We start from the raw sequence: 243,553 nt of genomic DNA on the forward strand, positions 1-243,553 counted from the left end.
CACCTATCATCTCCAGCATCCCAGGACTATGAGGGTCTGTCCAGAGACCATCCTAGAGACATTCATGACACTCAGATGTGTCCTGTTACTCATAATGATTTCCCTGTTAAAAGAGGTGTGTTTTCTGTTGCCTTTTGCAGAAGCTTGAATTGTTTTCCGTGTGTTTTTTGTCTCCTGAGTGAGTTTTCGAGACTTACTATCCCGTGTTACTGTGATCCTTCGGTTACCATTTCTCAGTAAAGTATTGTGTTTATCCTTAACCACTGATTCCTCGTCTGGTCTCTTCTCTGCTCCTGGGTCCAACCTCACCATGTCACAAGCAGGCAACAAAGCAGTGGTGCCTGACAAATATCCACTATCCACAACGGAGGAGCTGACAACACACTTCCATGGCTCCCGCGTCTTCTGCAAGCATGACCTTCGACAGAGCTACATGCAGGTTCCTCTTTATCCGGAGAGCAGGAACTTAACAGCCTTCCTCACCCACACTGGACTGTATTGCTACAAGGGCATGGCTTTTGGTCTGAGCTCAGCACCAAGTTGCTTTCAGAAGATCATGACCACCGTCCTCGCCGGCTGCCCTGGTGTTGCGGTCTACCTGGGTGACATTGTGGTGCATGGGCCAGACGCTGCCACTCACAATGAGCGCCTTGAGGTGTTCACCAGCCTCAACTGCCATCACCTCACACTGAACACTGACAAGTGTGAGTTCTCAGCATCAGCCATAGACTTTGTGGGGTTCCGCGTGTCATCCACTGGCATCTCTCCGCTGCAGTCGAATGTGGATGCCATCCTTGAAGTGCCCATCACCTAATCAGCTGCACAGTTGGCATCGCTCCTGGGCATGACCGCCTACTACATGCGGTTTCTACCAGAATACTCCATCATCATGTCACTGCTGGGACAGTTTCTTAAGCTGGATGCTCCTAGGGACTGGACTCCGGCCTGTCAGTCAGCGATTGAGGAGCTAAAACATCACCTCACCACGCTGCTGACCTGCGACGCCTCAGCAGTGGCTATGGGGGCTGTCCTGTCTCAGCTGCATGATGATGTGGAAAAGCCCATAGTTTCGCCTCTCGCACCCTCAGTCCGACAGAGCAAAAGTACTCTCGCTTGCATCTGGGCTTGTGAGCGGTGGCGTCTACCTTTAAGGTCACTGAGAACAGACTATCAAGCCTGACAGCCCTGATGTCCACCGTTGGGAGGGGACACAGGCCCCTACGTCTGCATAGGTGGTCAGATCGCCTACATCTGTGTAGTGGGCAGTAATATTTGATATGTGTATATACAGTATATTATATATACACATCACATGTGACTCGTAATAAGACGAAGCAATTAGCCTATTCAAATGTTTATCTGATTCGATAAAGATAATTAAAATATACAAGCAAGCATTTGGCAATGAGTTGACATTGACTAGCAAGAATTGGTCTGAGAATTGTCTATATTCACATACAAAGGCATAATGCTTAAGTTACAAAGCATTAACAAGCATTACAAAGCATACTTCTAGGCATATAGATCTTAAGGTTAACTTAGAGATGGCTATCAGGCCAGAGGCCTAGAGGCCTAGAAGCCTATGAAATTAGAATTGATCATACAACCTTCCTCCATGGACTGGATACAGGATAAGAGCGAGAACAAAGGCATTTAATTCCATTTATAACATCTGAAGGTGTAACCTTTCAACCCAAAACCAACCACCATTGACCAATAAAATGATACCAAGTTTACAGAGTAACCTGACCAACAAGGCCCAATCTCCACAAGGTGTCACAGCATTTAGAGGCTTCTGTGGGGGATGAGACCAATGTAAATAAGACAGAATTCCTGAGGACAATAAAAACTCTTTGAATAGAGTAATTTAGAGTTACCCCTGTACAGATACAAGTAACCACATAGATAATACATCCATATAGATAGCATCAGAGTTATCCTCAGTGAACAAGTTTCAGATAGAATAATCCTATATTATCCATGTTTGGTATCTACCACTAATTCAATAGTCAGTCCTCTGGATACTGTAACAGAGAGATACATTTGGCTGACTAGTCCATGGGCATTGTCCTTTGTGCTTATATAAATTAGAGCAGAGCCTACAACAGTACGATTTCCAAGTACAGTTCACTCCCATCACCACACACAGCTCACCTACTCAGATGGTGACAGATGGTGAAGAGGAGTTGGTGCATCTCGTCTACTCTCCTCTACAGAACTCAAGGACGCTTCGGCTGCAGAACCATCATTTGGCACACTCACTGAGTACATCAGGAACGGATGGCCTTCCCGTGTCCCACCAGAACTGGAGTCGTTTTCACGTGTGAAAAACTTTCTTGTTGGGGTGATGCCTGCATCGCACGCGGCCACTGTGCAGTGATCCCTTCGTCAGGTCCTGCATGCAATGCCTCATCAGCGGGAAGACCCACCTGCCCCTCCCCCTCTACAGCCCCTGGACTGGCCATCTGGGCCTTGGGAGCACCTACAGCTCGATGTCTGTGGGGAGCTACACAACGTCCCACACCATCAAAGGTGCTGTATGACCTTCACTCTAAATGGCCCGAAGTCATCCCAATGGGCACATGTCACAGTGGAGGCCATAGTCAACTTCCTGGACCAGCTCTTCACTCGCTGGGGTCTGCCCCAGGCTATTACCACGGACAATGGACCTCAGTTCCTGTAGAACCACTTCACCTCTTACCTTGCAGTCAAAGGTGTCATCCACATCCGTACTACTTTCTACCGCCTGCAGGCGAACAGGGTGTCGAAAGATTTAATCAATCCCTCAAAAATTGACTCTGCGCGGACATGGCAGAAGATTGCTCTCTGGGGACTGCACTCTCTCAGACCCCCTCACCAGACTCCGCCCACCAAGGGCACTGCCACCTCACCCACCAGGCGGACCTTCAGTGCGGAAGGATCAGCGTGACATGAAGCAGACGTTCGACAAGAAGCACAGGGCTCAGCCACCAATCATCATGGTGTCTGACTGGGTCACAGCCTATCAACACACATCGGGCCAACAAACTAAGCACCGCTGGTCCTCTTTAAAGTCAGATCAGTTGTCAACTGGGCCCAGTGACATTTCAACTGGCAGATGGATCTCGTTGGCACGCCAGCTGTCTACGCAAGGTTCCTGCACACCCAACATGGCCACTGCTCCAGTGTTTTGAAATCAGTAGAATACCCGGTGGAAGCAGAGTATGATAGCTAAGGAGATGGAGAAAATTCTGGCGTTTGATTGCAAATATGTGGAGGGAGTCAAAAAGAGAACACACGGATGGCTATTGCATAAAACACCTGTCTCCGGATTACATCTTCAAACTAAGGTCAACCATGGCATCGGTGACAGAGAGAGAGAAGCGGTCATCCATGTATACGGGTAAGAGAGTATAGCTAGCTACATTTTCAGATATTATAAGTTTCTAATTTTGTCAAAAAGTTGTTTTCATTGCAAGTTAAAGAGTACTGTTGGCTAGCTAGCTAATGTTAGCTGGCTGGCTCGCTAGCTAACGTTACGTGTATGATCTGTGTAGTAATATTATTTGTATCTCAGAGCCATTTGCATTGCTAGTTATAGCCTAAAAAACTGAGGATGGATCAACAACATTGTAGTTACTCCACAATATTAATATAAATGACAGAGTGAAAAGAAGGAAGCATGTACAGAATACAAATAGTCCAAAACACGCATCCTGTTTGCAATAAGGCACTAAAGTAAAACTGCAAAACGTGGCAAAGAAATTAACTTTATGTCCTGAATACAACGTTTTATGTATGGGGCAAATCCAACACAACACATCACTGAGTACCACTCTTCATAATTTCAAGCATGGTGGTGGCTGCATCATGTTATGGGAGCACCACATGCTCTCACCACTGGTGTCCCCCAGGGCTCAGTTCTAGGCCCTCTCCTATTCTCCCTATACACCAAGTCACTTGGCTCTGTCATATCCTCACATGGCCTCTCCTATCATTGCTACGCAGACGACACACAACTAATCTTCTCCTTTCCCCCTTCTGATAACCAGGTGGCGAATCGCATCTCTGCATGTCTGGCAGACATATCAGTATGGATGACGGATCACCACCTCAAGCTGAACCTTGGCAAGACGGAGCTGCTCTTCCTCCCGGGGAAGGACTGCCCGTTCCATGATCTCGCCATCACGGTTGACAACTCCATTGTGTCCTCCTCCCAGAGTGCGAAGAGCCTTGGCGTGACCCTGGAATAACACCCTGTCGTTCTCCGCTAACATCAAGGCGGTGACCCGATCCTGCAGGTTCATGCTCTACAACATTCGGAGAGTACGACCCTGCCTTACACAGGAAGCGGCACAGGTCCTAATCCAGGCACTTGTCATCTCCCGTCTGGATTACTGCAACTCGCTGTTGGCTGGGCTCCCTGCCTGTGCCATTAAACCCCTACAACTCATCCAGAATGCCGCAGCCCGTCTGGTGTTCAACCTTCCCAAGTTCTCTCACGTCACCCCGCTCCTCCGCACACTCCACTGGCTTCCAGTTGAAGCTCGCATCTGTTACAAGACCATGGTGCTTGCCTATGGAGCTGTGAGGGGATCGGCACCTCTGTACCTTCTGGATCTGATCAGTCCCTACATCCAAACGAGGGCATTGCGTTCATCCACCTCTGGCCTGCTGGCTCCCTTCCTCTGCGGAAGCATAGTTCCCGCTCAGCCCAGTCAAAACTGTTCGCTGCTCTGGCACCCCAATGGTGGAACAAGCTCCCTCACGACGCCAGGACAGCGGAGTCACTCACCACCTTCCGGAGACATTTGAAACCCCACCTCTTTAAGGAATACCTGGGATAGGATAAAGTAATCCTTCTACCCCCCCTAAAAAAATAAAAAATAAAAAATAAAAATAAATAAATTAAAAAAATAATAAAAAAATGTGATTGTAAAGTGGTTATCCCACTGGCTATAGGGTGATTGCACCTATTTGTAAGTCGCTCTGGATAAGAGCGTCTGCTAAATGACGTAAATGTAAATGTAATGTAAATGTAAATGGGTATGCTTGTCATCGGCAAGGACTAGGGAGTTTTTTAGGATACAAATAATCAAAATAGAGCTAAGCACAGGCAAAATCCTCTGCTTTCCACCAGACCATGGGACACAAATTCACCTTTCAGCAGGACAATAACCTAAAGCACAAGGCCAAATGTACACTAAAGTTGCTTACCAAGACGACATTGAATGTTCCTGAGTGGCCTAGTTAGAGCTTGAAAATCTTTGGTGAGTCTTGAAAATAGCTTGTTAGCAATGATCAACAACCAACTTGACAGAGCTTGAAGAATTTAAAAAAGAATAATGTGCAAATATTGTACAATTCAGGTGTGCAAAGCTCTTAGAGACGTACCCAGAAAGACTCACAGCTGTAATCACTGCCAAAGGTGATTCTAACATGTATTGACTTAGGGGTATGAAGACTTATTCGATATTTCTGTAATTTAATACGTTTGCTAACATTTCTAAAAACATGTTTTCACTTTGTCACATGGGGTATATAATACATTTTGAATTCAGGCTGTAACACAACAAAATGTGGAATAAGTCATGGGGTATGAATACTTTCTGAAAGCACTGTAAATCAGTCAAGGATATTCGTTTTGTAACACAATTTGGTACACATGTTGCAAACACTGTCAAGACTTAACATATACAATAATATTCATATCGACCACACGGTGGTGCTATAACGGGCATATATGTACCTGACGAAGGGGTGAGGTTGTGTTTCTCTAAGCGGGAGGTAAGCTTAAACCATGCATTGTCGAGTAAAGCTTAAACCATGCATTTAGATTGTAGGTAGGTATTGTAGTTAGGTATTGTAGGTAGTTTATCTAGGTAGTTATTGTAGGTAAGTATTGTATTCAGCTGAGCCCAGTGAAGCACGAGGCTAGCTAACCCACTACCTGGACCAATAAAGCTATCTAGCTAGCAGGTAGCTACTGGTAACTTTTATCCAACTGTGGATAGTTGTTTCCAATGTTATTTCACGCTTAAGAGTACCTGTAATTATGCTAGCTAGCTACCTACCATTCAGCTGTTTTTCTAACCTCATTATCTGAAGCGTTAACGTTAGGTAGTTAGTAGCTACTGTACTCGAAATGTAGCTAGCTTGTTGCTACCTGGATAGCTAACTAAACAACAGCTGGAACAACCTAGCTGTAATGTTTGGATACGCTTTCTCTCCGTTGGGACAGACGCGAACTGGCTAAATCGATTCAGCTTTACATTTACATTTACATTTTAGTCATTTAGCAGACGCTCTTATCCAGAGCGACTTACAGTTAGTGAGTGCATACATTATTTTATTTTTCATACTGGCCCCCCATGGGAAATGAACCCACAACCCTGGCGTTGCAAACGCCATGCTCTGCATCTCTGCCGGCCATTCCCTCCCCTACCCTGGACGACGCTGGGCCAATTATGCGCCGCCTCATGGGTCTCCCGGTCGCGGCCGGCTACGACAGAGCCTGGATTCGAACCAGGATCTCTAGTGGCACAGCTAGCACTGCGATGCAGTGCCTTAGACCACTGCGTCACTCGGGAGGCTTTACACTTAACTAGCTAACAGTAGCTACTAAGGGTAAGTTATAACCTACATTTATTTTTATTTTATTTTTACATACTGGTAACCAGAGTCATTCAAAAGGAATTCAAGACATGGGTGACGTTAGCTTGGCTCTCTCTGTGTTTCCTACAGTGGGACAGAGAGTAATGGCTAGCTAATATGCGAACTATTCTAGGTAGCTAACTAACTGGCTGAATAAGTTGACAACGTACTCACTCAAACTGTCAAAACTAACCCAAAACTTTACACAACGTTAAACACGGACACGAATGATCTGTTTGGCGTGTTAACACACTATTGGTAGTTTGTTGTAACCGAGTATTGGTGCTAAACCGTGTTATTGGAAGCTAGCATGCTAGTTAGCTATGGCGTCATAGGATACGGTGCCCTGGGCAGTTTTCACGGAAGAATATCAAGTTAGCTAGCTGAATAAACTAAGTTAGAGTCTATTCCTAGAAAACATTAAACCGCTGTAGTTTACAACAATTATATTTTCTAAAGTGGAAGTTGGGAGAGTTATATTTGAGTGTTTCAGTGAAACGTAAGTGAGGGAGGCCCCGCTCTCTCTCTTTCCCAGATGTTTAGTTAATTTCATTCCGATCTCCTTTGCATTATTGTAGCCTTTTCTGTAGCCTGTCAACTATGTGTCTGTCTATCCCTGTTCTCTCCTCTCTGCACAGGCCATACAAACGCTTCACACCGCGTGGCTGCTGCCACTCTAATCTGGTGGTCCCTGCGCGCCTGACCCACGTGGAGTTCCAGGTCTCCGGTAGCCTCTGGAACTGCCGTTCTGCGGCCAACAAGGCACAGTTCATCTCAGCCTATGCTACCCTCCAGTCCCTCGACTTCTTGGCGCTGACGGAAACATGGATTACCACAGAAAACAATGCTACTCCTACTGCTCTTTCCTCGTCTGATCATGTGTTCTCGCATACCCCAAGAGCATCTGGTCAGTGCGGCGGTGGCACAGGAATCCTCATCTCTCCCAAGTGGACATTCTCTCTTTTCCCCCTGACCCATCTGTTTATCTCCTCATTTGAATTCCATGCTGTCTCAGTCACTACCCCATTCAAGCTTAACATCCTTATCATTTATCACCCTCCAAGTTCCCTTGGAGAGTTCATCAATGAGCTTGACGCCTTGATAAATTCCTTTCCTGAGGATGGCTCACCCCTCACAGTTCTGGGTGACTTTAACCTCCCTAAATCAGCCTTTGACTCATTTATCTTTGCCTCCTTCTTTCCACTCCTTTCCTCTTTTGACCTCACCCACTCACCGTCCCGCCCTACTCACAAGGCAGGCAATACGCTTTACCTCATCTTTACTAGATGCTGTACTTCTACTAATCTCACTGCAACTCCCCTCCAAGTCTCCGACCACTACTTTGTATCATTTTCTCTCTCGCTCTCCTCCAACACTACTCACTCTGCCCCTACTCAGATGGTAATGTGCCGTCGCAACCTTCGCTCTCTCTCTCCCGCTACTCTCTCCTCTTCCATCCTATCATCTCTTCCCTCTGCTAAATCCTTCTCCCTCCGATCTCCTGATTCTGCCTCCTCAACCCTCCTCTCCTCCCTTTCTGCATCTTTTGACTCTCTATGTCCCCTATCCTCCCGGCTGGCTCGGTCCTCCCCTCCTGCTCCGTGGCTTGACGACTCATTGCGAGCTCACAGAACAGGGCTCCGGGCAGCCGAGCGGAAATGGAGGAAAACTAGACTCCCTGCGGACCTGTAATCTTTTCACTCCCTCCTCTCTACATTCTCTTCCTCCATTTCTGCTGCTAAAGCCACCTTCTACCACTCTAAATTTCAAGCCTCTGCCTCTAACCCTAGGAAGCTCTTTGCCACCTTCTCCTCCCTGCTGAATCCTCCTCCCCCTCCCTCCTCCCTCTCTGTGGATGACTTCATCAACCATTTTGAAAAGAAGGTTGACGACATCCAATCCTCATTTATTGGCCTCCCGAGTGGTGCAGTGGTCTAAGGCAGTGCTTCGCAGTGCTAGCTGTGCCACTAGAGATCCTGGTTCGAATCCAGACTCTGTCGTAGCCGGCCGTGACCGGGTGACCCATGGGGAGGCGCACAATTGGCCCAGTGTCGTCCAGGGTAGGGGAGGGAATGGCCGGCAGGGATGTAGCTCAGTTGGTAGAGCAGGATTGTGGGTTCGATTCCCACGGGGGGTATAAAAAATATATATATAATGTATACACTCACTAACTGTAAGTCGCTCTGGATAAGAGCGTCTGCTAAATGACGTTAAATGTAAATTAAGTCAAATGACACCGCTGGTCCTGCTCACACTGCTCTACCCTATGCTTTGACTTCTTTCTCCCCTCTCTCTCCAGATGAAATCTTGCGACCTGTGACGGCCGGCCGCCCAACAACCTGCCCGCTTGACCCTATCCCCTCCTCTCTTCTCCAGACCATTTCCGGAGACCTTCTCCCTTACCTCACCTCGCTCATCAACTCATCCTTGACCGCTGGCCATGTCCCTTCCGTCTTCAAGAGAGCGAGAGTTGCACCCCTCCTCAAAAAACCTACACTCGATCCCTCCGATGTCAACAACTACAGACCAGTATCCCTTCTTTCTTTTCTCTCCAAAACTCTTGAGCGTGCCGTCTCTAGCCAACTCTGTCTCCTTACCACGTGCTCTCACCACTGGTGTCCCCCAGGGCTCAGTTCTAGGCCCTCTCCTATTCTCTCTATACACCAAGTCACTTGGCTCTGTCATATTCTCACATGGTCTCTCCTATCATTGCTACGCAGACGACACACAATTAATTTTCTCCTTTCCCCCTTCTGATAACCAAATGGCGAATCGCATCTCTGCATGTCTGGCTGACATATCAGTGTGGATGTCGGATCACCACCTCAAGCTGAACCTTGGCAAGACGGAGCTGCTCTTCCTCCCGGGGAAGGACTGCCCGCTCCATGATCTCGCCATCACGGTTGACAACTCCATTGGGTCCTCCTACAAGAGTGCAAAGAACCTTGGCATGACCCTGGACAACACCCTGTCGTTCTCCGCTAACATCAAAGCGGTGACCCGTTCCTGCAGGTTCATGCTCTACAACATTCGCAGAGTACGATCCTACCTTACACAGAAAGCGGCACAGGTCCTAATCCAGGCACTTGTCATCTCCCGTCTGGATTACTGCAACTCGCTGTTGGCTGGGCACCCTGCCTGTGCCATTAAACCCCTACAACTTATCCAGAACGCTGCAGCCCGTCTGGTGTTCAACCTTCCCAAGTTCTCTCATGTCACCCCGCTCCTCCGCAGTACCCAATTGTCATACTTGAGTAAAGTGAAAGTCACCCAGTAAAAAACCCTTTGAGTAAAAGTCTAAAAGTATGTAGTTTTAAATATACTTAAGTATCAAATGTAAATGTAATTGCTAAAATATATTTAAGTATCAAAAACTAAAAGTAAAACTATAAATCATAAAAATTCCTTATATTAAGCAAACCAGGCGCCACAATTTTCTAGTTTATTTTATTTTATTTACGGATAGCCAGGGGCACACTCCAACACTCAGACATAATTTACAAACAAAGCATTTGTGTTTGGTGAGTCCGCCAGATCAGAGGCAGTAGGAATGACCAGGGATGTATTTGGTATTTTATTAGGATCCCCATTAGCTTTTGCGAAAGCCGCAGCTACTCTACCTGGGGTCAACACAGAACATGAAAGATTACATAATACAGAACATTAATAGACAAGAACAGCTCAAGGACAGAACTACATACATTTCAAAACGGAACACATAGCCTATATATCAATAAATATATACTAAGTATCTAGGTCAAACAGGGGAGAGGTGTTGTGCCATGAGGTGTTGCTTTATCTGTTTTTTAAAACCAGGTTTGTGGTTCATTTGAGCAATATGAGATGGAAGGGAGTTCCATGCAATAATGGCTCTATATAATACTGTATGTTTTCTTGAATTTACAATCTAAGGTAACACCAAGTAATTTTGTCTCCTCAACTTGTTTAACAGCCACATCATTCATTACCAGATTCAGCTGAGGTCTAGAGCTTAGGGAATGATTTGTACCAAATACAATGCTCTTAGTTTTAGAGATGTTCAGGACCAGTTTATTACTGGCCACCCATTCCAAAACTGACTGCAACTCCTTGTTACGGGTTTCAGTGACTTTATTAGCTGTGGTTGCTGACATGTATATGGTTGAATCATCAGCATACATGGACACACAGGCTTTGTTTAATGCCAGTGGCATGTCATTGGTAAACATAGAAAAAAGTGGAGGGCCTAGAGAACTGCCCTGTGGCACACCACACCCTACATGTTTGACATTAGAGAAGCTTCCATTAAAGAAAACATTCAGTTCTATTAGAAATAGGTTGAAAAAACATAAAATATAAGTTCTCAACAACAGGTTATGATCAATAATATCAAAGGCTGCACTAAAATCTAACAGTACAGCTCCCACAATCTTCTTATTATCAATTTCTTTCAACTAATCATCAGTCATTGTTGTCAGTGCAGTACATGTTAAGTGCCCTTCTCTATAAGCATGCTGAAAGTCTGTTGTCAATTTGTTTACAGAGAAATGGCATTGTATTTGGTCAAACACCATTTTTTCCAACAGTTTGCTAAGAGCTGGCAGCAAGCTGATTGGTCTGCTGTTAGAACCAGTAAAGGCCACTTTACCACTCTTGGGTAGAGGAGTGACTTTGGCTTCCCACCAGGCCTGAGGACAAACACCTTCCTCTAGACTCAGATTAAAGATATTACAGATAGGAGTGGCCATAGAGTCAGCTACCATCCTCAGTAGCCTTCCAAGTTGTCAATGGCAAGAGGTTTGTCCCACACTACCTTTAAAAATTCAAACTTACATTACAATGCTTTTCTTTCATTATTTGTTTTATGAATGAATACAATTGCTCACTGTTTACCCACTTTGCCAATTAAGTAATCATTAAAATAATTGGCAACATAAAATGGTTTTGTAATGAATAAGCCATCTGATTCAATGAAAGATGGAGTTGAATTTGTCTTTCTGCCCATAATTTCATTTAAAAGTACGCCAAAGTTTTTTTCCCATCATTCTTTATATAATTGAACTTGGCTTCGTATTACAGTTTCATCTTCTTTTTGTTAAGTCTAGCCACATAATTTCTCAATTTGCAGTAAGTCGGCCAGTCAGATGTGCAGTCAGTCTTATTAACCACTCCCTTTGCCCCATCTCTTTCAACCAGACAGTTTTTCAATTCCTCATCAATCCATGGAGCCTTAACAGTTCTAACAGTCAGTTTATTGAGATAGCCTATATGAAATACACCACTAAAAGCTTGATTTTGATTAATTTGAAGGACCTAGGACATATATTTTTGTTTTTTACTCCTTTCTTGCTATTCTACATAGTTTAACAATACTCGTGACATCTTTTAGGTAGGCTATTTAATAATAATAATAATAATAATAATAATAATAATAAATAAATAAATAACTAAATAATAATGGATAAGGAAAATAAAGTCTAGACCCGATTTCCACAAATGTTTTTCCGCTATCAAATATGTTTTATTATTAGAAGTTATATGAACCCTCAATTGAATTATACATTATTCTCTTTTACAGAAAGTGAATAGATCAATTGATAGTGACAGAGTCACACATTGTAGAAGATGACTTCCCAATTAAAGTACATTTTTTGGACTTGACTTTAGAAGGTCGTAGCTCAGCTTCTGAATGTCATAGAGACAAACCAAAGATATTCCCATGTGCATTGGCGTTGCATCTTCCTCTGGCATTTTACCAATTGTTTTTTTAATGTATATATTTTTTTACCAAAATAGTTTCTAGCCTAAAGCATTGCAGAGTTATGCGTAGTTATAAATCGGTTCATACAATCGTGAATTATTAGGCATGACCCTTGCCTTGCCACAGTCAGAGTGGGCTCCCAACCAGAGAGTGTCTGGGTGTCCGTGGGGGGATGGGTGGGATCTTGCCTGAGCGAGCGTGCAGCTCTGCAGAGAGGTTAGATGGGCTGTCAGCTGTGTTGGCTTGGCCCTGGCTGTCTGGAGGAGGAGAGGAGTGGAGGATGGGGGAGTGAGGTGAGCGGGAAGACGGTTCAGCCGCAGTTTCCTGTGTGTGTTTCCTGTGTGTTTTAATGTGCAGCTAAGCTCTAGGGTCCAGGGCCTGTTTCCTGTGTGTGATGGGTGCCAGACACACAGACAGCCCCCAGCACTGGGGCCCACCACCATACACACTGTCTCAGCCAGCGCCAGCACACACACACACACACTTATGTAGACACACACACATGCTTGCACACAGCATGCACACACACTCGTACAAGCACACACACACTTAACGGGTTTAAAAGTTTACAGCACTGGAGAGCCGGGAGTGCAGAGTCAGGTGAGAGGGAAGTTATGATATTTCTCTCTCAATTTCTCCCTCACCAGCACTCACTCCCCTGACCCCACTGCTAACACTGGGCAGAGATCCAAGACTTGCACAACCTTCAAACATCTGGCTGCAGGGCTCACCACCAGGTGTGCAGCCAGACATTACATAAAGATGCTGAGCAAAATGTATATGCTGCTATTATACACTGAGTGTACAAACATTAAGAACACCTTCCTAATATTAAGTTGCAATCCCCCCTTTTGCCCTCAGAACAGCCTCAATTTGTCGGGGCATGGACTCTACAAGGTGTCGAAAGCGTTCCACAGGGATGATGGCCCATGCTGACTCCAATAGTTCCCACAGTTGTGTCAAGTTGGCTGGATGTCCTTTGGGAGGTGGACCATTCTTGATACACACGGGAAACTGTTGAGCATGAAAAATCCAGCAGTGTCGCAGTTCTTGACACAAACCGGTGCGCCTGGAACCTCCTACCATAAACCGTTCAAAGGCACTTAAATATTTTGTCTTGCCCATTTACCCTCCACACATACACAATCCATGTCTCAATTGTGTAAAGGCTTAAAAATCCTTCTTTAGCCTGTCTCCTCCCCTTCATCTACACTGATTAAAGTGGATTTAACAAGTGACATCCATAAGGGATCATAGCTTTCACCTGGATTCACCTGGTCAGTCTTTAATGAAAAGAGCAGGTGTCCGTCCTTAATGTTTCGTACACTTAGTGTACAAAACATTATTTTAGTGATGGGGCAATTTCTTTGCATCCAGATGCAAATCATTTGTTTTGGTGGGATGTGAGGTGAAAAGCTGAGCATTGCTTACAATAGGGACTGGTTCAGTCATTAAAATATTGTGTTTGAGACTCCTGTGCAGCTACTGTCAACATGCCGTCTGACAAACAGTATATTTGACTGTGTGTTTTGGATGTGTGGGTGGGAGTGTTTGACTGTGTGTTTTGGGTGTGTGGGTGGGAGTGTTTGACTGTGTGTTTTGGGTGTGTGGGTGGGAGTGTTTGACTGTGTTTTGGGTGTGTGGGTGGGAGTGTTTCACTGTGTACATCAGGGTCAGGCCTGGGGTTCTGGTGAAAAGACCTTACTCAAGCAAACAGAAGGAGTAGGAGAGAGAATAGGGGATAAAAGTGGGTGGGAGGAAGAGAGAGAGAGAGATAGAGAGAGAGAGAGAGAGAGAGAGAGAGAGAGAGAGAGAGAGAGAGAGAGAGAGAGAGAGAGAGAGAGAGAGAGAGAGAGAGAGAGAGACTATGCAGGTGACACACACACACTCACAGTTTCACATTTTTTTCACACTCTTCACATACGATGCTGCTACTGTTTATTATCTATCCTGATTGCCTAGTCACTTTTACCCCTACCTACATGTACATATTACCTCAATTACCTCAACTACCTTGTACCCCTGCACATTGACTCAGTACCTTTACTCATTGTATATACTCTAGTCTCGTTATTGTTATTTTATTATGTTACTATTTCCTTTTTATTTTTTTGCTAATTTTCCCACACAAATATATGCAAATACTGTATTGTATACAAATACACCATCAGGGACAAGTAAAGTGTTGTTATAAGCCTAAATAAGAACAATACGAGGCTAAAGGAAAGGTGTGCACACACAGAGATAAGAGGAGGGCAGCCAGAGATAAGAGCCAAGGCTGTCAGTAAGTCAGACACAGACAGGCAGACAGACATACAGGCAGGCAGACAGATAGGGCAGACAGAGGAGGAGGAGAGAAGGGAGATTTCCACAGCGAGAGCACCAGTACTATGTCATCACCTGCCAGTGGATTAGTACGTGAATAAAACACACAGTGAGGCAGGATTAGCCTGTTATACACTGGAAACCCAGAGGTGAGGGCTATGAAATTTGATATCCTAGATTCCCTCCTTCCCAAATATATGTTGGATAGGACTCATGTGGAAAGGTCTCCAAATATCTGTGTTTACAAATTCATACTTAGAAGGATTCATCCTCTAAGCAAAAGTAATGTATGACATTTGCAAAACTATGGACCATATTACTTTCAGTGGGGTCGTGACAAACAGACTCATATATATTGTTGTTGTAAGGAGCTGGAAGTATGAGGTCACACTCCAGCCATGAGCAGTAACAAAGGACTGAAGCGGTAACGACTACTACCACACAATCAGAGAGTTGCTTCACTGTCACTGACACACAGGTAATACGACCCCTCTCCCTCTATCCACATCCCTATCAATCACTTAGATGCCTGAGCAGGTAAGCAGCAGTGGTGAAAAGTACTTAAGTAAAAATATTTTCAAGTACTACTTAAGTCGTTTTTGGGGGTATCTGTTTTTGACAACTTTTACTTCACTACTTTCCTAAAGAAAATAATGTACATTTTACGCCATACATTTTCCCTGACACCCAAAATTACTCGTTAAATTTTGAGTGCTTAGCAGGATAGGAAAAGGGTCCAATTCACGCACTTACAGTGTCAGGAGAACATCACTAGTCATCCCTACTGCCTCTGATCTGGCGGCCTCACTAAACACAAATGCTTTGTTTGTAAATGATGTCTGCATGTTGTAGTGTGCCCCTGGCTATCTATAAATAAATAAAAAACACGAAAAATTGTGCAGTATATGACATTATTTTTACTTTTACTTTTACTTTTGATACTTAAGTACTTTTAAAACCAAATACTTTTAGACTTTTACTCAAGTAGTATTTTACTGGGTGACTTTCACTTTTACTTGAGTCATTTTTAAGGTATCTTTACTTTTACTCAAGTATGGCAATTGGGTACTTTTTCCACCACTGGTAAGCAGGTAGCCAGGGCTCCGCTGTACTCATTGTAGACGTGATGGGAAGAACCCCTGAACCCTTCTAAGATTACTCACCCTGCCTCTCACTCTGTCATCTAACCATACAGTGGGGGAAAAAATTATTTAGTCAGCCACCAATTGTGCAAGTTCTCCCACTTAAAAAGATGAGAGAGGCCTGTAATTTTCATCATAGGTACACGTCAACTATGACAGACAAATTGAGAAAAAAATAATAATAATCCAGAAAAAAAATAATTTTTAATGAATTTATTTGCAAATTATGGTGGAAAATAAGTATTTGGTCACCTACAAACAAGCAAGATTTCTGGCTCTCACAGACCTGTAACAGAGGCTCCTCTGTCCTCCACTCGTTACCTGTATTAATGGCACCTGTTTGAACTTGTTATCAGTATAAAAGACACCTGTCCACAACCTCAAACAGTCACACTCCAAACTGCACTATGGCCAAGACCAAAGAGCTGTCAAAGGACACCAGAAACAAAATTGTAGACCTGCACCAGGCTGGGAAGACTGAATCTGCAATAGGTAAGCAGCTTGGTTTGAAGAAATCAACTGTGGGAGCAATTATTAGGAAATGGAAGACATACAAGACCACTGATAATCTCCCTCGATCTGGGGCTCCACGCAAGATCTCACCCCGTGGGGTCAAAATGATCACAAGAACGGTGAGCAAAAATCCCAGAACCACACGGGGGGGACCTAGTGAATGGCCTGCAGAGAGCTGGGACCAAAGTAACAAAGCCTACCATCAGTAACACACTACGCCGCCAGGGACTCAAATCCTGCAGTGCCAGACGTGTCCCCCTGCTTAAGCCAGTACATGTCCAGGCCCGTTTGAAGTTTGCTAGAGTGCATTTGGATGATCCAGAAGAGGATTGGGAGAATGTCATATGGTCAGATGAAACCAAAATATAACTTTTTGGTAAAAACTCAACTTGGAGGACAAAGAATGCTGAGTTGCATCCAAAGAACACCATACCTACTGTGAAGCATGGGGGTGGAAACATCATGCTTTGGGGCTGTTTTTCTGCAAAGGGACCAGGACGACTGATCCGTGTAAAGGAAAGAATGAATGGGGCCATGTATCGTGAGATTTTGAGTGAAAACCTCCTTCCATCAGCAAGGGCATTGAAGATGAAACGTGGCTGGGTCTTTCAGCATGACAATGATCCCAAACACACCGCCCGGGCAACGAAGGAGTGGCTTCGTAAGAAGCATTTCAAGGTCCTGGAGTGGCCTAGCTAGTCTCCAGATCTCAACCCCATAGAAAATCTTTGGAGGGAGTTGAAAGTCCGTGTTGCCCAGCGACAGCCCCAAAACATCACTGCTCTAGAGGAGATCTGCATGGAGGAATGGGCCAAAATACCAGCAACAGTGTGTGAAAACGTTGTGAAGACTTACAGAAAACGTTTGACCTGTGTCATTGCCAACAAAGGGTATATAACAAAGTATTGAGAAACTTTTGTTATTGACCAAATACTTATTTTCAACCATAATTTGCAAATAAATTCATTAAAAATCCTACAATGTGATTTTCTGGAGATTATTTTTTCTCATTTTGTCTGTCATAGTTGACATGTACCTATGATGAAAATTACAGGCCTCTCTCATCTTTTTAAGTGGGAGAACTTGCACAATTGGTGGCTGACTAAATACTTTTTTCCCCCACTGTATCCTCTCCTCTCTTCCATCCATTTGAAACAGCACAGCAATAGCACTGTCACTGCCTGCCCCCGAGGGAGGGTGTCTGTGTGTGTGTGTGTGTGTGTGTGTGTGTGTGTGTGTGTGTGTGTGTGTGTGTGTGTGTGTGTGTGTGTGTGTGTGTGAACTGTCCACAAGTCTTATTATGAAAACTGGACACATCTACCTGTGAGGGGCGTCTACATGGTATTTGCCACAGGAGCCCAAAACAATTCTGTGATTTAATTTGATTACAGGAAAAAGGGTATATTTGTCTGCACTGTAACGCAGGTTTGATAGAATATAACACTGAGGTCATTTTGATAAGCCCAGGATCATCCTGGATGACAAACAAGGCCAATGTCAAACAGGGCTGAGGTTAGACAATGAGAGAAAAACACACTGACCTTTCAGTAAGAAGACAGATCAGAGGGGTTAGTAGATAAAGGGTAGAGGACTTTGGCCTGGCCAGAGCTGTGCTGGAGGACAAAAGCTTCTCACCTGATGACTCAGTAAGTAATTTGAAGGACTTTAGTGTGAACTTTTACAACACATCATGACCCCAAGCCTCACAAGCAACAACTTTGACCTTTCAAACAACAGATAGACATTGAGTCTGCTCTGAACTGAGTATCAGTAAAATACTGTAATGTGAGGCTCACGGTTTTATAGACTCTTCCCGTTTACATTAGATTTCTCTCAGATTTATTAGGCATTTAGCCCAAGAATACCTATACAACCTGCTGAACAACCTCCAAAAACAAACCCTTGTTAAAACTAAAGTTAGATACAGGATGTGGACAACTGACCACCTCCTTGATATTGACCTCTCAGAGAGGGTTTGACTACAGAGGAGGAGAGATTATATATATATTTTAAAAAATCTACACTCCTAGAAAAAAGGGTTCTACCTAGAATCTTTAACATCCTAATAACCGTTTTTTGAAGAAAGGGTTATTTGATGATTCTTTGGAAGCCAAGAAGGGTTCTATATAGAACCATATATCATATTTCCCAGCATGCTCTATTGCAGGGAGATTTTCAGAATTGTTTGTTTTATTGTAATATCTGTGTTTTTGCATGTACATTGATTGGTTGATTAATTGTATGCTACACAAAGATAAATAACATCTAAACTTATCCAATCTTTTAGTAATTGGATTTATTGCACTGAGATGGTTGTTCCAGTTTAGATGATTGAGGTAGTCTCAGTATTCAATCTTCTCTACCCTGCAGTCATTCTGAATGCAGGTTGCGGGTGATTAACAATTCCACTTGTTGGATATCCTGATGTGGCCTGTAAACCAGGAGGTTCCTAACACCAATGTGTTATGGTATAACTAGGCCCTCAAAGAAAGGCCTTATGATACATGCAATGTATTGTCATAAATAATTACATTTTAAAGGCTAATAAGACTGCTGGAACCGTTCATAGAGGGTTCTAAGAAGAACCCTCCAAAGATAAAAGGGTTCTCAGTAGAACCCATCATAGACAGTTCTAGGAAGAACCTTTAGATGATAAAATGGTTCTTGGTAGAACCCTTTACAGAGGGTTCTAGGTAGGGGGTTCTTTGAAGAACCATATATAGTGGGTTCTATATAGAACGCTCTGCAAAGGGTTCTACCCAGCAACAAAAAGGGTCCCCCTATGGGAACAAACCAAAGAACCCTGTATGGTTCTATTTAGCACCTTTTTTTCTAAGAGTGTACATACATCAAGGATGGGCAACTGCCGGCCCGCGGGCCGCCCTCCTTTTGTAGGCCCGCGGACCAAATTCAACTCAGTCGGGGTCTCAACTTACTGTTGAGAGTAAGAATAATAGAATACCCAAGGTGCAATTTCAAATTTGGTTGTGCATCAGGTAGTCACTTAATTAGCTCATTTTTTTTTTATTGGTAAATTAGTCTAGTGGTCAGCTATCTAAACTTGTATTAAGCATGGTTGAATTACCGACCGCGGTGAGGCCCATTGATCATCAGCTTTCATTAGATCTTACCTGTCGGAAAGATATCAGTTTGTCTCTGTGAATGGTCTGTCCTCCGACAAATCAACTGTACATTTCGGTGTTCCTCAAGGTTCCGTTTTAGGACCACTATTGTTTTCACTATATATTTTACCTCTTTGGGATGTTATTCGAAAACATAATGTTAACTTTCACTGCTATGCGGATGACACACAGCTGTACATTTCAATGAAACATGGTGAAGCCCCAAAATTGCCCTCGCTAGAAGCCTGTGTTTCAGACATAAGGAAGTGGATGGCTGAAAACTTTTTACTTTTAAACTCGGACAAAACAGAGATGCTTGTTCTAGGTCCCAAGAAACAAAGAGATCTTCTGTTAAATCTGACAATTCATCTTGATGGTTGTAAAGTCGTCTCAAATAAAACTGTGAAGGACCTCGGCGTTACTCTTGACCCTGATCTCTCTTTTGACGAACATATCAAGACTGTTTCAAGGACAGCTTTTTTCCATCTACGTAACATTGCAAAAATCAGAAATTTTCTGTCCAAAAATGATGCAGAAAAATTAATCCATGCATTTGTTACTTCTAGGTTAGACTACTGCAATGCTCTATTTTCCGGCTACCCGGATAAAGCACTAAATAAACTTCAGTTAGTGCTAAATACGGCTGCTAGAATCCTGACTAGAACCAAGAAATTTGATCATATTACTCCAGTGCTAGCTTCCCTACACTGGCTTCCTGTTAAGGCAAGGGCTGATTTCAAGGTTTTACTGTTAACCTATAAAGCGTTACATGGGCTTGCTCCTACCTATCTTTCCGAGTTGGTCCTGCCGTACATACCAATACGTACGCTACGGTCACAAGACGCAGGCCTCCTAATTGTCCCTAGAATTTCTAAGCAAACAGCGGGAGGCAGGGCTTTCTCCTATAGATCTCCATTTTTATGGAACAGTCTGCCTACCCATGTGAGAGACGCAGACTCGGTCTCAACCTTTAAGTCTTTACTGAAGACTTATCTCTTCAGTAGGTCATATGATTGAGTGTAGTCTGGCCCAGGAGTGTGAAGGTGAACGGAAAGGCTCTGGAGCAACGAACAGCCCTTGCTGTCTCTGCCAGGCCGGTTCCCCTCTCCACTGGGGTTCTCTGCCTCTAACCCTGTTGCAGGGGCTGAGTCACTGGCTTGCTGGTGCTCTTTCATGCCGTCCCTGGGAGGGGTGCATCACTTGAGTGGGTTGAGTTACTGACGTGATCTTCCTGTCTGGGTTGGCGCCCCCCTTGGTTTGTGCTGTGGTGGAGACCTCTGTGGGCTATACTCGGCCTTGTCTCAGGATTGTAAGTTGGTGGTTGAGGATATCCCTCTAGTGGTGCGGGGGGCTGTGCTTTGGCAGAGTGGGTGGGGTTATATCCTTCCTGTTTGGCCCTGTCCGGGGTTTCTTCGGATGGGGCCACAGTGTCTCCGGACCGCTCCTGTCTCAGCCTCCAGTATTTATGCTGCAGTAGTTTATGTGTCGGGGGGCTGGGGTTAGTTGGTTATACCTGGAGTACTTCTCCTGTCTTATCCAGTGTCCTGTGTGAATTTAAGTATGCTCTCTCTAATTCTCTCGTTCTCTCTTTCTCTCTGAGAATCTGAGCCCTAGGACCATACGTCAGGACTACCGGGCATGATGACACCTTGCTGTCCCCAGTCCGCCTGGCCTTGCTGCTATTCCAGTTTCAACTGTTCTGCCTGCGGTTACGAAACCCCTACCTGTCCCAGACCTGCTGTTTTCAACTCTTAATGATCGGCTATGAAAAGCCAACTGAGAGACCTGAGCCCTAGGACCATACGTCGGGACTACCGGCCGTGGTGACTCCTTGCTGTCCCCAGTCCGCCTGGCCTTGCTGCTATTCCAGTTTCAACTGTTCTGCCTGCGGTTATGGAACCCCTACCTGTCCCAGACCTGCTGTTTTCAACTCTTAATGATCGGCTATGAAAAGCCAACTGAGATTTATTCCTGATTATTATTTGACCATGCTTGTCACTTATGAACATTTTTGAACATCTTGGCATGGTTCTGTTATAATCTTCACCCGGCACAGCCAGAAGAGGACTGGCCACCCCTCATAGCCTGGTTCCTCTCTAGGTTTCTTCCTAGGTTTTCGCCTTTCTAGGGAGTTTTTCCTAGCCACCGTGCTTCTACACCTGCATTACTAGCTGTTTGGGGTTTTAGGCTGGGTTTCTGTACAGCACTTCGAGATATTAGCTGATGTAAGAAGGGCTATATAAAATAAAATTGATTGATTGATTTTAAAAGCTGCAAACATTTGCCTCCACCATATGGCAAAATGTGTAGAATTGCAGAAAATGAACTTTAAAACTAACATTTTGTATCTTTGCTGTCAAGAGGGGGGCCGCTAAAATGGGGGGGTATGGATGTGGGTACGCAGACCCACAAGCCACTGCGGCACCTCATGACGAGTTCAGTTGCCCATCCCTGATCTACACCATCACCTACACTTGGACATTTTACCACAATCTTTCTTTGCCAATGGTAAAGTTAGAAAGAAGATAAACAAACTTACGTGATTGTAGTGGTATAGTTTTCAAGTTTTCAATCAGGTATAGTATCTGTTATTTTATCTACACTTTCAGGGTAGTTTGTTGAGCTACTTGTCTGAAAGTAATACAGTACGTCTATACTGCCACCTGGAGGCTATACCGCACATTTAAGGCAGAAAGTCACTTCAGTAGGGCTCAGTGAGTGTTTGTTAAATAAAAGGGAAGGTTGGTAATGGAACATTTGTTGGAATACAATCCCTACAAGGAATACAGTGCATTCAGAAAGTATTCACACCCCTTGACTTTTTCCACATGTTGTTGTGTTACAGCCTGAATTTAAAATTGACTAAACTGAGACTCCATGATGTCAAAGACAAATTATGTTTTTTTCGAAATGTTTACAAATTCATAAAAAATTAAAAGCTGAAATTTCTTGAGTCAATAAGTATTCAACCCCTTTGTTATGGAAAGCCTAAATAAATTCAGGAGTAAAAATGTGCTTAACAAGTCACATAATGAGTTGAATGGACTCACTCTGTGTGCAACAATAGTGTTTAACATGATTTTTAAATGACTAACCCATCTCTGTACCACACACATACGAGGAGTGAATTTAAAGCACAGATTTAACCACAAAGACCAGGGAAGTTTGCCAATGGTTCACAAAGAAAGGCACCTATTGGTAGATCGGTAAAAAAAAAAATGTCCCTTTGAGCATGGTGCAGTTATTAATTACACTTTGGATGGTGTATAAATACACCCAGTCACTACAAAGATACAGGCACCCTTCCTAACTCAGTTGCCGGAGAGGAAGGAAACCGTTCAGGGATTTCGCCAGGAGACCAATGGTGATTTTAAACAGTTACAGAGTTTAATGGCTGTGATAGGAGATAACTGAGGATGGATCAACAACATTGTAGTTACTCCACAATACTAACATAAATGACAGAATGAAAAGAAGGAAGCCTGTACAGAGTAAAAATATTACAAAACATACATCCTATTTGCAATAAGGCACAAAAGTAATACTGCAAAAAATGTGGCAAAGAAATAATTTTTTGGTCCTGAATACAAAACGTTTTATTTGGGGCAAATCCAACACAACACATCACTGAGTACCACTCTTCAAATTTTCAAGCATGGTGGTGGCTGCATCATGTTATGGGTATACTTGTCATCGGTAAGGACTAGGGAGCTTTTTTTTTATAAAAAGAAACAGAATAGAGCTAAGCACAGGCAAAATCCTAGAGGAAAACCTGGTTCAGTCTGCTTTCCAACAGACACTGGGAGACAAATTCACCTTTCAGCAGGACAATTACCTAAAACACAAGGCCAAATAGACACTTGAGTGAGAAGGAATACAGATGGAACTCTATAACGATGATATAAGGTGTTTTTAGGCTGTAAGGGTCACATATATTGTTGTGATGTGGGGCCATGTTTCTGTAGTTAATTTCTTGTTGTCTCTGTCCCTGATCAAATTCTGTATTTGGCCCTGCCCCCTGGCGAAATAGAGAAGAAAAACCAATATGAGATATAGGATCTCCCAACCTCTTGATGTTTTCTATCACACCCCAAGTGGCAGCTCAAATATGGTACACTAATCTGTGGCAGACAAAGGTGAGGACAAGGTTGTAAAAAATAGGGCACAAAGGCTGCTCATCCACAATGAGGTTTTTATTGTGCATACCTCCTTGATAAAGATGACTAGAAAAGGCTGAAGTGGAGGACTAGGGGATACAAAAAAGACCAGGGGATAGAATAATGGCCACATGCAGCCTGAGCTCTAACAATGCTGTTAAGCCTCCTGAATGTAATAACCAGGGCTTCTATAGGAAATCTTAGCGATGCCTCACCACCTCATCAGAAACACATTTTCCTTTTAGTCTGTTTGTGATCTCGCATGTAGAGGGGCCTCACGGACCACTACATGAGGCTTACCAGCTGTGTTCATAGCACAGCCTATAGTGGACTTGACATCAGACAGAGAAACACAATGATAATCCCAACTAACCCTCTTAACTGTTTCTTTTTTTCCTTATTTTCTTTAGGGGGGAGATCAGCTTTAATATTGCAGATAGATTGTGGGTTCTATCAATGTAATTGTCTACATAATTTCCTTATTTATTATTTTCCCCTAACTCTACCACCCCTCCCCTAATTGGAGGGGGGGAGGGGGTTTAGTCCCACCCTTCAGCTACCCTCAACCCCTTCCATCTATCTCTGAAAACCATCCAGTTTTGATATCTAATTGCCATATATTTTTCAACTGTGCTGTAATGCTTCAAAAAAGTTCTGAACCTTTCTTTTCTCATAATTTCTACAGATTGCAAATTAAAGATTAACATTTTTACTAAGAGTATTATTATATTGATCGATAGACTATGGCTTTTCAAGTCATCCAACAGTGCTATTTAGCTCCAATTAAATGTTGTAATTTTTCAGCCATTCCTGAACCTGCAACCAAAAACAAGCTACATATAGGCAGTACCAAAACAAGTGATCTAATGATTCTGTCTCTTCGCAGCAAAATCTGCAGAGTTGGGATGGTTGTATCCCCCATACACATAACATTATATTGGTTGCAATGATTTTTTATAATAATTTAAATTGAAAAACTATACTTTTTGAATCTGTCGTTGTTTTGTGTATCACATAAACCATGTGCCATTGAAACGGCACATCGAAAATCTCTTCCCAACTATTTTGCAATCTGTATGGCGCCGCTGTCCATTTTTTTGTCTTTAAATGAAACTGGTATACTTTTTTTGTCGCCATTTTCTTTAACCAATTTTGGTCTTTAATGTAGGGCCAACAGACAAGCAACTGTTTCTTGCTACTCCATCTAGAAGCAATGCACGAGAAACCACATAATTCATGAGGAAATGTGGCGACAACTGCATATTGTAAGGATATTTTAGCAAAATGACAGTTTTGTATTGTTTGAATGTTCATATGGTTACATGTTTCAGGTCACAGTTGCCTTCAATCTTTGACTCAGTTGTCTCACTTCTGAGTTGATAGTCAATCAGAGATTGATTGCAAGTAGTTGAACTATATACACCACTGCATTAGTGGTTGTTCTATTATACCTGATGATAGATATACAGTACCAGTTAAAAGTTTGGATACACTTACTCAATCAAGGGTTTTTCTTAATTTTTACTATTTTCTATATTGTAGAATAATAGTGAAGGCATCGAAACTATGAAATAACACATATGGAATCATGTAGTAACCAAAAAAGTGTTAAACAAATATATTTGATATTTGAGATTCTTCAAAGAAGCCACCCTTTGCCTTGATGACAGTTTTGCACACTCTTGGCATTCTCTCCACCAGCTTCACCTGGAATGCTTTTCCAAAAGTCTTGAAGGAGTTCCCACATATGCTGAACACTTGTTGGCTGCTTTTCCTTCACTCTGCGGTCCGACTCATCCCAAACCATCTCAATTTGGTTGAGGTCGGGGGATTGTGGAGGCCAGGTCATCTGATGCAGCACTCCATCACTCTCCTTCTTGGTAAAATAGTCCTTACACAGCCTGGAGGTGTGTTGGGTCATTGTCCTGTTGAAAAACAAATGATAGTCCCACTAAGCGCAAACCAGATGGGATGGCGTATCGCTGCAGAAAGCTGTGGTAGCCATGCTGGTTAAGTGTACCTTGAATTCTAAATAAATTACTGACAGTGTCACCAGCAAAGCACCCCCACAACATCACACCTCCTCCTCCATGCTTCACGGTGGGAACCACACATGCCAAGATCATCCGTTCACCTACTCTGTGTCTCACAAAGACACAGCGGTTGGAACCAAAAATCTCAAATTTGGACTCATCAGACCAAAGGACAGATTTTCATCGGTCTAATGTCCATTGCTCGTGTTTCTTGGCCCAAGCAAGTCTCTTCATCTTATTGGTGTACTTTAGTTGTGGTTTCTTTGCAGCAATTCCACCATGAAGGCCTGATTCATGCAGTCTGCTCTGATTCACGCAGTCTCTTACTTGAACTCTGTGAAGCATTTATTTGGGCTGCAATCTGAGGTGCATTTAATTGCCCATTTCTGAGGCTGGTAACTCTAATGAACTTATCCTCTGCAGCAGAGGTAACTCTGGGTCTTATATTCCTGTGGCAGTCCTCATGAGAGCCAGTTTCATCATAGCCCTTGATGGTCTTGCTACTGCACTTGAAGAAACTTTCAAAGTTCTTGAAATGTTCCGTCTTAAATTAATGATGGACTGTCATTTCTCTTTACTTATTTGAGCTGTTCTTGCCATAATATGGACTTGGTCTTTTACCAAATATGGCTATATTCTGTATACCAACCCTACCTTGTCACAACACAACTGATTGGCTCAAATGCATTAAGAAGGAAAGAAATTCCACAAATTAATTTAAATGCATTCTAGGTGACTACCTCATGAAGCTGGTTGAGAGAATGCCAAGAGGGTGCAAAGCTGTCATCAAGGCAAACGGTGGCTACTTTGAGGAATCTCAAATTAAAATATATTTTGATTTGTTTAACACTTCTTTGGTTACTACATGATTCCATATGTGTTATTTCATAGTTTTGATGTCTTTACTATTATTCTACAATATAGAAAATAGTAAAAATAAAGAAAAACCTTGGAATGAGTAGGTGTGTCCAAACGTTTGACTGGTACTGTATATTTGTGTTTGTGAATATGAAAGTGACCCTTCTCCAAAATGTACTATGGGTTCAATGAAAGACAAAATACATAGAAATGCAATTACTAAAGGTTTACTGAAGATAAAATGGGTGGGGCCGGAATGAAGGAAGGGGATTGTATCTGAAAGACTGTGGTGTGTCCACAGGCCCCAGAGCATAGACTGCTCCAGAATCATCCCGTCATTGGTAAACTATTCTATGAGTGAGATTTTTTTTAAACATGAGAGATTTTTTAAATCCACATTATGCACAATATTTACCACTTGCAAGTCATGATTATGTGCAACATCAATGGATATAGGCTGTGTAAGCATCATCACACAATTGCCTGCTCAGTGTTAGAATGCGCATTCACATGGATACTACGCTCTCTCTGCTGGCTCAAATCAGAACATTTAATTCTCAACACAACAATGCCATATCAACGGACAATACTTTTAGAAGAATAGGAACAGTGTCCAAATATTTTCTTCTATAGTCTCTGTTTTGCCTCATCATAGCCAAGCATATATTGACATGAGTTGAGAGTCCAGTCAAGTTGTATTGCCACCTCATAACCACAAGAGGGACTCAGAGTTATCTTCTTACAATCCCTTTTTAGCAAGTGAGGTTAGCAAAGTGAGCACTGTTTACTCCAGCAGCCAGGTAGTTTGAGTGGCCTGGGAAGAGTGGGGTGATTCAGCAGAGATGCCCAGTTGTGATCAAATCACCAATACTCCTCTCCCACAGAGAAGGATGCCACTGCCTGGGTGTTGCTGGGTCTTGGCTATGCTGGGTCACCATGGAAGTAGACAGGGAGGAGATGGACGACAAATGAAGAACATGTCAAGCTCCTCAATATGCTCCTAAAGTGATACTCATACATTACCAGAGAGAACAACCCTCACACGGACACACACAGACTTTTCTCTTTCCTCCTGAAACGTGAACTGGTCCTACACTCAGATGTTCTCAATGTACCCTCAAAGAGTGATTTCACACCCTATCAGTGGCTTCTGATGTTTAGCTCAGCATACAAGATACCACGGAGTCCAACATGTCCACAGGAACAGCAGTACAGGAGCTCGCCAACAGACTCACCCTTATTCAGTGTTGATGGACAGTTGAATTATCTGTAAATAAACAGTGTCTATGTCTAAGACTGATGAGTGTGGATCTGTCTGGGGTTTTTTGCCTCTGAGAAATCATATTCAGGTCAGTTCACAGAGACAAACAACTAATGCAAGGAGCCTATAGAAGGCTGTTTGGATTAAACATCTTACACGTCTGCACACACACTTACACCTACATGCATTTACACTGAACAAAAATATAAACACAACATGCAACAATTTCAAAGATTTTACTGAGTTACAGTTCATATAAAGGAAGTCAGTCAATTGAAAGAAATGTATTAGGGCCTAATCTATGGATTTCACATGACTGGGAATTCAGATATGCATCTGTTGGTCACAGATACCTTTAAAAAAAAGGTAGGGGCATGGATCAGAAAACCATTTGCCTCATGCAGCGCAACACATTTCCTTCGCATAGAGTTGATCAGGCTGTTGATTGTGGCCTATGGAATGTTGTCCCACTCCTCTTCAATGGCTGTGCGAAGTTGCTGGATATTAGCGGGAACTGGAACATGCTGGAACACGCTGTCGTACGTGTTGTAAAGTGTACATGCATTCACTGCATGCACATAAGGTACAGTACACAGAGGCTTTGTAAGCAGTGTTTACAATAAAGCATAAAATCAAAATCAAATGTTATTGTTTGCATACACATATTTAGCAGATGTTATTGCGGGTGTAGCGAAATGCTTGTGCTCCAACAGTGCAGTAATATGTAACAATACACACACATCTAAAAAATTAATGAATGGAATGAAGAAATAAAGAATGTATGAATAATTAGAAGGAAAACAGATAGAGACGTGGCTACCCACAGATTACACACACACACACACAGACACCAACAATTACGAAAACTAATTTGGGGTGTCTCCGTGCTTTGCCCAGGAGTTGGTGTATGTCTACAAACCCCTTTGCCTCCACCCTCTTCCCCCAACTCAGCATATTGAGAGGGTCTGCTGATTACTAGTGAAAGTTGATTGTCAGGTAGGCTAGCTCAGTGATCGACAGCAAGATCAGAACCATTGTTTAGTAATAAAAGCAACTCCCTACAGGTGTATGTCTGTGTCTCTTTCTCCTTTCCCAATGCTCCATTCTTCTCTGTCATTGTATTGCTATTTAAAGCAAAAATTCAGTCGCATTTTTTATTTATTTAACCTTTATTTAACTAGGCAAGTCAGTTAAGAACAAATTCTTATTTACAATGACGGCCTACACCGGCCATTTTAGGGATGTAGATATCTTACAACCTATGATATCTGGATCACAAAATGCAACAATGCCTTGAACATGCACATTTAAGAAATCAGAATGAACTTTTGTTTCTTGTTTAATCCGTTCTCCTTATCCAGTGCCTGTCTGCCAGTCTAGCGGTTTAAACACCGTCATTATAGCTGGTATCATTCTCTCATCAGAACATTTAAAAAGGATTTCAAATCCTGAAATGGATCAAACACACACACACACACACAACTTGCCTAAACATTTATGCAGATACTCATGTTAAGTACTGGAACATGATATACTGTACGGTACAGTATATACCAGGGGTGTCAAACTCATTTTAGCTCAGGGGCCACATGGAGGAAAATCTATTCCCAAGTGGGCCGGACCGGTAAAATCATGGTATATATAACTTAAAAACAACAACTTCAGATTGTTTTCTTTGTTTTAATACTATCAACATAAAACATAAAGCTGGAGCCTGAGGACAGTGTGTCCAAAATAGTACAAGCACAACATCACTATTAATGATAAAACACCTCAAGTTATTTGACATTTGAAAATTCTAAAGAAAAAACACACAAACACACAATGCCTCAGTGATTCACATAACTGTTTCACAGATCACAGAACTATATCAGGGTGTCATTTCTCAGGCAGAAATGTAGATACAAATAATGAAATCCTGTTCCCCAAACAAGTGCAAGAACCACAGAGTCAAGAATAGGTTAAATATACAAATAAAATAAAATCAATTAAAAACAATAGCACATCAACATAAAAACATATAAACATAAAGCTGGAGCCTGAGGACAGTGTGTCCAAAAGCACAACATCACTATTAATCATAAAACACCTCAAGTTATTTGAAATTCTGAGGACAAACAACACACAAACACACAATGCCTCAGTGATTCACAGAAGTATATCACAGATCACAGAACTATATCAGGGTGTCTCATGCAGCACTTTAAGTGGGGTTGCATAGTTTATTTGACTCCTGATACCTGGCATCTTTTAGCTTTCACCAGCGCATCAATATCAGGCGTCACATCCTGAGTGGCAACCAACTTCAGGATGTGATTCAAGTGCTTGTGCGTGAGCCTTGAGCGCAGCTTTGTTTTATTTATGCTCATTACAGAGAACTTGCTCACAAAGATATGTGGTTCCAAACATGCACAACCGTTTTGCAGCGAGGGCTGTCAAGTTGGGGTAACCTGGCAAGAGATTCTGATAAAATGTGTCCAAGCCAGCTGCGGCAAATTTGCCCTTCAAATCCGAGTCACACTGCAAGTCTATTATTTCAAGTTGGATGCTGACGGGCAGATCAGAGGGATTCACGGTGAATGGCGAACAAAAAACTTTGAAGTCTTTCTCCAGTTCACCAAAAATCTGAAAGCGTTGCTCAAACTCCCTTAACAGTCCCGTTATTTTATCTTTGAACCGCTTCATGTCTGCCACATGTTGGGTCGCGCACACATTTTTCAGACAGGGGAAGTGAGCTGCATCACCACCGGCGAGTTGCGTCTCCCACAATGACAGCTTCAACTTGAAAGAACGTATTTTACATTTTAGTCATTTAGCAGACGCTCTTATCCAGAGCGACCTACAGTTAGTGAATACATATATATAATTTTTTTATACTGGCCCCCCGTGGGAATCAAACCCACAACCCTGGCGTTGCAAACGCCATGCTCTACCAACTGAGCTACATCCCTGCCGGCCATTCCCTCCCCTACCCTGGACGACGCTGGACCAATTGTGCGCCGCCCATGAGTCTCCCGGTCGCGGCCGGCTGCGACAGAGCCTGGATTCGAACCAGGATCTCTAGTGGCACAGTTAGCACTGCGATGCAGTGCCTTAGACCACTGCGCCACTCAGGAGTATGCTGTCATAATGCTGTCATAATACTGTCATAATACTGCGTGGCAACTTTGTTGCGCCCTTGCAGCTGTTTGTTCAAGTTATTCAGGTGCTCTGTAACATCCACCATAAATGCAAGGTCCTGCATCCATTCTGCGGAATGAAATTCTAACACTGGTTTGCCCTTTTCTTCCATGAACTGTTCAATTTCTTCTCGTAAATCAAAGAAACGCCTCAGCACAGCACCTCGGCTTAACCATCTTACCTCAGTGTGGTATGGCAGGCCATAGATGTGGTCTTTCTCTCTGAGAAGGCTGTCAAACTGAAGGTGATTCAGGCTTCTGGATCGGATGAAATTAACAGTTTGGATGACCACCTTCATGACGTTATCCATCTTTAATGACTTGCAACACAAAGCCTCCTGGTGCAAAATACAGTGAAAAGTCCAAAAATCACGTCCTCCATTTGCAGATTGCACTTTCTCTCTGAACTTTGTCACAACGCCTGCTTTTTTCCCGATAATTGAGGGCGCACCATCTGTAGCCAGGCTGACAGCGCGGGACCAGTCCACTCCGACCCTGACCCATGTATCTGTCATCGGCACCAACTCCACGAACTCCTCGGTGACGGTCAATGTGTCATCAACTCCGCGGATGAAAATGGCCAGTTGTGCAACATCTGTAATGTCCGTGCTTTCATCAATTGCAACCGAAAACGCAATAAATGACTTTACTTTTTGCTTCAACTTGCTGTCCAAATCCACTGAAAGATCGGAAATCCTGTCTGCAACTGTGTTTCTTGTCAGGCTGATATTTGCAAAAGCCTGGTGCTTTTCAGGGCACACAATCTCTGCTGCCTTCATCATGCATGTTTTTACAAATTCACCCTCACTAAATGGTTTTGAAGCCACTGCGATTTCATTAGCAATGAGGTAGCTAGCTTTCACTGCAGCGTCACTGATGTCTCGGCTGTGAGTAAACACAGACTGCTGTTTCTTCAGACCCGCCAACAGTTCATTCACCTTCTCTCTTCTCCGCTGTCCTTGAAAGTTGTCATATTTGTCGGCATGAAGACTCACATAGTGGCGACGAAGGTTATATTCTTTCAGCACTGCAACATCCTGTGAACACACCAAACATACAGCTTTCCCATTCAATTCTGTGAATAAATAGAAGGATGACAATTTTTCTTGGAACACTCTGCACTCTGCGTCCACTTTTCTCTTTTTTGACAGAGACATATTGGGGCAATGAGGGTGCCAAAGCACATAATGTTAAAAGTAGAAGCCGTAATAAATATCGCGAGCAAAACAAAGTAGCTCATCCGGACTGGTTGCACTTGCTTGACCTATTTGCTCTGCCCCGGTATAAAGAGTTTGCTTGCTTAACACAATTGCTATTGCGCCATCCAGTGGACACAATTGGAACAGCAGTTTATTTTATTGAAAAATTGCAGCTCATTTTTATACTTTACAAAATCATCTCGTGGGCCGGATAAAACCCGTTTGCGGGCCTGATCCGGCCCGCGGGCCGGACGTTTGACACCCCTGGTATATACATTCAGGCATTATTTGCAAAGTACTTGAAGGTCAAGAATTTGAATGCTCTGTGAAATATATCTCAATTCAGCTATCTCAATTTCAGCTAATGCCAGTTTGTTAGACTTACTCAACATGCCAAGATACTGTACTGTTATAGTGACGACATTTACAAGAAGTAATGGAATCTGATCCATTTGGTTCGGACAAAGTTATGTATCAGAGTCAATATGCAAATCAGGGATAGGCAACAGGGCAACTGACTGGATTGGAAAGACAGTGATACCAACCTACTCTCTATCTAACACATGACGCGCACGTAGACAAGATGGCGTATTGAATAGAAAGCGGTACAAACCACCTCAAGATAAAAACATAATATTCTTAATCAGTACGTTAGACTAAATATTAGCATTTCATATATTCGCAGTTAATAAAATTCAATCTGGATAATAACACAAAACAAATCATAAGGCTAGAGAAATATATTGACAACTATTACAACAACACGCAACACCCAAACATGGCGGAAGATAAGCGAGGAGAACCGATCCCCAAGAGGAAACGCGACTCATCGACTGATACAGATGATATATGCTTTTCACCACTGGGTCTGGTAAGTGTGGAAAGCGACCTGTTGAAGTCGATAAATGTCAAATTGGGCATACTAGAATTGGTCAGTAAGGACGTAAAAGAGTTGAAAGTGAGTCTTCAAATGAGTGAAGAAAAAGCATTGATAATGGAGAAAGAAACCAAAAAATTAAAAGTGACAGTCTCTTAGATGGAAACGGACGTTAGGGAACTTAAAAAGGAGAACAACCTTCTGAGAGAAGCCTTACTAGACATCCAAACTAGATCGATGAGAGAAAATCTAGTACTTACGGGTATTCAGGAAAAGGAGGGAGAAATAACAGAGAATATTATGAAGGACTTCCTGCATACAGCGCTTCAAATCCCACTGAAGGCTGTCGATAAAATCCAACTCGAACGTGTACACCATTTCGGAAAAAGAGGACAGAAATATGAGCGCCCAATCATTGCCAAATTTGCATTTTTTAAGGATAAAGCAATGGTTCAAAGCCTAGGGAAGAGACTTGCTGGCACGAAAATAGGCATGAATGATCAGTTCCCGAGGGAGATTGCAGAAAGGCCAAAGTTCTGTATCCAATCTTCAAGGAAAACAGATTAAAAGGGAAACGTGTTGCACTCGTGGTGGATAAACTGTATATCGACAACCAAATGTTCAGAGACACAAAGACTACTCCATGGCTATTCTAAAAGTTGTAATAGAGGAGTCGAATAATGGAACACCCAATACTAGCAATGATAGGGATTGTAATATTAAAGAACATTCATAGTAAGTATAGTATTTTATAAAAAGATAAAACGATATAACAAGAAAAGATAACAAGCAGAATAATACATCTTCAAATACAACTAATTAGAACATGGCTTTTTTGGCGGGCGGTTGTTGTTTTGGCGGATGGTTGTTGTGGTTGGTCCTGTGTTCTCTCTGGCATCCTTTCACCCTTGCGGCAGGTGTGGATGCAGGTGCGTTTGCACACTCGGCCCATTTCTTCCGCAGTCAACCATATGGTGTGCACTTTTGTGTTTGGAAAGGTGCGGCGTTAAGTGAGTGAGAGGGGAAATGGTTGCATATCCCAGAGCCGACGGGGTCTATGAGCAGGGGTAGTGAGAGAGAGCTTTCAATTTTGTGTAGATGAGGGATACACATTTTTAAATATAGTATACATCTAATCAACATTTTTATTGTCCTATCATGATGGAAAGATCCCTAACCCTATATCCTAGACACCCACCTGAGTGACCCATACACCAAAGAGAAGTTCCCATCTCTTTTATGGACCTGCTGTGAGTATGCAGCCTAAACAGATAAATAAATGCGGTCAGAGACCTACTTGAGCAGCACCGCCCCCTCAAGATTCTGAGCCTGCCTGGCAGGGTTGGTCCTACAAAGCCAGAGCCCCCTGATGGGAGAGCATTATATACAAGGAAATTCTCAAAGCTGCTAATGAGAACCTTGACGACCTTTTACCTAGCCGGTGGGGATTCCGGTGGGGTACCCCCACCCAGGTAGTGGCAGTGCTGGCAACGCTGGCTGCAGTGACCCATGGGGAGGGGGTCACACTCTGACAATCAGAGAGGGGGTTTATCATTGTGGCCCAGGTGGCACAAAATAATCAAAGGTCTGACTGCACGGAGATGCTTGGGAAAAATGGTTACAATGGAGGACCATAGTGTTTGTGTCTCAGGTGAAGAGGGTGGATCTGATCTCCATCACCTAGGACTTGACATAGATTAAGTAGATTAATCAAATCTCACATTGTTGTCAATTTCTGCTCAATCTACATGCTTTCTCAATCAGCTGTAACTGTATGTGCACTCGTAAATCAGGTCCTTTCTTGAGTTGGGCTCTGGGATATAACAGCCGTTGAGTATCTGATTTTATGGTGGATTGTGGAGGAGGGGGGTTGAGTGTGTTGGAGTATGTGAGTATGTGCGTGTGTGTTTGTCCGGCATCTGTTGTGGGGATGTTGGGGGGGTATGGGATGGACCACGGTAATTATTTGCTAGGATAATAATTGCTTGTCAATAAATGAAATGCATGAACTGCCGACATTATTACGCATATTCATTGATAATGATGGAAAATAGGATATGCATTATTTTTTAAAAATATTTTTAAATTTTTATTGGTAAATTTACAAACATATACAGTGGGGAAAAAAAGTATTTAGTCAGCCACCAATTGTGCAAGTTCTCCCACTTAAAAAGATGAGAGAGGCCTGTAATTTTCATCATAGGTACACGTCAACTATGACAGACAAAATGAGAATTATTTTTCTCCAGAAAATCACATTGTAGGATTTTTTATGAATTTATTTGCAAATTATGGTGGAAAATAAGTATTTGGTCAATAACAAAAGTTTCTCAATACTTTGTTATATACCCTTTGTTGGCAATGACACAGGTCAAACGTTTTCTGTAAGTCTTCACAACGTTTTCACACACTGTTGCTGGTATTTTGGCCCATTCCTCCATGCAGATCTCCTCTAGAGCAGTGATGTTTTGGGGCTGTCGCTGGGCAACACGGACTTTCAACTCCCTCCAATGATTTTCTATGGGGTTGAGATCTGGAGACTGGCTAGGCCACTCCAGGACCTTGAAATGCTTCTTACGAAGCCACTCCTTCGTTGCCCTGGCGGTGTGTTTGGGATCATTGTCATGCTGAAAGACCCAGCCACGTTTCATCTTCAATGCCCTTGCTGATGGAAGGAGGTTTTCACTCAAAATCTCACGATACATGGCCCCATTCATTCTTTCCTTTACACGGATCAGTCGTCCTGGTCCCTTTGCAGAAAAACAGCCCCAAAGCATGATGTTTCCACCCCCATGCTTCACAGTAGGTATGGTGTTCTTTGGATGCAACTCAGCATTCTTTGTCCTCCAAACATGACGAGTTGAGTTTTTACCAAAAAGTTATATTTTGGTTTCATCTGACCATATGACATTCTCCCAATCCTCTTCTGGATCATCCAAATGCACTCTAGGAAACTTCAGACGGGCCTGGACATGTACTGGCTTAAGCAGGGGGACACGTCTGGCACTGCAGGATTTGAGTCCCTGGCGGCGTAGTGTGTTACTGATGGTAGGCTTTGTTACTTTGGTCCCAGCTCTCTGCAGGCCATTCACTAGGTCCCCCCCGTGTGGTTCTGGGATTTTTGCTCACCGTTCTTGTGATCATTTTGACCCCACAGGGTGAGATCTTGCGTGGAGCCCCAGATCGAGGGAGATTATCAGTGGTCTTGTATGTCTTCCATTTCCTAATAATTGCTCCCACAGTTGATTTCTTCAAACCAAGCTGCTTACCTATTGCAGATTCAGTCTTCCCAGCCTGGTGCAGGTCTACAATTTTGTTTCTGGTGTCCTTTGACAGCTCTTTGGTCTTGGCCATAGTGGAGTTTGAAGTGTGACTGTTTGAGGTTGTGGACATGTGTCTTTTATACTGATAACAAGTTCAAACAGGTGCCATTAATACAGGTAACGAGTGGAGGACAGAGGAGCCTCTTAAAGAAGAAGTTACAGGTCTGTGAGAGCCAGAAATCTTGCTTGTTTGTAGGTGACCAAATACTTACTTTCCACCATAATTTGCAAATCAATTCATAAAAAATCCTACAATGTGATTTTCTGGATTTTTATTTCTCAATTTGTCTGTCATAGTTGATGTGTACCTATGATGAAAATTACAGGCCTCTCTCATCTTTTTAAGTGGGAGAACTTGCACAATTGGTGGCTGACTAAATACTTTTTCCCCCCACTGTATAATGATAAATAGACTTGAAACTTGTATTTCATTATGGTGTATGGTGAAATAAGTATAGCCAGTTATAATTGTAATGGCTTAGCTGATAATAACAAAAGAAGAACAATATTTACATGGCTCAAAGAGAAGGAATATAATATCTATTATATACAGGAAACTCATTCAACAATTTGAGATTAAGTTGCGTGGAAAAAGGAATGGGGGGGGGGGGGGAAATACTTCTCACATGGGCAAAGAAATTCAATAGGGGTGATGATATTAATTAATAGTAATTTCGATCCGAATGTGCAATTTGTCCAAATAGATACGCAAGGTAGATGGATTATTTTAAATATGTTATTGGACCATAAACAGATATGGCTCATTAACCTTTACGGACCAAATAATGATGATCCACACTTCTTTGACAATATATATAATGGTCCTCTGTAGCTCAATTTGTAGAGCATGGCGCATGTAACGCCAGGGTAGTGGGTTCGATCCCCGGGACCACCCATATGTAAACATTTATGCACACATGACTGTAAGTCGCTTTGCATAAAAGCGTCTGCTAAATGGCATATTATTATATTATTATAATAAATTATCAACCCTGCAAGCAATTCAAGACAATATTATTATGGTGGGGGATTATAATTGTCACGATCGTCAGGGAGAGACCAATGCGCAGCGTGTTGAACGAACATGTTAGACTTTATTATCTATAGTGATAACAGAACAACAATGAACAAAACAATAAATGACTCGTAACGTCCAACGGTAACAATGACCGACACGGAACAAAAACCCACAAACACAAAGGGAAAAACATACAGTTTAAATATGGCTCCCAATCAGAGACAACCAGCCAACAGCTGACACTCGTTGCCTCTGATTGGGAGTCACTCAGGCAAACATAGAAATCAACAAACTAGAACCCCCAACATAGACATATAACACATAGAATTACACACCCTGGCTCAACATAACAGTGTCCCCAGAGCCAGGGCGTGACAGTACCCCCCCCTAAAGGACTCCGACCGCGCCAACTAAATACCACAGGGGAGGTTACCGGGTGGGCACTCCGCCTTGGCGGCGGATCCGGCTCCGGGCCTGATCCCCACTCCCTCTCCAACCCCCCAAAGTACCCCTGGTCCGGTCTGGCCCCGCTGGCCGGAGCTGGACTGCACACTGATGGAGCGGATTGCTCTAGCTCCGGCGTAACGCATCTGACCGGTGCCGGACCAGGCACCAGTGGAACAGGCACGGGCCGTGCCGGACCGACGACGCACACCACTGGCTTGGTGTGGGGAGCAGGAGCGGGCCGGACAGGGCTGACGAAACGCACCACTGACTTGGTGCGGGGAGCAGGAACGGGCCGGACAGGGCTGACGAAACGCACCACTGACTTGGTGCGGGGAGCAGGAACAGGCCGGGCCGAGCTGGCGACGCGCACCGTAGACTTGGTGCGGGGAGCAGGAACGGGCCGAGCTGGGCTGACGAAACGCACCACTGACTTGGTGCGGGGAGCAGGAGGGGGCCGGACCGGGCTGGCGACGCGCACCACTGACTTGGTGCGGGGAGCAGGAACGGGCCGCGCCGGGCTGACGAAACGCACCACTGACTTGGTGCGGGGAGCAGGAGCGGGCCGGACCGGGCTGACGAAGCGCACCACTGACTTGGTGCGGGGAGCAGGAACGGGCCGTGCCGGGCTGACGAAGCGCACCACTGCCTTGGTGCGGGGAGCAGGAACGGGCCGTGCCGGGCTGACGAAGCGCACCACTGACTTGGTGCGAGTGGCAGGAACAGGCCGGACCGTACTGGGAACACACACCACTGGCCCTACGTGGGGATCAGGAACAGGCCGGACCGGACTGGCAACACACGCCAGTACCTCTCGCCGTGCCTCTACATCCTCCATCCCCTCTTCGACCAGTGGCCCCCGTAACCTGGCGGCCTCCTCTGGCAACCCGCTGGGCCGCTCTATCGCGGCCTCCTGCTGCCCCGACGTCGTGAGCCCCCCCCCTAAAATTTTTCTGGGAGTCTCTCTTCCCCGTGGGCCAGGCCTCTATAATTCTCGCCCAACTCTCGCTCTTCTGCTTCCAATCTCCGCCATTCAGCTCCTCATTCGGCTTGACCCAGTCGAAGCTCTTCCTCCACTGTTCCCAAGTCCACCCTCTCTGCTCCTCACTAGGCTGCTTGGTCCAGTTCTGGTGGGTTTTTCTGTCACGATCGTCAGGGAGAGACCAATGCGCAGCGTGTTGAACGAACATGTTAGACTTTATTATCTATAGTGATAACAGAACAACAATGAACAAAACAATAAACGACTCGTAACATCCAACGGTAACAATGACCGACACGGAACAAAAACCCACAAACACAAAGGGAAAAACATACAGTTTAAATATGGCTCCCAATCAGAGACAACCAGCCAACAGCTGACACTCGTTGCCTCTGATTGGGAGTCACTCAGGCAAACATAGAAATCAACAAACTAGAACCCCCAACATAGACATATAACACATAGAATTACACACCCTGGCTCAACATAACAGTGTCCCCAGAGCCAGGGCGTGACAATAATACTGTTTTAAATAGTCAATGGAAATCACACCACAAACAATCACCCACATGCTCTTAAGGAAATTGTGAATGTCATGGATACATTAGAACTAGTAGATATATGGAGGCTTAAATATCCTGATCTAGTGAGATATACATGGCGGAGACTCAATCAAGCTAGTCGTCTTGACTTCTTTCTTATCTCATTCTCGTTGGCACCAAAAGTTTAAAAAGTGTTGATAGGGGACAGAATGCGGTCGGACCATCATATAATTGGTATATACATTAGTCTTACTGAATTTCCACGTGGGCGAGGATATTGGAAATTTAATCAAAGCCTATTGGATGATAATTTATTTATAATTAGAACAAAGGAATTTATAACTGACTTTTTCCGACATAACATAGGTACAGCAAATCCCCTTATTGTATGGGACACCTTTAAATGTGCCTTTAGAGGCCATGCAATTCAGTACTCATCTCGAAAACAAAAGCAATTTAGGTCAAAAGAGTTTATACTAACAAAGGAAATAGAAAGTCTAACAGAACAGATAGATGGCAATAAAAACTGTAACATAGAGGCTCAGAATAAATTAGAGGAAAAACTAAAAGAAATGGAGAAACTTATTCAAGAAAGATCAAGTGTAATATATTATAAAAATAAAGCAAACTGGATGGAATATGGGGAAAAATGCACAAAATTATTTTAAAAATTTAATGAAACTGGTTACAATTGACAGAGTCACCCATGATTCACCTAATTATATTTTGAAAGAGGAAACAAAGTACTTTAAGCATATGTTTTCTTTTCAGTCGCCTCCATCTCCTCTAACTGAAGCTAATTGTAGAGATTTTTTTTCTATTGATAATGTAAAATTAACAGCCATACAGAAAGACTCATGTGAAGGTGAAATTACAGAGGAGGAACTTCTGGATGCAATTAAAGACTTTAAGTCCAGGAAAACTCCAGGGTTGGATGGCATACCAGTCGAGGTATACCAAACCATTTTTGATATACTAAGAGGACCGTTATTAGCATGTTTTAATCACTCCTATGTAAATGGTAGATTATCTGACACTCAAGAAGAAGGTCTGATCTCATTATTACTGAAACAGGATACAAGTGGAAAATATAAAGATCCAGTCCATTAAAAAAATTGGAGGCCCCTTACACTTCAGTGTTGTGATGCAAAAATTCTAGCAAAATGTATAGCGAATAGATTTAAAAAGGTATTGTCGGATATTATTCATTCTAATCAGACAGGTTTTTTACATGGAAGATACATTGGAGATAATATAAGGCAAGTATTGGAAACAATAGAACACTATGGAAAATATGGTAAACCAGGCCCACTATTCATAGCAGACTTCGAAAAGGCATTTGATAAAGTACGACTGGGGTTTATATATAAATGTCTGGAGCATTTCAATTTTGAGAATCTCTTATAAAATGGGTCAAAATCATGTATAGTAACCCTAGGTGTAAAATAGTAAATAATGGCTATTTCTCAGAAAGTTTTAAACTGTCAAGAGGAGTGAAACAAGGTTGTCCACTATCGGCATATCTATTTATTGTGTCCATCGAGATGTTAGCTATTAAAATCAGATCAAATAATAATATCAGAGGATTAGAAATCCAGGGCTTAAAAACAAAGGTGTCATTGTACGCTGATGATTCATCTTTTCTTTTAAATCCACAACTAGAATCCCTCCACAGCCTCATAGAGGATCTAGATACATTTTCTAATCTCTCTGGATTACAACCAAATTATGACAAATGTACTATATTACGTATTGGATCACTAAAAAATAAAATGTTTACATTACCATGTAGTTTACCAATAAAATGGTCTGATGGTGATGTGGATATACTCGGAATACATATCCCAAAGGAAATAAATGATCTCACTTCAATACATTTTAATAGAAAGTTAGCAAAAATAGATAAGATCTTGCTACCATGGAAAGGTAAATACATGTCAATTTGTGGAAAAATCATCCTGATTAACTCTTTAGTATTATCCCAGTTTACCTATTTGCTTATGGTCTTGCCTACGCCTAGCGAACAGTTTTTTAAATTATATGAGAAAAAAGATATTCAATTTAATTTGGAACGGAGGACCGAAATGATTAAATATTAAAGCATTAGACCTATCACTAAAAGCTTCAGTCATACAAAAGTTATTGTCACGGACGTTGAAGGACTTGGTCAGACCAAGGCGCAGCGTGAAATGCATCCATGTTTATTAAACCGAATAAACATACAAAACAACAACAGGCAACGAAACGTGACGTCGGAAGGCTATACACACACAAGCCAAACTCACCGAGCACAAAACAAGATCCCACAACACAGGCAGGAAAACTGGCTGCCAAAGTATGATCCCCAATCAGAGACAACGAGCGACAGCTGCCTCTGATTGGGAACCACACCCGGCCAAACATAGAAATACAAACATAGAATCAACACACACATGATATTCACACCCTGACCAAACTAACTAGAGTTCTATAGGTCAGGGCGTGACAGTTATACTTAAATCCAAACTGGTTCTCAAGCAAATTAGTAAGATTGTCTCACCCAATGTTCAAGAATGGCCTTTTTCACTTTATTCAGATTACAACCACTCATTTTCAGTTATTTGAAAAGGAAATCATCTCCCAAATATCACTATTTCTAAAACAAGCCATAGAAAGTTGGTTGCAATTTCAATTTAATCCTCCAGAAACGACAGAACAAATAATGCAACAAATATTGTTAAATTCAAATATACTAATTGACAAAAAACCTTTATTTTTTGACAAAATGTTTAAAAAAGGTATAATCTTCGTAAATTATATCATCGGTAGGACTGGTGGAGTTATGTCGCACATGCAGCTAACAAAAACATATGGAAATGTCTGCCCAATATTACAACCAAATAATTGCAGCCTTACCACAAAAATGGAAGAGGAAAGTGGAAGGGGGAGAAAGTAAGGAACTTGTCTGTCGGCCTTGCATTAGTATATCAGTTTCACTTAAGGACCAAAGGATTGACAGCCGTCCCATATAGATTGCAAAATAGTTGGGAAGAGATTTTTTACGTACCGATCCCATGGCATAGTGTTTATGAACTGACACGCAAAACGACACCGGATTCAAAAATTAGAATCTTTCAATTTAAATTATTATATAAAATTCTTGCTACCAATAGAATGTTATTTATATGGGGGATACAATCTTCCCAGCTCTGCAGATTTTGCTGTGAAGAGACAGAATCATTAGATCATTTGTTTTGGTTCTGTCCATTTGTAGCTTGTTTTTGGACACAGGTCCAGAAATGGCTAAAGGATTGCAATATTTACTTGGTAACCTTGCAGATAGCATTACTGGGTGATCTGAAAAGTCATAGTCAATCGATCAATAATATAATAATACTTTTAGCAAAAATGTTTATTTTTAATTCACAATCTGTAGAAGCAATGAGAATAGAAAGGTTCAGAACTTTTGTAAAACATCACAGTACAGTTGAAATATATATGGCAAATAGAAATTCTATATGGATGGTGTTAAGAGATAGATGGGAGGTGTTGAATGGAGTTGAAGGATGGGACTAATAACAAATAACAACAAATAATAACAAGATAACTAATAATGTAAGCATACTGTGTCCATAATAAGTATATAGGTTGTATGTTGGGAGCTTTTGGGAAAGAGCACAGTTAGAAAGATATGGCATATAGAAGCAAACCGGATGGACATCATGAAAATGATCGGAGAGGTTGATCGTAGAAGAAGTCCAGGAGCAAAAACAAATAAAATGTCCATAAAATGTAGATAGTAAGTATAAGCTGGAAGTAGAGGCCTAAGCATTGTTGTTCACTAATTTACCCCAAGTAGGGAAAGGATGGCGGGGTTGAAAAGTAATAAAGCTAACTCTCTCTCCTCTGCTCTTGTCCTTCTAGACCTGTCTGCTGCCTTTGATACTGTGAACCATCAGATCCTCCTCTCCACCCTCTCCGAACTGGGCATCTCCGGCGCGGCTCACTCCTGGATTGCGTCCTACCTGACCGGTCGCTCCTACCAAGTGGCGTGGCGAGAAGCTGTCTCCGCACCACGTGCTCTCACCACTGGTGTCCCCCAGGGCTCAGTTATAGGCCCTCTCCTATTCTCCCTATACACCAAGTCACTTGGCTCTGTCATATCCTCACATGGCCTCTCCTATCATTGCTACGCTGACGATACACAACTAATCTTCTCCTTTCCCCCTTCTGATAACCAGGTGGCGAATCGCATCTCTGCATGTCTGGCAGACATATCAGTATGGATGACGGATCACCACCTCAAGCTGAACCTCGGCAAGACGGAGCTGCTCTTCCTCCCGGGGAAGGACTGCCCGTTCCATGATCTCGCCATCACGGTTGACAACTCCGTTGTGTCTTCCTCCCAGAGTGCGAAGAGCCTTGGCGTGACCCTGGACAACACCCTGTCGTTCTCCGCTAACATCAAGGCGGTGACCCGATCCTGCAGGTTCATGCTCTACAACATTCGGAGAGTACGACCCTGCCTTACACAGGAAGCGGCACAGGTCCTAATCCAGGCACTTGTCATCTCCCGTCTGGATTACTGCAACTCGCTGTTGGCTGGGCTCCCTGCCTGTGCCATTAAACCCCTACAACTCATCCAGAATGCCGCAGCCCGTCTGGTGTTCAACCTTCCCAAGTTCTCTCACGTCACCCCGCTCCTCCGCACACTCCACTGGCTTCCAGTTGAAGCTCGCATCTGTTACAAGACCATGGTGCTTGCCTATGGAGCTGTGAGGGGAACGGCACCTCTGTACCTTCAGGCTCTGATCAGTCCCTACACCCAAACGAGGGCATTGCGTTCATCCACCTCTGGCCTGCTGGCTCCCTTCCTCTGCGGAAGCATAGTTCCCACTCAGCCCAGTCAAAACTGTTCGCTGCTCTGGCACCCCAATGGTGGAACAAGCTCCCTCACGACGCCAGGACAGCGGAGTCACTCACCACCTTCCGGAGACATTTGAAACCCCACCTCTTTAAGGAATACCTGGGATAGGATAAAGTAATCCTTCTACCCCCCCTTACCCCACCCCACCCCCCACAAAAAAAAATAACATAGTAAAGTGGTTATCCCACTGGCTATAAGGTGAATGCACCTTAAACAATTCTTGTTTCTGTGAGAAATATTATTGTGTTCAAATTTCCAAATTAACTTACCTTCAAAAAGTGCCTTCAAAAAGTATTCATACCCCTTGACTTATTTCACATTTTGTTGTGTTACACCCTGAATTCAAATAAATAATATTTGAATAAAAAAAAAAAAAAAATAAAAAAAAAAATAATAAAAAAAATATATATATATAAAAAAAAAAAAATTTTTTTTTTTTTAAAGTGGTTATCCCACTGGCTATAGGGTGAATGCACCAATTTGTAAGTCGCTCTGGATAAGAGTGTCTGCTAATTGACGTAAATGTAAATGTAAATGAGTGTATATATAAAAAACATGGGGGATTGGAAGTGATGCAGACAATTACATTGATGGAAGTTACAATCTATCTGCAGTATTAAGCTGATCTACCCGCCCCCACCCCCCCCACCCCAAAAAAATAAAATTAGGAAAAAAAAGACTTATGATACTTATCCACAGCCTGTATCAGTGTGTGTGTGTGCGTGCGTGCATGCCTGCTAGACATCTAAGCACCTCAGATCTCAGTTGGATCTGGACAGGTCTATAATAGGGATTCTGATCTAAATGGGACCACCTGTTCAAATAAAGGATAAATAAATAAATACATATTTGAGCTAAGATTGTGTAGGAGATTGTGTAGTTAGGTGTGGGTTGGAAACAGCAGAGCATGAGTCGCTTTGAAGAAAGTTTAGCTGGGCCAATGCTGTCTCCCACAGCTACAGTATTACTGGGGAAATTAAAAAAGCACGAAAGTCAAGCTGGTGAATAATCAAAAGAAAAACTCTACCCGTTGTCTGGATCAGTATCTGCAGACATATGACCAAATCCAACTAATTCAAGATCAGCTGGTACTGGATATTTTATTTCTAAATCAGTTAGTACCAGAATCAGATAGTCATTGTTTCCAGATCAGCTGGAAATGGATACTCACTGGGTGTTTCTCAATATGCATACAATGCAGAAAATAGTAAAAATAAAGAAAACCCCTTGAATGAGTAGACGTGTCCAAACTTTTGATTGGTACTGTACACTGAGTATACCAAACATCAGGAAAACCTTCCTAATATTGAGTTGCACCCCCATTTGATAATATTTGTATTTGTCAAATGGCAGTCAAGCATAGATCATCATGTCACCAGAATAAGACCCTTGATATGTATTGGAAAGGAGCATCAAGCTCACCACTGTGCACTTTCACCACCCTGTGAAGTTCATAGTAACTTATTTCATCTGTAGCCTAATAAACGTAATGGTTTCCCGAGTCAATAGTTGCTCATAAAGGTGTTCCCTCCGCCATTTCTTGCATGATTATTTTTTCCAACACAAAAAGATCCCTGTTTGCATTTATAACATTTTACTGAAACTTCCGGTTCCATCACAGCATGACTTTACTCGCATAAAAACTGTGGATGGAAACGTGATTAGTGTGGCACAAGTTTTTTTTTCTGCCAATCGATATTGGATTTCTTCCTTTTCTGTTTTTGTTTCAAAATTGTTGTATTTGTTTTCAATTCTGGGTGGACTGGCCATTTGGCATTTCGGGCAAATGCCAGATGGGCTGGTCCATTTTTAGCCTAGTGGGCCTGTCTAACTAGTATTTTTTGCACAACATGATATTTATCTGGATAATAATGGTGGCCTCAATTAAAAAATGGGTCGTTGTTGTGACCTTGAAGAAAAAAATGTGCCGGTGTGGGGGCCTCAAGGAAAAAAATTGTCCTGTTTGTTAGAAATGCCAGGGCCGATTTTTGGTCCCAATTAGCCCCTGAAATTGCCTGATCTCTTTCCCTTTCTCATTCATTTCTTTCCATCTCTCACTGAGACCATCTCACTCTCCCCCCTGCCTCTGCCTCTCTCTCTCTCTTCTCTCTCTCTGTCCTCTCTCTCTCTCTCTCTCTCTCTCTCTCTCTCTCTCTCTCTCTCTCTCTCTCTCTCTCTCTCTCTCTCTCTCTCTCTCTCTCTCTCTCTCTCTCTCTCTCTCTCCCCTATGTCTATGTCTCTCTTTCTCATATCCTTACCAGGCACTCAGAGCTGGAGGAAAGACTGGAGGGGTCACTGTGTCGTTATTCACCTGGACAGGTGCATGCTATGGTTTCAGGATTAAGATGGGGTGTGGGGGACGCTTTTCTCGAGGTCTGCCTGGAGAACCATGCTTCTTCCCCCTCTACCTACTCCCCTATCAGGGTTTTGTCTGGATCAAAAAGGGGCTTAGATGGTCGGCGTAGCAGGGGCATGGCAGGGGGCATGGCAAGGGCCGTGGTCGACCCGTCAGCACAGCTGGTTTTTAGAGAACATTTTAGAGGCCCCCATCTTGGCAGTGTAGAGACATGTTTTTATACTTAAGTCAAATTTCCTGCAACTTTACACATTTCTCCATGGAGCTGAGAGAAATTGTTGCAGTTTTAAAGCAAATTTCCTGCGATTCTACATATTCTGCCATGGAGCTGAGAGAACATTTTGCAGTTTGAAATCTAATTTCCTGCAATTCTATGCATTTTGCCATGGCTAATGCTGTGTTCTTTTGCTCAAACATAATAACTAAATCAATACAGCTAAATTCGTTGTTTTTGGAATTTTCAATTCTCCCTGACGTCTAGCTTTTATTTTGATGATTGTCAGTTCTCAAAGATTATATTATTTAAAAAAATATATATATCCATTATATTTTCTACATAATTTATATCTGTTTTAGTCATTTAAGTTCACTGAAAGCGTTTTTCTATCCTGAAAATTAATCCCCCCCTGAAAAACAAATTATATTTTTTACACTTTTGATTTAGGCGGCCCGAAAAAACTGCGGCCCGCCCAAGGATTTTAATGGCAGAAAAATCCCTGCCTATAATCTCATCCACCAGCTGGCTCTCTCTCTGTCGAACCGTCTGGTTTCACAGCGCCCCAGAAAGAGACTTGAATGGAGGCTATGGCAGGAGCGGATGAAAAATCTGCTGATTTTAATTGGCTGATCTCTCCATCACCATCTAGCGCAACCCTTAGAACCTCCCCCCTACATTGGGAACTTCAAAGCGCGAGCAGCGCAAGTGATTTAAACAAGGAAAGGAGTTAGGAAAATCTGAAAATACGCATCTTAGAAATAGTTTTCACATATTAACTTTATATGCCCTAACTCAGAATAAATTTGTCTTCCCAAAAATAATATGGTCAATGTGATAGAACGTTAATTTTTATTGGTAATTTTTACCATTGTACAAAGTCCCATCTAATACAGCTGTAGCAGTCTCACTCCCTACCTTCTCCTGCTTAGATTGTAAGCCGCGCCCCTTTCAAGTCCCACTTTCTTGCAGTGTTGCCAGGCTCCATGGGCCCGATTCAGACTTAGGAAATGTACGCCTTTCCTACGCACTTCTCAGTAGTTGGTATTCAGACTTACCTTATGCAGGCTTTGCAAGCGTGGTTCCCTTGCTTGCACTGAATACATTTAATTCAACCGCAGATTTTCTCATGGAGATTTCATTCAACAGGGTTTGCAGTACATTTATCTTAAGCCATCTCTTTAAATACAGTGTACCTTTAATTTGTATTTTGTCAACAGACTCACTCGAAGACATCGAGAGAACGGGTTCAGAATTTTGGGATCAATGAAAGAAAGCCATCTAAATATATGCATATTAGTCTCAGTTTCAGCACCAACTGGTAGATTTTAAAATACTCAGATTTTGTAGATTATTTAGGCACATTTTAGGGTTAGGAAAGTATGTAAAATTTGGAGAGCCTTTACGCACACAATGTATTGATGAATCAAAAATACAGTGGTTTGATTCATCCTGAAAGTTGTCATGTTCAAGTTCACGCCATGAAATATTGGAAGGTGGAAGAAAGTGTACAATTAGGGTTGAACAATAGTCCTATAAATCTACCTTAATCCTCACTAATCATGGAACTGTATGACAACGGTCCAGTCATCGTGAACCATGCGCCAGGCCCCGGGTTTAACCAGCTATGTCTGGTCTGAGTTTCATAATGATTCAAATACGCTACATGCCCCAAATTGCACAATGTTAGCCTAATATGATCCATTAATGCTAGTGACCCTCAGGAACAACTACACAGACCTGACAGAGGAAAGAAAGGTAAATGGAATGATGCAAACATGTTTCAGTTTAATACAATATGCAAAAAAACAAGATATACTGTAGATTTAGCAATAATGGCTGTTGATGCTGAAAAGGCTTTCGACCGTCTTGAAGGGCCTTTTCTATTCAAAACTTTGGAAGCTTTCAACATTCCAGCTGAAATAATACATTTATTACAAATATTATATAAATGTCCTAAAGCAAAAATATACACAAATAATACATTATCTGATGAAACTGCTTTAGAAAGGGGCACAAGACAGGGATGTCCCCTCTCCCCCCTCCTGTTTGCCCTGGCAACTGAACCGCTTGCAGAAAGAATTAGACAGGACCCAAATGTAAGAGGTATCAGTATTGGTAAACATGAATATAAACTAAACATATTTGCAGACGATCTCCTGATATACCTGAACAAAATGTAAAACTCAATGCCCACTTTGCTAAAAATATTTTCAGAATACTCTAAAATCTCAGGATATAAAATGTACGTGGATAAAAACAAAATAATGGCAATAGAAAAAATAAAAAGAATAACTCACGATCTACAGAAATCCTTTAAGTGGACCACAAAAACGATTAATTACTTAGGATGCTTAATAAGTGACAACAAACAACAAATATATAAAGATAACTTTATTCCATTACTCAACAATATGAAGGCAGATCTAGTTAAATGGAACAATCTTCCCATTAATCTTACAGGTAGGATAAACCTCTTCCGAATGGCATGGCTCCCAATGTTTTTGTATTTATTTTCGGTAATACCAATTACCCCACCGAATACATTCTTTTAAAAAGTATACTCACTCATAACAGACTTTATATGGGCAAATAAAATGTATATAATAAAAAGGAACATAATGAACTTATCCTCTGCAGCAGAGGTAACTCTGGGTCTTCCATTCCTGTGGCGGTCCTCATGAGAGCCAGTTTCATCATAGCGCTTGATGGTTTTTGTGACTGCACTTGAAGAAACTTTCAAAGTTCTTGAAATGTTCCGTATTGACTGACATTCATGTCTTAAAGTAATGATGGACTGTCGTATCTTTTTGCTTACTTGAGCTGTTCTTGCCATAATATGGACTTGGTCTTTTACCAAATAGGGCTATCTTCTGTATTCCCCCACACCTTGTCACAACACAACTGATTGGCTCAAACATATTAAGAACGAAAGAAATTCCACAAATTAACTTTTAAGAAGGCACACCTGTTAATTGAAATGCATTCCAGGTGACTATCTCATGAAGCTGGTTGAGAGAATGCCAAGAGTGTGCAAAGCTGTCATCAAGGCAAAGGGTGGCTATTTGAAGAATCTCAAATATAAAATATATATATTTTACTACGTGATTCCATATGTGTTATTTCACAGTTTTGATGTCTTCACTATTATTCTACAATGTAAAAAATAGTACAAATAAAGACAACCCCTTGAATGAGTAGGTGTGTCCAAAATTTTTACTGGTAGTGTATGTGTGTGTGTATGTAAGCCTATATTGGTCATTGCAATTTAAAAGTTACATATCACCCCCCCCAAAAAATTGAAATCTTTTAGACATCAAAGCAACCTTGCCGGAATCTTATTTGAGTCAGAAAATGATTTTTATACAGTGGGGAAAAAAAGTATTTAGTCAGCCACCAATTGTGCAAGTTCTCCCACTTAAAAAGATGAGAGAGGCCTGTAATTTTCATCATAGGTACACGTCAACTATGACAGACAAATTGAGAAAAATCTTTCCAGAAAATCACATTGTAGGATTTTTTATGAATTTATTTGCAAATTAGGGTGGCAAATAAGTATTTGGTCACCTACAAACAAGCAAGATTTCTGGCTCTCACAGACCTGTAACTTCTTCTTTAAGAGGCTCCTCTGTCCTCCACTCGTTACCTGTATTAATGGCACCTGTTTGAACTTGTTATCAGTATAAAAGACACCTGTCCACAACCTCAAACAGTCACACTCCAAACTCCACTATGGCCAAGACCAAAGAGCTGTCAAAGGACACCAGAAACAAAATTGTAGACCTGCACCAGGCTGGGAAGACTGAATATGCAATAGGTAAGCAGCTTGGTTTGAAGAAATCAACTGTGGGAGCAATTATTAGGAAATGGAAGACATACAAGACCACTGATAATCTCCCTCGATCTGGGGCTCCACGCAAGATCTCACCCCGTGGGGTCAAAATTATCACAAGAACGGTGAGCAAAAATCCCAGAACCACACGGGGGGTCTTAGTGAATGACCTGCAGAGAGCTGGGACCAAAGTAACAAAGCCTACCATCAGTAACACACTACGCCGCCAGGGACTCAAATCCTGCAGTGCCAGACGTGTCCCCCTGCTTAAGCCAGTACATGTCCAGGCCCGTCTGAAGTTTGCTAGAGTGCATTTAGATGATCCAGAAGAGGATTGGGAGAATGTCATATGGTCAGATGAAACCAAAATATAACTTTTTGGTAAAAACTAAACTTGTCGTGTTTGGAGGACAAATAATGCTGAGTTGCATCCAAAGAACATGCTTTGGGGCTGTTTTTCTGCAAAGGGACCAGGACGACTGATCCGTGTAAAGGAAAGAATGAATGGGGCCATGTATCGTGAGATTTTGAGTAAAAACCTCCTTCCATCAGCAAGGGCATTGAAGATGAAATGTGGCTGGGTCTTTCAGCATGACAATGATCCCAAACACACCGCCCGGGCAACGAAGGAGTGGCTTCGTAAGAAACATTTCAAGGTCCTGGAGTGGCCTAGCCAGTCTCCAGATCTCAACCCCATAGAAAATCTTTGGAGGGAGTTGAAAGTCTGTGTTGCCCAGCGACAGCCCCAAAACATCACTGCTCTAGAGGAGATCTGCATGGAGGAATGGGCCAAAATACCAGCAACAGTGTGTGAAAACGTTGTGAAGACTTACAGAAAACGTTTGACCTGTGTCATTGCCAACAAAGGGTATACAACAAAGTATTGAGAAACCTTTGTTATTGACCAAATACTTATTTTCCACCATAATTTGCAAATAAATTCATAAAAAATCCTACAATGTGATTTTCTGATTTTTTTTCTCATTTTGTCTGTCATAGTTGACGTGTACCTATGATGAAAATTACAGGCCTCTCTCATCTTTTTATGTGGGAGAACTTGCACAATTGGTGGCTGACTAAATACTTTTCCCCCCCACTGTATGATAGGTAAGATATACAAAACCTTGCAGAGAGCATATTCAACTGACAATCTCTTATTTTTTATTTTTTAGGGGGTAGATCAGCTTTAATATTTCAGATAGATTGTAACTGCCATCAATGTAATTGTCTGCATCACTTCCAATCCCCCTTATGTTGTTTTCTCACAAATATATATATACATACATACATACATACATACATACATACATACATACATACATACATACATACATACATACATATCCTTTTTTAAATTATATTTCCCTTCATGACTTTCCAACCCCACCACCCCTTCCCCAATTGGAGTAAACTAGTGAACAACAACGCTTAGGCCTCTACTTCCAGCCCATACATACTATATACATTTTATGGACACAGTCAAATTCTACAATAATTATATTTTGTTTGTTTTTACTCCTGAACTTCCTCAGATCATTTTCATGATGTCCATCTGGTTTGCTTCTATATGCCATATTTTTCTAACTGTGCTCTTTCACAAAAGCTCTCAACTTATAACCTACAGTATATACTTATTATGGACACAGTATGCTTTACAGTAGTTATCTTGTTGTTATTAGTTGTTGTTATTAGTCCCATCCTTCAGCTCCATTCAGCACCTCCCATCTATCTCTTAACACCATCCATATTGGATTTCTATTTGCCATATATTTTTCAACAGTACTGTGATGTTTTACAAAAGTTCTGAACCTTTCTATTGTCATTGTTTCTACAAAATTAAATTGTATATTGAATATAATTTTTTTTGCTAAAAGTATTATTATATTATTGATCGATTGACTATGACTTTTCAGATCACCCAGTAGTGGTATCTGCAGGGTTAGCTCCAGGTAAATATTGCAATCCTTTAGCCATTCCTGGACCTGTGTCCAAAAACAAGCTACAAATGGACAGTACTAAAACAAATGACCTAATGATTCTGTCTCTTCGCAGCAAAATCTGCAGAGCTGGGAAGCTTGTATCCCCCATATAAATAACATTCTATTGGTAGCAAGAATTTTATATAATAATTTAAATTGAACAATTCTAAGTTTTGAATCCGGCGTCGTTTTGCGTATCAATTCATAAACACTATGCCATGGAATCGGTACGTCAAAAATCTCTTCCCAACTATTTAGCAATATATATGGGACGGCTGTCAATCCTTTGGTCCTTAAATGAAACTGGTATACTTTTTTATTTATCACAATTTTCTTTAACCAATTATATTCTTTAATGCAAGGCCGACAGACAAGTTCCTTACTTTTTCCCCCTTCCACTTTCCTTTTCCATTTTTGCGGTAATGCTGCAATTATTTGGTTGTAATTTTGGGTAGAGCAGACATTTCCATATGTTTTTCTTAGCTGGATGTGCGACATAACTCCACCAGTCCTACCGATAATATCATTTACGAAGATTATACCTTTTTAAAACATTTTGTCCAAAAAAAAAAGTTTTTTTTATCAATTAGTATATTTGAGTTTAACCACAATATTTGTTGCATTATTTGTTCTGTAGTTTCTGGAGGATTAAATTGAAATTGCAACCAACTTTCTATGGCTTGTTTTAGAAATAGTGATATTTGGGAGATTATTTCCTTTTCAAATAACTTAAAGTGAGAGGTTGTAATCTGAATAAAGGGAAAAATGCCATTCTTGAACATTGGGTGAGAGAATCTTACTAATTTGCTAGAGAGCCAGTTCGGATTTAAGTATAACTTTTGTATGACTGAAGCTTTTAGCTTTTTTTGGTCTAATGCTTTAATATTTAATAATTTCTGTCCTCCGAATTCATATTCATTATATAAATAGGCCCATTTAATTTTGTCTGGCTTGCCGTTCCAAATCAAATGGAATATTTTTTTCTCATATAATTTAAAAAACTGTTCGCTAGGCGTAGGCAAGACCAAAAGCAAATAGGTAAACTGGGATAATACTAAAGAGTTAATCAGGGTGATTTTTCCACAAATTGACAGGTATTTACCTTTCCATGGTAGCAAGATCTTATCTATTTTTGCTAACTTTCTATTAAAATGTATTGTTCTGACTAGAGGGAGTAAAGCTATGACCGGAAGTTACTTTTTCGTAGCAGGTTAGGAGAATTTATGCAGCAGGTTAGGATTATTAACGTGGCAGGTTAGGAGACTTAGGTTAAGGTTAGGAAAAGGGTTAGGGTTAGCTAAAATGCTCTCCTAACCTGCTACGAAAGTAACTTCCTTTCATAGCTGTACTTCCTCTAGTCACAACCGAGAAGAGAGACATCCATCAAGGAGAGGGAGGACAGGAAGAAGTGAAAGTACAAAGACACCACAAATGAAAGAGACATCATCTCTGCATTCCTCTCTCTGAAGGAGCACAGAGGGATCAGCCGGAATGTCATTGTTCTACTTGTTTGTGACATGGAGAGAGAGAAAAGTGGCTATTTTATGAAGCAGTAAAATGTAACAATATTACCTTTTTATGGTTTTTGTAGGTACTTGATTCCAATGCTGCCTCAACAGTACAGAGAATGAACAGAATTCATTGCAGGTAGGCATGTAGACTACAGGTGACAAACCACTAGAATACTTTTTCTGGGAACATCAAACTCTTCTTCAAACTCCACATCACATCCTTTCTTCCTTTACATTTACATTTCCATCATTTAGCAGACGCTCTTATCCAGAGCGACTTACAAATTGGTGCATTCAACTTATGATAGCCAGTGGGACAACCACTTATTTTCATTTTTATGGGGGGTGGGGGATGAAGGATTACTTTATGGGCGGCAGGTAGCTTAGTGGTTAAGAGCGTTGTGCCAGTAACCGAAAGGTCGCTGGTTCTAATCCCCGAGCCGACTAGGTGAAAAATCTGTCGATGTGCCCTTGAGCAAGGCACTTAACCCTAATTGCTCCTGTAAGTCGCTCTGGATAAGAGCGTCTGCTAAATGACCAATTATTATTTATACTATTCCAGGTATTCCTAAAAGAGGTAAGGTTTCGAGTGTCTACGGAAGGTGGTCGTGACACCGTTGTCATGGCGTCATGGGGGAGCTTGTTCCACCATTGGGGTGCCAGAGCAGCGAATAGCTTTGACTGGGCTGAGCGGGAACTGTGCTTCCGTAGAGGTAGGAGAGCTAGCAGGCCGGAGGTGGATGAACGTAGTGCCCTCGTTTGGGTGTAGGGTCTGATCAGAGCCTGAAGGTAAGGAGGTGCCGTTCCCCTCACAGCTCCGTAGGCAAGCACCATGGTCTTGTAGTAGATGCAAGCCAGTGGAGTGTGCGGAGGAGCGGGGTGACATGAGAGAACTTGGGAAGGTTGAACACCAGACAGGCTGCAGCATTCTGGAAAAGTTGTAGGGGTTTAATGGCACAGACAGGGAGCCCAGCCAACAGCGAGTTGCAGTAATCCAGACGGGAGATGACAAGTGCCTGGATTAGGACCTGTGCCGCTTTCTGTGTAAGGTAGGGTCGTACTCTACAAATGTTGTAGAGCATGAACCTGCAGGATCGGGTCACCGCTTTGATGTTAGCGGAGAACGACAGGGTGTTGTCCAGGGTCACGCCAAGGTTCTTTGCACTCTGGGAGGTGGACTCAATGGAGTTGTCAACCGTGATGGCGAGATCATGGAGCGGGCAGTCCTTCCCCGGGATAAAGAGCAGCTCCGTCTTGCCGAGGTTCAGCTTGAGGTGGTGATCCAACATCCACACTAATATGTCTGCCAGACATGCAGAGATGCAATTCGCCACCTGGTTATCAGAAGGGGGAAAGGAGAAAATGAATTGTGTGTCGTCTGCGTAGCAATGATAGGAGAGACCATGTGAGGATATGACAGAGCCAAGTGACTTGGTGTATAGAGAGAATAGGAGAGGGCCTAGAACTGAGCCCTGGGGGACACCAGTGGTGAGAGCACGTGGTGCGGAGACAGATTCTCGCCACGCCACCTGGTAGGAGCGACCTGTCAGGTAGGACGCAATCCAAGAGTGAGCAGCGCCGGAGATGCCCAACTCGGAGAGGGTGGAGAGGAGGATCTGATGGTTCACAGTATCAAAGGCAGCGGATAGGTCTAGAAGGATAAGAGCAGAGGAGAGAGAGTTAGCTTTAGCAGTGCAGAGAGCCTCCGTGACACAGAGAAGAGCAGTCACAGTTGAATGACCAGTCTTGAAACCTGACTGGTTTGGATCAAGAAGGTAATTCTGAGAGAGATAGCAGGAGAGTTGGCTAGAGACGGCACGCTCAAGAGTTTTGGAGAGAAAAGAAAGAAGGGATACTGGTCTGTAGTTGTTGACATCGGAGGGATCGAGTGTAAGTTTTTTGAGGAGGGGTGCAACTCTCGCTCTCTTGAAGACGGAAGGGACATGGCCAGCGGTCAAGGATGAGTTGATGAGCGAGGTGAGGTAAGGGAGAAGGTCTCCGGAAATGGTCTGGAGAAGAGAGGAGGGGATAGGGTCAAGCGGGCAGGTTGTTGGGCGGCTGGCCATCACAAGTCGCAAGATTTCATCTGGAGAGAGAGGGGAGAAAGAAGTCAAAGCATAGGGTAGGGCAGTGTGAGCAGGACCAGCGGTGTCATTTGACTTAATAAATGAGGATCGGATGTCGTCAACCTTCTTTTCAAAATGGTTGACGAAGTCATCCACAGAGAGGGAGGAGGGAGGGGGAGGAGGAGGAGGATTCCGTAGGGAGGAGAAGGTGGCAAAGAGCTTCCTAGGGTTAGAGGCAGAGGCTTGAAATTTAGAGTGGTAGAAAGTGGCTTTAGCAGCGGAAACAGAGGAAGAGAATGTAGAGAGGAGGGAGTGAAAAGATGACAGGTCCGCAGGGAGTCTAGTTTTCCTCCATTTCCGCTCGGCTGCCCGGAGCCCTCTTCTGTGAGCTCGCAATGAGTCGTCAAGCCACGGAGCAGGAGGGGAGGACCGAGCCGGCCGGGAGGATAGGGGACAGAGAGAGTCAAAAGAAAGGGAGGAGAGGAGGGTTGAGGAGGCAGAATCAGGAGATCGGAGGGAGAAGGATTTAGCAGAGGGAAGAGATGTTAGGATGGAAGAGGAGAGAGTAGCGGGAGAGAGAGAGCGAAGATTGCGACGGCACATTACCATCTGAGTAGGGGCAGAGTGAGTAGTGTTGGAGGAGAGCGAGAGAGAAAAGGATACAAAGTAGTGGTCGGAGACTTGGAGTGGAGTTGCAGTGAGATTAGTAGAAGAACAGCATCTAGTAAAGATGAGGTCAAGCATATTACCTGCCTTGTGAGTAGTGGGGGACGGTGAGAGGGTGAGGTCAAAAGAGGAAAGGAGTGGTGTGACACTCTGGCTCCGGGACTTTGATTATTGAGCCAGGGTTGTTCATTTTCTGTTGGGTGTATTTCTATGTTTGCTTTTCTGTTGGGTTTATTTCTAGGTTTGGTCAATGACTCCCAATCGGAGGTAACGAGTGTCAGCTGTCGGCTCGTTATCTCTGATTGGGAGCCATATTTATACTGTGGGGTTTCACTTTGTGGTTGTGGGTTTTTGTTCCGTTTCGGTGAGTGTACCGTGGACTTCATTGAGTCGTCTTTTGTTTTGTATAATAGTTACGTTTATTATTGAATAAAATCATGTTTCTTGGACGACATAGACGACCGTGACAAGTGGAAAGAAGGAGGCAGAGAGAAATGAGTCAAAGGCAGACGTAGGGAGGTTAAAGTCACCCAGAACTGTGAGGGGTGAGCCATCCTCAGGAAATGAACTTATCAAGGCGTCAAGCTCATTGATGAACTCTCCAAGGGAACCTGGAGGGCGATAAATGACAAGGATGTTAAGCTTGAATGGGCTAGTGACTGTGACAGCAGTCTTAGGCCTTTGATCAAGGAGTATAGGCCATTGATGACTGTTTTCCATTCTACTCTATTCTATTACCTGGGAGTCGACATCCTCCTCTCTGTGATCCTTTTTTTTACATTAATGCCAAAGGCAAATTTCCATTCTGGATTGACAATAAAGTTATATTCTATATATTCTATTCTCTCTAAGCACCATCTCCCAGCCCTGCCCTACTCCCTCCCCTCCCCAATGCCCTCTGGATAGGGAACAGGTATCATGCCCCTAAACCTCCTGAATCCATAAGTAATAACAGAGGAGGATGACATCATGCCTCCAGTTTATGGCTTTGGTGAAGGATGATTTACAGCGTGACACACCTCGCTCAGAACATCTGCAATGCAACTGGGAGCACCACACTCCCTCTCTTCCCCCTATCCACCATGGAGCAGGGAGTTGGCTGCAGGTTGTAAAATGAATCAAAATGGCCACCTTAGTCAAACGTAACCAACCCTACTTTTCTGCCTGTCCCTGTTATTTGGTCAACAGCTCCAGTACCACATACACACTCACACACAAACACACACACACACACACACAAATAACTAGCTTTTGGCGTGGCACTGACTGGTAAGACGCTTCAGGAGGGCAGTCAGGTCCCAACTTTGCGTCAGGTATTGGCCAAATCAGGAGGAAGTGGTACTCGCTAAACAAGCAGCATGACATCCTTTATACACACAGTTTCTGTATTCTGTTGCCTCTCTTTCATTCCTTCTAACATTCTCTTTCTTGTCCATCCTGATCTGCCTGATATAGCCTCCTGTCCAGTGGCGGCTCCTGAAAAAATTCTCAGGGGGGGCAATTTTTCTGATGATTTAGGTGACCTACACACATTTTAAAAAAGATATGTCCAGCAACAACATGAAGACAGGGGCAGCATATAAGTCAATACTGATATACACATTACTTGCTTCAAAAAGGCCTCATGGTTGAATTGGAAATATGTGCACCTGAGCATAATTCACAACAAGCAAGCAGGAGCTTTTGATAGAGGCTACTGAAAACATTGATGCAAGTTATTGGTAATAAGAAATTTGTATAGACTTCCATATTCTGCCCTCTTGTATAGATTTGTGAAAATGAACAGTGATAGACATTTTGCCTGAAAACAGAATTTGAAAATAATTTCTAGAAAAGGTAAACACAGCTATCTGTATGGCTTTGTAAAAATGAACAACCATATTCTGGCCAATTGTATAGATTTGTAAATATGATGATGTCTCCTTTCATGCATACATTTTCAAATAAAGCTCTGCTTTGAGAAAGATCGAATGATATTGTTTAATCTTACCTTATGGCCTGCACACTGCTTGTGAAGCTGTCGAGGGCACGTTTGATGAAGACAGCATCGATGTCCTTCTTCTGTAGCTTCTGGTACAGAATGTCGACGTGGGGCATGATTTTGTGAAAAAGCCCCAGGAAAAAAATAAAATCTTATTGCTATCTATGTACCTCAGCACAAGCACCAGCAGAAACGTCCGTGGTCTCGTCAGCTTGGATAGCTACGAAGTTCGCCGACTTCACCTCCTCCACAATATGTTCCCTCATGACCGCTAGCATACACTCCAGTAGCTAGTTTTGAATGGTCTTTGATGTGCCCTTGAAAACTTTAGCATTTTTAAGATGGTCATCAAACACCTCATCTAATTGTGCCACAAAGTTGACAAGTCCAAGAAAAATACCAGGGTTGGTGGAGCCCTCCGTTTCATCTTTGCCTCGCAAAGCTAACTCAAACACTCCGCAAAACTTCACACACTGGATTAGCCGGCTGAGGATGTGGCGGTTCTTGCTAACCTCATCGTTGTGGCGGCGGACAGCTAGCCTGTATCCCTCATCCAGTTGAGTGGCAATGTTCACTCTCCCCAAAGCAGACAATCTCAAACAGCTATCCATGTGGGTCTTTGACAGCCCAATTTTTGGAAAATCCTCGGGTGTAGGACTTTCCCCCTTTAGTAGAAACCTGTCGAATTATTACATTTGGTCTGGGAGGTCCTAATTGTTTCGTTGCTAATTTATCTTGATTTGTTCGCTGACAAAAACGAACTTCTTTCAAAGAGACAATCGAGTTGCACTGAACGCTAGCCATCTTGATTGACGCTGCTACCCGCTCTTTTCTTAGTTATGTTACGTATGACGAAAGCGCGTAAGTGCAAGCCCTCCCGGAACCCATAGAGATTGTATTGAAAGCTCTGATATTTGAAAAAAAAAAGATTTTACATGAGAGGCTATGAGACACTTCTGGGCGATTTTCAACCTGACTGAAATCGCCCCAAAACGGGCGGGGCCATTTGAAGCACGACTTTAGCCTGATTGGACATTTAGTGGCAGATCAGACGTCTAGATTAGAACACTAATAACTACTGTTGCTGTGATATAATTGATTAGAAAAAAAATCCCTTCCTTTTCCCGTTTGGCAGTGCGTCGCCCATATCGCCCTAATGAACACACCGCCCCTGCTCCTGTCATCATACATCCTAGGTGAGAGGATGTTGGTAAAAATATAAAAAACCCTGAAAAATATGTCCCCTTGCATTGCTCTATTCTTGTCCTAGTAAAAAGCAATGTACTGGCACATCAAGTTGACCATCGGATAAGAACATTTAATTGACTAAATGGTCAGGAATGCTAAACCACTAAGCCGGGCCATGTATTGTACACAGGTTCTATGACACATTTTCCCCATCTTCCCTAACATCTTTCTTACACTCGGTTCTCTCTTCAATCCCCCTCAGTCTGGCCCTTTTCCTGTGGCATTTAGGAAGAAAGAGGAAGAGGAACACGCAGACAATAACAACAACAGTTATCCTAATCAGGCTGTGGGAGACAGCCTGGCTCTAGGGTAATTACTTAATAATTGTTGGGTCAAAGTAAAAGAAGACAATGTAAACAAGTGTAAATGCAGCATGGTTGAAATGGCTCCTCTTTGTTTATCACACTTGTAATATTAATACCGGGTAGTGTGTGTGTGTGTTGGTCATTCTTTGTAATCATAGCTTTCAACTATGGATTCATCTATTATATTGATTGTAAGTCATTGGAGGGAGTAACTATGCATTTAAAAGCCTGACTTGGGTCATGAGAAAGTGTCAGTGACTGTATGACTGGTATAGGGAGTAGTAGCGTTTAGGGAGACAGGGGGGCATAATAACCACAGCATAACCAGTCAGTCCCCTTGTTTCTGTCTCCTCCTCCAACCAGGCTAACTTCCTGCAATTTTACACATTTTGCCAAGGGGCAAAGAGAACAATGTGCAGTTTTATTGATAATCTCATGCTATTCTACAGATTTTGCCATGAGGCTGAGAGAAAATGTTGCTGTTTTATAGCTAATTTCCTGCAATTCTACAAGTGGAGGCTCCTCAGAGGAGGAAGGGGAGGACCATCCTCCTCAGTGAATTTCTTAAAAATGTAAATAGTGAAACATAAAAAAAGTTATCCTTGTTAGATAAAACTATACTAAATATATTAACGTTACCAAATAATTGATTAAAACACACCGTTTTGCCATGAAGGTCTACAGTAGCCTCAGCAGCACTCTGTAGGGTAGCACCATGGTGTAGCTGGAGGACATCTAGCATCTGTCCTCTTCTGGGTACATAGACTCCAACACAAAACCTAGGAGGCTCATGGCTCTCACCCCCTTCTATAGACTTACACAGTAATTATGACAACTTCCGGAGGACGTCCTCCAAACAATTGGAGCTCTTGTGGCATGAATTGACATGTTGTCCACCCAATCAAAGGATCAGAGAATGAATCTAGTACTGAAAGCATAAGCTACAGCTAGCTAGCACTGCAGTGTATAAAATGTGGTGAGTAGTTGACACAGACAGAAAAACAATAGTTGAACCATTTTGAACAAATTCATTTATTCCAAAATTAAGGATAAGCAAGAGAGAGAGAGAGAGAGAGAGAGATTTTAATTTTTTACCTTCACTTAGGTAGCGAATGCAGCTAGCAAGTTTAGCCTACTCAAACACCCGACTCAAACAGAGAGGGATGTTATGTTAACTAAATGGCTATGGCTATCCAATACTGGAACTCTAAACTGCTTTCTGACTGTACACTGTACTGCATGATTGTAGCGGGTTTACCAACGTGTTAGTTCCAGTAGCTATGTTGACTATGACGTGACAACGATGTAGCGGTTAGCGGTCATGATTTGAAGGTTTGGCTTGGAAAGGTTTTTTCGCCTGGTCACAGACAGCTGACGTGTTGTCCACAAGAGTGAGAGGAGAAAAGCGCGTAGATAGTTTGCGAGAAGGAATTATATATACAATGAGTAAAGTGATCATGCTGTTTTTATGTGGCTGCTATGAAAGTGAACTGTGTTTGCGTGTGATCAGGGGTGTATTCATTCCGCTGATTCTGTTGAAAAACTTTTCTAAAACGGAAGCAAACTTAACAAAACGGGGATAATCATACCTGAATTTGTCCAATAGAAACTCTCATTTGCAACTGTTGAACTAATTATTAGACCCTAGATCAGCTAGATGCAGTCAAGAGTGTGCAAGGCGGTATTGAATGTGTCACTGTCTGTCACCTTGAATACTCAAAATTCTCTCGACCTGTGTGCCTACGTTGTAAACTTTCATTCACAGGCTAGGTTGTAGCAACCTCATGATGGGTACAGAGAACATTTGAGTGTCATGTAGTAGCCTAAACCTATCGATGTTACATTGAGTTGGATGAACGGAATATGAATAACAGTCATCCAATATGTTGTAATAGAAATAAGGCCATGCTCATGAAAAAAGAAATCGGCACCGACCGCCACTGAATTCTACACATTTTGCCATAGGGCAAAGAGGAAAATGTGCAGTTTTATAGCTCATCTCATACTATTCTACACATTTTGTCATGAGGCTGAGAGAAAATTTAGCATTTTTAAAGCTTATTAAAGCTCAAATACACACTGAGTATACTATTAATATTAAATTAATTATTTTTTAAATTATTATTATTATTAATTAATTAATATGCCATTTAGCAGACGCTTTTATCCAAAGCGACTTACAAAACATTAAGAACACCTGCTCTTTCATGACTGACAGAACAAGTGAATCCAGGTGAAAGCTATGATCCCTTATTGATGTCACTTATTAAATTCACTTCAATCAGTGTAGAGACAGGTTAAATAATTATTTTTAAGCCTTGAGACTATTGAGACATGGATTGTGTACCATTCAGAGGGTGAATCGGCAAGACAAAAGATTTAAGTGCCTTTGAACGGTATTGGTAGTAGGTGCCAGGCGCACCGGTTTGAGTGTGTCAAGAACTGCAACGCTCCTGTGTTTTTCACGATCAACAGTTTCCCGTGTGTATCAAGAATGGTCCACCATCCAAAGGACATCCAGCCAACTTGACACAACTGTGGGAAGCATTGGAGTACCACTACTAAAGGACACCAATAAGAAGAAGAGACCTGCTTGGGCCAAGAAACACGAGAAATTGACATTTGACCGGTGGAAATTTGTCCTTTGGCCTGGAGTCCAAACTGGAGATGTTTGGTTCCAACCGCCGTGGCTTTGTGAGACACGGTGTGGGTGAACGGATGATCTCTGCATGTGTATTTCCCACCGTAAAGCATGCAGGAGGAGGTGTTACTGGAGGCTGACACTGTGTGATTTATTTAGAATTCAAGGCACACTTAACCAGCATGGCTACCACAGCATTCTGCAGTGATACACCTTCCTATCTGGTTTGGGCTTAGTGGAACTATCATTTGTTTTTCAACAGGACAATGACCCAACACACCTCCAGGCTGTGTAAGGGCTATTTTACCAAGAAGGAGAGTTATGGAGTGCTGCATCAGATGACCTGGCCTCCACAATCCCCCGACCTCAACCCAATTGAGATGGTTTGGGATGAGTTGGACCGCAGAGTGAAGGAAAAGCAGCCAACAAGTGCTAAACATATGTGGGAACTCCTTCAAGACTGTGGGAAAAGCATTCCAGGTGAAGCTGGTTGAGAGAATGCCAAGAGTGTGCAAAGCTGTCTTCAAGGCAAAGGGTGGCTATTTAAATAATGTGTTTAACACTTTTTTGGTTACTACATGATTCCATATGTGTTATTTCATAGTTTTGATGTCTTCACTATTATTGTACAATGTAGAAAATAGTCAAAATAAAGAAATACCCTGGAATGAGTAGGTGTGTCCAAACTTTTGACTGGTACTGTATATCATGAATTGCCCATTAAAAAAAAAATCTAGATATGATTTTTAGGCCATATCGCCCAGCCCTAGTTGACATATTTAGGTAAAAAGATAAATAATGTCCCATTTGGAACACTGACAAGTAAAGCAGCAGCCTTAGTAGAACATGCAGAGAGTCCAGTCCTGGACTGGAATGTGTTTTTATGTATGCAGTATGGTTATGGTTTTAGTTCTGTTGACTGCTTCAAGAAAGTCAGAGCTGCACATCTGCCCAGCACAGTTTCCTCCTTCTTAATGACACGCATGCACACACACACGCGCATGCACACAAACACCCCTCCTGACCAATGTGCTTAAATATGCACGTCTGTCAACTGAGAGCTCGCTCTACTCTGACCCATGTCAACCCCATCTCAAACATACTTAGCACTAGTAAGAGTACACCTACCACATCCTTACTACATGGTCATAAAAACAAACCAAATCAAAACAATGAGCTGTGTGTCTGACAGATAGACAGGCAGTGATCTCATGTTTTATCATCTTCTTCCTCCCATCCTCCCATCTATATTAACTTTTTTCTTCCCCTCCAAACAAGCTATGGTGGGCCATTTTTTTTCGGCCTGCTTATAAATTGATAGGGCTGCAGTTTCAAAAGGAAAGTGGTGCCTCGTCTTGATGTCTGAAGGATTCAAGCTTGCCATATAAATCCAGTATGCATAAAGATTAAACAAAATAGGCTACATGTAGGGCCTAACTAAGTAACCACATCATGTTGTTAGCAAAAATACAAATAAATTAAATTGTTTTTCTATGAGAAAAATGCTTAATTGGATTTACATTTTGTCTGCATCATCTAAAAAAGACATGTGGAGACAACTTTTATGAGTGAATGCATTCATGGTTTATGGGACAGACAGCCCTTGTTTCATGTTGGAGAGGAAACAGCCAATGGTCTATCATGAAACCATTATGTAAAACTCACATATGATACAGAAATAGGCTATTTCTGTAACCAATTGTGTACTGTAGGGGACCAGCATTGAACAAGGATACTTTTTTGTAGTAAAGCTCATTAACAGTAGGACTGATTAGTGTATTTCACCTGTCTTTTATTTATTCTGGTTTAAATCATTCTTAATTTCCTTCAGCATAGTGTCATCCCATATGCCTAGTGCAAAACTCTGGCTCTGAGACAGAAATATCAATATGAAAACAATCTCTGAGTCTGGGTTAACCTTTGAACTATAATAAGAGGCTTGTACCTCGGGCTCTTACCTGATAAAGGTATAGCTACAAATATTTCATGAACGCACGAGGTCTTCGCGCCATTGGCTGCTGCTGACATGGGCGGGTAGAGCGTGCAATCCCAGGTCCGGACTGTGAGGGAGAGAGAGAAAATTAGACTGAAAAAAAGAAAAGGAAAACGAGGGAATTGCTTAGGACTCTCCTTCAGGCATCCGAACAAGTCTGGACGTACAGTACTGCAGCTTCTGCCCAACCTGAGCCAACGAGTCTGCCTGTGTTACAGCTAAATTAAACACAACTTTGACTATCGCTTCGCGAGACCTGGGAAGTGCAACGAGACTCTTCATAAACGTTATGCAGCAGAGGTGGCTATCTGACAAGGGATTGGAGTGACAGAGTAAATATACAGTTTGCCTATTAATTAAATAACTCTCAGTAGCCGGGGAGGCAGAACAGGGAGCCACGGGTGGACTATTATGCTACAAGTGGAAAGGTTAGTGAGGACTTGGACGGTTGTCAGGTGAGGTCGTTGCCGTCCGTTGTGAGCTGGGATGCTCTGCAGAGTGCAGGCGGGTAGGTCTACGCGTCCAGCTTCACGGGGGACTTGCTCCATGTCACTGATAAAGGAAACGTTGATTTATTGGTCCAATTAAGGAGGAATTGCCGGAATGTTGGCGCAGTTGCCAAAATGTGCCTCTCAGGCACAAAGTTGTGCACAGTCGTGACCATCAATTTTTTGTTTAAAAGTTGCTCAAATATATTTTATTAATCAATTTGATTATAAAGTGTGATTGCTGACGATTTCATTTAGTCGTAACTGAGCTTAATGGGTTTTCAGTGTGGCTCTTCTCTCCTAATCTGGAGTCCAGACAGCTAGCGGCCTAGGGCCACATTAAAGCTGGTCACACATGACCATCAGTGCATCCTTAATAGCCTCTAAAACGTTGTCATCACTAGTTACCCATATTAAAACTAGTAGATAGTGATAGCGCTAATGTTATCTACATATTCCTATGGAAAACTCCCAATCAATGACAGTACAGTATGAAGATAGGCAGAAACTGTTTCTCCAATAGAAATCCCAGATCATGCTTGTAGGCAGTGTTGGCTAACTAAGCTCATGCACAGAAACACATCTAATGGTCGTCTCGCACCAAACTGCGCATGTGCAAGTTGTTTTTGACTAAAATTATGTCAGTGTCACTTTCACAAGGTTGGAGTAATAACATGTTCAACTACTTAAAATATTGGCTCAAATCTAGGTTGTGCCTTTTGATTTCGAGAAAATTAACAACTAAGGAAGAATGTTTCACTTCTCTCATTGACTTCTCTGACCCCATACCCCGGCCTGGTCTGCTTGGCAATCGATCCCGGAAGTCCCGCGATGTTGCGCCTCTGGGTTTAGAAACTCTGTGTCTCGATGGCGCATGAAGCCGGATGTATTTGAATTTGAAGTGAGCCATATTGCTGAATGTGGCTGAATCAAGGGGCCAAGGTTCCGGTCTAGAAGCACGGTTTGGACTGCTCCTATAGTTTTGCTTTGGTAATGCAGTGTAACTGAGGCCCGACCCAGAAAGACAATTTCCATACACGGCCACATAGAGAAGTCAGATTTGAAAATAAGACACTTTAGTCATCATCTTTGTTCACAAAACATCCATTGAAATATTCAAATAATTGTCGCTGAGGCCGTTTTTTTTTCTCCAGCACTCACAGCCGAAGTTATTAACATTTTTTATTCATCCAATGTCTGCCATGTTTTTGGATGACGTGATGACGTCGTCACCGCTCGCGCTGCTCCCTGAGTGCTAGGGCGCATGTAATGTTGGTCCGTATAAACCGGATGCAACCCGGATATAGACTGTCTATGAATCGGCATATGTGAACGTGAGTAGATTACCTTGAAAACAACAGGCAGACCTCTTGGACGCAGTCTCCAGTTCTTATTATACCTTAGTGGACTGAATGGCACAACAAAATTGCTAAGGATCATGGTGAAAGTGGCCGTAACTAGCAAAGGATCATGGTCGATGTAGTCATTTTCGTCCTGCCTGAGAGAGTCAACTGGAGCCTCCTCGTAGCCTGCCGGCCCGTGATTGGTCTGTGTCAGCATATGGTCCTTAGTGACGACAAATGTAGCAGTCAGAATGGGTCACTATTTAATTAAATATCTCGATTTGTAGCGAACTTGAAAATAATTCACAGTGGGGATCAAATTGGATCATAATGAACACATTTTTGAGCCCAAAACTGCCGTCCCCCCCAAAATAGTTTGGCCGTTCTGGAGAGTGTAATTTACATAGGCTTTCTAGGGCAGACCAGGGCTTTTGGCACCGCTAGGTTGCTACTCAGTAACCGCCCAGCAGAGCTTGTGACTTCATGCTCCAGACCGGACACTGGGGGTCTGTAGTGACCACAGCCACAAAGTCCTAAAACCCGCCTATTTAAAAAATATATCTTCATAAAATCTGATTTAAAACCTAACCTTAACCCTAACCTTAACCACACTGCTAACCTTATGCCTAACTCTAACCTTAAATTAAGACCACATGGCAGGGGGCCATTAAGCACGGTTCTTAGGCTCAGGGGCGGACTGGAACCTTACTGGCCCAATTGTTTTCCTCGAGGATTCCACACCGGCACATTTGTTCCTTAAGGCAACCATTATTTGCCAAATAATGATAATTTTGGCAAAAACAAACAAGATAGACAGGCCAACTGAGCTGAAAATGGACCAGCCAGTCCGCCCCTGTTTAGGCTACTCACTTAGTGAAAGTGCATGGTATGCTATCTACATTGTTTTATATGGTGTATGCTTCTTTGTTTTATTCATGTTTGCTCTAGCCTTTATAGTGGGGCTTAAACACATACAACTATGCCTATGTCAACCAATCAACCAAAAATCACCATTCTCCCCAAGACAAAGCACTTGAATGAGACCAGACAACTGATCAGCATCTTACTTGTCAAATGATGCCATAATTGTTTTTAAATCAGGCTTTTGATATTGCGACCTAAGGTCAAAGGCCTGTTCTGATTCAGACTAGGCTACTTCTATAGACTGGCTTCACATTCTCAGACGCTACAACTCAAATTGTAGCGTTTGGGGTAAGCATATCTCATTACCTCAGTATCCATCACCAGATGGCAGAATTCACCTGGTTCAATAGACTTTATAATCCAAATAAGTAATATGCAGAGTTTGAAACACCAGGATGAAGTGAATCTTCTAAACAGGCATTCATTCCTGTTAATTTAAAAGAACAGGATGTCTGTGGTCAATTTTCATACTTTGTTCTCTCCACATTGGTATGGTATTCTGTGACAATTATTATATAGTATAGTTGCAGTGTTTTGCAGTGTTTGATTACGTAAGCAATGACCTTGTCTGCTTGGCGCCATTAGATATTTCACTCTATGTAAAAGTCTTAAAAAGAAGAGTTTTCACACTGAACGGCTGGGCCCTCACGTGCGTACCTATGTTGGGAACTGGTGTCACTGGTGTATATTTCAAGACGTTTATTTACAAAGGTCCATCAAAATGTTCTATGATTTCAAATCAATTGTAGCCAATATACACCACCGTTCAAAAGTTTGGGGTCACTTAGAAATGTCCTTGTTTTCTAAAGAAAAGCAATTTCTTTGTCCATTAAAATAACATAAAATTGATCAGAAATACAGTGTAGACATTGTTAATGTTGTAATTGGCCTCACAGGTCCTCAACTGGCAGCTTCATTAAATAGTACCCGTAAAACACCAGTCTCAACGTCAACAGTGAAGAGGCGACATCGGGATGCTGACCTTCTAGGCAGAGTTGCAAAGAAAAAGCCATATCTCAGACTGGCCAATAAAAAGAAAAGATTAAGATGGGCAGTCTGAGATATGGCTTTTTCTTTGCAACTCTGCCTAGAAGGTCAGCATCCCGGAGTCGCCTCTTCACTATTGACGTTGAGACTGGTGTTTTGCGGGTACTATTTAATGAAGCTGCCAGTTGAGGACCTGTGAGGTGCCTGTTTCTCAAACTAGACACTCTAATGTATTTGTCCTCTTGCTCAGTTTTGCACCGGGGCCTCCCACTCCTCTTTCTATTCTGGTTAGAGCCAGTTTGCGCTGTTCTGTGAAGGGAGTAGTACACAGCGTTGTACGAGATCTTCAGTTTCTTGGCAATTTCTCGCATGGAATAGCCTGACAAGTTTCAGTAGAAAGTTATTTGTTTCTGGCCATTTTGAGCCTGTAATCGAACCCACAATTGCTGATGCTCCAGATACTCAACTAGTCTCAAGAAGGCCAGTTTTAGTGCTTCTTTAATCAGCACAATAGTTTTCAGCTGTGCTAACATAATTGCAAAAGGGTTGTCTAATGATCAATTAGCCTTTTAAAATGATAAACTTGGATTAGCAAACACAACGTGCCATTGGAACACAGGACTGATGGTTGCTGATAATGGGCCTCTGTACGCCTATGTAGATATTCCATTAGAAATCAGCCGTTTCCAGCTACAAAAGCCATTTACAACATTAACAATGTCTACACTGTATTTCTGATCAATTTTATGTTATTTTAATGGACAAAAAATTTGCTTTTCTTTCAAAAACAAATACATTTCTAAGTGACCCCAAACTTTTTAATGGTAGTGTATATCAGGCTGGGGGTAATGGAGCTAGGCAGCGGGCTCCCTCCACCCTGTCTAAGTAATAGTAGGGGGAACTACAGCCAGGCCTAGGGCTGTATGTTAGCAGAGTTTTGTTCTCAGGTGGGCCAGTGTGTCTCAGCCCAGCCAGCTAGGCAGGTGACGGATGGATGGGATGTGGTGGCTGAAGCTTCCTCTGACATAATAAAACTACTGCCAGGGGCAGGGTGGTGCTTCCTGACTCATACCATTTATACCATTCTAGTCTCTTTGTTGTGCTGGACTATCATTTGTTTAGCTGCTGAATAAACTGAGCATAAGCAACAACAGCTATGATTCCTGCACATTTCCATTCCAGCACATCAAAGAGACTAGCACTACATCCTGTAGTTATATGGCTGCCAGATCCAATGAGACAACTTTAATTGGCAGTGCAAAGCCCTTCCTCTCCCTCTGTTTGTTCCCTCATCTCTCTATGTTTTTTATCCCACTCTCTCTCTCCCTCTCCCTTTCTATATGTTCCTCTCTCCCATGGGCTTTCTTTCTTTCTTTCACTCGCTCGCTCTTTCCCCCATTCCATCCCTCTCTGTGAGCTGTTGTGAATTAGCGGTCCTCTCTATCAATGGTTTCAACAGAATGTTCTCTTCCCAGGCCAGTCCTGTCTTTGCTGTGGGTTTTGCTTTTTGCTGCTTTTCTCCCCATTGCCACAGTGACTGACACCCCAGTTCTCCTCTTTCTCTGAAGTGTCTGGCTTTCCTCCTCACCTTCTCTCAATAATCACGTTCCTCTCTCTCTCGTCCTCTCAGCCTTCCCCTTCACCCCTCTTTCCTCTATCCTTCTTTTTTCATTCTCCTCCTCCTTCACCACCTCATTCATGGTTTGTTTGCTGCTTCTGGCATGCTGCTCCTCTGGGCTGCGTTGTGTAGAGACCTGGACTGTTACCAAGTGTGTCATCTGTGGAAGGGAAGGCTGCTGTTGGTTACTGTCTTTGATGTGTGAGTCCATCTTGGTTTTGTCAGGGAGCTGAATCTCTATTGTCTTCAGGGAGCTTCAGAAGAGAAATGAAGTAAAGCAGAGGTTATTAAAAGATCTGTATGGAGGTTTGGGAGGTCTAGACAGTGGTATGGAACTGATCTGACTCATGTTTTTATGTGGGTTTTAATATCGAAAGGCTGGGTCTTAAGTGGTTGTTAATGGAATATGAACAAGACAAAGGCCATAATCTGGAGAGGAAAGAGTCTCTTTGTATGTTTGTCTCTGTCCTTTCTCTGTGTCTATGTGAGGAAAGTGACTCATTACAGCAGATGTTCTTGCAGTGAGACAGGTAAAGATGCACCAGTGACAGGGAAACTTGAAGAGTTTAAAGAAATGAAGAAACTTAAACATTTCTTACAGGTACAAAAGTCTTCAAGCTTGAGGTTCATGAAGTCACTGACACTCTTCATCTGCTACATCTTCCTCCCCAGGGGCATGTTGGGAGCTTGTGCAAGCAGGGTTATGAACTTCTCTAAGACAATTGATCAAAATGGAGTCTCTTTGTTTGGCTTGGCTAATAAGAGAGTGTGTACATGACCAAGCTTGAGGCTAGTGCATTCCAGACCAATGTGAAAGGTGCAACACTTGCCCTGGGGGTTAGAGGTTAGAGGTAATTGACTGGGTCGTCCTGTCCAGTTCTTGATCTCAGACAGATAGGCTGAGAGTAGAGCTGCTCTTTATAACATTGCTCCTGTCACAGATAGGGGCAAATGCTGTGTCACCCACTGTACAGTTCACTGTACAGAATACTTACGCCTACACAAAACTCACCCGTGAGTGAAATAGTTGGATAATTGACTATGACACCCCCCCCCCCCCCCTTTCCCCTCTGTCCTCTCTGTCCCTGTGCTGATATCACGCCAAGGGAACCTTGCAGTTACACAACAGTTCTCTCTGTCACTATGAGACGGCTTGCAGCCCCCCCAGGAGAATGGCATCTCTCACTGTCTGTACTACTGCCATGTCTCAGCTGCTCTCTTAGGAGAAAGTACAGTGTGTGTTCACTGCCTCCTTACTTTCTTTCACTCTCTTCTTTTCTCCATGATCTCTTTCCCTTTCTCGTTCATTTCTTTCCATCTCTCACTCAGACCCTCTCACTCTCTTCTAGGACCGGGACGAAAACTATTGCAATATTTTTTAGATGGCATGAATGAAAATACGAAACAGACCAAACTTTTGGTCCTTTAAAAACCTACTGTATGTAAAATATTGTGTGCTATAGCTTGGAAAATAAAGAAATGTGACTCTCGACGACAACATAATGATGTTTGCTTCCAACATTAGGGCTGTTTTCCTAAGAAGTTAAATCTGCTTCGTGTTTTGTTTCCTTGCTACGCTACTAACGAGTATTGTGATACTGGTATCGTCCCGGCCCTACTCTCTTACCCCCCTGCCTCTGCCTCTCTGTCTCTCTCGTTCTCTCTCACCCCCAGCCTCGGTCTCTCTCACCCCCTGCCTCGGTCTCTCTCACCCATGCCACGGTCTCTCTCACCCCCTGCCTCAGCCACTCTCATCCCCTGCCTCTCCAAGCAACACAGTTCAGTCAGTCAGTGGTCTATTAGGTCAGCCCATAGCAGAGTATGTGAGCGGAGTTGAGCAGTCGGAAATCCTGCTCCATGAGCGGTGCTCCGAAGCTCCACGTCCTTTCCAACTGCTCCGCTAAAAACCGCTCCGCCGCGCTCACAGGAAAAAAACAAATTAATTAAAATCACAATTTAACCAACACCCATCTATTTTTATGACTGTGAAGTATTGAAATCAAACCATATGATTTGATTGAAAAGTATTTTAATGAACTTGAAAAGGTGAATGTAAGAAGCGCTCATCATTTCAAATAGGCTACATGTCATATTAAACAGCATACAGTGCATTCGGAAAGTATTCAAACCCCTTGACTTTTTCCACATTTACAGCCTTATTCTAAAATATATATATTTTTTAAGAATCCTCAATCTACACACAATACCCCATAATGACAAAGTGAAAACAGGTTGTTAGTAATTTTTGCAAATATCTTAAAAATAAAAAACAGAAATACCTTATTTATATAAGTATTCAGACCCTTTGCTATGAGACTCGAAATTGAGCTCAGGTGCATCCTGTTTCCATTGATCATCCTTGAGATGTTTCTACAACTTGATTGGAGTCCACCTGTGATAAATTAAATTGATTGAACATGATTTGGAAAGGCACACACCTGTCTATATACGATCCCACTGTCACGGTTTACTAAGCCAGAACCCAGAAGCAGACCAGGACAAGGTGAGTTGAAACGAAGGTGAGTATTTATTTAACAGATTCCAAAAACGATGTAGAATAATCCAGGGGACAGAGCGGACGGCGGAGATGAGTTGGTGGAGGTGCAGTGGTGGATCCAAGAATGGCTCGGCAGCCGCCGACAACCAGGCAGGGGTTGGGTGAAGGTTCCGGGAGATTGACTGCAGATAGAAACAAAACGGAGGTAAGTACACGGCAAGCCAACAAGGTGCAAAACAACAAAACTAACGCTAGAAACTCCAAGGCTGATACACTGACAAACATACTGTTCATGGCTAACGATCCGGCAGGGAATGGATGTTAGGCCAGAGCCTAAGAAGGGTGATGATCAGGACCAGGTGTGCAGATTGCTGATGGGATGCAGGTGCGGAAATCAAGAGAGCTCCCCGGAGCGTTCCAGAACCCTCGGGAAACTGGAGATCACGAACAGAAAAACTAGTCCACAGACAGGACCCGACTCAGACTGCCGGAATCGTTACAGTACCCCCTCCGACGAACGCCACCGGGCGGACTCCCCGGAGCGCCAGGATGGAGGCGGTAGAAGTCACGGATGAGGTCAGCATCTAGGATCTGTCGCCGCGGAATCCAACTCCTCTCTTCCGGACCATACCCTCCCAGTCCACGAGATACTGGAAACCCCGGCCCCGCCGTCTGGAATCCATAATGCGTCGCACCGTGTAGGCAGGACCACCTCCGATCATCCGAGGAGGAGGAGGAGGAGGCGGAGGAGGCAACAGAGGACTGAGGAAAACAGGCTTGAGGCAGGAGACATGAAAGGTGGGATGGACTCTGAGCGTCCTCGGGAGTTTGAGTCGAACTGCCACCGGATTGATCACCTTCTCCACCACAAACGGACCAATGAACTTCGGCAACAACTTCCTAGACTCAGTCCGTAAAGGAAGATCCCGTGTGGCCAACCAGACCCTATCTCCGATGCTATAGGTGGGAGCGGGGATCCGCGACGATTCGCCTGGAGCTGATACCGGTCCGAAACTCTAAGGAGTGCCTTTCTGGCCCGATGCCAGGTCCGGTGGCAACGACGAATATGGGCCTGAACAGAAGGCACTGAGAGCTCCTTCTCCTGAGAAGGGAACAAGGGAGGTTGGTAGCCATACAGGCACTGGAAGGGGAGACATCCCAGTGGCAGATGTAGGGAGAGTATTGTGGGCATACTCAACCCAAGGCAACTGAGAGACCCAGGAGGTGGGGTTGGAAGAGGCCAGGCAGCGTAGCGTGGATTCCATCTTCTGGTTGGCTCTCTCCGCCTGACCATTAGATTGGGGGTGAAAACCAGATGTGAGACTGACTGTAGCTCCAATGGCCAAACAGAAGGACTTCCAGACAGCAGAGGGTAAACTGAGGGCCACGGTCGGAAACGATATCACTGGGCAACCCGTGGACCCTGAAAACCTCCCCTAACCAGGATCTCGGACGTCTCCGAGGGCAGAGGGAAGCTTGGCAATTGGCACAAAGTGGGCGAACTTGCTGAATCTGTCCACGATAGTCAGAACGACCGTGTTCCCCTCAGAAGCGGGCAACCCAGTGACAAAGTCCAGGGCCAGATGCGACCATGGTCGCCGGGGAATAGGAAGGGGGTGAAGTAGTCCAGAGCTGGGCCGATTGGTACCCTTATTCTGCGCACACACTGGACAGGCAGCAACATAACCCCGAGTATCCTCGGCCATGGCAGGCCACCAAAAACGTCTGCGAAGAAACGCCATCGTCCGAGCCACGCCAGGGTGACAAGCCATCTTGCTGGCGTGGGACCATTTGAGGACCGCAGGACGAACCGACTCAGGCACAAACAACCGACCGGGTGGACCGTTACCGGGACCGGGCTGCGTCCGAAGAGCCGCCATCACCTCCTCCTCAATCTTCCACCTAACAGCTCCCACGACGCAGTTCCGGGGAGAATTGTCTCGGTCTTGGACCCACTCTCCTCCGTCTTGGAGAACATCCGAGACAAGGCGTCCGCCTTGCCATTCTTAGAACCAGGTCGGAACGTCAGGGGAAAAAATTGAATCGTCCGAAAAAACAACGACCACCTGGCCTGACGGGAGTTGAGAGCGTCTAGCCGATTGCACGTAAGCAAGATTCTTGTGGTCAGTCCAGACAATAAACGGTTGCTCCGCCCCCTCCAACCAGTGGCGCCACTCCTCCAAGGCAAGTTTCACCGCGAGAAGCTCCCGGTTACCCACATCGTAATTCCTCTCCGCAGGCGAAAGGCGACGAGAGTAGTAGGCGCAGGGATGGAGCTTACTGTCCGTGGAGCATCGCTGCGACAGGATGGCGCCAACTCCCACATCAGACGCGTCCACTTCAACGACGAACTGACGGGCCGTGTCCGGTTGAGAGAGAATCGGTGCGTTGGTGAATCGCCTCTTCAAATCCAGAAACGCTCGATCCGCCTCCGGATTCCACTTGAAGCTCCTGATACTGGAAGTCAAGGCAGTTAACGGAGCGGCCACACGGCTGTAATCCCGGATGAATCTGCGGTAGAAATTCGCAAACCCCAAAAATCTCTGGAGCTGCAATCTCGTACCGGGCTGGGCCCATTCCAGAACCGCTCTAACCTTCTCCTGGTCCATCCTAATCTCTCCCCTGGAGATGATGTACCCGAGAAAGGATGTCGTGTGGGCGTGAAACTCGCACTTCTCGGCCTTCACGAACAGGCGATTCTCCAACAATCGCTGCAGAACCTGCCGGACATGCTGGACGTGGTCGGAAGGTTCCTTCGAGAAGATCAGAATGTCATCCAGGTAAACAAACACAAAGAGACCGATCATATCTCTCAGGACGTCGTTCACCATACTCTGGAATACCGCTGGAGCATTGGTCAGTCCAAACGGCATCACCTGATACTCGGTGACCCATCGGTGTATTGAAACCCGTCAACCACTCGTCTCCCTCTCTGATCCGGACCATGTGATACGCATTGCGTAGGTCTAGCTTGGTGAACACCGTAGCACCCTGTAAGGAGTCGAAGGCAGAACTCATCAAGGGCAGGGGGATACTTGTTCTTGACCGTGATGTCATTCAACCCCCGATAATCAATACACGGTCGAAGAGAGCCATCCTTCTTACCCACAAAGAAGAATCCTGCCCCCAGGGGTGATGACGAGGGACGAACGAGACCAGCAGCTAGGGACTCCTTGATGTAGGTCTCCAAAGCCTCACGTTCAGGGCGGGAGATACTGTATAACCTTCCCTTGGGGTAAACAGCTCCAGGGAACAGGTTGATGGCACAATCATATGGTCGGTGGGGGAGGGAGTGACAGAGCCTTCTGCTTACTGAACACTTCCCCCAAATCGGATATGTCTCGGGAACCAGGGACAAATCTGGGGGTTTAGCCTCAATCACCTGACTGGGAACCGAATGGGGACAGGCAGTCTTGAGACAGTTAGCATGACAATCAAGGCTCCAACTCGTTACCTTGCCCGTCACCCAATCGAACGTGGGATTGTGTTCCTTCAGCCAGGGGTATCCAAGGACCAGAGGAACATGGGAAGACGGCAGAATGAAGAATGAAATCATCTCCGAATGATTCCCCGACAACAGCATCTTAACCCGGTTCAGTCCTCATCGTGATACGTGCCAGACTACTGCCGTTCAGAGTGGTCGCTTCAATGGCTTCCGGCAATTGCTCCTTGGAAAGCCCCAGCTGTTCCACCAACTCGGCATCAAGAAAGCTTCCATCGGCACCTGAATCGATAAAAGCGTTAATCGCTAAGCTCTGATTCCTGTTCACAAGGGTAGCCGGGAAACGGGGTCTGACAGAGGTACTGAGAGGTTGAAACTGGCTCGCTAAAAGTCCTCCCAACTTTAGCGAGCCGGGCAGTTTGACGACCGCCGGGAACAAGTGGAGATGTAATGTCCCGAGCTACCACAGTAGAGGCAGCAGTTGGTCTTACGTCTATGTTGACGCTCCTCCTTGGTTAACCCGTGCCGCCCCACTTGCATGGGTTCAGAATCGGGAGAGAAGACCTCTCCACTAATCCTTTGTGGTGGAGAATGATCGACGGGTTCTGGTCCACCACCCGACCCGACTGGGAACTGAGAAGCTGATCGACTGGACGGACCCCATTGCTTCTCCCTCCTTCGCTCTCGGACTCGATTATCCACCCGAATAGACAAGGCTACCAAGCTGTCCAGGTCACTAGGCTCCGGATAGGAGATCAGCTCATCCTTGAGCTGCTCCGACAGACCCTGGTAAAAGGCCGCTTGCAGAGACTCCTCATTCCACCCACTCTCCACAGCCAACGTCTTGAACTCGATCACGAAGTCGGCCACGCTGCGAGTTCCTTGGTGGAGCGAAAACAGGCGCCTAGCTGCGTCCCTCCCTCGGACGGAATGGTCGAAGAGCTTCCTCATCTCGGCCGTGAACCCCTGGTATGAAGCCATGCAGGGGTCTTGTCGTTCCCAAACGGCTGAAGCCCACTCCAGCGCTCGACCACGCAGCAACTCAATCACAAAGGCTATCCTAGCCTTGTCTGTGGCATAAGAGTAGGGCTGTAGATCGAACACTAACCCACACTGCATAAGGAAAGAACGGCATCTTCCCAGCTCCCCCCTCATATTTATCCGGCGCCGGAACCTTGGGCTCACGGAAGGACACCGCTTCAGACGCGGCAGGCGAGATGGGTGAAACCGGTAGTGGATCCTCCACCGGAAACTTGCGCTGGTTCTGGACCTCCGTCAGACCGGTAGAAAGGTTCCGAACTGCCAACGCGATCTCCTGTAGCTCCGTGCTATGATGGCCCAACATCTTCTCCTGATGGGTAATGGCATGGCGAACAGAGTCCAGGTCCGCTGGGTTCATTACTGGCCGGATCGTTCTGTCACGGTTTACTAAGCCAGAACCCAGAAGCAGACCAGGACAAGGTGAGTTGAAACGAAGGTGAGTATTTATTTAACAGATTCCAAAAGCGATGTAGAATAATCCAGGGGACAGAGCGGACGGCGGAGATGAGTTGGTGGAGGTGCAGTGGTGGATCCAAGAATGGCTCGGCAGCCGCCGACAACCAGGCAGGGGTTGGGTGAAGGTTCCGGGAGATTGACTGCAGATAGAAACAAAACGGGAGGTAAGTACACGGCAAGCCAACAAGGTGCAAAACAACAAAACTAACGCTAGAAACTCCAAGGCTGATACACTGACAAACATACTGTTCATGGCTAACGATCCGGCAGGGAATGGATGTTAGGCCAGAGCCTAAGAAGGGTGATGATCAGGACCAGGTGTGCAGATTGCTGATGGGATGCAGGTGCGGAAATCAAGAGAGCTCCCCGGAGCGTTCCAGAACCCTCGGGAAACTGGAGATCACGAACAGAAAAACTAGTCCACAGACAGGACCCGACTCAGACTGCCGGAATCGTTACACCCACAGTTGACAGTGCATGTCAGAGCAAAAACCAAGCCATGAGGTCGAAGGAATTGTCCGTAGAGCTCCGAGGCAGGATTTTGTCGAGGCACAGATCTGGGGAAGGGTACCAAAAAATGTCTGCAGCATTGAAGGTCCTCAAAACACAGTGGCCTCCATCATTCTTAAATGGAAGAAGTTTGGAACCACCAAGATTCTTCCTAGAGCTGGCCGCTCAGCCAAACAGAGCAATCGGGGGAGAAGGGCCTTGGTCAGGGAGGTGACCAAGAACCTGATGGTCACTCTGACAGAGCTCCAGAGTTCCTCTGTGGAGATGGGAGAACCTTCCAGAAGGACAACCATCTCTGCAGCACTCCACCAATCAGGACTTTATGGTAGAGTGGCCAGACAGAAGCCACTCTTCAGTATAAGGCACATGTCAGCACGCTTGGAGATTGCCAAAAGGCACCTAAAGGACTCAGACCACAAGAAACAAGATTCTCTGGTCTGATGAAAGCAAAATTGAACTCTTTGGCCTGAATGCCAAGCGAGGAAACATTGCACCATCTCTACGGTGAAGAATGGTGGCGGCAGCATCATGCTGTGAGGATGTTTTTCAGTGGCAGGGACTGGGAGACTAGTCAGGATCGAGGGAAAGATGAACGGAGCAAAGTACAGAGAGATCCTTGATGAAAACCTGCCCAGAGTGCTCAGGACCTCAGACTGAGGCGACAGTTCACCTTCCAACAGGACAACGACCCTAAGCACACAGCCAAGACAACGCAGGAGTGGCTTCGGGACAAGTCTCTGAATTTCCTTGAGTGGCCTAGCCAGAGCCCGGACTTGAACCCAATCGAACATCTCTGGAGAGACCTGAAAATATCTGTTCAGCGACGCTCCCCATCCAACCTGACAGAGCTTGAGAGGATCTGCAGAAAAGAATGGGAGAAACTCCCCAAATACAGGTGTTCCAAGCTTATAGCATCATACCCAAGAAGACTTGAGGCTGTAATCACTGCCAAAGGTGATTCAACAAAATACTGAGTAAAGGGTCTGAATAGTTATGTAAATGTGATCTTTTTTTATTTTTAATACATTTACAAACATTTCTAAAAACCAGTTTTTGCTTTGTCATTATGGGGTATTTTGTGTAGATTGATGAGGGGAAAAAAACTATTTAATCAATTTTAGAATAAGGCTGTAACGTAACAAAATGTGGAAAATACTGAATACTTTCCGAATGCACTGTACGTGCCAAATTAGAGGTTTGACTCCTTTTTATATGGTTGTAGGTAATGATTTGATGTATATTAGAAGGACAGATGCCGTCACAGAAGGACAGGTGCTGTCACAGAAGGTGAAACCGTGAGAGAGTGAGAGGCAGACAGAGAGAGAAAGGGGGAAGAGCCAGAGAAGGAGAGAAGCTGGCATATCAACTGAGAGGGGAGAGAAATCATGAGAGAGACCACTTAAATGCACTTTATAGGATATTTACCACACTACAACTGATCATATATTCAACGTGGATATGTGGGTAATATATGGTTGAGACGTTGATCAGTGAGATTTCAACCTTTATTCACCCACTCAAAAAGACTGCCAGAAGTTTGTTGAATTCCCAATGTGTTATCACTATGCTTTCAACCATCTAAAAGCACAACCAAATTCCAATGGAAGTCAGATTTTTTATTTTGTTGTCATCTAATTGTGTTTCTTAAAAGCACAACAAAGTTCAAATGGGAATACGATGTCAGATATTTCGTATTTATACAACAATTTAATGTGTTATCACTTTGCTTCATCTAATAGCACAAGCAAATTAACATTGCAGTTGCGACTACATTAAAAGTACATAGTCCAAGTGATCAATGCTGTTGAAGATTCTGCACAGATTATTATAGCAATTGTGAAGATCTCCACAGACCTTTGCATGACATCTCGAACATGCAACCTTTCTATGATTACATAAGAAGACATTTATAGTTACAGTAGACTAACTTCAAAATGTGCCAATGGATGTGTTACGCATTCAAGGTTGAATAAATACTGTTACATTAGTTTGTAAGATAGCCTTAACTTTAGGCTATTTACTGTATTACAAAAGTAATATTGAATTGTGTTTGGTTGACAACACATTTGAAGGAGATGTATCTTTTGTGCCACTGACTTAGTCTGGCTTTAATTCCAGTTTGTCTATAAATGTATTGATATGTTGGATTCATGTCTCCATCTCAACCAAAAATCTAAGTTGAAGAATAGGACTAAATCAAATCAAACTTTATTTAAAGTGCATTTAATGCACTTTTTTTATTTATTCTTCAAGCTCTGTCAAATTGGGTTTTGATCATTGCTAGACAGCCATTTTCAAGTCTTACTGTAGATTTTCACGCCAATTTAAGTTAAAACTGTAACTAGGCCACTCAGGAACATTCAATGTCGTCTTTGTAAGCAACTTCAGTGTATATTTGGCCTTGTGTTTTAGGTTATTGTCCTGCTGAAAGGGGAATTTGTCTCCCAGTGTCTGTTGGAAAGAAGACTGAACCAGGTTTCCCTCTAGGATTTTGCCTGTGCTTAGCTTTATTCACTTTATTCAGTTTATTTTTATCCTAAAAAAAACTCGCTAGCCCTTGCCGATGACAAGCATACCCATAACATGATGCAGCCACCACCATGCTTGAAAATATGAAGAGTGGTACTCAGTGATGTGTTGTGTTGGATTTGCCCCAAACATAACGCTTTGTATTCAGGATATAAAGTTAATTTCTTTGCCACATTTTTTTGCAGTTTTACTCTAGTGCCTTATTCCAAACAGGATGCATGTTTTGGAATATTTGTTTTGTGTACAGGCTTCCTTCTTTTCACGCTGTCATGCAACTTATTATGTGACTTGTTAAGCACATTTTTACTTCTGAACTTATTTAGGCTTTCCATAACAAAGGGGTTGAATACTTACAGTGGTGTGAAAAAGTGTTTGCCCCCTTCCTGATTTCATATTTGTTTGCATGTTTGTCACACACAAATGTTTCAGATCATCAAACAAATTTAAATATTAGTCAAAGATAACACAAGTAAACACAAAATGCAGTTTTGAAATAAGGTTGTTATTATTAAGGGAAAACAAAATCCAAACCCACATGGCCCTGTGTGAAAAAGTGATTGCCCCCTACAACCTAGTAACTGGTTGGGCCACCCTTCGCAGCAACAACTGCAAACAAGCGTTTGCGATAACTTGCAATGAGTCTTTTACAGCGCTGTGGAGGAATTTTGGCCCACTCATCTTTGCAGAATTGTTGTAATTCAGCCACTTTGGAGGGTTTTCGAGCATGAACTGCCTTTTTAAGGTCATGCCACAGCATCTCAATAGGATTCAGGTCAGGACTTTGACTAGGCCACTCCAAAGTCTTCATTTAGTTTTTCTTCAGCCATTCAGAGGTGGATTTGCTGGTGTGTTTTGGATCATTGTCCTGCTGCAGAACCCAAGTTCGCTTCAGCTTGAGGTCACGAACAGATGGCCGGACATTCTCCTTCAGGATTTTTTGGTAGACAGCAGAATTCATGGTTCCATTTATCACAGCAACTCTTCCAGGTCCTGAAGCAGCAAAACAGGCCCAGACCATCACACTACTACCACCACCATATTTTACTGTTGGTATGATGTTCTTTTTCTGAAATGCGGTGTTACTTTTACGCCAGATGTAATGGGACACACACCTTCCAAAAAGTTCAACTTTTGTCTTGTCAGTCCACAGAGTATTTTCCCAAAGGTCTTGGGGATCATCAATATGTTTTCTGGTAAAAATAAGACGAGCCTTAATGTTGTTTTTGCTCAGCAGTGGTTTTCGTCTTGGAACTCTGCCATGCAGGCCATTTTTGCCCAGTCTCTTTCTTATGGCGGAGTCATGAACACTGAGCTTAACTGAGGCCTGCAGCTCTTTGGATGTTGTTGTGGGGTCTTTTGTGACCTCTTGGATGAGTCGTCGCTGCGCTCTTGGGGTAATTTTGGTCGGCCGGCCACTCCTGGGAAGGTTCACCACTGTTCCATGTTTTCACCATTTGTGGATAATGGCTCTCACTGTGGTTTGCTGGAGTCCCAAAGCTTTAGAAATGGCTTTATAACCTTTTCCAGACTGATGGATCTCAATTACTTTCTTTCTCATTTGTTCCTGAATTTCTTTGGATCTCGGCATGATATCTAGCTTTTGACGATCTTTTGGTCTACTTCACTTTGTCAGGCAGGTCCTATTTAAGTGATTCCTTGATTGAGAACAGGTGTGGCAGTAATCAGGCCTGGGTGTGGCTAGAGGAATTGAACTCAGGTGTGATAAACCACAGTTGAGTTGTGTTATAACAGGGGGGCAAACACTTTTTCACACAGGGCCATGTAGTTTTGGATTTTGTTTTCCCTTAATAATAACAACCTTAATTTCAAAACTGCATTTTGTGTTTACTTGTGTTATCTTTGACTAATATTTAAATGTGTTTGATGATCTGAAACATTTAAGTGTGACAAACATGCAAACAAATAACAAATCAGGAAGGGGGCAAACACTTTTTCACACTACTGTATTAACTCAAGACATTTCAGCTTTTCATTTTTTATTAATTTCTAAACATTTTGAAAAACGTAATTCCTCTTTGACATTATGGGGTATTGTGTGTATGCCAGTGACACAATATCTAAATTCAATCAATTTTAAATTCAGGCTATAACACAACAAAATGTGGAAAAAGTCAAGGTGTGTGAATACTTTCTGAAGGCACTGTATGTTTTGTATATTTTTAGTTGAACCCTAGGTTGAATTGAAACAATAGCTGTTGATGACTTTGCAAATGTTATATAGGCCTAAATAGTATCATTGATGATATATGACTTATAAAGTATGGTTGCATTTAATTTGCTCTGTTAAACCTACCCTTTGGAATGACTTCAATGGCAACAGTGAATATATTTAGTTATTAACAGATCTCTCAATAATCATTCTCATGGTAACACATTGGTAGTAGTCAGTGACAAATATCAAAGCTAAGCAGGGCTTGGTTAAAACCCTCAATGGGAGACCAAATTAGTAGCTGTAGATGAATCAACTCTCCAGTAGGAGGTCTTTCCCATCCTATAGATTTTTTCTGATAGTGGATATAATGTTGAAGATCTGACATTCTTTCAAAGCTACAAATTCAACATATTTTATACAAGGTTTGTCTATGTTGAAAATGTGTTACAATGATGACATAATCCTGTAGTTGAAATTTCACCCTCAAAAAACAGTTGATGACTTTTTAAATCCAATATCTTTTCCACGTAGATTCCACGTCACAATACATTGACAAATTACGTAAAAACAATGTTGATTCAACCAGTTTGTGCCCAATTGGGTACTTTCCAGCTGGTGTTTTGTTTTACTTAACTGCCATTGACGTATAGTGTTTCAGTTGTAAATTAAGATCTAAAAGACATTTATCGTTAATGGTAATGGTCTTATCATAACGACTTCTGTAAATAGGCTGTGGTCAAACAGTTTCATTAATTTGACCATAAAAGGGCTGTAACTTTACAGATTCCGCAGGAAATATAAAAAATAGCATGAAAAGTATTAGGCTGGATTTGATTTGTATTTGAGCAATTACATTTTATAGGTGAGGAATCTATATAGATTAACTCAATCTGTCTAGGGTTTCAGAAGGAAAAGGGGCACTACATTTGGAATTCATTATGCATGTGGGATGCTGTTTGTTTAGGGGAAAAGTTCAAGAAATGTTGTTTCTGTGTTTTTTAAATCATACAAGGGGAACAAACATTTAAGATGCATTATGCGTTTCTGCCCTCAGACAATTCTCTAAAGCGGTTGTTTTTTCCCTGCTCCCCTATCCTCTGAAAAATATAAACATGACCAGACTAACTGATGTATTCACATGTTAGTATTATTCCATCTACTATGGACTTTTTAATGAACTGAACAGTGATAAGTAGCAATTTGGGTGAGATCTAAAGCTACAGTGCATTCGGAAAGTATTCAGACCCCTTGACATTTTCCACATTTTGTTACGTTACAGCCTTATTCTACAATTAATTAAATTGTTTTTTCCACAATACCCTATAACGACAAAGCAAAAACAGGTTTTCAAAAATATATAATAAAATAAAATAAATACACAGAAATATCACATTTACATAAGTATTCAGACCCTTTACTCAGTACTTTGTTGAAGCACCTTCGGCAGCGATTACAGCCTCGAGTCTTCTTGGGTATGATGCTACAAGCTTGGCACACCTGTATTTGGGGAGTTTCTCCCATTCTTCTCTGCATTTCCTCTCAAGCGCTGTCAGGTTGGATGAGGAGCGTCGCTGCACAGCTATTTTCAGGTCTCTCCAGAGATTGGGTTCAAGTCCGGGCTCTGGCTGGGCCACTCAAGGACATTCAGAGACTTGTCCCGAAGCCACTCCTGCGTTGTCTTGGCTGTGTGCTTAGGGTCGTTGTCCTGTTGGAAGATGAACCTTCGCCCCAGTCTGAGGAGCAGGTTTTCATCAAGGATCTCTGTACTTTGCTCCGTTTATCTTTCCCTCGATCCTGACTAGTCTCCCAGTCCCCGCCACTGAAAAACATCACCACAGCATGATGCTGCTACCACCATGCTTCACCGTAGGGTTGGTGCCAGGTTTCCTCCAGACGTGACGCTTGGCATTCAGGACAAAGAGTTCAATCTTGGTTTCATCAGACCAGAGAATCTTGTTTCTCATGGTCTGAGAGTCCTTTAGGTGCCTTTTGGCAAACTCCAAGCGGGCTTGCGTCTGGCCACTCTACCATAAAGGCCTGATTGGTGGAGTGCTGCAGAGATGGTTGTCCTTCTGGAAGGTTCTCCCATCTCCACAGAGGAACTCTGGAGCTCTGTCTGACCAAGGCCCTTCTCCCCCGATTACTCAGTTTGGCCGGGCGGCCAGACATTTTTTGGTACCCTTCCCCAGATCTGTGCCTCGACACAATCCTGTCTCGGAGCTCTACGGACAATTCCCTCGACCTCATGGCTTGGCTTTTGCTCTGACATGCACTGTCAACTGTGGGACCTTATATAGACAGGTGTGTGCCTTTCCAAATGATGTCCAATCAATTGAATCTACCACAGGTGGATTCCAATAAAGTTGTAGAAACATCTCAAGGATGATCAATGGAAACAGGATGCACCTGAGCTCAATTTCGAGTCTCACAGCAAAGGGTCTGAATACTTATGTAAATAAGGTATTTCTGTTTTGTATTTTTTATAAATTTGCAAACATTTCTAAAAACCTGTTTTTGCTTTGTCATTATGGGGTATTGTTTGTAGATTGATGATGAAAACAATTAATTTAATCAATTTTAGAATAAGTCTGTAACAAAATGTAGAAAAAGTCAAGGGGTCTGAATATTTACCGAATGCACTGTAATATCTTGAGTGTTTTGAAATTTGTCCAGCTGTCGATTGTTGAGATACAACAAGAGCAGCCCGTTCTGCAGTGTATATACATACCAGTACCAGAACAAACATTTACGCTTTCACAAACAAAAACAGTGAGCTTTGTGTTAGATACTGAGAGATTCCTTCTCCTTTTTCCTAGTTTTCTATGTAGAAAACTGAACTTAATCTAAACTCATTAAAATATTTATATTCCACCCATCCCGGAGGCAGGTGTGCTTGTCTATTTTTAGTGAACGATTGGATGAGTAGGACATTGACTCATTCATCCCGACCACAGGCCACAGGCTGCATATCTTGATACTGTGTGTGTGTGTGCGCATGTGTGTGTTTGCGCACAGGGTTGGGTAGGTTACTTTCTAAATGTATTCCGTTACAGTTACTAGTTACGGTACCTGTCCAAAATTGTAATCATTAACGTAACTTTTGCATTACCCATTATCAGTAACGTAATCTGATTATTTTCCGTTACTTTTGGATTACTTTCCCCTTAAGTGGCATTAGAAGAAGACAAAAAGGATCCATCAAATGCATTTGGTGTGTCATCATAGTAGTCTCCGACTTGTGGTCAGACTCGCTCAGGTGGAACAAATGTAAAATGTTGCCTTTTCAACTCTGAATTAAACCTCTTAACATGCTGACTAGACCGGGCACGCGCGTGCGTCCACGTGCGCCATCACACGCATGTTGATTTGGAAGAGGTATTCGGAAGAGGTATTCGGAGTGGACTTCTAGTCCGACTCAGGAGGCGTGCACACCATCCACCGCTTCCGAGTATATTATTCGCTAATGTTCAGTCTCTGGACAACAAAGTAGACAAGCTCAGGGCGAGGATCTCCTTCCAGAGAGACGTCAGAGACTGTAACATACTCTGTTTCACAGAATCATAGCTCTCTCCAGATATACTGTCCCCGTCCATACAGCCAGCTGGGTTCTCAGTACATCGCGCAGACAAGAATAAAGAACTCTCCGGGAAGAAGAAAGGCAGTGGTGTATGTTTCATGATTAACTACTCATGGTGTGATTGTGATAACGTACAGAAACTCAAGTCCTTTTGTTCACCCGACCTAGAATACCTCACAATCAAATGCCGACCGTATTACCTCCCTAGAGAATTCTCTTCGGTTATAGTCACAGCCTTGTATATTCCTCCTCAAGCCGATACCACGACGGCCCTCAAGGAACTACACTGGACATTGTGCAAGCTGGAAACCACATCCTGAGGCTGCATTTATTGTAGCTGTGGATTTTAACAAAGCAAATTTGAGGAAAACGCTACAGAAGTTATATCAACACATTGCCTGTAGTACTCTCACTGCAAAAATGCTCAACCATTGTTACTCCCCCTTCCGGGATGGCTACAAGGCCCTCCCCCATCCTCCCTTAGGCAAATCAGATCACGACTCCATTTTGCTCCTCCCTTCCTATAGGCAGATACTCAAACAGGAAGTACCCGTGCTAAGGTCTATTCAACGATGCTTCAAGATTGTTTTGATCACACGGACTGGGATATGTTCCGGGTAGCCTCTGAGAATAACATTGATGTATACACGGGGAAGGTGAATGAGTTCATCAGGAAGTGTATAGGGGATGTTGTTCCCACTGTGACTATTAAAGCCTACCCAAACGAAAAACGTGGATAGATGGCAGCATTCGCGCAAAACTGAAACCATGAACCACCGCATGTAACGATCCCTGCAGTCTGAGTCGGTTTCTGTCTGGGTATTAGTTTTTCTGCTCGGGATCTCCAGTTTCCCGAGGGTTCTGGAACGCTCCCTGCCTGGTTGCCGGGCAACGTTGCTAGGCGGGAGCTCTCTTGATTTCCGCACCTGCATCCCATCAGCAATCTGCACACCTGGTCCTGATCATCACCCTTCTTAGGCTCTGTCCTAACATCCATTCCCTGCCGGATCGTTAGCCATGAACAGTATGTTTGTCCGTGTATCAGCCTTGGAACTTCTAGCGTTAGTTTTGTTGTTTTGCACCTTTTTGACTTGCTGTATACTTACCTCCGTTTTGTTCTATCTGCAGTCACTCACCCGGAACCTTCACCCAACCTCTGCCTGATGGTCGGCGGCTGCCGAGCCATTACTGGACCTACCACTGCACCCTCAACAACCCATCCACGCCACCCGCTCTGTTCCCTGGATTATTCAGCCTCACTCGTGGATCTATTAAATAAACACTCACCTTTGTTTCAATTTACCTTGTCCTGGTCTGCTTCTGGGTTCTGGCTTAGTAAACCGTGACAGAACGATCCGGCCAGTAATGAACCCAGCGGACCTGGACTCTGTTCGCCATGCCATTACCCATCAGGAGAAGATGTTGGGCCATCATAGCACGGAGCTACAGGAGATCGCGTTGGCAGTTCGGAACCTTTCTACCGGTCTGACGGAGGTCCAGAACCAGCGCAAGTTTCCGGTGGAGGATCCACTACCGGTTTCACCCATCTCGCCTGCCGCTTCTGGAGCTGTGTCCTTCCGTGAGCCCAAGGTTCCGACGCCGGATAAATATGAGGGGGAGCTGGGAAGATGCCGTTCTTTCCTTATGCAGTGTGGGTTAGTGTTCGATCTACAGCCCTACTCTTATGCCACAGACAAGGCTAGGATAGCCTTTGTGATTGAGTTGCTGCGTGGTCGAGCGCTGGAGTGGGCTTCAGCCGTTTGGGAACGACAAGACCCCTGCATGGCTTCATACCAGGGGTTCACGGCCGAGATGAGGAAGCTCTTCGACCATTCCGTCCGAGGGAGGGACGCAGCTAGGCGCCTGTTTTCGCTTCACCAAGGAACTCGCAGCGTGGCCGACTTCGTGATCGAGTTCAAGACGTTGGCTGTGGAGAGTGGGTGGAATGAGGAGTCTCTGCAAGCGGCCTTTTACCAGGGTCTGTCGGAGCAGCTCAAGGATGAGTTGATCTCCTATCCGGAGCCTAGTGACCTGGACAGCTTGGTAGCCTTGTCTATTCGGGTGGATAATCGAGTCCGAGAGCGAAGGAGGGGAGAAGCAATGGGTTCCGTCCAATCGATCAGCTTCTCAGGTTCCAGTCGGGTCGGGATTGGACCAGAATACGTCGATCATCGTCCACCACACAGGATTAGTGGAGAGGTCCTGTCTCCCGATTCTGAACCAATGCAAGTAGGGCGGCACGGGTTAACCAAGGAGGAACGCCAACTCAGACGTAGGACTAACTGTTGCCTCTACTGTGGTGGTTCGGGACATTACCTCGCCACCTGTTCCCGGCGGTCGTCAAACTGCGCGGCTCGCTAAAGTTGGGAGGACTTTTAGCGAGCCAGTTTCGACCTCTCAATACCTCTGTCAGACCCGTTTCCCGGCTACCCTTATGAACAGGAATCAGAGCTTAGCGATTAACGCTTTTATCGATTCAGGTGCCGATGGAAGCTTTCTTGATGCCGAGTTGGTGGAACAGCTGGGGCTTTCCAAGGAGCAATTGCCGGAAGCCATTGAAGCGACCACTCTGAACGGCAGTAGTCTGGCACGTATCACGATGAGGACTGAACCGGTTAAGATGCTGTTGTCGGGGAATCATTCGGAGATGATTTCATTCTTCATTCTGCCGTCTTCCCATGTTCCTCTGGTCCTTGGATACCCCTGGCTGAAGGAACACAATCCCACGTTCGATTGGGTGACGGGCAAGGTAACGAGTTGGAGCCTTGATTGTCATGCTAACTGTCTCAAGACTGCCTGTCCCCATTCGGTTCCCAGTCAGGTGATTGAGGCTAAACCCCCAGATTTGTCCCTGGTTCCCGAGACATATCACGATTTGGGGGAAGTGTTCAGTAAGCAGAAGGCTCTGTCACTCCCTCCCCACCGACCATATGATTGTGCCATCAACCTGTTCCCTGGAGCTGTCTACCCCAAGGGAAGGTTATACAGTATCTCCCGACCTGAACGTGAGGCTTTGGAGACCTACATCAAGGAGTCCCTAGCTGCTGGTCTCGTTCGTCCCTCGTCATCACCCCCTGGGGCAGGATTCTTCTTTGTGGGTAAGAAGGATGGCTCTCTTCGACCGTGTATTGATTATCGGGGGTTGAATGACATCACGGTCAAGAACAAGTATCCCCCTGCCCTTGATGAGTTCTGCCTTCGACTCCTTACAGGGTGCTACGGTGTTCACCAAGCTAGACCTACGCAATGCGTATCACATGGTCCGGATCAGAGAGGGGGACGAGTGGTTGACGGGTTTCAATACACCGATGGGTCACTTCGAGTATCAGGTGATGCCGTTTGGACTGACCAATGCTCCAGCGGTATTCCAGAGTATGGTGAACGACGTCCCTGAGAGATATGATCGGTCTCTTTGTGTTTGTTTACCTGGATGACATTCTGATCTTCTCGAAGGAACCTTCCGACCACGTCCAGCATGTCCGGCAGGTTCTGCAGCGATTGTTGGAGAATCGCCTGTTCGTGAAGGCCGAGAAGTGCGAGTTTCACGCCCACACGACATCCTTTCTCGGGTACATCATCTCCAGGGGAGAGATTAGGATGGACCAGGAGAAGGTTAGAGCGGTTCTGGAATGGGCCCAGCCCGGTACGAGATTGCAGCTCCAGAGATTTTTGGGGTTTGCGAATTTCTACCGCAGATTCATCCGGGATTACAGCCGTGTGGCCGCTCCGTTAACTGCCTTGACTTCCAGTATCAGGACCTTCAAGTGGAATCCGGAGGCGGATCGAGCGTTTCTGGATTTGAAGAGGCGATTCACCAACGCACCGATTCTCTCTCAGCCGGACACGGCCCGTCAGTTAAGTCGTTGAAGTGGACGCGTCTGATGTGGGAGTTGGCGCCATCCTGTCGCAGCGATGCTCCACGGACAGTAAACTCCATCCCTGCGCCTACTACTCGTCGCCGCTTTCGCCTGCGGAGAGGAATTACGATGTGGGTAACCGGGAGCTTCTCGCGGTGAAACTTGCCTTGGAGGAGTGGCGCCACTGGTTGGAGGGGGCGGAGCAACCGTTTATTGTCTGGACTGACCACAAGAATCTTGCTTACGTGCAATCGGCTAGACGTCTCAACTCCCGTCAGGCCAGGTGGGCGTTGTTTTTCGGACGATTCAATTTTTCCCTGACGTTCCGACCTGGATCTAAGAACGGCAAGGCGGACGCCTTGTCCCGGATGTTCTCCAAGACGGAGGAGAGTGGGTCCAAGACCGAGACAATTCTCCCCCGGAACTGCGTCGTGGGAGCTGTTAGGTGGAAGATTGAGGAGGAGGTGATGGCGGCCCTTCGGACGCAGCCCGGTCCCGTAACGGTCCACCCGGTCGGTTGTTTGTGCCTGAGTCGGTTCGTCCTGCTGTCCTCAAATGGTCCCACGCCAGCAAGATGGCTTGTCACCCTGGCGTGGCTCGGGACGATGGCGTTTCTTCGCAGACGTTTTTGGTGGCCTGCCATGGCCGAGGATACTCGGGGTTATGTTGCTGCCTGTCCAGTGTGTGCGCAGAATAAGAGTACCAATCGGTCCAGCTCTGGACTACTTCACCCCCTTCCTATTCCCCGGCGACCATGGTCGCATCTGGCCCTGGACTTTGTCACTGGGTTGCCCGTTTCTGAGGGAAACACGGTCGTTCTGACTATCGTGGACAGATTCAGCAAGCTCGCCCACTTTGTGCCTATTGCCAAGCTTCCCTCTGCCTCGGAGACGTCCGAGATCCTGGTTAGGAGGTTTTCAGGGTCCACGGTTTGCCCAGTGATATCGTTTCCGACCGTGGCCCTCAGTTTACCTCTGCTGTCTGGAAGTCCTTCTGTTTGGCCATTGGAGCTACAGTCAGCCTCACATCTGGTTTTCACCCCCAATCTAATGGTCAGGCGGAGAGAGCCAACCAGAAGATGGAATCCACGCTACGCTGCCTTGTCTCCTCCAACCCCACCTCCTGGGTCTCTCAGTTGCCTTGGGTTGAGTATGCCCACAATACTCTCCCTACATCTGCCACTGGGATGTCTCCCTTCCAGTGCCTGTATGGCTACCAACCTCCCTTGTTCCCTTCTCAGGAGAAGGAGCTCTCAGTGCCCTCTGTTCAGGCCCATATTCGTCGTTGCCACCGGACCTGGCATCGGGCCAGAAAGGCACTCCTTAGAGTTTCGGACCGGTATCAGCTCCAGGCGACTCGTCGCCGGATCCCCGCTCCCACCTATACCATCGGAGATAGGGTCTGGTTGGCCACACGGGATCTTCCTTTACGGACTGAGTCTAGGAAGTTGTTACCGAAGTTCATTGGTCCGTTTGTGGTGGAGAAGGTGATCAATCCGGTGGCAGTTCGACTCAAACTACCGAGGACGCTCAGAGTCCATCCCACCTTTCATGTCTCCTGCCTCAAGCCTGTTCTCCTCAGTCCTCTGTTGCCTCCTCCGCCTCCTCCTCCTCCTCCTCGGATGATCGGAGGTGGTCCTGCCTACACGGTGCGACGCATCATGGATTCCAGACGGCGTGGGCCGGGGTTTCCAGTATCTCGTGGACTGGGAGGGGTATGGTCCTGAGGAGAGGAGTTGGATTCCGCGGCGACAGATCCTAGATGCTGACCTCATTCGTGACTTCTACCGCCTCCATCCTGGCGCTCCGGGAGTCCGCCCGGTGGCGTTCGTCGGAGGGGGGTACTGTAACGATCCCTGCAGTCTGAGTCGGTTTCTGTCTGGGTATTAGTTTTTCTGCTCGGGATCTCCAGTTTCCCGAGGGGTTCTGGAACGCTCCCTGCCTGGTTGCCGGGCAACGTTGCTAGGCGGGAGCTCTCTTGATTTCCGCACCTGCATCCCATCAGCAATCTGCACACCTGGTCCTGATCATCACCCTTCTTAGGCTCTGTCCTAACATCCATTCCCTGCCGGATCGTTAGCCATGAACAGTATGTTTGTCCGTGTATCAGCCTTGGAACTTCTAGCGTTAGTTTTGTTGTTTTGCACCTTTTTGACTTGCTGTATACTTACCTCCGTTTTGTTCTATCTGCAGTCACTCACCCGGAACCTTCACCCAACCTCTGCCTGATGGTCGGCGGCTGCCGAGCCATTACTGGACCTACCACTGCACCCTCAACAACCCATCCACGCCACCCGCTCTGTTCCCTGGATTATTCAGCCTCACTCGTGGATCTATTAAATAAACACTCACCTTTGTTTCAATTTACCTTGTCCTGGTCTGCTTCTGGGTTCTGGCTTAGTAAACCGTGACACCGCATTTAACCATGGCAAGGTGACTGGGAATATGGTTGAATACAAACAGTGTAGTTGGGCGGCAGGTAGCTTAGTGGGTAAGAGCGTTGTGCCAGTAACCGAAAGGTCGCTGGTTCTAATCCCCGAGCCGACTAGGTGAAAAATCTGTCGATGTGCCCTTAAGCAAGGCACTTAACCCTAATTGCTGATGTAAGTCGCTCTGGATAAGAGCGTCTGCTAAATGACTAAAATGTAAAATGTAAATGTAGTTATTCCCTCCATAAGGCAATCAAGGAGGCAAAACGTCAGCACAGAGACAAAGTGGAGTCGCAATTCAATGGCTCAGACACAAGACGTATGTCGCAGGGCCTACAGACACCGACGTCTTGCATCCGGACAAGCTAAACACCTTCTTCGCCCTCTTTGAGGATAACACTGTGCCACCGACGCGGCCCGCTCCCAAGGACTGTGGGCTCTCGTTCTCCATGGCCAACGTGAGTAAGACATTTAAGCGTGTTAACCCTCACAAGGCTGCCGGCCCAGACGGCATCCCTAGCCGCGTCCTCAGAGCATGCGCAGACCAGCTGGCTGGAGTATTTACGGACATATTCATTTTCTCCCTATCCCAGTCTGCTGTCCCTACTTGCTTCAAGATGTCCACCATCGTTCCTGTACCCAAGAAAGCAAAGGTAACTGAACTAAATGACTATCGCCCAGTAGCACACTTCTGTCATCATTTTATTTTTATTTTTTATTTAACCTTTATTTAACCAGGTAAGCCAGTTGAGAACAAGTTCTCATCATCATGAAGTGCTTTGAGAAGCTAGTTAAGAATCATATCACCTCTACCTTACCTGACACCCTAGACCCACTTCAATGTGCATACCGCCCCAATAGATCTACAGACTATTTAATTGCCATCACACTGCACACTGCCGTATCCCATCTGGACAAGAGGAATACCTATGTAAGAAGGCTGTTCATTGACTATAGCTCAGCCTTCAACACCATAGTACCCTCCAAGCTCATCATTAAGCTCGGGGCCCTGAGTCTGAACACCGCCCAGTGCAACTGGGTCTTGACTTCCTGACAGGCCGCTCCCAGGTGGTGAAGGTAGGAAACAACACCTCCACTTTGCTGATCCTCAACACAGGGGCCCTACAAGGGTGTGTGCTCAGCCTCCTCCAATATTCCCTGTTCACCCATGACTGCGTGGCCACACACACCTCCAATTCAGTCATCAAGTTTGCAGACAACACAACAGTAGTAGGTCTGATTACCAACAATGACGAGACAGCCTACAGGGAAGAGGTCAGAGACCTGGGCGTGTGGTGCCAGGAAAATAACTTCTCCCTCAACGTGATCAAGACAAAGTAGATGATTGTGGACTATAGGAAAAAGAAGACGACCGAGCACGCCCCCATTCTCATCAACGGGGCTGTAGTGGAGCAGGTTGAGAGCTTCAAGTTCCTTGGTGTCCACATCACCAACAAACTGACATGGTTCAAGCACACCAAGACAGTTGTGAAGAGGGCACGACAAAACCTATTCCCCCTAAGGAGACTGAAAAAATTTGGCATGGGTCCTCAGATCCTCAAAAGGTTCTACAGCTGCACCATCGAGAGCATCCTGACTGGTTGCATCACTGCCTGGAATGACAACTGCTCGGCCTCCGACCACAAGGCGCTACAGAGGGTAGTGGGTACAGCCCAGTACATCACTGGGGCCAAGCTTCCTGCCATCCAGGACCTCTATACCTGGCGGTGTCAGAGGAAGGCCCTAAAAATTATCAAAGACTCCAGCCACCCTAGTCATAGACTGTTCTCTCTGCTACCACACGGCAAGCTGTACCGGAACGCCAAGTCTAGGTCCAAGAGGCTTCTAAACAGCTTCTACCCCCAACATCTAATCAAATGGCTACCCAGACAATTTGCATTGCCCCACCCCCTCTCATTTACACTGCTGCTACTCTCTGTTTATTATCTATGCATAGTCACTTTAATAACTCTACCTACATGCAGGGACGGCCTGTTCAATAGGGCGATATGGGCGACGCACTGCCAAACGGGAAAAGGAAGGGATTTTTTTTCTAATCAATTATATCACGGCAACAGTAGTTATCAGTGTTGTAATCTATACGTCTGATCTGCCACAGTGCCACACTGCCACTAAATGTCGAATCAGGCTAAAGTCGTGCTTCAAATGGCTCCACCCCCTTTTGGGGCGATTTCAGTCAGATTGAAAATCGCCCAGAACTTCTGTCATAGACTCCCATGTAAAATCTATTTTTTTCAAATTTCAGAGCCTTCAATACAATCTCAATGGGTGTCTGTGGGCTTGCACTTACGCGCTTTCGTCACATGAACGTAACTAAGAAAAGAGAGGGTAGCAGCGTCAATCAATTCACTACTACTATCAACATGGCTAGGCTTCAGTGCAACTCGGTTGTGTCTTTCAAAGAATTTCCTTTTTGTCGGCGAACAAATGAAGATAAATTGGCAACGAAACAATTAGGACCTCCCAGACCAAATTTAATAATTCAACAGGTTTCTACTAAAGGGGGAAGTCCTACACCCGAGGATTTTCCAAAAATTGGTATGAACGAAAAACCTGGCTAGCAGGCTGCGATGTAAGCTAATGCAGTTTTCTGCTACCCCTGCTTACTCATTCACCATGAAGGCGGCACGGCAGACAGCACCGCTTGGACAGCGACTGGTGTAACCGACATGCACCATCTTTCAGAAAAGATTAAGAAACATGAGCTGTCAAAGACCCACATGGATAGCTGTTTGAGAATTTCTGCTTTGGGGAGAGTGAATATTGCCACTCAACTGGATGAGGGATACAGGCTAGCTGTCCGCCGCCACAACGATGAGGTTAGCAAGAACCGCCATATCCTCAGCCGGCTAATCCAGTGTGTGAAGTTTTGCGGCGTGTTTGAGTTAGCTTTTGCGAGGCAAAGATGAAACTGAGGGCTCCACCAACCCTGGTATTTTTCTTGGACTTGTCAACTTTGTGGCACAATTAGATGAGGTGTTTGATGACCATCTTAAAAATGCTAAAGTTTTCAAGGGCACATCAAAGACCATTCAAAACGAGCTACTGGAGTGTATGCTAGCGGTCACGAGGGAACATATTGTGGAGGAGGTGAAGTCTGCGAACTTCGTAGCTATCCAAGCTGACGAGACCACGGACGTTTCTACACAGACACAGTTGGTGCTTGTGCTGAGGTACATAGATAGCAAGCACAAAGTGCAGGGAGCGATTTTTGAGTTCCTTCCCATCTCGGAATCAACCTCAGTCTCAATCGCCAGTGTACTTTTGGAGAGACTGAACGGTCTTTTTTGCCGATGACAGAAAGTCAAACTCATTGCGCAAGCTTACGATGGAGCCAGTGTGATGAGGGAGAGAAGGCTGGTGTGCAGAAAAAGGTGCGTGAGCATTTCAAGAATGCCCATTACGTGCATTGCTATGCGCATCAGCTGAATTTGATCATGCAGCAAGCTACTTTCGCATCAAAAAAGTGAACATTTTCTTTTCCGATCTGAGCGGGATTACAACTTTTTTTCCCGGTCACCCAAACGCACCAGCATTCTTGACCAGACTGTTGCACGAAGACTGCCCAGACCTTCATCCACACGGTGGAACTTCAACAGCAGAGTCGTGAACACTGTCTACGAGAATCGAGACGACCTAATAGAATGTTTTGAAGCCATCCGGACGGGTTCATTGGGTTCATTTGACCAGGGCACAGTGAGAGAGGCATCTGGCTACGTGAGGATGCTGCATGATGAAGATTTTATTTTTTTCCTGCGGCTTTTTCACAAAATCATGCCCCACGTCGACATTCTGTACCAGAAGCTACAGAAGAAGGACATCGATGCTGTCTTTATCAAAAGTGCCCTCGACAGCTTCACAAGCAGTGTGCAGGCCATAAGGTAAGATTAAACAATATCATTCGATCTTTCTCAAAGCAGAGCTTTATTTGAAAATGTATGCATGAAAGGAGACTGCATTTGTGTTTGAAATTACATTATTCTCATTATATATGGCCAGTGGTGTAATCTATTTTATTTTATATACTATGTGTACTGTGCAGTGGTGCTCATAAGTGTATGAACACATTCTAAAGTTGACTAAAAGAGGAATAAAAAAATAAAAAAATAATCTTTTGGAAATTTATCTTAATGACTTAATTAAAAAAGTTGGAAAATCCAACCTTTATGGACACCAATTTTCTTTTCTTTTTTATTCCTCTTTTTAGTCAACTTTAGCATGGGATCATAAGCTTATGAGCACCACTGTATACTGTGCTGAACATCCAGGCTATGTGAGACACAAAGGCTAACTTAAACACTAAAGACTTTATGCATCCCTGCCCATTTTAAGTGGAACTGAAGTATTTGTACTATACATCATGGATACATTGCATATACCTGTGCATCACATAGACAACAATACTGTACAAAGCCAACAAACACATTGGTCTGTTTGCCTTCAGGGACTCCTCTCAACAGCAGCTGCAAGAAGCAACAGGAGCCAAAAGACCCAGAACAGCTTTGAGAGAAGAGGAGAAGCAGAGGCTGTCTGAAGAGGTCTGCAACACCATCCTGGATCACATCAAAGAAAGGTTCTCTTTCTCTGGCCACCTTGTGAGTGCTACCTTACTGCAAGCAGACATGTTTGAAAGGTACTGCCATTCATTTCCTGATGAGGCTCTGAATGCCACTGTGAATGCATACCCCATGCTGAGCAAGGCAAAGCTCAAGACAGAACTATCTCTGATCTATGAGAATCCTGAATTCAAGGGAGGCTGTGGTGCACTGGCACTGTACCAGGTTCTCATGAGCTACAACCTCCAGGAGACGTTCTCTGAGACTGTGACTCTGTTGAACATCCTCATAACTACTCCCATGACAACAGCTGAAGCTGAGAGATGTTTCTCAACTTTGACACGAGTTAAGACATTCCTGCGAAATTCAATGGGCCAGGAACGTCTGAATGCACTGGCCATGCTTTCCATGGAGAGGGAACTAGTCCTCAGCATGCCTGATTTCAATGAGAAAGTCATTGAACGCTTTGCTGTATTGAAACAGAGAAGAGAACAGTTTCAGTACAAGTAATGTAGCCTCTCTCTCTCTTTGTCCCTCCCTCCCTGTCTCTTTAACACACACACGCCCAAATCAGTTCACAGTTGATGTTGTTTAAAATAGTTATTTTTCATTTAAAAAAAGTAAAACAAAAAAAATATCTGTTCATGTTCATTTTTACAAATCTATACAATTGGCCAGAATATGGTTGTTCATATTTACAAATCTATACAATTGGCCAGAATATGGTTGTTCATTTTTACAAAGCCATACAGATAGCTGTGTTTACCTTTTCTAGAAATTACTTTCAAATTCTGTTTTCAAGCAAAATGTCTATCACTGTTCATTTTCACAAATCTATACAAGAGGGCAGAATATGGAAGTCTATAAAAATGTCTTATTACCAATAACTTGCATCAATGTTTTCAGTAGCCTCTATCAAAAGCTCCTGCTTGCTTGTTGTAGAATTATGCTCAGGTGCACATATTTCCAATTCAACCATGAGGCAAAAAATGTGGTAAAAGCTCTTGTTGATCCTGCAATCTGAACAAATACCAAGATGCTGTATTTTCAGCTGATATTTCATTTGTTTATGGAAATGCATATTGTTTATGCAGTGTTGAGGAATGTGAAAGAACACCCTTGATTATTTCTACTGTGATAACTTATTTTGATTTTGTAAGCCAACACTTTTGAGATCAGTCAATAAATGCTTCTGGTATTGACTTATATGCTGCCCCTGTCTTCATGTTGTTGCTGGACATATCTTTTTAAAAATGTGTGTAGGTCACCTAAATCATCAGAAAAATTGCCCCCCCTGAGAATTTTTTCAGGAGCCGCCACTGCCTACATGTACATATTTTTTAAAAAATGTTAAAAAATAATTTAGTCATTTAGCAGACGCTCTTATCCAGAGCGACTTACAGTTAGTGAGTGCATACATTTTTATTTTTTTTCATACTGGCCCCCGTGGGAATCGAACCCAAACCCTGGCATTGCAAGCGCCATGCTCTACCAACTGAGCTACATGGGACATATTACCTCAATTACCTCGGCTAACCGTTGCACCCGCACATTAACTCGGTACTGGTACCGCCAGTATATAGCCTCGCTATTGTTATTTTACTGCTGCTCTTTAATTATTATTATTATTTATTTGTTTAGGTATTCTTTCTTAAGACTGCATTGTTGGTTAAGGGCTTGTAAGTAAGCATTTCACTGTAAGGTCTACACCTGTTGTATTTGGCGCATGTGACAAATACAATTTGATTTGAAAGCCACAGGTCATAGCTGGGGGGGGGGGGGGAACACTACTACATTAATAAAATATTGCCCTCTTGATAGATTGATGACTAAAACCATAGTGAAACAGTGCAAAACGGCTGTCATCTCAACAGTTTTAAATGTCAATGAGAAAACAGAAAAGTGTCATAATGTATTTTTTTCACAAACATCGTTTCTGAATTTCAAAGTAATCCAATAAGTAATCATCTAGTTTTTCAAAAGTATCTGTAATCTGATTACAATATTTTTGCTGGTAACATAACTGATTACAGTTACAGTTTTTTTGTAATCAGATTACATGTGACTTATTACGTGTAATCAGTTACTCCCCAACCCTGTGTGTGTGTTCGTGTGTGCCTGCGTGTGTGTGTGTGTGTGTGTGCATGTGTGTGTGTGTGTGTGTAGACTACACAAAGTAATTCAGTGTCAGCTTCAATAGGTTTCCAGTCTAATGTATTTAGGAGTGTGTTAAGTGGGATTCCCATCATGACCTCTTTCATGTGGCAGGACTCTGTCAGAAGAGCTTGACATTCAGTCTGCTCTATGGGTTGGGTTAGTTCAGTAGTGTGACACGCTATGCTACTGTAAACACTTACAGATGCTGGATGGTGATTCACTATAGAGACCAATACATATATACTCTGCCCTCTCTTCCTCTGTTACTCTGTACTGCCTATATATAAATGGAGAGAAGGAAGAGAAGGCCATTAGGAATATTGGGCCATCTTGCTTCAGAGCAATGATGTTAACAAGATTAGTTGAGTCACCTTTCCTCACTGAGCATGTTATTTAGTTACATTTACATTTACGTCATTTAGCAGACACTCTTATCCAGAGCGACTTACAAATAGATAGCCCCATTGATCTGTGACATGATGAGGTCCTTGTAGTGAAGTGAGGGGAAACAAGGCAGGCTGAAGAGTAATGTGTCTCTCCACACTCTGTGACCCTCAGAGGCCTCACTGACTAAAGGACCTTTGTGTTTGTCTTAATGAGGACACACTGTGGGCCAGCTCAGAGTCAGACCACACTCAGTGTGTGTATATGTGTGTATTTCGCAACTCAGTGTGTGTGTGTGTGTGTACAGTGTACATTTGTATATGAATATGTATATAGTGTAACATTTGTGTGTGTCTGTGTGTAGGTTGTGAAGATGTGGAGCTGGGTTTTCCCTGTGGCTGTCCTGCTGTCCTCAGTGCACCAGGCTGAAGCACAAGGTAAACAATGAACCCTCTGCATACAGTAGAACAGCTACATTGCCTTCAGAAAGTTTTCACGCCCTTTGACTTTTTCCACATTTTGTTGTGTTACAGCTTAAATTTAGATTTTGTGTCACTGGTCTACATACAATACCCCATAATGTCAAAGTGGAATTATGTTTTCAAAAATGTTTATAAATTAATAAAAAATGAAAAGCTGAAATTAGTCAATAAATATTCAACCTCTTTGTTATGGCAAGCCTAAATAAGGTCAGGAGTAAAAATGTGCTTAACAAGTCACATAATAAGTTGCATGGACTCACTCTGTGTACAATAATAGTGTTTAGAATTATTTATGAATGACTACCTCATTTCTGTACCCCACACATACAATTATCTGTAAGGTCCCTCAGTCGAGCAGTGAATTTTAAACACATATTCAACCACAAAGATCAGGGAGGTTTTCCAATGCCTCACAAAGAAGGGCACCTATTGGTAGATGGGTAAAAATAAAAAAGCAGACATTGAATAACCCTTTGAGCATGGTGAAGTTATTAATTACACTTTGGATGGTGTATCAATACACCCAGTCACTACAAAGAGACAGGCGTCATTCGTAACTCAGTTGCCAAAAAGAAGGAAGCCTGTACAGAATACAAATACTCCAAAACATGCATCCTGTTTGCAATAAGGCACTAAAGTAAAACTGCAAAAAATGTGGCAAAGAAATTAACTTTATGTCCTAAATACAAATCCAACACAACACATCACTGAGTACCACTCTTCATATTTTCAAGCATGGTGGTGGCTGCATCATGTTATGGGTATGCTTGTCATCGGCAAGGACTAGGGAATCTTTTAGGATAAAAATAAACAGAATCCTAGAGGAAAACCTGGTTCAGTCTGCTTTCCAACAGACACTGGGAGACAAATTCACCTTTCAGCCAAATATACACTGGAGTTGCTTACCAAAACAACATTGAATGTTCCTGAGTGGCCTAGTTACAGTTTTGACTTAAATAGGCTTGAACATCTATGGCAAGACTTGAACATGGCTGTCTAGCAATGATCAACAACCAACTTGACAGAGCTTGAAAAAAATTTAAAATAAGGATTTGCAAATATTGTACTATTCAGTTGTGCAAAGCTCTTAGAGACTTACCCAGAAAGACTCACAGCTGTAATTGCTGCCAAATGTGATTCTAACATGTATTGACTCAGGGGTGTGAATACTTTTTTAAAGAAGATATGTCTGTCTTTCATTTTCAATACATTGGCAAACATTTCTAACATGTTTTCACTTTTCCATTATGGGGTGTTGTGTGTAGATGGGTGATGTTTTTATTTATTTAATCAATTTTGAATTCAGGCTGTAACACAACAAAATGTGAATAAGTCAAGGGGTATGAATACTTTCTGAACACACTGTATCTATTCTAAGCCACATTATACACTTGTTTATTAGGTACACCACCCCATTCACAAAAATTGTTCGCTCCTACAGACAGTGAGCCACGTGGCCGTGGCCTGCTATATAAAGCAGGGATCAAGGCATTCGGTTACTGTTCGATTGAACATTAGAATGGGAAAAACAAGTGACCTAAGTGACTTTGAGCTTGGTATGATCGTCGGTGCCAGACGCACCGGTTCCAGTATCTCAGAAACGTCTGGCCTCCTGGGCTTTTCATGCACGACAGTGTCTAGGGTTTACTGAGAATGGTGTGACAAACAAAAAACATCCAGTTAGCGGCAGTCCTGTGGGCGAAAACAGCTCATTAATGAGAGGTCGAAGGAGAATGTCAAGAATCGTGCAAGCTAACAAGCGGGCCACAAACAGGCAAATAACGGTGCAGTACAACAGTGGTGTGCAGAACTGCATCTCAGAACGCACAACTCGTCGGTCCTTGTCACGGATGGGCAATTGCAGCAGACGACTACACCGGGTCCACTTCTGTCAGCTAAAAACAAGAAGCGGCTCCAGTGGACCCGCGCTCACCAACACTGGACAATTGAGGAGTGGAAAAACATTGCCTTGTCTGACAAATCCCGGTTCCTGTTGGGCCATACTGATGGCAGTGTCAGGATTTGTCGTAAGCAGCATGAGTCCATGGCCCTATCCTGCCTGGTGTCAATGGTACAGGCTGGTGGCAGTGGTGTAATGGTGTGGGGAATGTTTTCCTGGCACACGTTAGTTCCCTTGGTACCAATTGAGCAACGTTTCCATGCCCTGAAGAATTCAGGCTGTTCTGGAGACAAAGGGAGGTCTGACCCGGTACTAGATAGGTGTACCGAATAAATTGGCCACTGAGTGTATGTCTGCACTAACTCTCTCTACTTGCTTCATCATGGTAGCCTGCCCTACTGTAGCCCACATTTCTAACCCTCAGAGCTAAGATAAAGAGACTCACTAATGTACCTCTCTTTAGGCAGGTGTAATAATGTTGGAGCAGCAGACATAGTGTTCCTGATAGATGGCTCATCAAGTATCGGCAGGGCCAACTTCCTGCAAGTCAAGGGCTTCATGGCTGGCATCGTCAAGCCCTTCGCCAGCTCTGTGGGCCAATCAGGGATCCGCTTCGGGGCCGTGCAGTACAGCGACACCTCTAGGTCAGACACTGAGAGTCTTGTCTGTAATGTTTGCTTCTACTAACAATTATCTGTTGGTACAATACATTAACATTAACACTTGACTCTTCTTTCTTGTCTGTTACCAATAGTTTTTTACCCCCTTAATAATGGTGAATGGTTTTCCCCAGGTGATGCAGTAGTTTATTGTTGTGTGTTTTGTCCCATTTAGGGTGGAGTTCACCTTCACCACCTACCTGAATGGCACTGAGCTGGTCAGCGCTGTGGAGAACCTCAACTACAAGGGGGGAAACACTCGCACCGGTGCCGGCCTCAAATTTGTCGCTGACAACTTTTTCAACCCCACCTCCATCCGGAACGTCTCAAAGGTCTGACAGAGGGATAGAATAGATTGAAAGAGACTATATTTTGTCCCGTGACAGACCATGACTTGACATATTCCTCTCTCTCTCTTTCTCTCTCTCTCTCTCTCTCTCTCTCTCTCTCTCTCTCTCTCTCTCTCTTTCTCTCATGTAGGTCTGTATACTGATCACAGATGGAAAGTCTCAAGACAATGTAAGGGACCCAGCTCAGAAGCTACGGAGTCTGGGAGTGGAGATGTTTGCAGTGGGTAGGTTTGTGAGATCAAATCAAATCAACGTTTATTTGTCATGTGCACAGAATAAATGCTTACTTGCAAGCACTCAAGTACAAATATCAAAAGTCAAAGTTGTAAAAATATGAAATGTGCTATGTAAATTATGACTGTTATTTACAAGTAGTGAAGTGAATAGTGACTTGGTTGAGCAGCTTAAATAAATAGTAATAAATAGTAACAGCAATGATGACCATAAGTGTGTGCGTGTGTGTGAGTTGTGAGTGTGTGTGTGTATGGGTTGGGTGTATTGAGAGTCAGTGCAAGTAGTCTCGTAAGGTGCAGGTGAATAGCAAGCAGGTCTGTGCAGGTAGACAAATAGGGTTAGCTGTTCAGCAGTCTTATGGCTTGGAGGTAGAAGCTGTCTCGGAACCTGTTGGTCGAGACCTGATGCTCCAATACCGTCTGACTTGCCACATTGACTCATTAATCCCGACCACAAGCCTCAGGCGGTATATCTTGATAGTGTGTGTGTGTACGGTATTTGACTGGTTGTTTTTGTCTCTGTCAGGTATAAAGAGTGCAGACCAGACTGAGTTGGCTCTGATAGCCACTCCTCCTCAGAGAGACTACACATTCTTTGTGGGGGACTTTAAGCTGCTCAACACACTGCTCTCCCTGGTGGGCCCGCGTGTGTGTTCCAGCTCAGGTGGAGTCTACGCTAGCGATGGTAAACACACACTGCCATACATTACACTGGAACAGACTCAGCTCAGTACAATACATTACTGTCTATTACACAATACAAATCACCTCTCATTGTCTTCCCTCTCCTCCACACACCATCTCTTTCTCTTTCTCTTTCTCTCTTTTTCTGGCAGAGGCCTTTTCCGGTCCCTCTAACCTCCAGTTCTCAAGCCAGACCTCTGATTCGCTCAGGATCCGGTGGACTCCCGCAGGGGGGCCTGTGAGTGGCTATGTGGTGCAGTACACACCCCTTTCTGGCCTGGGCCAGCCAATCACAGCGGAGCTGCATCAGGTGGGCACTGCTGGTTGGGTGGGGGGTGTGGTGTTCATTCCTGACTCAGGGGATGGGCAGCAGGCAGCAGTTCATACTGTAAATGTGACCCAGATTCTAATTGCTCATTGTAGTTTTGGGAGCCTGCTACATGGCAGACAGACAGAGAGACAGAGAGGGATTTGGTTGAGTAGGAACATGTTTTAATGGGTGGATCTAGAGTTTGATTGAGTTTCTGTGTCTGTGCAGATTAAACGTTGGCTGGAAAACAGTGAAATTCCCGGTCTGTGACTGTGTGTTGGTAATCATGACTCATGACCATAATAAAGAATGGCATAGATTAGTCTGTGAACATTCACCCCAGTCAAAGGCTTTGACAAAACCTGTTGCTATGCAATAACATTGAATACCTATTTACAGCAGGAGCTTTGAATGTTGGCTTACATTTGTCTGAGGTGCACAAGTGCAATTCTCGAGTTCCACAATCATGCTGGTCTTTTTTATTTATATTTTTTATGGGGGGTAGATCAGCTTAATATTGCAGAAAGATTGTAACTTCCATCAATGTAATTGTCTGCATCACTTCCAATCCCCCATGTTATTTATATATATATATACACATATATTCACATATACAGTGGGGAGAACAAGTATTTGATACACTGCCGATTTTGCAGGTTTTCCTACTTACAAAGCATGTAGAGGTCTGTAATTTTTATCATAGGTACACTTCAACTGTGAGAGACGGAATCTAAAACAAAAATCCAGAAAATCACATTATATGATTTTAAAGTAATTAATAAGCATTTTATTGCATGACATAAGTATTTGATCACCTACCAACCAGTAAGAATTCCGGCTCTCACAGACCTGTTAGTTTTTCTTTAAGTAGCCCTCCTGTTCTTCACTCATTACCTGTATTAACTGCACCTGTTTGAACTCGTTACCTGTATAAAAGACACCTGTCCACACACTCAATCAAACAGACTCCAACCTCTCCACAATGGCCAAGACAAGAGAGCTGTGTAAGGACATCAGGGATAAAATTGTAGACCTGCACAAGGCTGGGATGGGCTACAGGACAATAGGCAAGCAGCTGGTGAGAAGGCAACAACTGTTGGCGTAATTATTAGAAAATGGAAGAAGTTCAAGATGACAGTCAATCACCCTCGGTCTGGGGCTCCATGCAAGATCTCACCTCGTGGGGCATCAATGATCATGAGGAAGGTGAGGGATCAGCCCAGAACTACACGGCAGGACCTGGTCAATGACCTGAAGAGAGCTGGGACCACAGTCTCAAAGAAAACCATTAGTAACACACTACGCCGTCATGGATTAAAATCCTGCAGCGCACGCAAGGTCCCCCTGCTCAAGCCAGCGCATGTTCAGGCCCGTCTGAAGTTTGCCAATGACCATCTGGATGATCCAGAGGAGGAATGGGAGAAGGCCATGTGGTCTGATGAGCCAAAAATAGAGCTTTTTGGTCTAAACTCCACTCGTCGTATTTGGAGGAAGAAGAAGGATGAGTACAACCCCAAGAACACCATCCCAACCGTGAAGCATGGAGGTGGAAACATCATTCTTTGGGGATGCTTTTCTGCAAAGGGGACAGGACGACTGCACCATATTGAGGGGAGGATGGATGGGGCCATGTATCGCGAGATCTTGGCCAACAACCTCCTTCCCTCAGTAAGAGCATTGAAGATGGGTCGTGGCTGGGTCTTCCAGCATGACAACGACCCGAAACACACAGCCAGGGCAACTAAGGAGTGGCTCCGTAAGAAGCATCTCAAGGTCCTGGAGTGGCCTAGCCAGTCTCCAGACCTGAACCCAATAGAAAATCTTTGGAGGGAGCTGGAAGTCCGTATTGCCCAGCGACAGCCCCGAAACCTGAAGGATCTGGAGAAGGTCTGTATGGAGGAGTGGGCCAAAATCCCTGCTGCAGTGTGTGCAAACCTGGTCAAGACCTACAGGAAACATATGATCTCTGTAATTGCAAACAATGGTTTCTGTTCCAAATATGAAGCTCTGCTTTTCTGATGTATCAAATACTTATGTCATGCAATAAAATTACTTAAAAATCATACAATGTGATTTTCTGGATTTTTGTTTTAGATTCCGTCTCTCACAGTTGAAGTGTACCTATGATAAAAATTACAGACCTCTACATGCTTTGTAAGTAGGAAAACCAGCAAAATCGGCAGTGTATCAAATACTTGTTCTCCCCACTGTATACACACATACATACATACATACATACATACACATACATATCCTTTAAAAAATATATATATTCCCCTTTATTACTTTCCAACCCCGCCACCCTTTCCCTACTTGGAGTAAACTAGTGAACAACAATGCTTAGGCCTCTACTTCCAGCTTATACTTACTATCTACATTTTATGGACACTGTCAATTTTACAATAATTATATTTTGTTTGTTTTTTCTCCTGAACTTCTTCAACTCTCAACCTCTCCGATCATTTTCATGATGTCCATCCGGTTTGCTTCTATATGCCATATCTTTCTAACTGTGCTCTTTCACAAAAGCTCCCAACCTACAACCTATATACTTGTTATGGACACAGTATGCTTACATTATTAGTTATCTTGTTATTATTTGTTGTTAGTTGTTATTAGTCCCATCCTTCAATTCCATTCAACACCTCCCATCTATCTCTTAACACCATCCATATAGGATTTCTATTTGCCATATATATTTTAACTGTACTGTGATGTCTTACAAAAGTTCTGAACCTTTCTATTCTCATTGTTTCTACAGATTGTGAATTGAAAATAAACATTTTTGTTAAAAGTATTATTATATTATTGATCAATTGACTATGACTTATCAGATCACCCAGTAATGCTATCCGTAAGGTTAGCTCCAGGTAAATATTGCAATCCTTTAGCCATTCCTGGAACTGTGTCCAAAAACAAGCTACAAAAGGACAGTACCAAAACAAATGATCTAGTGATTCTGTCTCTTCGCAGCAAAATCTGCAGAGCTGGGAAGATTGTATCCCCTATATAAATAACATTCTATTGGTAGCAAGAATTTTATATAATAATTTAAATTGAAAGATTCTAAGTTTTGAATCCGGCGTCGTTTTGCGTATCAGCTCATAAACACTATGCCATGGGATCGGTATGTCAAAAATCTCTTCCCAACTATTTTGCAATCTATATGGGATGGCTGTCAATCCTTTGGTCCTTAAATGAAACTGATATACTTTTTTATTTATCACAGTTTTCCTTAACCAATTTTGTTATTTAATGCAAGGCCGACAGACAAGTTCCTTACTTTCTCCCCCTTCCACTTTCCTCTTCCATTTTTGCGGTAAGGCTGCAATTATTTTGTTGTATTTTGGGTAGAGCAGACATTTCCATATGTTTTTTTTTAGCTGCATAACTCCACCAGTCCTACCGATGATATCATTTCCGAAGATTATACCTTTTTTAAACATTTTGTCAAAAAAAACGTTTTTTTTTGTCAATTAGTTTAAATTTGAGTTTAACCACAATATTTGTTGCATTATTTGTTCTGTCGTTTCTGGAGGATTAAATTGAAATTGCAACCAACTTTCTATGGCTTGTTTTAGAAATAGTGATATTTGGGAGATGATTTCCTTTTCAAATAACTGAAAGTGAGTGGTTGTAATCTGAATAAAAGGAAAAAGGCCATTCTTGAACATTGGGTGAGTGTCACGCTCTGGCTCCGGGACTTTGTATGTTGAGCCAGGGTGTGTTCGTTTCGTTGTGTTCTGTTTGGTTGGGTTGTCTATGTGGTTGTTTCCTTGTTTGGTCGTGTGACTCCCAATCAGTGGTAACGAGTGTCAGCTGTCGGCTCGTTATCTCTGATTGGGAGCCATATTTAAACTGTGTGTTTTCACCTTGTGTTTGTGGGTTTTTGTTCCTTGTCAGTCATTGTCACTGTGGACTTTACGATCGTGTTTTGTTTTGTTTCGTGTACTTTACCAATTAAAGTCATGTTCGTATCGCACGCTGCGCCTTGGTCCTCTCTAACCAACGATCGTGACAGAAAAACCCACCGTAAAAGGACCAAGCAGCGTGTCCAGGAGCAAGGAGACTGGACATGGGAGGAAGCGCCGGGTAAGGAGATAGAGAGGCTGGCGATGGCCCAGGTGGGCAAATCGTGGTCCTGGGAGGACATGCTCGGGGGCAAGGGACCTTGGGGTAGGATCAAGGCAATTTGGAGAGGAGGCCACCGGGCAATTTGGAGAGGAGGCCACCGGGTTTTGGGGGCCAGAAGGCAGGTTGGCGAGGCCGGAATGGAGAGCGGAACCAACTTCCCGTACTCAGGCATGGCAGCATGGGACGGGGCAGGTTCCGCGGTATGCGGAGCAGCGTACGGTGCCACGAGTGGTCCGGCACAGTCCTGTACGTTCTGTGCGAGCACCCCGCACGTGTCGTCCGAAGGGGTTATGCAGCCAGGACGGAGTGTGCCGGCTCAACGCTCGTGGTCTCCTGTGCCTCTCCGCGGTCCCGGATATCCTGCTCCAGTATCACGTGCTGTCATGTCGGTACGGGTACACAGCCCTGTACGTCCTGTGCGGATGCCTCACACAGAGTGTGTGAGGGTAGGCATTCAGCCGGGACGGGTTGTGGCCGCTCTTCATTCCAGGTCTCCTATCCGTCTCCACAGTCCGGTGAGGCCTGTCCCTGCTCCATGCACTAAGTTAATGGTGCGCGTCGCCAGCCCAGCCCGGCCTGTCCCTGCTCTACGCACTAAGCCTACGGTGTGCGTCGTCAGCCCAGCCCGGCCTGTCCCTGCTCTACGCACTAAGCCTACGGTGTGCGTCGTCAGCCCAGCCCAGCCGGTCCCTGCTCCACGCACCAGGCCCACGGTGTGCGTCGTCAGCCCAGCCCAGCCTGTCCCTGCTTCACGCACCAGGCCCACGGTGTGCGTCGTCAGCCCAGCCCAGCCGGTCCCTGCTCCACGCACCAGGCCCACGGTGTGCGTCGTCAGCCCAGCTCGGCCTGTCCCTGCTCCACGCACCAGGCCCACGGTGTGCGTCGTCAGCCCAGCCCAGCCGGTCCCTGCTCCACGCACCAGGTCCACGGTGTGCGTCGCCAGCCCAGCCCGGCCCGTTCCTGCTACTCGCACCAAGCCAAGGGTGCGAGTCGTCAGCCTGGTCCAGCCCACTCCTGCTACTCGCACCAAGCCAGGGGTACGAAGTCGTCGGCCTGGTCCAGCCCGTTCCTGCTACTCGCACCAAGCCAAGGGTGCGAGTCGTCAGCCTGGTTCAGCTCGTCCCTGCTACTCGCACCAAGCCAAGGGTGCGAGCCGTCAGCCTGATCCAGCCCACTCCTGCTACTCGCACCAAGCCAGGGATGCGAGTCGTCAGCCTGGTGAGGCCCGTTCGGCCCACGCATCAAGCCTAGGTTGCGTATCATCAGCCAGGTCTGGTCCGTTCCTGCCTCACGCGCCAAGCCAGGGGTGCGCGTCGTCAGTCCAGATCCTACCAGCTGGGTCAGATCGACCCGGGGCGCTACGGGGGAGTTGAAGAAGGGTGGTGGTCAAGCCCGGGCCGGAGCCGCCTCCGAGGAGTAATGCCCACCCAGCCCTCCCTGTTTGGGGTTTTGAGGCGCGTGGTCGCAGTCCGCGCCTTTAGGGGGTACTGTCACGCTCTGGCTCCGGGACTTTGTATGTTGAGCCAGGGTGTGTTCAGTTTCGTTGTGTTCTGTTTGGTTGGGTTGTCTATGTGGTTGTTTCCTTGTTTGGTCGTGTGACTCCCAATCAGTGGTAACGAGTGTCAGCTGTCGGCTCGTTATCTCTGATTGGGAGCCATATTTAAACTGTGTGTTTTCACCTTGTGTTTGTGGGTTTTTGTTCCTTGTCAGTCATTGTCACTGTGGACTTTACGATCGTGTTTTGTTTTGTTTCGTGTACTTTACCAATTAAAGTCATGTTCGTATCGCACGCTGCGCCTTGGTCCTCTCTAACCAACGATCGTGACAGTGAGACAATCTTACCAGTTCGGATTTAAGTATAACTTTTGTATGACTGAAGCTTTTAGTGATAGGTCTAATGCTTTAATATTTAATAATTTATGTCCTCCGAATTCATATTCATTATATAAATAGGCCCGTTTAATTTTGACTGGCTTGCCGTTCCAAATCAATTGGAATATTTTTTTCTCATATAATTTAAAAAACTTTTCGCTAGGCGTAGGCAAGACCATAAGCAAATGGGTAAACTGGGATAATACTAAAGAGTTAATAAGGGTGATTTTTCCACAAATTGACAGGTATGTACCTTTCCATGGTAGCACGATCTTATCTATTTTTGCTAACTTTCTATTAAAATTGATTGAAGTGAGATCATTTATTTCCTTTGGGATATGTATTCCGAGTATATCCACATCACCATCAGACCATTTTATTGGTAAACTACATGAGAATGTAGAAATTGTATTTTTTAGTGATCCAATACGTAATATAGTACATTTGTCATAATTTGGTTGTAATCCAGAGAGGTTAGAAAATGTATCTAGATATATCCTCTATGAGGCTGTGGAGGGATTGTAGTTGTGGATTTAAAAGAAAATAATCATCAGCGTACAATGACACCTTTGTTTTTAAGCCCTGGATTTCTAATCCCCTGATATTATTGTTGAATCTGATTTTAATAGCTAACATCTCGCTGGCCACAATAAATAGATAAGCCGATAGTGGACAAACTTGTTTTACTCCTCTTGACAGTTTAAAACTTTCGGAGAAATAGCCATTATTTACTATTTTACACCTAGGGTTACTATACATGATTTTGACCCATTTTATAAGAGATTTGCTCCAGGCATTTATATATAAACCCCAGTCGTACTTTATCAAATGCCTTTTCGAAGTCTGCTATGAATAGCAGGCCTGGTTTCCCAGATTTTCCATAGTGTTCTATTGTTTCCAATACTTGCCTTATATTATCTCCAATGTATCTTCCATGTAAAAAACCTGTCTGATTAGAATGAATAATATCCTCGACATGCTGGTCTTTGTGATACGGTTTGTATAGAGAGTGCACACACACCTAGTTTCTCAGGTATAAACCAGTATCTGGTCAAAAACCAGCTGACACTGCAGCCCTTTTACGAACCAGAACTATGCACCCCTGTCTCCTGTACTTACCCCTCTCTCCCCCCTGTCTACCCCTGCAGGAGACAGTGTCTGCAGGTCAGAGGAGCTTTGTGGCCAAAGAGCTGAAGTCAGGGACAGACTACCTGGTGACGATCATCACCCAATACCCCAACAGTGTGGGAGAGCCTGTGTTTGCCAAGGCACGAACCAGTGAGTACACAGAGCGGGTCGGACAGAGGGAGAATGGGAGGGAGGGGGTAGGAGAGATGAGATGAGAAGATTAGATAATTAGAAACCAAGGCACGAATAAGTGAGTACACAGAGAGAGATGGAGGAAGAGGAGGGGGGATGAAAGTAGGGAGGAGAGAAGGAGAGAGTCATTTCAATAAAGTTAAATTACATTTGACAGACGAGTGTGGATGGGGAAGATATTTGGTATTTTATTAGGATCCTCATTAGCTGTTGCAAAAGCAGCAGCTACTCTTCCTGGGGTCCACACAAAACATGAAACATGACATAATATAGAACATTAATAGACAAGAACAGTTCAAGGACAGAACTACATAAAACATTTTTTTAAAGGCACACGTAGCCTACATATCAATACATACACACAAACTATCTAGATCAAATAGGGGAGAGGCGTTGTGCTGTGAGGTGTTGCTTTATCTGTTTTTTTAAACAAGGTTTGCTGTTTATTTGAGCAATATGAGATGGAGTTCCATGCAATAATGGCTCTATATAATACTGTACGCTTTCTTGAATTTGTTCTGGATTTGGGGACTGTGAAAAGACCCCTGGTGACATGTCTGGTGGGGTAAGTGTGTGTGTCAGAGCTGTGTGTAAGTTGACTGTGCAAACAATTTGGGATTTTCAACACAATGTTTCTTATAAAAAGAAGTGATGCAGTCAGTCTCTCCTCAACTCTTAGCCAAGAGAGACTGGCATGCATAGTATTTATATCATCCCTCTGATTACAATGAAGAGCAAGACGTGCCGCTCTGTTCTGGGCCAGCTGCAGCTTAACTAGGTCTTTCCTTTCAGCACTCGACCACACGACTGGACAATAATCAAGATAAGAAAAAACTAGCCTTGCAGAACTTGCTTTTTGGAGTGTGATGTCAAAAAAGCAGAGCATATTTTTATTAGGGACAGATCTCTCCCCATCTTTACAACCATTGAATCTATATGTTTTGACCATGACAGTTTATAATCTAAGGTAACGCCAAGTAATTTAGTCTCCTTAAACACCATTTTTTCCAACAGTTTGCTATGAGCTGGCAGCAAGCCTGTTAGAACCAGTAAAGGCCGCTTTACCACTTTTGGGTAGCGGAATTACTTTGGCTTACCTCCAGGCCTGAGGACAAATACTTTCCTCTAGGCTCAGATTAAAGATATGACAGATAGGAGCGGCTATAGAGTCAGCTACCATCCTCAGTAGCTTTCCATCTTTCCAAGTTGTCAATGCCAGGAGGTTTGTCATTATTGATCGATAACAATAATTTTTCCACCTCTCCCACGCTAACTTTACAAAATTCAACTTGCAATTTTTTAAATGCATGAATATGATGGCTCACTGTTCGTTGTTGGTTCGTTGTTGTTCTGTTTGACCTAATTTCTACCAGCATGTCACATGTGCAACCAGAGGGAAAAAAATATTTTACTCCAAACATAGAGACACGTACAAAGCTCTCCCTCGATCCTCCATTTGGCAAGTCTGACCATAATTCTATCCTCCTGATTCCTGCTTACAAGCAAAAACTCAAGCAGGAAGTACCAGTGACTCTCTCAATACGGAAGTGGTCTGATGACGTGGAGGCTAAGCTACAGGACTGTTTTGCTAGCAAAGACTGGAATATGTTCCGGGATTCATCCGATAGCATTGAAGAGTACAGTCGTGGTGAAAAGTTTTGAGAAGGACACAAATACTAATTTTCACAAAGTCTGCTGCCTCAGTTTTGATGATGGCAGTTTGCATATACTCCAGAATGTCATGAAGAGTGATCAGATGAATTGCAAATAATTGCAAAGTCCCTCTTTGCCATGAAAATGAACTTAATCCCCCAAAAATATTTCCACTGCATTTCAGCCCTGCCACAAAAGGACCAGCTGCCATCATGTCAGTGATTCTCTCGTTAACACAGGCGAGAGTGTTGACGAGGACAAGGCTGGAGATCAATCTGTCATGCTGATTGAGTTAGAATAACAGACTGGAAGCTTTAAAAGGAGGGTGGTGCTTGAAATCATTGTTATTCCTCTGTTAATGTCACGATCGTCGTGATAGGCATACATCTTTTAATGAGTACTTTAACACATGAACAAAACAACAAAACGATACGTGAAGTCTAAAGGTTCACCAACACAAACCTATACAGATCAAGATCCCAGAAATAACTGTGCAAAACAGGCTGCCTAAGTATGGTTCCCAATCAGAGACAACGAGCAACAGCTGCCTCTGATCGGGAACCACCCTGGCCAACATAGATCTAAACAATCTAGAATAAACACATAGAAACTACAACATAGAAACTAACACCCTGGCTCAACATAAGAGTCCCCAGAGCCAGGGCGTGACAGTTAACCATGGTTACCTGCAAGGAAACATGTGCCGTCATCATTGCTTTGCACAAAAAGGGCATCACAGGCAAGGATATTGCTGCTAGTAAGATTGCACCTAAATCAACCATTTATCGGATCATCAAGAACTTCAAGGAGAGAGGTTCAACTGTTGTGAAGAAGGCTTCAGGGCCAAGAAAGTCCAGCAAGCGCCAGGACTGTCTCACCACCAGTGCAGAGCTTGCTCAGGAATGGCAGCAGGCAGGTGTGAGTGCATCTGCACGCACAGTGAGTTGAAGACTTTTGGAGGATGGCCTGGTGTCAAGAAGGGCAGCAAAGAAGACACTTCTCTCCAGGAAAAACCTCAGGGACAGACTGATATTCTGCAAAAGGAACAGTGATTGGACTGCTGAGGACTGGGGTAAAGTCATTTTCTCTGATGAATCCCCTTTCCGATTGTTTGGGGCATCCGGAAAACACCTTGTCCGGAGAAGACAAGGTGAGCGCTACCATCAGTCCTGTGTCATGCCAACAGTAAAGCATCCTGAGACCATTCATGTGTGGGGCTGCTTCTCAGCCAAGGGAGTGGGCTCACTCTCAATTTTGCCTAAGAACACAGCCATGAATAAAGAATGGTACCAACACATCCTCAGAGAGCAACTTCTCCCAACCATCCAAGAACAGTTTGGTGATGACCAATGCCTTTTCCAGCATGATGGAGCACCTTGCCATAAGGCAAAAGTGAAAACTAAGTGGCTCGGGGAACAAAACATTGACATTTTGGGTCCATGGCCAGGAAACTCCCCAGACCTTAATCCCATTGAGAACTTGTAGTCGATCCTCAAGAGGCGAGTGGACAAACAAAAACCAACTAATTCTGACAAACTCCAAGCATTGATTATGCAAGAATGGGCTGCCATCAGTCAGGATGTTGCCCAGAAGTTATTTGACAGCATGCCAGGGCGGATTGCAGAGGTCTTGAAAAAGAAGGGTCAACACTGCAAATATTGACTCTTTGCATAAACTTAATGTAATTGTCAATAAAAGCCTTTGACACTTATGGAATGCTTGTAATTATACTCCAGTATACCATAGTAACATCTGAAACAAATATCTCATAACACTGAAGCAGCGAACTTTGTGAAGACCAATACTTAAGTCATTCTCAAAACTTTTGACCACGACTGTATACCACATCAGTCATCGGCTTCATCAATAATTGCACTGACAACGTCGTCCCCACACTGACTGTACGTACATATCCCAACCAGAAGCCATGATTAGAGGGAACATCTGCACTGAGCTAAAGGCTAGAGCTGCCGCTTTCAAGGAGCGGGACACTAATCCGGACGTTTATAAGAAATCCCGCTATGCCCTCCGACGAACCATCAAACAGGCAAAGCGTCAATACAGGACTAATATTGAATCCTACTACACCGGCTCTGACGCTCGTTGGATGTGGTAGGACTTGCAAACTATTACGGATTACAAAGGGAAACCCAGCCGCGAGCTGCCCAGTGATGCGAGCCTACCTGACGAGCTAAATGCCTTCTATGCTCGCTTTGAGGCAAGCAACACTGAAGCATGCATGAGAGAACGAGCTGTTCTGGACGACTATTTGATCACGCTCTCCATAGCTGATGTGAGTAAGACCTTTAAACGGCCAGACGGATTATCAGGACGCATACTCAGAGCATGCACTGACCAACTGCCAAGTGTCTTCACTGACATTTTAAACCTCTCCCTGACGGAGTCTGTAATACCTACTTGTGTCAAGCAGACCAACCTAGTCCCTGTACCCAAGAACGCCAAGGTAACCTGCCTAAATGACTACCACCCCATAGCACTCACGTCGGTAGCCATGAAGTGCTTTGAAAGGCTGGTCATGGCTCACATCAACACAATCATCCCAGAAACCCTAGACCCACTACAATTTGCATACCGGCCCAACAGATCCACAGAGGACGCAATCTCTATTGCACTCCACACTGCCCTTTCCCACCTGGACAAAAGGAACACCTACATGAGAACGCTGTTTGTTGACTACAGCTCAGCGTTCAACACCATAGTGCCCTCAAAGCTTATCACTAAGGTAAGGACTCTGGGAAGGAACACCTCCCTCTGCAACTGGATCCTGGACTTCCTGATGGGCCGCCCCCAGGTGGTAAGGGTAGGTAACAACACATCTGCCACACTGATCCTCAGCACGGGGGCCCCTCAGGGGTGCGTGCTCAGTCCCATCCTGTACTCCCTGTTCACTCATGACTGCATTGCCAGGCACGACTCCAATACCATCATTAAGTTTGCCGATGACACAACGGTGGTAGGCCTGATCACCGACAACGATGAGACAGTCTATAGGGAGGAGGTCAGAGACCTGGCAGTGTGGTGCCAGGACAACAACCTCTCCCTCAACGTCAGCAAGACAAAAGAGCTGATCGTGGACTACAGGAAAAGGAGGGCCAAGAACGCCCCCATTCACATAGACGGGGCTGTAGTGGAGCGGGTCGAGAGCTTCAAATTCCTTGGTGTCCACATCACTAACAAACTATCATGGTCCAAACACACCAAGACAGTCGTGAAGAGGTCATGACAATGCCTATTCCCCCTCAGGAGACTGAAAAAAATTGGCATGGGTCCTCAGATCATCAAAAAGTTTTACAGCTGCACCATCGAGAGCCTCCTGACTGGTTGCATCACCGCTTGGTATGGCAACTGCTCGGCATCCGACTACAAGGCGCTACATAGGGTAGTGCGTACCTCCCAGTACATCAATGGGGCCAAGCTTCCTGCCATCCAGGACCTCTATACTAGGCGGTGTCAGAGGAAAGCCCTAAAAATGGTCAAAGACTTCATCCACCCTAGTCATAGACTGTTGTCTCTGCTACCACACGGCAAGCGCCAAGTCCAAAAGGCTCCTTAACAGCTTCTACCCTCAAGCCATAAAACTGGTGAACAGTTAATCAAATGGCTACCCGGACCATTTGCATTGACCCACCATTTTTTAACGCTGCTGCTACTCGCTGTTTATTATCTATGCATAGTCACTTTACCCCTATGTACATATTACCTCAATTACCTCAACTAACCTGCACCCCCGCACATTGAATCGGTACCGGTACCCCATGTATATAGCCTCGTTATTATTATTTTTATTTTTATTTTTCTTTCTTGCTTAAGTTTTTTTCTTTCTTTAAAAATATTTTCTTACTTACTTTTTTAAAAATTCAGCATTGTTGGTTAAGGGCTTGTAAGTAAGCATTTCACGGTAAGATCTACACCTGTTGTATTCGGCACAAGTGTCAAATAAAATTGGATTTTATTTGATTTTGATATACACAATTTACAAAATACAATATAATACAAATATACAAAATTACAAACACCCTCAAGAAAATCAGTCACTGTCACGCCCTGGCTCTGGGGACACTGTTATGTTGAGCCAGGGTGTGTAATTCTATGTTTGTATTTCTATGTTGGCCTGAGTGACTCCCAATCAGAGGCAACGAGTGTCAGCTGGTTGTCTCTGATTGGGAGCCATATTTAACTGTCTGTCTTTCACTTTGTGTTTGTGGTTTCTTGTTCTGATTTGGTTTGTGTTATACCGTAGACGTCACGTTATCGTTGTTGTTTTGATCGTGTGATCATTCTAAATAAATAATATGTTCACCTTCAACGCTGCGCCTTGGTCCTCCTCAGACGATCGTGACAGAAGAAACCACCAAGATGTGACCAAGCAGCGTGTCCAGGAGCCATCGCCAGGGAGATCTCTAACAGATCTCCTTCGCCTCCTCGACTGGGTCAAGCCGGATGAGGAGGAGAGGGGCTTGACATTGTGGCAGAAGGGCGAACGGCTGGCGAGGGACATGGAGACCTTGGCCACGGGTAGGAGTGAAGCCCAGAAATTTTTTAGGGGGGGGCTAATGCTGTGGACGACGGGCCAGCAGGAGACCGCGGCAGAGCGGCCCAGCGGATTGGTAGAGGAGGCCGCCAGGTTACGGGGGCCACTGGTCGAAGAGGGGGTGGAAGATGTAGAGGCACGGCGAGAGGTACTGGCGTGTGTTGCCAGTCCGGTCCGGCCTGTTCCTGATCCCCACGTAGGGCCAGTGGTGTGTGTTCCCAGTACGGTCCGGCCTGTTCCTGCCACTCGCACCAAGTCTACGGTGCGCATCGCCAGCCCTGTCCGGCCCGTTCCTGCTCTCCGCACCAAGTCTGTGGTGCGCGTCGCCAGCCCAGTCCGGCCCATTCCTGCTCTCCGCACCAAGTCTGTGGTGCGCGTCGCCAGCCCAGTCCGGCCCATTCCTGCTCCCCGCACCAAGTCTGTGGTGCGTTTCGTCAGCCCGGCTCGGCCCGTTCCTGCTCCCCGCACCAAGTCTACGGTGGGTGTCGCCAGCTCGGCCCGGCCTGCTCCCCACACCAAGCCAGTGGTGTGCGTCGTCAGTCCAGCACGGCCCGTGCCTGTTCCCCACACCAAGCCAGTGGTGTGCGTCGTCGGTCCGGCACGGCCCGTGCCTGTTCCACTGGTGCCTGGTCCGGCACCGGTCAGATGCGTTACGCCGAGCTAGAGCAATCCGCTCCATCAGTGTGCAGTCCAGCTCCGGCCAGCGGGGCCAGACCGGACCAGGGGTACTTTGGGGGGTTGGAGAGGGAGTGGGGATCAGGCCCGAGCCGGATCCGCCGCCAAGGCGGAGTGCCCACCCGGTCCCTCCCCTGTGGATTTAGTTGGCGCGGTCGGAGTCCGCGCCTTTAGGGGGTACTGTCACGCCCTGGCTCTGGGGACACTGTTATGTTGAGCCAGGGTGTGTAATTCTATGTTTGTATTTCTATGTTGGCCTGAGGTGACTCCCAATCAGAGGCAACGAGTGTCAGCTGGTTGTCTCTGATTGGGAGCCATATTTAACTGTCTGTCTTTCACTTTGTGTTTGTGGTTTCTTGTTCTGATTTGGTTTGTGTTATACCGTAGACGTCACGTTATCGTTGTTGTTTTGATCGTGTGATCATTCTAAATAAATAATATGTTCACCTTCAACGCTGCGCCTTGGTCCTCCTCAGACGATCGTGACAGTCACATTCCCCAATCAGCTGCCAATCAGCATGTTGAACTGCCCGATGTATGGAACTCTGTAGATTGATCCATACATGGGGTGCAAAGAAACTAAAAGCAGATTTACCTAACTCTGAAGAGACCGAAGAGATTTCAAGAGTTAGCCATCCCTGAGACCGGGTATGGTTAGTCGTACGTCTGATGGTTATTATTGATGTTAGGTATGGTGGGAGTTTTTGTAAGATATCTTTATAGATAAAAAGAGAGCAATAAATCGACCTACAAGACTTCAAAGAGGGCCAGCCTACTTTCTGGTAAAGAATGCAGTGATGTGTACTGAACCTGTCGCCTGTAATAAAACGAGGTGTGCTATGGTAAACTGCATCTAGCGGCTTTAATGAAGTGAAGAACCATATCAACAGTCTTTCTTTGCCCTCAATGACATGCCATATCATCCTCTCTCTCCACGTCTTTCCTAAGTCATTCACTTCAAATACTCCCCTGTTTCTTCCCAATGTGTCACTCTTCCATGTGAAGCCATACCATCATCCTCATAGGATACACCTCTCATCTGCCTCTCATCCCTCCCTTCCTCCATCATCCCTTTTTCTCTCTCCCTCCCTTCTCCATCCCTTGTTTCTCAGAGTCTCTACCAGGGGTGTCTGGTCTTCGTCTGGTCCAGGCTGGTTTCTTCTCCCTCTCTCTGGCCTGGAATGCCCCCACATCACAGATCCAGGGCTACAGACTCACCTACGGACCCAGAGGTCAGACACGCACGCACACACACGCACACACATGCACGCACGCACGCACACACAAACGCATACACACACACACACACACACACACACACACACTTTCACACTCACACACACAAACTCATAAACATCCACAATATGACTACTGCTTACTCTAATCATACTCACATTATTTACGCATGAAGGACAAATACCACACAACATTCTGTGGGCCACGCCAAGCCGTCTTGTTAACTGTCATTCTAAAACGCTTAACTCCTCACACATCTCTTTTTGGCAGGTGAGCGTGTAACAGAGAGCGAAAGGGAGGGAGGGAGAGGAGGGATGAGGATAATAGATCATAGATAACCTGCAGGTGGCAAATTGAGAGAGGGAAATCTGTGTGTAGATTTATGGACATCAGGGTAGTATGCAGTACTATGGTGGAGATGAGATGTTGTCTCACCTTATACCGCCCTCCAGCTCTCCCTGTCTATCAGAATAGTTTTATTACCCAATCATTACCACAAATATCACATACACTTTACAGAGAGCTTTACAGAGACTTTAAAAACTGTGCAGAAGAGACTAAGGGAGACTTCAGGTAAGTGAACTAATGATTGAATGTAGAGGCTGAATCTGAAGAGGAGATAATGTGGCTGCGTTTTGAGATACGATACGAGAAAAGGGATGTGTTATGTTAAATAGATCTATGGGGTGTGTTGAGGTGCGTGGCATGACATGTGAGAAAAAGGCCCCATACACACACACACACACACACACACACACACACCATAACTCAGTGCGGCAGCTCCATCCCTGAGTCAGGGCGTGGCAGGAGTACCAGTCTCACATGGAGAACCTTTAGGAGGAGAGACTGGCACTCTTGTGTGTCTTTGTTTTAAATTAGGTCAATGTGTATTCTGTAAGGAGATGTGGGATGTTTCTACCTCTCTCTGTGAATCCCACTGCAAGCAACTGCAAACCCTAATTCATGCAACCAGTACACCCACACTACCACACACCCTCTGTTTACCTTGTCTGTGATAGGATGAAGATCTGTGCCTATGGCTCCAGGCAACACATTCCTCTATGGCTGGCCCGTTGCCTTGGTGGCATGTTACCTTGGTGACAGCCTGACAGGCTGGGTGGGGCAAGTGTTGCTTCAGTCTGCAGGTCATGGTACTGACAGACAGACAGACAGACAGACAGACAGACAGACAGACAGACAGACACAGACAGACTGTTCTTGCTCTTTCTTACATCATACACATACACTACAAGCATAAGCAAGTGCATTTAAAGATGTGAATAGTGAGCTGTCTATTTACTTGTATGTTGCCTCCTCTAACCCTTGTGTGATTGGCTGGCTGTGATTGATTGACAGGTCAGCCTGCAGCCCAGCTATTGGAGCAGTCTCTGGCTGCAGACTCCACCTCTGTCACCCTGGAGAGGCTACTGCCAGACACAGAATACGTCCTCACCCTATACCCCCTGTTCCCCCGAAACTCTGCCTCCCCCGCCACCCTAACCTCACGCACATGTAAGTACGCCTTACCCCTTCTCTCCCATTACCCGCAGTCAGTACTGCATGATGCATCATTATATCATCTTCAGTTTTAAGTGCACATTATTTGTGTGAATCATTGTTTTTCAATGGAAAAGGTGCACATAAGTTCTACAGTTGGCATACAACAAAAGAGATGTGTGCTGCAAAGTTCCTGTGCCTGAACTTTCCATGCTCCTGAGCCTGCCCTTACAGCAAGCACAGTGCCTTGTGCAAGTAATGTGAAGTCTACATTAAAGTAACTATCCAGTGTTTCCAGATGTCTATGAAATATGAGCTATAATTAATTACAATATGAGTGAGATGATAGTTTTCCTTCCATAAAATGTTGATTAAGTACCGTAAAACTTCAGTTAAACGCAGTCTCAAATAGCCGCGCAACGGCACATATTTCAGCAAATACAATTTCAAATAAACACTGGGTCTAAATGAATTATTTACGAGGTTACCATGAATTACCATTAATTGTTTACGAGGTTTAATGTTTGATTTGTTAAACATTTGTACATTTTAGTCATTTAGCAGACGCTCTTATCCAAAGTGACTTACAGTTAGTGCATTAAGATAGCTAGGTGTGACAACCACATATCACAGGCATAGAAAGTACATTTTTCCTCAATAATGTAGCTATCAGTAGATTCAGAGTGTCAAGTGCAAGTGCTGGTAATTTTTTATTTATTATATATATATATTTTTTTGGGGGGGGGGTTATTTAATATGCTGTTTGAAGAGGTAGAGTTTCAGATGTTTTCAGAAGATGGGCAGGGACTCTGCTCTCCTAACTTCAGGGGGAAGACCATTGGGGTCCCAGGACAAAGAAGAGGTTGACTGGGCTGAGCGGGAGCTGCCCTCGTGTAGGGGTGGGAGGGCCAAGAGACCTGAGGTGGCAGAACGGAGTGCTCGGTTGGGGTGTAGGGTTTGAGCATAGGTATAGAGGGGCAGTTCCTCTTGCTGCTCCGTAGGCAAGTACCATGGTCTTGTAGTGGATGCGAGCATCGACTGGAAGCCAGTGGAGTGTGCGGACGAGGGGGGTGACATAAGAGAACTTGGGAAGGTACGTTACATTAAATAATTCAGTAATGACTCAAACAAATGATGGCAATCATCCGTTTTTATTAACTTCTAGCCATTGACTGTTAACAGCTGAGAATTGCTAAATAACTGGCAAGCACAAAAACAATCAACAATTTCGGGAGTACAGACCCCTAGAAATTGTCTGATCGCCATTTAGTGGCAAAAGTAAGAACTGCAGAAAATGCACAGCCAAAGAGTATAATAATTATTCTGTCAAGGATTATTTTATTTATATTTTTATAGAGGCATTCTAAAACAAATTAAACTTGACACAGTGTGTAAATGATAACACATAAGTGCAGGAAATTAAGACATTTATTAAAATACTGGAAGTGAATGCTGGAATTAAACAATTAATTATGCAACTGAGGAAAAGCTGTGTGCAATAAGGAAATAGACGCCTGGCTCAAATAGCAGCCTGTCTCTAATAAGAGCCTGTTGTGTTCTGTGATTTTACGGTATGTTAAAAAGCAGCTTTTCTATGTTGGAATGGTGTGGGCATATACCGGTCATAAAAAATATTAATTTGAGTAGACTGCTGATTGGCCAGCTCACATCATCGTTTTTTAAACGGTCTGTTTGAGGTGGGGTTTTTGAAGTGTTTTTATTTCCTCCAATTTATGCTTTGGCCACAAATATGAGTTTAGGACGAGTCAACAATATTATTTGGGTACGAGATAACAGAATAATAACTTTTAAAAGTGAGATTGTCACTGGACAGTTACTTTAAGATGAAATCATGTGGAGCTGTTTTTGTATAGATGAGGGAGATTTCATGCCATGTCAACCATACTAGGGTTGAATGTCCGGAAACCGGTTACCGAGATTTACCGGGATATACCGCCCAAAACCACTCCTTTTTCCCGGGATAAATAACTGCGAGAAATTATAATAAATTATTTATATGAACAGCATGGCGAGAAATGGAACTGTTATATATATAAACCCTTTTTCAGGACCCTGTCTTTCAAAGAGAATTCGTAAAAACTTCATAGATCTTCATTTGAAAGGGTTTAAACACTGTTTCCCATGCTTGGTCAATGAACCATAAACAATTAATGAACATGCACCTGTGGAACGGTCGTTAAGACACTAACAGCTTACAGACGGTAGGCAATTAAGGTCACAGTTATGAAAACTTAGGACACTAAAGAGGCCTTTCTACTGACTCTGAAAAACACCAAAAGAAAGATGCTCAGGGTCCCTGCTCATCTGTGTGAACGTGCCTTAGGCATGCTGCAAGAGGCATGAGGACTGCAGATGTGGCCAGGGCAATAAATTGCAATGTCTGTACTGTGAGACGCCTAAGACAGCGCTACATGGAGACAGGACGGACAGCTGATCGTCCTCGCACTGGCAGACCATGTGTAACAACACCTGCACAGGATCGGTACATCCGAACATCACACCTGCGGGACAGGTACAGGATGGCAACAACAACTGCCCGAGTTACAGCAAGAATGCACAATCCCTCCATCAGTGCTCAGACTGTCCGCAATAGGCTGAGAGAGGCTGGACTGAGGGCTTGTAGGCCTGTTGAAAGGCAGGTCCTCACCAGACCCAGCGGCAACAACGTCGCATATGGGCACAAAACCACCGTCGCTGGACCAGACAGGACTGGCAAAAAGTGCTCTTCCTCCTCCCTCATGTGGTTTAGTCTCACCAGGGGTGATGGTCAGAGTCGTGTTTATCGTCGAAGGAATGAGCGTTTCACCGAGGCCTGTACTCTGGAGCAGGATCGATTTGGAGGTGGAGGGTCCGTCATGGTCTGGGGCGGTGTGTCACAGCATCATCGGACTGAGCTTGTTGTCATTGCAGGCAATCTCAATGGTGTGCGTTACAGGGAAGACATCCTCCTCCCTCATGTGGTACCCTTCCTGCAGGCTCATCCTGACATGACCCTCCAGCATGACAATGCCACCAGCCATACTGCTCATTCTGTGCGTGATTTCCTGCTAGACAGGAATGTCAGTGTTCTGCCATGGCCAGCGAAGAGCCCGGATCTCAATCCCATTGAGCACGTCTGGGACCTGTTGGAACTTGCAGGTGCCTTGGTGGAAGAGTGGGGTAACATCTCACAGCAAGAACTGGCAAATCTGGTGCAGTCCATGAGGAGGAGATAGATGCACTGCAGTACTTAATGCAGCTGGTGGCCACACCAGATACTGACTGTTACTTTTGATTTTGACCCATTATTCAATTTCTGTTAGTCACATGTCTGTGGAACTTGTTCAGTTTATGTCTCAGTTGTTGAATCTTGTTATGTTCATACAAATATTTACATATGTTAAGTTTGCTGAAAATAAACGCAGTTGACAGTGAGAGGACATTTTTTTTTTTTGCTGAGTTTATATAAATGATATGTGATGTCTAAATCTGGCTTCTCTACGGCCTCTGCATGATGAATAATCAACGCTCAGGGTGGGGACAGACAGCCCATCTCCGAATGGAGCGCAGTTCACAATGCATGTAGACCTATCATCTTATCATGGTAACTTTTATTCTTGTGACAGGTAGGCCTGCATTTGCTGCAGCATAGCCTATGCTACAGTAATATAAAGACAGAATGCATGTCTAATTTACCGATCTCTATCTGGCTTTCGGGGTCTCCTTATTCTTTAATTGTAAAGATGTTTTTTAAATTACAGCTACAGAGCTTTAAAATAGCCTATCACTTGAATATCATTGCTTTAAATCAGTGCACGTGCGAGCACTCTCTCACAGTCTCCCTCTCTCCATCAAATCCATTCAAATTGCATCCAAAATAGATCATCCTGTTCTAGATTGAAAGACAGTGCATTCGGGAAAGTATTCAGACCCTTTGACTTTTTCCACATTTTGTTAGGTTACAGCTTATTCTAAAATGGTTTAAATAATTTTTTCCTTCATCAATCTACACAGAATAGCCCAGATCCTCTCAAGCTCTGTCAGGAATGGGCCGGACCGGGCTGGCGACGCGCACCATTGGCTTGGTGCGGGGAGCAGGAACGGGCCGGGCCGGGCTGACGACGCGCACCATAGACTTGGTGCGGGGGGCAGGAACGGGCCGGACCGGGCTGGCGACGCGCACCACAGGCTTGGTGCGGGGAGCAGGAACAGGCCGGACCGGACTGACGATGCGCCCCACAGGCTTGGTGCGGGGAGCAGGAACAGGCCGGGCCGGGCTGGCGACGCGCACCATTGGCTTGGTGCGAGGGGCAGGAACAGGCCGGACCGGGCTGGTGACGCGCACCATTGGCTTGGTGCGAGGGGCAGGAACAGGCCGGACCGGGCTGACGACGCGCACCATTGGCTTGGTGCGAGGGGCAGGAACCGGCCGGGCCGGGCTGGCGACCCGCATCACAGGCTTGTTGCGAGGGACAGGAACAGGCCGGACCGCACTGGGAACACACACCACTGGCCTTATATGGGGATCAGGAACGGGCCGGACCGGACTGGCAACGCACTTCAGTACCTCTCGCCGTGCCTCTACACTTTCCCTCCCTCTAATCACCAATGGCTCCCGTAACCCGGTGGCCTTCTCTCCTCGTCCACCAACTCGCCCTTTATCTGCCTCCAGCAGCCCCGTCGCCCATGCATGTGCCCCCCCCTAAAAATGTATTGGGGGTGCCTCTCCCCCGTGGATATGGCCTCCATGGCTCTCGCCAGACTCTCCATCCTCTGCTCCCAAGTCCAACCTCTCTCCTCTTCACGCTGCTTGACCCAGTCGAGGTGGTATCTTCTGTCACGATCGTCATTTGAAGAAACGGGCCAATGCGCAGCGTGGAATGCGAACATCTTTATTTATATTTCACCACACGAACAAAAACAACAAAACGATACGTGAAGTCCTTGGGTACATACACAAACCAACACGGAACAAGATACCACACCACACAAATGCCAAACGACTACCTAAGTATGGTTCCCAATCAGAGACAACAAGCAACAGCTGATTCACGTTGCCTCTGATTGAGAACCACCCCGGCCAACATAGAAACACATCAACTAGATCCTGAACATAGAAACACAAAACATAGACTCTACACACCCTGGCTCAGTCCCCAGAGCCAGGGCGTGACACCTGCGTTGTCTTGGCTGTGTGCTTAGGGTCGTTGTCCTGTTGGAAGGTGAACCTTCACCCCCAGTCTGAGGTCCTGAGAGCTCTGGAGCAGGTTTTCATCAAGGATCTCTCTGTACTTTGCTCCGTTCATCTTTCCCTCGATCCTGACTAGTCTCCCAGTCCCTGCCGCTGAAAAACATCCCCACAGCATGATGCTGCCACCACCATGCTTTACTGTGCCAGGTGTCCTCCAGACGTGACGCTTGGCATTCAGGTCAAAGAGTTCAATCTTGGTTTCATCAGACCAGATAATCTTGTTTCTCATGGTCTGAGAGTCTTTAGGTGCCTTTTGGCAAACTCCAAGCGGGCTGTCATGTACCTTTTACTGAGGAGTGGCTTCTGTCTGGCCACACTACCGTAAAGGCCTGATTGGTGGAGTGCTGCAGAGATGGTTGTCCTTCTGGAAGGTTCTCCCATCTCCACAGAAGAACTATAGAGCTCTGTCAGAGTGACCATCGGGTTCTTGGTCCCTCCCTGATCAAGGCCCTTCTCCCCCGATTGCTCAGTTTGGCCGGGTGGCCAGCTCTAGGAAGAGTCTTGGTGGTTCCAAACTTCTTCCATTTAAGAATGATGGAGGCCACTCTGTTCTTGGGGACCTTCAACGCTGCAGACATGTTTTGGTAACCTTCCACAGATCTGTGCCTCGACACAATCCTGTCTCTGCGCTCTACGGACAATTCCTTCGACCTCATGGCTTGGTTTTTGCTTTGACATGCACTGTCAACTGTGGGACCTTATATAGACAGGTGTGTGCCTTTCCAAATTATGTCCAATCAATTGAATTTACCACAGGTGGACTCCAATCAAGTTGTAGAAACATCTCAAGGATGATCAATGGAAACAGGATGCACCTGAGCTCAATTTCGAGTCTCATAGCAAAGGGTCTGAATACTTATGTAAATAAGGTATTTCTGTTTTTATAAAAATATAAATTTGCAAACATTCCTAAAAACAATACCATTATGGGGTATTGTGTGTAGATTGCTGAGTAATAAAAACATTTTAGAATAAGACTGTAATTTAACAAAATGTGGAAAAAGTCAAGGGGTCTGAATACTTTCCGAAGGCACTGTATGTATTGCATAACAGCACAATCATTTGGTATTTTTTGGGCTTGGGCTCATTAAATGTCTTTAATGTAGGGTTCATAAAATGTACGTCCCATCAGGCTCAGGTAGCATCAGGCTTGAATTTTTGATCAAAGCTCTAATCAAATCCAGACAGGCCTATTTATATGCTTTATAATGCTTTTGAATGACACTTCTGGTGAAATATCGGGTTACCCAGGAGAAAAGTGATTTATTCTTGGGATGGAACATTTGTAAAATACTGGGAAAATATTAAACCCTAAACTATACTGATTGGCCTCATGCATTTGTGACTTTATGTGAACTATAGATGGAAAAGTAACAGTGATCAGAAAGGTTCTCATCGCCAGATAGGGAGCTTCACACTGGGCACAGATGTCAATTCAATTTCTATTCCACGTTGGTTCCACGTCATTTCATTGAAATTACGTTGAATAACGTTGATTCAACAAGTGTGTGCCCAGTGGGTTTGCACATGTTTCTCTCAGACAACTTTCAAATGGTCAGAAGATCATACAGCCGCCTGGTGGTGACTATGTTGCCTGCATTAATTATTAAAAGTCTGAAGCTCTTCTCTGTTGTTCATCTTTGCCCTATTTCAGTATGCATAGTGTGTTTAACACTGTGTGTCTGTATGTGTGTGTGTGTGTGTGTGTGTGTGTGTGTGTGTTTCCGTGTTTCAAGTTTTTATTGTCACGTGCACAAGTACAGTGAAATGCCTTTCTTGCTCTTTCCCAACAATGCGGTAATAATCAATATCAGTAGTATGAAACAATTATAATAGAGTCAAGTAGAACAAAAACACAAGAGAAATAGAAATGAGAAGAACATGAGAAAGTAAGTTAGCTGTATACAGAGTCAGTGCCAAAACCATATTTACATTGTGCAGGGATACTGGAGTGGTAGGGGAAGATATGTATAGGGGTAAGGTGACTAGTCATCAGGATATCTGATAAACAAAGTAGCAGCTGCGAATATGATGATTGTATGTGAGTGTGTGTGCGTGTGTGTGTAGAGTCGGTATGAATGTGTGTGCGTGTTATGTGTGTGTGTGTGTGTGTGTGTAGAGTGTGCGTAGAGTCAGTGCAAAAGTAAAAATATAAAGTGTATATGCAGATAGTCCCTGTAGCCATTTTGTTAGCTATTTAGAAGTATTATGACTTGGGAATAGAAGCTGTTCAGGAGCTTGTTGGTGTCAGACTCCGGTACTGCTTGTTGTGCGGAAGAAGAGAGAACAGTCTATGGCTTCGGTGGCTGGAGTCTTTAACAATTTTACGGGCCATCCTTTCACACCGCCTGATATAGAGGTCCTGGATGGCAGGGAGCTCAACCCCAGTGATGTACTGGGCTGTCCGCACCACCCTCTGTAGCGCCATGCTACCGAGGGCAGTGCATTTGCCATACCAAGCAGTGATGCAGCCAGTCAAAATGCTCTCAATGGTGCAGCTGTATAACTTTTTGAGGATTTGAGGGCCCATACCAAGTCTTTTACATTTACATTTTAAGTCATTTAGCAGACAAATTGGTGCATTCAACTTAGGATAGCCAGTGGGACATCCACCACTGGCGGAGGGGGGGTGTAGAAGGATTACTGTTAGACTATTCCAGGTATTCCTTAAAGAGGTAGGGTTTCAAGTGTCTCCGGAAGGTGGTCAGTGACTCTGCTGTCCTGGCGTCGTGGGGGAGCTTGTTCCACCATTGGGGTGCCAGAGCAGCGAATAGCTTTGACTGGGCTGAGCGGGAACTGTGCTTCCGTAGAGGTAGGGGGGCTAGCAGGCCAGAGGTGGATGAATGTAGTGCCCTCCTTTGGGTGTAGGGTCTGATCAGAGCCTGAGGGTACCTGAGGGGGAAGAAGCGCTGTCGCGCCTTCTTCACGTCTGTTTTCGTGTGTGGATCATTTTAAGTCCTTTGTGGTTTGGACACAGAGGAACTTGAAGCTCTCGACCCACTCCACTGCAGCCCTGTCGATGTGGATGGGGGCGTCCTCGCCCCCTCGTTTCCTGTAGTCCACGATCAGCTCCTTGGTCTTACTGACGTTGACGAAGAGGTTGTTGTCACTGACCTCCTCCCTGTAGGCTGTCTCATGGTCGCCGGTGATCAGGCCTACCACCGTCGTGTTGTCGGCAAACTTGATGATGTTGTTGGAGTCGTGCGTGGCCACGCAGTCGTGGGTGAACAAGGAGTACAGGAGGGGACTAAGCACAGAACACAAGGACAGTTGTTGTGCACACATTGTGTCACTGACTGCTCACTATATAAAGGATTAACAGCCTTGCTGATTCTTCGTGTTGTGTGTGTGCGTTTGTGTGTGCGTTGCAGTGCGTCTGGAGGCGGCCCAGCAGCTGTCAGTAGAGACAGTGTCAGAGCGTAGCGTCCGAGTGCTGTGGAGGGGAGTGGGTGGAGCCAGGGCCTACAGACTGGTCTGGGGACCATTCACAGGTAAGGAGCAGAGAGATGCACCAATCAATACTGACTTATGTATTTACACAAAAGGGTTGTTCTTCAGAAATGCATAGAGACGCTGAATGGAATTTATGAGAGAATCAGCAACGCTGTTCATATTTTATATAGTGACAACTGTCCTTGTCCCTTTCACTCTTCCATTTCTTCCTCTGTCTACTCTCTGCTCTCCTCTCTCCTGCCCCTCTCTCCTCTCCCTCACCCCTCTCTCCTCTCTCCTCTCCCCCTTCTCCTGTGTCTCTCCCAGGTCGTGATATGGAGTCTGTGGAGGTGGCTGGTGACAGTGAGACTCACACCCTGTTGAACCTGCAGCCAGACACAGAGTACATTGTCACTGTCATCGCCCTCTACGAAGCCAACACAGAGGGACCTACCGCTACCGCCAGGTTCAAGATAGGTACAGAGCTACACACACATGCATGTACGCACTGCAGACATACATTTCCCTCTCGTTCTGTCCCTCTGTCTATTTTCTTCTGTCTCTGTCCCAGTAACTTCTACTTAATTTTAGCCAGTGAAGGAATGCCTTTATAAAATACTTTCTGCTGCATCCAACAGACCTTAGTGTAAAGGACTGTAGGGGGTAGAGAGGTAGAAAGGGAAGAAGGAGATATAGAGGAATAGAGCCTGAGAGAGAGAGCCATAGATATAGAACACTGTATATATGGTATATCTCTATGGAGAGAACTACAACCGTTTAGCTTTATGAATTTTTTATTCCTCGTGTTATTATTTTTATATTATTTATATTTTTTCTCTCTGCATTGTTGGGAAGGGCCCTTAAGTAAGCATTTCACTGTTAGTCTACACCTGTTGTATACAAAGCATGTGACAATTAAAATTTGATTTGATTTGAAACACTTTCCTATCCTCGTGGGGACCTAAAATGTATTTCCATTCAAAATCCTATTTTCCCTAACTCTAAACCTAACCCTTACCCTAACCTTAACCCTAACCTTAACCCCTAACCCTAATCCTAAACCTAACCTTAACCCCAATTCTAACCCTAATTGTAACCCTAACCCTAAACCTAACCCCTAACCCCTAAGCTTAAAATAGCCTTTGTTCTCTTGGGGACGTGGGAAATGTCCCCACGAGGGAGAATTTTCCTTGTTGTACGATCCTTGTGGGGACATTTGGGGATTTCAGGTCCCCCACGAGTATAGAAGAACAAGCACGCAGCACGCACGCACACACACACACACACACACACACACACACACACACACACACACACACACACACAATCACCTCCTGTGTATGACTCATTTTAGAGGGATGTCTTTACTTAAAGGTGCACTATGCAGAAATTGCTCTGCCGTTTCCTCGTTGCTAAAATAGTTAGCCTAATGTCACGCCCTGACTCAGAGGACGCTTATATGTTGAGTCAGGGTGTGTATATTCCTTGTTGTGATGTTCTATGTTGTATTTTCTATGTTTAGATCTAGTATGTCTAGATCTATGTTGGCCGGTGTGGTTCCCAATCAGAGGCAGCTGTCGCTCGTTGTCTCTTATTAGGGACCATACTTAGGCAGCCTATTGGCACTAGTGGGTTGTGGGATCTTGTTCCGTGTTAGTTATGTTGTTTGTGTACCTTGGACTTCACGTTTCGTTTCTTGTTTTGTCGTTGTGTTTATAAGTCAAATAAACATGTTTGCATATCACGCTGCGCCTTGGTCTGACCCGTTCATCAACGATCGTGACAGAAGATCCCACCAAACGAGGACCAAGCAGCGTGTCCAGGAGCAGACAGCCTGGACATGGGAGGAGATCCTGGAAGGAAAGGGTTCCTGGACATGGGAGGAGATTCAGTCCGGGATGGATCGCCGTCCTTGGGAGGAGACAGTGGAGGCGCGGTATAGAGAGGAGCAGCGGCAATGCAGAAGGCGCCGGCCGAGGAAGAAGCCAGAGAGACAGCCCCAATAAAAAATTGGGGGGGGGGCTAAAAGGGTGGTTGGCGGAGCCTAGTGTTAGAGCAGAGCCAACTCCCCGTACTCACGCGAGGAGGCGTGTGACTGGGCAGGCTCCGTGTTATGCGGAGCTACGTACTGTGTCGCCAGTGTGCCGGCACAGCCCTGTACGTCCTGTGCTAGCACCACGCACGTGCCGTGCGAAGATGGGCATCCAGCCAGGACGGGGTGTGCCGGCTCAACGCTCATGGTCTCCAGTACGCCTCCTCGGTCCCGCATATCCTGCGCCGGTTCTACGTACTGTATCGCCAGTGCGCATGCACAGCCCTGTGCGTCCTGTGCTAATGCCTCACACATACTGTGCAGAAGTAGGCATCCAGCCAGGACGGGTTGTGCCAGCTCTCCGCTTCAGACCTCCAGTCCGCCTCCACAGTCCGGTACGGCCCGTGCCTGCTCCCCGCACCAAACCAGTGGTGCGTGTTCCCAGCCCGGCCCGGCCTGTTCCTGCTCCCCGCACCAAACCAGTGGTGCGTGTTCCCAGCCCGGCCCGGCTTGTTCCGGCCCCTCGCACCAAGCCAGTGGTGCGCGTCGCCAGCCCGGTCCGGCCTGTTCCTGCCCCTCGCACCAAGCCAGTGGTGCGCGTCGCCAGCCCGGCCTGTTCCTGTCCCTCGCACCAAGCCAGTGGTGCGCGTCGCCAGCCCGGCCCGGCCTGTTGCTGCCCCTCGCACCAAGCCAGTGGTGCGCGTCGCCGGCCCGGCCTGTTCCGGCCCCTCGCACCAAGCCAGTGGTGCGCGTCGCCAGCCCGGTCCGGCCTGTTCCTGTGCCTTGCACCAAGCCAGTGGTGTGCGTCGCCAGCCCGGTCCGGCCTGTTCCTGTCCCTCGCACCAAGCCAGTGGTGCGCGTCGCCAGCCCGGCCTGTTCCTGTCCCTCGCACCAAGCCAGTGGTGCACGTCGCCGGCCCGGCCTGTTCCTGCTCCTCGCACCAAGCCAGTGGTGCGTGTGTCCAGTCCAGCTCCGGTCAGCGGCTCCAGTCCGGAGCCTGAGCAGTCCGCTCCACCGGTGCCCGATCCAGCTCCGGTCAGCGGCTCCAGTCCAGACCCAGACGTCAGCCCCTCTCCAGGTTCGGGGTCTCCCACACCAGGGTCCAGACAGGGCTTGGAGTATAGTGGGAGGAAGGAGAGGGGAAGCAACGTGCCGAGATCTAGACCAGACCAGGGGCGCAACAGGGAGGCGAAGAGTGAGAGGTCGTCACGCCCTGAGCCGGATCCGCCTCCGAGGCGGAATGCCCACCCGGCCCCTACCCTGTTATGTGTATGTTGTGCGGTCAGAGTCCGCACCTTTGGGGGGGGGTACTGTCACGCCCTGACTCAGAGGACGCTTATATGTTGAGTCAGGGTGTGTATATTCCTTGTTGTGATGTTCCTGGACATGGGAGGAGATTCAGGCCGGGATGGATCGCCGTCCTTGGGAGGAGACAGTGGAGGCGCGGTATAGAGAGGAGCAGCGGCAACGCAGAAGGCGCCGGCCGAGGAAGAAGCCAGAGAGACAGCCCCAATAAAATTTTTTGGGGGGGCTAAAAGGGTGGTTGGCGGAGCCTAGTGTTAGAGCAGAGCCAACTCCCCGTACTCACGCGAGGAGGCGTGTGACTGGGCAGGCTCCGTGTTATGCGGAGCTACGTACTGTGTCGCCAGTGTGCCGGCACAGCCCTGTACGTCCTGTGCTAGCACCACGCACGTGCCGTGCGAAGATGGGCATCCAGCCAGGACGGGGTGTGCCGGCTCAACGCTCCTGGTTTCCAGTACGCCTCCTCGGTCCCGCATATCCTGCGCCGGTTCTACGTACTGTATCGCCAGTGCGCATGCACAGCCCTGTGCGTCCTATGCTAATGCCTCACACATACTGTGCAGAAGTAGGCATCCAGCCAGGACGGGTTGTGCCAGCTCTCCGCTTCAGACCTCCAGTCCGCCTCCACAGTCCGGTACGGCCCGTGCCTGCTCCCCGCACCAAACCAGTGGTGCGTGTTCCCAGCCCGGCCTGTTCCTGCTCCCCACACCAAACCAGTGGTGCGCGTCGCCAGCCCGGTCCGGCCTGTTCCTGTCCCTCGCACCAAGCCAGTGGTGCGCATCGCCAGCCCGGCCTGTTCCTGTCCCTCGCACCAAGCCAGTGGTGCGCGTCGCCAGCCCGGCCCGGCCTGTTGCTGCCCCTCGCACCAAGCCAGTGGTGCGCGTCGCCGGCCTGGCCTGTTCCGGCCCCTCGCACCAAGCCAGTGGTGCGCGTCGCCAGCCCGGTCCGGCCTGTTCCTGTGCCTTGCACCAAGCCAGTGGTGCACGTCGCCAGCCCGGTCCGGCCTGTTCCTGTCCCTCGCACCAAGCCAGTGGTGCGCGTCGCCAGCCCGGCCTGTTCCTGTCCCTCGCACCAAGCCAGTGGTGCACGTCGCCGGCCCGGCCTGTTCCTGCTCCTCGCACCAAGCCAGTGGTGCGTGTGTCCAGTCCAGCTCCGGTCAGCGGCTCCAGTCCGGAGCCTGAGCAGTCCGCTCCACCGGTGCCCGATCCAGCTCTGGTCAGCGGCTCCAGTCCAGACCCAGACGTCAGCCCCTCTCCAGGTTCGGGGTCTCCCACACCAGGGTCCAGACAGGGCTTGGAGTATAGTGGGAGGAAGGAGAGGGGAAGCAACGCGCCGAGGTCTAGACCAGACCAGGGGCGCAACAGGGAGGCGAAGAGTGAGAGGTCGTCACGCCCTGAGCCGGATCCGCCTCCGAGGCGGAATGCCCACCCGGCCCCTACCCTGTTATGTGTATGTTGTGCGGTCAGAGTCCGCACCTTTGGGGGGGGGGGGGTACTGTCACGCCCTGACTCAGAGGACGCTTATATGTTGAGTCAGGGTGTGTATATTCCTTGTTGTGATGTTCTATGTTGTATTCCTATGTTTAGATCTAGTATGTCTAGATCTATGTTGGCCGGTGTGGTTCCCAATCAGAGGCAGCTGTCGCTCGTTGTCTCTGATTGGGGACCATACTTAGGCAGCCTATTGGCACTAGTGGGTTGTGGGATCTTGTTCCGTGTTAGGTATGTTGTTAGTGTACCTTGGACTTCACGTTTCGTTTCTTGTTTTGTCGTTGTGTTTATAAGTCAAATAAACATGTTTGCATATCACGCTGCGCCTTGGTCTGACCCGTTCATCAACGATCGTGACACCTAATTTCAGTTTATGTGACAAAACAAGAAAGGATAGTGTAGAGAATCATTGTAAAATCTAAACCGCTGTGAAATATATTTTCCATAACAAAAAATCTTGTATTTTCAGCTGTTTGATGCTGGTGTCCAAAACCGAAAGTAAAAGACGGGAAGCATAGAAATAGCGCACATAGAACAGATACCGCGGCTTATACTTGCTTTCGATGGGAATGAGAGATCTATAACTCACATTTCTATGTGAATTTGGTCAGGTCGCCCAAATAATATTGCAGGGGATTTGTGTTTCAGTTGAAGCTGAATCACCATCACGTTCATTGGTCTGGATTTAAATCAGGGAGGGGGATGCTGTAGCTATTTAGGACAGAATGCCCCCTAATGCTCCTCTCTGAGATCATAGATCTCAAATGGGAAGGCAAACACACTATGTTTGGTAGCTAGCTACACTCTAAAAAATGCTGGGTTGTTTGGTTGACCCAGCTGCTGGGTTGCATGCATTGGGTCACTTAGTTGGGTTGTTTTCTTAAAAAAGAGCAAGGTTGGGTTGTTGGTGCTGGGTTATTGAGATATGATGCAGCGATCAGATCAGAAGACTGGAGGCGTAGTTTAGTAGTGGCGTGGCTCTCAAATTAAAAAAGACCCAGCTGTTGGGTCAATCCAGCATTAAAGTAAAAAATACACAATTGATGGTTAAATTAACCCATGTTTGGGTAATCCCAACAACCCAACATGTTAGGTTTTTCAAGCAACCCAACTGGCTTGGTCAAAATAACCCAGCGTGTTTTCTGTACAATATTTACCCAGCGCTGGGTTACCAAAGAACCCAAATTGGGTTGTTTTTAACCCAGCATTTTTTTTTAGAGCGTAAGAGTTGTTAAAAACAAGTATACTGGCAGTCCAATGAAAATGCATCAGGAATTGAAATCCTGCTATAATAGCTGAATATCTCCTGAAGGGTTTTTAAGAGGTTCTGACATAGCATGATGTATCAGTGGTTGTGTTGTGTCTGCGTGTTCCCCCCATGCAGAGCGTCTCGAGCAGCAGGTGCTGAAGGCAGCCACCACCGGGCCCTCCTCCATCCGCCTCACCTGGAACCTAATCCAGTCTGCCAGGGGATACCGCCTGGAGTGGAGTCAGGGGGATGGTCAGACACACACACACACTCATCCTCACATACATGCGTACGCACACACACATACAAAAGATGAATGTACTTTTAAACCCCTCAGCATTGAAGTACATACAGTATACCAATCCACTCACACAAACATTGATGTACCTTCACTGACTGACTGTCAACATCTAACTGACTTACTGTACTCCTCAGGTGGCAGAGTGCAAAGTCAGTCGTTCTCCAGGAGCACCACTAGTTTTGATCTGACAGGGCTGCAGCCCAGCACTGAGTATGTCATCACTCTGTTCACCCTGTATGATGGACGAGAGGAGGCCACCCCCGTCTCCACCTCTCCTACAGGTCAGAGATAGGGGCAGGCACCCCCCTTTTATGTTTTAGCTAGTGTCTTTTTTGTTGTTGTAAAGACAATCAATTATTTGTATCTTTTACTTTATTCACTACTATTTTACTGGACCCCCCCCCGTACAGTGGAACAGCAGGTGGGGAGGGTGTCCAACCTGCGAGTGGTAGAGTCCCTGGGCAGCACTGTGCGACTGGGATGGACAGGGGTTGCCGGGGCAACACAGTACCGTATCCTCATGGTCAATACCGAAGGTAAGGGCATGTCTCAAATGACACCCTATTCCCTCCCTATATAGTGCACTATTTTAGATCAGAGGTCACATAGGTGTTAACACTCTGTACTTATAGCGCAAACAGAGGAAACCCGCAGTATCCCTGGAAGCCAGACGACCCTTGACCTTAGGGATCTGACGGAGGGCGTGTCTTATGGGGTCAGCGTGACAGCTGTGGTGGGAGACAGCGAGGGGGACCCGGTCACTGTTTACATCAAAGCAGGTGACACACACATTGTATGCTACTGCTTGCTCCAGCCTGTCTGAGAGAGGATGTGGATAGATTGAATGGGTGCAGATCTTGGCTCAGGGCTGCAGTGTGTTTGCCAGTTTGGTAAACAGTGGTCTGCTGTGTGATGAATGGCTGCCAGCTGAATATCCATGTGAATGGGTGGTGAATAGAGATACTGAGGAGAGGTGAGCTGAGGCAAGCCCAGGCAGAGATGACAGAAGAGGGCCTGTGGGCTAGTGTGGAGGTACAGGACAGTACACCTGGGCCGTGTTTAGTAGGCATGAAACGGCAAAATGTTTTAAAATGGGAAATAAATGTTTGATATTGATAATTAGAAATGTTTGGTTGTCTACTGAACTGCAATGTTCTTATTGATGTATGATTTCAGAACAAGCATTGGGGAAAGTGACCAACCTACGTGTGACAAATATCAATGGTCGGCGACTCCGAATCGCCTGGACAGGGGTTTTGGGGGCAACAGGGTACAGGGTCACTTGGAGACAAGGCAACAGTAAGTGTCAACTGAATTATGATTGGAATGATATTGTGATAAAATAGTCCTCAGAAATACAATTATTTTACATGTTATGATAAACATAATTATAGCAGCAGTCCCTATTTTTGTATGTATGTGTTACTGTCTCTCTCATCCTCTCATTTAGATGCAGAGCAGTCCCAGTGTGTGAGTCTATAACAGTGTGTATCTCTCCTAGATGCAGAGCAGTCCCAGTGTGTGTGTCTATAACAGTGTGTATCTCTCCTAGATGCAGAGCAGTCCCAGTGTGTGAGTCTATAACAGTGTGTATCTCTCCTAGATGCAGAGCAGTCCCAGTGTGTGTGTCTATAACAGTGTGTATCTCTCCTAGATGCAGAGCAGTCCCAGTGTGTGAGTCTATAACAGTGTGTATCTCTCCTAGATGCAGAGCAGTCCCAGTGTGTGTGTCTATAACAGTGTGTATCTCTCCTAGATGCAGAGCAGTCCCAGTGTGTGTGTCTATAACAGTGTGTATCTCTCCTAGATGCAGAGCAGTCCTAGTGTGTGTGTCTATAACAGTGTGTATCTCTCCTAGATGCAGAGCAGTCCCAGTGTGTGTGTCTATAACAGTGTGTATCTCTCCTAGATGCAGAGCAGTCCCAGTGTGTGTGTCTATAACAGTGTGTATCTCTCCTAGATGCTGAGCAGTCCCAGTGTGTGTGTCTATAACAGTGTGTATCTCTCCTAGATGCAGAGCAGTCCCGTGTTCTGGGACCAGAGGCCTCGTCCTACACGGTGGAGGGGCTGCAGCCAGACGAGGCTGTGGTCCTGGGCGTGGGGGCTGTGATTGGTCAACGCATCGGGGAAGTGGTCACCCTCTCGGCCAGGACCAATGGGAACAACGGCTCAAGCTCAAGCACGGTTAGCGGCCTGCGCATCGTTGATGTCACCTCTCAGACGATACGCATCACATGGTCACCCGTCTCCAGGGCAACTGGCTACAAGATTACCTGGCGCAGTAGAGAAGGTAGGCGTGGTTACAATAAATTATATGGATGTCATCTGACGTATAAACTACATTCCTATGGATCCGTACCTTAGGTCTCAAAGCACATTAAGGCTCAAAGAACACATTTTATAGGGATTGTCTAGTGGTTGCTGTAGTCTAGTAGTACAGTAGTAGCAATCCCCAGTAGCATTCTCCTCTCTACCTGAACCTATCTCACTACAGGAGTGGAGTCCTCCCGCACAGTAGCCGCTGATGTCACTTCCGTCACCATCAACAGCCTTCAGGAAGACTCCTCCTACCGGGTGTCAGTCTCCTCACTGATTGGCTCTCGAGAAGGACGCCCCGCCTCCCTGAACACCAGAACAGGTATGCAATCAATCAATTTCCAAATTGACCCCTAACCTCTACCCTTTTTCTTCTTGATAGCCCCTAGAACATTTAAATGAGTTGGTTAGCTGGCAACAATATGGTAACAGCTTCACCTTGCCCTCACTCCTTGCCCTCACGTTAATTTAAGGAATGATTGAATGAAATGAGTGCTATCCTATCATATAAACAGTGCTTGTAAATTGGTGACTGAAATCTTCCATCTCTCTGTCCACAGCGCCAGACCAGGGTGTGGTGGGAACAGTGACCTCACTCCAAGTCCGGGAGTCCCCTGGTGAGGTCGTCAGGGTAACATGGGTGGGCGTGCAGGGAGCAACAGCCTATCGTGTATCTTGGAAGCGAATTGATGGTGAGAGTTTTCTTGCTCTAAAAAGTTTTGAAATCTGAATGATATTCCCCTGATAGTTCATGATTCAACAGTGTAGTATCCATAGCTCATTTTTAATATATGAACCTTTATTTACACCATTCACACTTAAAGGTCCAATGCAGACGTTTTTATCTCAATATCAAATAATTTCTGGCTAACAATTAAGTACCTTACTGTGATTGTTTTCAATTAAAATTGTTAAAAATAAACCAAAATTGCTTCTTAGCAATGGGAAAATTCTCAAGCAAGAATTTTGCTAGGACTGCCTTGGAGTGGTCTGTGAGGGAGGGGAAAACTGAAAATTAGCTGTTATTGGCAGAGAGGTTTGGAACTCTCTTTCTTATTGGTCTGTTACAGGGATGGGTAACTTTGATGGGGGTGGGGGCCACAGGCCTACGAAATTGGTCCGCGGGCCGTCAGTTGCCCATCCCTGGTCTATTAACTAATTTACCGCATGGTGATGTCACCATGGAAGGCCAAAACTCCATCCCACCAAAACAGGTTGAAATTTCAGGCGGTCTTTTCAAATAGCTCTTACACTAAAAGGGCATTACCATAGTTTTCACAATTTCACAGTATTATTCCAACCTCATAGTGTGGAAAATATATCAAACACAGGAAAATCACGTTTTTGACTGCACTGGGGCTTTAACATATATTAATGAAACATGGCAGCCATTTTGTGCCAGACCACTCACCACTGCCCCTTCTGTATTGGTGTAGGTGGAGAGGAGAGGAGCCAGCTGGTGGGTGGTGACCTGACAGCGGTGGACCTGGAACAGCTGGACCCGGGAGCTCAGTACGAGGTGCAGGTCATGGCCCTGGTCCAGAACAGACAGGGAACCCCGGTCTCTGTCAGAGTCACCACACGTGAGTGACAACTACATCCTTAAAGAATAGAGACTGTGCGGTAACATGTTCCTCTGTTTGATTAGAATGGATATGAAAACATTGGAAGGTGTAACTTTTCTGTAGTGCTATGTCAATTCAGAAAGTAAACTAATTGGAATTTCAGTGTACTTGAAATGGATTTGACCCCAACCCTGCTATCTAGTATTATGTCCCATAGTACTGTATCTTTCCTGTAGTATTATACTGTATGTAGTGTTTTGATGGGTTACTGCTTTGTACTGTATTTCATCTTCCAGTATTCTCATTGTGTGTGTGTGTGTGTGTGTGTAGCAGGGGAACCTGCTGCTGTAGACCGTGTGGAAGGGGTCAGAGTGCTGGCGGCTACCCCAGGGGTGCTGCGACTGGTCTGGAGAGGGATGGCCGGGGTGACAGGGTACCGCATCTACTGGAGATCAGCCCTGGGTAAACACACACAGATACGTACACAGATACACACACAGATACATACATAGATAAACACACAGATACATACACAGATACACACACATATACATACATAGATACACACACAGATACATACATAGATACACACAGAGATACATACACAGATACACACACAGATAAATACACAGATACACACAGATAAATACACAGATACACACACAGATTTTTTATTTATTTATTTTATTTCACCTTTATTTAACCAGGTAAACCAGTTGAGAACAAGTTCTCATTTACAACTGCGACCTGGCCAAGATAAAGCAAAGCAGAGCGATAAAAACAACAACACAGAGTTACATATGGGGTAAAACAAAACAAAGTCAAAAATACAACAGAAATAAATATATATACAGTGTGTGCAAATGTAGCAAGTTATGGAGGTAAGGCAATAAATAGGCTATAGTGCAAAATAATTACAAATTAGTATTAACACTGGAATGATAGATGTGCAAGAGATGATGTGCAAATAGAGATACTGGGGTACAAATGAGCAAAATAAATAAATAACAATATAGGGGTGAGGTAGTTGGGCGGGCTAATTTCAGATGGGCTGTGTACAGGTGCAGTGATCGGTAAGGTGCTCTGACAACTGATAAATACACAGATACATACACAGATACACACACACAGATACATACACAGATACATACACATAACTAAAATGCGCATCCGAACGTATTTTTGTGCACATTTGTTTTGTTGCATGTAATATTTTTTACTGTTTCATTATATTCTCTACTGGTTCCATGCAGGTGAGTCTGAATCGAGCCGTCTGATAGGTAGAGATGCAACCTCGTTTGACCTGGATGGTCTGCGGCCTGGGGTGAGCTACACTGTGAGGCTGGCTGCCATCTTCAGGGACAGAGAGAGTCAAGCTGTCACTATCACTGCCTCCACAGGTACACTTCTCTGTCAACACCATCTCCTCTCCTTTCATTCACTATAGTTAGGGACAGGAGTTTCCTGACCATGTGACCTGACCAAGAAAAACTCTTGGCCCTAGTAACAGGCTATAACCAGTCACTCACTGTAGTCACTCACATACAGTATCTATCTCCTTTACTGATCCCTTTCTTCTCTCCTCTCCTCCCCTCAGCTCCCTTACAGCCTGTAAGGGGTCTGCGTGCTATGGAGGTTACCCAGAATTCTGTGTTGTTGGGCTGGGTTCCATTGACTGGTGCCACCGGATACGTCCTGCGCTGGAGAGAGGAGAGGGGTAACACTGGGGTCAAATTTAGTCGTTTATTGACTATGTTGCACATTGAAAGGTTGATCTGTAATCTTTGTCTGTCTGTGTGTGTGTGTGTGTGTGTGTGTGTGTGTGTGTGTGTGTGTGTGCGTGTGCGTGCGTGTGGGTTTGTGTGTTCGTGCTTGCTTCCTTGCATCCATATGTGTGTGTGTGTGTGTGTGTGTGTGTCTGTGTGCGTGTTCTCTAAACAGACACTGGTCTGGGTCAGTCCATCCCTCTGCCTGGGACATCCAGCTCCTACAGGGTGACAGGGCTGCGTCTGGGCCTGAGGTACCGCTTCACCCTGCAGCCTAGCTTCCAGAGGGAGGTTGGCCCTGAGACCTCACTGGACGAACGGACTGGTAAAACTGACAGTTCACATACCGGTCCCTGAATCCCTTAAACTACTCGTTTCTAAACATTTCTGCACTGTGACATTTCTTCCCCAAACGTTTCTTTGCCAGTCTAAGAGGAACCAGCCCAACTCAATATTCTGCGACCTCTCTTTCTTTCTTTATTTCTCTCTCTCTCTCTCTCTCTCTCTCTCTCTCTCTCTCTCTCTCTCTCTCTCTCTCTCTCTCTCTCTCTCTCTCTCTCTCTCTCTCTCTCTCTCTCTCTCTCTCTCTCTCTCTCTCTCTCTCTCTCTCTCTCTCTCTATGTCCTCAGTGTGTGTAGGTGGTCGTCTGGACGTGGTGTTCCTGGTTCCAGCCTCCAGGGATCGGACCAGCCTGGTTGAGCCCCTACTCTCCCTACTGACCAGCGCTGCCGGCTCCCTCACCACCATCGGAGCCCAGGACTCACAGGTACTGGAGTGGTCTAGGATCAGTTTAGCCTTTTAGATCATAATGAATAAGACGCGGGGGGGGTTGGGACCTGATCCTAGATGAGTGCTCCTACTCTGAGACGCTTTGTGAAAGGCCCAGGCATCTGTGTGTTGGCTTCTGGTGTACTTTTGTGATGTGATTCTGTGGTGTGGTGTTATACTCTGTACTTCCTGTCCCCTCCAGATGGGGATTGTAGTGTACAGCGCCCGGCCCAAGGTCTGGTTCCTGCTCAATCGCCATAGCAACAGTGAGACGCTGCTTCAGGAGATCCTGTCCACGCCTTTTGAAGACGGCCCAGGGAATGCTCTAGGTGTGTGTGTGTTTTATACGTACCTGTGTGTGTGTGTCAGGGTTTCCATTAGGAAAATGTTCCACCGGACAAGTGACCCGGAAATATTTAATTTATCGGACATTTGATACATTTACCGGTCATCCATATGCATTGGGTGCATAACCCATTAGGCCATCCACCCATATTGGCTAAATGATCCACATTTACATGTCCTTAAAAACAACCTATAGGCCTCACTAATTACAAAAACACTATTCCTTGTGTTCTGATGTGTAGCATATACACAGCTTTATAGCCTATTGTTTTTTTGTCTAAAAACAATAAATCAAATCAAATTGTATTGGTCGCACACACATATTTAACAGATTGCGAGTGTAGCGAAATGCTTGTAAAGAATACAGTTGAAGTCTGAAGTTTACATACACCTTAGCCAAATACATTTAAACTCAGTTTTTCACAATTCCTGACATTTAATCCTAGTAAAAATTCCCTGTCTTAGGTCATTTAGGATCACCACTTCATTTTAAGAATGTGAAATGTCAGAATAATAGTAGAGAGAATGATTTATTTCAGCTTTTATTTCTTTCATCACATTCCCAGTGGGTCAGAAATGTACATACACTTAATTAGTATTTGGTAGCATTGCCTTTAAATTGTTTAACTTGGGTCAAACGTTTCGGGTAGCCTTCCACAAGCTTCCCACAATAAGTTGGGTGAATTTTGGCCCATTCCTCCTGACAGAGCTGGTGTAACTGAGTCAGGTTTGTAGGCCTCCTTGCTCGCACACGCTTTTTCAGTTCTGCCCACACATTTTCTATAGGATTGAGGTCAGGGCTTTGTGATGGCCACTCCAATACCATGACTTTGTTGTCCTTAAGCCATTTTGCAACAACTTTGGAAGTACAGTGAGGGAAAAAAATATTTGATCCCCTGCTGATTTTGTATGTTTGCCCACTGACAAAGAAATGATCAGTCTATAATTTTAATGGTAGGTTTATTTGAACAGTGAGAGACAGAATAACAACAACAAAATCCAGAAAAACGCATGTCAAAAATGTTATAAATTGATTTGCATTTTAATGAAGGAAATAAGTATTTGACCCCCTCTCAATCAGAAAGATTTCTGGCTCCCAGGTGTCTTTTATACAGGTAACGAGCTGAGATTAGGAGAACACTCTTAAAGGGAGTGCTCCTAATCTCAGTATGTTACCTGTATAAAATACACCTGTCCACAGAAGCTATCAATCAATCAGATTCCAAACTCTCCACCATGGCCAAGACCAAAGAGCTCTCCAAGGATGTCAGGGACAAGATTGTAGACGTACACAAGGTTGGAATGGGCTACAAAACCATCGCCAAGCAGCTTGGTGAAAAAGTGACAACAGTTGGTGCGATTATTCACAAGTGGAAGAAACACAAAATAACTGTCAATCTCCCTTGGCCTGTGGCTCCATGCAAGATCTCACCTCGTGGAGTTGCAATGATCATGAGAATGGTGAGGAATCAGCCCAGAACTACACGGGAGAATCTTGTCAATGATCTCAAGGCAGCTGTGACCATAGTCACCAAGAAAACAATTGGTAACACACTACGCCGTGAAGGACTGAAATCCTGCAGCGCCCGCAAGGTCCCTCTGCTCAAGAAAGCACATATAAATGCCCTTCTGAAGTTTGCCAATGAACATCTGAATGATTCAGAGGAGAACTGGGTGAAAGTGTTGTAGTCAGATGAGACCAAAATCGAGCGTGTTTGGAGGAAGAGGAATGCTGCCTATGACCCCAAGAACACCATCCCCACCGTCAAACACGGAGGTGGAAACATTATGCTTTGGGGGTGTTTTTCTGCTAAGGGGACAGGACAACTTCACCGCATCAAAGGGACGATGGACTGGGCCATGTACCGTCAAATCTTGGGTGAGAACATCCTTCCCTCAGCCAGGGCATTGAAATTGGGTCGTGGAAGGGTATTCCAGCATGACAATGACCCAAAACACACAGCCAAGGCAACAAAGGAGTGGCTCAAGAAGAAGCACATTAAGGTCCTGGAGTGGCCTAGCCAGTCTCCAGACCTTAATCCCATAGAAAATATCTGGAGGGAGCTGAAGGTTCGAGTTGCCAAACGTCAGGCTCGAAACCTTAATGACTTGGAGAAGATCTGCAAAGAGGAGTGGGACAAAATCCCTCCTGAGATGTCTGAACTCTTTGATTGTCAACAAGGGTTTTGCCACCAAGTACTAAGTAATGTTTTGCAGAGGGGTCAAATACTTATTTCCCTCATTAAAATGCAAATCAATTAATAACATTTTTGACATGCGTTTATTTTTTATTTTTTTGTTGTTATTCTGTCTCTCATTGTTCAAATAAACCTACCATTAAAATGATCAAATCAAATCAAATCACATTTTATTGGTCACATGCGCCGAATACAACAGGTGCAGACATTACAGTGAAATGCTTACTTACAGCCCTTAACCAACAGTGCATTTATTTTTAACAAAAAAAGTACAAATAAACCAACAACAAAAAAAAGTGTTGAGAAAAAAAAGAGCAGAAGTAAAATAAAATAACAGTAGGGAGGCTATATATACAGGGGGGTACGGTTGCAGAGTCAATTTGCGGGGGCACCGGCTAGTTGAGGTAGTTGAGGTAATATGTACATGTGGGTAGAGTTAAAGTGACTATGCATAAATAATTAACAGAGTAGCAGCAGCGTAAAAAGGATGGGGTGGGGGGGCAGTGCAAATAGTCCGGGCAGCCATGATTAGCTGTTCAGGAGTCTTATGGCTTGGGGGTAGAAGCTGTTGAGAAGTCTTTTGGACCTAGACTTGGCACTCCGGTACCACTTGCCGTGCGGTAGCAGAGAGAACAGTCTATGACTAGGGTGGCTGGAGTCTTTGACAATTTTGAGGGCCTTCCTCTGACACCGCCTGGTATAGAGGTCCTGGATGGCAGGAAGCTTGGCCCCAGTGATGTACTGGGCCGTACGCACTACCCTCTGTAGTGCCTTGCGGTCGGAGGCCAAGCAGTTGCCATACCAGGAGGTGATGCAACCAGTCAGGATGCCCTCGATGGTGCAGCTGTATAATTTTTTGAGGATCTGAGGACCCATGCCAAATCTTTTCAGTCTCCTGAGGGGGAATAGGCTTTGTCGTGCCCTCTTCACGACTGTCTTGGTGTGTTTGGACCATGATAGTTCGTTGGTGATGTGGACACCAAGGAACTTGAAGCTCTCAACCTGTTCCACTACAGCCCCGTCGATGAGAATGGGGGCGTGCTCAGTCCTCTTTTTTTCCTGTAGTCCACAATCATCTCCTTTGTCTTGGTCACGTTGAGGGAGAGGTTGTTGTCCTGGCACCACACGGCCAGGTCTCTGACCTCCTCCCTATAGGCTGTCTCATCGTTGTCGGTGATCAGGCCTACCACTGTTGTGTCGTCGGCAAACTTAATGATGGTGTTGGAGTCGTGCCTGGCCATGCAGTCATGGGTGAACAGAGAGTACAGGAGGGGACTGAGCACGCACCCTTGAGGGGCCCCCGTGTTGAGGATCAGTGTGGCAAATGTGTTGTTACCTACCCTTACCACCTGGGGGCGGCCCGTCAGGAAGTCCAGGATCCAGTTGCAGAGGGAGGTGTTTAGTCCCAGGATCCTTAGCTTAGTGATGAGCTTAGAGGGCACTATGGTGTTGAATGCTGAGCTGTAGTCAATGAATAGCATTCTCACGTAGGTGTTCCTCTTGTCCAGGTGGGAAAGGGCAGTGTGGAGTGCAATAGAGATTGCATCATCTGTGGATCTGTTGGGGCGGTATGCAAATTGGAGTGGGTCTAGGGTTTCTGGGATAATGCTGTTGATGTGGGCAAACGTACAAAAGTGTGCAAACGTACAAAATTAGCAGGGGATCAAATACTTTTTTCCCTCACTGTATGCTTGGGGTCATTGTCCATTTGGAAGATCCATTTGCGACCAAGCTTTAACTTCCTGACTGATGTATTGAGATGTTGCTTCAATATATCCACATCATTTTCCTTCCTCATGATGCCATCTATTTTGTGAAGTGCACCAGTCCCTCCTGCAGCAAAGCACCCCCACAGCATGATGCTGCCACCCCCGTGCTTCACGTTTGGGATGGTGTTCTTCAGCTTGCAAGCATCCCCCTTTTTCCTCCAAACATAACAATGGTCATTATGGCCAAATAGTTCTATTTTTGTTTCATCAGACCAGAGGACAGTTCTCCAAAAAGTATGATTTTTGTCCCCATGTGCAGTTGCAAACCGTAGAGTGGCTTTTTTATGGCAGTTTTGGAGCAGTGGCTTCTTCCTGCTGAGCGGCCTTTCAGGTTATGTCGATATAGGACTCGTTTTACTTTGGATATAGATACTTTTGTACCTGTTTCCTCCAGCATCTTCACAAGGTCCTTTGCTGTTGTTCTGGGATTGATTTGCACTTTTCGCACCAAAGTACGTTCATCTCTAGGAGACAGAACGCGTCTCCTTCCTGAGCGGTATGACGGCTGCGTGGTCCCATGGTGTTTATACTTGCGTACTATTGTTTGTACAGATGAACGTGGTACCTTCAGGCGTTTGGAAATTTCTCCCAAGGATGAACCAGACTTGTGGAGTTCTACAATGTTTTTTCTGAGGTCTTGGCTGATTTCTTTTGATTTTCCCATGATGTCAAGCAAAGATGCACTGAGTTTGAAGGTAGGCCTTGAAATACATCCACAGGTACACCTCCAATTGACTCAAATGATGTCAATTAGCCTATCAGAAGCTTCTAAAGCCATGACATCATTTTCTGTATTTTTCCAAGCTGTTGAAAGGCACAGTCAACTTAGTGTATGTAAACTTCTGACCCACTGATACAGTGAATTATATGTGAAATAATCTGTCTGTAAACAATTGTTTTTTGTCATGCACAAAGTAGATGTCCTAACCGACTTGCCAAAACTATAGTTTGTTAACAAGACATTTGTGGAGTGGTTGAAAAATTAGTTTTAATGACTCCAACCTAAGTGTATGTAAACTTCCGACTTCAATTGTAATTGTTCACCTCAAGGTTCAGCTGTCCCAGATTTGAGCACTAAATGCTGCAGGGAATTGTGTGCATTGGCCTATAGGGAAAGGGAAAAGGGGATACCTAGTCAGTTGTACAACTGAATGCATTCAACTGAAATGTGTCTTCCGCATTTAACCCAACCCCTCTGAATCAGGCTTAGGTGTCCACTGTATTATATTCATATTAAAAAATATATATATATATATTAAGGAGGAGAAGCCTAGGCCTAGCCCCACAGATATGTCGGTGGCATGCGATACCAACATTAATTTCTTTATACTTGTCAGATAGGCTATACTTTAGGTGTACAGAAGGAGGCCTTTTCGTTCATTTTCTATTCAAATGTTTTTTTATAAAGATAAGCATTATATTGTTACATTATAGTAGTAACTCTGGTAGGCCTAAAACATTCTTCTTAATGTCGGAGTCAGTTGGAGCACCGGTGCGCACTGCCTTCATATCATAGGCCTGCAGTATAATAGGCTAATATCCACACCACAGCAAACCTTCACAAAAGTTTCTCAACTCTATTAGGGTAATAGCAAAAGTAAATCAAGCCATTGTTTATAGGGAAAATACGAGCAGGATATTATATTGCGGCAAACACAACATTACAGTTGCAACTTAATTCGGCGAAAGAAAATGGCTCAACAGAATCAAACAAAATACTGGTTTAAACCTTCACAAAAGTTTTGAACAGGCTATATTGCAGCAATTACCAAGAAAGGCTAATGTCTACCATACCCAACAAATGAGTGCAATGGGCTGATTATATTTATTTTACAACAGGCCTCCTTATAAACTATTTTACACTAATTTTACACTAAATATGGAGCACACAATTAAAAAGACAAATTTAATTTAATTTAGCCAATGAAAATGTCTCAACAGAATGAAACAAAACATGTTTTGCATATTTAAAGAACTGGTTTAGATTAATAAATAGGCCTACAATAATAACAATAACAGACAATAATAATAATGATAAAACAAATTATTGTAAATAAATACATTAAAGTTCCAAAATTGCATCCTACTCGAATAGTGAGTTGCACAGTAGCCTGCATTTGACCGCACCAACATTCTTCTCATCTTTGTCCACTACAATATTAACAATTGTCCATACAGAGGACATTCCCCTTGTAACAGAGCTCTAGACTAACATTTTCCCCTGGTGGCACTGGTGCCACTAATTCTTTCAGTTGGTGGCACCAGCCCATCATTTGGTCGGACCAAGTAATTCACAGTGCTTTATTAAAAAGTGTAATAGACTACTGAGATGTTATTGAACAAATTAGTTGGTCACAGTCTGGAGCCCTGCCTTGTAGGCTTTTCACTATAGGCATACGCTCAAACTTTTGTTTCACTTCAATGAAAAGGCCTCCATCTTCGCAATCAACAGTAGCCTTGGCCAAGGCTCCTCTGTCTCTCTCTCTCTCTCTCTCTCTCTCTCTCTCTCTCTCTCTCTCTCTCTCTCTCTCTCTCTCTCTTTCTCTCTCTCGCTCTCTCTCTCTCTCTACTCAGCAGCATGGCAGCCCCGGACAATTTGGCCAGCTGCAATTTTATTTATCAGCTTTTCATTTATTTTATCGGCCCGAAGCCGCCAATTACCGGCTAACGGAAACCGTGGAGTGCGTGTGTGTAATGATATGTAACTGTGTCTCTCTCCCTGCAGGCCAGGCGGTGACGTTCACAAGACAGTTCCTTCTCAGCCCCACAGCTGGTCGTAGACCAAGAGTTCCTGGCGTGGTGGTGATCATTGCAGACAGAAAATCGTCCGACAACGTCACTGTCCCAGCGAGTGCTGTCAAAGCCTCAGGTAGCCTCACACAGACTGTATAGAAAGCACTAACACACAAGCAGATATACAGCACCTGCACATCTCTACCTAATGAAATCTGCTACAATAATTTTTATCCCCACAGTCCCTTGTCACTCACTATGTTTTAAACTAAAATGTTGTACAATAAATAAATAAATACAATTCCCAATATTTCCATGACCATGTGTGTGTGTCTATCAGGTGTGACAGTGCTGGCGGTGGGTATAGGTCGAGCGGACTCTGAGGAACTGCGCCAGGCGGTGACAGATGGCAGCACCCAGAACCTCCTATATGCTCGTGATGCCACCCAGCTTGGCACCCTGCACGCCGACCTGGCTGACCTGCTGTGTGGCGTCGCCAGGATACCAGAGGGAGGGGTGAGATAAGAGGGGAAAAGGTGGTGGGGAGGTGAGGTGAGCGAGAGAGAGAGAGAGCGAAAAAGAGAGAGAGAGATTAGAAGACGGACCATCCTGTATATCCCATGATATTGCTGTCAATGCTGTCAATGTACGCTCTCCCAGTCAGTAAGTGAATCATTGCCAGGGACTCAGTGACAACAATAATAATAATAATATAATAATATGCCATTTAGCAGACGCTTTTATCCAAAGCGACTTACAGTCATGTGCGCATACATTTTTACGTATGGGTGGTCCCGCGGATCGAACCCACTACCCTGGCGTTACAAGCGCCATGCTCTACCAATTGAGCTACAGAGGACCAATATGGTGGAGTGCTCTGGGTCTTAGTGTGTATGTTGTTGTTTTCTATATCAGGGCCCAGTGGCAGAGCCGTGTACCATACAGTGTCCTCGGGTGAGTTACTGTACTGTTCCTCATCCATCCACAGCCATCATTACACTATCACCATTCCTTTCAACTTGTGTGTGCTCTCCTTTTCATCCCTCTTTCCCTCTTTGCCCTGCTCTCGCTCATATCTGTTCATTTTACTCTCTCTAGGGTGATCGGGGGGAGCGAGGAGAAAAGGTAACAATTGAATGGTTTTAATACCATGCTCTGTAATGTGGTCTTGGAAGCTCTATGGTCAGTAGTTGTATCAGTTTTCCTGAAAAGTTACTGACCCTCTGCTACAGGGAGAGAGAGGAAGAGACGGTACTGACGGACGCAAAGGAGAGCCGGTGAGTCCTTCACCACTGAATATTGATCTGTAACTGGTAGCTCAAACATTAGCGTCTACTTATCATTCACTGAGATATTTAATTGTGTGTGTGTGTTCCAGGGTCGTGATGGTTTGCCTGGCAGGGAGGGCCCCAGGGGGCCTGAGGGGCGACAGGGTCTGCCTGGCGGGAGTGAGGCCCCCTCAGTTGGGGTCAGAGGGGAGAAGGGGGAGAGGGTGAGTACATACACATAAACACTTATACTCAACACTAGTACTGTTGTACTGTTCTGCTGTATTTACTGTTGTTCTCTCTTCAGGGTTTTCCTGGTCTGGATGGGGGTCCAGGGTTGCCAGGGCGACCAGGGACCCCGGGCCCTGCAGGAGTACCGGTGAGTAGTCAGGGACCACAATCACAGCCAGGGCCAGTCCCAATGTGTTAATATAAAACCCAATAACACATGTTGTTATCCTGATGTTCTTATAAGTTGTAAATGGCCAAGTAAGCTTTGTGCAAGCCAGAACGGCTCATAGGAGCAGGAGCCTATCTCCTGTTTCTGTAGCGTGAGGCAGCACACCCCCTGGACAGGACGCTAGTCTATCGCAGTAACAACTCTCTTCCAATCCATCTCCTTAATGCTGAGTGCCAAGCAGAGAGAGCAGCTGGTTCAATTTTTTTGAGCTATTGGAATGACTCGACCAGGGATTGAACCCCCAACCTTTTAATCTCAGGGCGGACACTCTAACAACAATGCCGCTGAGTTGGTCCAACTTGCTTTAGACGTGGTTTAACAACAGATGTTTTGCTATTTTGTCTTTTTCAGGGTTCACAGGGGCTACCGGGTATCAGAGGAGATCCTGTAAGTATCCCTCAGCAATGCCTATGTGATCTGTATCTAGCACTTATGTGTGTGTTTACAGTATGTGTGTTGTTGTATTATCAAGTTAGATTTTTTATGTTTTCTCTGTGGCAGGGTGATCCTGGGGTTAAAGGAGCACCAGGGACAAAGGGTGACAGGGGCGACAGGGTGAGTACAGTACACCTCTTTATCCTCAGTACACTATACGTTGTATGTCATCCCATCTGCTGTTTGTATGTTCGATGTTCACTAAGCTGGTTCTTTGCTGGTGTTCCAGGGTGAGCCAGGGTCGGCTGTTTCAGGAGGAGGTCTGCCTGGGAGGAAAGGAGAACCAGGGATCCCAGGAATACCAGTGAGACAGACACACACACACAGCCAGAAATTCTCTTCAGTTGAATGAATTCTTAGTGATGATGAATTATATTTTCTCTGTTACCCAGGGTACCGCAGGGCGTCCAGGAACTGACGGGGCCAAGGGCTTTGTGGGACCTGCAGGGACCCCAGGACAAGACGGTCGCCCCGGGATACCAGGCACCCCTGGCATCTCCATCAAGGTCAGTTACCCTGGTCTGGTCCTCGATACACTAACTAGTGAACAGACCACATTGGGGAGAAAGACACTAATTAAAGTAGCCTGTAACCTGTATGTATACTGTGAATATCAAGAGTGGACACATGGGGTTGGAAGAGAGTTGTTACTCATTTCGCAGGCACCTCATCAGTTCAGGTTCAATTCAAGTTGCTCCCAAAAACATGCCCCCTTTTCAAAAGTGCTAGATTGTTCGAACTTCGTGTGATGGAAGTGCTGTGAGGGATGTTCATACATCGTTTACTTCCTCTTTTAAAATATATCCTAACCTTGAGAATAACCCCCAACAGTCTGTCTGTGATATGATAATGTGGGAAACGAAAACATGATTAGATTAGATTAGATTTCTATGTTCTTTCCATGTGTCATCTAAAAATGATTGGTTCTGTTGAGATGTATAAGAGTGACCTTAGGAACCTTTCTCTCTCTTTTAATATCTCTGTCATCCTCCTCTGTATAATTTTCCACCTGATCATGCCCTTCCATCGGTTTCCATGACAACCAGTATCTTCAGACTTAGAGAGGCCTTGATGTTTCGTCATAGTGCAGTAGACAGTCAGTGTGCATGTGTGCGTGTGCGTGTGCGTGTGCGTGTGTGTGTGTGCGTGTCTGGGAGTCAAATGTATTCCTATACTGGGATGTATGACAGTGTCTGCGGAACAACAAAGCTCAATCACTAATCATTCCTTTCTTTCTCTCTCTCTCTCTCTCTCTCTCTCTCTCTCTCTCTCTCTCTCTCTCTCTCTCTCTCTCTCTCTCTCTCTCTCTCTCTCTCCTTTTAGGGAGACAAGGGCAGCACCGGCGAGAGGGTGAGTCATCCAGTGCTGTCCGCAGCTTGTCTTGTAGATTCATTGCAGATATCTCTGTAAGAATGATAAGAGGATAATGATTGTCACATCTCTTTTATCTCTCTCTGTCTGTGTGTCTGTCTGTCCTGCTGACAGGGACCTCCAGGAGTGGGCAGTGGCTCGGCTGTAAAGGGGGAGAAGGGATCACCGGTAAGATCTGTCAATCACTGGACATGTGTCATTTGTGTGTCTTTGGGTATGTGTGTCTGCATTTGTACCGTGCAGATCTCTGGGGTGATAATTATACTGTCTAGGGCTGCTACGCTGACCGTATTACCGCCACACCGGCAGTCACCAGTCATGACCACAGTCAAATTCCACGTGACATGACCGTTGAGTCACAGTAACTAGGCTTCTCCAAAACTGTGCTCTGATGCTGCTGATGGTCGTGAGAAGCCTACCAAACTTGCTAACGGCCAGTCGCTAATGGCCTGGTACTCTGCCCTCTATTGTCCCTCTAATCACTATGACATCAATGCAAATGGTTCGAAAATCAAATCGAACATTTCATGGGAGCCCTGGCATTCAGAGTTTGAGCGGAATAGGATCACCTGTTGCGCAGCGAGAGCCAGCTCCTCATAGCTGGTTGATGCATGGAATGAAATAATTGTTCCTAGAAGCCCATGTTGCGCAAAATGTCTATAGACTATGCTATGCAATTGCGAGAGAAAATAGTTTTTCTATTAAAAAAAGGAGGTTCCCATCAGCTTTCTATTGGCTAGGCCTACTATATTTATTCCTCAAGTTTCCTAATATGAAGTACAGTGAGGGAAAAAAGTATTTGATCCCTGCTGATTTTGTACGTTTGCCCACTGACAAAGACATGATCAGTCTATAATTTTAATGGTAGGTTTATTTGAACAGTGAGAGACAGAATAACAACAACAAAATCCAGAAAAACGCATGTCAAAAATGTTATAAATTGATTTGCATTTGAATGAGGGAAATAAGTATTTGACCCCTCTGCAAAACATGACTTAGTACTTGGTGGCAAAACCCTTGTTGGCAATCACACTGGTCAGACGTTTCTTGTAGTTGGCCACCAGGTTTGCACACATCTCAGGAGGGATTTTGTCCCACTCCTCTTTGCAGATCTTCTCCAAGTCATTAAGGTTTCAAGGCTGAAGTTTGGCAACTCGAACCTTCAGCTCCCTCCACAGATTTTCTATGGGATTAAGGTCTGGAGACTGGCTAGGCCACTCCAGGACCTTAATGTGCTTCTTCTTGAGCCACTCCTTTGTTGCCTTGGCCGTGTGTTTTGGGTCATTGTCATGCTGGAATACCCATCCACGACCCATTTTCAATGCCCTGGCTGAGGGAAGGAGGTTCTCACCCAAGATTTGACGGTATATGGCCCGTCCATCGTCCCTTTGATGTGGTGAAGTTGTCCTGTCCCCTTAGCAGAAAAACACAGCCAAAGCATAATGTTTCCACCTCCATGTTTGACGGTGAGGATGGTGTTCTTGGGGTCATAGGCAGCATTCTTCCTCCTCCAAACACGCTGAGTTGAGTTGATGCCAAAGAGCTCGATTTTGGTCTCATCTGACCACAACACTTTCACCCAGTTCTCCTCTGAATCATTCAGATGTTCATTGGCAAACTTCAGACGGGCCTGTATATGTGCTTTCTTGAGCAGGGGGACCTTGCGGGCGCTGCAGGATTTCAGTCCTTCACGGCGTAGTCTGTTACCAATTGTTTTCTTGGTGACTATGGTCCCAGCTGCCTTGAGATCATTGACAAGATCCTCCCGTGTAGTTCTGGGCTGATTCCTCACCGTTCTCATGATCTTGCATGGAGCCCCAGGCCGAGGGAGATTGACAGGTCTTTTGTGTTTCTTTCATTTGCGAATAATCGCACCAACTGTTGTCACCTTCTCACCAAGCAGCTTGGCGATGGTCTTGTAGCCCATTCCAGCCTTGTGTAGGTCTACGCTACAATCTTGTCCCTGACATCCTAGGAGAGCTCTTTGGACTTGGCCATGGTGGAGTTTGGAATCTGATTGATTGATTGCTTCTGTGGACAGGTGTCTTTTATACAGGTAACAAACTGAGATTAGGAGCATTCCCTTTAAGAGTGTGCTCCTAATCTCAGCTCGTTACCTGTATAAAAGACACTTGGGAGCCAGAAATCTTTCTGATTGAGAGGGGGTCAAATACTTATTTCCCTCATTAAAATGCAAATCAATTTATAACATTTTTGACATGCTTTTTTCTGAATTTTGTTGTTGTTATTCTGTCTCTCACTGTTCAAATACACCTACCATTAAAATTATAGACTGATCATTTCTTTGTCAGTGGGCAAACGTACAAAATCAGCAGGGGATCAAATAATGTTTTCCCTCACTGTACATTGCTTTGCTTTACAACCGGAGTAGCCTACCTGGCTGGCATGAAAATGAACCGCGGGAAAAGTGTCCTCTATTTGCTATTCAAGTGCATACGGATGACGTCTTTTTTTCCCCTGCCCCTGTTTCGACAGGTGCATGATAATGGCCCATTCTAAATCAAAACTAATTTCACATATATATTATTTAGTATATGTAAAGACTAGATTAAATTAAGAATAGTCTGATGGGTGAGAATATGATCACTTGTGAATGATGCCCAGCGTATGCATTCTAAGGCAAGAAACAGCAATGCATTTTTGTTTTACTTTTTCAAATCAATCATGTCTCTCTATTATGGGTGGGAATACTTGGGAACAGATTTCTTAAATTAAAATTACTTGCAGCTGATTTCCTGGTGTTTTTACAGTCTTTTATGTGCAACAATAAAAAATAAAGAAATCATATTTTATCGTTTTGCACATAAAACTTGAGGGGCCAAATAAAACCACCCACAGGCCAAATTCGGCCCACGGGCCGCCAGTTGGGGAACCCTGCTATAGGCCTAGGACCCCTTGAAAAGGGTTGGAGAGCCCATAGCCTACAGAGCCTAGTGAAACATGTGTTCTTATAAGCCCAGTCATCACGTGTGGCCACTATTTCAAAGAGGATCCCAGCTTTCTCGTGCTGCTATATTTATTGCTTAATTCTTAAAATTGAGCACATTAATCCGCTTTACAAATGGTGTAGCCCACCTAGCATATTAAAAATGTAAGTGCTCGAAGCACTTCCTCCATTCGCTATTCGAGTGCAGGCTTTTTTTTTGTGGGCCATTCTAAATAAAAAAGTATTCCAACTGTACACTGAGTGTACTAAACATTATGAACACCTGCTCTTTCCATGACATAGACTGACCAGGTGAATCCAGGTGAAAGCTATGATCCCTTATTGATGTCACTTGTTAAATCCACTTCAATCAGTGTAGATGAAGGGGAGGAGTCAGGTTAAAGAAGGATTTTAAGCCTTGAGAAAATTGAGACATGGATTGTGTATGTGTGTCATTTAGAGGGTAATTGGGCACGACAAAATATTTAAGTGCCTTTGAACTGGGTATGGTAGTAGGTGCCAGGTGCACCGGTTTGTGTCAAGAACTGCAATGCTGCTGGGTTTTTCACGCTCAACAGTTTTCCGTGTGTATCAAGAATGGTCCACCACCCAAAAGACATCCAGCCAACTTGACACAACTGTGGGAAGCGTTGGAGTCCACATGGGCCAGCATCCCTGTGGAATGCTTTCGACACCTTGTAGAGTCCATGCCCCGACGAATTGAGGCTGTTCTATTTCTATTTTATTCATCTATGTTCAATTGTATTCTTCTTACTATAAAATAATATAAAATAATGCTACGAGACTTATAAGGCAATCTTGTCTGCTAAATTAACTAGTGTAGCCCACAGCCATATGGCATAGCCAGATCAGGGCCTAACATACTGTAAGGACGACTCAGAATATGCTAATCTGTTCTTCATATCATAATGTTTCTTTAGACCTGCATAAACTAAATAATGGATTTGTTTTGATGGTGTAGGCTATATTAAATAGATTTATTAGACTTTTTAAAATTCCAAAGATCCGCATCAGTGGCTTGTAGGCTATGCATGGAGGCCTGGAGATGCTAAACATTTTGATGTTAATTAACAGTCAATTACTGTGAGACCGGCAGTTATCTGCATTACCGGCTGACATTTCATGACCGCCACAGCCCTATACATGTTTTTTAGTCATTTAGCAGACGCTCTTATCCAGAGCGACTTACAGTTAGTGAACACATTTTTTTTAAATTCTTTTTTTATTTTTTATATACTGGCCCCCCATGGGAATCGAACCCACAACCCTGGCGTTGCAAACGCCATGCTCTATCAACTGAGCTACATCCCTGCCGGCCATTCCCTCCCCTACCCTGGACGACGCTGGGCCAATTGTGCGCCGCCTCATGGGTCTCCCGGTCGCGGCCGGCTGCGACAGAGCCTGGATTCGAACCAGGATCTCTAGTGGCACAGTTTGCACTGCGATGCAGTGCCTTAGACCACTGCGCCACTCAGGAGAGTCTATGTTTTGATGTGTGTGTTAGGTGTGTGTGTGTGTGTGGGTTACCATAATTTATGTATTTTGTTGGTTTCAGGGGTCTGATGGAAACCCAGGAGCTCAAGGTCCCAGAGGATTTACAGGACAACAGGGAGCCAAAGGAGACAAGGTTGGTACTGTGTGTGTGTGTGTGTGTGTGTGTGTGTGTGTGTGTGTGTGTGTGTGTGTGTGTGTGTGTGTGTGTGTGTGTGTGTGTGTGTGTGTGTGTGTGTGTGTGTGTGTGTGTGTGTGTGTGTGTGTGTGTGTGTGTGTGTGTGTGTGAAAGAGAGAAAGTGTGTACTGAGTTTTTTTTTTTATGTTTCAGGGAGAGAGTGCCGAGGGGTTGCCAGGACCAGCTGGGAAGGCAGGAGAGCCTGGTGATCGGGTAGGACTCACATACATACAGTGGGGGAAAAAAGTATTTAGTCAGCCACCAATTGTGTAAGTTCTCCCACTTAAAAAGATGAGAGAGGCCTGTAATTTTCATCATAGGTACACGTCAACTATGACAGACAAAATGAGAAAAAAAAATCCAGAAAATCACATTGTAGGATTTTTTATGAATTTATTTGCAAATTATGGTGGAAAATAAGTATTTGGTCACCTACAAACAAGCAAGATTTCTGGCTCTCACAGACCTGTAACTTCTTCTTTAAGAGGCTCCTCTGTCCTCCACTCGTTACCTGTATTAATGGCACCTGTTTGAACTTGTTATCAGTATAAAAGACACCTGTCCACAACCTCAAACAGTCACACTCCAAACTCCACTATGACCAAGACCAAAGAGCTGTCAAAGGACACCAGAAACAAAATTGTAGACCTGCACCAGGCTGGGAAGACTGAATCTGCAATAGGTAAGCAGCTTGGTTTGAAGAAATCAACTGTGGGAGCAATTATTAGGAAATGGAAGACATACAAGACCACTGATAATCTCCCTCGATCTGGGGCTCCACGCAAGATCTCACCCCGTGGGGTCAAAATGATCACAAGAACGGTGAGCAAAAATCCCAGAACCACACGGGGGGACCTAGTGAATGACCTGCAGAGAGCTGGGACCAAAGTAACAAAGCCTACCATCAGTAACACACTACGCCGCCAGGGACTCAAATGCTGCAGTGCCAGACGTGTCCCCCTGCTTAAGCCAGTACATGTCCAGGCCCGTCTGAAGTTTGCTAGAGTGCATTTGGATGATCCAGAAGAGGATTGGGAGAATGTCATATGGTCAGATGAAACCAAAATATAACTTTTTGGTAAAAACTCAACTCGTCGTGTTTGGAGGACAAAGAATGCTCAGTTGCATCCAAAGAACACCATACCTACTGTGAAGCATGGGGGTGGAAACATCATGCTTTGGGGCTGTTTTTCTGCAAAGGGACCAGGACGACTGATCCGTGTAAAGGAAAGAATGAATGGGGCCATGTATCGTGAGATTTTGAGTGAAAACCTCCTTCCATCAGCAAGGGCATTGAAGATGAAACGTGGCTGGGTCTTTCAGCATGACAATGATCCCAAACACACCGCCCGGGCAACGAAGGAGTGGCTTCGTAAAGAAGCATTTCAAGGTCCTGGAGTGGCCTAGCCAGTCTCCAGATCTCAACCCCATAGAAAATCTTTGGAGGGAGTTGAAAGTCTGTGTTGCCCAGCGACAGCCCCAAAACATCACTGCTCTAGAGGAGATCTGCATGGAGGAATGGACCAAAATACCAGCAACAGTTTGTGAAAACCTTGTGAAGACTTACAGAAAACGTTTGACCTGTGTCATTGCCAACAAAGGGTATATAACAAAGTATTGAGAAACTTTTGTTATTGACCAAATACTTATTTCCCACCATAATTTGCAAATAAATTCATTAAAAATCCTACAATGTGATTTTCTGGATTTTTTTTTCTCATTTTGTCAGTCATAGTTGACGTGTACCTATGATGAAAATTACAGGCCTCTCTCATTTTTTTAAGTGGGAGAACTTGCACAATTGGTGGCTGACTAAATACTTTTTTTCCCCACTGTACATATCTGTTACTGTGAAATGAAGGACATACTCAAGTCATGTACAGTATATTCCAACAGTCCTGTATTTGTGTGATTTAGGGTCCCCGTGGGCCTGCTGGAGGCCTTGGAGTCAAGGTAAGACAATACAAAACATTAGATAAAATCTCCATATTTGGAACTAGAATGAATGATACAATTGATATTTGGGTGGATGCATGGATGGATGGATGGATGACCCTGCTCTCTCTGTCTTCTCAGGGGGACCGTGGCCAGCCAGGTGAGCCTGGATCACAAGGTGACAGGGTGAGTGAGGATAGAGCCCCTTTAACCCAGTTTGACTCCTGCTGTTAAATTGGTGTGTATGCTGTGGGTTGTAACTGACTGTGTTGTTTTTCCAGGGGGAGAGAGGACTTGCTGGCTTGGCAGGGGAGAGAGTGAGTACAGTACCATGCAATTGGTTATGCCTCTTTTCACTGTGACCTTGTTCGTGACCATGAAGCTAGATATTGTACAGCTACAGTGTATGAATATCACATTTGTTTTACATGTTCATGTGTTCACTAGTATTCATCCTCACTCACTCACTTATCCTACTCCTACACTGAACCGAATCCATAAGTATTAGCATGAAGGTCACAGGTATTGGAAAAGCCTGCTGAGCCGTGTCATGCAGTGTGTTGTCCTGACCACAATGTGGCGCTGTGTGTTTCAGGGGAAGACAGGACAGCCAGGCTCTACAGGGGCTCCAGGCCTGAGGGTGAGTAACTATCAGTGGTGGAAAAAGTACTCAATGGTCATACTTGAGTAAAAGTAAAGATACCTTAATAGAAAATGACTCAAGTAAAAATACTCCTTGAGTAAAAGTCTAAAAGTATTTGGTTTTAAATATACTTAAGTATTAAAAGTAAATGGAATTGCTAAAATGTACTTAAGTATCAAAAGTAAAAGTAAAAGCATAAACCATTTCAAATTCCTTATTTTAAGCAAACCAGAATTTTTTTTTTTAATGTACGGATAGCCAGGGGCACACTCCAACACTCAGACATAATTTACAAATGAAGCATTTGTGTTTAGTGAGTCCACCAGATCAGAGGCAGTAGGGATGACCAGGGATGTTATCTTGATAAGTGTGTGAATTGGACCATTTTCCTGCCAAAATGTAACGAGTACTTTTGGGTGTCAGGGAAAATATATGGAGTAAAAAGTACATTATTTTCTTTAGGAATGTAGTGAAGTAAAAGTAAAAGTTGGCAAAAATATAAATAGTGAAGTAAAGTACAGATACCCCCAAAAAATAGTTAAGTAGTACTTTAAAGTATTTTTACTTAAGTACTTTACACCACTGGTAACTATGTCTTACTGTACCTCTATTGGTCTCTCTCTCTTCGTGACATATTTGGGTCATCTTCACACCATGACCCACCACTATTGATTAATGTCATTTAGGTATAGGATTTGATTATACATGCTACTGCTTTAGAGAATTGTGATATTTTATCACCATGTGTGAGTGTGTGAGTCATGTGTGTGTATGTGAGTTAGTCTGTGTTGATTTGCTTGCAGGGTTTGCCTGGCACCAGTGGACTACCAGGGGAGAAGGTGAGGCTAATGCAGTCTGACTTACTCTTTGATCAATCGAAGTGAATCTCCACAAAATAAACATGACTGTAATCACAACAATGACATCAACTAAACAAAGGTGAACATCAGATAAAAACACCCTAACCTGTATGTTTCCAGGGCAGTGAGGGCGCCAAGGGAGAACCTGGCCGGAGTGTGAGTCACCTCATAGCCACATGCTATATTTTGATGCCTCATGGTTAGATAGACCGATATGATTTATTTTACATGGATTTTGATGGAAGCAATTTACTATACAGTTATTGAGAAGGAAGAGATCAGGATTGGTCAGTATTGGTCAATGTGATGATATTTCCTCCTCTGTATCATTCTACACATCCAGGGGCCAGGCTTAGGTGGGAAGAAAGGTGAACAGGCAAGTTGCCCACTTTTATGTCCTCATACTGCACATCTCCATATCAATGGTTGATATGTTGATGTACTGTAGACAGTAACAACACTTTCTCCATAGACTCATGCTCTCTTCCCCCTCTCCTCTCCTCTCTCAGGGTGAGACAGGTCTGCCAGGTCCGGAGGGGCCCAGGGGTCAGAAAGGAGAGCCAGCCCAGAAAGGTGAAAAAGTGAGTTGGTACCCACAGGGTACATGATGGTGCACTGCATGAAACTGGCACTGCATGCCCTTGTGTGGTGTGTGTGGCATGCGTGTGTGTGTGTATAGGTGATTTAATGATGCTCTCTATGCAAGCGGGTATAGATGTTTTCTGCTGTTCTTCTCTCTTTATGCTCTCACTGTTTCTCATTCTCTAATTTTCCCCTCTCCTCTTGCGTTCTTCCAGGGTCCCCCAGGTGCTGGCACTCCTGGCCAGGCTGGACCTAAAGGAGAGCAGGGGGATCGGGTGAGTTCAGACCAAGCTGTGGTCATGTATCAATCTTTATCTAAGCTACAAACCAAATGTCTTTGATACATGTGCAGAAAGCCTCAGAGGTACAGTATATATTGTAAAGTATATATATATTATTCATTGAGCTTCCCTGTGTAGCTGCTGACAGATGCTCTGCCCGTAGGCCATGTCCTACACACTCAGACTGACATGTTATTTTCCCTCTAGGGACTCCCTGGCTTAGCTGGAAGACTGGGGACCAAGGTGAGTCATGTGCCTAGAGTGGCTTTTGTTCTTTTATTTTAACTTCTATTTAGTGTTTATGTTGCAACAGTGTTGTTGTCTCATAAAGTAACTTGTAAGTAATTATTATCTTTCTTATAGTAAAACTCTTGTGTCATGTGAGTCCAGCTGATCTCAATGTGTACCTTTTGGTGTTGTAGGGAGACCCAGGTGACCCAGGAGAGAGAGGGGAGACAGGACGAGCCGGACCCGGAGGAAAGAATGGCCTCCCAGGGAAAGAGGTCTGAGACACTACCACTCTGACCCTGGAGCTTTTCACCTCTGCATGTTATACTATCACTCACCCACTGCAATAACCCCTGTGACCTGTTTCAGTACTGGTCACTCACTGCACTAACAACCTGTTATCACTCTATTACTACTACTCTGTTATAACTATGCTACTATTATGTTATAGCTATTGTTTTTTCTCTTCACTACTGGGTCATTACCGTGTTACTTCTACACGGTTATTTCTGCAGTTCAGTCAACCTACATTTATTCAATACTGTACCACCGAAGGGAATGAATGTCATACTGCCATTCCAGTGCAACTAATTACTGTACTAATACAGTGTGTCTATTCTGACCTCTTTGTTGTGTAAGTGTTGTTATGAATACCTAACCAGTCCTTTCTATCTCTCTCCCCTGCCCCTCATACCCTGATTCCACTAGAGGTACATCACTAATGACTTACTGCAACTACAGTGAGGGAAAAAAGTATTTGATCCCCTGCTGATTTTGTACGTTTGCCCACTGACAAAGACATGATCAGTCTATAATTTTTATGGTAGGTTTATTTGAACAGTGAGAGACAGAATAACAACAAAAAAATCCAGAAAACGCATGTAAAAACTGTTATAAATTGATTTGCATTTTAATGAGGGAAATAAGTATTTGACCCCTCTCAATCAGAAAGATTTCTGGCTCCCAGGTGTCTTTTATACAGGTAACGAGCTGAGATTAGGAGAACACTCTTAAAGGGAGTGCTCCTAATCTCAGTTTGTTACCTGTATAAAAGACACCTGTCCACAGAAGCAATCAATCAATCAGATTCCAAACTCTCCACCATGGCCAAGACCAAAGAGCTCTCCAAGGATGTCAGGGACAAGATTGTAGACCTACACAAGACTGGAATGGGCTACAAGACCACCGCCAAGCAGCTTGGTGAGAAGGTGACAACAGTTGGTATGATTATTCGCAAATGGAAGAAACAAAAAAGAACTGTCAATCTCCTTCGGCCTGGGGCTCCATGCAAGAGCTCACCTCGTGGAGTTGCAATGATCATGAGAACGGTGAGGAATCAGCCCAGAACTACACGGGAGGATCTTGTCAATGGTCTCAAGGCAGCTGGGACCATAGTCACCAAGAAAACAATTGGTAAAACACTACGCCGTGAAAGACTGAAATCATGCAGCGCCCGCAAGGTCCCCCTGCTCAAGAAAGCACATATACAGGCCCGTCTGAAGTTTGCCAATGAACATCTGAATGATTCAGAGGAGAACTGGGTGAAAGTGTTGTGGTCAGATGAGACCAAAATCGAGCTCTTTGGCATCAACTCAACTCAGCGTGTTTGGAAGAGGAGGAATGCTGCCTATGACCCCAAGAACACCATCCCCACTGTCAAACATGGAGGTGGAAACATTATGCTTTGGCTGTGTTTTTCTGCTAAGGGGATAGGACAACTTCACCGCATCAAAGGGACAATGAACAGGGCCATGTACCGTCAAATCTTGGGTGAGAACCTCCTTCCCTCAGCCAGGGCATTGAAAATGGGTTGTGGATGGGTATTCTAGCATGACAATGACCCAAAACACACGGCCAAGGCAACAAAGGAGTGGCTCAAGAAGAAGCACATTAAGGTCCTGGAGTTGCCTAGCCAGTCTCCAGACCTTAATCCCATAGAAAATCTGTGGAGGGAGCTGAAGGTTCGAGTTGCCAAACTTCAGCCTTGAAACCTTAATGACTTGGAGAAGATCTGCAAAGAGGAGTGGGACAAAATCCCTCCTGAGATGTGTGCAAACCTGGGGGCAAACTACAAGAAACGTCTGACCTCTGTGATTGCCAACAAGGGTTTTTCCACCAAGTACTTAGTCATGTTTTGCAGAGGGGTCAAATACTTATTTCCCTCATTAAAATGCAAATCAATTTATAACATTTTTGACATGCGTTTTTCTGGATTTTTTTGTTGTTATTCTGTCTCTCACTGTTCAAATAAACCTACCATTAAAATTATGGACTGATCATGTCTTCATCAGTGGGCAAACGTACAAAATTAGCAGGGGATCAAATACTTTTTTCCCTCACTGTATGCTTGGGGTCATTGTCCATTTGGAAGACCCATTTGCGACCAAGCTTTAACTTCCTGACTGAGTGGGCAAACATACAAAATCAGCAGGGGATACTTTTTTCCCTCACTGTACCTTTTGCACTAATACTAAAACAATACTACTTCTACCAACTAAGTCTACTTCAAGTCTACCGCAATCTCTTTTCTGTATATATCACTACTTTTACCATTGCCCTATGTGATGTTGTGGGGTTCTTGTTTAAAAGTTTGACGTGTTTTGACTGTGTCACTGTGGTCAGTGTGGTCTTCTCCCCCTGTGATGGAACTGAATTATGGATGACTGTTTTACAGGGTGCCAAAGGAGACAAGGGCGACGAAGGCAGTCCCGTAAGTCACAATCTCTTCATCCATCTCTCTACATCTGTTTCTCTCTCGCTCTCTCTCGCTCTCGCTCTCTCTCTATCTCTCGCTCTCTCTCGCTCTCGCGCACTCTTATCTAATTCCATCTGTTCCATTCAACGTTTTCCATGTTTGAATGACACTTCTCCTTCTCTGGCTCCCATTCTCTGTATTAGATAAAGCATGCATTAACTGAATTGGTGAATGAGAGATGTGTATCGTCATATGATTTAGTCACGCCTCAGACCCTCTTTTCATCTGACAGGAGAGTGATGGAGACTAGAGGCAATAGTCTGTTTCTATGTCTTCCTCTCCTCCTCCTCCTTCTCCCTCTTCCTCTCCTCCATCGGTCTCTCTCATCTTCTGTCTGTTCTCTCTCCTTCCACCAGGGGGAGTCTGGTCTACCAGGGAAGGCAGGGGAGAGAGGACTACGGGTGAGTAGTCATGTCTGTGTCACATACAACTATGAAACGTTAAAAGAATCCCTTTTATGCCCTCTTTTTAGAATGGTCTCGCTGTACTGTATATGGTGATTGGTCACTAATGAACCACAGGAAACCTTTCTTACATGATCTGAAGTGGATGTTTTGAGGACAGATGAAACCCTGATGAAGACAGCTTAGCTGTCGAAACGTTGGTTAAACCAATTTTTGCATGGGTGTGCAGCTTTTCCTTTTATTTTCTAAGATGTTTTCAGGACTTCCATGGTAACTAAGCACATAATCTGTGTGGTTTTGTCCCCCTTCCTTAGGGTCTGGCGGGTCAGCCTGGGCGAGCAGGGGAGAAGGGAGACCTAGGAGACTCTGGAGAGCACGGACGCAATGTAAGACACATGTTTATGTGACAAAGTGACACCCCTCTGACAGTTTGATCTGATATACTGTCTGTGTCTTCTGTGTAATAGTTATCGAGAGCGCAGAAGGCATGTGAGATGCATGTTTGTGACACCCATGAGTCTGTTAATCATTCACGTGACACACATCTGACAATCTTCAGCCTGATTGATCTGATACTGTCTGTGTCAGTATTTGTGTTGGTTACTGTGAGTAATACAGTAGCAGTGAGTCAGTTGATGTCTGTCTATAGTGACACGTGTGTCTGTGTGATCCTGTGTGTGTGTGGTGTGTGTCTTCCACAGGGAAGCCCAGGACCTATTGGACCAAGAGGAGAGAAAGGAGTTGAGGTCAGAGGTTAATCTGTTTGTTGTCTTATCTCATCTGACATAATAGTTCCAATCTGCACCGATTAACAACACTGTTTGTTGACACAATAGGGAGCTCAAGGCCCCCCAGGACCTCCAGGAAACATGGTGAGTCCTGATAAGATTCTAACTCTTTTAAAAATAATAATATAGTAATTTAGCAGAGGTCAACACATATGTCCTCTGTGGGAATCATACCAAACAAATGGTGTTACAAGTACCATACTCCAACTGAATGAACCATCAGAATCACATACCGTAGCTAGGTGGTTATCTAAAACCCACTCTACCCATATTTCTCTCTGTTTGTATCTCTCTAACTTCTACAGCGCGATACAGATAAAAAGCTTAAAGGAGAAAGAGGAGAAAAGGTATGTATTGCTGTATGAACACATTTTTGTATGTATACATTACAGCTCTCTCTCTCCCAGTTCACCTAACCTTCCAGTGTCTGACATCACCTCCTGTGTCTAGGGGGATGCTGGCGATCCGGGAGAGCATGGGGGCAAAGGTCAGAAGGGCGAGGCAGGGCCCTCAGGAGCCACTGGGCTCCGGGTGAGTAAGACCATCCTTCCAAATCTAGTATCGTTGAGAAGCTTGAGTTTCCTGGCTACTATAGTATACTGACCTGTGATGACTGTCTCTCTGTTTGTGTTCTGTGGTGTGTGTAATTCTTACCCTGTGTCTTTTCTCTGTCTCACCTGCTCTGTTGTTTGTGTGTGTAGGGACTTGAGGGACAACGTGGACCTCCAGGGGCAAGAGTAAGTCACTGTCTGTCTGTCTGTCTGCCTGTTTCTGTCTAATCACTCTATCCCTCTCTCCCCCCTCTCCATCTCACTCATTGCTCTTTCTTTCTATTTCTCCAGGGTGACACAGGAGAGAGAGGAGGCCCAGGAGAGAAGGTCTGAACAACACACACGACAGTGACTTCTCACATTCTCACACAGGCTGATTTTCAATTGGACCAATCCTGATAGGATATGGTACTCCAAACTGGCTGGTGATTGGCAGGTTGCGCTGTCCTTCATTCCACTGGATGCTGTTTCCCAGTCTGCAGATTCCCAGTGGGATGAAGCGCACTGGGGCCAGCTCACAGCATCATCACAGCCTACAGAAGCACTGAATGAGAGACACAACGTACTGCTGTATACACACATACTGTACATCCTAAAAAATACCTTACCATAGTCATTTCCAAACATTGAACTAACTCTGAGTAATGATGCTGGAGCACTGAAAGTCTGACATAGTACAGTAGAGTAGAATCCTTTGCAAATTGTATTCAGGTCCAATACAAACACAGTGCTGCTCTTTTTCTGATCATACTGTATGCATCAAGTGTGTTCCTCTCTATAGGGTGAGAGAGGTGCGTCTGGACTGGATGGACGCAACGGTTTGGATGGCAAACCAGGAGCACCAGGACCGGCCGGCCTGAGGGTCAGTACCTCTGTCTCTGTTATTACTGCAGCTGTAACATCTCAGGGTACTCTGAGCATTACATAAACATTACTGTGTCTAGATGTATCTCAATAATTTTCCTTTGATGTTACAGGGAGACCCAGGGAAACTAGGGGATCCAGGAAGAGATGTGAGTTCCATTGATCCCTAGGCCAGAATCAACCCCTAGACTCGGGGTGCACAACCCCAGTCCCAGAGGGCTGCACTCCTGATGATTTGTGTGTTTCTCTAGCACTTTAATTAGTCTGTTAAAGTCAATGAGTGGAGCAAGGTGAAGCTGTTACCATTTGTCATATCTGATCCTTGGAGAGGTCCCATTAAGAAGTGAGAAAGGACTTCAGGCTAGTGGAGGATTCTCTATCTGTCTGGAGAATGGAGCTGGAATGTATAGTGGCCGCTTTACGGGCTTATGACCAATTCTGCTATTTTGTATTTTAAGAAATTGTGCTGATCTTAACTTTTTTTGTACGTAATGTTTCCGCCATCGCTTCCTATGACCAAAAAGAGCTTCTGGACATCAGAACAGCGATCACTAACCTCGATTTGGATGAAGATTTCTACTTCAACAAGTCGGTGGCACAGGACATACTGCTCACCCCGGACCAGGCCCTAATCCCCGACACTCAGAAGAGAAAGAGATGTCGATATAGAGGCCGATGTGTGGGCACCCTGATGAAACTAAGGCAGCGAGTAAATCAACCGCCTCGACCCTCCCTCTGTTAATAATAATAAATAATATGCCATTTAGCAGACGCTTTTATCCAAAGCGACTTACAGTCATGCGTGCATACATTTTTTGTGTGTATGGGTGGTCCCGGGGATCGAACCCACTACCTTGGCGTTACAAGCGCCGTGCTCTACCAGCTGAGCTACAGAGGACCACTGTTCTATTGACGAATGAACAATCACTGGAGAACAAACAGGACGAGCTCGGTTTGAGACTATCCTATCAACAGGACCTGAAGAACTGTAGTATCCTATGTTTCTCGGAAACTTGACTGAACAAGGACAAGGCAACACTGAACCATGCGTGAGAGAACCAGCTGTTCCGGATGACTGTGTGATCACGCTTTCCGTAGCCGATGTGAGTAAGACCTTTAAACAGGTTAACATTCACAAGGCCGCGGGGCCAGACGGATTACCAGGACACATACTCAGAGCATGCGCTGACCAGCTGGCAAGTGTCTTCACTGATATTTTCAACCGCTCCCTGACCCAGTCTGTAATACCTACATGTTTCAAGCAGACCCCCATAGTCCCTGTGCCAAAGAACACCAAGGAAACCTGTCTAAATGACTATCACCCTGTATCACTCACATCTGTGGCCATGAAATGCTTTGAAAGGCGTGTCATGGCTCACATCAACACCATCATCCCAGACACCCTGGACCCATAGCTCCAACAGATCCACAGATGACACAATCTCTATTGCTCTCCACACTGCCATTTCCCACTTGGACAAAAGGAACCCCTACGTGAGAATGCTGTTCATTGACTACAGCTCAGTGCCCTCCAAGCTCATCATAAAGTTGAGGACCCTGGGACTGAACACCTCCCTCTGCAACTGGATCCTGGACTTCCTGACTGGACGCCCCCAGGTGGTGAGGGTAGGCAACAACATATCCACCACGCTGACCCTCAACACAGGGGCCCCTCATGGGTGCGTGCTTAGTCTCCTCCTGTACTCCCTGTTCACCCACGACTGCGTGCCCTCGCACGACTCCAACACCATCATTAAGTTTGCTGACACAACGGTGGTTGGCCTGATCACTGACGATGATGAGACAGCCTATAAGGAGGAGGTCAGAGACCTGACAGTGTGGTGCCAGGACAACAACCTCTCCCTTAACGTCAGCAAGGCAAAGGAGCTGATTGTGGACTACAGGAAATGGAGGGCCGAGCACACCTCCATTCACATGCTTTAGTGGAGCGGGTCGAGAGCTTCAAGTTCCTCGGTGTCCACATCACTAAGGATCTATCATAGTCCAAACATACCAACAAAGTCATGAAGAGGGCACGAAAATGCCTCATCCCCCTCAGGAGGCTGAAAAGATGTGGCATGGGCCCTCAGATCCTCAAAGTTCTATTGCTGCACCATTGAGAGCATCTTGACTGGCTGCATCACCACTTGGTATGGCAACTGCTTGGCATCCGACCGCAAGGCGCTACAGAAGGTAGTGTGGACGGCCCAGTACATCACTGGGGCCTCAATTACCTTGTACCCCTGCACATCGACTCGGTACTGGTACCCCTTGTATATAGCCACGTTATTGTTACTCATTGTGTATATATTATTACTTTTATTATTATGTGTTTTACTTTTCTATTATTTATTTTATTTTCTTTCTCTCTGCATTGTTGGGAAGGGCCGTACGTAAGCATTCCACTGTTAGTCCACACCTGTTATTTCTAAGCATGTGACGAATAAAATTTGATTTGCTTGGATTTAGATTTTATATCGCTCGATCTCTGTGCACTTAGTGTGTTTGAAAACTAGAGGATGCTGTGTGGTTTCAGCCCTCACCCCTCCACTCTATTGGTCTCTCTCTCTGTCTGTCTGTCTCACCAGGGGCTGCCAGGACTGAGAGGTGCACAGGGCCTCCTAGGCCCTATTGGGCCTGTAGGAAATCCAGGCACATCTGTGAGTTTGCAACCACACACACACATGCACACACACACCCACACACAGCTAAACCCTCCAAAGCACTTGACTCATTGATGTCTCATCACCCTAATTGGTGTGTTTTAGGGCAAAGCAGGAGAAGATGGAAAACCAGGGGCTGCTGGGAAAATGGTAAGGGATCAGTCAGACCTCTAACATAGCAGGGCATTACTATACTACACACACACTACAGGCAATCATACCTGTGTTTGATTAATTACAAACTCAATGAAAACAATTATTGAATTGGATGCTATTCAGTGCTATTCATTATGAGATTTATCACCAGTGAGTCCTATGTGTCTCTGTCTATCTGTGTGTAATTACCATTAGACATGTTTGTCACATCCTCTGGTGAAAGTGCACTGATCAGATGGGAATGTGAGGCTTTTATTCCACCTGAGTGGCTGTGCTGCATAATAATTGTTATTCGTTCCAAATGGCACCCTATTCCCTATATAGTGCACTACTTTTGAGTAGGGCCCATAGGGCTCTGGTCAAAAGTAGTGGACTATGTAGGGAATAGAGAGCCATTTGGGGGCGGTATGTCTGTTTTTTAGTGTTAAGTGAGGAGGTAATGGGATGATCAGACAAAGCCCCGGCAATACATTATCTATCTGACTGAGAGGCTCTGCTTGATACAACAGCACGTTGAGTTTTGATAAATGCGCATTTAATCGTTGTTAGTATGGTATGTTTGTTATTGTGTTGTTGTGTTTTGTAGGGCGAGGATGGCGAACCGGGGGAAGATGGCAGGAAGGTCAGTGTTGGTCACGGCACTCAGGACTATTCTGTAAACGCCCATTGCTGTGCTAATATTGCTGTTAATGTTCATTTCTAGTTAATGTGAGTGTGATAATAATGATGTTTTTCTACCTTACAGGGTGACAAAGGAGAGGCTGGGGCTGCTGGAAGAGACGTTAGTAACTTGTTACCTTGTATCTTTATCTCGCCACCCTCGTTCTCTCTCTCTCTGTCTGTACAATGTCCTTTTTTTCCTCCCCTGCTGTCTCTCTCTTCCTCTCTCTCCTTATTTCCCTCCGTCTTCATCAATCCTGCTCTCCTCGGCTCCTGAGTGTCTCTCATTATCCCTCTTCCATTCTTTTCTCGCCTTCAACTCCAGTCCGAGTGTGTGTTTATTAGGCGTACTTTACTCGGACATTGATATTACCATCACACCCTGCCTTCTCGGTGGAATCAATAGCACTCTAAGCATCAGCCTTATAAATGCAACGGTGTCTAATGATCAAGCCCTGCCTTTGAGCGCCAGCCACTTCTGATAGGGGATCCACAGGGGCACAGAATGCCAAGACTGTAGTTTCATGTGCAAATTGATATTAATCATCTCTAGGACATCAGGGAAGATGATGAGGAGGAAAGGGTGTTAGGGCTCACCTGCTTTGATTTCCTCCTTTCTAGTTCAGGCCAGAACCCTTCGGAGTGGAGTAGAGTATCCGTGCTGGTCTGAAGTTGTTGTGTGCTTGTGCATTTGTTTCAGGGTCGTGACGGGCTGAAGGGAGACCGGGGCCTTGCAGGGCCTACAGGGCCAACTGGTCTATCTGGGCCCCCAGGGATCCCTGGCACCATCGGACCTCCAGGACAGGTACAGTACAGCCATATGGTTCTGCTTCCTCAAATATATGTGTGTGTCACTTGTCTATGGTGCTCTGATTATACAGTAATCTCTCTCTCCCCCCTCTCTTCTTTCTCTCAGGTGGTCTATGTGAAGGGAGCTCCAGCACCATCTATCCCTGGCCCTCAGGGGCCTCCAGGAACCCCAGTGAGTTACTATGTTGAATATGAGCTGTGCATCATAGCATAGCCCGGTGTAGCAGTACTTGTCTTTAGTATGTTACTAATCACTGATAGTGATTCCCATATCTCTGTCTCTCAGGGTGTGCCTGGAATCCCAGGGGCTGTAGGAGCCAGAGTAAGTTTGTGTCATCGTCAAAATCTTTATTCATATACTTGGTCCAGGTCTCTCCATCCATCCATCTGTCCTTTAGTCTGATCTTTGACCTCTCACTGACCCTCTCACTCTTGTTTCAGGGAGAGAAAGGAGCAGTGGGTGGTAAAGGTGAAAGTGTAAGTTTTTGTTGTACGTGTGTGTGTGATTAGATCTTGCATATGAATGTACATACATGCTCTTTTCTGATTATCTATCTGTGTGTATGGGTTTGTGAATCTTCAATAAAGGTTTGGGTGGGATGTGATTGTGTGTGAGAGATAATACTGATGTGAGATGTTATTGACAGGGTGACCCAGGAGAGAACGGGAAACCGGGCAGGCCTGGAACAGCAGTGGTAAGACAACCTGACCTGTACACACGAGAAGCCTGACTGACATACTGTACAAGAAGAGCTACAGACACACCTCGTGTGCTCCGGAGCTTTTACATTATGCTAAGGATGCTACGATTTACAGCTGTTTTGGCATGCAGATTAGCTTACGTTACACAAGTGTTAGCCTAATCATGTTCAGTAATAAGTCTCTCCTTGACATTGTTTGTGCCTCTCTCCTATCAGGATGTGCAGAAGGCCCTCTCTAACCTTGGCATCGAGGTAAGTGGATACTAAATCTCTGTAATATCAAATCAAATCAAATCAAATCAAATTTTATTTGCCACATGCACCGAATACAACAGCTGTAGACATTACCGTGAAATGCTTACTTACAGCCCTTAACCAACAATGCAATTATTTCTTAATAAAAAAAGTAAAATAAAACAACAACAACAAAAAAGTGTTGACAAAAAAAGAGCAGAAGTAAAATTAAATAACAGTAGGGAGGCTATATACAGGGGCGTACCGGTGCAGAGTCAATGTGCGGGGGCACCGGCTAGTTGAGGTAGTTGAGGTAATATGTACATGTGGGTAGAGTTAAAGTGACTATGCATGAATAATTAACAGCAGCAGCGTAAAAAGATGGGTGGTAGTGCAAATAGTCCGGGTAGCCATGATTACCTGTTCAGGAGCCGTGTGGCTTGGGGGTAGAAGCTGTTGAGAAGCCTTTTGGACCTAGACTTGGTGCTCCGGTACCGCTTCCCTTGCGATAGCAGAGAGAACAGTCTATGACTAGGGTGGCTGGAGTCTTTGACAATGTTGAGGGCCTTCCTCTGACACCGCCTGGTATAGAGGTCCTGGATGGCAGGAAGCTTGGCCTCAGTAATGTACTGGGCCGTACGCACTACCCTCTGTAGTGCCTTGCGGTCGGAGGCCGAGCAGTTGCCAGGTGGTGATGCAACCAGTCAGGATGCTCTCGATGGTACAGTTGTAGAACTTTTTGAGGATCTGAGGACCCATGCCAAATCTTTTCAGTCTCCTGAGGGGGAATAGGCTTTGTCATGCCCTCTTCACGACTGTTCTGGTGTGTTTGAACCAGGATAGTTTGTTGGTGATGTGGACACCAAGGAACTTGAAGCTCTCAACCTGTTCCACTACAGCCCCGTCAATGAGAATGGGGGCATGCTCAGTCCTCTTTTTTTTCCTGTAGTCCACAATCATCTCCTTTGTCTTGGTCACACTGAGGGAGAGGTTGTTATCCTGGCACCACACGTCCAGGTCTCTGACCTCCTCCCTATAGGCTGTCTCATCGTTGTCGGTGATCAGGCCTACCACTGTTGTGTCGTCGGCAAACTTAATGATGGTGTTGGAGTCGTGCCTGGCCATGCAGTCATGGGTGAACAGGGAGTACAGGAGGGGACTGAGCACGCACCCCTGAGGGGCCCCCGTGTTGAGGATCAGCGTGGCAGATGTGTTGTTACCTACCCTTACCACCTGGGGGCTGCCCGTCAGGAAGTCCAGGATCCAGTTGCAGAGGGAGGTGTTTAGTCCCAGGATCCTTAGATTAGTGATGAGCTTTGAGGGCACTATGGTGTTGAACGCTGAGCTGTAGTCAATGAATAGCATTCTCACGTAGGTGTTCCTCTTGTCCAGGTGGGATACGGCAGTGTGGAGTGCAATAGAGATTGCATCATCTGTGGATCTGTTGGGGCGGTATGCAAATTGGAGTGGCTCTAAGGATAATGGTGTTGATGTGAGCCATGACCAGCCTTTCAAAGCACTTCATGGCTACAGACGTCAGTGCTACGGGTCGGTAGTCATTTAGGCAGGTTATCTTAGTGTCCTTGGGCACGGGGACTATGGTGGTCTGCTTGAAACATGTTGGTATTACAGACTCAGTCAGGGACATGTTGAAAATGTCGGTGAAGACACTTGCCAGTTGGTCAGCACATGCTCGGAGTACACGTCCTGGTAATCCGTCTGGCCCTGCGGCCTTAAAAGTCTTGCTCACATCGGCTATGGAGAGCGTGATCACATAGTCATCCGGAACAGCTGGTGCTCTCATGCATGCTTCAGGGTTGCTTGCCTCGAAGCGAGCATAGAAGTGGTTTAGCTCGTCTGGTAGGCTTGTGTCACTGGGTAGCTCGCGGCTGTGCTTCCCTTTGTAGTCTGTAATAGTTTTCAAGCCCTGCCACATCCGACGAGCGTCAGAGCCGGTGTAGTACGATTCAATCTTAGTCCTGTATTGACTCTTTGCCTGTTTGATGGTTCGTCGGAGGGCATAGCGGGATTTCTTGTAAGTGTCCGGGTTAGAGTCCCGCTCCTTGAAAGCAGCAGCTCTACCCTTTAGCTCAGTGCGGATGTTGCCTGTAATCCATGGCTTCTGGTTGGGGTATGTACGTACGGTCACTGTGGGGACGACGTCATCGATGCACTTATTGATGAAGCCAGTGACTGATGTGGTGTACTCCTCAATGCTATCTGAAGAATCCGGAACATGTTCTGGTCCAACACCGGCTTTTTATGATGTGACATTAAGTCATAGCTGTGTTGTGTATATGAGTTTCCCTCACCTTGACCAGGCCTGGGTCGTATTCATTAGCTGTAGCAAAGTGTTTTAAAAATTGTTTCAACTGGTAACTAAAACAAGCAGTTCTCATTGGACAAGAGTCCAGGTAGCCCCCCCTGTATCAGTCCGTTTTCTTTCGTTTGATGCCTGATGAATACAACCTTGACATCTCTGTCCCTGTACTGCCTGTCTGTAGGTGCTGGACCTGAAGATGGTTGTGGAGAGGAAGGATGTGCTGGTCAAGCCTGTGGTGGAGAAGGCTGAGAAGGGCCAGAGAGGAGACAAGGGAGAGGCCGGACAGAGAGGACCAGCAGGGATAGATGTGAGTGAGTGGGGACCTTGATGGTGTCTATTTGGGGCCGTTGTGTTGAATAGAGATTATATCAAGACCCCCACACAAATGGTGTAGTAGAGTGAACTCAGACATGCTGTTAGTGTGTTTATTTGACCCATGGTGTAATGTATATCTCTCTGTTTACTCTCAAATTGATTCTATGTATGATTGCATGGATTTGGAATATAATTATAATTTCTAGGAGCGTATCTGTAATTAATGTCTTTACTAATTTGCATCTCAGGGTGCTCGCGGGATGGCTGGGGAGAGAGGTGTGAAGGGAGAACAGGGGGAACAGGGGCCTGTAGGGGCCACAGGACCCATAGGGAGGGCCATCGGAGAGAAGGGCCCAGTGGGGCCCCCGGGACAGGCTGGAGAGCCAGGAAAACCTGGCATATCTGGAGTACCAGGGAGAGCCGGAGAACTGGGAGAGACTGGACGACCTGGAGATAGGGTGAGGAAGAGAAGGATGGGAGGAAGGAGGGGTTCAAGGACAGGGAGAAGAGAGGAGGAATATGAAAGAAGAGGAAGATCATGTGAATAAGAGATGTTTCATGTGATTCCACTTTGACTTTCAGGGGGAGAGAGGAGAGAAAGGTGACAAAGGAGAGGCTGTGAGTATATTTGTTACCACAATAATCATCATTCAATGGACTGTATATATGGATGTTGACATGCGCATTACTGTTCTCATCTGCAGGGGGGAAACGGGCTAGTTGGATTAGTGGGCCCTCCTGGACCAAAGGTATGTCCCTGACCTGTACACACTACTACTTTCTAATGAGTCGTCATTACGGTAAACATATCATCGTTTATCCAGAGGCTACTGTTTGGAGTGTGTTTAGTGGGGGGGGTGCGTGTGTGTTTTAGGGTGCTTCTGCAGAAGTGGGTCAGGCTGGACTCCCCGGAGCAAGGGGGCTCCCTGGGGTCGCAGGACCGAAGGGAGAGCCTGGTGCTTCAGGACCACAGGGATCCAAAGGAGACGGGGTGAGAACACCTAACTCAATATATTACAGTACTTCATCAGGCAGGCTTCATGGTGTTGCTGTGTTTAACCTGCTGTGTCTGTGTCTGTGTGTGTGTGTGTGTTTGTGTGTGTGTGTGTGTGTGTGTGTGTGTGTGTGTGTGTGTGTGTGTGTGTGTGTGTGTGTGTGTGTGTAACAGGGTATTGCAGGTCCCCGTGGAGATAAAGGCGACCGAGGTCCATCTGGAGAGCAGGGACGTAATGGCTTTCAGGTGAGTGTGTGCTGCCCTGACCAAAGTGTTGGCACTCCCTGATGCAGGTTGTTTTACCCCTCTTCATTGTGTTATTATGGTTCTGCAGAGGTTGTAAAGACATTGTTGTAATGGTAGCTAATAGTAATCAGGTTGTGTTTTGGTTATTTCAGGGGACAGCAGGAGAACCTGGCAAACCGGGACAGGATGGGAAGCCGGTGAGAAGAGGAGGGGTGGTGGTGGTGTGGGGGGGGGGGGGTTAATTGATATCAACAATCATACAGGTATACTGTGGTACTTGTTCATTTATGATGCCTTTTAGATATTACTGCATGGATGCACTCATCTGTTTTCAAAGAGACCGCTTCCAGGAGACAGATCCCAGACATCAAAAGAAAACACTGTTTAGTTCTTCAATAGCTTGGTTGTACTATAGTTAAGTAGATAATGTTGTGTTTCAGACACAGTGATCATAAAATGTCCAACCATACAGTAGGTGAGTATGATAATCAATGATGTTGTGTAATCAGCCGGGACTAACTAGGGCCCAGAATGTCCCTGGTCTGGAAGAACTCAGGGACCTAGTAGTCATAACATGTGCAGGAGGAGGAGAAAGATGGGTAGAAGGAGAAAGCGAAGTGAAGGTGTGGAGGGGGAGAGAGAAGATAAGATAACTCACGCTTCTTGTTTCATCCCACAATGTTTCGGAGCAGGGTCCACAAGGGCCAGCTGGTCCTCAAGGCCGCTCAGTGAGTAACAGTAACCCAGCCAGGCAGCCTCCTTTTGGGCTGGTCCTGCATATGAAAGCCTGTGGATTGGCTGCGAGCGCTAGGCAGCCGATGGAGCTGATGGAGCTACTATATCTGTTTCCTTTGGGCTGAGGCTACGTAGAACCTTTAGACAGGAACCTTTTGCAGCTCTGCTTCTAACTACCACTCCCACTCCCACTTTCTTCTTACCTCCCCTTTCAATATATCTTATTTTGATCTATTTTACTCCCTTTCTGTCCCTCCCTCTCTTTTCAACACTTCAAACTATCCTACTCTTTCCCTTCTTCCTCTCCCCCTCCTTCTTCCTCTCCTCCCTCTCTGACTCTAGGGCCTGCCTGGGTTCCCTGGAGTGCTTGGCAGACCGGTAGGTTTTTTCTGTGCTGCTGGCAGGCATGCTTGTGACCAGTAGGAGGGGCTGGGGGGTAGGGTGCATGTTTCGGAAGGAGGTGTACAGGGACAACGCATTGTAGCAGATGGGGGGGCCATCTCCCAGGGGTCTGAGACTAGAGTTGGGCCTTGATAGGAGACTTGTGACATATTAATCTGGACCACTGGTTTCCAGAGCACCCCTGTCATATCCAAGATGTCTAGAATGTTTAATGTATTAAACACCACACATCGTTACCTGAGATAAGAAAAAATATGATATGACAAACAGTAGCATACACTAGCAAATATCAAATGGACATAATAGGGTATATAGTGAATACTGAAAAATAATACATGTTCGTCAGATATTTAACAGATGTATTTTGCATTTGAGAGGCTTGAGTCTGCTGGCTTTCTGTGCATGTGGCTTCACCTGCTCTGTTGTCTGCTTCTTAGCTCTCCCAAAGCACTGTTTGCACATTGTATACCATGTGTGTGTCTTTGTGTGTTGTGCATGAATGCAGTTGTGTATTGTGTCTATGCAGTTTTGGGTTGTGTATTGCGTCTATGCAGTTGTGGGTTGTGTGTGTGTGTATGCAGTTGTGTATTTGTTTGTGTGTGTAAAAATGGTTGGGGGGATGTTCATGTATGTACTGTGTGTACGCACTTCTCTATGTGTGTATGTGTCTTTGTCTCTGTACATAGCATACATGTACAATTTGCTGTGTGTTTGTGTGTTGTAACTTGTATCATGCTTGTGTCATTCTGTGTGTGTGCTATGTCTTGGTCATGTGAATCCAGCATGTTCTTATCTCGTTTGCAGGGAAACCCTGGAGAACCTGGAATTAGAGGGTCAACTGTAAGTATGATACTCTCCTCTAACACACGCGCACACACACACCGCTGTAAGTATACTGATGCTATCGGTTTGTAATTGTAGGGTCCGATCGGTACCAACGGGCCTCCAGGTCCACCTGGGGTAAAGGTGAGAACATCTTCCATGTAATTTCAATGTAAATGTACAATAAAGTATATCGTATCGTGTCTTCCATAATGAATAGCTACCTATTTATTCTCTGTGCCAGCTCTGATGCATTGATTAGTGTAGATATGGCTTAGGCTATAGTAGCTTAGTATTACGACACTGGAATGATATGATCATTGTAAATGTATACCTTTTTCTTCTGAGAGTGTCTTTTTATCTCTGACAGGGTAATCAAGGAGTGCCTGGGGTTGGCGTTCAGGTGACACTTATTTTATGTGTTATATTGTGTATTTTGTCTTATATGGATTCTATATATTCCTGTTGTTTATTGCCTCAGTGTTTAGGCAACTACTCACCCATCCACAGTCAAAGTCACAGAGCTTTATAATAATCTATTTGAAATGAATCTCCTGTTCCACAGGGACTGTCTGGTCCCCAAGGCAGCATGGGACTGCCGGGACCTGGAGGGACTCCTGGAGCTGTGGTACGTGAAAACATCAGTCATCTATAAACCAACTCTCATACTGGAGATTTTAGCAGGCTAAACTGCTGCTCTTGTATATTCCCATTGGACTGGGGATTCCTCGTATGCTCACACTTTCCATTTAGGCCTACTGTAATTCAACAGGCCATTGACACAGTAATGTGTGTTTAATATTATATGATGTATCGTAATGATACTCTCTCTTCGCAGGGTCCATCAGGACCTCCAGGTCTACCAGGGCAGACGGTGAGTACAGCAGCTCCGTGGGACTCACAGCTCACATACTGTAGAGCCAACACACTCACACACACCTCCATCACCACCATAGTTAACACACACCAAGCAATTCACACACATCAGTTTTGGTGGTGACATGCAGTGTGTCTCTCTCCATAGGGCGAGGGGGGCAAGCCAGGGGTCCCAGGAAGAGACGGAATACCTGGAAAAGAGGGAACACCAGGGTTGCCAGGCAAACAGGTGTGTACTGTATGGTATCTGACTTTCTACATCCTACTGTGTTTATAGTATGTCTTATGATGGCATCCGCTTCAGTGTGGATTTGTCTTTGATAATGATTTTCAGACTGCTGCTTTTGTTCATTATCAAACTTTCTTCCCTCCTGCAGGGATTCGCTGGACCAATGGGCTCCACAGGGTTGAAAGGGGAGCAGGGGGACAGTGGCCCCCCAGGAAAGGTGAGTGAGAGGGGATGTGAGGTTGGATTGAGCTCTCCTTAAGGCTAATTCAGAGTCCACAGCCGCAGAGTCGCAATAGTCCATTGTGAGACCACCGTCCACGGGGGATGCACAGCCCGACCACGCACCTCTCAACATTTCTAACCAACGTGGCTCCGCGGACGCAGTTCCTATTCATTTCAATGTGGTGATGGTTGGAGAAATTGCTTGAGCTGTGCTGAGAAATCAAAAACAATGAAAGCCAATGGTCCAATGTTCTAGAACACTGCTGTGCGGACCCGTACACATTTTGGACTCTGATAAGTGCTTTATTCAGAAGCTCCAGCTGCACATTTATCCCTCTTTTCTTTACTGTAAATGGCCATGACTCACATCCTCTTTATACAACGTCTCTCCAACTGAAATAAGAGGTAATCACTGGCATGAATAGGAGGGCAGAGACACATGTAAACATACGCAAACAATGACACACCAATGCTCAAGCATACTGTATGTGCACGTGTAAAGGATGTCACGCTGCTTGCTTAGCAAGTACCACTTTCTCCTGATTCGGCTCTAACCAGGGCTCAAATCCAGGACCTCTACCTTGCTAGCACACGTGACCTCCCCCTCAAGTGTCTTACCAGTCAGTGCCATACTTGTGTCATTGTGGCGATACTTCAGGCTGAGGAGTAAGTTTCACACATCCCCATGTGCTACACATGCATGAATGCACACACACACACACACACACACGCAGCATATGTTTTAGTATCCTTGTTGAGACCTAAAATGTATTTCCATTCAAATCCTATTTTCCCTAACCCTAACCCTTATCCTAACCTTAACCCTAAACCTAACCCTAACTCCTAAACCTGACCCATAACCCTAATTGTAACCCTAAACCTAACCCCTAAGCCTAAAATAGCCTTTGTCCTCATGGGGACCTGGGAAATGTCCTCACGAGGGAGAATTTTCCTTGTTTTACAATCCTTGCAGGGACTTTTGGGGATTTCCGGTACCCATGAGGATAGTAATACAAGCCCGCACACACGCATGCACACACGCACACACATTCACATCCTTCACATCATTCACCGGAAGCTTTAGCAGGATGTACTGCGGTTCAGGAGAAATAAGAGCTTTTGAAAGGACGAGATGTACTGTAGTTATAGCCAGCACATCTGTTATTCTTTTCCTCTCTAGTTAGTGTAAAAACCAAATGACACTCCCGTTCATGGTCTAATGCTCTAATGAAGGTCAAAAGGCCAAAACAGTAGCATTATAAAAATGTTATATTTTACAAACATAGTGGGTGGGAGTTTTCTCAAGTTTTTACTATTGCTGTCCATCTTCAGTGTATTTGCAAACAACCTAATCCAGATGTGTGAGTTTCACGTCATGTTCTCCCTCCCTCCATCCCCTTTACAGGCTGTAGCAGGACCCGATGGTGTGAAAGGAGCACAGGTGAGTGGTTGTCAGGTTTACTCTTCCGGTCGTGGTAACATCCGGTTAGTGGTGACTACAACCTCGCCCTGTTGAACCAGTTTATGGAGGCACAATAGATACAACTCAGAACCAGTGAATCATCATACTGAATCATACTGAATCATACTGAATCATAGGCCAACCAACAGACATATTGTAGACGGCTTTGACTAAAGCAGAATGGCATGGGGTGGTCTAGCAGTTAGGGCCACTGTGCACAATCACATGTGCCGTGTTGGCGTGAGTTCAAATCCGGCCCACTGTCTCTCTCATCTTTCCTGTCTCCCTCTAAGAAAGAGAATACAGCAGAATGGCAATCCTAAGGTGAGGAACTAGGTGCAATAGAATAGGATGGAACAGAGTTGAATGTAATGGGAGTATGTTGGTTGTGATTGGTTCAGGGACCTCCTGGTGTGACCTTACCTGGGACAGTGGGAGAGAGAGGGCTGCCAGGGCTACGGGTGAGTCTGCTTGGTTGAACCAATGATTTACATATTTCAGCTATTATTCAGGCAATTACTATTCAGATTACCAAACATGAGCAAGAATGTGTTTAGTGATTTCTTGATGACCACGTGTTTCTAAAATGGCATTTTTCTAAAATCGTTGTCCTTTAGGGTGAGAGGGGTGACAAGGGTCCTGCAGGCATCAAAGGGGACAGGGTGAGTAATGTCACTTAAAACAACATTAGTCGACATTCACAGATACTACAGTATGACAGTGATGAGGGAAATTATTGTGTGTGTGTCTGTTTCTGTGTCTTGTTGAAATAGGGTGCTGCTGGTGAAAATGGGGAGCCTGGAGAAGATGTGAGTCACCTTTTGACATTTTGTCTAACAGATTCACGTCTAACAGATGTCTGTCTTACTTACTTCTCCATCCACTTTGTCTCTTCTAGGGGGGCAGAGGACCAGCAGGGCCTAAAGGAGACAAGGTAATACACTTCACCAGCTGATTCCCTGTGTCTGTGTTTCCCTGGCTGCTAACCATGTGACAGTACTAACAGGATTTGTGTTGCAGGGAGAGAGAGGCATCGGACTGGCAGGGCCTCCTGGTCAGCTGGGACCTCAAGGGTTAAAGGTTACTATCATGGACTTGACAATACTTCTGAATGTTCTCATAAACATATATCACATATGTAGCTATGTTCATATTAACATATACAGACTTCTCAGTTTCTGCTCTTCCACAGTGAATGTGAACCCCTGTGTGTTTGTGTTTTAGGGGGACACAGGACACCCGGGCCCAGCAGGTCCTCCAGGAGCCCGTGGCGTAGCAGGGACCCCTGGTCTGGCTGGCCTGAGAGGAGAGAACGGAACCCCAGGACCCCCAGGACCTCTAGGACCCAGGGTGAGAGGGCCTATATCGCCATGGTAGTTGGGTGACTGGTCTTGTCTTGTTAGCCCTGCTCTGTGTTGTATGTTTATGTTGTATGTTGTCTCATCTCCAGGGTCTCCAAGGCTTTCCTGGTCAGACAGGGACCCCTGGAGCTCCTGGGCCCCCTGGACCCTCCGGCCTAGCTGTAAGTAGCCTTTACATTGATGACTTAATGAAGTGTGTGTGAGTGAGAGAGACAAAGAAAGAAATAATATAATATATTTTCTTATAAGTAGCCTAGCGGTTAGAGCATTGGGCCAGTAACCGCAAGGTTGCTAGTTTGAATCTCTGAGCCGGCTAGGTGAAATCTGTCGATCTGCCCCTGAGCAAGGCACTTAACCCTAATTGCTCCAGGGTTGCTTTCAATAATGGCTGATCCCTGGTCGTGACCCCACTCGCTGAGGGTGTCTCAGGGGGAGTGGGATATGCAAAAAATACATTTCCATTTCACACCAGTACAAGTTAAACACGTGTGAAACAGGACAAATGTAAGCACCCCTGTTTCGCCTTTGATTTAGCAGATGATGTTATCCAAAGCAACTTATAGTCATGCATGCATTCACTTTTTATGTATAGGTGGCCCAGGGAATCGAACCCACTATGAGCCACGCTCTTCCAACTGAGCTACAGAGGACCAAGGAGAGAGAGAGACTTTGTGTGTTTGCGTTTGCGTTTGTGTTATCTGTTAGTGTTCATTATCAATATTTCTGTTTTTCCTTACCAGGGTACACCGGGAACTGCTGGAGGCAAAGGGGACAAGGTGAGTTAAGAAAGAGAAAACACGTCTTCCAAACTGTATAATATCTTATCAAATAGGATGTGGTTACTCATAAATCTTCCTCTTTAGGGAGCGATTGGAGCAGGAGTACCTGGATTGAGAGGCGAGAGAGGAGACCCAGGACCCAGGGTAAAACCACATCACCATTTGAGTTGGAATTGTATCTATATTTGACTGTTGTATTGTAGAGTTGTGTGTGTGTGTGTGTGTGTTGGGGGATTTACAGATTTGTGTGTCTGATGTTTGCAGGGGGAGGAGGGTCGAGCTGGTCTAGACGGGGAGAGAGGACTAGTGGTAAATCTCTGTATTTTTCTCTTCTCGTTCATCACTTATTCATCACTGTCTGTCTCTCCTGTATCTCTACGCCTGTCCATCTTATCACTATCTTTGTAGTGCTTCTGTCACAGTTTACAATTTATCATTAGCAATTTTGAGTCTACCACCTCTGTCTAGTGCTTGATAATTGCCTCACATAGTTCTATAGTGTTTGTTTATTACTAGAGGTCATTGATTGGCCAAACCCTCAATTTTGATCCAACTTAATAGAGTGAGAGAGAAAATGAGAGAAGGGGGAAGGGAAGGCTGAAGTGAACGTAGATAGAGCTCAAAAGAAATAAAAGCTCATCAAACAAAAGTTTGTGTGGCTTGAGCAGTGTACTTCAGAAAATAGAAATGACTCAAACGAATGGAAAAGTTCTGAAAGCAAAAGACGTCGTCATCTTCATCAGCATGATGCGTAAACCTTTAAATTGTTTCCATCTCCATCCCTACTATACCTTTATCCATTATTGTCAAGCCCATTATCCCTCCATACATAGAACATACATATCCTGTTTCTCTGAGTGCAGTAGATTGCTCCTTACAGTGTGTTCTACCCTCCACTTTGATCTAATGATAGGCCTCTGTACTACCATAGCTCCTTTAAAAGCTGCCAGCCAGCCCCAGGTCCTCTGTCGCTATCTGTGCATTAGTGTTACTGAGAGTAGCGCTGTTCTCCAAGGCAAGGGCCACTAAACCTCTTCACCTTAGCACTCATCAAGACCATACTCAGCCTCTCTCACATTAGTTGCCTGGTAACTTCTAGAAGGGGGCTGGGTACTGTAGAGTGCCCATGGCACTCCACTTTAAACTCAGATGAGACACACACACAGACAGGAACTCACCTATTGCAGTACACGCATTTCTCCTACAGAAGAGTGCTAGTTATGGTGCGTATAGAGAGCTATTTGTTGTAGTTTTGGACGATTTCTGGTGAGGACGTGCATGTGGGAGTATAATTATTTTTTTCTTGTGTGTGTTCTGTTTGATTAAATGTATTCCTCTGGTGTGTGTGTGTGTGTGTGTGTGTGTGTGTGTGTGTGTGTGTGTGTGTGTACCAGGGCTTTCCAGGTGGCAAAGGAGGCAGGGGAGAGAAGGTGACTATTGTTCTCCACAGCTGTATTTTCCATCATTCTCTCTCTCTCGCTCTCTCTCTCTCTCTCTCTGTCCCCTGAGCATTCTGCTCATGTAAAATAATCAATTAAATGAACATGCCTGACTAGTGAGTCCTACTCTCAATATATTTCAGGGTGAATTGGGGCCGCAAGGTGACAAAGGAGAAAAGGTATGAATTATATTGTATGAGTAGTAATATTGTGTGTGTGTGTACGTGGTAGAATAATACAGAGAAGTGTAGAAAAATAGCAAAAGGGGAGACAATGAAAATAAAACCGAGAAAATATAAAAGTTGTGAAAATATTTTCTTTAACCTAGCTATCTTACAATTATGTTGTTCCCTTGCAGGGCGATACTCTCCTGGTGGGAGGACCTACAGGAGAGAAAGGCAACAAAGGAGAGACGGTGAGTGACCCTCTCAACCCTCAAAACCTCACAGCACTGATTATTGACTAATCAAATAAAACAATTGGTCACAAAAATACCTCAGAGCAGCAAGTATTGACTATGCCACTGCTAATCTGTGTGTGTGTGTGTGTGTGTGTGTGTGTGTGTGTGTGTGTGTAGTGGTCATTTACAACTGTTGTTCTCTTCTTTATCAGGGTGACCGAGGGCCAAAAGGGGGGCAGGGGGAGAAAGGCTTGAAAGGCAATGACGGCCCAGCTGGGGAGCAGGTGAGGTTGGGCTTGACAATGACAACAATTAATGGAGTTGGCAAGAGCACAAACAGCTCTGGGAGCAGGCTATTAATAACAGGAGTATAACTGTATGTGTGTCTCCACAGGGTCTGAGAGGTGAGCCAGGAGACAGGGGCTCTACAGGGTTCCAGGGGGCCAGAGGTCCAGGAGGACAGAAGGTGACTACATCACCTGACCTTTATCAATGCTTTCATCATCACTGCTGTGTCATATATGTCAGAACCAATATCATCGATAGTCAATCAATATCAGAATCAATATCAGAATGTCCTTGGGTGTATAATGGTTGCATTGCACACAGTTTTCCCACCCGTCGTGTGAGAATGGATCATCACACAACAATATATCCTGTGAAAAGGAACACAGTATTGCTCAGACTGGATGCTGTAGGTGACTGTTGTACAGATGCAGTGTTTACATTTACATTTTAGTCATTTAGCAGACGCTCTTATCCAGAGCGACTTACAGTTAGTGAATACATTTTTTATTTTATTTTTATACTGGCCCCCCGTGGGAATCAAACCCACAACCCTGGCGTTGCAAACGCCATGCTCTATCAACTGAGCTACATCCCTGCCGGCCATTCCCTCCCCTACCCTGGACGACGCTGGGCCAATTGTGCGCCGCCCATGAATCTCCCGGTCGCGGCCGGCTGCGACAGAGCCTGGATTCGAACCAGGATCTCTAGTGGCACAGTTAGCACTGCGATGCAGTGCCTTAGACCACTGCGCCACTCAGGAGTGTATAAATATAAATAGTATAAATTCTCTGCGCCACTCAGTGTTCTAATGGGTTTGTCTTTGTGTCTGTAGGGAGAGGCAGGCCAGCCTGGTGTACCTGGAGAATCTGTGAGTCTCCCATTTAACCTTCAGTTATGAAAACAATATATACTTTTTCTTGACCACATGAACTGACGTGAAAAACTCTGGGCCCTAATTATAGCCTATAACTAGGATCTAGAGTGCTTCCTGGTCAGGTCACATGGTCAGGAAAAACTTCAGGCCCTATGACTAACTCCCCATTCACTCCCCTATTGATCGATAAAAGACTGGTTGATTGTGTTTTTCTCCCAGGGTACACCAGGAAAAGATGGAATGCCAGGCTTTAGAGGAGAGAAGGGAGACGTGGGAATAACTGGAATGCGTGGAATTAAGGTTTGTACGCCTGTGTGTGTGCAGCGTGATGCGTCTGTTTGTGTATGCGTCTGATGCTTGTGTCTGTCATTGTATTTGAACTGTCTTTGAGTTCATCCCCACTTGAAGAAGTTTGGTGCCAACCTTGATACGTCCTCTAAGCTCCAGTGCCAGCCTTCCAGATGATGCCACCAGTCATAACTCTTCAATGGCTCCAAATTGACATCACGTAGCGGAGGATTAGTATAAATTCAGCTGGAAATAGCCCAGGATAGAGTATGCTTTCATCCTCATATGGTCTATAAATACCTTTAATGACGGTTGAAAGTATAATTTGTGTGTTTATGTGGCATTCTGCCAGACTAATAGGCTATCAGAACCCCCTAACCTTCCTACTGTATACTGCGTGAATCACTGTCCTCTTCTAAAGTAAAGACAAAGTCTGTCTGAGGGACACTTTCAGATGTGTTCAGTGTTTTCTTCACATGACCTTGCCACACTAACGACAGTACAATCACAGCATGATAATCTGGGTTTAGTAATGACTAATGCAGAGGGCACAATATCAGCCAGCTCAGTCTCACCATGCTATCAGAACCCCTTCAACTTCCCCATATCTGTCACTAGCAATTATGCTCAACAAATTACTCATCCTTTACAGTGCATTCAGAAAGTATTCAGACCCCTTGACTTTTTCCACATTTTGTTATGTTACAGCCTTTTTCTAAAATTGATTAAATAGTTTTTTCCCCCCTCATCAATCTACACACAATACCTCATACTGACAAAGCAAAAACAAGTTTTTATAAATTTTAGCAAATTTGAAAACTGAAATAACATATTTACATAAGTATTCAGACCCTTTACTCTGAACTTTGTTGAAGAACCTTTGGCAGCGATTACAGCCTCAAGTCTTCTTGGGTATGACGCTACAAGCTTGGCACACCTGTATTTGGGGAGTTTCTCCCATTCTTCTCTGCAGATCCTCTCAAGCTCTGTCAGGTTGGATGGGCAGCGTTGCTGCACAGCTATTTTCAGGTCTCTCCAGAGATGTTCGATCGGGTTCAAGTCCGGGCTCTTCCTGGGCCAATCAAGGACATTCAGAGACTTGTCCCGAAGCCACTCCTACGTTGTCTTGGCTGTGTGGTTAAGGTTGTTGTCCTGTTGGAAGGTGAACCTTCGCCCCAGTCTGAGGTCCTGAGCGCTCTGGAGCAGGTTTTCATTAAGGATCTCTCTGTACTTTGCTCTGTTCATCTTTCCCTCGATCCTGACTAGTCTCCCAGTCCCTGCCGCTGAAAAACATCCCCACAGCATGATGCTGCCACCACCATGCTTCACCGTAGGGATGGTGCCAAGTTTCCTCCAGACGTGATGCTTGGCATTCAGGCCAAAGAGTTCAATCTTGGTTTCATCAGACCAGAGAATCTTTTTTCTCATGGTCTGAGAGTCCTTTAGGTGCCTTTAGGCAAACTCCAAGCGGGCTGTCATGTGCCTTTTACTGTGGAGTGGCTTCCATCTGGCCACTCTACCATAAAGGCCTGATTGGTGGAGTGCTGCAGAGATGGTTGTCCTTCTGGAAGGTTCTCCCATCTCCACAGAGGAACTGGAGCTCTGTCAGAGTGACCAGCAGGTTCTTGGTCACCTCCCTTACCAAGGCCCTTCTCCCCCGATTGCTCAGTTTGGCCGGGCGGCCAGCTCTAGGAAGAGTCTTGGTGGTTACAAACTTCCTCCATTTAAGAATGATGTTGGCCACTGTGTTCTTGGGGACCTTCAATGCTGCATACATTTTTTGGTACTCTTCCCCAGATCTGTGCCTCGACACCATCATGTCTTAGAGCTCTATGGACAATACCTTCAACCTCATGGCTTGGTTTTTGCTCTGACATGCACTGTCAACTCTGGGACCATATATAGACAGGTGTGTGCCTTTCCAAATCATGTCCAATCAATTGAATTTACCACAGGTGGACTCCAATCAAGTTGTAGAAACATCTCAAGGATGATCAATCAAAAAACAGGATGCACCTGAGCTCAATTTCGAGTCTCATAGCAAAGGGTCTGAATACTTACGTAAATAAGGTATTTCTGTTTTTTATTTTTTATACATTTGCAAAAATCTATAAAACATTTTTTGTTTTGTCATTATGGGGTATTGTGTGTAGATTGATGAGGAAAAACATGTATTTAATCCTTAGAATAAGGCTGTAACGTAACAAAATGTCAAGGGGTCTGAATATTTTCTGAATGCACTGTAAGTATTTTAAGACTGGGACAGTGATCTATTCATGGTCAAACATAGTCCAACTCAGTTCTGCTGGTTTCTGTGACTGTAGGAGTCACTTCTTGTTCAAGCCCATGCTGACCTTCACACAACACACACCGGTTCTGACCAGCTGGTTGGTATTGGCAACTGTTGAAGTGAGTGACAGTTGTTGATGAGTCACCTTGTGAATGAGGGGTTGTGTTCGTTAGGCTGGGTTTGACTGGCAGCTGAAAGGACTGTCAGTCTATGTATAAGCTCTCTCTCTGTCTGAATTGGCAGTTTGGAGTAGTTTGTCCCACTGTGACTGACAGGGCCCCTCATCTGCCTCTCTAACTGACTAACTAACTGATCGTTTCCAGGGCGACCGAGGATCAAAGGGGGCGTGTGGATCGGACGGACCAAAAGGAGAAAAGGTACAGACAGACAGACAGAGAGAGAGAGAGAGAGAGAGAGAGAGAGAGAGAGAGAGAGAGAGAGAGAGAGAGAGAGAGAGAGAGAGAGAGAGAGAGAGAGAGAGAGAGAGAGAGAGAGAGAGAGAGAGAGAGAGAGAGAGAGAGAGAGAGAGAGAGAGAGAGAGAGAGAGAGAGAGAGAGAGAGAGAGAGAGAGAGAGAGAGAGAGAGAGAGAGAGAGAGAGAGAGAGAGAGAGAGAGAGAGAGAGAGAGTTCAATTTAATCAACTTTATTTATCCCTGAGGGGCCTTTATGGGAGTTGCATGGTGAGTTTTATAATTAAAGTGTTTCATAGCCACTGTAACTATGACCTCTCTCCCTTAAGGTGTTAATAATGAAATTGTATAAGATTAACAGTAGGGGAAAAAGGTGTGGATGCACCATGGTGTGTCTTTCTAATGACCTGGCTATAGTGGACGTGGGCTACATACAGAAGGGAATACTATTGGACTTTTTGATGGTGTAGAATGTTTTTACCTTCTCTTTCTGTAATCAGGGAGATTCAGGGATCCATGGGCGGTCAGGGATGCCTGGAAGGAAAGGTGAGCAGGTAAGAATCATCCCATGAATTACACGTTTAGAGGGCTCTGAACAGTACACCATTGAGGCTGATATCTGGAATTTAGTATTAAAACTGTATTATCAGCCTTATCAGCCAAGTGTGGACATGTTACCAGGTGTTGTTGTATCTGTGTTTCAGGGAGAATTGGGTTCTCCGGGGGCCACTGGAACCGCAGGCAAGGAGGGACTGATCGGACCCAAGGTATTAGTCTATGTATTGTTTGTTTGTTTGTTTGTTATTTATATATATATATATATATATATATATATATATATATATATATATATATATATATATATACTATATGGTCAAAAGTTTTAGAACACCTACTCATTCAAGGGTTTTTCTTTATTTTTAATATTTTCTACATTGTAGAATAATAGTGAAGACATCTAAACTATGAAATAACGCATGGAATCATGTAGTAACCAAAAAAGTGTTAAACAAATCAAAATAAATTTTATATTTGAGATTCTTCAAATAGCCACCCTTTGCCTTGATGACAGCTTTGCACACTTGGCATTCTCTCAGCCAGCTTCACCTGGAATGCTTTTCCAACAGTCTTGAAGGAGTTCCCACATATGCTGAGCACTTGTTGGCTACTTTTCCTTCACTCTGCGGTCCGACTCATCCCAAACCATCTCAATTTGGTTGAGGTCGGTGGATTGTGGAGGCCAGGTCATCTGATGCAGCACTCCATCACTCTCCTTCTTGGTAAAATAGCCCTTAAACAGCCTGGAGGTGTGTTCGGTCATTGTCCTGTTGAAAAACAAATGATAGTCCCACTAAGCCCAAACCAGATGGGATGGCGTATCACTGCAGAATGCTGTGGTAGCCATGCTGGTTAAGTGTGCCTTGAATTCTAAATAAATCACAGACAGTGTCACCAGCAAAGCACCCCCACACCATAACACCTCCTCCTCCATGCTTTACGGTGGGAACTACACATGCGGAGATCATCCGTTCACCCACACCGCGTCTCACAAAGACACGGCGGTTCTAACCAAAAATCTCAAATTTGGACTCCAGACCAAAGGACAAATTTCCACCTGTCTAATGTCCATTGCTCGTGTTTCTTGGCCCAAGCAAGTCTCTTCTGTCCTTTAGTAGTGGTTTCTTTGCAGCAATTCGACCATGAAGGCCTGATTCACACAGTCTCCTCTGAACAGTTCATGTTGAGATGTGTCTGTTACTTGAACTCTGTGAAGCATTTATTTGGGCTGCAATTTCTGAGGCTGGTAACTCTAATGAACTTATCCTCTGCAGCAGAGGTAACTCTGGGTCTTCCATTCCTGTGGCGGTCCTTATGAGAGCCAGTTTCATCATAGCGCTTGATGGTTTTTGCGACTGCACTTGAAGAAACTTTCAAAGTTATTGAAATGTTCCGTATTGACTGACCTTCATGTCTTAAAGTAATGATGGATTGTTGTTTCTCTTTGCTTATTTGAGCTGTTCTTACCAAGCTGACTTGGTCTTTTACCCCCCCCACCCCCCACCTTGTCACAACACAACTGATTGGCTCAAACGCATTAAGAAGGAAATAAATTCCACAAATTCACTTTTAAGAAGGCACACCTGTTAATTGAAATGCATTCCAGGTGACTACCTCATGAAGCTGGTTCAGAGAATGCCAAGAGTGTGCAAAGCTGTCATCAAGGCAAAGGGTGGCTATTTGAAGAATCTCAAATATAAAATATATTTTGATTTGTTTAACACTTTTTTTACCACATGATTCCATATGTGTTATTTCATAGTTTTGATGTCTTCACTATTATTCTACAATGTAGAAAATAGTAAAAATAAAGAAATACCCTTGAATGAGTAGGTGTTCTAAAACTTTTCACCTGTAGTGTATATAGTATAGTATATTTCAAAATGTATTAAGAGTACTGTGTATCGTTGTGTAACTACATGTCTGTGTGTTTGTAGGGTGACCGAGGCTTTGATGGAGTCCTGGGGCCCAAAGGAACTCAGGGAGAGAAGGGCGAAAGGGTGAGTCTTTAACCACAACTGAATCCACTCATAAAGTGCAGATCACCACTAATACTAAGGGCATGAAATCAGCAGAAGGCCAGGCAGGTTGACGTGATCAGAGAGTAGATTTATTTACAGGTCTTGGCGATCCAATTCGCGCCGCCGCCATATCATACAAAATATACAAGTAGATTTACCAAATATACACGGGTAATAGCCCAAAATAAATATCCTCTGTATCAGGCTTAACCTGTCCTATCTGAACAGACACAGGAAGAGGGCAAGACCGCACAGCCTCCGAGTCATGGGTAACTGCATACATGGAGTGTGTATAAAACTGGACGTGTCAACAGAAGTGGGAGGACAACAGAAGTGGTTGTATGGAAAGCGAATCAGCTAATTGGGCCGATTTGTTTTGCCATTGTTGAAAAACTGTAGCATTTTAGTTGATTGTTGAAAAACTGTAGCATTTTAGCTAAGCCCAATCGTAACCCTTTTCCTAACCTTAACGTCATTCTCCTAACCTGCCACAGTAATTCTCCTAAACTGCCACATTGCCATATACTACCCATCATTGTGACCTGTACGCTCTCGTTGGCTGGCCCTCACTACATATTCGTCGCCAAACCCACTGGCTCCAGGTCATCTATAAATCACTGCTAGGCAAATCCCCGTCTTATCTTAGCTCATTGGTCACCATAGCAACACCCACCCGTAGTCTGCGCTCCAGCAGGTATATCTCACTGGTCATCCCAAAAGCCAACACCTCCTTTGGCCGCCATTCCTTCCAGTTCTCTGCTGCCAATGACTGGAACGAACTGCAAAAATCTCTGAAGCTGGAGACTCTTATCTCCCTCACTAACTTTAAGCATCAGTTGTCAGAGCAGCTTACCGATCACTGCACCTGTACACAGCCCCACCCAACTACCTCATCCCCATATTGTTATTTATTTTGCTCATTTGCACCCCAGTATCTCTATTTGCACATCATCTTCTGCACATGTATCACTCCAGTGTTAATACTAAATTGTAACTATTTTGCACTATGGCCTATTTCTTGCCTTACCTCCATAACTTACTACATTTGCACACACTGTATATAGATTCTCTATTGTGTTATGGACTGTACGTTTTGTTTATCCCATATGTAACTCTGTGTTGTTGTTGTTTTTATCGCACTGCTTTGCTATATCTTGGCCAGGTCGCAGTTGTAAATGAGAACTTGTTCTCAACTGGCTTACCTGGTTAAATAAAGGTGAAATAAATAAAATAAAAATAAAAGAATCCTAACCTGCTACACATTTTAGCTAAGCCTAACCCTAACCCTTTTCCTAACCTTAACATCATTTTCCTAACCTGCTACATTAATTATCCTAACCTGCTATGTTAATTATCTTAACCTGCAATGTAAACATTAAGCTGACCCATGGTCACCTGGCTATGGCCGGTCTAACCAATAATGGAGCGCTGATGTTACACCCATCGCTGTTGATCCACCCGCTGATGTTACACCCATCGCTGTTGATCCACCCGCTGATGTTACACACATCACTGTTGATCCACCCACTGATGTTACACCCATCACTGTTGATCCACCCACTGATGTTACACCCATCGCTGTTGATCCACTTACTGATGTTACACCCATCGCTGTTGATCCACTAACTTATTTTGCAAAGCCCATTTTCAGACACATTCCAAGTATGCAGTTACCCATAGTTGGAGCCTCCCCTTGAGAAACCAAATTGAATCTGTCTAACAGGAGCTCAAACAGATACAGTGCATTCGGAAAGTATTCAGACCCCTTGACTTTTTCCACATTTTGTTACATTACAGCCTTATTCTAACATGGATTAAAATATTTTTTTTCTAAGAACCCAATGGTCTCTCTGACAGAGCTCCAGAGTTCCTCTGTGGAGATGGGATAACCTTCCAGAAGGACAACTATCTCTGCAGAACTCCACCAATCAGGCCTTTATGGTAGAGTGGCCAGATGGAAGCCACTCCTAAGTAAAAGGCACGACAGCCCGCTTGGAGTTTGCCAAAAGGCACCTAAAGGACAAGATTGTCTGGTCTGATGAAACCAAGATTGAACTCTTTGGCCTGAATGCCAAGCATCACGTCTGGAGGAAACGTGGCACCATCCCTACGGTGAAGCATGGTGGTGGCAGTATCATGCTGTGGGGATGTTTTTCAGCAGCAGGGACTGGGAGACTAGTCAGGATTGAGGGTAAGATGAACGGATCAAAGTACAGAGAGATCCTTGATGAAAACCTGCTCCAGAGCGCTCAGGACCTCAGACTGGGGTGAAGGTTCATCTTCCAACAGGACAACGACACTAAGCCCACAGCCAAGACAACGCAGGAGTGGCTTCGGGACAAGTCTCTGAATTTCCTTGAGTGGCCCAGCCAGAGCCCAGACTTGAGCCTGATCTAACATCTCTGGAGAGACCTGAAGATAGCTGTGCGGCGACGCTCCCCATCCAACGTGACAGAGCTTGAGAGGATCTGCAGAGAAGAATACAGGTGTGCCAAATACAGGTGTGCCAAGCTTGTAGCGTCATACCCAAGAAGACTCTAGGCTGTAATCGTTGCCAAAGATGCTTCAACAAAGTACTAAGTAAAGGGTCTGAATACTTATGTAAATGTGATATTGTCAGGGGGGGAGTTTATTATAAACTTGCAAACATTTCTAAAAACTTGTTTTTGCTTTGTCATTATGGGGTGTTGTGTTTAGATTGATGAGGGGGAAACAAATAATTTTTAGAATAAGACTAAAATAACAAAATGTGGAAAAAGACAAGGGATCTGAATACTTTCCAATTGCACTGTACATAAGCACTTGCCCCTCCCAGGACCATACAATTAGCCAATTGGCAATTACAACCAATAAACTGGTTCTACAATGTAAAAGACCATTTCCACATCTGTTGTTACATTGGTACATTCCTCTTAATCAGACTTAATGATTATTAAGGATATTTCATTACCATTCATACATGGAACAATAATGTTATCTTATTCAACGTACTGACGCATATTTCTATGCGCACTGAGGTGCGAGCGCTCCTATTACGCACAACCAGAATGACAGAGACATAGGACACAGACACATGGAACTTCGACATAACCCGGGAAATATGAACAAAGGAAACCATACATTGAATTAAATAAACATAACTTCTACCTCTTGAGTCTTGCGAACGTTCATGTGCGCACGCCCACTCAGAGGGTAAGAAATGGTAAATTAAAATATATTGTATCAATCATGAAACAGAAATATCTAAGTGTTGTAATACATGAAACGCTAGCAATTGTTGTAGGATTAGCTGGAATATAGATTTACCACACACAGAATTTTATTTTCTATCAAGTCCTGTGACTCGAGTCCACAACTCTGGGCAATAGTATACACACAACAGTGTCATCTGCATACAGGTGTTTGTAAAAAAAAATTGCAGATAGATCAACATTATTTTTATAGACAGTAAAAAGTACAGGACCTAAAGCCGATCCTTGTGGGACACCTTTCGTAATATCAAGGAAACCTGACTTAACACCATCAGAAAAAACATATTGTATCCTGAACCAATTACATGACTCCTGATCCATATCGATTACAGACAATCATTGAATCAATAAAGAGTGGTCAACACTATCGAAAGCTTTCAATAATTAAATAAAGAGGGCAGCACAGTGCTTCCTCCTATCCATACCCTTTACCGCATCATTTAACACCAAGGTTGCAGCAGAGATGGTGCTATAACCTGGCCTGAAACCAGACCAGTGAACACTTAGAATACATCTTATAGCTAGGAAGGATCTAAGCTGTAAGGGTTGGTGTGAGGTGTGACCCAGGTGCGGTGCAGGTTAGACAGTAGGCAGTAGGCAGAGATGGTGAAACAAGGAACTTTACTGATGGCCCGAAGCCAGGATACAAAATAACAGACTTTTCACGAAAAAGAAAGGCGGAGCAAATAAGACTCCAAAAAACAGGCAGACAGACAAAAATACGAAATACTAACTAACTATGACTGAAATAATAAATAAACAAGGAGAACACTTCTCAAGTACCTGTCCATACGTCCCGCGATCAGACACTGATTAGTACTGCTTGGCATAGTGAAACTAGCAGAGAAAACTGAGCAAGGGAACACAGGGAAGTGAGGGCATAAATACACAGGTGAATCAGATAGACACAGGTCACACCAATAGGAAGATGATTAGTCCCGACTGTGAGTGAGGCGGTGCCTCCTAAGGTTGTAGGAGGATGACACCTAGTGGGTTGCTCCGGAACTGTGACCCCCTCCTGTAACACTAAGCTGACAGTTTATTAATGGTTATTTAATTTTTTTTATCTAGGCAAGACAATTTCGAGATAGGCTGATAATTATTTAGGTCGGAGTGGTCACCACCTTTGTGGAGAGGGAGCACATAGGCCACCTTCCAAACCCTGGGGATAGCACCCAAGATAATCATCTGATAAAAAATAGATGTCAATGACTCCACAATCATGGGAGCAGAAAGATGCAGCAAGAAAGGATCAAGTAAATCAGCCCCAGTGGATTTTGTTTTACATCAATATTAATCAAGGCGTCTAGCACATCACAAGTAGAAATGTCACATGAAAAAAAAGATTCACTAGAAGTAGACTGATCTTCCATCGAGCCAACTGGAGGCTGGGAGAGGGAAGAGCAGTTGAATTACTGACCAGGATCAATTAAACCACCATTTATTTCAAATAAAAAGCCTGCAGAGATAAAATGCTAATTAAAATCATCACTTATCGAATTTTTCTCAGTAATGATGCCAGTGTCTGACACAACTTGCTTAGGCAGGGAAGGAGAGGAAGGAGTTCATTGTAAATGGTATCTGTCTGTGGCTCTCTCCCTCTTCCTCTCTACAGGGCCCCTCAGGTATCCCCGGCCCCCCAGGCCCCAGAGGAGTAGATGGGGCCTCTGGACTGACAGGGTCTCAGGGACCCGCTGGAGCTAAGGGCCCTGAAGGCCTCCAAGGACAGAAGGTATTCACTTGCTTTGGTTGTTGATGCTATCTAGTTGTGTTGTAAATTAAACATGGTTCAACGTGGTTGTTGTCGTTGTCAGGGGGAGCGGGGGCCTCTTGGTCCTGCCATGATAGGTCCACGCGGTATCCCAGGTATACCAGGAGACAGAGGCGAGCAGGTGAGTTTCTCCTCTCTACTGTGCAGTATGTCTGCTTATACAGTATCTAACTGCAACTGTCCCTCAATAACTCCCTCAAACTGGCCACAGCACAGACACAGCAGTGACACTGGGGACCTTTTTCTAAACATTGTGCACTATATGGAAAGTTTGGAGACTTGGAAGGTTTTGTAAAGACATAATACATTTAATCCCTGAAAACACAGCTGTTGTTCCTTTCCAGTTTATATTTCTGGTCCTTCGAGGTGGATATGTACCCAGTGCTTAGTACATCTGACCTTGGGATCATAGAGCTATTAGTTTGTTCAAGTGCTCCGAGAACAGTTTCTTTGTCAGCTGTGTGCTGTGTGTTCTAATACCTGTCTCTGCTGCAGGGGGAGTTGGGTCCAGATGGAGCCAAGGGAGACAGAGGAGAGCCAGGCTTGACGGTCAGTGCTTCACCTGGGCCTCGGCCAAATCTGCTGACTCTACCACCAACCTGCCTACACAGACACACACACATATGCACACAAATACACAAACACACACATTATAAGGCTGTCACGTCTCTCGGTCTCTTACTCTCCTCCTCTTCCCCTCTGGCTCTTTGTGCAGGAGGATGAGATTCGGATATACGTCCGCACAGAAATGAGCCAACACTGTGGTAAGTCTTAAAGTCGCCTGCCAAAACCCCAAAGTCCCAATCCAACATGCTGGTGTCCTCAGTTAAACTTCAGTTCCTCATCATCAAGTGAAACAAGTAATGGTGCTAACACATCTCTATTGAACATAATGCTCCACAGAGTGTGATTCAGATCCTCTGTCCATTTAGTTATTCTCAGTGCTATTGACTTTCCCTGTAATGAAAGAGAGAGTAACATTCTCTTTTCCTCTCCTCCCCTTTCTCTTTGTCTTTCAGCTTGTGGAGGTGAGTGGGGATCAGTCTGACTCGTGGACCAGGTGGGATAAGGGCAGTAGCTAGCTTTGGCATTAACGTTTCCATTAGATGTATTATTAGTTGTATGTAGTCAATGTGTTTTTGGTTCTGACGTGTCTGTACTATGTAGTCTTGGTTCTGTTGTTATGTGGTGTGGTCCATGTAGGTGGATATCTGTTCTAATCAATGCTTGAAGTGTGCCAGTGCTGACCTGCTCAGAATATTGGCTCTAAAATATGATGAGTACTGGCAACTAAATATAAATAGTACCGGCACCCAAAATGAGTACTGGTATCTATTTCAGTCCACTTCAACCACTGGTTCTACTGTATGTTCTCATGGGTGTATATGTTATGTTTTGGTGGTGTCTGGTGGCTATGTTTATGTGTGTTACTGACCAGCGTGGATGTCCTGTTATTGTTTTTATGTTCCTGGCCCCTCTTCCTTTCCCCCCTGTCCCCCATCCCGGCCGGCTCTCAGGTGTTGTTGTGACAGAAATCCTGCCCCGCCCCAGGGCGCGCCCTGCTCCAGAGCAACAGCTGGCCCGGCAGGGCGAGGAGGGCAAGGATGGTGAGTGTGTCCGTCCATCTGTCCAACTGTCCTTCTGTCCCTCATCTCTACCCCATCAGTCTCTATGTCTGTCTGTCTGTCTGTCCGTCAGTGTGTCTTAACAAACAGCCCAGGGGGATGCTGTGTCTGGTTCTAAACAATGGGCCCTGTTTTCTCATCAGTAATCTCTGAACTGAGTGGACTGAGCCCCTGGTGAAAGTCCAGTGTTGCGCTGTAGGAGTTGGGTGGTGTCTCCCCTCTGGCCGTGGGGTGGTCAGTGAGGGGTCGGGGTTAGGGGTTAGGGTTGTGATCGGTGTGGCGCCCCCTGCCCTGTGCTGTGTTGCAGGGCGTGAGCTGCGTGTGGTGGTGAACACCAATGACCCCGACTATGAAGACATCTACTCTATAGAGAGTTATGATGATCCCATGGCTATGGAGCAGAGCATCCACCTTAGCCCCGCTGCGAATCAGAACGATGGTAGGTCTCACGCACACACCCTTAAAGGGATAGTTTGGGATTTTGGCAATAAACTTCCCCAGAGTCAGATAAACTTGTGGATACCATTTTTATGTCTCTGCATCCAGTATGTAGAAAGTTAGAGGTAGTTTTGTGAGCCAATGCTAATTAGCATTAGCGCAATGAATGGAAGTCTACAGCTCCCATAGACTTCCAGTCATTATGCTTACGCTAGTTAGCAATTTAAAAATGGCATCCGTGAGTTCATCTGACTCTGAGGAAGTAGATAAAGGGTTTCAGTGCCAAAATCCCAAACTATACATTTAACCCTCAATCTAACTTTAGTCTCCCGAGTGGCGCAGTGGTCTAAGGCACTGCATCGCAGTGCTAGCTGTGCCACTAGAGATCCTGGTTCGAATCCAGGCGTAGCCGGCCGCGACCGGGAGACCCATGGGGCGGCGCACAATTGGCCCAGGGTAGGGGAGGGAATGGAATCGAACCAGGATTTGAACCAGCTCAGTTGGTAGAGCATGGCTCTGGATAAGAGCGTCTGCTAAATTACTATAAAAAAATCACACACTGAGCACAGTCTAACACACAAACCAACCCTGAATCCCCTTCACACACTACCATCAACATGCAGCTTCCTGGGTGTCTCTGTTGTGTACAGTGGTCTGTTCTTAACTTGAGATACATGGGTATATATAGCAGTCTTGCAAATCTCTAATTTCCAACAATATGGGATTTACGTGAAACGTTAAATTATGTGCATGTTTCTCAAATTAGGATTGTATTTGTGCGTTTTATTGTGTTGTTGATGCAAAGTGTGTCTGTTTTGTGTTGTTAGTGTGCTTATTACAGGGTGTCTGTTGATGGATGTTGATGTTTGTTGTATGATTGTGTGTCGACAGGTGAGACTGTCACTGTTGACCCTCTGAAAGCAAAAAGGCCCAGGAGAGAGGTCAAAGGGGAAGGTAAACCCCGCCCACCTCCTCCTCTTCACTACTGGGGCGTTTCAAGGGTTAACTCCGCCTCCACATCTCTGCATGCCACGGGCCTCTCTAGCATGATGGTTATTGATGTTAATCTCTGAAGCACATATACACACACTCACAGAAAAAAATTAACCAGTTGAGAAATCGTTTTTATTTTCTTTGATTGCTGTCGATAACTAATCAAAACACCCAAGCATATCTGAATTTGGGCACATTGAATTGTTTTTGTTTGGCAAATTGACAAAAGTTACTAATAATAATATACATAGAATTATACTGAAAACATTTTGTTTTATAAAACTTGAATGGATTTGACCTTACAAGCCATCTTCAGCTTTTATCCCAGATATAGAATTTAGATTTTCTATCTCTTAAAGACTGTTAATTGTATGGTCACTTATTTCATGTTCATCACATAATGTTAAGCTACTGTTAATACTAACATCACATTCAACTAACATTCACCTAGCTTACTGTACCTTTTGGAGCTTGTACCACTCACTGTGGCTAAGCCTCTGTTCTGATTTCAGCTTTTTGGCCACTCGCTCGCTCTCTCTCTCTTTCTCACTGTGATTTTCCTCACCGTGTGTGTGTGTGATGTATTCCAGCTCCAGTGGACCTTTGCGTGTTGCCCCTGGAGGAGGGCAGCTGTGGGAGGTTTACTTTGCGCTGGTACTTTAACAGCCAGGTGCAAGCCTGTAGACCCTTCATCTACAGCGGCTGTGAGGGCAACGCCAACCGCTTCCTCCATCAGGAGACCTGTGAGGAGCGCTGCTTCCCCGAGGACACAGGTACACACACACACACACACACACACACACACACACACACACACACAGACAGAACTGTTCAAACACGCAAGCACACATAGTAGCTTACTGTGCACACACACACATATCAATCAATCAAATGTATTTATAAAACCCTTTTTACATCAGCAGTTGTCACAAAGTGCTATACAGAAACCCAGCCTAAAACCCCAAAGAGCAAGCAATGCAGATATAGAAGCATGGTGGCTAGGAAAAACTTCCTTTCTAGGCAGGAACCTAGGAATAAACCTAGAGAGGAACCAGGCTCTGAGGGGGCACGAAACCGGACAGGAAGATCATGCCAGTGACTCAACCCACTCAAGTCGACTATAGCGAAAAAAGCCTGGCAAGATGTGATGCACCCCTCCTAGGGACGGCATGGGAGAGCGCGAGCAAGCCAGTGACTCAGTCCCCGTAATAGGGCCAGGCAAAGACAGCAAGGGTGTTTCGTCAATCCAGTGCCTTGCCGTTCACCTTCACACCCCTGGGCCAGACTACACTCAATTATAGGACCTACTGAAGAGATTAGTCTTCAGTAAGGACTTAAAGGCTGAGACCGAGTCTGCGTCTATCACATGGCTCGGCAGATCATTCCATAAAAATTAAGCTCTATAGGAGAAAGTCCTGCCTCCAGCTGTTTGCTTAGAAATTCTAGGAACAATAAGGAAGCGTGCGTCTTGCGACCGTAGCATATGTGTAGGTATGTACGGCAGGACCAAATCGGAGAGATAGGTAGGAGCAATCCATGTAATGCTTTTGTTGGTTAGCAGTAAAACCTTGAAATCCACCCTAGCCTTAACAGGAAGCCAGTCTATCACTGCCTAGCACTGGAGTAATGTGATCACATTTTATTTTTCTAGTCAAGATTCTAGCAACTGTATTTAGCACTAGCTAAAATGTATTTAGTGCCTTATTCGGGTAGCCGGGGAGTAGAGTATTGCAGTAGTCTGGGGAGACACCTTGTGTTGGATGTTATTACATAGATTTGATTACATGTTATTACAGGTTTAATCAAGTTGTGTTTGTGTTTGTGTGTGTGTGTGCATGTGTGGGGGTGTGTGGGTGTTGGTTGAGACCCACAATAGGAGGCTTAAGACCTGGACATACATCATGCTGAATACACACATTCATGCTGCACATACACGCACATACAAATATATCTCCAAAACGGATTGTGTTTTGTTGCAGATGCTGTTCCTTTGAAAAAGGGGCGATGATGAAGCGCATGTCATGACCACCTCCTCTCCACCCTAAAGAATGGCAACACAATATTTAAAGCTATAAACATTGGCAGGGTTTTGAATATACAGCATATAGCATTGATGGATCTTGGCTCATGGCCACAGGTCACGTTGATAATTTGATTATTTATTTCAAGTACATTTATATTACGTTAACTCTGCAGCCAAACTTTTAAATCCCCCTCAGAATTACATCAAGCGATTACAGCAGCACCGTATTACAGGAAGAAAATGTTGTCCAAACATTGATGCAACCATACCACAGAATGCAGAATCTGTCTTTGGTGTACAGGTAATGAGTTCGAAATCTGTCTACTAAATAGCTGTTCTGTATATATAAAGAGGTGTGCACAATAGATGTTATCATATTTGTCCAATGTGATGTACATATAAATGTATATTTTTATTACCTGGAAAATAGTGTTTTGTGTGTCCTAATGATTCATGTTAAACTCTGCATGTTTTAAACTGACAGAGAAAAGGTGCTATTTTAAAAGGTATTTTTGTATTGCACATTTCATTTGTTGTTTTCAAAGAAAAATGGAAGTTTGTATTTTCACCAAGTTTGATGTTCAAATTGCAAAAAGCACACTCATGCTGCCTTGGAAACATTACTCATTGTTTTATGAAATATATGAATAAACCAGAACATTTGAATAATAGTATTTCTACAATGTTTAAAAAAAAATGAAAAATACTTTTAGTAGTGTTAGTTTGGATAGGGCTTGGGTCAGCACACTGGGATATATGATAATGTACGGCTAGCTTAGAAGTATATACAGTGCATTCGGAAAGTATTCAGACCGCTGTACTTTTTCCACATTTTGTTACATTACAGCCTTATTCTAAAATTTATTAAATTGTTTTTACAGACAATACCCCATAATGACAAAGCAACAGCAGGTTTTTAGAAATGTTAGCACATTTATAAAATAAACTGAACTATTACATTTACATTAGTATTCAGACCCTTTACTCAGTGCTTTGTTGAAGCACCTTGGCAGCGATTACAGCCTCGAGTCTTCTTGGGTATGACGTTACAAGCTTGGCACACCTGTATTTGGGGAGTTCCTTCCAATCTTCTCTGCAGATCCCCTCAAGCTCTGTCAGGTTGGAGGGGAGTGTCGCTGCACAGCTATTTTTAGGTATCTCCAGAGATGTTTGATCGGGTTCAAGTCCGGGCTCTGGCTGGGCCACTCAAGGACATTCAGAGACTTGTGTGGTTAAGGTTGTTGTCCTGTTGTAAGGTGAATCTTCAACCCAGTCTGAGGTCCTGAGCGGTCTGGAGCAGGTTTTCAACAAGGATCTCTCTGTATTTTGCTTCGTTCATCCCCACAGGATGATGCTGCAACCACCATGCTTCACCGTAGGGATGGTGCCTGGTTTCCTCCAGACGTGACGCTTGGCATTCAGGCCAAAGAGTTCAATCTTGGTTTCATCAGACCAGACAATCTTGTTTCATAGTCAGAGTCCTTTAGGTGCCTTTTGGCAAACTCCAAGCAGGCTGTCATGTGCTTTTTACTGAAGAGTGGCTTCCGTCTGGCCACTCTACCATAAAGGCCTGACTGGTGGAGAGCTGCAGAGATGGTTGTCCTTCTGGAAAGTTCTCCCATCTCCACAGAGGAACTCTGGAGCTCTGTCAGAGTGACCATCGGGTTCTTGGTCACCTCCCTGACCAAGGCCCTTCTCCCCCGATTGGTCAGTTTGGCCAGGCGGTCAGCTCCAGTGAATCATACCATACCCCAATGAATCATAGCATTCCCCAGTGAATCATGAATCACAGTCCTATAGATCAGTGCAGAGGGGGCTGCGCCTGTCCCCATGTGTTAGTACTGCACCCTAACATTTTATTTTACATTTTAGTCATTTAGCAGACGTTCTTATCCAGAGCGATTCATAGTTAGTGCATTCATCTTAAGATAGCTAGGTGAAAAAAAACACATCACAGTCATAGCAAGTACATTTTTCCTCAATAAAGTAGTTATCATCCATCGATCATCTATCTAACGCCTTTCAGTTAGCAGGATGCAGAGGCACGTTCTGAAGTCCTCGAGTGACCTTGTCCGCAGAGTATGTGGTTGGCAGAGTGCTAGAGTAGTAGGAACAAGCTAAGAGGAGGACGGCGCATGCCAAGAAGTCACTCTTTCTCCCTCTCTACTTCTCTCCTCCCCTCACTCCCTCTCTCTTTCCATATCCCACTGTCTCCTGCAGTCTTCCCTAAGTACTCCAAGGGCTGTTGCCATGGCAATAAACATTTACTGCCATGTATTTTTTGCTTCCATTGCCCTTTACCTTGCTCAGTCAAATGATATATGTAACTTTGACACTATTATGCAATCCTCAGGTAACCATAGTATGTCTTATCTTAAGCACCGTACAGTACATCTGTGTGGTGATGACCAACCATGCACTGTGTGTGTTTGGGTGTGTTTGCCCCCCCTTCTCTGTGTCCTATTTTACCCATCAGCTCCATTCAGGCTTTGGCTGATGTCTTACAGTGAGGGAAAAAATTATTTGATCCCCTGCTGATTTTGTACATTTGCCCACTGACAAAGAAATGATCAGTCCATAATTTTTATGGTAGGTTTATTTGAACAGTGAGAGACAGAATAGCAACAACAAAATCCAGAAAAACGCATGTAAAAAATGTAATAAATTGATTTGCATTTTAATTAGGGAAATACGTATTTGACCCCCTCTCAATCAGAAAGATTTCAGGCTCCCAGGTGTCTTTTATACAGGTAACGAGCTGAGATTAGGAGCACACTCTTAAAGGAAGTGCTCCTAATCTCAGCTTGTTACCTGTATAAAAGACACCTGTCCACAGAAGCAATCAATCAATCAGATTCCAAACTCTCCACCATTGCCAAGACCAAAGAGCTCTCCAAGGATGTCAGGGACAAGATTGTAGACCTACACAAGGCTGGAATGGGCTACAAGACCATCACCAAGCAGCTTGGTGAGAAGGTGACAACAGTTGGTGCGATTATTCGCAAATGGAAGAAACACAAAATAACTGTCAATCTCCCTCGGCCATGCAAGATCTCACCTCGTGGAGTTGCAATGATCATGAGAATGGTGAGGAATCAGCCCAGAACTACACTTGTCAATGATCTCAAGGCAGCTGGGACCATAGTCACCAAGAAAACAATTGGTAACACACTACGCCGTGAAGGACTGAAATCCTGCAGAGCCCGCAAGGTCCCCCTGCTCAAGAAAGCACATATACATGCCCGTCTGAAGTTTGCCAATGAACATCTGAATGATTCAGAGGAGAACTGGGTGAAAGTGTTGTGGTCAGATGAGTTCAAAATCGAGCATCAACTCAACTCGCCGTGTTTGGAGGAGGAGGAATGCTGCCTATGACCCCAAGAACACCATCCCCACCGTCAAACGTGGAGGTGGAAACAACATGCTTTGGGGGTGTTTTTCTGCTAAGGGGACAGGACAACTTCACCGCATCAAAGGGACGATGGACGGGGCCATGTACCGTCAAATCTTGGGTGAGAACCTCTTTCCCTCAGCCGGGGCATTGAAAATGAGTAGTGGATGGGTATTCCAGCATGACAATGACCCAAAACACACGGCCAAGGCAACAAAGGAGTGGCTCAAGAAGAAGCACATTAAGGTCCTGGAGTGGCCTAGCCAGTCTCCAGACCTTAATCCCATAGAAAATCTGTGAAGGGAGCTGAAGGTTCGAGTTGCCAAACGTCAGGATCGAAACCTTAATGACTTGGAGAAGATCTGCAAAGAGGAGTGGGACAAAATCCCTCCTGAGATGTGTGCAAACCTGGTGGCCAACTACAAGAAACGTCTGACCTCTGATTGCCAACAAGGGTTTTGCCACCAAGTACTAAGTCATGTTTTGCAGAGGGGTCAAATACTTATTTCCCTCATTAAAATGCAAATCAATTAATAACATTTTTGACATAGGTTTTTCTGGATTTTTTTGTTGTTATTCTGTCTCTCACTGTTCAAATAAACCTACCATTAAAATTATAGACTGATAATTTCTTTGTCAGTGGGCAAACATACAAAATCAGCAGGGGATCAAATACTTTTTTCCCTCACTGATCATCCAAGGAGTGTGTTAGTGAGGGCATTCAAAGTTCCCTGTTCTGCTAGACTTTAACTCATTTAAAGTCTGTAAGCATTTATTTGGCCTATTGATCCGAACCTTGGTTACACCCTGCAGGACTTTTGGCTGCTCTCTCTGCTGCCAGTAAGCAGTTTCACTGGAAACAAATTAGAATTAGAAATTGATATTATACACCTTACTCTCTGCCTCTTTATAAATCCCCTATCTACCTCTCTCAATTACTATTAGCGGAGGGGCTATAATGCATGGCAGATATATATTCAGGGATGTGATTAAATGCTTATGAAGGCATTTAAGATCCACAAATTGAAGCGAAAAGTGCAAAATTGAGAGCTGATCATGGTAGCAATACTCATGACATAGTTGAGAAGTTCTGGAGAGACAAAGTGTGTGCAGAGGCACAGTATGAGAAGCAATGACCTTTCTCCTTTTCACCCCCCCCCTCTTCTCACTCTCTCCCTATCTCTCTCTCTCTCTCTCGCTTACACACACACACACAAACAGGTTGTTTTGTTTGATGGGGTTTTGCATTAGAATATTCTCTTCATTATGACAGTGCAGATTATGAGCCACCTGAATGCCTGTGCCAGAGTGGCTGAGCATTATTAAAAGTCTCTCTGGGGCTGTCTCAGGCTCATAAACCCACATTAACATATGCAATTTCTCATACCTGCCAGCTGTCATTCACTATTTCACTCTCCATTCCAATTTATGCTAAAACTATTGACGGACCCAGTTTTATTAGGTTGTTTTTGTCGCAATGCTCTCCCCCACCCCTCACACAGACGTGTGCACATACAACAATGCACACTTACACAATGCACGTACACAGTGCATTTACACACACACACTCTCTCTCCCTACCTCTGGCTCCCTCTCAACTCTATCAGGACAAAGAACTGCCATTGACTGAGAGGTGGCTCAACTTACCTTTCTCCCCTGGCCGGTGCAGTGCTGGACTGCTCTCAAGTGTTCTTTGGCTTTACCAACATGAGAGGATCTGTAAGAGCATCTCTTACTCTCTGGCTCTCTTCCTCCTCCCTCTCTCCTCCGTCTATCTTTATCTCTCGGATGAAACAAGGATAATTGTGCAGCTGAGCAGGAAGTGGAGAGTGGTGGAAATGAGCCGTCGTTTAGAGAGAGAACAAGAGAGCGCGAGAGGGAGCGAGAGGCTGAGAAAGAGAGACGGAGGGAGGGAAGAGAGAGGACTTGAGGCAAGTTGAGTTCCCCCGACCCTGCCCTGCTTTTACCTCCACCCTGGGACAATGTCACCCTGCCTTTTCTATCAAGTCAATTGACCCTCTTGAGCTCTATGGTATTTAATCCAGGGGGGGTTCTATTCCAGTCCTGGGGTTCTCCTCAGCTGACACAATTTTTTTTCTTCCAAGCCAACACTAACACACCTGATTCAACAAATCAACAAGCTCTTGAGTAGTTGAATCAGGTGATGCTCATTTTAATCACCTAAACCAGTGGTGTCAAACTCATTCCATGGATGGCCTAGTGTCTACTGGTTTTAGTTTTTTCCTTTCAATTAAGACCTAGACAACCAGGTGAGGGGCGTTCCTTACTAATCAGTGACCTTAATTAATCAATCAAGTACAAGGGAGGCTCGAAATACCCGCAGACACTCTGCCCTCCGTGGAATGAGTTTGACCAAAGATTATGGGATTTACTGACACGATACATGTCTCTCCGCCCTAACAATTGGAGTCGTTGTCCACAAAGCGGCACGGCGGGTTGTCTAGCTCCAGCCTATCCTTTCTTTGGATTGGTGGATACATCTCATTATTGTAATCCTTTTTTGAATATTCAATGAGGGTTGTTGACGTCAACCGCCTGTATTCAATGGAGAGAGACTCTATGTTACTAACCTCATGCCATGAATATGCACAGCCATCTCGAGACAACTCCGATATAAATTGCTTTATCTCAAAGTTGTCGGGATGTCACGTGTCCCACTTATATCAGTACACTCCTAACAACGTAAGCATTACGAAACTTCTATTAGATCAAATAAACTTCACATAGCAAATAATTTGACACTCATTGACCTCCATACAAATAATCCTTGCTTGGTGGGCGAAACAACTAAAAAACACCACCTGCTGGTTTGACAAATGTGGCCTAAACGATTCTTCATTTCACAGTGATAACTGATAGCCTAGCTAGAGTTAAGAGTTTTTTGGCACAAAATGGCCAACGTGGACCACCCAGTTGCACCAGTCAACCAACAGTCAATTCCACAATGACCTCCATGAACCACTCTGTCTAGACTCCAGAACCATGTGATCATTACTGGAATTAGCTCCTCTGTCTTCCTGTGCAGTTTTTGACCACACCTGGGCCAGTCAAATGACTCCTTTAGGTAATTAATTATTGATTCAAATTCGTTCAAAGTTTTCTTTTGAAAACACTTAACAAGGTTGACCTTAAGTACACACACACACAGCTGTCAGCTCTCCAGAGGTAAAGAGGGATATGTTAGAAGGTTAGGTATAACACCTGCCATTGTCTGGGGTCATTCAATGCAGACAGATTTGTGTGTGTGTGCAAACACTGAGAGGAAGAAGACACAGGTCCCTTTTTCCTTGTCCCTCCCGCGTGTATTGTTATTGGCATGATGCTTCTGCATCAGGAGTGGAGCTGCACTCTATAATAATGTGTCAGCTTAGATTACTGGACTCCAGACCTGCTTCTCTTTCGTCACTGGTCATTTTGTGAAGGTGAAGGATGCTCTCTAGAGTGGAGGCTTATGCTATTGTGAACCGTTGTGACGCCATCAGCCATACATGTGGAATATGGTGGAGATTTATTAAAGATGGGATGCGGAGGTGAGCGAGAGAACAGATGCCAGGGAATGAGGGAGGGGAGGAGAGGGTGGGAGGGGTTGACAGAAGGGGGTGAGGGGGAGAGGGGGTGAGCTGACGGATAGGTACATGGGTCACTGGCAGCCTGGGAGAACAGACTGGGGAGGGTGGAGGTGGAGGAAAAGGGGGATGAGGAGGAGGGGAGGTAGGGGTTGCAGTGACAGGTCAATGCGCTTCTCATCCTCTATCTGTCTGGATGCCCCCTATGGTGCTGTGGAATTAAAGATGTCTAGACTGGACAGGAAGCCTCCCTTATACACACACAGGCACGTACACACACACTGGCACATGTACACAACGTGTACATTTAGGCACAATTGTATAAACGCTTATACAGTGCATTCGGAAAGTATTCAGACCCCTTGACTTTTTCCACATTTTGTTATGTCACAGGATTTCAATTTTTTTTGCAAATGTACTACAAATAAAAAAACGGAAATATCACATTTACATAAGTATTCAGACCCTCTCAAGCTCTGTCAGGTTGGATGGAGAGCGTCGCTGCACAGCTATTTTCAGGTCTCTCCAGAGATGTTCGATCGGGTTCAAGTCCTGGCTCTGGCTAGGACTCTCAAGGACATTCAGAGACTTGTCCCAAAGCCACTCCTGCGTTGTCTTGGCTGTGTGCTTAGGGTCGTTGTCCTGTTGGAAGGTGAACCTTCGCCCCAGTTTGAGGTCCTGAGCGCTCTGGAGCAGGTTTTCATCAAGGATCTCTCTGTACTTTGCTCCTTTAATCTTTCCCTCGATCCTGACTAGTCTCCCAGTCCCTGCTGCTGAAAAACATCCCCACAGCATGATGCTGCCACCACCATGCTTCACCGTAGGGATGGTGCCAGGTTTCCTCCAGAAGTGACGCTTGGCATTCAGGCCAAAGAGTTCAATCTTCGTTTCATCAGACCAGAGAATCTTGTTTCTCATGTTCTGAGAGTCCTTTAGGTGCCTTTTGGCAAACTCCAAGTGGGCTGTCATGTGCCTTTTACTGAGGAGTGGCTTCCGTCTGGCCACTCTACCATAAAGGCCTGATTGGTGGAGTGCTGCAGAGATGGTTGTCCTTCTGGAAGGTTCTCCCATCTCCACAGAGGAACTCTGGAGCTCTGTCAGAGAGACCATCGGGTTCTTGGTCACCTCCCTGACCAAGGCCCTTCTCCCCCTATTGCTCAGTTTGGCCGGGCGGCCAGCTCTAGGAAGAGTATCGGTGGTTCCAAACTTCTTCCATTTAAGAATGATGGGATGCCACTGTGTTCTTGGGGACCTTCAATGCTGCAGGCATTTTTTGGTACCCTTCCCTCGACACAATCCTGTCTCGGAGCTCTACGGACAATTCCTTTGACCTCATGGCTTGGTTTTTGCTCCGACATGCACTGTCAACTGTTGGACCTTATATAAACAGGTGTGTGCCTTTCAGTGGCGGCTGGCCGATAGAGGGCGCTAGGGCGCCGCCCCCTTAAATAAAATTATTTTAAAAAATAAAATAAATAAAAATAATAATAATAATAATAAAAACATCAGTATGTCAATATTTGTGTGTTTGAAATATGGAATGCACACAGTAATATGTGTAAGATATGATAGAAAATCATATTCGCAACCTTTCCTCTGCCTGTCAAACGCCTCGTCAGCTCTGGGCGATACAGAAAGTGCCCCGAGGAGGCGGGTCTACGTAGCAGTTAAGCCAATTGCTAATTTAAGATATGAATGTATGACATAAAATGTAGCTAATCAGCGATTTTAATTCGAATCCAAGGAGGGCGATTATTTTATCGCCCCAAGCTCGCCCCTGATAAAATAAGGACCGGGCTCCAGTGGCGCCATTTTTACTAGACGACAATGGCGAGCGCAAACGTTACTCCTCCAAGACCCAACCCTAACTCGGTGAAATCTCTCCTCCAAGATCCGTTTGAGAGGAGAACTTTGTCAGAGAAAGTTCGGGTGAAAGAGCTGGGCCCAGATCAACCTGACCTCTCAATCAGACAGCAGGCTAGCGAGAAAGGGAAGCAGTATATGCGCGGCTTCTCCCGTAGCTGGTACACCAGGAAGGCTTGGCTAGCTGGGTGCACTGATGCTAATGCTTTATTTTGCTTTCCGTGCTTGCTTTTTAAAACGACGGGGTCAGATTCAGCATGGACAGGTACCGGAGTGAGGGATATGAAGCACCTGTCAGAGAAGGTAAAGAAACATGAGAACACCAGGGCACACATGGACAACTCTGTAAAGCTAGCTGTATTAGGAAAGGTGAACATTGCTACGCAGCTGGATGACTGCCACAGGATTGCGGTGAGGAAACACAATGAGGAGGTGGATAAAAACAGGCACATTCTATCCAAAATTATCGATTGTGTGAAGTTCTGTGGGGCTTTTGAGTTGGCCTTGCGTGGGCACGAGGAGACTGACTCCTCGGACAACCCCGGCATTTTCCGGGGCTTAGTGGATTTTGTTGCCTCCCTCGACAGTGTGCTGGAGGAGCACCTGAAGACAGCTACCGTTTTTAAGGGCACGTCAAAGACGATACAGAACGAGCTGTTGGACTGTATGCTGTCAGTGCTTAAGGATTACATCCTGGAGGAAGTAAAGAGTGCTGATTTTATCGCCATTCAAGCTGACGAGACGACTGACGTTTCCACCCACTGCCAGTTGGTGCTTGTGATACGCTACATCGATGCTAAAAGTAACGTCCAAGAGCGTTTTTTCGAGTTCATTTTGATCGAGAACGCAACCGCCGACACCATCGCTACAGCGCTGCTGGAGAGGCTCAGCACCATACTCTCACATGGACAAAAGGCCAAACTTATTGCCCAGGCTTACGACAGAGCAAGTGTGATGAGGGGGAGCCACCGGCGGAGTGCAGCGTAAAATAGTGGATGTGTACGAAAATGCGCACTACGTCCACTGCTATGCACATCAGCTGAACCTCATCATGCAGCAGGCTACTTCACGCATCCCCAGGATCGGCACTTTCTTTTCCGACCTTGCAGGATTTTCTGCTTTCTTCTCCAGGTCTCCCAAGCGAACCACCGTGCTTGACGAAGTGGTTGCGCATAGACTCCCAGAGCCTCTACAACACGGTGGAACTTCCACAGTCGCGCTGTAAACACTGTGTACGAGTACAGGGATGACCTCCTAACGTGTTTCCAGACCATCAGAGACTCTGGGAACTTTGATGCCCCGACTGTCAGAGAGGCGGGGGCTTTGTGAGGATGCTCGAAGACGAGGCTTTCTGTTTTTTCCTGGCACTGTTCCACAAGATCATGCCAAATGTGGACATGCTTTTCAGCCAGCTGCAGAAGAGGAACATCGACCCTGTCTTCATTAAAGCACTTGTCCAGAGGTTCACAGACAGCATGCTAACAATCAGGTAAATAACTATATTTACTATTGGCTGATAAAGATGTTGTTAGAAAGATGAATAGTTCACTTACAACAGTTTAAAAGCCTAAATGTGTCTGGTCATCAAAGTGAGTGATTATCATAGAGCCGTCACAATTATATTTGTTTTAGTATTTTAAAAGGAAAGAGAAGACACAATCAGACGTTGATAATAATGCAGGAAAGTACTACACAGTTTGTAATAATTATTCAGGTGTCCACCAGGTCAATTTCTAGAAGAGGCCTAGTTGTTATTGAAGATTAACTTTATTGCTAAGTGCACAGCAGAACAAAATGATGTTGCATCCCTCTCACAAATGTAATAGAAAAAGGCTTTAAAACGTAATAACATCAGTTAATTATGTACATCACAGGTTAAAAGCAGTTACTAGACATAGTTTGTGTGTATATACACACTATCTGTCTGTCTGTCTGTCTGTCTGTCTGTCTGTATATATATATATATATATAAAAGTCACTGGTTGTGTGTTGAGGGGGAATTACAGTGAGTTAAGAAGTCTGATTGCAAGTTATCAAATTAAACTTTATTTTTTGGACCCAGGGCCTCAATTCCCTCTTTGTGTGGGGACAGCGCATCTGACGAGCAGCAACAGCCCATCAAGCGACGGAGGATGCTGGGACCAGGAGAACAACAGAGGTTGGCTATAGAGGTAAGTTGTGATGTAATTGTCAGTGTTTCCCCCTAGAACTTTTTTCAGGCCTGGTAGTATGTAGCCAAAACCCTGAACAATCAGCACCTTGGTAATCATATACTTGAGTTGGACATAGGCATGTGTCAGTCAGGATCACTTGCATCAAAATAGCTTAATTGCAAATTAAAGCTGATGATGTATCTTTTACAGGTATGTGATACCATCCTGAGTCATGCCAAAGAGAGGTTCTCCTTCACCCAGCACCTCATCAGCGCAACACTATTGCACGGAGAGTTGTTCCCACAACACAGTGTGAAGTTCCCCGATACAGCGCTTGGAAACAACCGTGGAGGCGTACCCCATGTTGAACAAGGCCAAGCTCAAAACCGAACTGTCCCTCATCTATGAGAACAGTGAGTTCAAGGCTTGTAGTGGTGCAGTGCCCCTGTACCAGTTCTTCATGGAGAACAACCTTCAGAGCACTTTCACAGAGACTGCCAGCCTCCTCAAGATCCTCATCACCACACCCATGACAACTGCTGAGTCAGAAAGGTGCTTCTCTACACTGAAAAGGATCAAGACCTTCCTGAGAAACAGCATGACACAGGATCGCCTGAACGCTCTGGCCATGCTCTCCATGGAGAAGAAACTTGTCAGGGACATTCCTGACTTTAATCAAAGGGTCATTGAGAGGTTTGCCACTCAGAAGGACAGACGGGCAAAATTCCTGTACAAATAAGATGACAGACACACACACACAGAGCAGCTCTGGCCGCATGTTTCTTTGTATATAGTTGACCTTAGCATAAAAAATCCAGTTATATATGGTACTCTAGAAAGTCTTAATAGTGTCTTTGCTAATATTACTGTATATATGTTGTTTTGTATCAATTAATTGTTGCAGTTCTGGAGCACATTAACAATTAGTCACATTTAGTATGATCATAAAATACTGTATGCTATTCTTCCAGTCAAAGGTTTGAGTTCATCCACTTGATATCCATTTCTATATTATACATCCTTTTATACAGTGTAAGATTTCCTATAAACTTTATAATAATTTCATGTTATTGTCCACTTTCCACTCTGTTCTGACAGCATGCCTGTTGCGTTGCCTGTTTACTACCAATGGTGAAAAGTTCACTTTAAATGCAAATGAAAGGCTTGGGTTTGTGTAATATGTTTTTGTGTAAGAATGCCTCAACTTTTTAATATTGGCATTAAATAATTACTGAATGTTTCACTGAGCACTGCTGTCCTGCAGTTTGTGTTAAAATATATCGCGATGGTTACAGGAAAAAAAAAGTATGGCACAGCCCCACCGAGAATATTTTTCACCAGCCGCCACTGGTGCCTTTCCAAATCATGTCCAATCAATTGAATTTACCACAGGTGGACTCCAATCAAGTTGTAGAAACATCTCAATGATGATCAATGGAAACAGCATGCACCTGAGCTAAATTTCAAGTCTCATAGCAAAGGGTCTGAATACTTATGTAAATAAGGTATTTCTGTTTTTTAGACATTTGCAAACATTTCTAAGAATATGTTTTCATGTTTGTCATTATGCGTTATTGTGTGTAGATTGATAAGGGAAACATTTATTTAATCAATTTTAGAATAAGGCTGTAACGTAACAAAATGTGGAAAAAGTCAAGGGGTCTGAATACTTTGCGAATGCACTGTATGCACTGACACACACACATTTGAACTGATTCCATAGTTAGGCCAACATAATGGGATGGATTATCGTCCCTCTGTGAAATGGTTTGGCCAGTGGTTATATCTTTCAGTTGATGCTTCCATCATTTGGTCTGACATGATGTCCCTCCTAAATGTCATCTTGAGGGCTGCCTTAGGGCCAGAGTTGGTCTCTAAGCATAATTGTCTTCACGGAAGAGACTAATTTCACAGCCCATTAGACATGTGAAAATGTTACGTTATACCTATAACTACTGTTCCCTGAAGGAGGGAAACGAGGTACAAGGTACTATGGGGAGTTGCACTCTCGCGACTTTGGTTGAAGGATCTACAATCACGCCTACAAGGCCAATGAAATCCGTGCCTCGCTGGAAGCCCCACGTTCCAAAGGTGATAAGCGTGAGGCTCGGATTCATTCCTTCAATTGAATACCGCTCTTCACTTAGCCCAGTAACGGGCTGTACCTCGTGTTGTACCTCGTTTCCCTCCTTCAGGGAATATTAGTTATAGTCATAATGTTACGTTACGTTTCAGTCAGTCAACTTCGGTACAACATAATATGAGGAAAGATAATCACGCCCCAAGCCGACTCCAAAGCTCCAAGCAGACCCCAACGGATACTAAATGAAATAATAAGCACCCTGTGGGCTACACTGGGAGCAGTGATATCCAAGTGAGAAAACCTCACAAAAGTGTGTGGTGATGCCCAACTCGCTGCAGCACAAGTATCTCCTACAGTCAACCGTTTAAACAACACCCAAGTCGCTGCCAAACCCCTGATGGAGTGGGCGTGTACACCACTAGGTAACCCTTGACCCTTTGCTGCTTTATGCCAGGGAGATAGCCTCCACAATCCAGTGGGAGAGACGCTGCTTAGGGAGCGCCCTGCCGCGAGCTGGATTAGCAAACAGACAAAAAGATGGTCACATAACCGGATACCCCGGTTCCGTTCAATGTACATGCGTAAAGCTCGCACCGGACACAGGGCAAGTAACCTCTGTTGCTCTTCAGAAGCAACAGGAAGAGGAGAAAAGGGAAATGGCTCAAAGGCTAAGGACCTGTAGGACATAGCCATGACTTTCGTAGGCGAAGGCCGCATTTGGATGCAACTCCGGCCTCGCTTGCCAAACCTGCCTGTGCACCTGGGCCAATAGGTCCCTGCACAACGGGAGTTGCCACGGGTCCCCGCCTAAAAGGTGAATGATCTCCGAACCAAAGCTGCCCTAACGGTGCGCCCTCTCCAATGTGAGCTGAATCAGAACCAGTCGAGGAAACGCATAAAGGAGGGTCCGAGGACACTGGAGCACCAGCGCGTTTTCTCGCAATGCGTTAAGATCTATGTCGGCCCTGCCGAAAATGTCCCATACCTGGGAGACCACCCAGGGGAGTAGCTTCCACCCCTGTGCACACTGCTCCCCCACAATAGGGAGCGAGCCAAGGTTAGGAGGGAGAGAGACAGAGTCTCTCACCGTCTGTTGATGCACGCTACCACTGACATATTGTCGTTTCTGACCAGCACAAGCCGGCCCGACAAAAGCAAGGGGAGGCGCTGTCATGAGAATTTTGTTATCTCAATGGTTGAAGTCAACTACTTCTTAAATCTTTGAATATTTCCCAAGAGGTTGTAAATCTCTTAGTTTAAATAAAATAAGCAAAGACCCAATTCTGCAATGGTCAGCCTTTATTCATTGAGAGTGCTCTGAAAATCATACAATGCACAATGTTTTTTTTACCTTTACTACGCCCCTAAAAGGGCCAATGGAAAAGCTCCTAGCCCATATTTAAGCAACTATCACATTTCTCTATAAGCTTGAAGAAGCAACCTAGTCGTCTTTTCCTGTGTCTATTTCACACTTCTTTTTTTTAAGACCCAAATAGTCTGTTGCTGAGCAAATATGTATCTTACACAGACATCTAAGATGGGGACATGTTCTTCAGTGTCTAGTTGCACATCCTGTTTCCTGCTAGCATAGATATGAAAATAAGCCAAAGCCCTTGTTTTTCTTCTAACTAAATGTAATACATTATCAGATTGTAGTTTTATGATTCTATTACATTCCTATAATTTTCAGGGTGTAATACTTTAGTCACATTAACAAATTCCTCTATCAAATTCCTCGATAGTATACTAAACATAAAAAATAGTCTCATCCAATTCAGGTTCATCAGGGTTAAAATCTTCTGCATCCTCCAACAGAGCGGGAGGCATGTAGCGTCCATTCCATTGGTCTGAGTCGGGAATGGGCCCATATCTAACCATTTACTGTCACTGCTTTTTCCAGAGACCTGAACACAAGACCTCTCACAAACGGAATTATGCAACATTCACATAACATTAACATGAACATCCCAGTCAGAGCCCCCCCTAATAAAGTTGCAACAATAGCTTTCCATTTTCCAAACATATTATCAAACCAACCGGTTAGTGAGTTATCAATACCAGAGTTCTCAGCCAGTTCGTTCGCCAGCGTGGTGAGTCCCTGAAGAGCTTTGGTCACTGACCCGTCAGGTGCTGTATTATTGGGGATGAAAGTACAGCACATAGATCCAAACAAAACATAAACCCCGCCCTTCTCAGCCAAAAGCATATCTAAAGCTATTCTATTCTGCCATGCCATTAAGCTAGTTGCCGCTGTCTGCTCAGCCAATCCCTTTATTGCATCACGAGTGTGATTAATAAATCTTTGTTGGTTGTAGTTGATGTAGTTTATCCAATCCACATTCTTATTAATTGTTGACCACCAGAAAATACTTGATTCAAAACCAGCTGCGATCTGATTCCTAGCTTTGAATTATTCTGGAACCCCTCGAGGTACACCTATCCCATCAATATATATCCTTTCATCAAAGGATCCCGGGAGGAGGTCTCGCTTTCTACGTGACAACCCACCAGTCTCTGACACATTAGATTGTTTGATGAGAGTGAAAGGCATTACGAGTTGAGCTAACGCGCAGGTTCCCGTCCAATTCGCATGTAATTTAGTCTGTTACCACCACACAACCACCAGATGTCAGCGCGGGCCTTATTTTGGTTCCTAAAATCCTTTGGCTGCAACAAAGGGGTGAGATTGGTCATGGTCTCTTTAGTTGTGACATTCTCAGTGTGGGAGAAGGAGCTAAGATGCCCTACCTCATAACCCATCTTGTCCATCCTAGAAAAGCAATAATACGCCTCCACTGATACTTCAAAAGGGGGTAATCCGGGTCTAGGGGACTCTGATACTGGGGGATACAGATAGTGCAAGTTAACACAAGACTCCTTCACCACATTCTCAGGTGACTTGAACAATTTAACTATGCAAGATAAACCTGACGGAGAGTTAAAGCCCGTCAAGGGGAACGGAGTAGTGGTTAACCTAGGTTTAGCTGTCCCACAGGCGTAACAGTCCTCTTGGGACATAGTTATTGCCGTATACTGTATCCATTCCAACCATAGGTTCGAATCCCTATATCCGGTCTCCACCTCTACTACTTCCTTCAGGTCTATAGTTTGCACTATCTTCACCACGGCCCCGGTCTCACTCCCTCCCTCGGAAATGTGTACTCTATAGGGTGTCCTAGTTGAAGAGGATATTTCACTTGTCGGGACTGTAACATCCGCTTGGTTGATCACTTCCCCGGAAAGCCACCAATGGATCTTTACAACATTTGCCGTCAAATCCGATGTACCACAAGCCCTCATCCGTAGCCTTTACCTGTTTTAGTGTAATTCTGACTTTTAGACAGTACTTACCCTTGTATGGGTCGCACTGCCATTTCTGGTAATTCCCTACCTTCACGATACTCCACCTGTCCTTAAACTGTGTATGGAGATTCACATATCCTCCCCTCTCGGTATGAGCAACTACATGGTCCCAGGATGTACATGGTGACATACATATATATCTCCCGTCCCTTACGATATTTTCAGCCAGTAGTCCCCAACTCCTCAACTGGTCCGCAAAGACCTCAAAGGTGATGTCCTTTCCTACAGTCACTAGTACTTCCCCTTTCCCTACGTCAAGCTGTCTCCTATGCCTACGTAGACTGTGCTCAGGTATTATTTTATCAAACTTGTGTTAGGTTAACTACTACTTCTGGCGGATCAGGAGAGTTTGAATGTGCTAGGAATATGGCCCCCACAATCAGACAGCTACCTACCGTCAGGAGACCTGTGAATCCCCACCCTCGCCCTGAGAACATGTCATACGCCAGAGGCCAACCCATTGCTCTACCTTCTATCGAACTCACACAGGGATGATCAGACAGGGTAAGGGAATCTTCGTTAAGGAGCCAACCCCCGAGCCCTAGTGGTGATCGTTTTTTTCTCCTAACACTGTGTTTGTTCATCGTTGGAAATGCTTCTACCCATTTAGAATCCTTGTCTATTATAGTCAAACACCATTTATTTCCTTCACTTCTTGTAAGTTCTATGAAGTCCATTTCCAACTGCTGGAATTGATATTTCGCCTGGGGATATTCCCCCTTTGATGCTCTCTGTCTTCCTTGATGATTACTTTGTGCACAAATGACACACCTTGAACAAAATTGTTTAAAGTAATTTGTTATTCCATAGGCTACAAAGTGTTTTCTAATTATTTCTACCATTCCTCCTGTTGATACATGGCTTTGCCCATGTATCAATATTGCTGCATATCTAAACAGAGATGTTGGTAATATGGGTAATTTACCTTGATGCCAAATCCCCCTATTGACTGCTCCTAGCTTTTCCCATTTGTTGACCTCTTTCATTGGGGCTCTTAGCTGACTCTCTCTCAGTAAGTCTGTGTCAATACTAGCTTCCTCTTTCAGATGTAGCTGAGTAGTGTGTGGTTTGAGGCCTGCCTTCTTCGCTTCCTCATCTGCCTTCCTGTTACCAGTGCTGACACTGTCTGTTCCTCTAGTCACACTTGCAAATAGCTATTTTGTCTGGTAAAAGAACAGCGTCTAACAAGTTTAGAATCAATTGAGCATGTGTTAGAAGTTTACAAGAAGTGGTTACCATTCCCCTATTTCTCCATTGTGCAGCGTATACGTGGAATGTATTAAATGCATAAGCACTATCTGTGTAAATGGTAACTCGTTTTCCTTTACCTAAATGACATGCGCGAGTGAGAGCCACTATTTCTCCCTGTTGTGCAGAATAATTTCTAGGTAAAGATTCAGCTTCTAGAACGTCTGTCTCTGTTACGACCGCATATCCTGTGGCATTGGTGCCATCAGGGTTCTTTCTTGATGAGCCATCTACAAACATAGTTATTTCTCCATCTGGCAAGGCTAGATCTGTTAAGTCCGGTCTTGGCAACACAAGTTTCTCAGTTTCGGTTACACAATCATGTGGGCTTCCATCTGTTGCAATAGGAACCAGAGTGGAGGGATTGAGAGTTGTGCATCGTTCTATGGTCAAATTGGGCATATTTAACAGAATGATCATATAAGGTAAGTGTCTAGCCGGTGACATATAGGCCATTATATGCTCTAATAATAAAATCGACACTGCGTGTGGTACTTTTAATGTTAAGTCATGGTAAAGTACTACTGAAGCTGAATCCTCCACTGCTTGGGCTGCTGCTACTACAGACTGTAAACATAAAGGCATGGCTTGAGCCACTTCATCCAATCTGGAGGAGTAATATGCAAATGTTTTTGTGTAAGAACTGATGTCATGAACCCCTGTCTACAATCTACAGTTTGGGTAAAAGGGCGGTCATATCTGGGGAAAGCCAGAACTCTATCTGATGTTAATAATTTCTTTATGTCAGTAAACTGTGCCTCAGCTTCCTCTGTCCACTCAATCTTATCTTTAGCAGCCATTGCTTTCCCGTAGATTAATTCACTTAGCTTTCCTGTATGTAAAGCAAAGTGTGGTACCCAAGCCCTGCAGTAGTTTATCATTCCCAAAAAACTCATAATTTGTTTCTTGTTTATAGGTTTTGGAGCTTCTAAGATGGCCTTCTTCCTAGAGGCGTTCAAAGTCCTCCCCTCCTGAGTTAGTGTATGTCCCAGATAGATTACTTCCTCCTGCCACAGTTGTAACTTTTTCTTACTGACTTTGTGGCCCTGCTCTGCCAAGAACAGTAGCAATTTTATTGTATCTGTCCTGCAACCTTCCTGGGTGGGGTTAGCAATCAATATGTCATCCACATATACCAAAATTTGGCTGCCTTCCTGAGGGTCAAATTGGCCTAGATTACGGGTTATTGCCTGACTAAATATAGTGGGGCTTTCCGAAAATCCCTGGGGAAATCTCGAATATTTCAATTTCTGACCTTGAAAGGTAAAGCCTAACCAGCCTTGAATATCTGGGTGTACCGGTATGCTGAAAAATGCATTAGCTAGATCTATCATTGTAAAATAAGCATTCTCAGGTTTCAATTGGTTCAACAAAGTATGTGGGTCAGGCACACAAGGTGCCCTCGGAATTATACTATTGTTTACCCCTTGCAAATCCATCACCATTCTCCAATCTGTGCTTGGAGCTGCCTTTTTAACTGGGAACAAGGGAGAATTACAAAATGCCTCATCTCCCGGAACGATTACCCCTCCTTCCCTCAGCTGTTCAAAAGTTGGAGTAATACCTTTTATTGCTTCTGGTTTCATAGGATATTGTTTCTGATATGGCCTATGATTAGATTTGGGTATTACCTGTACTGGAATTACCCCTTTGATTAATCATACGTCTGCTGGACCTTGTGATCACAAATGCTCTGGAACTACTCTTAAGTCTGACTCCTGTTGTTCTGTCAACAGGTATTCCTCTCCTCAGTATCTGCTACCCTCATCCAGATGTACCCCGGGAAATGAATTGGCTCTCCAATTCAATTTCCGACGATACCTATCCGTGGATGGGCTGTGCTGATCTCCATTCACAATGTTGACCCAATCAGTAATCCTCTTACCCTTGGATACCCACTGGCCCATATCTTTCCAGTCCTCTGCTGGCTCCTTTGCTAGGGACACATGTGGACTCCATCTCTCCCTAAACAGTCTCTGACTCTGGGGCCCTAGTTCCACTTCCACTGCTGCGTGGGTGTTGTCATAGTGAAACCATTTCAATGCTACAGTTCTTTCTGTGGTTTTAAATAGTGCTTCCTCATAAATTGAATCTGGGCCTGGGTGTTGGTTATACCAGAGAGTACAGTGTAGGTCATCGGGGGACATTTTAGTGGGGCCTGGTACCACATCATCAGCAAGATCCATCAAGGTTTGGGGAATGTCAGTTATTCCCCCCCTTAACAAGTCTTGACTATACCAATAACACGGTTCCCCCTCCCCACAGATCACCATATTGTCTCTGACTATGTGTGCTTTCATTCCTCTCTCAGTGGAAATGACAGCCACATTCAATATAGTCATTACATCACATCCTAGTAAGTTTACCGGACACAGCTTAGATATCAGAACGGATATGGTTGCCTCTCCTCCTGATTGGTCATGTTTTAGGGTTATTGGGGCTGATAACCTTTCAACAAATTGATGACCAGAGGCAGATCGCACTGTAATTTTCTCCCCATCAATCCTTACTCCCTCTGGTATGTCTGCTGCACTGATTGCTGTCCTGCAGGCCCCTGTATCGCAGAGGAATTTAATTGTCTTACCCATTACTGTCAATGTCAAATAAGGTTTTTGTTCCTGTTGAAGTGCTAGGTCAATAGTAGCTAATTCAAACACCTCACAACTTGCATCAATTGGCTCCTCAGTCTCCTCCTCACTAGAATCTACTCTCCCTCCCTTGAGGGCTAGTCACGCCTCATCTTCCTCTTTCTCATGCTCAAAGCTGGGGGATAGACGTCTGTTACGCTTCTCTCTTTTCTCTCTTTTCTCTCCCCGGTTTCCCTTCTTGCCCTCTCCTTTAGGTTTGCAGCGGAAAAAGTTATGGCCTGTCTTACCACAGTATTTACACGGGGCCTCACATTCTTTGGCGAAGTGCCCTCCCTTGTTACAGTTAAAGCACCTATTCCCCCCGCTGTAGCCTTCACTTTTTCCTGGGTTTCTACCTTTACCCGCTATCTCCCCCAGAGTGGCCATCAGGTACTCTGCTCCTTTCTGCTCTTTCTTGGCTCTGCCCTTGATATGCAGTGCGCTCCGCACCAGTGTCCATACACCCCGAATTGAGTTGCCTTCGTACAGCGCGCCCCACCCTCGGGGGGATGGGTCTGTCATGATCACCTTGCAGGATACAACTCAGCCCATTAGAGCCCCCCTGACAATAGCTGAGGGCACGTAGGTCCCTCGGAACCATGAAATACCGGCTGTACCAGCTGTCCTGGATCTTCGACATAGGAACCATTCGGATTGCCTGCCTCCCTCAAAATGGGCACTGAGGCCTCTGGAACAGTCGACGTGATGACACTGCATAAGCATGGGGGACGCAAAACAAATTTTAGCCTGTACCCTGACATCACTGTTTGATTGATCCATGGCGACACTGCACATGCGCGCTATTGGTCGGAGCAGACAGCGAGCCTCCCATGAAGTGCCATCTGAAGGGGCGGGACACCACCTTGTGGACTGGGAGAGATTGGTTCTTCTTCCATTTCCACCACTCTTGACAAGCGTGAGTCTGAACGTGGAGAAGGGACACTTTTCATCTAACTCACATGCGGGAGACAACACTTTTGGCACCCGTGAACACTGGTACATGAGGTTGAAAAAAATATGTTTATGTCCCAAGGTTTGCATTAACGGCTCCTGCGATCAGTGATGTACCACGATTGGCAGTGCCATCTGGCGAAAGGTTGACGTGTCCTTGAACAAGGCACTTAACCCTAATTTGCTCCAAGGGCACCGTACTACCATGGCTGACCTTGTAAAACAGCACATTTCACTGCACCTATCTGGTGTATCTGACAATAAAACATATATTTTGTTTACATCTGCACCGCACACATAAAAAATAGACCCAAGGAAAAAAACGTTATCATGGAGGTTAACCTACCGACCAGTTATAGTTACTGGTGACAAAGCGCCTTATAACCCAGCTGGGACAGACAGCTCTGAAAAACGGACCCCTTCTGTGGTAACAGATAGGGGCAATTTGTAATCGAATCTAATTCCCAGGAATGAAAAGCGCTGAGCTGGAGAAAGACAGTTCATTTCGGGGTACATATGAACCACAGAGACTGTGTGTGGGATAATAGCATGGTCGTGTCCAACCTTGCTTTTTCCCTCGACTCCGCTACCAACCACCAATCACCTACAGGGCCCATAACCTGGATCACTAGACACCTCATAGTGACTAGTGAGCTACAGGCAGGAATCAGTAATGACCCACCTATGGGGAAGGGGTGCCCCCTTGTGTACAGAGAGTGAATCACCCAACTTATTACTCCCCGCCCTGGGGAGATTGATATACCCCTTGAACCCTGTGAACACCTTGTACACCTTTAAACTTGGACAAGCTTTCAACACACATTGTGCTTACGTGAGACTATAGCCTGCATGAAGCCCGGCCCCCTTATGGTCACAGAGGGCTCCAGCAATGGCTGATGTAGTATCCCGTTTGCCGTAACAAAATGTAGGGGCACTGTCATCACAGCAATGTTTTTGCGGAGTGGCGCAGCTGCTCGGGGCTACTTCCTCATCGGAGGAAGCGCAAGCCCCGCTCTTCCTACTCCGTCCAATCTCCAGGAATTTAAAATAGGAATAGGGTTGCCATAGTGCCGGGGGAATGATAGTAAGCTTCATTCACCAGAAGTTATGCATGCTAGCCGACCTTAGCCAGGAGGCTCTTTAGCCTAAACTAGGCATAATTTTCTCCATGTCCTTAGCTATCATACTCTAATTCCACTGATTTCAAAACTCGGTCTTCCAGAAAGTGGAGAGCAACACTTATGCTGTTCTACTAAGCTACATTAAAAAGGATTACCTACACTTACTGACCATCATGTTATAGACAGAAGCCTGCTACATGGCAGACCAATCCGAACTCATCTCTCGGCATGTCCAGCCCACTCATTATCTCAGCCAATCATGGCTAGCGGGAAGGTTGCTGTCTTTTCCCATGGATAAACCAACTAGGCTCGTAATTTAACAATTGTATTCGTATTTAAAGATGGCATATACGTTTGTTATCAAGGCACATGAATGTTCCAGAAGGCATTTCTCCCCAAAAATGCATTTTGACTTAAAAAAAAAGTTTATGTTCAAATTGCGCTGTGAAGTAGTGACGCGCGACATATGCGTAGTTTCCTGAAACAAGACACATTTAAGGAACTTGACAAAAAGACGTTATTTTCTTGGTATTTCATTACTTTAGCATAACGTTTCCTAAAAGTTCAAACATGGGTAGATTTTATGTTATTTTTGCTAGTTTTCTAGGAACGTTCTCTAAATTGTTTGACATTGGGAATGTTCTCAAATAGTTCTGAGAACATTAAGAAACAACGTTCTTCTGTCAGAATTTCAGTACTTCAGAAGAACATTTCCTACAGGTTTCCTCATGGTTCTATTTAAATTATTGTTCTCAAATTGTTCAGAGAACTTTCAGAAACAACGTTCTTCTGTGGGAATTTCAGTACTTCCACAGAACATGTGGTTCTATTTAACGTCATATTTTTACTACATACATGGAACGTTCTCAAAAATGGTGTGACTTAAGCAATGTACTCAGAACGTTCAGAGAATGTATGGTTTTCAAAATACTCAAAATAACCTATAATTTCCATTCTCAGAGTGTTAATTAAACCTACTTTAAAGGAACCAGAGTAAAACGTTCTCACAACCTCCCTGCAACCTAAAAATAAATGTTCTCAGAACAGGTGAAATTTGCACTTCTGTTCAGTTTTACCAGTCAGGAAACTTAGGAAGCTTCATTCCCACATCCAATGTGAAACCAAAAACATAAGTTTCCACAACTTCCAAAGAACCAAATGTGCTAGCTGGGTTTGGTAATGAGTTGATGAAACAGGCTGTTATAGAAGCTAATTGCAGAGGTGCCATTTGCTTCTACAAACACACTTCAGGGGTGGCATTAAACAGCTTCCTCTCTATCCCTAATTTTCAATCCTTTTAATGTTCGTAAGGTAAATTTAGGTCTCATCAATGATTCAATGTCCTAATTGGCTCTAGCTCAGATCAAACAGCTGCTTCACTTCTTCCCTTCCATCACTCACGTCCCTCTCTAGCTCTCCATCTCTTTTATTGTCCGTCTTATCCACTCCACCAATCCACTTGTCCCATAATCCTCGCTGTCTGTTGTGTCCCTCTGTTGACTAGCCCCAGACAGTAACTCAAGGTCAGAGCCACAATTGCTCAAAAGGCTCATAGGCTCAATGACACACGTTTCATTCTCCTCTTCCGTTCACTCAAATGTCTCTCTCTTTTATCTTACACTCTCTCTCTCTCTCTCTTCAGGGTCACAAAGTTTAATGGGGCGATTCCTGTGCTTTTTCCCTCATGTTCTTTTTCACCCTTGTTTTTATCCATAAAAGTCAGAGTTCTTGGAACTGTTTCCTTTTCTGTTGAATAAAAGGACAGTTTGAGTTCAATGCCTATCTCTGATGTTATGGGATCTCTGACACTGACTCATGGAAAGATATCCCTTTACAAAACATTTTTTCAAATATATTGATAAAAGTCACCTTGTCTGAGAGAGATTTACGTGGTTATCAAAACGTCACGCCAGGGTAAGCCTACACAAAACACAGCCCTTAAGTGTGTCTAAAATTCCCTATGGGAAAAATGAATGGTGGAAAAACGATTGGAACCATTTCCCTGTTTGACCGCTAGGTTTTATGGGTATTATGACACCTCCACTGTGGAGCTCTATAGGGTCCTCCTCATGACACTGATGTTCAAGATAACATGACTTTATATTTGTTGATAACAAATATTGAAAGGTGAAATGATGAAATCTAACTAGATTAGAAGGCCTAAGCTACTTCATCCCATAATGTACGCTAAATGGGCATTGGATACAAAACAAATACTGGCATGTGATAAAATAAACATGTCCAATATAATTATATAAATGCATATAAAACAGGAATATATATATTCAATGAAATTAATACAGCATTGTAATATTATTGATGCCTTTCTCTCCTTGCAGGGGATTAGACAGATGAACTGCGGTCACCAGATGCCCAAGCCTCAAAACCAGAAACATGTGGAGACATCAACAGTTGTCATTTTCAATAAATGTTAACATAAATTGGTTTTCCTGTATCTGTGCATGAGTCCTTAAAACACTGTCCATTGTACAAAAAAAAGTCACTCCCAAGTGAGGCACATCAAGGAGATTAACCTCTAACATTCATAAGCTTGTTCAGTGCATGAGGGCAATTTTAGTCATGACAGCCATAGTTTTTTTTATAGACCTGTTTAAAGGTTTTTGTTCCAGCCCTTCACTAACACCTCATTCAAGATTGCAATGGCGCCGGAGGGGATGGCTGCTGTTTTATGGACTCTTAACCAACCGTGCTATTTTGTTAGTTTTTTCGCATTGTTTGTAACTTATTTTGTACATAATGTTGCTGCTACCGTCTCTTATGACCGAAAAGAGCTTATGGACATCAGAGCAGTGATTACTCACCTTGAACTGGACAAATAATTTTTCTTTAATGAGTCGGACGACAGGGATTTGCTCCAGACACCCGACAGAGCCCTCATCCCCGTCATTCACAGTAGAAAAAGAAGGAGATATCGCGGAAGGAGATCGGGGTGCCTGGTAAGGAGCCGGTGATGAGTGGCTAATCTGTCTTTGCCATCGGTACTATTGGCCAACGTACAATCGCTTGATAATAAAGTGGACAAACTACAAGCACGTATATCCTACCAACGGGACGTTACAAACTGTAATATCTTATGTTTCACCAAGTCGTGGCTGAACGATGACATGTAAAACATACAGCTGGCGGGTTATACACTGTATCAGCAGGATAGAAAAGCAGCCTCTGGTAAGACATGGGGTGGCGGTCTATATATATTTGTAAACAACAGCTGGTGCAAGATATCTAAGGAAGTCTCAAGGTTTTGCTCGCCTGAGGTAGAGTATCTCATGATAAGCTGTAGACCACACTATCTACCAAGAGAGTTTTCATCTATATTCTTTGTAGCTGTCTATTTACCACCACAAACCAATGCTGGCACTAAGACCGCACTCAATTAACTGTATACGGCAATAAACAAACAGGAAAACGCTAATCCAGAGGCGGCGCTCCTAGTGGCCTGGGACTTTAATGCAGGGAAACTTAAATCCGTTTTACCTTATTTCTACCAGCATGTTAAATGTGCAACCAGAGGGGGAAAAAACTCTAGACCACCTTTACTCCACACACAGAGATGCGTACAAAGCTCTCCCTCGCCCTACATTTGGCAAATCTGACCATAATTATATCCTCCTGATTCCTGCTTACAAGCAAAAACTAAAGCAGGAAGCACAAGTGACTCAGTTAATAAAAAAGTGGTCAGATGAAGCAGATGCTAAGCTACAGGACTGTTTTGCTAGCACAGTCTGGAATATGTTCCGAGATTCTTCCGATAACATTGAGGAGTACACCACATCAGTCACTGGCTTCATCACTAAGTGCATCGATGACGTCGTCCCCACAGTGACTGTACGTACATACCCCAACCAGAAGCCATGGATTACAGGCAACATCCGCACTGAGCTAAAGGGGAGAGCTGCCGCTTTCAAGGAGCGGGACTCTAATCCGGAAGCTTATAAGAAATCCCGCTATGCCCTCCGACAAACTATCAAACAGGCAAAGCGTCAATACAGGACTAAGATCGAATCGTACTACACCGGCTCGTCGGATGTGGCAGGGCTTGCAAACTATTACAGACTACAAAGGGAAGCACAGCCGCGAGCTGCCCAGTGACACAAGCCTACCAGAAGAGCTACTTCTATGCTCGCTTCGAGGCAAGTAACACTGAAACATGCATGAGAGCATCAGCTGTTCCGGACGACTGTGTAATCACGCTCTCCGTAGCCGATGTGAGTAAGACCTTTAAACAGGTCAACATTCACAACGTCGCAGGGCCAGACGGATTACCAGAACGTGTACTCCGAGCATGCGCTGACCAACTGGCAAGTGCCTTCACTGATATTTTCAACCTCTTCCTCTCTGAGTCTGTAATACCAACATGTTTCAAGCAGACCACCATAGTCCCTGTGCCCAAGAACACAAAGGTAACCTGCCTAAATTACTACCAACCGTAGCACTCTCGTCTGTAGCCATGAAGTGCTTTGAAAGACTGGTCATGGCTCACATCAACACCATTATGTCATAAACCCTAGACCCTCTCCAATTTGCATACCGCCCCAACATATCCACAGATGATGCAATCTCTATTGCGCTCCACACTGCCATTTCACACCTGGAAAAAAGGAACACCTATGTGAGAATGCTATTCATTGACTACAGCTCAGCGTTCAACACCATAGTGCCCTCAAAGCTCATCACTAAGCTAAGGACCCTGGGACTAAACACCTCCCTCTGCAACTGGATCCTGGACTTCCTGACGGGCCTCCCACAGGTGGTAAGAGTAGGTAACAACATATCCGACACGCTGATCCTCAACACGGGGGCCCCTCAGGGGTGTGTGCTCAGTCCCCTCCTGTACTCCCTGTTCACTCATGACTGCATGGCCAGGCACGACTCCAACACCATCATTAAGTTTGCCGATGACACAACAGTGGTAGGCCTGATCACCGACAACGACTAGACAGCCTATAGGGAGAAGGTCAGAGACCTGGCTGTGTGGTGCCAGGACAACAACCTCTCCATCAACGTGATCAAGAGAAAGGAGATGATTGTGGACTACAAGAAAAAGAAGAGGACTGAGCACGCCCCCATTCTCATCGACGGGGCTGTAGTGGAGCAGGTTGAGAGCTTCAAGTTCCTTGGTGTCCACATCACCAACAAACGAACATGGTCCAAGCACACCAAGACAGTCGTGAAGAGGGCACGACAAAACCTATTCCTCCTAAGGAGACTGAAAAGATTTGGCATGGGTCCTCAGATCCTCAAAAGGTTCTACAGCTGCACCATCGAGAGCATCCTGACTGGTTGCATCACTGCCTGGTATGGCAACTGCTTGGCCTCCGACCGCAAGGCACTACAGAGGGTAGTGCGTACGGCCCAGTACATCACTGGGGCCAAGCTTCGTGCCATCCAGGACCTCTATACCAGGCGGTGTCAGAGGAAGGCCCTAAAAATTGTCAAAGACTCCAGCCACCCTAGTCATAGACTGTTCTCTCTGCTACCGCACGGGAAGCGGTACCGGAGCGCCAAGTCTAGGTCCAAGAGGCTTATAAACAGCTTCTACCCCCAAGCTATAAGACTCCTGAACATCTAATAAAATGGCTACCCAAACTATTTGCATTGCCCCCCCCCCACCTCTTTTACGCTGCCGCTACTCTGTTTATTATCTATGCATAGTCACTTTAATAACTCTACCTACATGTACATATTACGTCAATTACCTCGACTAACCGGTGCCCCCGCACATTGACTCGGTACCGGTACCCCCTGTATATAGCCTCGCTATTGTTATTTTACTGCTGCTCTTTAATTATTTGTTACTTTTATTTCTTATTTTTTGAAGTATTCTTTCTTAAAACTGCATTGTTGGTTAAGGGCTTGTAAGTAAGCATTTCACTGTAAGGTCTCCACCTGTTGTATTCGGCGCATGTGACAAATAAAATTCGATTCGATTTGACATTGAACGCTTGCACACAGTACAATCCCCTGGGACAGAAATCACATCTGTATTTTGGAATGAGCTAGTTACCTTTCATTAATGTGCAATCATTTTGTTAACAGTTTTGCATATTTTAGTTTTGGTTGAGTAGTTTACAGTAAGAGTAGAATAACTTAGCCTCTAATTGTAACAAGTAACACCAAACCCAATGGTGCAACAAAATAAGGGAAGGGAATGTGACAAGAGAAAGTTACAGTATTCACACCCCTTGACTTTTTCCATATTTTGTTGTGTTACAGCCTACATTTAAAATGGATTAAACTGAGATGTTTTGTCACTATCCCTTTGAGCATGGTGAAGTTATTAATTACACTTTGGATGGTGTATCAATACACCCTCTCACTACAAAGATACAGGGGTCCTTCCTAACTTAATTGCTGGAGAGGAAGGAAACCATTCAGGGATTTTACCATGAGGCGAATGGTGACTTTAAAACAGTTACAGAGTTTAATGGCTGTGATAGGAGAAAACTGAGGATGGATCAACAACATTGTAGTTACTCCATAATACTAACTTAATTGACAGAGTGAAAAGAAGGAAGCCTGTACATAATACAACTATTCCAAAAAAATGCATCCTGTTTGCAACAAGGCAGTAAAGTAATACTACAATTAAATGTGGCAAAGCAATTAACTTTTTCCCCTGAATAAAAAGTGTTCAGGGAGAAATCCAATACAACACATTACTGAGTACCACTTTTCATATTTTCAAGCATAGTGGTGGCGCCTCATTTTATGGTTATGCTTGTAATCGTTAGGGAGTGGAGAGTTTTTCAGGATAAAAAAGAAAAGGAATGGAGGTATGCACAACAAAATAGTCTGCTTTCCACGAGACACTGGGAGATGAATTCACCTTTCAGCAGGACAATAACCTAAAACACAAGGCCAAATCTACACTGGAGTTGCTTACCAAGAAGACAGTGAATGTTGAGTGGCCGAGTTACAGTTTTACTACCAGTTAAAAGTTTGGACACACCTACTCATTCAAGGGTTTTTAATAGTGGAGACATCAAAACTATGAAATAACACATATGGAATCATGTAGTAACCAAGAAAGTGTTAAACAAATCAAAATATATTTTATATTTGAGATTCTTCAAATAGCCACCCTTTGCCTTGATGACAGCTTTGCACACTCTTGGCATTCTCTCAACCAGCTCCACCTGGAATGCTTTTCCAACATTCTTGAAGGAGTTCCCACATATGCTGAGCACTTGTTGGCTGCTTTTCCTTCACTCTCCGGTCCGACTCCTCACAAACCATCTCAAGTGTCTCCCGACCACCCCTATCTCAGCCTCCAGTATCTATGCTGCAATAGTCTATGTGCCGGGGGGCTAGGGTCAGTCTGTTATATCTGGTGTTATTCTCCTGTCTTATCCGGTGTGCTGTATGAATTTAAGTATGCTCCCTCAAATTCTCTCTCTCTCCCTCCCATCCCAGAGGACCTGAGCCCTAGGACCATGCCTCAGGACTACCTGGCCTGATGACTTCTTGCTGTCCCCAGTCCACCTGGTCGTGCTGCTGTTCCAGTTTCCACTCATCTCATCATTCCATTTGTTTTGTCTTGTTTATTACACACACCTGGTTCATATCCCCTCATCAGTACCTGTATAAGTGTTCCCTCTGCCCCCTTGTCTTTGTGTGTGATTGTTTATTGTGGAGAGTAGTGAAGCTCGGTGGAGCTCCTTGAATTTTTGTATCGCCAATATATTTTCCTGTGCACCTGTTTTGCGCACTGGAGTGTTTTGACGCATTCCTGCGTAACTCTGTGGTTGCAGAATAATTATCCTGTTAGTTACCCTCCTGCGCCTGACTCCTTCAACATCACCTCATCACATTTACTCCAATGTACTGACCTGTTGCAACCTCTACAACCACTGTGATTATTATTTGACCATGCTGGTCATCTATGAACATTTGAACATCTTGGAGAAAAATCTGGCCTTAATGGCCATGTACTGTTATAATCTCCACCCGGCACAGCCAGAAGGGGACTGGCCACCCCCCAGAGCCTGGTTCCTCTCTAGGTTTCTTCCTAGGTTTCTGCCTTTCTAGGGAGTTTTTCCTAGCCACCGTGCTCCTACATCTGCATTGCTTGCTGTTGGGGTTTTAGGCTGGGTTTCTGTATAGCACTTTGTGACATCAGCTGATGTAAAAAGGGCTTTATAAATCAAATTTGATTGATTGATTGAATTGGGTTGAGGTCCGGGGATTGTGGAGGCCAGGTCATCTGATGCAGCACTCCATCACTCTCCTTCTTTGTAAAATAGCCCTTACACAGCCTGGAGGTGTGTTGGTTCATTGTCCTGTTGAAAAACAAATGATAGTCCCACTAAGCCCAAACCAGATGGGATGGCGTATCGCTGCAGAATACTGTGATAGCCATGCTGGTTAAGTGTGCCTTGAATTCTAAATAAATCACAGACAGTATCACCAGCAAAGCAACCCCACACCATAACACCTCCTCCTCCATGCTTTACGGTGGGAACTACATATGCGGAGATCATCCGTTCAGCCTAGATTGAACAGAACACAGCTGGCTGCATTTCCTATGTTTTTCATCAGATGTTGTTAAAATGTCTCTAAACGAGTCGGGCAGGACTGTTTTCTCCTGCCAAACCAATGCAATCAGGTGCCCACTTTAGTCCCTGAAATAAAATTGGGAAAAATGTATTTGCTAAATGTCTTTAGCTGGCTAGCAAGTTCACCAATTCATGATTTAAAAACTGTCTTGGTCTTCACAATTGACACATTGCTGAATCTACGATTAAATTTAGTTGTTCATCTCTAAACAGCAGATTAGCATTACGAGATCACCTGCTAGATAGCTATCGTGTCTGACTACGTGTTAGATAGTTAGCTAGCTTGGCAATGGGGTGATAATGACCATTACTCAACATTTGAATTCAAAATTCTTATAAAAGCAAATTTGTTATACTTACATTTCGCGAAGTTATTCCTCATTCTTCTGGAAAATGTTATCCCAAGTGGGGACTTGGGATTGGGACATGGCAATTTTGAAGCCCTGCCTAGAAATTATCACCAGCTGATGTCTCATTAAGACATCAATATGTGCAAAAATCACTTGCACTGCTGATCTATATGTTCGCCCTCTGGTTGGTGTTGTCATCGTCAACAACTTAGTCCTTTTTTTAAAGACTTAGAGCGATGTATCTATTTGACAAGCATTACATACAATAGAAATAAAGTATTTCCTTGTTTACCATGGCAAATCTACTGTGGCAATTTACCCAAAACTTTGTATGAATGGAAACTAATGTTGGTGTAGCCTACTGCGTTTTTTTTATTCGTTTCCTATTTATGTTATCCAAAAGTGTCTGGTATGGTAATTTCTTATCAAGATCAGGGTATCCCTAGACAGTCCATATTTGAAATATGTAACTAAATCCAGTCAAGCAGGGTTATTGAGTTATTTGTGCCAGAAGGGAGTGGGCTAGAATCAAACCTACGCCGGCACAGTAGGCCTATGTGCACTCTGAAGGCAGCAGCACTAACCACTAGACCACCCCAGGGCACAATTGAATTCAATTTTAACAGTTCATTCATAACCTTAGGATACATTTACACTTGTATGTCATAGCCTAGTGGAGATCAACATCTACAGTATCTTGTGTTATTTAGCTTACATTTACATTTACGTCATTTAGCAGACGCTCTTATCCAGAGTGACTTACAAATTGGTGCATTCACCTTATAGCCAGTGGGATTTTTTTATTTTTTAAATGTTTTTATGTTGTTGTTTTTTTTTGGGGGGGGGGGGTGGGTTGGGGTAGAAGGATTACTTTATCCTATCCCAGGTATTCCTTAAAGAGGTGGGGTTTCAAATGTCTCCGGAAGGTGGTGAGTGACTCCGCTGTCCTGGCGTCGTGAGGGAGCTTGTTCCACCATTGGGGTGCCAGAGCAGCGAACAGTTTTGACTGGGCTGAGCGGGAACTATGCTTCCGCAGAGGTAGGGGAGCCAGCAGGCCAGAGGTGGATGAACGCAATGCCCTCGTTTGGGTGTAGGGACTGATCAGAGCCTGAAGGTACGGAGGTGCCGTTCCCCTCACAGCTCCGTAGGCAAGCACCATGGTCTTGTAGCAGATGCGAGCTTCAACTGGAAGCCAGTGGAGTGTGCGGAGGAGCGGGGTGACGTGAGAGAACTTGGGAAGGTTGAACACCAGACGGGCTGCGTCATTCTGGATGGGTTGTAGGGGTTTAATGGCACAGGCAGGGAGCCCAGCCAACAGCGAGTTGCAGTAATCCAGACGGGAGATGACAAGTGCCTGGATTAGGACCTGTGCCGCTTCCTGTGTAAGGCAGGGTCGTACTCTCCGAATGTTGTAGAGCATGAACCTACAGGATCGGGTCACCGCCTTGATGTTAGCGGAGAACGACAGGGTGTTGTCCAGGGTCACGCCAAGGCTCTTCGCACTCTGGGAGGAGGACACAACGGAGTTGTCAACCGTGATGGCGAGATCATGGAACAGGCAGTCCTTCCACGGGAGGAAGAGCAGCTCCGTCTTGCCAAGGTTCAGCTTGAGGTGGTGATCCGTCATCCATACTGATATGTCTGCCAGACATGCAGAGATGCGATTCGCCACCTGGTTATCAGAAGGGGGAAAGGAGAAGATTAGTTGTGTGTCGTCTGCGTAGCAATGATAGGAGAGGCCATGTGAGGATATGACAGAGCCAAGTGACTTGGTGTATAGCGAGAATAGGAGAGGGCCTAGAACTGAGCCCTGGGGGACACCAGTGGTGAGAGCATGTGGTGCGGAGACAGCTTCTCGCCACGCCACTTGGTAGGAGCGACCGGTCAGGTAGGACGCAATCCAAGAGTGAGCCGCGCCGGAGATGCCCAGCTCGGAGAGGGTGGATAGGAGGATCTGATGGTTCACAGTATCAAAGGCAGCAGACAGCAGATAGCTATACTGAACAAAAATATAAACGCAACATGGAACAATTTCAAAGACTGTACTGAGTTACAGTTCATATAAGGAAATAAGTCAATTTAAATAAATAAATTAGGCCCCAATCTATGGATTTCACATGACTGGGAATGCAGATATGCATCTCTTGGTCACAGATACCTTTTTTTTACAGGTAGGGGCGTGGATCAGAAAACCAGTCAGTATCTGGTGTGACCACCATTTGCCTCATGCAGCGTGACACATCTCCTTCATATAGAGTTGATCAGGCTGTTGATTGTGGACTGTGGAATGTTTTCCGACTTCAATGGCTGTGCGAAGTTGCTGGATATTGGTGGGAACTGGAACACGCTGTCGTACACTTCGATCCAGAGCATCCCAAACATGCTCAATGGGTGACATGTCTGCTGAGTATTCAGGCCATGGAAGAACTGGGACATTTTCAGCTTCCAGGAATTGTGAACAGATCCTTTCGACATGGGGTCCTGCATTATCATGCTGAAACATGAGGTGATGGCGGAGGATGAATGGCACGACAATGTGCCTCAGGATCTCATCACGGTATCTCTGTGCATTCAAATTGCCATCGATAAAATGCAATTGTGTTCATTGTCCGTAGCTTTTGCCTTCCCATACCATAACCCAACGCCACCATGGGGCACTGTGATGATTGTGATAGAAGGAGTCAGGCGCAGGAGGGTAATCACCGAATGCAGAGTTTATTCCGTCGTACACAAATAGCGCTGGATAGCGACAAACGAAACCGGCACAGGGGAAAATCTACCCTGGCAATACAAGGTAACGGTAGCTCCAACAATAACAGGCACAGTGGAAATATCTACCCCGGCAATAACAAGGTACGAGTAGCTCCACTGAGCTACACTACTCTCACAAATAAACAATCACCCACAAGGACAAGGGGGGCATAGGGAACACTTATACACGAACTAATGTGGGGATAAGAACCAGGTGTGTGTGATTGACAAGACAAAACAAATGGAATGATGAATAATGGAGTGGCAATGGCTAGTAAACCGGTGACGACGAACACCTAAGCCTGCCCGAACAAGGAGGGGAGGCAGCCTCGGCGGAAGTCGTGACAGGCACTGTTCACAAAGTTGACATCAGCAAACCACTCGCCCACACAACACCATACACACTGTCTGCCATCTGCCTGGTACAGTTGAAATCGGGATTCATCTGTGAAGAGCACACTTCTCCAGCATACCAGTGGCCATCAAAGGTGAGCATTTGCCCACTGAGGTCGGTTATGACACCAAACTGCAGTCAGGTGAAGACACTGGTAAAGATTGCAAGCACGCAGATGAGCTTCCCTGAGACGGTTTCTGACAGTTTGTACAGAGATTCCTCGTTTGTGCAAACCCACAGTTTCATCAGCTGTCCGGGTGGCTGGTTTCAGACGATCCCGCAGGTGAAGAAGCCGGATGTGGAGGTCCTGGGCTGGCGTGTTTACACGTGGTCTGCGGTTGTGAGGCCAGTTGGATGTACTGCCAAATGTCTTTAAAAATACGTTGGAGACAGCTTATGGTAGAGAAATGAACATTACATTCTCTGGCAACAGCTCTGGTGGACATTCCTGCAGTCAGCATGCCAGCTGCAAGCTCCCTCAAAACTTGAAACATCTGTGGCATTGTGTTGTGTGACAAAACTGCACATTTTAGAGTGGCCTTTTATTGTCCCCAGCACAAGGTGCACCTGTGCAATGATTATGCTGTTTAATCAGCTTCTTGAAATGCCTCACCTGTCATTTGGATGGATTATATTGACAAAGGAGAAATGCTCACTAACAGGGATGTAAAGAAATGTGTTCAGTTTTATATTTTTTGATAGCAGGCCTGATCCCAATGACTTGACTGCACCTGCATGGTGAATCTCGAGGCTCATTTCAGTTTCCTAATGCAGAAGGAAAATTATTTGTGACAAAATAATGATCAAGTTAAAATCCAACATCTGTAGCAGCATTGTGACATTTTAAACTGCACAGTCTCAGTTTTGTTATCCACTCCAGCTGGTCTTCACTCTGTGGCTCTAATAAGGTCAGCCGTGAGGTTCCTGTCACTGGATTTCGTCCTTCAAGGGCGAGGCAAGCTGTGGCTGAATGTAAATCAGCTTAAGCACATCCTAATTTAATTCTCAATTCCTTTATTGACTAGGTGCCTTGGATTAATCTTTATGTTCTTTGTGAAAAAGTCAATAAAGCCACAGTAAAGAAAGATCAGTCGTCTTCAGAAAAACTCACCCACTACTCCTCCTGAATGTAATTTATTTGAATAGATTGTTTTATTAGTATCAATTCAATAATGATTTGCTATTGTCTTTGTGGGATAACTCATTTAGCTCCTTTTATTTGTCAAGTCATGTGTGTGTGTGCGTGCATTCCAGCACGTCCCTAACAGATGCTCAGATGCTGAGGTCTTTGGTCACAGCTGTTTCAGAGATCAAGAGCCTGTCTAGAAAGTGCATGGGGGGGTTACACAAGTGTGTGCTTGGATGTGTGTATTTGTGTGTGTGTGTGAGTAAGTGTGTGTGTGGATATGTATGTGCTTGTCTGTACGTCCATTTTTATATAGGCCTGTGTGTGTGTGTGCGCTGTATCCATCCACTAGTGTGGATGTGGTGCTGGCTAAGCTTGTCCTCTTGACTGAGGTGTTGCCAGAGCTCAAGCCAGGTGATGGTTCCTGTGTTGATGCTGTGCCAGGGTCACAGGTGGGGGTGCTGGGGCTCTTTGATGCTCTGCTGCCTGGGCAGGTGGAGGCCCACATCTCCTAAAGCCTGTCGCATGCTTCCCAGTCTAAACAGTTGGCGCATATATTATGACGACTTTTGTTTACGTTTTTGTTCGTCTTGGTGTTCGGCAGGTTTTTTTCTGTCCGTTCGCGCACACACATTTCTTTCTTGAGGCAAGTCGAAGTCTACGCCCCTTCATCGGTGATTGGTCAACAGTACTACTCCTAGTAAGACTGGGAACTATGGATGGGATTCTTCAATGAAGTGTTTGTTGTCATTCATAAGAGCAGACTAGGGCTGTGTTCCAAAATGCACACTTGCATTCTGCGTTCTCCCGTTCTTTCAAGGGTGATTTTCCAAGAACACCTGAGAGAGCATACCGTCTAGTATGGGTCAATGCAGAGCACTTAAAATCCGCTAAATTTGAAACATGCTTCGATCAGCGTGAGCAACTAGTACTATCCCAGAATGGAAATATTAAACACGAATAACAACTAAACAAGTAACAGAATAGATTTTCTAAGTACCTAAATTAAGCTGACACCGACCAGAATAATTTTACGTGGGGTCCTCCTCACGCAAATTGCTTTGTCTGCTGCTACATCGTTGTGGATGTATGACAGGTAAGCTTTTATAAGCTATTTTGCTTACTGTTTAAGAATGATAAATAGCCAGGATAGTGGTGTTTCACTGTGAAGCTACTGTTGCATGCATTAGGACTGCTGGTGTTTTATTTCCAATGAACAGGCTTGCATTGTGATAAATTCATACAACTACACTATATGACCAAAAGTATGGGGACACCTGCTCGTCGAACATCTCATTCCAAAATCATGGGCATTAACATGGAGTTGGTCCCCCCTTTGCTGATATAACAGCCTCCACTCTTCTGGGAAGGCTTTCCACTAGATACAGGCCAGTCAAGTTCTTCCACACCGATCTCGACAAACTATTTCTGTATGGACCTCGCTTTGTTCATGGGGGCATTGTCATGCTGAAACAGGAAAGGGCCTCCCCAAACTGTTGCCACAAAGTCATTGTATGCTGTAGTGTTAAGCTCTCCCTTCACTGGAACTAAGGGGCCCGAACTATGAAAAACAGCCCCAGACCATTATTCCTCCTCCACCAAACTTTACAGTTGGGGCAGGTATGCATTAGGGCAGGTAGCGTTCTCCTGGTATCCGCCAAACCCAGATTCGTCCGTCGGACTGCCAGATAGTGAAGCGTGATTCATCACTCCAGAGAACGCATTTCCACTGCTCCAGAGTCCAATGGCGGGGAGCATTACACCACTCCAGCCGATGCTTGGCATTGCACATGGTGATCTTAGGCTTGCATGCGGCTGCTCGGCCATGGAAACCCATTTCATGAAGCTCCCGACGAACAGTTTGGATTTCGGTAGTGAGTGTTGCAACCGAGGACAGACAGTTTTTATGCGCCATGCGCTTCAGCACTCGGCGGTCCCGTTCTGTGAGCTTGTCTGGCCTACTACTTCGCGGCTGAGCCATTGTTGCTCCTGGACGTTTCCACTTCACAATATCAGCACTTACAGTTGACCGGGGCAGCTCTAGCAGGGCAGAAATTTGAGTAACTGACATCCTATGACAGCGTCACGTTGAAAGTCACTGAGCTCTTCTGTGGAGATTGCATGGCTGTGTGCTCGATTTTATACACCTGTCAGCAATGGGTATAGCTGAAATAGCCAAATACACTAATTTGAAGGGGTGTCCACATACTTTTGTATATATATTGCATATTATTAAATTACACTGATGTTGAAGATAGTTTGGTTTTATATTCACCTTATGCATTGATAACTAAGTTATAGGTGAAATGATGCAATACAACTAGATTAGAAGGCCTAGACTACTTAATCCTAATGTAAGCTAAATGCACTGGATACAAAACAAACACTGGCATATTATGCATATCAAACAGGAATATATATTACATTAAATGAATACAGCATTGTAATATTATTGATGCCTTTCTCTCTCCTTGCAGGGGATTAGACAGATGAACTGCAGCCCCCAGATGCCCAAGCCTCAAAACCAGAACTGTTGGGAGACATCAATACTTATATTATTAACCCTTTTATTTATTTTCCTGTATCTGTGGATGAATCCTTAGAACACAGTCCATTATACAAAAGAAGTCAAGTTTCAAGTTTTATTAGTTGTATGTACAGGACACACATGGTCCAATGAAATGCTTACTTGCAGGTTCCTTCTCGACAATGCAACAACAATAATAAATAATAAAAGATAAGAATACGAACATTAAGTAAATGGCTCAGTAGAATAAACATTTTAGCATCCCCAAGTGAGGGACATCAAGGAGATTAACATTCAATATCTTGTTCAGTATATGAGGGCAAATTTTGCCATGACAGCCACAGGTTGTTTATACACAGGACAGGAGTTTACAGGTTTTTGTTCCAGCCTTTCACTAACACCTCATTCAACTAATTGTGGTCTAAATTGTAGACAACGAATAGTTGAACATGGTGTTTGCTGAGCAGGAATAAAAATGTGCACAGTGCAGTTCCCTGGGGCAGAAAACACCCACGTCTGTATTTTAGAATGAGCTTCATATGTTACAATGAGCTGACAATTCTGCATGATAGAGAATAACGTGTGGATCTACTTATAACATAGTGATGTTGCACACTGCTGAATAAACTCCTGGGATAGGGTGATTTTCCTGGTGGACGGGAGGTTCCAAAGTTCTGTCTGGGTGAAGGGGTAGGATGTGCTTCAACCTGAGGAGAACAGAGCAGAAACATAACGCCAAGGGAGGAGAAATTAACCTCACTGCAAAAAATTTAAAAAACACACCTACCTTTGTTAATATGCAATGGTTTTGTAAACAGTTTTGCATATTCATAGGCTTGATCAAGTTGTCACCGATTCTACATTTAATTGATCATTTCATTATTCAAAATGTTTTCTTCATATGCAATGGTGAAACACGAGGGGAGGGGAAATGACAAGAAAAAAGTTAGACACTGCATGCATGTATTGACTGATCATGTAAGAATACACAATTAACTTGGCTGGCTAGAAAACCTAGATTGAACAGAACACAGCTAGCTGCATTTCCTACGTTTTTAATCAGATGTTGTTAAAATGTCTTACCTCCAAACCAGTCGGGCACGACTATTTTGTCCTGCCAAGCCAATGCCATGGAGTGAAATTAACACATCAGTTGCCATCTGTCCCTGAAAACAAATGGGGAAAAAAACGATTTGCTACATTTATCATTAGCTGGCTAGCAAGTTTACCAATTCAGGATTAAGAAACTGTCCAGGTAAACAGCAGTGACTCAACATTTGAATTCAAAATTCATATGAAAGTAATTTGTTGATAATTTTAACATAATTTGGTGAATAAATAAACATAATACTTACATTTTACAAAGTTATTCCTTATTCCTCTGGAACATTTTCTCTGAAGCGGGGACTTCAGTCTCCAATTAATTCAGAAGTTTTGGGAATTTTCTCTGTTTTGCAAGGTGTTATGGGATAGCCTCCCCGGTGAAGGGAACGAAAAAGTATGCTCCCATGTGTGCTTTGTTTTCCAGACCTCCCATGTACGCTTATAGAACTTCCGGTACATGCATTTTTGCATTCTTATGTATGGAATCTCACTTGAAAAATTACAGTTGACTTCCGTACTCGATAAATGCTCTAGATAGAACACAAGTATGCATTTTGGAACATTGCCTAGTTTTCATGCAAATGTTTTCACTTGAGGCAAACATCTTAGTTAGATGTACAGTTTTGCAACTAAGACCTCTGCAAAAACTTCAAAATGTGTTACAGATTTCTTGATTTATCTTCAATTAATCGTGACTATTTTGAGGAAGTGTATATCATGTCTATGTTGTTGCTATGGAATCTCAAGAGGGACAAACAGTAATATTGCCGCTTTTTTCTCGTTTTCAACCAAAGGTTTTTTAAGGGAGTATGTGAGGCACAGATGTTCGCTTCGCTTAGCCGAGTTCTGCTATGAGCAAACTGAACCTAGTGTGTGGGCGCAGTCAGGCCTGCTGTCAGACAGGACACTAGTAGGACTTAATGACGTTACACTATATACAGGGGCAAGAGTTTTCCTGACAGTGTAATCTGACCAGGAAAAAGTCTGTGCCCTAAAATATGCACCTAGCCCAGAGCTAGGGCTCAGAGTTTTACCTGATCAGGTCAGTAGTTCATATAATTATACAAGTGTGTGTGTGTGCGTGTGTGTGTGCGTGCATGTGTGTGCATGCATGTGTGTGTGCGCAGGTGCATGTATATGCGTGTGTACATGTATGTCTTTGCACCCTGGCTCAAGGATACAATCATAGGCGTTTGGCTGGCTCTCATGATCGCTGGCTCATTTAGCATTTTAATGCAACTGAGTTCACCAGCGATACTGATGGGTAACAAGGCCAGATTGTGGGTTTTAGAGAGAGGCAGAGAGAGAGAGAGAGATGTCAGTCAAACCACTGTGTTCTAATCTAACATGAGTCTCCAACCTCATTCCATAATTTTCCCCAGCAGCACCCTCCGGCCTCTGTTTATCTGCCCTCATTTTCCTTTGGTCTGTACTTCCCACTGTTCCCTGAATACACTGCTGTGTTTTCCCTTGCTGTGTGAAGATTAATGCACGTGTGGCGATGGTGAG

The 243,553-nt window shown here is 44.7% G+C and overlaps 4 protein-coding genes and 1 long non-coding RNA gene across 5 annotated transcripts; all 5 read left to right on the plus strand.

Annotated features, from left to right (window-relative positions):
• Positions 1-2,808: 2,808 nt before the first annotated feature.
• Positions 2,809-112,001, plus strand: LOC121578768 (collagen alpha-1(VII) chain-like). The gene is made up of 8 exons (XM_041893153.1): positions 2,809-2,925; positions 100,399-100,471; positions 102,880-103,060; positions 103,251-103,407; positions 103,556-103,649; positions 104,185-104,343; positions 104,495-104,652; positions 111,807-112,001. Exons 1-8 carry the CDS (start codon positions 2,809-2,811, stop codon positions 111,999-112,001), a joined length of 1,134 nt encoding a protein of 377 aa, XP_041749087.1.
• Positions 112,002-119,508: 7,507 nt separating this feature from the next.
• On the plus strand, positions 119,509-163,089 carry LOC121578769 (collagen alpha-1(VII) chain-like). Its single transcript, XM_041893154.1, has 46 exons — positions 119,509-119,518; positions 119,971-120,090; positions 121,451-121,606; positions 130,214-130,333; positions 130,602-130,751; positions 136,483-136,599; positions 136,783-136,929; positions 137,059-137,184; positions 137,281-137,427; positions 137,825-137,947; positions 138,660-138,938; positions 139,143-139,286; positions 139,525-139,656; positions 140,401-140,547; positions 140,860-140,991; positions 141,783-141,929; positions 142,127-142,246; positions 142,471-142,620; positions 142,925-143,061; positions 143,266-143,392; positions 150,101-150,244; positions 150,449-150,624; positions 151,024-151,062; positions 151,207-151,233; positions 151,341-151,385; positions 151,487-151,600; positions 151,684-151,755; positions 152,188-152,223; positions 152,338-152,391; positions 152,501-152,575; positions 152,664-152,777; positions 153,595-153,621; positions 153,757-153,810; positions 158,166-158,237; positions 158,433-158,492; positions 160,197-160,232; positions 160,356-160,400; positions 160,496-160,531; positions 160,810-160,854; positions 161,661-161,696; positions 161,838-161,873; positions 162,061-162,093; positions 162,227-162,298; positions 162,515-162,574; positions 162,788-162,823; positions 163,003-163,089. Exons 1-46 carry the CDS (start codon positions 119,509-119,511, stop codon positions 163,087-163,089), a joined length of 4,362 nt encoding a protein of 1,453 aa, XP_041749088.1.
• Positions 163,090-165,467: 2,378 nt separating this feature from the next.
• LOC121578770 (collagen alpha-1(VII) chain-like) lies at positions 165,468-198,473 on the plus strand. Its single transcript, XM_045224008.1, has 62 exons — positions 165,468-165,518; positions 165,920-165,964; positions 166,282-166,353; positions 166,669-166,713; positions 166,804-166,839; positions 167,061-167,102; positions 167,206-167,286; positions 167,457-167,492; positions 167,598-167,633; positions 168,088-168,168; positions 168,284-168,319; positions 170,759-170,830; positions 170,939-170,983; positions 171,576-171,611; positions 171,735-171,770; positions 172,350-172,454; positions 172,566-172,631; positions 172,746-172,781; positions 172,901-172,936; positions 173,107-173,154; positions 173,377-173,412; positions 175,899-176,024; positions 176,281-176,490; positions 176,615-176,650; positions 176,737-176,781; positions 176,907-177,023; positions 177,201-177,272; positions 177,425-177,469; positions 178,350-178,385; positions 179,214-179,249; positions 179,331-179,375; positions 179,602-179,634; positions 179,797-179,859; positions 180,070-180,105; positions 180,256-180,336; positions 180,485-180,553; positions 181,964-181,999; positions 182,422-182,481; positions 182,638-182,682; positions 182,794-182,829; positions 182,919-182,954; positions 183,041-183,100; positions 183,245-183,370; positions 183,471-183,542; positions 184,122-184,157; positions 184,245-184,304; positions 184,425-184,469; positions 185,555-185,590; positions 185,743-185,778; positions 185,958-186,014; positions 186,212-186,283; positions 186,394-186,465; positions 187,120-187,155; positions 187,381-187,461; positions 190,063-190,116; positions 190,650-190,703; positions 190,854-190,916; positions 192,645-192,707; positions 197,595-197,711; positions 197,794-197,871; positions 198,246-198,342; positions 198,466-198,473. Exons 1-62 carry the CDS (start codon positions 165,468-165,470, stop codon positions 198,471-198,473), a joined length of 3,663 nt encoding a protein of 1,220 aa, XP_045079943.1.
• Positions 198,474-203,670, plus strand: LOC121577587 (collagen alpha-1(VII) chain-like). Its single transcript, XM_041891318.2, has 6 exons — positions 198,474-198,514; positions 198,770-198,778; positions 199,683-199,814; positions 200,705-200,767; positions 201,397-201,579; positions 202,786-203,670. Exons 1-6 carry the CDS (start codon positions 198,499-198,501, stop codon positions 202,812-202,814), a joined length of 432 nt encoding a protein of 143 aa, XP_041747252.1. The 5' UTR covers positions 198,474-198,498; the 3' UTR covers positions 202,815-203,670.
• Positions 203,671-220,861: 17,191 nt separating this feature from the next.
• LOC121578521 lies at positions 220,862-227,618 on the plus strand. The gene is made up of 3 exons (XR_006002772.1): positions 220,862-220,942; positions 221,434-221,498; positions 227,556-227,618. It is a non-coding gene; the product is annotated as an uncharacterized LOC121578521 (long non-coding RNA).
• The last annotated feature ends 15,935 nt before the right edge of the window (positions 227,619-243,553 follow it).

This window comes from Coregonus clupeaformis, chromosome 12 (genome assembly GCF_020615455.1).
Source record: "Coregonus clupeaformis isolate EN_2021a chromosome 12, ASM2061545v1, whole genome shotgun sequence".
Taxonomy (NCBI): Eukaryota; Metazoa; Chordata; class Actinopteri; order Salmoniformes; family Salmonidae; genus Coregonus; species Coregonus clupeaformis.

What these genes read in the sequence shown, in the direction of transcription:
- LOC121578769 (XM_041893154.1), top strand. An exon ending in TACCGCCAGGTTCAAGATAG is followed by an intron (nt 130,752 to 136,482) that starts GTACAGAGCTAC and finishes CCCCCCATGCAG; the next exon opens with AGCGTCTCGAGCAGCAGGTG. An exon ending in AGGGGGAGAAGGGATCACCG is followed by an intron (nt 153,811 to 158,165) that starts GTAAGATCTGTC and finishes TGTTGGTTTCAG; the next exon opens with GGGTCTGATGGAAACCCAGG.
- LOC121578770 (XM_045224008.1), top strand. Translation starts at nt 165,468, where the DNA reads ATGACTGTTTTACAGGGTGCCAAAGGAGACAAGGGCGACGAAGGCAGT. An exon ending in ACGGGGAGAGAGGACTAGTG is followed by an intron (nt 184,470 to 185,554) that starts GTAAATCTCTGT and finishes TGTGTGTACCAG; the next exon opens with GGCTTTCCAGGTGGCAAAGG. An exon ending in CTGGTGTACCTGGAGAATCT is followed by an intron (nt 187,156 to 187,380) that starts GTGAGTCTCCCA and finishes TTTTTCTCCCAG; the next exon opens with GGTACACCAGGAAAAGATGG.
- LOC121577587 (XM_041891318.2), top strand. An exon ending in CGCTGCGAATCAGAACGATG is followed by an intron (nt 199,815 to 200,704) that starts GTAGGTCTCACG and finishes GTGTGTCGACAG; the next exon opens with GTGAGACTGTCACTGTTGAC. An exon ending in GAGAGAGGTCAAAGGGGAAG is followed by an intron (nt 200,768 to 201,396) that starts GTAAACCCCGCC and finishes GATGTATTCCAG; the next exon opens with CTCCAGTGGACCTTTGCGTG.
- LOC121578768 (XM_041893153.1), top strand. Translation starts at nt 2,809, where the DNA reads ATGGCAGAAGATTGCTCTCTGGGGACTGCACTCTCTCAGACCCCCTCA. An exon ending in TTCAGTGCGGAAGGATCAGC is followed by an intron (nt 2,926 to 100,398) that starts GTGACATGAAGC and finishes GTCTGTGTGTAG; the next exon opens with GTTGTGAAGATGTGGAGCTG. An exon ending in TCACAGCGGAGCTGCATCAG is followed by an intron (nt 104,653 to 111,806) that starts GTGGGCACTGCT and finishes CTACCCCTGCAG; the next exon opens with GAGACAGTGTCTGCAGGTCA.